Genomic DNA, 215,918 nt, shown 5'->3' on the forward strand with positions numbered 1-215,918 from the left:
ATGCCCAGATAATTTATAGAAGAAAAAAAATGTCAAACAGACATAGTTGTAAGTGTTCAGTTGCACCAATATTGAAAAAAGTAAAACAAGATTTTTTAATCTATCAAATTATTTCAGATTATATCTAATTTAACTGCTGGATTTCTGGAAAGCAATTTGTCAATATACATCCAAGAGTCTTAAACATGTTCATATCCTAAGGAAACATTTTTAAATGTAGGAAAATAATTTTGTTCAGGATTATTCATTACCACATTTTTCAAAAAGGAAAACACTGGAAATAGCAAAATATTTTATGTTTAAGTAAATTAGGTACTGTTATTTTTAGATCTACAACTGCGAAGACTTAAATAAAACACTTGAGTTACACGAGAAACAAGACTGAAGGTAGGCAATTGCACAAAATAGAATATATATACATATATATAATGTATAGTTCTCTCTACTTTTCCCCCAATGTTTGGCACATCCCATAATAAAAAGTTATTAAAAACTGGGGGTGATTTTAATCTTGGATGACTGAAACATCCTCGTTATCTTAGTCTTTGAACTTTTTGAGTCTTTAAAATTTCTCACATAAAAAGGATAAGAAGGCCATGCGCGGTGGCTCATGCCTATAATCTCAGCATTTTAGCCTGGATGACAGAGATGAGACTCCATCTCAAAACAATAAATAAATAAATTAATTAATTAAATAAAGACAAGAAAAATTTATAAATAAAATTGTTAAATGACAAATTGAGTTGAATATTTACATTAAATATTGCAAGGGGTTATTTTACCATTTCACAAGTAAAACACTAAATTTCCAGTAGACTAACAATGACTGAAAGAAGGACATATAAATGCAGAAGAAACAGACTCGAGAAATGTCAAGATGTCCACAGTGGCTATATCTGGTTGTTGATTTATGGATAATTGATTTCTCTATACTTGTTTTTATTTTTCACACATAATAAGCCCTGTTATAGCCAGCAAAAAATTACAAAAAAAGTCAAAGTCATCTTTCTTTCAATCAGCCTGTTGCCTTGCCCGCTATCCTCCTGACTAGACGGAAGCCCAGTGCGTAATTTATTTTTCAGGGAGAAGAACCCCTTTCATTCCACTGTTACAGATAAATCACCTACTGTGGGAGTAGTCTTGGTACTCACATCAAAGTGTAATTCATCAGTGACTGTGATTGAAAGCAGATCCTTTACTCTTTCGTAAGTTAGGAAACATCATGTGGGGGTAAATGAGGAAAAGAAAACTAAGGGGTTGCTGGGGAGAAAGAAGGCAAATATCACCTGCTTCATCATTCTTTTTACAGCTCTCAATGTGTACCTTCAGTATTGCTCAGACTTTTTTTTAATGTGTAGCAGTGTTGCTATGGTAACTGAAAGCTACATCTTCTTCCATAAAAGCTTTATTGCCTTCCCTAGTGGGAAACAGGCAACAAAAAAAGAGAGCTCCAAGTTTCTGGGAACTGAGGCTTTATAAGGAGATATATTTTGTTGTGTTTTGCACACTGTTTCAGGTTCTTCTTTAGGTCAAGGTCACCAGAAAGGGTGAGAGAAATATATTTCTGATGCGGGCTCTTCCAGGAATAGATTAAACCCAGATACCAGACGTATTTCAGGATATGAGGGTAAAGCAGGTTTTACATGGCCATGTGAAGGAACTTCTGAAGGACAACCTGAGTATAAAACAGGTTTTATTATTATCATTATCAAAAAGTATGTGTCAGCCTCTGTGACCATTCATGACTAGTCAGGGCGCTGGGTAAGACAGAAAGGTTCAAGCTCAGCTCACTCGGTACTCAGTCAAAGGCAGCCTTAGTGAGCACATACAACCACATCAAGGACAGTCACACAACATGAATACGGAGGACAAACTGGCATGCCGTTCGGTCTCACTGTTTCCATGCGTCCACAGCTCATTCCTAACTTTGTGCTTTGTATATTTGCTTGTCTTGTTTACCTGTCAATAAGGCCTTCTCTATTTTTTTAAGTCCCACTCTTACTTCAAGACCCAGTTATGAAGCTCCTCCTCTTTGAGAGATTGCCTCCTTTTAAACCTCATTGTATGCAGTTAGCATGAGCTTTTAGCATTTATGTTTTTCCCCAGGCATTCAATGATCATATGATAATTGAAGTATTTTATAGATAATCATATGTAGGTTTCTGATCCTTCCTAGATGAATGTTATATTAAAGATGGAAGTTTTGGAGAAACTCCACCTTTCATCAGTTTTTAAAGAAAATAGCCTGTGGTGCTCTGAAAGAGGCAGTTAGTTGGAAATTCCAACTGCCTGTCCTTTAGATTTTCTAAGCTTGCTTCTGTACTTGGTAGCTGCTGATTGGCTGTTACCAAAGGTGACTAGAGTGCTAAGCCAGTCAACAGGGAAAACTCGGCTCCTGACTTTGGATCTTTCTTCTCAGTCTATATAGAAGAAAACTTAGAAAAAATATAAAAAAGAAAAACACAACTAGTTGGGCATCTCCTAAAGAGGTAATTACAGTAAAAAATATTAAAATAAGGACCCTGCTAGAGTATGAATTTATAGTGTGATCACTATTCCATAATAATGGAGTAACTATAAATGAACCAACTGGGGGAGGAGATAGCTTCCTTCAATGGGGCAATTCCCTATGTTTATTTGGTGCCAGAGAAGAGAAAATGCCCAGATACGTGACTTGTATCCAATAATTATGTAAAACTTACAATAATTACAAAGGAATGATAACTGGGGGTAATTTAACTGCTAAGAAGTTCAGTAGGGGAGTGTGATGAGGATAACGAAGTTGCTACAGTGTATAGAGATATGGAATTCAGAGGTAATACTTGTCAAGTGCTTATTCTGTATAGAATAACTGTTAGATGTTTTAAGGTATTTTTCATTCTCACAACAACACTGTGAAGTGCCTGTTATCCCCATTTTACTGAATAGAATATGAACTCCAAGAAGTTAAATAGCTTGCTAAAAATCAAATATTTCGATGGACAGACTTCATCTTAGGCTGAAGTCTATGTCTTTACTCTAACCATGAGCTGAAAGTTGAAAGAAGATAGTATCAAATAAGGAAAAGTTGTAATATTGAAGGGAAAATAAGAAGAATGAGACTGGAACTGTGTCCCAAAGAGTTAAAGAAACCAGTAGGTAGCAGAAATTCTTGAGCTTGCAGGATGGCAGATAAGAAAGCCTGCAGAACAAGCTTGCTGACATTAAAACCAGAATTTCCACCATGTGCTTCATACTAACTCTCTCGAATTTGCACAGGTGACCCATGAAGAGGCATAAAGATTCTAATAATGGTGTTATGTCATTTAATTTGAATGTTTAGCAAAGTGATATAAGATTTTTCTGGTAAAGGGACTATTTTCAGAGTTTAACTGTGATAATGTCTCCACTTAATGTTAAATTCGTTCTTACGCCAAAAATATTCTTGAGCATTGCACCATGCTGACAGAATTTTAATCTACTATTTGTTTCCTCTTACCTTCTGAAAACAAGTCATTTTCTCAGATGATTTTTAAAAATGCACTAAAAACCTTCAGTTCTCCCGTTAATGTGATAAGAATGAATTCAAAAAAAATCAAACTGTTTGAGCTTTCTATTGTCAATTAAATGTATTTAATAAGCAAGTCAGTTTTGATGAAGGAAAAACACCAGTTACATTTAATTTACTCAGCAGTTGTCAGGAACTGCACAAAGATCTGAGATTTTATTCCACTTAGAGTTGACAAATTAGTCTGTTCCTGTTTTCTTGGATGCTGGCAAAAGACACAAGACTCCTAGGTCAGAGACAAAGGACTTTATTACTAATAGCAAAAGCAGTAGCCAGAGTGTCCACAGGTTGCTCATTCCAGTACCCCCTGTCCCCCAGGTTCCTTAGAGGTGAAATTCATCATGGATGCTGTGTTAGTTTGCTAGGGCTGCCATAACAAAGGGCCATACACTGGGTGGCTTAAACAACAGAAATTTATTTTCTCATAGTTCTGGAGGCTAGAAATCTGAGATCAAGGTGTCGGTAGGGTTAATTCCTTCTGGGGGCCATGAGGAAGGATCTGTTCATGCCTCTCTCCTGAGTTTATAGGTGGCTGTCTTCTTCCTGTATCTTCCCTTCATCTTCCCTCTGAATGTCTTCCCTCTATGTCTTCACTTCACCCCGCCATGTCCAAATTTCCTCTTCTCTGAGGACACCAGTCCTATTGGATGAGGGCCCACCCTGATGACTTCATTTTCACTTCATCACCTCTTTAAAAATTCTATCTCCAAACATGAATGCCTTCTGAGGTACGGGTGGTTAGGACTTCAACTTCAGAATTTTGGGGGTATAAAATTGAGCCCATAACAGATGCTTATACACGTAGTGGAGTGCATTACAGGAGAGGTACAGTGAGATTAGGCGATTCACCATGGAAACAAGCCTGCTGTTGTCCGGGGTGCCTTACCTCATCCCTCAAGGCTGGTGGCTACAAAACACAAGCCTGAGATGAACACCATCCAGGGCCTTGCATTCTTGGCACACTCAACGAGAATGTGCAGGGAAACTCAGGACCATGTGAATTGTCTTCCCAAAAGCAATGTCGTCAAAATATTAGATTAAGTTACAGCTGTATCATCCTCAGAGTCTTCATCAATTCGAGCTCTGTTTTACATAGCTGTGTAGTTGATCTCACCTCTCCAAAAGTTACCTACACTGAAGGAAAACCTGAGCCACATCTCTTTTTCTAGTTTGTAATAATTATACCTATAAATTTACCTTTAATACCAAGTAGGGAATAAATTTAGAGCTTAGTCAACTGTTGTCTGCTTTTGTCACACAGTGTGAAATATTAAGAATATTGAGATTATTTCTTTACTATTTTGCAGTTGTTTATAGCAAAAGGAATTCAGAAATATGTTCAGAGTAATTGAGTGAAAATAATTCTTATTTATTCCAACAGATGGAATCGCCACTTATATATGTTTCAGTTTTGCTTTTGAACATATTTGAATTTTCATCAGGAATAGTATATAATAAAGGTAAGTTTCAGACTGTCTTACTCTCTATTTCCTTCTCAGGAGTTCTTATTTGTGTCGCTTCCTTATTACAGCAAAAAAATTTTTCTTTTAGTATTTCTTCTTTAACTTAGCTTCCAATTGTTCCCCAATATTGTCAATTATACTCTGGGCTAGAGGCTTCTAATATCCCAAGTACCTGCGATTACAGGTGCCCACCACCACGCCTGGCTAATTTTTGTATTTTTAGTAGAGATGGGGTTTCACCCATCTTGGCCAGGCTGGTCTTGAACTCCTGACCTCGTGATTCCCCTGCCTCGGCCTCCCAAAGTGCTGAGATTACAGGCATAAGCCACTGTACCTGGCCGATGGCATGAGATTTTATCACACTACTCAGAACAGTGCACAATGTAAAACTTATAAATTGCTTATTTCTGAAAGTTTCCACTTTATGTTTTTGGATTATGCTTGGCTACAGGTAACTGAAATTGTGGAAAGTGAGATCACAGAAAAAGGGGGACTGTTGTGGTTGTATAACTGTGAATAGGGCAATTAATGAATTTCATAAATGGCATTTTTTTTCTGTACATTTGTCCCACAGTGGATTTTTATTGTAGTCAGAGCAGGCATTCCATTGGTGGTTACACTTGTGTGGTTTTCCTTTATATCATGATTCTTGTTAAAGAAGTCACATACTGTTGAAAGTATAACTTCTCTGGCACATCTTTCCTTTAGAAGCTTGCAAAAGAGTAATTTTCTGTGTTTTATTATTATAACAGAATCTAGCAAACTCTGTAATCTGAGACTTTCTAGGCAAAGGGGTCCGTGGAGGGAAAGTTAGAAAAGTTGGAAATTGTTTCTCTGTCTCTCCCCACGGCATCTCTGCCTCTGCTTTTACCACCCAAGCCCAGAAGATCCTGTTGATATGAGTACATAATTCACAAAATGATACCAAAGTGCAGAGGACAAATCAACTAGTTGCAATGAGACAAGTGTTAGAAAAAACTCTTTGGCCAGGTGCAGTGGCTCACACCTGTAATCCCAGCACTTTGGGCGGCTGAGGCAGGAGGATACCTTGAGCCCAGGAGTTGGAGACCAGCCCGGGCAACATGGCAAAACCTCTTCTCTATAAAAAATACAAAATTTAGCCAGGTGTGATGGTGCTCACCTGCAGTCCCAGCTACTTAGGAGGCTGAGGTGGGAGGATCACTTGAGCCCCAGGAGGCAGAAGTTGCATTGAGCCAAGATCATTCCACTACACTCCAGCCTGGGTGACAGAGCAACACCCTATATCAAACAAACAAAAACAATTTGTATTTGAACTGGATCTTAAAATGTATTAAAATTTGAGGCAGAAAATGGAAGTAGAGAGAACCTCATGCATTTCAGAGGTGATGGACAAGGTTATGTGCAGGGCAGACTGAAAAAATGGGCTTAACTATTGAAAGAGTGTCTAGCGGGATAAAGAGAGGATGTCCCTTAGAGAAACAACTCGGTTCCAGTCTGGCCCACTGTTGTTAGTCATATGATGTTTGAGCTTGATTTCCTCTTCCTTTTTTTTTTTTGGTAAATGTCTTTTTTTTTTTTTTTTATACTTTAAGTTTTAGGGTACATGTGCTCAATGTGCAGGTTTGTTACATATGTATCCATGTGCCATGTTGGTGTGCCACACCCATTAACTCGTCATTTAGCATTAGGTGTATCTCCTAATGCTGTCCCTCCCCACTCCCCACCCCACAACAGTCCCCGGAGTGTGATGTTCCCCTTCCTGTGTCCATGTGTTCTCATTGTTCAATTCCCACCTATGAGTGAGAACATGATTTCCTCTTCTTTAAAGAGGAGACAGTAATATATATGGCACAAGGTATTGTGGGAATTTCATAAAATAACATCTAAATCCAGCTCAACCTATTTGAGCTTTAATGGCTCAAAGTATGTTATTCAAAGAAGTTAGTTTCCTTCTGTTTAGTGTCTCACCATTTAAGGAGTTTAATTCATGAGGTAAGGGTGTGTCAGTGAAGATTTTTAAACAGAGAAGTGATTTGGACTTCACAATCAAATTATAGCTTTAAAAAAATGGGTCTGATAGCATTGTCAAGTATGGGCAAAGTGATTGTATAAGTTGAAAGTACTTTGAAAACTGTTTAACATTATAACCTCCAGAAATATTTGTATATTTTGCATATTTGTGATACTTGTAAAGATATGTTTACTTACAGAATTTCAAGATAGCATTGAAGTCATTACATTATACAAACAGAACGAGTAACATTCAATTATAAATTAAATTTATTTTTGCCTCCTATTTAAATCCAATCTTTGGCATGGTTCTTCCTCTGTCACTGGATGAATGTTTGCGCCAGAACCAAGATTTTTTTTGGTTACAATTGGATGATGCACACAGTTCTTCTAGAACAATAAACTCTGGAGAATATGAGGGACAGGAGAAATGGATCAGGGAGGGGCTGAGAAACTACCTGTTGGGCACTGTGCTCACTACCTGGGAGACAGATTCGTTTGTACTCCAAAACTTAGCATACAGAATATACTTTTGTAACAAGCCTGCACATGTTCCCCTTGAGCCAAAAATCAGTTCTCTGAGAATTTGAAATTTTAAAACACTTTTGCATTGTAATTGTTGTAATTAAAATATCCAAGCCCATGTACAAGTCAAATTTAACTCGTATTTTATAATTGAAGCTTCTTCCCTGTTTCCTGTCTGGGCCTGTGCTGGTGGGAAGCCTATAGGTGAGAAGAAAGGCTAAGGTCAAATTTTCCTTCTCTCCACTTAGTGTTTAGATTCCTTTTCATTGTCTCATCAACTTTAGGTTTTGACCCTTCTTGCTCCAGCGTTGTAGAAAGGGAGGAAATAGCACAGTTCTGCCCTAACTGGGTCTGAGGGGACCATCTGACATTTGCACTTTCAAGTTCCAGCAGATGTGTAAAGCTGACCCTTGATCTCTGGGCACTTGAATGAGTCCTTCATAGCCCCTTCCCCTCCCTCACATTACCGGGAATCTCTCATCTACAGTTCTTCTAACAAAGGCAAAAACTTCTTCATTCCCACTGGTCACTTATTTCTTGTCTATGCCTTCAAATTCTTTTTGCTGAGAGCCAGTTGCCGCTCAGAGAGACCTTTGAGGACAGGAACCTAGATGACCCTAAGCTAGTTCTTTTTCACCAGTGACCTATATCTGGACCACAGGAAGCATTCATCCATCTTTTGCCCCAGTAAATTTTGGTTGTGCAGGACTCTTAATGAAACGGGAGAGTTCCCTGGCCCCTCCTGCAGGACATACAGAGGTGTGGCTGTTCTGGCACTCGAACCCCTTACGGGATGGGGAGCATGCAGATGGGCAGGTGCAGGAGCCGGACGAGCACACCTGGGCTCTGGCTCCATGGCAGCATCCACAGGTGGGAGCCTGTGACTCCTGAAGCCCAAGTGGGTGTGTGTTACAGTGCGCCCTGTTAGCCTTGCTGTCCATGGATGGTTTAAGTGTTTACCAGCTCAGTGCCTTCTTGGTACCCAGGTTCTTGTCCGGCATCCAGGAATAATCAGTTTGCACATGGACTTGAAGGATGAATGCAGGGGTTTTACTGAATGGCCTGAGGTGGCTCTCAGCAGGACAGATGACGAGCTAGAAGGGGGATGGTGTGGGAAGATGATCTTTCCCTGGATTTTGTCCTCTCCGACCATCCCCAGTGGAACTCCTCTTGGCATTTAGATGCTCCTTCTCTTCTCTCTGCTGTTCTTTTGCTCTTCTGTTCATCTCCTTGCTTACCTACTAGTCTGGTCTGAGGCCTGGGGTCTGGGGTTTATATGGGTGTAGGATAGGGGCCATGGTGGGCCAAAAGGCAACTTTTGGGCACAAAAACAGAAATGCCTGTTTTCATTAGGGCTGTGGGTTTCCAGGCTTGAGGATGGGACCTTTGCCTCTTCTACCCAGTATTTCTGTCTCCTGTCTGTATCATTAACATACCCATCTCTTTCTCAACGAACCATATCCTGTTCTCTCCACCAAATCATCTCTTGCCTTCTAGATTTTCTAAGCAGGAGTCTGAGTTTGCGCCCCAAACTGCAGGGATACATTTTACTTTTCTCAGTGTGCCCATCAGACCCTCTTGCCTCAGACACAAGGTAAATAAGTAGAAGGGGTCCTTCTCCTAACATCTTCATTCAGTACCTTTCTATCAAAACACAAATTCTCTCTGCAGTCCCCGATTCTGGATCCTTCTATACCCTCAAGGTGAGGTGTTGCAGTGTCAAGAACTGGTTTTTGTCTACCTCTAAAAATTTTGTGTCATGGTCTAGTATGAGTTATATTAGTGCTTCAGCCAAACCTTCCCTTTTTAAACATGCCTTATAGCATATGTGTAAAAAGAAAAACAAGGTGGAAAATTTGAATTTTACCTAAAGTGAATTTAAAATGTGCAATTATAATTCTTATTCCTTAAAAATATTTTGTCAGTTTTAGAAACATGGTACTTTTTATGGACAGTCTTCTATCAGTGATCTAATATATGTATTCTTTTTATTATTTAGGTGATACAGAGAAACGCTTTGCATGTTCTGACAAAGGGTTCCCTCAAGAGAATGAAATAATCAAGTTGTATCTTTTCTTAGAAAACTTGGTAAGGTCCACTAATAGCATGTGTTATAACCCTTCACGTTCCTTTAAAGTCCATGTGTAAACCCAATAGCATTGTATTCTTTCCAAATACCCTCTACCATGTTCAGACTTGGGGAGGAAAAATTCTAAATAAATAATAATTTTTTCTATCTTTGCTAGTGTATGTCTACTTGGAGCAGGTAAAATACTTCACTTAGCCATAGAGCATCCTGGGTGTTTTTGCTTTTATTCTTTCTTGTTTAAAAATGATGCCTCCTCCCTCCCCTTTTTAGTGGAGTTGATTTGTCCTTTTGAAGTCTGACAGATGTAGCCTATTAGAGAAGGAAAGCTACCTCACATGACCTTGAAAATCTGTCTCGCCTTTGTATAACAAGTACCACATTGAAGTTGTCATTTTGGGTAAGGAACGATATGATCCTTTGATTCAAATAATGGGAGACTTTTTAAAAACATACACAACAGAGTAAAATAAAGCATGCTATCAAGATCATGCAGCAAATACTAACAAAAATATGTGTTAATAAAAAATGCACAGATTGTCTAAACATCTATGATAAATATATATAATAAAAACAAAGAAAAAGACTCCATGAGAACAAATGCATTTATTCGTAAGCCTGCTTTGACTTAGGCCACAATTCCCTCTTGATATGCTTAAATATATATTTAAGCTTTGTATATACAACTATTGAGAAGTGTATGCTCTCTGAGCCAAAAATGCATTTCTGATTTGTTTTTGTATGTTATGGAAAAAGAATGGGCTTTGGAAGAAGATGGACTTACAGAGCTGGGGTCCAGTCTTGGTTCTGCCATTTATGGTCTGTGTGTCCTGGGGCAGGTTACCTAAACTCTCTGACCCTCAGTTCTTCTTCTAAAAAGGGAATTATAACCTACTTTTTGGATAGTTGTAGTATAGTAGTTCTAGCAGCAGTAGTGTTAGAAGTGATAGCTAACATTTATAAAGTGTTTATGTGTATCAGGCATTTTTAAAAAATGTTTAATGTTCATTATGACATTTAATCTATACATTTAATCTTCTGTGAGGAAAGTACTATTGTTTTTTTTCACTGATAACCCTGTGAAAAATTGTACTGCCTTCCCAAACTCCTGCACTCTCAACCTCCCTTCCCTGCTTCGTTCTTATAATGTATTCTATATTTATTTCATTTTTTCTATCTTTTCCTTCATTCTCTACCAATCCATCCACCAATCTCTCCATCCAGTTTGTCTACCTGCCAATCTCCATTAGAATGTTAATTCCACAGGGGCAGAGATTTCTGTCTGTTTTATTCACATCTACATTCCTAGCACCATTCATAGGAAGGGCTCAGTAGATATTTTTGGAATGAATGTATTTCCCCATTTTTTAGATTAGGGAAACTAAAACTCAGATAGGGAACTTGCCCAAAGTGATCTTAAGTACTAGAAGAACTAATTGAAATAAAGCTCTTGGTATCTGTCTCATGTTAGTTTTCAGGAAAATCCACCATTTCTGATCGCTACATTTTCATATGCCTTCTCAAAACGAGGAAATATCCAGTAAAGATGCAGTAAAATGGGCTTTGCTTTATATAGTTGCTTCCTTTTTTATTTAGACGCAAAATAACAATTTTAATAAAATTGGTATTTCTATTTGTGATAACATATTGCTTTCAGTCTATGTTTACTACGTGTAATAATAATGACCATTTCTATGATAGAAAAGACTATTATTAAAATGAAACCTTTATGATGCTAGCATAATAGGTTACTGAGTTCTGAAAGTATACTTTTATAAATATATATATTTTTTCCTAACTAGAGACTGGAATTACTAATCACTTTTAGATTAACTAACTTGTGTGTCTGCAGCAAGTGATTACTAGTTGTTGTTTTTTTTCTTGCTCTTTCCTAAAGAAAATCCAGTGTTTCTTCCAAACTGAAAATGAAATTGCATCAAAAGGAATGCTAAGTGTCTTCACATCAGGAGGACTTGCTCCCAGCTTAGGAATCATGAATAGTACATATAATGGCATCTTCCACTTTAATTTAACGTTGGTAATTACATTTTATCTTATTCTGTGGTATGTTATTAACAAGAAGCATACTCTTCCTTATAGGATGTATTTTTTTAAAAATAGGTAGCTGAGTAATATTACATCTATGTATGTTTTAAGCCCAATGATAGTGTTAACGTTTTTGCTTTAAACAGTCATATATTTTTAAATAAATTAAAGAAGAAATATTTGTACCCTTTACCTACATATTTATTATTTATACTGTCCTTCATTCTTTCCTGTAGATATAAGTTGCCATCTGATGTCAATCTCTTTTAGCATTTCTTACAGTGCAGAACTGCTGGCAAATAATTCTCTGGGGTTTTTTCCTTCTAAAAATTTCTTTATTTCACCTCTTTTTTGGCAACAACTTTATTAAGATATAATTCCATATAGTTCACTCATTTAAAGTGTGTACTTAAATGGTTTTTAGTATATTCATAGAGTTGTGCAACCATCACTACTAATTCCAGAATACTTTAGTCACTCCAAAAGTGATGAAAGTGACAGTCTATAACTATTAGCAGTCACTCCCAATCCCCCCTCCACTCCCCAGCCCTAGACAACCACTAATCTTTCCGTTTCTATAGATTTTCTAATTCTGAACATTTTATGTAAATGAAACATATATATGTAGTGTTCATGACTGGCTTCTTTCAGCTAGCATATGTTTCAGTTAGCATAATATGGTCAAATAATATTGCATTATGTAAATACCACATTTTGTTTATCCATTTATTAGTTGATGAACCTTTGGGCTATTCCCACTTTTTGGCTCTTATGAATAATGCTGCTGTGAACATTTGTGTGAAAATTTTTGTGTGGAAATATGTTTTCATTTTTCTTAGCTACATGGCCAGGGATGGAATTGTTGGATCATATGATAACTCCATGTTTGACCTTTTGAGGAAATGCCAGACTGTTTTCTAAAGTGGTTGTACTATTTTACATTCTCACTAGCAGCTTGTTAGAATTCCAATTTCTTTTCTTTCTTTCTTTTTTGTTTAGAGACAGGGTCTTTCTGTGTTGCCCAGGCAGGATTTGAACTCCTGGGCTAAAGTGCCCAGAAGTTCTGCCTCAGCCTCCTGAGTAGCCAGGACTACAAGTGCACACCACCACACCTGGGTTAAGGTTCCTATTTCTCCACATCCTTACCAAGGCTTGGTTTTGTCTTTTTTTTTTTTTTTTTTAGACAGAGTCTCACTCTGTCACCCAGGCTGGAGTGCAGTGGTGTGATCTCGGCTCACTGCAAGCTCCGCCTCCTGGGTTCACGCCATTCTCCTGCCTCAGCCTCCGGAGTAGCTGGGACTACAGGCACCTGCCACTGCACCTGGCTAATTTTTTGTATTTTTAGTAGAGAACGGGGTTTCACCGTGTTAGCCAGGATGGTCTCGATCTCCTGACCTTGTGATCTGCCAGCCTCGGCCTCCCAAAGTGCTGGGATTACAGGCATGAGCCACCATGCCCGGCCTTTATTTGTCTTTTTAAAAATAACCATCCTAGTAGATATAAAGTGCTATCTCATAATTTTGATTTTAATTTCCCTAATGACTAATGATGTCGAGTATCTTTTCATGTACTTATTAGTCCCTTGAATATGTTCTTTGGAGAAATATCTATTCAAATTATTTGCCTATTTTTAGTTGGGGTATTTGTCTTTTTGATTTGTAAAAGTTCTGTATAGATTCTAGATACAAGTCTCTTATCAGACATATGATTTGCAAATATTTTCTCTCATTCTATGCATTGTCTTTTCACTTTATAGTGTCCTTTGATACACAAAAGTTTTTCTTAATGAAGTCCGCTGTATCTATTCTTTTTCTTGTTGCTTGTGCTTTTGGTGTCATGTGTAGAAAACCATTGCCTGACTCAAGGTTGTGACATTTTACCCCACATGTTTTCTTCTAGGAGGTTGACAATTTACCTTTTACATTTAGATCTTGGATCCATTTTGAGTTCATTTTGTATTTGATGTGAGATAAGAGTCCTTACTCATTCTTTGGCATGTGAATATCCAGCCGTCCTAGCATGACTTGCGGAAAAGACTGTTCTTCTTCTCCTATTGAATTGTTTTGGCACTTTTGTTGAAAATAAGGTGACCATAAATGGGACAGTTTATTTCTGGATTCTCAATTTTATTGCATTGATCCACATGTCTATCTTTATGCTAATATCATATTGTCTTGATATTGTTGCTTTGTACTACAGTTTGAAATCAGGAAGCATGAATCTTCCAACTTTGTTCTTCTTTTTCAAGATTATTTTTGCTGGTCTGAGTTACCATATGAATTTTAGGATAAGCTTGCCAATTTCTACAAAGTAGCCATCTGGGATTCTGATATGGACTGTATTGAATCTGTACATACATTTGGGTAGTATTGCCATTTTACTAATATTAAGTCTTTCAATCTATGAACATGGATGTCTCTCCATTTATTTAGATCTTTCATTTCTTTCAACAATGTTTTATGTTTTCAGAGTATAAGTTTTATACTTCTTTTGTTAAGTTTATTTCTAATATTTTATTCTTTTTTATGTTGTAAAGGGAATTGCTTTCTTAATCTCATTTTCAGATTGTTCACTGCAAGTACATAGAAATATAATAATTGATTTTTATATGTTGATCTAGTATCCTGCAGCCTTGCTAAACTTGTTTGTAAGATCTAACAGGTTTTTAGTGGTCAACTGAAATTTTGAAGCATAGTTTTGTCAAACATAAAATTTCTGGTTGACTTCACTTTATTTCAGCATTTTGAATATTTTATTCTAATGTCATCTGACACCTTTGCTTCTGAATAAGTAGTCAGCTGTTAATTTTACGATTGTCTCCTGTATGTAATATGTTATTTTTCTCTGGATGCTTTTAAGATTTTTCTCTTTGGATTTACCCAAGTAAGGTTCCCTGGGCTTCTAGACTTGTAAGTTTAGCAAATTTGGAATGTTTCCAGCCATTATTTCTTCAAAAGAAGGATTGTACCACAGGTCTCTAAGATCTTACCTGTGGTTTTGGCAGCTGAAATCGCTACTCAATTCTTTTAGCTTGCACTGCTAGTTTTTACAAACTGGTCTTCTGGGGGTGTCCTTTGCACCTTTATTGCCCAAGAATTTGGTCACAGTTTATATTTAAATCTCAGAGATTACCATTCTTGCAGTTTCCTTATTCCTGGAATTTTCCTCTTAATATCCCAAATGCTCTGTCAACCTCAAGCTCTGTCTCTGACATGTCATGCCAGTAAATACTTCAACTTTGTGCTACCTAAGCTTGGCTGTACAGAGTTCCACAATGTGGCTGTATTATACACAACTGATGACTATTTTCATTATTTCCAATGTTCAGCCATTACAATGATGCAAAATTATTCTTGAACACATTTTATTTCACACATATGTGAGCATAATGTAGGAAAAATTCCTAACAGTGAAATTTCTAGGTAAAAGGTATATATATTGGATGTTTTAAATTATCTTTTAAAAAGATAGTGTAGAATGTGATGTGTTGTTATTCATGTTGTAAAACATTGTTTTCTGATGTCTTCTTTATTCAAGTTCAGTGATCGGATTTTGTGGTTGGTTGATATTCCTAGAGAAAACATCACACAAAGCACAGGTAAGAGTGATCTGAATTAACTCTTTTACCCCTGGGTCTGGATTTATCAAATAAAAAGAACAAAAAGAATTTATTATCTTAAAAATGATTTGTTACGTCATGTAAATCCCCCATGTGGTATTTGGGACATACTTACTAAAAATTATCTGTGGTTTATCTGAATTTTAAATTTGACTGGGATACTGTATTTTACCTGACAGTCCTATTATATGTAGATTGTTTTGACATATACAACATTTATATTATCCTTTATTTAAAATAAACTCATTTCTTAGAACTTGGAAATTGTAGTATTAATATGGGTACTAATTTATTTTACTGAAAATGAATCATTAATTTTAATATGTTATAAGCTATAGATATGATGTGTTATTTTATTATGGAATCTATTAAGTATTTTGTGGCAGTGTAGCATCATATGCTACTGTATATACCTAGATGAAAAGAGGAGAAAAGTCAAATTCCAGGAACTGTGAGTATTGATCTAGTGAACGGACCTAGTAGATCTCTAGGCATGAGACACATTCCCAGAGGTTAAAAATGGTGGAAGATTTGTTGTTTTAATATGATAGGTGCATTAAACAAAACCAATTTGACTTCACTTAAGGAAAAAGAAGAAATTTATTTTAGTCATGGAACCCAAAGACAAAAATGCGCCATCTTATAGGAAGGAATTAGAAATAAGAAATGGAAAACCATCAAGAACTGAGGGAATACTTTCACCCTGTTTGTCTGTCTTATCTGTATTTTCTGTAAATCTATATTTATATTTCTTTTTTTGTAGACAGGCTTTCTAAAGTTGCCTCATTGCAGTTGAATTTTATATATCTTTCTTATGAGTCAGCCCAATTCCAAATTCCCAGGACAGTATCTTCAGTTGACCCATTGTTGATCCAGCATCCACCTGTGCACCAAGCAAATATGGATTGGGAGAGTGGGATGGGGGAACCATACAGGCCAACCCCTCTTGGTATTGGAGTAAAGGATATTCCAAACTGTGTCCTATAGAATGAAGGCAAGGCAAGGTGAGGGTAAGTTAGAGATGATGGAAAAGATTCTGTAGATTAAATAAGTGTCAAAGATGAAAGTCTGCAATAGATGCCCCAGTGCCGTAACATCTGGCATAGATTGTATCACTATCTTTACCCTTTATTCAACTTTTTTTCAAATTAATTTTCTTATTGGAGCTATCTGTGATTTTTAAAGGAATTTATCTTGAAAACTGTACTCTTATTTTCGATGTAGCCTAACTCATTAATATAATGATGGAATGTTATTCCAGAAGCTTAGCATAATATTGACATTCATTTGACCATCAAAGAAGTGAAGATCACATGTTATTTTTACTTCTACTCTTTATGTACGAAGTTTAATTTTAGAAAAGCATTGATTCTAAACTTACCCAGACAGGAACAAAGATGATACGAGAACTTAAGGATTTTAGAAAAAGACCAAATTAGCTCTTCCTCTCCTGATACAACTCCCTGGACTGAGTAAAAAGAAATATCTTTGTGCTAGTACTGTAATAGGAGGGGATGGTTTATGTAGATAGTAATATGCTAAAAATCAGGGGAAAAATGTTCAGAGGCAAGGAGATCATATTTGTTCATTCACTTTTTCCTCCTTAATCATACTTTATTTACTGCTATAGTGTGAATATAAGTATTATGAGTATATGTAAAATCTTGGCAATATATTTGAGTGTATGTAAAATCTTGGGAAAAGTAGGTTAGGCAACATCAACAACAGAGGTAGTAAAATAGTCATTGTAGTGGCAGTAGAAATAGCAGGCAGCATTTATTGAATTCTTATTATATGTCAGCACTGCTCTAAATGCTCTATCTATGTTAGTTGATTTATTCCTAACTATGTGGTAGATACTATCATTATCTTCATTTTCAGATGATTTAACTGAGGCCCATGGAGTTGTATGGAAATTTAGAGATGACTAGGTGGTGAAAGCAGTTTGAAGTGTGAACTACATATAATTGTTGAAAGTAAACAGCCCCTCCTTGATTTACACTACATAATTTGCTCCTTTTTTTCATTTTAAAATAAGGTATAATTTGCATTCTATGAAACATATCCTTTTTGGTGTCCAGTTCTATGGGTTTTGACAAATGTATACAACTGCGATCACTGCAGTCAAGACATAGAACAGTTCCATCAGGCAATAAAATCAGTCCACCCATATTCAACCCCTCTCCATCTCCCAGTCCCTGGCAACCACTGTTCTGTTCTCTGTTCCTGTTGTTTTGTCTATTCCAGGGTCATATAAATGGAATCATAACCTATACAGCCTTTGAGTCTGGCTTCTTTCACTTAGCTAATTCATTGGAGATTTGTCTATGTTATAGTCTCTCTAGTGTTCTTGTTGGGTAGTATTTTTTGGTGTGGATAGTTAATTTTGTTGAAGGGCATTTGGGTTTTTCTAGTTTTTGACAATTATGAGTAAAGCTACTGCAAACAATCTCATACAGGTTTTTGTGTGCACATAAATTTTTGTTGCATTTAGCTAATACCAAGTAGTGGGATTACTGTGTTGTATGATAAGTGTAAGCTTAACTTTATAAGAAAAACTGTCAAACGATTTCCCAAAGTGGCTTTATCATTTTGCATTCTGACTACCAGGTGATCTGCATCCATGCCAGAGCTTAGTGTATGTGTGTGTGTGTGTATGCTTGTAAATATGTATGCATATATGTATGTATAGACATATTTTTTAAATTTTTAGCCATTCTCAAAAAAAATGTAGTGGCATTTAATTGTGTGGTTTTTTGTTTGTTTGTTTGGGTTTTTTTGAGATGACATCTGCTCTGTCGCCCAGGTTGGAGTGCAATGGCGCAATCTCAGCTCACTGCAGCCTCCACCTCCTGGGTTCAAGTGATTCTCCTGCCTCAGCCTCCTGAATAGCCAGGATTACAGATACGCACCACCAGGCCCGGCTAATTTTTTGTATTTTTAGTAGAAACAGGGTTTCGCCATGTTGACCAGTCTGGTCTCAGGTGATCCACTGGCCTCACCCTCCCAAAGTGCTGGGATTACAGGCATGAGCCACCGTGCCCAGGCTAATTGTGGTTTTAATTTGCATTTTTCTAACAACTAATGACATTGAGCATCTTTTTCTGTGCTTATTTGCCATTTGGTTTAGTATCTGTTCAAATGTTTTATAAGTTTATTATATATTATGGATATGGGTGTTACCAGGTATGATTTGCAGATGTTTTCTCCCAATCTGGGGCTTGTCTTTTCATCTCTTGAGAGTATCTCTTGAAGATCAGAGTTTTCAATTTTGCTGAAGGCTAATTTATCAGCTTTTTATTTTATGGATGGTACTTTTGACATCACAGCTAAGAAATCTTTGCCTGAGTTCACAAAGATATTCTCCTATATTTTCTTCTAGAAGTTTACTCTTCTAGCTTGTGTATTTAGGTCCATGATTTATTTTGAGTTGATTTTTATAAGTTATATGGGCCAATGTTAATTTTTTGGAATATGGATACCCAATTATTCCAGTACCATTGTTGTAAAAACTTTTTCTCTCCATTGAATTGCTATTCCTGGGCTGCATCCTTTCACCAATACCACACTGTCTTGATTGTTTTAGCTTTATAATAGGTCTTATAAGTAATGTTAGTCCTTCGATGTTGATCTTCTTTTTCAAAATTGTTTTGGTTATTATAGTTCTTTTGCCTTTCTATGTAAATTTTAGAATCAACTTGTTTACTTCTACAAAAATCCTGCAGTGATTTTTAATTTCGTATTGCATTGAATCTATAGATCAGTTTAGGGACAGTCAATAATATCTTTTTTTTAAATGTCTTTTCTATCTTTTTCTTTTTAAAATTTTATTATTATTATACTTTAAGATTTAGGGTACATGTGCACAACGTGCAGGTTTGTTACATATGTATACATGTGCCATGTTGGTGTGCTGCATCCATTAACTCGTCATTTAGCATTACGTATATCTCCTAATGCTATCCCTCCCCCCTCCCCTTTTTTTTGAGATGGAGTCTTGCTCTTATTGCCCAGGCTGGAGGGTATTGGCATGATTTCGGCCCACCACAGCCTCTGCCTCCCGAGTTCAAGTGATTCTCCTGCCTCAGGCTCCCCAGTAGCTGGAATTACAGGCGCCCGGCTAATTTTTTTGTATTTTTAGTAGAGACGGGGTTTCGCCACGTTGGCCAGGCTGATCTCAAAATCCTAACCTCAGGTGATCCACCCACCTCAGCCTCCCAAAGTGCTGGGATTACAGGCATGAGCCACCATGCCTTGCTGGGAGAGTCAATATCTTAATAATAATGAGTCTTCCAAACCATGAAGACACTATATCTCTCCATTTGTATACGTCTTTTTAAAAATTTATTTCATCCAGGTTTTGTAGCTTTCAGCTTAGAGAACTTGCACATAAAAAAAAAGTATACCAAAATTATACTTTCAGCAATCATCTCTATAGTTTGTTACTAGAGAAGCTTCTGTGAATGTATAGAGCACTGGAAACCACAAGGCAAAGGCTCAGCATTCTCTCCTAAGCGTTGGCTGGCTCCTGGTGTTGGTTGGCACAACTGCCATTTGCCATTGATGATCATTCTTCTCTTCCTGTGGTAGAGGAAGAGGGAGAGAATGCAGTGTGAGTGGTTTCTATTTTTTTGGTTTTTGTTTTTTAAGTTATACCTAAGTAGTTCATCGTTTTGGGCCAGGCACGGTGGCTCAGGCCTGTAATCCCAGCACTTTGGGAGGCCGAGGCGGGTGGATCACCTGAGGTCAGGAGTTTGAAACCAGCCTGGCCAACATGGCGAAACCCCGTCTCTACTAAAAATACAAAAATTAGCCAGGTGCAGTGGAGGGCATCTGTAATCCCAGCTGCTCGAGAGGCTGAGGCAGGAGGATTGCTTGAACCCAGGAGGCAGAGGTTGCAGTGAGTCAAGATTGCACCATTGCACTCCAGACTAGGTGACGGAGCAAGACTCTATAAAAAAAAAAAAAAAAAAAAAAAGTAGTTTATGGTTTGGAGTGTTATGGTAAGTGGTACTTTTTAATATTTTGATTTCCAGTTGTTCATTGTTCATATGTAGAAGAATGATTGAGTTCTGTTTATTGATCTTGTATCCTGCAATCTTGTTAAATTCACTTATTGGTTCTAATAGCTTTTAATATATTCTTTGGGATTTTCTACATGGATAATCACTCATTTAGGAATGGAGATAATTTTATTTCTTCCCTTCCAGTATGTATTCATTTTATTTCTTTCTTTTCTTTTTTTTTTCACCTCATTGTACTGGTAGGACCTCTAGTATGATTCCAGTATGAAAGGAATATAAGAGAGGACATCCTTGCCTTGTTTCCAATTTCAGGGAAAAAACATTCGTGTTTTACATAGGTGCCCTTCATCAGATTGAAGAAATTTCCTTCATTACAAGTTTGCCGAGTTTTTATTATTGGTGTCAAATCTTGTTAAATGATTTTTTGCATCTATTGAGATGATTATAAGGATTTTCTTATAATTGTCTGTTGATATGATAAATTACATTGATTCATTTTGGAATTTTGAACCAGTCTTGGAATCCTAGGACAAAAAACACTTGGTCATGATGTGTTATCTTATATATTCCTGAATTCATTTGGCTAGTAGGTTTTCTAGGTTATCAGTATGGAGATTTATTTTCTTTTCTTGGAATGTCTTTATCTCATTCTAGTATCTGAGTAAGGTTGTCATTATAAAATGAGTTGGAATGAGTTGGGATGAGTTCCCTGCTTTTCTATATTGTGGACGAGTTTTTATAGAATTGGTGTCACCCTTTCATTAAATGTTTGGTGGGATTAACCAGTGAAGATATCTGGGCTTGGAGTTTTCTTTGTGAAAGGATTTTAAATACACATTCATTATCCCTTAATAGATTTAGGAATATTCAAGTTTTCTGTTTCTCTTTAAGTGAGCTTTGACAGTTTGTGTCTTTCAAAGAAAGTGTCCATTTCATCTAAGTTGTTGAATCTATGGACATGGAGTTGTTTGTGATATTCCCTTCTTATCCTTAGAATATCTATAGTGTCTGTAGTGGTGTTCCCTATTTTATCTCTAACATGAATTATTTGTATTTTTTAAATTTTTAGTCTTGCAGAGGTTCATCAGTTTTTATGTTTCAAAGAGACATCTTTTGATTTCATTAATTGTGTATATTGTTTTTCTGTTCCTAATTTCGTCAGTTGTCACTCTTTATCTTATCCTTCTACTTGCACTGGGTTTAATTTGCTTCTTTTTTTTTTTTTTTCTAGTTTGTTAAGTTGGGAATCTTTAGATCAGGGGTCAGCAAACTACTGACCCCTGATCCTGCCTACTGCCTATTTTTGTAAATAAAATTTTATTGGAACACAATCATGCTCATTTATTTATGTGTCTTCTATGGCTGCTTTTATGCTACAGTGGTATAGTTGAAGTGGTGTAACAGATATCATATAACATACAAAGCCCCAAATATTTACTATCTGACCCTTTACAAACTCTTTACTATCTTCCAAAGCCTGCTTCATATACAGCAGATCCTCGAATAACCTCATTTCATTCAACATCATTTCATTATAATATTGATGAGGAAAAAAAGTCAATTCCTGGCCAGGGCCACTATCTGTGGGGAGTGCTCATGTTCTCCCCATGTCTGCATAGGTTTTCTGTGAGTACTCTAGTTTCCTAGCACAGCCAAAGATGTGCATGTTGGGTTAATTGGTGTGTCTAAATTGTCCCCATATGACTGAGCTTGGGTGTGTGTGTGTAAGTGCACCTTGTGAAGAAATGGTGTTCTATCTAGGGTTGGTTCCCGCCTTGTTCCTGAGTTGCTGGAGTAGGCTCCCCTGATTCTGAACTGAAATAAGCAGGCTAGAAAATGAATGAATGCTTACAAATTATTATAAAGTAAAAATTTATAAAGTATACGATAATCATACAAACAAATGCATGACAGTAAACGATGCAATACAAAAGCCCTCAGTTAGCCTGCCATGTTTGCTATTGTTTTTTAACTGCATGTGGTAGAGGATGCTCCTTACAGTTTTTGCTTTGCAAACATTTATTCCTTGATTTAATCCACCACCGCTATGACCACCATTACTTATCGATTCACCAAAAATTGGGTAAATAATTATCTTAGTTGTTTTTATTAATCTTTTTAAAATCTATGCATAGCTCACATTTATTTTAATATTAGAAGAATTTGGGGTCTTTATTTAGAAGTTTGGTGATGTTTTTGTAACCAGATACATGCCATAGAAACTTAACTCTTGTTTATATCAATTTGCCTATGGTGAAATTGGTTCTATTATACATTGTTTTGCCTAAAGTCCTAGTTTCCAAGAACATATTGACGATGTTAAGTGAGAACTTACTGGAATTGATTTGAGATTTCTTTTTTCTAATGCAAGTATTTTACTGCTATATATTTCTCTCTAAGCATTGCTTTATCTGCATCCAATAAATTGTGATGTTGTGTTTTCATTTTCTTTCAATTAAAAATATTTTCTAATTCCCCACAGCACTTTCTCTTTGATATATGGTTTTTTAGAAGTGTGTTGTAAAATGTTCAAATATTGGGGAATTTTTCAGATATCTTTCTGTTATTGATTTTTCTAGCTTATTCCATTATGTTTAGAGGGCATATTTCATGTGATAGCAATTTAATTTATTAAAATGTGTTTTATGGCTTATTTAGTAAATGCCCCGTGTACTCTTGACATAACTTTTGATTTACGTATTTTGAAGCTGTGTTGTTAAGCATGTCTACACTTAGGGTTGTCATGCCTTTGTCATATATATTGTCCCTCTTTATTTCTGATATTGCATTGACCTGAACTCTCCTTTGTCAGATATTGATATGGCTGCTACAGCTTTCTTTTGATTAGTATCATATTTTTTCATCCTTTCACCTTTTATTCAAGACAACTTTTGGAACACTTTCATCAACAGAATGGAAGTACACAAATGAATCTTAAAACCAGCCAGGTGCAGTGGCTCACACCTGTAATCCCAATACTTTGGGAGGCCAAGGCAGGTGGATCACTTGAAGTCAGGAGTTCAAGACCAGCCTGGCCAACATGGTGAAAACCTGTCTCTACTAAAAATACAAAAATTAGCTGGGTGTGGTGGCACATGCCTGTAATTCCAGCTACTTGGGAGGCTGAGGCAGGAGGATCACTTGAACCCAGGAAGTGGGGGTTGCAGTGAGCTGAGATGGCGCCACTGCACTCCAGCCTGGGAGACAGAGACTCTGTCTCAAAAAATAAATAAATAAAATAAAACCAGTGCATCAGTGAGTAAGATCTAACACAAAAGTACCCATACCTCATGATGAAAATATAATCAGGTGGAGGAAGACAAAAGTCTAAGAGAGTGGAGGAGATATGCATATGAGGAAGGAAGGACCCTGGGACTGAATTATCAGATGGACTCAGCTGATGTCTTTAAGTTTCACATACCCTGAGTCCCTAATCAGTGGTTTGAGACAAGCATTATATTTGGTCACAGTGGGTATATGCTACGTCCAGAATGGGAAGAAAGTTCAGAATCCTGTGGAGACTGTAGACACTCAACTCTATAATAATGAGATGGAGGTTATGAGGATGCTAGAGCTCTAGAGAAGCTCTTTCTTTGTGTCACTAACCACACTGCAGCAAGATATGGTAAAAAAATTATTCAAGTTACTAGTTTAATGGAAGAGCCAGAGTGGCTACAGGAAAGGCTCCATGAAAATATCCAGCTGGTATGGAAGAAATAAACATTCAGCCACTGGAGTAGTTATGGTGCCATGCTCAAGAGTTGGTAGAAGAAAGGCGTTCTCTCTGATTGAATTATAAAAGACAGTCTTTCTTCACATAGAGGGCTACAAAGTTCTATCAGTACTGACCTTTTCCTGTTTAGTCTTATATTTTGAAGCATCTCTGGATTTACTGCTAGTATCACATCAATCATCAGGTGTAGTTTTGTAATAGTGCCAAGTAGTTCTTTAAAACTGGAAGTCTCTCAAATGATTCACTTAAAACAGCCTTTAAATAAGTGACAGCATCAATACCCATTTATTCCATCACATAGTATTAGATCTCCTTAAAAATATGTGTCATGCAGATGAAAAAAATAGTGAATTTTAACTGAATCCAGCCAAAGGGACAACTCTTACAGGCTACAGCTATGTCTATTAGAATTTGAATACACATAGTTTAAAAAAGATACATTTTCAAAGTGAGACACCACCACCTCGGTCACTTAATGAAGAAATGTTTTTTTTTTTTTAACCCAAATAACAAGGGTTTTAACAGCCAAGTATCTCTATTTTCTGTCTCCATGGAGTGCTACTGTTGTTCTCATTGAGTTCTTGAATTGCATGTATAACAGATGTAGCAGCACATAAACTACTTGAATAGGTTTGTCTGGAGCTTTGGCATTGAACTCTTCAAATTCCACCTCTGGAGCTACCAGCTAATACTATTCACACAGCCTCTTGGCTGTTTCATATACATTGTTCACTACATCAGCCACATTACAGGTGAGATCAATATTTCTTCTGTGTTTAGAATGAGCAGGGATAGTGTCACCATCAAACAGAAGTGCGTGCTAGTTAATAAGCATGTGGGAAGAAATGGAGTTGGGATAAAACCATTCTGGAAGATACTGGCTGTAGTGCTAATAAAAGACTCAAACACATAATTTTTCTTATGTTCAATCACTCCATGTACCACTATAGAAACCACATTTTTCTGGCTTTCATCAGTACTTATTGAAAGTTATCTAAGACATGTGGATCTTCAGGGCTCTTATTTTTATATTCTTTTTTTTTTTTTTTTTGAGACGGAGTCTTGCTCTGTTGCCCAGGCTGGAGTGCAGTGGCTCACTCGGCTCACTGCAAGCTCCACCTCCCAGGTTCAGGCCATTCTCCTGCCTCAGCCTCCCAAGTAGCTAGGACTACAGATGCCTGCCACCACGCCCAGCTAATTTTTTTTCTTTTTTTTTTTTTTTTGGTATTTTTAGTAGAGGCGGGGCTTCACCATGATAGCCAAGATGGTCTCGATCTCCTGACCTCATGATCTGCCCGCCTCGGCCTCCCAAAGTGCTGGGATTACAGGCATGAGCCACCGTGCCTGGCCCTTATTTTTATATTCTAAAACTTCAAGAAAGTTCTGCATATACCAACTTTGAACCAATCCCACTGAAGGCCTGTTAAACCACTTACCCAGCAGAAAATTGGCTTCATTCACTGTGTTAACCAGTAGCACGGGAATCTCCTTTTGTGAAATCATATATGATGTTCTCTGAAGCCATTATGTCTCCCAAAGTCCAGGAACTTCTTGATGGAGAGTGGTGACAGCAAGAGGCACAGATAGCAATTGATGTACTTGGGCACTGGCTGCTTTAGTAGCCACCAGTGTAGCCATAGCCTTGCCATGACAGTGCACAGACCTGCCTAGATGCCTGGGTGGACATGAGGGCCTATGCAGCCAGACCATTTGGACCAGGTGTGTTCTTCATGAGTGAACCCCTGTTTCAGTTTTAACCTCAGCCTTGGCCTGTGGGTACAGCCACTTCAGCAGCTCCCAGGCTAAAGCTACTGCTGTTGGCTTCCCCGGGCCCTATCCATTCTTTTACTTTTAACTTATTTATGCTTTTACATTTAAAATAAGTTTCTTATAAATAACATATAGTTTAATCTTGATTTTTACACCTAATCTGTCAAATCTAGTCTTTTAGATGATATTTTAGACCACTTACATTTAATGTAATTGTTGATATGGCTAGTTATATTAAAATCTACCACCTTGCAGGTTGTTTCTATTTGTTCAATCTTCTCTGTTTTGCTTTTCTCCTCTTTTTCTGTCTTCATATTAATTCTTTTCTATTATTCCATTGTATCTCCACTATTGGCTTATTAGTTATACCTTAAAAGCTTTCTTTGTTGTTCACCTTAGGGTTTATATGACACATTTTAATTAATCATGGTCTGCTTCACAAGAAGAGTCATAATTCGCTTTTTATCAAGCCTCTACAGCTCTAGGAGAAAAATTATGACATAAATATTAGTATCTAGATTCATTGCTATGGTGGTAAGATCACTTCATAATTCTTTTTCCATTATTTTGTGAGCAAAATGTTTATAGGGAAAACATATGAAATTTGACATATAAATGCCAACAAAATGGTTGGAAAAGGAAAGGCTATCATTGTTGGTAATGTTCACATATCCTTAAATTTCACCAAACACAACCTATGAAAAAATAGTTGATTATTTGCCTTTTGTTTTCAAACAGATATTGCAGCTGTAGAAGAATGGTTAGTAAGGATCACTTTACATCATGGACTAAATATTTATGCTACTGAAGGAACTCTATTGGATGGTATTCGAGGTAAATGCCAACAGACAGAAGTAAAATGGAATTCATATATTCTTTCAACAAACTTTGACATCTGCTATATGCCAGATTCTGTGCGAAGGTCCTAGAGATAAAAAAAATTAAAAAAAATATAAGAGATAATTATGACCCTTGAGGCACTCACAATCTGATAGGATAAAGAATTAAATACATGTGGATAAATTATTAACAGAGATCTGCAAAGAGTGCTATAGAAATGTGGAAATACAGGCTGGGCGTGGTGGCTCATGCCTGTAATCTCAGCACTTTGAGAGGCCGAGGTGGGCAGATCACTTGAGGCCAGGAGTTTGAGACCAGCCTGGCCAACATGGTGAAACTCCATCTCTACTTAAAAAAAAAAAAATAACAAAAGTTAACCAAGCGTGGTGATGCACATCTGTAGTCCCAGCTACTTGGGAGACTGAGGCAGGAGAATCGCTTAAACCCAGGAGGCAGAGGTTGCAGTGAGCCGAGATTGCACCATTGTATTCCAGCCTGGGCAAGAGTGAGACTGTGTTTCAAAAAAAAAAAAAAAAGGGAAATACATATTTTACTGTGGCCACATTGAAGGTCATTATAAACAATGGCTTATAAACTTGATTATGTTTACTTATTCCAAAAAAGTAAGTAGTTTTAGGTAGCTTTCAAATTAAAAAAAAAAAAAAAGTGTTACTAATTATTCAATAGTGATTGCAATACTGTCTTTGGGACTCTGATAGTTTGATATCCTATGCTACTTTTTAAGTACTGAAATATCAATATAAAATCGTTATACCAATTTTTTAAAGATCTGAAATGCTAACTTACATTTGTTTAGAATGTACTGAGGTATAATTGCAGCAAAAAGCTTCACAACTTGGTAGATCTTTGAAAGCTCCAGATGCGGAGATGAGATTGATCTGTTTGAGGAACTAAAAGGAGACTAAGGTTGCTGAAGCATAGTAAATAACAGAGTGGTGGATCATGAGTTTGGAGAAGCTGGCAGGAATCTTGGTAAAAAGTGCGGACTTTATTGTAATTATAATTTAAAGCCATTGGGGTATTTTAAGCAGAGAAGTAATAAATTCTGATTTATCTTTTATGATGAAAAGATCATTTTGGCTGCTATGTAGAGAATAACTCTTGAGGAAGTATAGCAAGAATGGAATAAAGGAAACTGGTAGCAGTTGTTGCAATAGTCCCCCTGAGAAGGTCTGGAGTAGATGGACAGTAGCATTAGCAGTGGAGGTGGTGAGCAGAGCCTTCACAATACATTTTGAAAGTAGAGCTGCTATGGCTTCTTGGACTAAGATGGGGGAAAACAGAATTAACAAGGATGATGCCTGGATTTCTTACTCAAGCATTCAAGTAGAGGATGTTATCATTCACCAAAATGCTGAAGACAGGAGGAACAGACACTGGGAAATAGGAATCAAGAGTTAAAGCTAGAGTTAGAAATCTTTATTCACTACTGAACTCAAAAGAGAGTGAAAACCTTGTCTCTATTTCTTCATATCCAATCCACACCCCAAACCACTCATTTGTTTCTGTCTCCTCCACACTACTCAAACTGTTGCTAATCACAGTCACCAGCGACCTTCATATTGGTCACTTTTCTGTCCCTTTTTTAGCTTCTTAGTAGCAGTCAAAACTTTTAATCACTTCCTTGTTCTTAAAATGCTTAAGATATACTACCTGACTTCAGGAACTTGTATATAAGTAGGGGGGCATTGTCAGCTCAGTGATGTCCAGTGGTAAGCTGAAATCTCCCTGACCTGGGTGTGAATGGTCTGCAAACACATTCTACACTCTGCAATGTCAGCTGCTTTGCCCCGCGTTTCTTTGAATTCTGGAGTGACTTCCTGGTGAATTAATGTAGTTAGAGATTGTGTCTCTTTCCCTTCTTGGCTGTCCCTGTGCTGCACTATGTCAACCCAGATGAAAAGTTAGCTTCTTTTCTTGCTTTGCACAAAGTGAAAAAAATATCACATAAAGTCTTTGGGTTTGTAGCAGATTTTATTGAAACTTGGGGAGACAGAGGATAATGTAAATAGCTAAATAACTGGTTATTAGTTATCTGCTTTTAAAAGTCCTTTGACTATTTTTGAAATTCAGACAGCAGTAGTCTTTCAAATTGCCCCAGCTTACTTTTTGTACTCTTTTTTTTTCTTGTTTTTTTTCCAAAAGAAAAAAAACTCTCCCTTTTTTTAATGCATGAAAATTTGACTTTAGCTCCAATCCTTTGCGTATCCAAAAGTAATATTTTAAGTTTTAAAATTTGTGACGCCTTGTTTGATGACGTTCTTTCAAAAGGCTCATTGTCTACCCTGGTCTGGTGAGGAAGAGTGTACCCTCATTCTTCTAGTTACAGTGAGTGCAGAGTCCTATTGGAGCACCTGGGAGGAGAGCCTCACTCATTCTAGGGCGTCATGGAAGGCTTCCCAAAGAGGGAGACATTCACATCAAGGACTGAAAAATAGGGTTGTGAGAAAAACAGATATTCAAAGCCCCACAAACTAGAGCCTGTAATGGGAGGCCAGTTCTGGCAAGAAGTAAAGCTGAGGAACCAAGAGGACGTCAGATTCTGGAAGGCCTGGTTTGCCACGTGAAAGACCTAATTCACCACTAGTGCTGCTATTCTGCCTGTGCTGCATTGGAGATGCTTCACCTCTGATTGCTTTTTCTTCTGCATCTCATTCCCAACTTCTGTCTGGCAGAAATCCTTCTGAGTCTCTTGGCCCCTAATGATAACTGTCCCTGTTCACCACTGCTACTCTGGATTTATTCTCATTTTCATCTACCTACTGTTGTTTCAATGAGATTGGGAAGAGAACAAAAAGTAAATGAGTGGGCTCTTGAAGCCGAAGTTATAAATGTATTCTATGACCCAGCAATTCCATTTATACAGATAGATCCTGTGGCAAATAGTATTTTTCAACTACCTTCCAGAAATCCCTCTAAGTCTCTTGGCCACTAATGATAACTGTCCCTGTTCTCCACTGCTACTCTGGATTTATTCTCATTTTTATATATCTACTGCTATTTCAGTGGGATTGGGAAGAGAACAAAAAGTAAATGAGTGGGCTCAGAAGTTATAAATGTGCGTATTCTGTGATCCAGCAATTCCATTTCTAGGGATAGATCCTGTGGCAAATGGTATTTTTCAAATGTGGCCAAAGCAACCTCTCCCATTCCACATGCTCTTCTGCAATGTAACCTTGCCAGCCCCCCACCAAGGGGAATTAGACTTTACTCCTTATATTCTGGAAAATAGTCACTGACTGATTTTTAACCAATGCAGAGTGAGGTAATGCACCTCTTTTGAACTATAGAATAGTTTCTTTACATAGTTCTTTTAAAACCTTTAAAGGAAAGTAGCATCCATTTTCAAGGGTGCTCCCACAATTTAAACACCCAAATTTGATTTCTGCAGAACCGATTCTTCAGTGGACTCTTGGGGATGTGATTCCAGAAAGCGAGATCAGTAAATTATATCCACATGTGGTAGATCTCAAAGTGACAAAATGCCCCTGTGCCAATGATGTGGCATTACTAGGCTTCGTTGTGGATACAATACTTGATGGTAGGTTTACAGCTTCATTAAATGTTGATGTTGGCCTTTTGTATTTTGTAGCAGTAATGTTTAACTGGTAGCAGTAATGTTTAACTGGCAGCAGAAATAAATACATAGACATAGGGGAGGAAAATTGTTTCCTAAAAATACCTAAAAATTTATTCTTCAATACTGTATCTTGTCTACTTGTGTGATACACTGAGTATGTTTTCTTGCTGTGACTTTTTGCCATGTTAATTGTGACTTTAGTGTGTCTCCTAATTTCATTTATCCCATGCCCTCCTTTAATATATTACTTTCTCCCAGAGATTATCTGCTATTCCTGCCATGTATAAATAGGTATTGTTGTTCCTGAAATACCACATTACTTAGTTTATGTTTGCATTTTTTTCATTACTACTGTAATATCTGAGAGCATCTATATAGGGAAGGAAACAACTGTTTCTCTCTATATTCATTTCGTAACACTCTAATACCAAATGTATGGATTTTCGACACCGAGCGATTCTCCAGTTCTCTGTGGATGACCGAGTAGGTGTCCTATGATTTAATTCAATTCTGGCACTAGCTATCTGGAGTTAGCACAGACCCCCCTCCCCAACCAACAACAGATTAAAGGCTCAGTCCCACAAGACTGTCCCCCAATTCGAATGCCGGTCACAAGTCCCAGGTTGTAGTTCTAATCAACTAATTATAATTTGGGGAGGTACCACAAACCCTTCCTTGAGTTCAATAATTTGCTAGCACAACTCACAGAACTCAGGGGAACGTTTATTTAGGTTTGCCAGTTTATTATAAAGGTCAAAACAAGGGATACAGTAAACAGTTGGGCAAGGTCCGGAAGATTCCCAAGGAAAGGAGCTTCTGTCCCCGTGGAGTTGTGACACGCCACACCCCTGGTATGTGGATGTGTTTTAGCATTCCAAAACCTGCACTGTAAGGATTTTTATGGAAGCTTTATCACATAGGCATGATCAATTATTTATTCAATCTCCACCCCCTCCTCACTTCCTGGGAGATGTGCTGTGGGGCTGAAGGCTCTCAGCTTCTAATCGTGGCTTGCTTTTTCTGGTGACCACCCCACATCTTGAAGCTATCTGGGAGTCTGTCAAGAGTTGCTTCATTAGAACAAAAGATAGTCCCATCACCCAGGAAATTCTAAGGAGTTTAGGGGTTCTGTATCAGGAACTGGGGCCAAAGACCAAATGTTATAACAAAGGATGTTCCTAGCACTCCATCATGCAGGAAATTACAGAGGTTTTAGGAGTTCTCTATCAGGAGCCAGGGACGAAAACCAAATATGTATTTCTCATTATATCACAATATCATAATGCCATTACACATTTCAACTACTAATAGTATCATTTTAATTATTGTTCCTAGCTAATTGATGACCTCCTAGACCCCAAATTCAGTGAATATAAAGGAAAATAAATTTAAAACTTAAAAAATAAGAAACAAAATTTTATTACTCATAGATAATATGTATACCTACATAAAAATCCAAAAAGATCTATAGAAAAACTCAGAACAAATATGGGTATGCTAGAAGGTTGTGAGATAGAATAGCAATGTATAAAAATCACTCCACCAAGGACTAATTAAAGATTATAATTTTAAAAATCCTATTAAGGTAAGAAATCCCAAAAAGTACCCAGGAATAAAAAAAGGAGTTGCAAGGCCTACTGTGTAGAAATTATAAAACTAATGAAGGCCATAAAAAAAGACCAAAATAAATAAGAGATTTCATGTTTATAAGCAGGGACTTCTGGTATTATAAAGATTTATTTTATAAATAAGTTTATTACAAATAAAATGTATTACAAATTTATCAATTCAATATGATTCCAAGAAAAATTATAACAATGTTTTTGGTTGTGTGTGTGTGTGTGTGTGTGTGTGTGTGTGTTTTCTTTTTTGTGTCAGGGAGGGTGTGGAAATTGGCAAGCCAAACACAAAATGCATATGGGAGAATGATACACCATGAATAACAAACATAATTTTAGAGAAAAAAAAAACAAAAATTTGTCCTAGCATGACTTATTATAAAGCAATAGATTAAAACAGTATGCATCAGTATAGGGATAGACAAATAACCTTGCCCAAATCTCTTTGACTTCCTAATGGCTTATAGTCTGCTTCTGCTGAATTCCTTTAGTTTTACTAGGTTGGTGCAAAAGTAATCGCGGTTTTTGCAATTGCTTTTAATGGCAAAAACGACGATTATTTTTGCACCAACCTAATAATTGTGTCTTTTTCCACTCTCTGCTATCATATGCTACACTATGTCAATCCAGATAGAAACTTGGCTCCTTTTCTTATGTTGTTCTGTGAAGAGGAGGTCCTAGCCTCCTCATCTTTATCCAAACACCAATATCTACCTTACTTCCATGAGCCATAGGAGAGGGGTCATTCTCAACTCCTCATGCTTGATTCTGCCTTACAAATGAAAGTCATGGGAGAGAAGCACCAGTCTTAATTCTTTGGGATCACACTCATGAGGCCACCTCAACCTCTCAAGAAAACAAACAACTTCAGCAACAGGTTCTTTAGGTGAAACCACCTTTTCCCCAACTGGTCACCACTGTGCTGAAGCAATAAGGGAAGTTCTCACAGTATCAAGCTGCGACTGCCTAAACCAGCAATTTTTTTTTTTTTTTGAGACAGGGTCTCTCTGTGTTGCCCAGGCTGGAATGCAGAGGCACAATCATGGCTCACTACAGCCTCAAACTCCTAGGCTCAAGCAGTCCTCCCACCTCAGCCTCTCACGTAGCTGGGACTACAGGTACACTCCACCACACCCAACTAGCAATTCCTTTGCAAGGCCTTGTTTGTCCTCCTGGCCTTCATACCACATGGAGTTAATGGTGGGAACAGCTATGCAGCAGCCCCATGTACTCCAGTTTGGACTTATTACCCCCTTTCCTCCTCTAGGATATTCTTAAGACATAAACCATCAGGCCTCCCATCAGTTACCAGAAACATAAGCCTCCCCAGATCATTTCTGGTTATCCTATCCCACATACTGTTCTGAATGTCCTCTAATTTGATTCAAACTTTTATCCCTCTCTATCCACCCAAATCCTTTCATTAGAATTTGTGGCCTGTGATTAACAAACTCCCCCATATCACTCACTTTTTCTCTGAATGGTCCCTTAACTTTCTTTCCATAAAGAGTACCGGGTCATCCCCAGATGACATTCTTTCCCCTCAGCCCTCCCACATATCACATATTTCAAAACCCAGGGTGACGGTTGTTGTCTTTGCTCCTTAGCATTACTGCTTAATCATTACTCCTGTCCTCTTGTTTGAAACGTGGAGCTTTTTTGAACTCAGACTTTACCTCCCTCTAATTCTTCTTGGTTGCCAGCATTTGGTGACCTCCTCACCACTCACATTCATTCATTTACAAGGTTAATCTCTGGGTCCCTGCCTTCCTCTCCACTTGACTTTTGTCACTATTTTTGGTGACTTCACCATCCATATGGACGATACATGCAGTACCTAGCTTCAAGGCTTCCTGTCCTCCAATGATCTTTCCCCTATCTTACTCCTATGGTAATATTCTTCTTAAAATTTTTTATTTAATAATTTCAACTTTTATTTTAGATTTGAGGGGACGTACATGTGCAGGTTTGTTACATGGGTATATTGTGTGATGCTGAGGTTTGGAATATGAATGAGCCCACCACCCAGGTAGTGAGCATAGCACCTAATAGTTTTTCAACCATTGCTCCCCTCCCTCCCCCAGCTAGTAGTCCCCAGTGTCTATTGTCGCCATCTTCAGGTCTGTGAGTAGCTCCCACCTACAAGTGAGAACATATGGTATTTGGTTTTCTGTTGCCTGTGTTAATTTGCTTAGGATAATGGCCTCCAGCTGCATCTATGTTGCTGGAAAGGACATGATTTCATTCTTTTTATGGCTGCACTGTATTCCATGGTGTGCCACATTGTCTTTATCCAGTCCACCATTGATGGGTACTTAGGTCGATTCCATGTCTTTACAACCTATGAACAAAAAAAAAGCCCTGGACCAGATGAATTCACAGCCAAATTCTACTAGACATGCAAAGAAGAGCTGGTACCAATCCTGCTGAAACTATTCCCAAAAAATTGAGGAGCAGGATCTCCTCCCTAATTCATTCTATGAAGCCAGCATCACCCTGATACCAAAACCTGGCAAAGACACAACAAAAAAAGAAAACTAGAAGCCAATATTTTGATGAACATAGACAGAAAAATTCTTGACAAAATATTAGCAAAAAGAATACAGCAGCATATTACTATGCAGCCATAAAAAAAGAATGAGTTCATGTCTTTTGCAGGGACATGGATGAAGCTGGAAACCATCATTCTCAGCAAACTAACACAGGAACAGAAAACCAAACACCGCATGTTCTCACTCATAAGTGGGAGTTGAACAATGAGAACCTATGAGCATAGGGAGGGGAACATCACACACCGGGGGGCCTGTCGAGGGGTGGGGAACAAGAGGAGGGATAGCATTAGGAGAAATATCTAATGTAAATGATGGGTTGATGGGTGCAGCAAACCACCATGACACATGTACACCTGTGCAACAAACCTGCATGTTCTGCACATGTACACCAGAACTTAAAGTATAATAAAATAAGTAAATATTATTAAAATAAATAAATAAAATTAAAAAATAAAAATAAAAAGTAAAAAGTTAATTCAAGGCTGGGCACGGTGACTCACGCCTGTAATCTCAGCACTTTGGGAGGCTGAGGTGGGCAAATCACCTGAGGTCAGGAGTTCAAGACCAGCCTGGCCAACATGGTGAAATCCTGTCTCTACTAAAATACAAAAATTAGTAGGGCATGGTAGTGGGTGCCTGTAATCCCAGCTACTCGGGAGGCTGAGGCAGGAGAATCTCTTGAACCTGGGAGGCAGAGGTTGCAGTGAGCCGAGGTCGCGCCATTGCATTCCAGCTTGGGTGACAAGAGCAAAACTCCATCTAAAAAAAAAAAAAAAGTTAATTCATCACGATCAAGTAGGCTTCATTCCTGGGATGCAAAATTGGTTCAACATATGCAAATCAAGAAATGTTATTCTTTTTGCTTAGGAATACTTTAGCTATTTGGACTCTTTTTTTGGTTTCATATGAATTTTAGGATTTTTTTTCTATTTCTGTGAAAAATGATATTGTTATTTTGATGGGAATTGCATTGAATCTATAGATTGTTTGGGGCAGTGTGGATGTGGGAGAAAGGGAATGCTTATACACTGCTGGTGGGAATGTAAATTAGTACAACCTCTATGAAAAACAGCGTGGAGATTCCTTAAAGAACTACAAATAGATCTACCATTTGATCCAGCAATCCCACCACTGGGTATCTACCCAAAAGAAAAGAAGTCATTATATGAAAAAGACACTTGCACACATATATTTATAGCAGCACAATTCACAATTGCAAAGATGTGGAACAAACCTAAGTGCCCATCAACTAATGAACAGATAAAGAAAGTATGGTATACATACACCATGGAATACTACTAAGCCATAGCAAGGAATGAAACAATGTCTTTTGCAGCAACTTAGATGGAGCTGGAGGCCATTATTCTAAGTGAAGTAACACAGGAGTGGAAAACCAAAAACCATATGTTCTCACTTATAAGTGGGAGCTAAGCTATGAGCAAGCAAAGGCATACAGACTGATGTAATGGACTTTGAAGACTCAGAGGAGGAGGTTGGGAGGGAGCTAGGGATAAAAAACCACACATTAGGTACAATGTACACTACTTGGGTGATGGCTGCACTAAAATCTCAGAATTCACAGCTACATAATTCATCCATGTAACAAAAAAACTACTTGTACCCCAAAAGCTATTGACATTTTTTAAATAACATAAAAATGTGATTTACCATATAAATAGAACTAAAAACAAAAGCTATATAATGATCTCAATAGATGTAGAAAAAACCTTTGATAAAACCTAACATCCCTTCATGTTAAAAACTCTCAACCAGCAAGACATTGAAGGAACATACCTCAAAATAATAGGAGACATCTATGACAAACACACAGACAACATTATACTGAATGGGCCAAAGCTGGAAGCATTCCCCTTGAGAACCAGAACAAGACAAGGATGCTCACTCTCACCTCTTCTATTCAACACAGTACTGGAAGTCCTAGCCAGAGCAATCAGGCAACAGGAAGAAATAAAATGCATCCAAATAGGAGAAGAAGGCATCCAATAGAAGAAGTCAAACTCTCTCTCTTTGCTGACAATATGATTTTACACCTAGAAACCCCTAAAGACTTTACCAAAAAGCTCCTAGAACTGGTAAACAATTTCGGTAAAGTTTCAAGATACAAAAATCAATGTAGAAAAATCAGTAGCCTTCCTATACACCAAAATCATTCAAGCTGAGAGCCAAATCAAGAGCACAATCCCATTTACAATATCCCCCCTGCACACACACACACACCCCTAGGAATACATCTAACCAAGGAGGTGAAAGATCTCTACAAGGAGGAGTACAAAACACTACAAGGAGGAGTACAAAATACCCCTAGGAATCCATCTAACCAAGGAGGTGAAAGATCTCTACAAGGAGGAGTACAAATCACAGATGATACAAATGAATGGAAAAACCGTCCATGCTCATGGATTGGAAGAACTATTACCATTAAAATGGCCATACTGCCCAAGCAATCTACAGATTCAATAATATTCCTATCAAGCTACCAATGTTATTTTTCACAGAATTAGAAAAAGCTATTCTAAAATTCATATGGAACAAAAAAGAGCCCAAATAACCAAAGGAATCCTAAGCAAAAAGAACAAAGCCTGAGGGATCACATTACCCAACTTCAAACTATACTACAAGACTGCAGTAACCAAAACAGCATGGTACTGGTACAAAACCAGACACATAGACCAATGGAACAGAATAGAGGATCCAGAAGTAAAGCCACACCCCTACTACCATCTGATCTTCAACAAAGTTAACAAAAATAAGCATTAGGGAAAAGACCCTATTCAATAAATGGTGCTGGGGTAGCTGGCTAGCCATACACAAAAGAAAAATGAAACTGGATCCTTGCCTTTCTCCATATACAAAAGTTAACTCAAGATGGAGTCAAGATTTAAATGATTAAACTCTTGACCTTGTAATCTCTAATGTCATTATCTCTGAAATCCGTAGTACCTGCATTGTACACTCTGTCCACTGCCTCTTATTCTTTCAGTCTGTTCTAGTACTCACACTCCAACATTTCTTTGATCTCACTGAAATCTTAATCCATTGTCACTATCACTTTTTTTTACTACCCAACATCCTTATTGTCCTCTGTTCTCACCATAATTCTCAGAGCCCATCTTTTTAAATACTTTTGTAACTCCCTTGCCCTTCTTTTTCCTCCTTGCCTGCCCAACCACAAGTCTAAAACCATCTCTGCTCTTGCCCTGCAAGAGCAGAATATTGCTGGGAAGAAATTGCATGCTAGTCTCATTTTGACATTTCACTGACCAGTCTCACTCTAAATTCATGATCATGAATCTTAAGTGGGCCCTCAGTACTCCCTATAAAGCCTACTGCCTATTAAATCCTATCACTCTTCCCTTGTATATTTATTTTCCCACTCTGCAAAATTTATCGCACTTCTTTCCACTCCTCAAATACTCTTCCCTTCTTACTCTTGGCTGTGCCTTTATATAATACTTCAGAGAAGCTGAAGATTGATTATAGAAACCCCATTGTTGCAACTGGAAATCTGCCATCATACCTGCATTTGTATGCTTTGCCTTTTCTGCCTCTTGCACTGTAAGAAATGTCTCTGCTGCAATCAAAGGCTACCCCTCAGCCCTTGTGTTCTGGATCCCATTCCTTGCAGCCATCTGAACAACCTTGCTCTTGCATCTGTTGTGCAATTCTCATCTTTCTCTCCAACATCATCATACTCTTCCTCCTCACTGGATTGTATCCATTAGGATAGAGACATACCCTAATATGCCCCATCTTAAACAAAACCTTCATTTATCTCACTTTACTACCATCTCCACTTCTCTGTTCCCCTTCAAAAAAAATGTTTAAGGCCAGAATTCAATGTAGATGATGTTGTTTTTCCACCTCCCATTTTATCTTCTTTCCATTACAAATCAGACTCTGGTTTCCATCACTCTACTAAAACATTTCTTCTCAAGGCCACTCACAATTTCCATATTGCCAGTTCCAACAGCCAGTCTTTTATGCCCATCCTACTTTCCTTTCCAGCAGCATTTAACACAGTCGACCGGTCTCTGGTCAAAACGCTTTCTTCTTTTAGCTTTCTTGATACCACTTTCAAGTTCTTTATATTTTCTCATTGGTCACTTTAGTTTTCTAGGAGGGCTCCTTTTTGGTGTGACCCCTAAATGCTGATGAACCTAGGGCTTTGTTTTTGACTCTCCTTCCTTAAGTTACCACATTCTCCCTCTGGAAGACTTAATCCAGTCTGATGGCAGTAATGCCATCTTCAGGCTGATGATTCCCAAATTTATATTGCTGCTGCTGACCACTCCTTTGAAACAAACTACTCCTCCCTTCGGTTGTCTATTATGCATTTCTTCTTGGTGGCTAATGAGCATCTCAAATACAGCAAGTCTAATCCAGAACTCTTGATTCATCTCCCTCAAAAAATCTGTTTCTCTCCAGTATTTCTCATCCCAGTTAGTATTAAATTGGTCAGAACTGAAATCTAGGACACATTCTTGACTGCTCTTACCCTCACAGCATTCCCCAATTGTGCTGTCTCCAGGGTCCATCCCCAGTGTGACCACCTCACTTCTCTGCTAAAATCTTAGGTCAAGTCAACATTTTTTTATTAGACTAATTAACAGCCTCTTTTTTTATTTTATTATTATTATACTTTAAGTTTTAGGGTACATGTGCACAATGTGCAGGTTTGTTACATATGTATACATGTGCCATGTTGGTGTGCTGCACCCATTAACTCATCATTTAGCATTAGGTATATCTCCTAATGCTATCTCTCCCCCCTCCCCCCACGTCACAACAGTCCCCGGAGTGTGATGTTCCCCTTCCTGTGTCCATGTGTTCTCATTGTTCAATTCCCACCTATGAGTGAGAACATGCGGTGTTTGGTTTTTTGTCCTTGCGATAGTTTACTGAGAATGATAATTTCCAGTTTCATCCATGTCCCTACAAAGGACATGAACTCATCAGTTTTTATGGCTGCATAGTATTCCATGGTGTATATGTGCCACATTTTCTTAATCCAGTCTATCGTTGTTGGACATTTGGGTTGGTACCAAGTCTTTGCTATTGTGAATAGTGCCACAGTAAACATACGTGTGCATGTGTCTTTATAGCAGCATGATTTATAGTCCTTTGGGTATATACCCAGTAATGGGATGGCTGGGTCAAATGGTATTTCTAGTTCTAGATCCCTGAGGAATCGCCACACTGACTTCCACAATGGTTGAACTAGTTTACAGTCCCACCAACAGTGTAAAAGTGTTCCTATTTCTCCACATCCTCTCCAGCACCTGTTGTTTCCTGACTTTTTGATGATGGCCATTCTAACTGGTGTGAGATGGTATCTCATTGTGGTTTTGATTTGCATTTCTCTGATGGCCAGTGATGAGCATTTTTGCATGTGTTTTTTGGCTGCATAAATGTCTTTTTTTTTTTTTTTTTTTTGAAACGGAGTCTCACTCTGTCACCCAGGCTGGAGTGCAGTGGCACAATCTCGGCTCACTGCAAGCTCCGCCTCCTGGGTTCATGCCATTCTCCTGCCTCAGCCTCTCTGAGTAGCTGGGACTACAGGCGCCCACCACCATGCCCGGCTAAATTTTTTGTATTTTTTAGTAGAGACAGGGTTTCACCGTGGTCTCGATCTCCTGACCTCGTGATCTGCCCACCTCGGCCTCCCAAAGTCCTGGGATTATAAGCGTGAGCCACCGCGCCCGGCCAAATGTCTTCTTTTGAGAAGTGTCTGTTCATGTCCTTCGCCCACTTTTTGATGGGGTTGTTTGTTTTTTTCTTGTAAATTTGTTTGAGTTCATTGTAGATTCTGGATATTAGCCCTTTGTCAGATAAGTAGGTTGCAAAAATTTTCTCCCATTTTGTAGGTTGCCTGTTCACTCTGATGGTAGTTTCTTTTGCTGTGCAGAAGCTCTTTAATTAGATCCCATTTGTCAATTTTGGCTTTTGTTGCCATTGCTTTTAGTGTTTTAGACATGAAGTCCTTGCCCATGCCTATGTCCTGAATGGTAATGCCTAGGTTTTCTTCCAGGGTTTTTATGGTTTTAGGTCTAACATGTAAGTCTTTAATCCATCTTGAATTAATTTTTGTATAAGGTGTAAGGAAGGGATCCAGTTTCAGCTTTCTACATATGGCTAGCCAGTTTTCCCAGCACCATTTATTAAATAAGGAATCCTTTCCCCATTTCTTGTTTTTGTCAGGTTTGTCAAAGATCAGATAGTTGTAGATATGCAGCGTTATTTCTGAGGGCTCTGTTCTGTTCCATTGATCTATATCTCTGTTTTGGTACCAGTACCATGCTGTTTTGGTTACTGTAGCCTTGTAGTATAGTTTGAAGTCAGGTAGCGTGATGCCTCCAGCTTTGTTCTTTTGGTTTAGAATTGACTTGGTGATGCGGGCTCTTTTTTGGTTCCGTATGAACTTTAAAGTAGGTTTTTCCAGTTCTGTGAAGAAAGTCATTGGTAGCTTGATGGGGATGGCCATTGAATCTATAAATTACCTTGGGCAGTATGGCCATTTTCATGATATTGATTCTTCCAACCCATGAGCATGGAATGTTGTTGCATTTGTTTGTATCCTCTTTTATTTCATTGAGCAGTGGTTTGTAGTTCTCCTTGAAGAGGTCCTTCACATCCCTTGTAAGTTGGATTCCTAGGTATTTTATTCTGTTTGGAGCAATTGTGAATGGGAGTTCACTCATGATTTGGCTCTCTGTTTGTCTGTTATTGGTGTATAAGAACGCTTGTGATTTTTGTACATTGATTTTGTAACCTGAGACTTTGCTGAAGTTGCTTATCAGCTTAAGGAGATTTGGGGCTGAGACAATGGGGTTTTCTAGATATACAATCATGTCATCTGCAAACAGGGACAATTTGACTTCCTCTTTTCCTAATTGAATACCCTTTATGTCCTTCTCCTGTCTAATTGCCCTGGCCAGAACTTCCAACACTATGTTGAATAGGAGTAGTGAGAGAGGGCATCTCTGTCTTGTGCCAGTTTTCAAAGGGAATGCTTCCAGTTTTTGCCCATTCAGTATGATATTGGCTGTGGGTTTGTCATAGATAGCTCTTATTATTTTGAGATACGTCCCATCAATACCTAATTTATTGAGAGTTTTTAGCACGAAGGGTTGTTGAATTTTGTCAAAGGCCTTTTCTGCATCTATTGAGATAATCATGTGGTTTTTGTCTTTGGTTCTGTTTATATGCTGGATTACATTTATTGATTTGCGTATGTTGAAACAGCCTTGCATCCCAGGAATGAAGCCCACTTGATCATGGTGGATAAGCTTTTTGATGTGCTGCTGGATTCGGTTTGCCAGTATTTTATTGAGGATTTTTGCATCAATGTTCATCAAGGATATTGGTCTGAAATTCTCTTTTTTGGTTGTGTCTCTGCCCGGCTTTGGTATCAGGATGATGCTGGCCTCCTAAAATGACTTAGGGAGGATTCCCTCTTTTTCTATTGATTGGAATAGTTTCAGAAGGAATGGTACCAGTTCCTCCTTGTACCTCTGGTAGAATTCGGCTGTGAATCCATCAGGTCCTGGACTCTTTTTGGTTGGTAAGCTATTGATTATTGCCACAATTTCAGAGCCTGTTATTGGTCTATTCAGAGATTCAACTTCTTCCTGGTTTAGTCTTGGGAGGGTGTATGTGTTGAGGAATTTATCCATTTCTTCTAGATTTTCTAGTTTATTTGCATAGAGGTGTTCGTAGTACTCTCTGATGGTAGATTGTATTTCTGTGGGATCGGTGGTGATATCCCCTTTTTCATTTTTTATTGCGTCTATTTGATTCTTCTCTCTTTTCTTCTTTATTAGTCTTGCTAGCGGTCTATCAATTTTGTTGATCTTTTCAAAAAACCAGCTCCTGGATTCATTAGTTTTTTGAAGGGTTTTTTGTGTGTCTATTTCCTTCAGTTCTGCTCTGATTTTAGTTATTTCTTGCCTTCTGCTAGCTTTTGAATGTGTTTGCTCTTGCTTTTCTAGTTCTTTTAATTGTGATGTTAGGGTGTCAATTTTGGATCTTTCCTGCTTTCTCTTGTGGGCATTTAGTGCTATAAATTTCCCTCTATACACTGCTTTGAATGTGTCCCAGAGATTCTGGTATGTTGTGTCTTTGTTCTTGTTGGTTTCAAAGAACATCTTTATTTCTGCCTTCATTTTGTTATGTACCCAATAGTCATTCAGGATCAGGTTGTTCAGTTTCCATGTAGTTGAGCGGTTTTGAGTGAGTTTCTTAATCCTGAGTTCTAGTTTGATTGCACTGTGGTCTGAGAGACAGTTTGTTATAATTTCTGTTCTTTATAATTTCTGTTCTTTTACATTTGCTGAGCAGAGCTTTACTTCCAACTATGTGGTCAATTTTGGAATAGGTGTGGTGTGGTGCTGAAAAAAATGTATATTCTGTTGATTTGGGGTGGAGAGTTCTGTAGATGTCTATTAGGTCCGCTTGGTGCAGAGCTGAGTTCAATTCCTGGATATCCTTGTTAACTTTCTGTCTCATTGATCTGTCTAATGTTGACAGTGGGGTGTTAAAGTCTCCCATTATTATTGTATGGGAGTCTAAGTCTCTTTGTAGGTCACTCAGGACTTGCTTTATGAATCTGGGTGCTCCTGTGTTGGGTGCATATATATTTAGGATAGTTAGCTCTTCTTGTTGAATTGATCCCTTTACCATTATGTAATGGCCTTCTTTGTCTCTTTTGATCTTTGTTGGTTTAAAGTCTGTTTTATCAGCGACCAGGATTGCAACCCCTGCCTTTTTTTGTTTTCCATTTGCTTGGTAGATCTTCCTCCATCCTTTTATTTTGAGCCTGTGTGTCTCTGCACGTGAGATGGGTTTCCTGAATACAGCACACTGATGGGTCTTGACTCTTTATCCAGTTTACCAGTCTGTGTCTTTTAATTGGAGCATTTAGTCCATTTACATTTAAAGTTAATATTGTTATGTGTGAATTTGATCCTGTCATTATGATGTTAGCTGGTTATTTTGCTCGTTAGTTGATGCAGTTTCTTCCTAGCCTCGATGATCTTTACAATTTGGCATGATTTTGCAGTGGCTGGTACTGGTTGTTCCTTTCCATGTTTAGTGCTTCCTTCAGGAACTCTTTTAGGGCAGGCCTGGTGGTGACAAAATCTCTCAGCATTTGCTTGTCTGTAAAGTATTTTATTTCTCCTTCACTTATGAAGCTTAGTTTGGCTGGATATGAAATTCTGGGTTGAAAATTCTTTTCTTTAAGAATGTTGAATATCGGCCCCCACTCTCTTCTGGCTTGTAGAGTTTCTTCCGAGAGATCCGCTGTTAGTCTGATGGACTTCCCTTTGTGGGTAACCCGATCTTTCTCTCTCACTGCTCTTAATATTTTTTCCTTCATTTCAACTTTGGTGAATCTGACAATTATGTGTCTTGGAGTTGCTCTTCTCGAGGAGTGTCTTTGTGGCGTTCTCTGTATTTCCTGAATCTGAGTGTTGGCCTGCCTTGCTAGATTGGGGAAGTTCTCCTGGATAATATCCTGCAGAGTGTTTTCCAACTTGGTTCCATTCTCCCCGTCACTTTCAGGTACACCAATCAGACGTAGATTTGGTCTTTTCACATAGTCCCATATTTCTTGGAGGCTTTGTTCGTTTCTTTTTATTCTTTTTTCTCTAAACTTGCCTTCTCGCTTCATTTCATTCATTTCATCTTCCATCACTGATACCCTTTCTTCCAGTTGATTGCATCGGCTCCTGAGGCTTTTGCATTCTTCACGTAGTTCCTCGAGCCTTGGCTTTCAGCTCCATCAGCTCCTTTAAGCACTTTTCTGTATTGGTTATTCTAGTTATACATTCATCTAAATTTGTTTCAAAGTTTTTAACTTCTTTGCCTTTGGTTTGAATTTCCTCCTGTAGCTCGGAGTAGTTTGATCGTCTGAAGCCTACTTCTCTCAACTCGTCAAAGTCATTCTCCGTCCAGCTTTGTTCCATTGCTGGTGAGGAACTGCGTTCCTTTGAAGGAGGAGAGGCGCTCTGCTTTTTAGAGTTTCCAGTTTTTCTGCTCTGTTTTTTCCCCATCTTTGTGGTTTTATCTACTTTTGGTCTTTGATGATGGTGATGATGTACAGATGGGTTTTTGGTGTGGATGTCCTTTCTGTTTGTTAGTTTTCCTTCTAACAGACAGGACCCTCAGCTGCAGGTTTGTTGGAGTTTGCTAGAGGTCCACTCCAGACCCTGTTTGCCTGGGTCTCAGCAGCAGAGGCTGCAGAACAGCAGATTTTTGTGAACCGCAAATGCTGCTGCCTGATCGTTCCTCTGGAAGTTTTGTCTCAGAGGAGTACCTGGCCATGTGAGGTGTCAGTCTGTCCCTACTTGGGGGTGCCTCCCAGTTAGGCTGCTCAGGGGTCAGGGGTCAGGGACCCGCTTGATGAGGCAGTCTGCCTGTTCTCAGATCTCCAGCTGCGTGCTAGGAGAACCACTACTCTCTTCAAAGCTGTCAGACAGGGGCATTTAAGTCTGCAGAGGTTACTGCTATCTTTTTGTTTTGATTAACAGCCTCTTAAGTGGTCTCTCTATTTCCATTCTTGTGCCAATACAAACCAGCCTCCATACACCCACCAGAGTGATGTTCTCAAGTATAAACCAGATCACATCACTTCCCTGCGTCAAACACTCCTGTGGCTTCCCTTTGCCATTAGAATAAAAGCTAAACTTTTCACAATGGTCTGCATCAGCTTCTGTAAGCCCTGGGATAGTTTGTCACAGAGAGTAGCCTGTAACTTAATTTTAGTCTGTAAATATTAACCAGCATAAAGTGTTTATTGTATTATGTCTCCATTAAATAGTGCTTTTTTTGCAAGAATCTGGTCATGTGATAGCATGCTGGACATCTATAATTATTCCCACTTAAAATATCCCACCGTTAGGCTGGGTGGCGGCTCACACCTGTAATATCAGCACTTTGGGAGCTGAGGTGGGCGAATCACTTGAGGTCAGGAGTTTGAGACCAGCCTAGCCAACATGGCGAAACCCTGTCTCTACCAAAAATACTGAAATTTGGCCAGACATCGTGGTGTACACCTGTAATCCCAGCTACTCAGGAGGATGAGGCACAAGAATTGCTTGAACCTGGGAGGTGGAGGTTGCAGTGAGTGGAGATTGCGCCACTGCACTCCAGCCTGGGTGACAGAGTGAGACTGTCAAAAAAAAAAAAAAAAATTTCCCACCATTATCTGTAAAACTAGACTTAATTCTCAGAAAGGCAAAGTTTGTCTTTAGTTTTCCTCTTCCTGGAAAAAGTATACAATAATAAATAACACTTCCTTCTACAGCTTTCCTTAAACAGAAAAGAGCTGGGAGTTAAAACTCATACCTCACAATATGACTCATTCTACAAATGTCCTCTTTTGGAAATAAAGTATATGCGTTAGCTTGCCAAGGTTCCTTAGCCTCCCCGCCTCCCCAGCCCAGTAGTTGTGTCCTTTGACAAAACTTCAGATCAGCACCTCACATTTAAAACACAAAAGACTCTAGACATTCCTACCTATGACCAAGAAAAGGTGGGGTCGGGGAACAAAGAACTTTTAGGATTTGTGATATGTTCAATCTTCTTCATTTACAAGGTTTTAATGAAACTTTAGCAAAAGTTTTTTCTGTTTTTAAAATCACATATAAAAAAGTAAATCATAGTTTCTCCTGTCTTGAAGTTTACATTTTAATTTTCTTCTTTGGAGTTTTTAAAAATTATTAACTAAAATTGTACTCCTGAAATAGGAGCATCTTTATGCTTAGAAGGGTACTGTTAGGGAGGAAAAATTTTCCTCTCTTCTCTTATGCTTAGTGAATAGGGCTCTAGGAATTAAAGGGTCTCTCTTTGTCTCCCAGCCTGGAGTTGCATGATCATAGTTCACTATAGCCTTGACCTCCCAAGCTCAAGCGATCCTCTCACCTCAGCCTTCTGAGTAGCTGGGACTACAGGCATGCACCACCATGCCTGGCTAATTTTGTATTTTTTGTAGAGACAGGGTTATACCATGCTGCCCAGGCTGGTCTCAAACTCCTGGGTTCAAGTGATCCTCCTGCCTCGGCCTCTCAAAGTGCTGGGATTATAGGCGTGAACCACCATGCCCAGCCCAAATAACAGATTAACAGGATAAAAGGCACACAATTTTTTTTTTTTTATGATTTATGTGCATGGCAGTTCACAAAAAAGAAGTGAAGCTCAAGTGGTTAAATCAGGAAATTATATACCGTTTTCACAAAGGAAGTAGATTTAGGAATCAAGGAACAATTAGCTGTAAGGAAGTTGTGACTAGAAAATATGTAGGGGAACTAATGGCAAATAAAGGCTCCCTATCTCCAGTGATAAAAATGCTCTTTATTTTTCTGGTTCAAGGGGCAATTTATGCTTTGCTTTTAAGCAGATAAAGGGAGGGCAGAGACTGCATTTGTTGATTCTCAATTGCCTTCAGGTAAAAAAAAAATCCTTAAACCAAAGTGGCATATTTGGCATATTCTGATGCCCTTCCACGTAAAAAAAGATACAGTACAATTTGGAAGATATTTTAAGAGAATGAACCAATACTTTAAGAGGGTTGATTTTAAGGGCATATTATTCCCAGCAGTAATCATTCTAGGAGTCAGTCAGATGGTTGGCTAATATTATGTGGTGTAACTTGAAGTTGCTTCATCTTTCCAATGCTTGGGGAAGTGAGAGTCAAAGTGCTGAGAGGGAGTTGAGGCAAGAAAGGACAACAGGTTGGAAGATGGAACGGCCTCTGGGCTCTAACACCATACAATTGAGTGACTCACCTTATAAAATGGCCTGGCTTTAATTTTCCTTTTCTTTCATGGTAGGTGTTTACATAGGCATAACCTTTGGTGGATTCTGGCATGATCATGATACCACATGGTTTAACATGACACAGACTATCTATTCCCAACTTCAAGAAGGTAACTCCTCTAATATTGCCTTCATCTTGAGCATTTTACTTATATCGATATTTGATTAACATCTATAAAATGTCTTTGCTTCACTAAGGAACTCACTTTTTTCTTACTTTTTAATCCATGGTATGATTTCTTCATTTAGAACATGAAGACCTTTCATTGGTGGATATGGTTTTAACGAATCACTTTTTAGTTATCCTCACCTCTTTGGGCCTTTTTGTCAGTGAAGATCTTCGTTATCCATCACACTACATCTTATCGGTATGTAAATTGCTTTGTAACTAATAGCTAACCTTAAATATCTTCTGTGACACATAAAGAAATATTTAATACTTGAGTTATGTGTGGTGTATCTTAAAATTGAAATGCTTCTTTCTTTCGAAAAACATAAAGGCATAATAGAGCAACTTTTTCCTTTACCTCGTAGTATTGAATATATAATTTGGAAATGGTGCTAGTTTTATTGCTGTACAAATTCATAGTAAGTTTTAAATATATACATGCAGAAAAGATCTGTCTACCTATCTATTGATTGATCCATTTATTTATAGCCATATATGTTACCCAAATGCTTTAAGGTAATTTATAAAGCCACATACAGTATTACAAAGTAACATAAGTGAAAAGTAAGTATTGGGATTGAGTGAAGGGAAATACACGTTTAGGTGAAGATTGTTAATATGCATACCATAAAATTCTTAAACATGTTAACAAGTATCTCTCAAAAATTACCACAACAGAGATGAGACAAGCAATAAAGACTTGGGATTGGTAGGAGAAATGATAGAGGGAAGTAAAGAAGGGGAAATGGTATTGATTGAGAGGCAGATATTTCTTATACATGGTAATTATTATCTTTCTTCAGTTATAAGAATATTCACATATACCTGAACCTTCCTTACCATCTCTGACAAAGTACCATTTGTTGCTCAGATGACTAGGGGATCTGGGTTTTTTTTTTACATGCTTATTATATAATTGCTAAAACAGAAAGTTGAAACCAGGAACGCTACAATGGCTTAAATTCAAAGTGCAGAGAAGTAGACAGGGATTGCATATTGTAAGTCCCGATCTCTGGACTGCTCTGGGCTGGGCAGAAGGAACACAGTGGCAAAGGAGAAAATAATAGCTTGAGGGTGTGACTTCCTAAACCCAAATGGGCGGCAGACTTGCATATGCCAGCACACTTCTTCTTCTTCTTTTTTTTTGAGACTGAGTCTCGCTCTGTCACCAGGCTGGAGTGCAATGGCGTGATCTCAGCTCCCTGCAATCTCCGCTTCCTAGGTTCAAACAATTCTCCTGCCTCGGCCTCCTGAGTAGCTGGGATTACAGGCATGTGCCACCACACCCAGTTAATTTTTGTATTTTTAGGAGAGACGGAGTTTCACCATGTTGGCCAGGCTGGTCTTGAACTCCTGACCTCATGATCCGCCTGCCTCGGCCTCCCAAAGTGCTAGGATTACAGGTGTGAGCCACTGCGCCGGGCCCACCTGCACACTTCTTAATTCCTCCATTTAAATCATTAAAAGGCATGGTTTTCTTCTCGAATCGGTATAAGTAAATTAATAAAATAATGAAATGAGGCAAAGACTGATGGGGAAATTCCCTGGATATTGTATAAACTATATCAGAGTCTGCTTTTAGTGTTTGGCTATCCTAACTGCTAGGATAGAAAAAACATATAATTTTGGTATAATTTTGTTTCAAGGAATTTATATGGTTTATTTCCTTTAGTATAATTTAAATTGCTATGTTTTGTTAGGCCTTCTGATATGCAAGCAAAAATTAAAGTTTCTTCTTTTCTTCTAGTTTTCCAGGGCAGACTTTTGTGGTTTTGAAAGGGTAAGAAGCTTTACATTTTCCAGGGCTGGTTAGAAGATATGTGTTTACTTGGTGACTTGAGATGAGATGCAAGACAATAATTCACAATATAAGTTATTCCAGTTACTATATTATTTATAGTTTAAACAAAATATATATTTATATATATATATGAATTTGTAGCATATATTTTTTATACATATATTTGTAGCAACCATTAAGCAGTGCTCACCTCTTCTGCTTCAAAGGAAGAAGTGCTCCTCCCTGTTTCAGAGGCCACCCCCACCCTGTCTCCTATGCTATGTCCAGGCTAGCTATGGTTGTTCAGTTCGGACTCTGCACAAGGGCACTTGACTGAAGAGAGTAAGGTGCTGGGGTCTGGCTAACACTTTACTCCTCAATCCATCTACCCCAGTGTAAGTCTGTCCTACTTGGAGAAAGGGGTACCTTTTCTAACTTACACAAAAATGTCATCTAATATAGTCACTGGTCTGCTTCTGGCCTTTTGGGGGATTTTGTTCCATCAGTTATCTCCCCTATATGTTAAAAAGTCAAGTTTTGTGATTAATGAACTAGGTCATTCCCATCAGCATATAAGCATGCTTCGGTTGGAAAACCACAAATGAAATCATGAGTGTTCCTAGCCATTTGCCATATGCCCTCCCTATTCTGTCCTCATAGAGTGAGCAGATGGCTATGGACCAGAAAGGCGGCCCTCACCAGGCACTGAATCTGCCTGCACCTTTATCTTGGATTGTGCAGGCTCCAGTCTGTGTGCACATACACCCACACTCACACTGTCTATGAGAAAGGAGCACTTATTTCTCAGGAAGCAAATAGAACTGACTAATTGTCATACTAATCAGAGGACAAGTAGAGCAGATAACTGAGAGAGCCAGATGGGCAAAAATGATTTGCATTACAAAGAATAGAGGGAAATAACTGTCAAACTAGAATTCCATATCTAGCTAAACTATGTAACTCAAGAATGAGAGTGAAAAGAGAATGTTCACACCTAAAGACATTGGGAGGATTTACCATCCAGAAATTCCCATGAAGGAGTAGGATGCCAGAAAGCAATGAGGAAAACTGGAATGTAAGTTCTAAGACCTGGGAGGGCAGGAGCCCTGTCTATGCTGTTCGCTACTAGATCCCAGTGTCTAGAATGGCACCTGACACAAGGTATGCACTTAGTAAATATGTGTTCAAAGAATGGAATTGGTATAAAAAATAAGTTATGACCAGGCGCGGTAGCCCACGCCTGTAATCCCAGCACTTTGGGAGGCTGAGGCGGTTGGATCACCTGAGGTCAGGAGTTATAGACTAACCTAGCCAATATGACGAAATCCCGTCTCTACAGAAAATACAAAAATTAGCCAGATGTGTTGGTACATGCCTGTAATCCCAGCTACTCGGGAGGCTGAGACATGAGAATTGCTTGAACCCAGGAGGCGGAGATTGCAGTGACTCGAGATCGTGCCACTGCACTCCAATCTGGGTGACTGAGCTAGACTCTGTCTCAAAATAAAAATTAAAATAAATTAAATAAAAAATAAGTCATACATTTTGTGTTTAATAATTGGATGGAACCAAAACTCTAGACAATATAACAAGGAGAAATGGCAGTAGTTTTCAGTGGATAATAAAGTATTTAAGATCTTTGTAAGGAGAACCAATATGGGGAATAAGTTAAGAATTTGTTAGAAAAATGTGCAATTCAGCATATATGTTAAGAATTGAAGGATAATTACCAAAAAACTAAAATAAAAAGAATATAACCTAAAACTTCCAAACCACCAGACGAAGGAAAACAAGATTAAAGAATAATCCATCTATTCTACAAAAAGGAAGAAAGGAGAGGAGAGATAAAGGTAAAAGAATAGAAAAACTACAAGGTAAAACAGTAGACATAAATCCAAATATCTCAGTAATCACAATAAGTGGAAAGGAACATTATAGGAAACTGAAGAAAGGATAATATATATTTTTAAAAGTTACACCTAAAGAAGAATCACATAAAAAGTAAAATAAATGGATGGAGGAGACTGTGACCTTTAACTCCCTTTAGCTTTCATCTTCAGCTTACCTGCCCTCCTGAGTCAAAAAAGGCTGCTGGGGCCACTGGACAGCTGGGCTCACTGGGAGCCTGCTTTGAGGAATCTCACTGAGGTGATCTGGCACGTCGTTACCTCACTCATGGTTTACCTGAGAACAAAGTGCTTGGCAACACAGAGCGGGGAGTAGAGGACTGGGAAGGGGAAGGATTCTGGAGGAAGTTTGGCTGGCAGAGCTCCATGAAATCCTAGGGAAGGGTTCTCTCAATTTTGGGAGTGTGGCTGAGAGTGAGGCTGGAGATGGGCCTACCGGGAGAGCTGCATTCTCCCTGTGCCTGAGGTAGGCAGGTTGAAGGAGACTTGGAAAGAGGGGAACCCCTTCTGTTTCCAAGGTGGTGGCATGGCAGCCCAGAGGGCTAGAGACCACTTTGCCATCTATTATTCCAGTTGTCAAAATTCGAGGTGCTCCACAAACCATACCTGAGCCCTCCCTTCAAAGCAAACTTAAGGTAACCTGGCATTTTGAGAGCAAAGATCATTAGAATAAAACTAGAGTCACTGGTGGATAAGGCAACAATTGAACAAGAACAACATTTTTAAATAAAATAATTTCACAGATACCCAATGAGCACCCACTCTGTGATTACCGTCATTGGCACTGAGGTATTAGCAAGAACACAGTCAACATCAATAAAGAGCTTCAAGTGCAGCATAAAAATACTTCCTTGGACTGAATACCAAAATTTCCATTAAAAATGGAATAAATTGAAGGATAGAATGGCCACTGTTTAAATGCAGAGAAGTGGCATGGAAAATCAAGATGAAGAAACTTCTCAAACCATCTAAGGAACATCGCTAGAAATCACGAGGGCGAAAGTGAGCCTTTGAGGAGGGATCCAGAAGGGCTAACAGGTGAGCAAAAGAGTTTTCAGATGAATTTAAAAAGGAACAGATATGAGACAGGCAATAATAAAAGAAATAGTAGAACATTAACTGAGATTAAGAAAGTTCCAAGGCTATATATTACAATCCACTAAATTCCAGGGAGCACTGAAAAAATGTAGGCATATCCAAGGAATATATTCCTCAGTTTTAAGGTTAAGGGGGAAATATTACAAGTATCCAAACAGAAAGAGCAAAGGCAAAATATACCTCACTGGTATTAGATTTTGTTTATACAACAGTAGAAGCTTGAAGACCGTGAAATCAACATCTACAGTCTATTTAAGACAAAAGAACCAAAGTCCAGAATTTCTATTTCCAGACAACAGATTATTCATCTTTCAGATTAAGAAAGTTTATGACCTGGTTATCCCAAATAAGGAAAATAAGAGAACTTTAATAAAACAAATGAAAAAGAACAGACATTTCAATAAAGGGGAAGAAAACAAGGAGAGGACTAGTGATAAGAAATGCTTGGCTGTTTCTCTCATTTTATCTCATATTTATTCGTGTGTTTTCTGTCTATCCATATAAATCAAAATGGAGTACTAGATAAGGATTTTTTTTTTTTTTTTTTTTTTTTTTGAGACACTCTCCCTCTGTCACCCAGGCTGGAGTGCAGTGGCTATCTCAGCTCAGTGCAACCTCCACCTCCTGGATTCAATCCATTCTCCTGTCTCAGTCTCTTGAGTAGCTGGAATTACAGGTGTGTGCTACCATGCTCAGCTAATTTTTGTATTTTTGGTAGAGATAGGGTTTCACCATGTTAGCCAGGCTGGTCTCAAACTCCTGACCTCAAGCGATCTACCCACCTTGGCCTCCCAGAGTGCTGGGATTACAGGCATGAGTCACCGCACCCAGCCTAGATAAGGATTTTTGAACAGAGACATCTTAGCCAATGTGGGCTGCTATAACAAAATTACCATAGACTGGGTGGCTTATACAGAACAGAAATTTATTTCTCACAGTTCTGGAGCCTAGACAGTCCAAGATAAAGGCACAGGCAAATTCAGTGTCTGGTGAAGGCTGCCTTCCTGGTTCGTAGACAGCCATCTGTTCACTGTGTCCTCACATGGCAGAGGGGCAAGGGATCTCCCTGGGTTCTCTTTTATAAGAGGACTAACTTGATTCACTGAATCACCCCCACATCAAATAAGGGTACTAATTCCATTCATCTTATCACCTCCCAAAGGCCCCACCTCCCTCTCATACAGCCTATAGCAAGAATGGACATGTTGCAAGGGAAATGAGAATTTTCAACACCTAAAAATTATGATGTTCAAATAGGTAATACATTCACATAGTTAACTAAAAAAGTTACAAAAAGATATAGACTGAGAAGTCTCTATCCCACCTCTCTGTGTATTCACCCTGACTTTTTCCCTGTCCCTTGCAGGTAATCTTTTTTTATTTTATATCTTTTCAGTGTTTTCTAATGGAAATTCAAATAATTATGAATATATATACTTTTCTGCCTTTTATTATACTATATACAAAGTATGCTAAATTATTTTCTTCACTTATCAATAATTATCATAGAAAAAAATCCGTATTAGTGAAAGGAGAATAGCCTCCTTTTCTTTTTTGTTTCTTTTTTACAGCTACAAGTATTCCATTGTATGAACTAACCAGAGTTTATTTAAATTATCATCCATTGCTGGATGCTTGGGTAATTTCCCAATATTTTGCTATTACAAACAATGCTGCCATAAATAATTTTGTACCTAGAAATTTTATGTGTCCAGACATATAGATACAATACATCCTAGAACTTGATTGGGAGATCAAGGGATAAATACTTATGCAATATTAAAAAATAATCACGAATTGCTCTTCATGGAAGTTTTTACAATTAGCAAGGATATTCTAATAAGTCCTATTAAACTAAAATATCTTAGTAAAACTCAGGGATGGTTGATAGTGATGAGGGAGAGGGGAAATACAGTGTTCCAAAGGTAGAAAGGTGCTGGGATTGAGTGTGGGGAAAAGAAAGAGAGATCAGCCTGTTACTGTGGCTATATAGAAGGAAGTAGACATAAGAGACTCCATTTAGTTCTGTATTTGAGATGCTGTTAATCTGTGACCCTACCCCCAACCTTGTCCTTGCAAGAGACATGTGCTGTGGTGACTTAAGGTTAAAAGGATTTTGGGCGGTGCAGAATGTGCTTTGTTAAACAAGTGCCTAAAGGCTGCTTATGGTTAAAGGTCATCACCATTCTCTTAAATCTAGAGAAAAAGAAAAACATTTGTCTCCTGCCCATCCCTGGGAGATGGAACATCTCCAGGTAAAACCCTTTGTGTGCTTTGTTTACTGAGTAAGGAGAAAACCGCCTTTAGGAATAAGGTGGGGCTTGCTGGAGCAATACTGCTAAAAGGTTTATGGAGATGTTCGCATATGCATCTCAAGGCACAGCATTTTCTTTTAAACTTATTGATGTTACAAGGATTTTTTGTTCATATGTCTTACTGCTGATTTCCTCCCTACAATGATCCTATTGTCCAGTCACTCCCTTATCTTTTTGATGGTAAAGATAATTATCAATAAATACTAAGGGAACTCAGAGGCCGGGGCCGGCGTGGGTCCTCTGTAAGCACAGCACCGGTCCCCTGGGCCCTGCTTTTCCTTCTCTACATTTTGTCTCTGTGTCTTATTCCTTTTCTCAAGTCTTTCGTCCCACCTAACGAGAAGCACCCACAGGTGTGGAGGGGCAGGCCACCCCTTCAATTGGGAAGTAGAGGGAAGGGAAAAAGTGAAATTATTTTTAAGAGTATAAGGATCTATCTTTAAATAAGACCTCTTTTACTAATGATTGAAGCAAAGATGTTCAGAATGAGATGTATGTGGGTGTTTAGGCAGGTAGTTGAACGAGTGAATACTTAATGATTTATTCATTCAGTAAATCTCATCCATTCAACAAATATTTGTTGAGCACTTCCTATATTCCATGCTTATTCAGACAAGGATGATTCCATAGTGAACAAGACAAAGTCCCTACTTTCATGTAGCTTAACATTCTACTGAGGGGGCTAGACCATTAAAAAATACACAAACAAATACATAATGTGATTTTAGATAGTAATAAGTGCTCGTTGAAATTAAAGCAGAGTAAGAGAAAGAGTGAGGGGAAGATAATATTCTGTTTTAAATAGGGTGATTAAAGCAGGCCTTTTCAAAGAGATGAATGAAATTTAAGCAGAAACTTGAGTAACTTGGAATAATTATTTTGACAGAGCATTTCCAGTCAAAGGTCCCTAAATTGGGGATTTGGCACGAGATAAAATCTGTTAGTTATCCACCAAAATCTGTTTAGTGGCAACAGCAAGGAATATGGATCACTTCTTTAAGGATAAAATTAAAATTCTTGTGACACACAAAATGCTTACTGCTTCAACCTGAGTGTGCCTGCCTCTACCTGCAGCCATCCTGCCTGGCCATGCTACACCACTCACCTTCCCTGAATGTGCTAACATTTCTCACACCTCGACTCCTTTGCATAACATGTTTTGTCTACTTAGCATGCACTGCTTCCTCCTATTTCACTTAGAGGATTTCAACTCATTCTTCAGAAATCCCTCCCTGACCACCAAGGTGCTCCTCCTGTGCATGCTCCAAGTTCTCAGCACAAATTCCTATCATTATCACCCTATTTTGTCTGTTGAGCCCCCAGACTAGCCTCACAAGATTTTAGGTTCCAGTCAAGATCTATCTTATTTACTATTTTATCCTGATAAGTTACCACACGGCCTTGCACATAGGCAGTCTCAATGAATATTTATTGAGTCAGTGAATGAATAAATGAAGACAGACTAGATTCAAATTTTGGACTAAGCCATGTAACATAAAATTTTGAACAAGTTGTATAACTCTCTGGACCTCAATTTCTTCATTTTAAAATGAGCATAACAATATCTACCTCTTAGAAATGAGGTGATTAAGTAACACTACATATGAAAAATCTCAGCACAGTACATGGCACAATGTAGATACTTAAAAAACTTCGTTGACGGCCGGGCATAGTGGCTCATGCCTATAGTCCCAGTGCTTTACAAAGCCAAAGCAGGAGAATTGCTTAAGTTCAGGAGCTCTAGACTTGCCTGGGCAATATAGTGAGACTCCTTTCCCTCAAAAAATTAAAAAATTACCCAGGCATGGTGGTGCACACCTGTAGTCCCAGCTATTTGGGAGGCTGAGGCGGGAGGATTGCTTAAGCTGAAGAGTTTGAGGCTGGAGTGAGCTACGATCATGCCACTGCACTCTAGCCTGGGTGACAGAGCCAGGACCCCATGTCAATCAATCAATCAATCAATCAAGTGACTCCTCGGTCAGCACAGTGGCTCACACCTATAATGCCAGCACTTTGGAAGGCCGAGGCAGGTGGATCACTTGAGGTCAGGAGTTCGAGACCAGCCTGGCCAACATGGTGAAACCTTGTCTCTATTAAAATACAAAAAAAAATTAGCCAGGCATGGTGGCGTGTGACTATAATCCCAGCTACTCAGGAGGCTGAGGCAGGAGAATCACTTGAACCTGAGAAGTGGAGTTTGTAGTGAGCCAAAATCATGCTACTGCACTCCAGCCTGGGCAACAGAGTAAGACTCCTTCTCAATTTAAAAAAAAAAAAAAAAAAAAAGAAGTGTCTCCTCATGTGTTCAAGTTTTATCATTAGATATCAGCAAAGGCTTTTGCACACAGATTATACAGATTTTATTATTAGTCTATAAAAATGTAAGAAAGTCTTTCTTACATCCCAACAGAAATTTGAAGGTCAGAATCTTCCTATAATAAAATAATCTCAAACTGTTGCATTTAATTAATATCCAACATTTATATCCAACACATTCAGTATATTGAAGCTTGTCTCTCATGACCAATTTTCAAAACCTTTTTCCTGTTGCTTCTTGCTGCTGTCAGGCTTCTGGGAACGCTCCTTAAACCCAGCTGCCACTAATGAGGAATAAAAGATAAACATGTGACCCATTATAACTGTGCTGAAAGACTAATGGCTTCTGGTAGCTTCTGAAAGACAGTTCATAGACAAGAGCATCCTCCATTAACATATGCTAATTCATGTGTGATTTCTTTTCTCTTTATGCCTTTTTTGTGCATTGTTCAAAATGTATGTTCCTGTTTCTTGTCCTCATTCTATAATCTTTTATTTTATTTGCATATAATTTTTGTCTCTTTATTTGCCTCACATTCCTGAACTATCAAACTTTGAAATTTTTTAGTTTTTTCTATCTTATATCTTAAGATATCTTAAGTCTACATATTGGCTAAGTGATATTTTATTTATTTATGTAGGTTGACTATGTGAAAGGAAAATTGTGGTATAATGAAAGATGTTTTGCTAACAGAGAGCACTTTGAAGGTAAATTTTGGTTAAAGATATACTGTATTAAGAGACTTTTACATATATGTGTAACTGAATGCAAGCTCAGCCTTTGGAATGGTCTTTTAAGACCATTCCAAACTTTAGGCTGGGGAGAAGGGTTTAAAAAGGGGAACTTGGGGTGGGAGGCATTCAGGAGTGATACTGGGTGCAAGGTCTGTGTGTCCTGTCCCAGTGGCTATCTTGAGTCATGCTCCACCTGAAACATAGGCTGGTGTCATCTTCACAATGGCCAGGTTGTAGACTAACTTCCTTGAGGTAATCTCTGGGATTTCACAGCTGAGTCTCCATGTCTGATTTGTCTCAAAATTAGCCCCTGGAACTTCTAAGCAATCCCATAATTAGATAAGCCAGCAGTGCAAGGGAGTGTCAGGTGGGAAGGGAGGGAAACCAAGAATTTCAAAGTATGTTTTCAAGGCTAAAAGCAAGAAAAGAAAAAACAGTTTCAAAAATGCATTTTTAACCTAAGCCACTCAGTTGCAACTTTCCATTGTGAAATTCCATTCCATTTCTATGGAAAATGGGTGGCATAGTTGATCTGGCTACTTCCTGCTGAGAAGGGCCATAGTTAGGAGGTACCAGAATGGAATTTGTCCACCTGGAGTTGGAAATATTCTCGAGTTCCTAGACTTGCAGTAGGAATTTGCAGGAGCATTATGATGCAGGGACATAGGAGTTTCTGAGAACATCTTTCCTGCATCCTTGTGCAGAGTATACAACAGCAATAAAATCCGCAGCAGCCGAAGAGGACAATGAGCAAAATACCAATTGTGCTATATATAAAAGTCTTCCATGCACTAAGGGGCTGACTAAACCAATCCGTTATTGGGAGAAGGTATCTATAGCAGAATATGAGTATCCAATGCATGCACAGGTTAGGTTATATTGTAAGAATAATCTAGTATATATAGACAACAGTCTTAATGCACTAGTGCTGCTTTAGGCTGCAGTCAGGATATCTACAGCCATATAGTTTTGTAAGGCCACTTGCCTACTCTGGAAGTTTCTTCAGTAAGAAGAGTGATGGCATGGTGGGTGTTATTAAAGGCAGCAGCCATATGCTTAGCCAGGGCCTCTACTTGCAATTCTACACCATGGTCACTGCCTGGGGGAAAAAGATGGCTAGTGGGTAAAACCACCAGGATGCACATTTTTGACAGTGGTGTCTGGTATTTGTGCTTTCCCAGTTGGCAGGCAGAGTCTAGATGGAACAGGATTCATCCTGGTAGGTAAGGGTGCTCCCAGATGCATCTGCCAGTCCAATCAAAGGGTAGGAAGGGCCAACTGTGAGTGCCACAGGCCCATAGCCAGCCCCAGGGGGAAGGGTTGTCTCCATGTGAGAAGGAGCTGTTTTGCTACCCCAGCCATATAATTGCTAGTCAGTTGAAGAGTTTGATTACATTGCTGGGGAGGTAACCATCCCATGTTACAGGTGTTAGCTTGAGGTGTGCTGCGGTTGTGGTGTTCAGTGCACAGTGGTGCTTGACCTATTACCTGTATTTGTACCTCTGTCAGCCATCTGACACCATTGTGTACAGCATATGCCAAGGTGGAGATGACATTGATCTGCTTGCAACTTAGTTGAAAAACATGTTTCCTGATTTCCTGGCAAGTAGGAAATTCATGAGGCTTATGATGAGATGAGTTATGGCCATGAAAGGGAAATGGGTGAATTTGCCCCATACCAGGTATAGAAATGACTCCAAGTACTTAGGTTGGTGGCTTGCATGCACCATGGCAAGCCTGCAGTGGAAGAAAGGGCAATTCCCCACAGACCCAGCAGTCTGTTCTATTCTGGAGGGAAGCCACCATTCAGCAAAAAGGTTAGTTTCAGCAGAGATAAATAATGTATTCATGACTACAAAACTTGTTAAGAAGTTCATGTTAAGAAAAGGATAATACTTATCTGTGTGATGTTTTTTCTTTAATACAGCTTTAGGTATTTTCTTGGCACACATGAACAGGCAGGCTGCTTGTCTGAGGTATCAGGTTGAGGATGAGCCTTCACCTGAGTGTGATGTATCCAGGTTTAATTCCAGCCAATTTGACAGATGAATGCATGGTCAGCAGTGCATCATAAGTCCCATCCATTTTTGACTAGCTGCCGGTCAGGTCCTTGTTTTTTTCCAAGACTTTTTAGCAGTACCTTAACTCTTGGTGGAAAGGGTGAAGGGGCTCGCCTCTAGGGTATGAGGACCTGGAAGCAGAAAACTGATGCATGGTTAGTAATGTCTGCCCTACTGGTGTATGTATTGTTTAATTCTTAATTCTTTTATTAGGTCTAAAGGTGGGACTCCCAAGGAGGGTCTCCCATAAACAATCTCAAAAGAGTTCAACCTGCTCCCACTTTGGGGTGTTACCTTGACTCAGAGTAAGGCAATGGGAAAAATTCATCCAAAGTCAAATTACTTTCTTGACATATTTTGGCAATGTGATTTTTTTAGAGTGTGGTTTATCTCTTTAGTTTTTCCTGTCATTGTGGTCTTTAAGATGACAATCTACAAGTTGTAGGAAGGGGTGAGTCACAATTTGCCCTGACATTCCTGTAACCATCACAGTCTTTTCTGAATCAGAGGATAGGCAGATGTTAACTATAGAATATGTAGCCCCCCATATCAATAAGAAAGTAAGTTTGTTCTCCATTGTCCATTATACTCAGGGGTCCTGTGGGGACATGATGAAAGGTTGGCTAAACATACCAATTGAACAAGTTATAGGAGGACCTGTGAATATTTATGAAAGTAGTCCTGACACATGCATATTGAATGAACACGCATGTAACATATGACTCTGTTTATCTTGTGGGGAGACTTAATCCTTGTCTGGCATGGGCTTAGGTCCTGTTTATAATTTGATAGCTTATTGCCATAAAAACCCTTTTCTGTCAGTCTTATGATAATTAATAGTGGTCAATTGTAGTGTCTAAATCATAAAATGGAGGCAATATAATGAGGCATGCCTGACTTTCCATCCCATCATGGCTGGGAATTAAGTTTTTAAGGGTTTTTCTTGGGGTTCCCTTGGCCAAGGGGGAGGGTTTGTTCAGTTGGTAGGGGACTCAGTATTTTATTTTTTGGTTTATATTTCCTCTTTTTTGGTAAAGATATGCCAGAGGCAGTATCAATGGCCAAGTTTTACTTTGTCCCATACTAATGCTGGGGTGGTGTGACTACCTGTCCCAGGTCCATCATGCCCTCCAGTGGGACACCTATGGCCAAGGAACTTAGAGTCAAAAGACTTAGAGCCAATTAAACATTTCAGGCCAGATTAGAATGGAGGAGGGCAGGCACTCATTAACCCTTAACCAAAAGCCAAAAACAAAGTTATAAGATTGACTTATGTACATAATTTATGCATTGGGCTACTATAATCTTAGCTTGTAGCAGTTAGTTATACAAAACACAAGCATTTTGTTTAGCTGTTTAGGCATCTGTGTGCCTGTCCTTGATTTGGAGGTTCTGAACTAAGTTTATGCCTCAAAACCAGCCCTTATAATATCACATGACCACCACTTCTGCAATGGTCCCTGGGCCTAGAAAGATTGGATAGTTTCAATTTTGAAGGTAAAGTAAAACATAATTGGCAACATTTCAAACAAAATGGTCATAAGCCTTGCCTCATTCTGAGAATGACAGGAAAGGAAGCTCACAGGTAGCTACACATTTAAATTATTTAGAATTAAGGCACAGAATAAATTATATTAATTCAGATGGGGCAAAATTAGTAAATGAATCTTAATGTTTTTTAATACAGGCTTGTACTGTGTCCTATTAAGGCAGTATACTTTGATTGTCACCTTTGTCTGGTTCTAAAGATGAGGCTGTGGTTGACTTGAGATTGGTATCAGATACTGGCAGAGTCAGCATGTTCTTTAGATGAGATATGCCCATCTGGGAGTCAAAGCCCTGTAACTTAACAGCACATGGATTAGTTAATAGCACCTGTTAAGGACCTTTTCAAGAGGCTGGAGATGGTAATACTGGAGTCTATGACCTGACTGGAAGCCATAAAAAGATTTACAGACTTGCATTGATTAATTTTTATAGCTTTGATGAGCCCAAGAAATAAGTCAGAGATTTAGTTTAGGATTTGATTTTGAGGACATTTGTGAAAGATGTTAAAAGGCTCAAAACATTTGGTCAAAATAGAATGATAGGTCATTGTAAAACAATAGTTATTCATCTAACCAAAGTGATAATCAAAGGACTTTAAGGGCAACATAGAAGGTTATGTGGCTGTAAAAGCCTTCACCCTTTTAAATCTCAGGTTTTTTAAGCTATCAAAAATCTAATAAAGATAACATAGAAATTATCTTGATAAGATGTAAAATCTTACATCTGACATAGGCCATCCATGAATATGGCATATGACATAGGCCATCTATGGCATGCTTAGACTTTCTATCTTGTCCTATATTATCTCTTTCCTAAACAACCATTTTACTTTAGGACAGAAATTTACCATATAAGATATTTTCTCATACAAAATTATTTTAATAAGAACACAACTCATAGAATTATATATTAACTAGTATTTTTATTTTTAATAACTTTAAACTTTAGTGAAAGCTTAGGAAGCAAGAAATCCTGAACTGTTTATCAGATGTTAACATTTTATAGATGAAATAATTCTACAAAGTTTATAAACATGTTTTCCCACATCATAACCCTTTTTTAGTTGGAAATGACCCAGACATCCAAATGAGCATCCAAAATAATTTTAAGATTTTAAATTGCATAAAAAGTTTACCTGCAAGCATTTACCCCATTTACATGTATTTGATTTTTTTCATTTTTAATCATTTATCCAGATTACTTTTGAAAACTGAGATATTAGACAGCACTAGTCATCATTTAAAGTTATTTTCCTGTTAACAATTTTTAAAGCTTGTAAACATCAGGGGTTCACCTAAGAACCTTAAAGTTAAACACATGGGCATTTTGCTGAAGAAGATTCAGCTGTTCTTATTGAACCACCAATATTAAATTAGTCTTATTTATCAAAAAAAATTATACAAACAAAGATCATTCTGCTTTTGGCTGGGTTTATAGCCTTATAACTCTTATGCCAAATCCAGACAGCTTAATATATCTAGCAGAGGTAAATACAAAACATAGCTAATCAGTAAACTCAGACAAAAATGTATGCTGACACTTCTGAAGACATTTCTATGTTAATTTTATTAATCATATTTAAAACCAGTTTTATTTACCAAAGATGCATGTGAACTTGAAGAGCTTTTGGATTTCATTTATGAGTACTCATTTACTCATAGGCCAGCTTGGTAGCGTGCCAGATGTGACACATCACATAATACATCAACATCACATAAACATATCTAAACATGTATATGCACACACACAAATATCCAATAGCTTTTACCTTAGAATTCTAGCCACAAGATAGCAATATAATCTCATCATTTTATAAAAGATAGCTGGATCTGAATTATTTTCGTGACAAAATTGGAATCTGTTCACATGGCTGAACTTTGTTTGCCTTAGTAGGTAATCCAAGAAAGGCAATGGACCAATATTTGGGTAAAGCAGTCTCTATGGCAGTTCAGTTTTGTTTTTTATTTTTATTTTTATTTTACTTTAAGTTCCGGGATACAAGTGCAGAACGTGTAGGCTTGTTACAAAGGTATGTATGTGCCGTGGTGGTTTGCTGCATCTATCAACCATTATCTAGGTTTTAAGCCCCACATGCATTAGCTATTTGTCCTAATGCTCTCTCTCCCCTTGCCCCCCACCTGCCAACTGGCCCTGGTGTGTGTTGTTCCCTTCCCTGTGTCCATGTGTTCTCATCGTTCAACTCCCACTTATGAGGAAGAACATGTGGTGTTTGGTTTTCTTCTGTTCCTGTGTTAGTTTGCTGAGGATTATGACTTCCAGCTTCGTTCATGTCCCTGCAAAGGACATGATCTCCTTCCTTTTTAGGGCTGCATAGTATTCCATGGTGTACATGTACCCATTTTCTTTATCCTGTCTATCATTGATGGGTATTTGGGTTGGTTGCATGTCTTTGCTATTGTAACTAGTGCTGCAATAAAGTAGCAAGTAGATAAGGGCCCAAATGCACATGTGCCTTTATAGTAGAATGATTTATTTCTCTTTGAGTATATACCCAGTAATGGGATTGCTGGGTCAAATGGCATTTCTGGTTCTAGATCCTTGAGAGATTGCCACACTGTCTCCACAATGGCTGAACTAATTTACATTCCCACCAACAGTGTAAAAGCATTCCTATTTCTCCACAGCCTTGCCAGCATCTATTGTTTCTTGGCTTTTTAATAATCGCCATTCTGACAGGCGTAAGATGGTATCTCATTGTGGTTTTAATTTGCGTTTCTTTAACAATTAGTGATGTTGCACTTTTTTTTTTAGAGACGGAGTCTCGCTCTGTCACCCAGGCTGGAGTGCACTGGCACAATCTTGGCTCACTGCAAGCTCCGCCTCCTGGGTTTGCGCCATTCTCCTGTCTCAGCCTCCCTAGTAGCTGGGACTGCAGGCGCCTGCCACCATGCCCGGCTAATTTTTGTATTTTTTTTAGTAGAGACGGGGTTTCACCGCATTAGCCAGGATGGTCTTGATCTCCTGACCTTTTGATCTGCCCACCTCAGCCTCCCAAAGTGCTGGGATTACAGGCGTGAGCCACCGCGCCCGGCCTGTACTTTTTTCTCTTATGTTTGTTGGCCGCATAAATGTCTTATTTTGAGAAGTGTCTGTTCGTATCCTTTGCCCACTTTTTGATGGGGTTGTTTGTTTTTTTTTCTTGTAAATTTGTTTAAGTTCCTTGTAGATTCTGGATATTAGCCCTTTGTCAGATGGGTAGATTACAAAAATATTCTCTCATTCTGTAGGTTGCCTGCTCCCTCTAACGATAGTTTCTTTTGCTGTGCAGAAGCTCTTTAGTTTAATTAGATCCTGTTTGTCAATTTTGGCTTTTGTTACAATTGCTTTTGGTGTTTTCATCATGAAGTCTTTGCCCATGCCTATGTCCTGAATGGTATTGCCTAGGTTTTCTTCTAGGATTTTTATGGCTTTGGGTTTTACATTTAAGTCTTTAATCCATCTTGAGTTAATTTTTCTATAAGGTGTGAGGAAGGGATTCAGTTTCAGTTTTCTGCATATGGCTAGCCAGTTTTCCCAGCACCATTTATTAAATAGGGAGTTCTTTCCCCATTGCTTATTTTTCTCAGGTTTTTGGAAGATGAGATGGTTGTAGATGTGTGGCGTTATTTCTGAGGTCTCTGTTATGTTCCATTGGTCTAGATGTCTGTTTTGTTACCAGTACCATGCTGTATTGGTTACTGTAGACTTGTAGTATAGTTTGAAGTCAGGTAGCATGATGCCTCCAGCTTTGTTCTTTTTGCTTAGGATTGTCTTGGCTATACGGGCTCTTTTTTGGTTCCATACCATTGACATTCCTTACAGAATTAGAAAAAACTACTTTAAATTTAATGTGGCAGTTTAGTTTTTAAAAGTCTCTTTTATCCTTTTTTTTCCTTCCATTCCAAGTGAGTTTCCAATGTTTACATTTCAGTTAGAACATAAATAATGAGTCTTAGCACCACGGCTTAGTCAAAGCAGATTCAAGGCAGGCAAAAAAAAAAAAAAAAAAAGAAGATAGACAGCTTTAGAACTCTGATTAACTTTATAGTTGCAAATTAACCATGTGAGCTCTGATTTTTTTTTTTTTTACTATAACTTGCCCATCAGTTTAAAATGTGCACAGAAATGGACCATAATATGTAACCAGCTGGAGTCCCAAAGAGGATGACAAAATCAGGGGCCTCTAGTGAGCAGAGGAGCAGCCTATATTGATGTTTTGCTTTTGCCTCTGTGTCAATAATTCCCTGCAACTAGATTGCCAGGAGTTGGGTGAATTCTCCTTACTTTATACAACCAGTGTTGATGGTACCAATAGGCATGCCTGTGTAAATTTTGCCACACAGTTAGGAGAGCCAAAGATGTCAAAGAATTAATTTCCCCAACAGGCTAATGACTGGCAATGACCAGTATAGCCTTTTTTTTAGCACATCAACCTTAGTTTAAGTCCAGGTCCTGCTGCAATCCCAGTAAGCAGTAATGGAAGGGCAACAAATGAGATGGCAAAACAAATGGACAGAAAGGGCAAAAGAATTGGAGTTGGAACTGTTTAAACATTTATCCCAGGTATTTCCGACAAATAGCATTGAAAACCATAAGTGGGATACAGGCCCATTTAGACAACCCATAGAAGAATTCACATGCTTCTTTCCCCCATAAGATTTGGCACAGCTCTGAAAAGTACTTTGGGGTCCGAGAAAGAGCAACCCAGCCAAGAGCCAGGGTGACAGAAGTTGTTCTACTTCAGGGTTGGATCCCTAGATTGAGTGGGGGGCTTATACAGGCTGCCTTAAAGGGTAGAGAAAGAAGGAAAGAAAGTTGCAAGTAGATAAGGGCCCAAATGTAGATCACATACATACACAGCTACAGATTCAGATGGTGCACTCCCAGCCTGATTCCCCATCAAGGGGACTAGATAAAAGTCCTGAAACCTTGTCTCAACTTCAGATGGCCCCATGAGCAGCTAGGTCAAAACAGAACAAAGCTCAAGTGGTACCACAGATAAAGATGGTGTACCTGCCCAGACAATGTCACAAGCAGCTACATCCAAATGGAGCAGAGCTCAAGTGTTACCACAGAAGAGACAGAGGAGACCTGGGTGCATTCCAGTTGACTTATCCAGTTCTGAAGTCTGTCAACTTCTTCACATGTCACTTTCCCTGCATCAGCAAAGTGTAGTAGGCAGCTAACACCATGACAGGGAGAGAAGGGAAATTTCCTGAGACTAAAGTATCTCAGCAGCTGCCAGGAAAATGCCCACAGCCCCAGCTGCAGGGTCAGCTAGCCAGCAGCAGCTAGTATTCATGAGCCACTCTTGTCCCATCCAGTAGCATGAATAGGAAAGCCCTGGCACACGGCTGTGGCCAATTGCCCCACTCGTTGCAAACCAGATTGACAGACTAGACCACTCAAAATGCAGACTCCCTAAATGGACTACTAAATTTGTAATGAATGCAAGCTTGGCTGCTTGCCACATATAAAGCCAAATGAACAAGGATGAGATGCAGTGAAAGGAAAGTGACTTTTATTCCAAAAGCTAGCAGTAGGGAGAGTGGCCAGGCTCACACCTTTAAAAGACCATTCCAAACTTTAGACTGGGGAGAGGAGTTTAGAAGGGGGATCTTGGGGTTGGAGGCATGCAGGAATGATGCTGGGTATAAGGTCTGTATGTCTTGTCCCAGTGGCTATCTTTAATCATGGTCCACCTGGAGCATAGGCTGGTGTCATCTCCATGATGGCCAGGTTGTAGACTAACCTCCTTGAGGTAATCTCTGGAATTTTACAACTGAGTCTTCATGTCTTATTTGTTTCAAAATTAGCCCCTGGGACTTCTAAGCAGAAACATAATTAGATAAGCTAGCAGTGCAGGGAGTGTCGAGTGGGAAGGGAGGGAAACAAAGTTCCAAAGTATGTTTTCAAGGCAAAAATCAAGAAAGGAATAAAAAAAGTTTTAAAATTCATTTTGAATCTATGCTACTCAGTTACAACTAGATTCAATAAAATGACATAAAATAAAACTAGAACAAAATAGAAAGATAAGTTTGCTTTATATAAGTTAATGGCCTAAAACAAAAAAATTCTAACTTAAATCTGAGACAGTATGTACACTTGAAATAGGGATAAGAAAACTAGATTTGAGTGTACATTACTTGATGATACATAACTCTTATTATTATTATTTTCATTTACCATAAGGTTTACTTGTAAAAATAATTTCTATGATTTTCATGAAGACTATTAAGACTAACCCTTCCAGTTTTAGAAATACAGATGTGCTCATAATTCCTGTACCCTTGTATTTATTTTATAGTTGATTATGTTACAGTCACCTTTGAGAGAAACAGAACCCTAAGTGAGGTATGATACTGAATATTTTATAAGTTAAGAAATTTTGTTGTGCATGACTTCATGGATTGTGATTAATCTAAAAAATGGCAATTCTACAGACTGAAAGGCTTCACAATCACTCTTTGCTCCCAGTGGTGTTTCTACTTGGGTTTATTAGTACTTACCTAATTATGTTAATCAGGACCTAAGCAATGATTCTAGAAAAACAATTTGTACCAGAAAGACATGCATTGCAATGTTTTCTGGGCTCATATCCCTCAGAAGAGACGCACAGACATTAAGGATTTTTTTTTTTTTTGAGACGGAGTCTCGCTCTGTCTCCAGGCTGGAGTGCAGCGGCATGATCTTGGCTCACTGCAACCTCTGCCTCCCAGGTTCAAGCGATTCTCCTGCCTCAGCATCCCAAGTAGCTGGGACTACAGGCATGCTCCACCACGTCCAGCTAATTTTTGTATTTTTAGTAGACATGGGGTTTCACCATGTTGGCCAGAATGGTCTTGATCTCTTGACCTCATGACCCACCCCCCTTGGCCTCCCAAAGTGCTAGGGTTACAGGCATCAGCCACCAAACCCAGCCACATTAAGGATTTTTTAAAAAAACAATTGTGATCAGTCAGAGCAATACGATGGTTGTTAATTTATTTTTCTATTGTTACTAAAACACCAGGAATTCAGTCTAGGTCCTGCTGCTTGCTGTATAGACTGCCAGTCACTGAGTCAACAAGTATTGCCAGGGAGGAAGGCTTTAATCGGGTGCTGCAGCCAAGGAGAATGGTAGATAAAAATCTCAAACCTGTCTCTCTGAGTAAACTTGGGGGATTTACACCGAAAGGAAAGTAGGAAAACAGGAATTAGAGATGGGTGAGGAAGCAATCATGATGGATGAGGAGTCTGACTTCTCATTATCTGGATGTGGTGATCTGTTGAGTTTCAGTTCCTTGCCTAAGGGTCAAGTTTCTTGCCCAAGGGTCGATTTCCTAAAGAAGGAATTCAGATGAGACAAATGTAGGTTTTAAGACCAGGGAGTTTAAAGACCAGTGGGTTTTAAGACCAGGGAGGGAGGGTTAATTTCTGTTTGTTCAAAAAACTGTAAATATTACTTCTGTGAACAATTGGGCTAGTTTCACTAAGAGAATTAGAACTTATATTTCAAAAACAGCATTAATTTTTCCCTCCTTTTTTTTATAGTCAAGCTCTTGTTTTTATAGTCAGGAACCATTTCTTGAATGGGTACCCTGCTTACCTCACATTTTTAAAGGAATAAAAATTCTTCCAACTGTGCTAACATTTCTTGTTGACCAAGAGCATGGTACTGGAGTTTACCTCTTCTATAACAAGGTAGGCCTTATATCCCAGAGGGAATTTATCTCGACATGACAACAATAAAAATTTACCTTAGCAAAAGTTATTTTCAAGTTCTTGTTATGTCTGGCAATAGAACCTATAAAATTGGCTACAGCAAAATTATTTAAGATCAATAATATAGCTTGACACTTTAGAGATTTCTCACCTGATTGTCATTCATTTTGATGAAAATGGAAAACATGATGCTGTAGGCACAGTGATTCTCCCTTGCTAATTCTCTAAAGAATATAAGCTGGGATTTTTCTATATAAATTTAAGATTCCATAAAATGGTTAAACAGAAAAAAAATGGAAGTAATTGCCACAGATCTATATTTTTTTCTTCCAAACATCCTTAACCCTACCTGTGAATTAGAATTCTTCTTAAAGCCATTAAAAAACACATAAACTGACAGTTGTGATGGCTCATGCCTGTAATCCCAGCAACTCAGGAGGCTGAGGCAGGAGGCTTGAGGCCAGGATTTCAAGACCACAGTGAGGCACTACTGCACTCTAGCACACCAGGCGAGCTGACAGAGCAAAACCCAGTCTAAGAAAACAAACAAACAAATAAAACCGTAAGTTCGGCCCCTATTGTCAAGATTGTAGGGAAGGAAAAAACTCTTTCCTCCACCTTCTTATGTTCAATGACTGGAGCCTTGCAAATTAAACCAAAAAAAAAAAGATTAATAGGAGAAAACAGTTTATCTGCATGTGCACACATGGGAAACTCAGTGATTAGGTTAAAATGTGGAGGTTAGGTACCATCTTAATAGGTGAAGGGGAGAGGGAGAAAACCATTTATGGAAAAACAAATTGCTTTTAAAAAAAAAAAAAAGATAAATGGGTTTTCAGGACAGCAAACAGGAGAGACGATTTTTTTTGTTTGTTGGTTTTTTGGGTTTTTTTTGAGATGGGGTCTTGCTCTGCTGCCCAGGCTGGAGTGCAATGGTGCAAGATTGGCTCACTGCAACCTTGGCTCGCTGCAACCTCTGCCTCCCAGGCTCAAGCGATTCTCCTGCCATAGCCTCCCAAGTAGCTGGGATTATAGGTGCCTGCCACCACACCTGGCCAATTTTTGTACTTTTTAGTAGAGATGGGGTTTTGTCATATTGGCCAGGCTGGTCTTGAACTCCTGACCTCAAGTGATCCACCCACATTGGCTTCTGAAAGTGCTGGAATTGCAGGCATGAGCCACAGCGCCTGGCCAGCAGATATGAATGTTTTTGATAATGTTTGTAAATCCAGGTATGAGTGGTCTTTCCTTCTCATTCAGGGCTATGAAACTCCTCTGGAGAAGGGATTTGGTACAGGTTTTATTTACATTCTTCCTTCTAGGAGTAGATCTGCCCCAAAGAGGAATTTCTGTCGGCCTCATTTCCCAGCAGTTCCTGCTTTTAGTCAGACACAAAAGGCTCCAAAGTTTTTTCTCTGCATCTGTTGAATCTCAACAGTCTTCAGCTTAAAATTATCTTTATATAAAAGTGGCATTTTTCTGTTTTGAGACAGGGTCCCTGTCACCCAGGCTGGAGTGCAGTGGAGCGATCTTGGCTCACTGCAACCTCTGCCTCCTGGGTTCAAGAGATTCTCCCACCTCAGCCTCCCAAATTACAGGTGTGTGCCACAATGCCGGCTAATTTTTGTATTTTTAGTAGAGACAGGGTTTTGCCATGTTGTCTGTCCAGGCTAGGCTCGAACTCCTGGCCTCAACTGATCCACCCAGTTCGGCCTCCCAAAGTGCTGGGATTACAGGCATAAGCCACTGTGCCTGGCCAAAAGTGGCATATTTTGTGGTTTCATATCTCTTTTTTTTTTCTTTTGAGACGGTCTCACTCTGTCACTCAGGCTGGAGGGCAGTGGTGTGATTATAGCTCACCACAGACTCTAACTCCTGGCTCAAGCCATCCTCTGCCTCGGCCTGATTAGTAGCTGGGACTACAGGTGCATGCCACCATGCCTGGCTAATTTTTAATTTTTTTTTAGTGCAGTTGGGTCTCACTTTGTTGACCAGGCTGTTCTCAAATGCCTAGGCTCAAGCAGTCCTCTCACATAGGCCTCCCAAAGTGCTGAGATTACAAACCACTTTTATATAAAGATAATTTTAAGCTGAAGACTGCGCCCAGCTTGAGGTGTCATCTTCTGATCCCCTTTAAAATAACGGTTGAATAGAACTGGGGTGTGGCTTAGGCATCCACACTTTTGGCATGATAGTCATAAGCATGGGCTTTGGAGTCTGTCTGACAAGTTCAGCAGTGATTCTATAATAAACCTCTCTTTGCTGTTAATTATAGAACTTTCAACAAATTATTTAATCTCCTAAACTTCATTTTCAACAACTATAAGATGGGAGTGTAGCAGGGGCCAGACTGGTGAAGTAAAGAGATAACAATTACTGCTAATCCTTCTAGTTCTATGTTGTGTTAGTGAGTGTATCTCTCTCTTAATCAAAATACAAGTAACAGGAAATTCTAAAAATTGTAACACAGACTAATAATAATGGCAACATTCTTATGACTTGCTCATTCTTTGTTTACCTAGGTCAGGAAAACTGCCATTGCCTCTGTGAGCACCCTGAGAAATAATGAACCAAATCCACAATCAAAATTTCCAATTTTTCAGTTTCCTTCATCGTTCTCTTCTCCCGTTGGAATGGTATTTCATCCCCGAAGCCACTTTTTGTATGCTTATGGCAATCAGGTGCGTACACATGGAACTTCGGTCTGTGTTAGAGTTAAATCATCCACCTACTGTATGCTACATGGCTGTACATTAAGAACAGAGCTTCTCTGATGACCTAGAGATGGCAGTGGGAGGGAAGACAATATTTATTGACTATTTATTATATACTAAGCTTGGTGTCTATTATCAGTTTTTACCTTTTAGGTAGTTCATTGGCTGATGAAAATGAGCCAAGGGTACATCAGAGTTATCTTGAATCTTGCCAATTACTATACATGTCTTTCCAGCTCTGAATTACTTAGATTTTGCCACTAACCCCATCAAAAGTGTATTTCTAACTGGTGTTTCCAGCATTTAATGTTGCCTTTTTCTGTTTGACTTTGTCTGAGCTTGACTTTCTGGCTCTGTTGTTCTTTTAAGTTCCTCCTGGTAGCATTTTCCACCCTCTGGCTGCTCCTTCAGTCATTTCTGTATCAGTACCCTGAAAGCTTGGTAAAGGAGTAGTTATACCATCCATGGAGCATCTGACAGTTTAAAAAAGTAAGGGCCACAGATTATGAAACATTAAGCAAACTTTGGAACTAAGAAAGTACTGCAATGACTTCCAAAGAAGGAACTAATTCAGTTTCTCAAATATCTATATTATGTGCAAAATTTAGAGATTTTAAAGATGATACCCTGTTTCTAGGTCTTCTTAAAACTCTCTTCCATATTTTAGTTTTTCACACTAAATGTTTATGTATTAGTCCATTCTCACACTGCTATAAAGAACTGTCCGAGACTGGGTAATTTATAAAGAAAAGAGGTTTAATTGACTCACAGTTCTGCATGGCTGGGAAGGCCTCGGAAAACTTACAATCATTGTGTCTGGAGTTGGTTCCTTCCGGTGGGTTCTTGGTCTCGCTGACTTCAAGAATGAAGCTGTGGACCCTCGTGGTGAGTGTTACAGCTCTTAAAGATGGTGTGTCCAGAGTTTGTCCCTTTAGATGTTCAGATGTGTCCAGAGTTTCTTCCTTCTGGTGGGTGCGTGGTCTCGCTGACTTCAGGAGTGAAGCCGCAGACCTTTGCAGTGAGTGTTACAGCTCTTAAAGGTGGCACGTCCAGAGTTGTTTGTTCCTCCCGGTGGGTTCGCGGTCTTGCTGATTTCAGGAATGAAGCCGCAGACCCTCACAGTGAGTGTTACAGCTCATAAAGATAGTGTGGACCACGAGTGAACAGCAGCAAGATTTGTCGTGAAGAGCGAAACAACAAAGCTTCCACAGCATGGAAGGGGACCCAAGTGGGTTGCCGCTGCTGGCTCAGGTGGCCAGCTTTTATTCCCTTATTTGGCCCCACCCACATCCTGCTGATTGGTCCATTTTACAGAGCACTGATTGGTCCATTTTACAGAGTGCTGATTGGTCCATTTTACAGAATGCTGATTGGTGCATTTACAATCTTTAGCTAGACACAGAGTGCTGATTGGTGCGTTTACAAACCTTTAGCTAGACACAGAGTGCTGATTGGTGTGTTTACAATCCTCTAGCTAGACAGAAAAGTTCTCCAAGTCCCCATTCGACCCAGGAAGTCCAGCTGGCTTCACTTCTCAATCTCCCCTCTAAACAGGACACCCCAACTGCTGTTGGGAATTGGCCGATGACAGCTCTAGCTACTTTCTGCTGGATAGGGGTGAAGAAGGGGCCCTGCAGTTGTAGTGTCCTCCAGAGGGGAACTCTTTAGGCCAGTGAAAGGGCCAGTGGGTCGGTCCGGGTGTCCTCGGTAGAAGTTGTTAGTTGAGCTCATTTGGGGTTCCATTTGTAAGACCATCTATAGCTTGATGGCCTTGATTCTAGAGGAAACAAATTTGAGAAGGAGGTTAAAAATACAGGGCCCGAAGGCGAGTAATAGCAAGATGGCTGTCACAGGACCTAGAAAGGGGAGAAGTCATGTTGCCCAACTCCAGAAGTTGGTATAAGAGTTTGAAAGGTGTTGTCTGGTTTCAGAAGCCTTTTCCTGTAAACGCCGGGCAGCATCTCTTACTATCCCTGACTGGTTAGTGTAAAAACAACACTCTTTCCCTGAGAAGGTGCAGAGTCCTCCTTTCTCAGCAGTGAGGAGGTCTAGGCCTTGGCGGTTTTGGAGAGTCACTGCTGCCAAAGAGTCTATTTGGGATTGTAGAGTAAAGATAGATTTGATTATTTCTTGCAGACTGTCTGAGAGGCAGATATAGGTTGAAGTTCCACATAAGAAGAATATGCCTTGGCTGGGTAAACAGAAATTTACCCTGGCTTTTAAAGGAATAGGATATGCTGTTTTTTCTTGATTACTTCTATATCTCTCTTTCCTTCTGTCTTTGACTTCGTCTCTCTCTTTCTCTTTCTTTCTCTTTGACTTTCTGTCGCTTTATCTCTTTCCTTTCTGCTGGTATTTCCCTGCCTCTGCCAGACACTTATGCTGCTGTTCTCCCCTCTCCTTCCCCTTTTTGATGGCTTTGGCAGTGTAAGACTGCCACCTCCTTGGGTTTTTGCACTGCGTGCAATAACTCCATAATGTCCTTGTGGTATTTAATGGGGGTTCCCCCAGAGGTTAGGAACTCCCTTTCTTTCCATATTGTAGCATGGGCATGTAGGATTAGATAAGCATACTTGCTATCTGTATATACATTTATACTTTTTCCCTTTCCCAATTCTAAGGCTCAGGTAAGTGCCACTAGTTCTGCTAACTGGGCACTGGCCCCTGGGGGAAGAGACTTACTTTCAAGTATGGTTACATCACTAACTATGGCATAACCTGCCCTTCGTATCCCATTCTCCACAAATGAACTTCCATCGGTATATAGGTTAAGGTCAGGATTAGCTAAGGGTACTTCTAAGAGATCATCTCGGTGGCATAAGTCTGGACTATAATTTGTTGGCAGTCATGCGCGATTGGTTCCCCACCCTCTGGGAGAAAAGTGGCAGGGTTGAGGGCCACACACATACGTATTTGAAGCACCAGTCCCTCAAGGAGTAGCGCCTGGTATCTAAGTAGGCGGTTGTCTGATAGCCATAAACTTCCTTTGGCACCCAGTATGTCATTTACATCATGAGTAGTCCAGACAGTAAGATCCTTTCCTTGTATTATTTTGATAGCCTCTGACACTAAGATGGCCACCGCCACAACTACCCTTATACAGTGAAGCCAGCCTTTTGCTACTACATCAGTTTCCTTACTTAGGTATGCCACTGGTTGTGGGGTTGTCCCACGAGTCTGAGTAAAGACTCCAAGAGCTATCCCAGCTCTCTCTGTGATGTATAAAGAGAAGTTTTGTCCTGTGGGAAGGCTTAAAGCTGGAACTTGTACTAGGGCCTGCTTTAAGGTTTTGAAGGCTGTTTCTGCCTCTGGTTCCCATTCTACTAGATGAGTATTTGCCCTCTGGGTCTCCTTGATTAGAGTATAGAGGGGCCTGGCTATCTCACTGTATCCAGGGATCCATAGTTGGCAAAAGCCGGTGATTCCAAGGAACCCCCGCAGCTGTTTTAATGTCTTAGGGCAAGGATAAGCCAGTATAGGCTGTATTCTTTCCTTGCTGAGGGCCCTGGTTCCTCTGGCTAAGATTAGGCCTAGATATTTGACCTGCTGTAGGCAAAGCTGGGCCTTTGACCTAGATGCCTTGTACCCTTGATTAGCTAGAAAGTTCAAGAGATCTAGAGTAGCCTGCTGAGAGAAGAGTGGCAGAGTGAAGAGGCAACAGCCTCTTATAAAACCATTAGATCTCGTGAGAACTGTCATGAGAACAGCATGGGGAAACTGCCCCCATGATCCAATCACCTTCACCTGGTTCCTTCCTCAACACCTGGGGATTAATTCAAGGTGAGATTTGGGTAGGGACACAAAGCCTAACCATATCCGTTTTGGGGTTTTTTGGGGGATTTTTGTTAGTTTTTGAGATGGAGTCTTGTTCTGTTGCCCAGGCTGGAGTGCAGTGGCACCATTTCGGCTCACTGCAACCACCACCTCCCAGGTTCAAGTGATTCTTCTTCCTCAGCCTCCCAAGTAGCTGGGATTACAGGCACCTGCCACCACACGCAGCTAATTTTTGTATTTTTAGTAAAGAGGGGGTTTCACCATGTTAGCCAGGCTGGTCTCGATCTCCTGACCTCACGTGATCTGGCTGCTTTGGCCTCCCAAAGTGTTGGGATTACAGGCATGAGCCACCACACCCAGCCAATATCAGTTTAAAACCTCTAATTTCTTCTTTGACCCATGAATGTTTGTTCCCCTTATAAGAGCAACACAATTTGCATTTGGTGGTGTGCAGGTTTCTCCACATATATAACAGGCGATCATCTAAATAGAGTTCTTGGGCATGCATTTCCCCCAGTTTCCATCTTGCGTTTTTTTCTCTGTATTTCTCCAACTGTGTAGAATCCTATGACTTTATTTACTCATTTTCTGTCATTTTTTGAAAAAGTGGTTGCTTCATTGTCTTTTGTTCTAGAATTCCTAGGCCCCATGGATTGGAAACTAACAGTGATGTAAGGAGTTATTATACTTGAACTTAATGGTTTAAAAGTGTGTAGATCAAAAATTTTGCCAGTATTTTATACATCTCAAAAATTCAGGCTGGGTGCAGTGGCTCACACCTGTAATCCCAGCACTTTGGGATGCCGAGGTGGGTGGATCACCTGGGCTCAGGAGTTCGAGACCAGCCTGGGCAACAGGGCAAAACCCTGTCTCCACCAAAAAATACAAAAATATTATCCAAGTGTGGTGGCACGTGCCTGTGGTCCCAGCTACTCAGGAGGCTGAGGTGGGAGGATTCCTTGAGCCTGGGAGGTAGAGGTTGCAGTTAGCCAAGATTGTGCCATTGCACTCCAACCTGGGTGACAGAGTGAGACCTGATCTCACACACACACAAAAAATCCATTTATGTGTGTTTTGATCGTGGGCAATAAATAGTCAGAATTAAAGATAAAGGGTTTATACAGTGTCCTCTGAAATGAAGCTAAGAAACAGAACTAACAGTTGAACAAAAATTTAGAAAGGCCAAGGAATTGTAACAACTTTTGTGGAAACAGATGAACAATAGCTAAAACTGATGTAAATTTAATAGAGCTTACAAAATGGTCCAGTTGGATGTGAGGGTTGTACAGCAACCAAGATGTCCTTCACTAGGAAAATGGACAAATAAACTTGGTATATCCAGATGATGGATTATTATTCAGTGCTAAGCAGAAATGAGTTATCAAGCCATGTAAAAGACATGGAAGACTGTAATCCCAGCACTTTGGGAGGCCGAGATGCGTGGATCACCTGAGGTCAGGAGTTTGAGACCAGCCTGGCTAACATGGTGAAACCCTGTCTCTACTAAACATACAAAAATTAGCTGAGTGTGGTGGCAGGAGCCTGTAATCCCAGCTACTCAGGAGGCTGAGACAGGAGAATCACTTGAACTGGGGAGGCAGAGGTTGCAGTGAGCCGAGATTGCACCACTGCACTCCAGCCTGGGTAATAGAGTGAGACTCTGTCTCAAAAAAAAAAAAAAAAAAAAGACATGGAAGAAGCTTAAATGCATATTACTAAGGGAAAGAAACTAATCTGAAAAGGCTACAAACTTTATGATTCCAATATATGACATTCTAGAAAAGGCAAAACTATGGAGACAGCAAGAAGATCTGTGGTTGCCAGGGATTAGAGGGCAGAGAGGTTGAAAAGGCCGAGAACAGAGGACTTTTAGGGCAGTGAAACTCTTCTGTCTGATACCATAATGGTGGATACATGCCATTATACATTTGTCTAAGTCCATAGGAGGTACAAGACTAAGAATGGTCCCTAATATAAACTATGGACTCTGAGTGATAATGATGTATCAGTGTAGGTTCATCAGTTATTGGGAAGTGCTAGTAATGGGCGAGACTATGCATGTGCGGGGGAACTCTTTCACTACAATGTAAATATACGTAACACTACTGAACTGTATGCTTAATAATGGATAGCATGATAAAGTTTATGATATGTGTTTTTTACCTCAATAAAAAAGAAAAAGTTGTAAGATAACCAATAGTTAGATCACAAATCACTTTTGTATTATGACCTAGGAAATATCCACCATCTCTTCACAAAATTGAAAACATCTGAATTAATTTTTAATAATCTTGAGCACCATCCATATGCAATAACACAATCAAGACAAAGGATATTTCCAAAGTAATTTGGCAATGACTTATAATTTGGGTCAAGTTAAACATTCAAAATGAAAAATAATAAAGGAAATAAAGACTGATCCTAAGTTACACTGGTGATACGGGCCAAAAGCTCACTTGTAAGTCAGCCATTTAGCTGTCAGTTTTCTTATTTGGTTAGGTCCCCGAATCAGATCACAGAGTCTCTTAATTTCACTTTTTACCCAAAGAAAGTTATTTGCATGCTCTTTTTAAAAAAAAGGAGGAGGGGGAAGCAGAAGAGGAGAAGGAGGTGGAGGAGGGAGGAGGAAGGAGAAAGGAAGGAGAGAAAGAGGAAGAGACTTTTTCATGAAGGATATCCTAAGAAGTGAAAAACAACAACAATCTGCAAACTGGGAGATGATATTTGCAACACATTTAACTAAGAAAGAATTATAGAAGTGAGAATATATAAAGAATTTCTGCAAAGCAATATGAAAAAGACAACCTAATAGCAAAAAGGAGAAAACACACAAATAAGCATATCACAGAAAAGAAAACAAGTGGAATGAATATGTGAAGAGATGATGGAGTTCACAAGCAATCAGGGAAATACAAATCAGGAACGAACGATGATACCATTTTCAGCTACTTAATTGGCAAAATAAATTCTGACGATACAAAATGTTGAATTATATTTAATATTATAATTATATTATTAAATTATATTTAATAATATAATTCGACATTTAGAAATTGTAGAACATTTAGAAAGTGTAGGTCAACAAGATTTCTTATATATTGCTGCTGGGAGAGTAAATTATTACAACTATTCTGGAAAGCAATTTGCCATTGTTATTATTATCTTGTAAATGTGAATATTTGCATATCCTATGTCCCACCAATTTCACTTTTCAGCAAGGGAAACACATATATCCGGAGACATTTTAAAATGTTCGTCATGGGTACTGCTAGTAATAACATCAAATTACTAAAAGTAATCCAGATGTCTATGAATGGGAAAATGAATAAGTAAATTACATCTTATTCACCTAATGAACTATTATATGGAAATGAAAAAGCAAGTGAACTGGGCTGTATGCAACATGTATGAATTTAAGTAAATAATGTTGAGGGAAAGTAAGTTATAGAAGACAATATATGGTATGGATAGCCCTTTTTACAAGGAGCAAAAATAAGTAAAATTATGCCATATGTTATTTAAACATATGTGCTTAAATTATTTTAAATACCAAGGGAATGAAAAAACATAAAATTCAGGATATTGGATATGTAACAGGAAAGGTAGAGGGATAGGAATGGGGAGAAACAGGAAGATGTAAATTACTAGCAATATGCTGATTCATAGGTTTTCAGTTCACATAGTTCATTATATTATTACATAATATAAGGAAAAATACAAATGAGCCATGTATAGATAAATAATTTAAAATATCTAGGGAGAAATGCAATGAGATGTCATTTTTCATTCTGATCATAAGTAAAAATTAAAAATAAATTTTTGGTCATATCAAGTATTGGTGAGGTTTGGGGAAACAGATACTCTCATACACTACTGGTGGGACTATAATCTGGTTCAGCAAAACTGAAGAGCACTTGGGTAGTCTCTATTAAAATTGTAGAAATGTGGCTAGATGCAGTGGCTCATGCCTGTGATACCAGCACTTAGGGAGGCCAAGGCAGGAGGATCGCTTGAGCCCGGGAGTTTGAGACCAGCCTGGGCAACATGGCAAAAACCCATCTCTACAAAAATTAGCTGGCCACGGTGGCATATGCCTGTAGTCCCAGCTACTTGGGAGGCTGAGGTGAAAAGATCGCTTGAGCTGAGAAGGCAGAGGTGGCAGTGAGCCAAGATCGTGCCACTGCACTGCAGCCTGGGTGACAGAGTGAGACCCTGTCTTAAATATATATATATATATATATTTGTCTCATAGCATCTGAGTCAGCAACTCAATTTTTCAGTATTTTCTTTAAAGATAACACTGTAACATTAGTACAAACAGGCAGATAAATGAATGTTCACTGCAGTATTATTCACAACAGTGAAAATTTGGGTACAACTTTTAAATGTTCATTAGTATAGTAGAAAAATAGACTATCTCAAGTATGGTATATCCATAAGTTGGAGATTATAGGACAGTGTAGAAGAATGTGCTGATCCACGTGAGCTAACATAAAATGATCTGAGATATATTGTTGCGTGACAAATGTAACTTATAGAACAACAGGTACAGTATGATACAAGTTCAAACCTATTGTTCAAAATGCCCTTTCTTAGACACCCTAACTACCTCCCTGCTCACCAGTAATGTTTGCAGGGCCCAAAGCACGAGTGAAAATTGAGGTCCACATACCATATGCTTCAGATCATGGATTGTGTTATGCCAGCAATGAGTGCTGCATCCTGAGTAACAGAAGCACCTATGTGTATTCAGTACATTTCCTATGTGTGTTTGTAATATTCAGACCCAGTAAGCAAGCAGTCCAGGGCAAAGTTACTTCCTGTCCAAGTCTAAAAGCCTTTATCTCCTCCCTAACATAAAAATGAAATCAGCACTGTACATATTCTATTGGCATCTGCATACATATGAATGTAAATGCTTAGAATTTTCTTTTTTTTTTTAATGCTTAGAATTTTCAAACTGATCAACGGGTTACCTCTGGGAAGGGATAGAGGAGACTAGGATTGATTATATTAGATGAGGCATAAAAGGAGAATTATTTGTATGGTGGTCTCAGACTCTTCAGCCATATTTATAAAGTTGGAAATGTAAGAAAAGCCTATTTTCTTGTATAACTTGTTATTAAAATTAATTTTTTAAAAATCCAAACAACAGAAATCTTCATGTGAATGAGTCTTAGGCTATTAAAAGAGGTAGCAATTGGGAATCATAATACATAATCGATTTGTTTTATCCTCAAACAACTCTTATCTAAAGATGAGGAAACAAAGAAACTAAGATGCTATAGTAATAAACTAATACAACTGTACAGTGAGATAAGTGATTTGAGGATCTACGAAGGTCCCAGGACACATCCCTTGCAAATGACAAGGGGCTCTTCCATGCAAAATATGTCTGCATATATATTTGCCAGACATCTAGAACATGGAGTATTATGTCAATATGGGGTAAACCCCTCCCCCGGATCCAAATGCACCCAGCACTCCATTCTTTTATGAACACGGAATTTTTGGGAGATCATAGGAATAACTTTGTTATTTTATACAATCACTATGCATATTGTGTAGACCTGGTACTCTGCCACAGACACTTTCATACACACTCTAGGATGGAAATAAAAGGTAGACAAAGTAGATAAGTCTATATATGAGTGTGTGTGTGTGTGTGTGTGTGTGTGTGTGTGTGTGTGATGAATGTAGGCATATGGAAAAGATCATGCCACATGGCTATTCTCATGTAGGCTGATAGGTAATTGCCAACTGTTGCATGGCAGCCCTTTAGTAAGGTATTATCTCTTTATTCCTTTAGATATGGCTTTCAGTTGATGGCGGCAACACCTTTCAATTAATAGCTAACTTTCATGATGATATCATAAAGAAGACTTTTCATAGTTTTTATACATCAGCTATTACTTTTGTTTCTCAACGTGGAAAGGTTTACTCAACAAAGGCAGGTAAGAAATTTGCTTTCACTGGTGTAAGCATTACATGTGGCCCAGGATTAGAAGATATATGAAAAACCTGCCATATTAATTAATCCTAAGACCTCAAATTATTAGGGGTGATGGATTTGTAGGATCTATAGAAGTAGGATCCTATGGATAGTCCTAAAGAAAGGCAACACTAGGTCACCATGCTATGTTCTCATTTACCATTTCAGAGACATTTTACTGTCTCAAAAGCCAAATAATAACAGCTGCCACTTGTCAAGCTACAACTGTGCTCAGCATGTTACAAATATCGTCTCATCCACTATTCACAACAACCTTGCTAAAGTAGGTAATGTTAGCTTACTTTTGCTGATTACACTGATACAACTGACACACAACCAGTAATGGTGGAGTTGTGTGAATGATACACTGCTCTCATCTCTTTCATTTGGTAATCTTGTGCTTTCATTGATCAAGTCTATATAGCTCCTATCAGTGTTTGCATAGCAAAAGAAGTAGTTAATTTTTAAGTATAATTTTATTTCTTAACTAACAAATATTGATTTTACATATTCATGGGGTACAAAGTACTATTTTGATACATAACATAGAGTGATCAGATCAGGGTAATTAGCATATCTGTCATCTCAAACATTTATCATTTCTTTATATTGGGAATGTTCAATATCCTCTTCCTAGCTATTTTAAACTATATAACATTAGTGTTAACTATGCCATCCTCCAGTGGTATAGAACACTAAAATTTATTCTTCCTATCTGGCTGTAATTTTGAACCCTTTAGCAAATCTCAAAACAGTTAATATTGATTGACCTTAATGACAGTCGCCCACTCCTTTCCAACTCAGTTGAATTTTGCTAACCAGCCTAGGACCCTACAGTGATAAAGGGACATGATTCTCAATTTATTTCTATATGTTTGTGACCTGCACTTTCATTTTATTTTGTCATTCTATTATTGAGTCTTTGAGATCTTGTTTTGTTGAATTTAATTTATTAAGATTTTTTGAGGCAGAATATGGAAGTAAATTTACCTCCTATCTTGGGATGTGCTTTGTCTCAACTTGATTCTTTTTATCTTTTACAAGCTGTTAGTTTCTTCCTTCTCTTCCCTTCCTTTTTTAAAAAATATTTTAGTCTTAATTTTTGTGGGTACATAGTAGGTGTATAAATTTATGGGATACATGAGATATTTTGATACAGGCATACACTGTATAATAATCATATCGGGGTAAATGGGGTATCCGTCACATCAAGAATTTATCCTTTATGTTACAAACATTCGAATTATATTCTTCCAGTTATTTTTAAATGTATAATAAATTATTATTGACTGTAGTCACTCTGTTGTTCTGTCAAATACTAGATCTTATTCATTCTGTGTAATGATATTTTTGTACCCATTAACCATCGCCATTTTCCCCCTACATAATGCCCCACTACCCTTCCCAGCCTCTGGTAACCACTATTCTACTCTCTATGTCTGTGAATTCAATTTTTAAAATATTTAGTTCCCTCAGATAAGTGAGAATATGCAAACTCTGTCTTTCTGTCCCTGGCATATTTCACTTAACATAATGTCCTCCAGTTCCAATCGTTGTTGCAAATGACAGGATCTCATTCTTTTTTATGGCTGAATAGTACTCCATTGTGTACATGTACCATATTTTCTTTATTCATTCATCTGTTGATGGACACTTGGGCTGCTTCCAAAGCTTCACTGTTGTGAATAGTACTACAATAAACATGGGAGTGTAGATATCTCTTCAATATACTGATCTCTTTTTTGGGGGGTATATCCTAGCAGTGGGATTGCTGGATCATATGGTAGCTCTATTGTTAGTTTTCTGAGGAACCTCCAAACTATTCTTCATAGTACTAATGTACTCTCCATTGTACTAATTTATATTCCCACCAACAGTGTACAAGGGTTCCCTTTTCTCCACATCCTCACCAGCATTCATTATTGCCTGTCTTTTCGATAAAAGCTATTTTAACTGGGATGAGATGATAATCTCATTGTAGTTTTGATTTGTATTTCTCTGATGGTCATTGAGCACCTTTTCATATGCCTGTTTGCCATTTGTATGTCATCTTTTGAGAAATGTCTATTCAGATTTTTGCACGTTTTAAAATCAGATTGTTAGTTTTTTCCTATTGAGTTGAGCTTTTTATATATTCTAGTTATTAATTCCTTGTCAGATGGGTAGTTTGCAAATATTTTCTCCTGTTCTGTGGATTGTCTCTTCACTTTGTTGATTGTTTCCTTTGCTGTGCAGAAGCTCTTTAACTTGATGTGATTCCATTTTTCCATTTTTGCTTTGGTTGCCTGTGTTTGTGGGATATTACTTAAGAAATTTTTGCCTAGATTAATATCCAGGAGAGTTTCCTCAAAGTTTTCTTTTAGTCGTTTTATAGTTTTTTTAATAGTTTTTAGATTTAAGTCTTTAATCCATTTTGATTTGATTTTTGTGTGTGGAGAAAGAGGTCTAGTTTCATTCTTCTGCACATGGATATCTTCTGCAGAAGATATGGATGGCTTAACATATGTTCTATTTATTTCAGAATGATCTATGTGCTGAGGAGAAGAGTGTACATTCTGTAGCCATTGGTTGAAATTGAATTCTGTAAATATCTATTAGGTCCATTTGGTCTACAGTGCAGATTAAGTCCAATGTTTCTTTTTTGATTTTCTGTCTGGATGACCTGTCCAGACAGAAAATCATGTCCAAAAGTGAACATGGGTTGTTGAAATCTCCAACAGTTATTGTATTGGGATCTATCTCTCTCCTTAGCTCTAATAATATTTGCTTTCTGTATCTTAGTGCTCCAGCATTGGGTGTATATATATTTATAATTTTTATATCCTCTTGCTGAATTGACCCGTTTATCATTATATAATGACCCTCTTTGTCTCTTTCTATAGTTTTTGTCTTGAAATCTATTTTGTCTGATATAAGTATAGTGACTTCTGCTATTTTTTGGCTTCCACTTGCCTGGAATATATTTTTCCATCTCTTTATTTTCAGTCTATGTGTGTCTTTATAGGTGAAGTGTGTTTCTTGTAGGCAACAGATCACTGGGACCTTTTTTTAAAAAATCCATTCAGGCACTCTATGTCTTTTGATTGGAGAGTTTAGTCCATTTACATTAAATATTGTTATTGATAAGTCAGAACTTACTCCTGACATTTAATTTTTTTCTGGTTGTTTTGTGGTCTTCCCTTCCTTCTCTTTTTCCTTCCTATCTCCCTTTTAGTGAAGGCAATTTTCTCTGGTAGCATGTTTTAATTTCTGTCTTCAAGCTCACTGATTCTTTATTCTGCTTGATCAATTCTTCTATTAATTTCTTGCTTTTATTTTTTGTATATCTGTTGTATGTTTTTAAATTCTAGGTTACCATAGTATCTTATAACCCATTATTTTAAACTGACATGTCTTGAAAAGTTGTTGTAGTTATTATATTTGATCAGTTTGTCTTTTAGTTTTTCTACTCAACATGTGATTAGTTTACACACCATAATTGACATGTTATAATATTCTGTGTGTTTCTGTGTACTTACTATGACCAGTGAGTTTTGTACCTTCAGATGATTTCTTATTGCTCATTAATATCTTTTTATTTATGCTTGAAGTATTCCCTTTAGCATTTCTTATATGGCAGGTCTGGTGTTGATGAAATCCCTCAAGTTTCTTTTTTTTTATCTCAGGAAATATTTTTTTCATGTTTGAAGGATATTTTTGCCAGATATACCATTCTGGGATAAAAGTTTTAACAAATATATGTCATGCCACTCTCTCCTGGCCTGTAAGGTTTCCACTGAAAAGTCTGTGCCAGATATATTGGGGCTCCTTTGTATGTTATTGTTTCTTTTCTCTTGCTGCTTTTAGGATCCTTTCTTTATCCTCAACCTTTGGGAGTTTCATTATTAAATGCCTTGAGGTCATCTTCTTTGGCTGAAATCTGTTTGGTGTTCTGTTACCTTCTTGTATGTGAATATTGATATCTTTCTCTAAGTTTGGGAAGTTCTCTGTTATTACTCCTTTGAATAAATGTTCAATCCCTATCTCTTTCTCTACCTCCTCTTTGAGGCCAGTAACTCTTAGATTTGCCCTTTTGAGGCTATTTTCTAGATTTTACAAGCATGCTTCATTCCTTTTTATTCTTTTTTCTTTCATCTACTCTAATTGTGTATTTTTAAGTGGTTTGTCTTCAAGCTCACTAATTCTTTATTCTGCTTTATCAATTCTGCTATTAAGAGACTCTGATAATTCTTCAGTATGTCAATTGCATTTTTCAGCTCCAGAATTCTGCTTGATTCTTTTTAATTGTTTCAATCTCTTTGTTAAATTTATCTGACAGGATTCTGGATTCCTTCTCTGTATTATCTTGAATTTCCTTGAGTTTTCTCACAACAGCTCTTTTGAATTCTCTGTCTGAAAGGTCACATATCTCTGTCTCTCCAAGATCGGTGCCTTATTTTTTTCCTTTGGTGAGGTCATGTTCTCCTGGATGGTCTTGATGCTTCTGGACATTGGTTGGTGTCTGGGGATTAAAGAGTTTGGTATTTATTGTAGTCTTCACAGTCTGGGCTTGTTCGTACCTGTCCTTCTTGGGAAAGCTTTCCAAGTATTCAAAGGGACTTGAATGTTGTGATCTAAGTCTTTGCTCACTGCAGCTGAATCTGCATTAGGAGGTACCTCAAGCCCAGTAATGCTTTGGCTATTGCCAACTTGTAGAAGTACTGCCTTGGTGGTCTTGTGTAAGATTCAGGAGAACTCCCTGTATTACCAGGAAGAGACTTTTGTTCTCTTACCGCACTTCCCACCAAACAAATAGTGTCTCTTTCTCTGTGCTAAGCTGCCTGGAGCTAGGGAAGGGGTGATGCAAGCACCCCTGTAGCCACCACCACTAGGGCTGCACTGGGTCAAACCCAGAGCCAGCACAGCACTGGGTCTTGCCCAAGGCCCACAGTTTCCACTGCCTGGCTACTACCTATGTTTGCTCTAGGCCCAAGAGCTCTATAGTCAGCAGGTGATGAGTCCAGCCAGGGTTATGATCTTCTCTTCAGGGCAGTGAGTTGCCCCCAGCCCCAGCTAGGTCCAGAGATGCCATCTGGAAGCCAAGGAAGTTGAGACCCTTAGAGTCTATGTGGTATTCTATTCTACTGTGGCTAAGCTGGCACCCAAGCTGCAAGACAGTCTTTCCTACTCTTCCTTCCTTTATCCTGAAGCAGAGCAGTCTCTCTCCATGGCCACCACCACCCCAAGCCCATGGCAATTACCCCCTGGCTACCGCCACTATTCACTCAAGGTCCAAGGGCTCTTCAGTCAGCTTCTGGCAAATGCTGCCAGTCCTGGGTTTCTCCTTTCAGGGCAGTGGCCCCACTCTGGCCCAGGGCAGGTTTAGAAATGCCACACAAGAGCCAAGTCCTGGAATCAGAGACCCCAGGAGCCCACTTCGTGCATTGTCCACTGTGGCCAAGCTGGTAACCAAGCTGATTTCTGGTTCTTATAAAGGTGCTTTCTTGTGTGGATCGTTGTTCAATTTGATGTTCCTACAGGAGTGGATAATCACTGGAGGCTTTATTCAGCCATCTTGCTCTGCCTCTTCTCTATAATCCCTCCTTTTCTAATCTTCCTGACTCCCCTCCTCTACTCACCCACCTCCTTCTTTATCCCTTTTCCTTCCTTCTTCTTCTGTTCTTCCCACTCTTCCTATTTCCATCAAGTTCATCATTAAAGGTGCAGCACTGGTCAGATCTATTTGCTCTAACATAGTGTAGGTGAATTATTCTTGAGACCCATCTGCTTCACCTCATTTAGATAGGACTTGGACCCATTTTCTCAACTCAGTAAAGTGGCTTGGAAAGTGGTAAACCCAGCTTCACTCATGAGGGCTTGATTTTTCCCTTTACTTTTCCTTTTGATATCTTCTCATCCACTGTCACCTTCTTATATGGTTTGGCTGTGTCCCAACCCAAATCTCGACTTGAATTGTATCTCCCAGAATTCCCGCATGTTGTGGGAGGGACCCAAGGGGAGGTAATCAAATCATGGGGGCTGGTTTTTCCAGTGCTATTCTCATGATAGTGAATAAGTCTCACAAGATCTTACGGGTTTATAAGGGGTTTCCCCTTTTGCTTCCTCCTCATTTCTCTCTTGCTGCAACCATGTAAGAAGTGCCTTTCACCCTCTGCCATGATTGTGAGATCTTCCCCAGCCATGTAGAACTGTAAGTCTAATTAAATGTCTTTCTTTTGTAAATTGCCCAGTCTCAGGCATGTCTTGATCAGCAGCATGAAAAGGGACCAATACACCTTCTTACTTGTTAGAAGGGTATAACTGAGAGCCTTCAGGATTTTGTTGATTTACCTTCCTTCTCTCAATATTGCCTCAACAATGAACTGTTATAGATTATTGGGTAAGTTTTGAGATTGAGGTAGACTTGGAGATATCTTATTAGGTCTAACAGAAATAGAAAAACAGTGTCACCAAGACAAGACAGAGGCTGTGTTTTTTTGTTTGTTGTTTTTAACACACAGCATTTTTTATTGTATAGTTTAAAATTTCTTCTGATCTCCAGTTTCTTCTGATCTTCAGTCTCTGATATGATTTTAAATGACAAAGTTTCTGAAGGTTTCTGATATAACTTCAAAAAGCATGGTTTTGTAGGCCTCAATATTTTGTCCTTGATGTTCACCAGCAAAAGCAGTTTTACAGTTATGCAATCTCCTCTATTGGTCCTTCCTTGTTTGAGGATAAGGACAGACCACAGAATCCTGATTCTATTTCTCCAGATCTTCACCACTCAGTTTATTTATTCTCTATTCTGTCAATAAAGCTTTTGTTTAACTTATGTCAGTATCAAGATTAATCTTTGTGGTTTGTATGTCTGAATCATGTGTTGAGACAGCAGCTGTGTCAACCTAAGATTCTGGTGATCAGGCATCATATGATTGTGAAATAAATGAAAGTAATTGTGAATATCGTTAGGAGCACAGTGTTGAACATTTCTGGTATTCCAGAAAGCTCCCTCTTGCCTCTTGCTGCATTTCTTTTTTTTTTTTTTTTTGAGATAGAGTCTTGCTCTGTTGCCCAGACTGGGGTGCAGTGGCATGACCTCTGCTCACTGCAACCTCCGCCTCCCAGGTTCAAGCAATTCTCCTGCCTCAGCCTCCCAAGTAGCTGGGATTACAGGTACCCGCCACCATGCCCAGCTAATTTTTTTTTTTTTGTATTGTCAGTAGAGACAGGGTTTCACCATGTTGGCCAGGCTGGTCTCAAACTCCTGACCTCAAATGATCTGCCCATGTAGGCCTCCCAAAATGTTGGGATTACAGGCATGAGCCACTGCACCCAGCCTAATGGTATTTCACTGAAGATTTAGTTTGCATGAGTAATAATGTTAAGTATATTTTCATGTGTTCATTTTTATATCCTTTTTTGCAAATTCTTTTCAAGTCTTTTTTGAATGAAGTTTTGATTTGAGTTACTTTTCTTACTGATTTCTATGAGATTTTAATGTATTATGGATATGATTTTTTGTTAGAAATATGACTTGGAAATATCTTCTTGTAATTAGTGGCTTGTCTTATTTACCTTCTTCATGGTATCTTTTGAAAAAAATTATTAATTTTTGAAAGCTCAATTGATCAATCTTTCCTTTTATGGTTAGCACTTTTTACTTCTTGTATTCTATTTAAGAATTCTTTGCCTATCCCAAAGCTATGAAGATATTCTCCTGTTTTCATCTGGAAATTGATTGTTTTAGATTTCATATACAGACCAAAGTAAAATCTCTAATTTTGTATATGTCATGAAGTGAGGTTCATTTTTTTCCCTGTATGACTATCAGAGCCTCTACTCTGGCCTTGAATTGAATATTCATCCTAAGCTTTTCTTTTTGCTTTTGTAAGCTCTCCAATATATCCATAGAAGTCATGCCACCACACAATCTTTGTAAAAACCATGGTTGTCATTGTAATCAACTGCAGCTACTCCACTGGACCACCTCAAGTCTTGCCCTCCACAAACACTGCATCCCACACTCGCCACAGAGATAATCTGAGTAATTGTGAAGCCCTTGCTTGCTATGGTTTGCCAGGCATAAGGGGTCATCTGTTCGCTCATTAAGTACGTAAGCAACTCAGTCCCAGAATCCCACCACTATATTCTATGCCCTAGGGACACTGTAGGTAAAAACACTATATCAGTATTGGACCATGCAGGAAACATAATTCCTCTCAGGTGTTTTACCTGAAGAAGCTTTATAGGGGGACTATTTGCAGAGGGCGGACATGGTTAAAGGGAGCAACAGTGATAGTAAAATATCCAGAGACTAGCAATGGAAGAAAGATGTTACAGTCTCTTTGCGTAGAGGGATAAGATAGATAGATGGCATTACTAAAGCCCAGTCAAAGCTGGAATGGAGTAGGGACCACCCTTTAAGAGGTGTAATCTAGGAAGCTCACAGCCACCACAGAACCACACCACCAAAGCAAGAAGAAAGAGCGTGAAAACTACCTTAACTTCTGTCTCCTTCTCCTTTCTTAACTCCTGCTGCTACATTTCATTTGCCAAGCCCAATCAGGAGTTAACTGGAAATAGCATAAAGATTGCAATTCATAGAAATCAGTCTTCCATTGCACCAAACAGGAAGGAGAAACTCTGAGAGTGGATCTGGAGGAATGGCCAAATAGAGAATAAACAGCACATATTGTGAAATAAAAACCAAAATAGACCTAGCAAGATAATGTTGGAAACAGTAAACATAACACCTAAGAAAACTAAATTGTCAATAAAAATTATAGAATATTTAAAATTATAAATTAAACCATAGAAACATACCCAGATGTAAAATGAACAAATAAGTGGAGAAAATCTAAAATAATAAATATAGATGCTAAAGATTCAGAAACTGCAAAATTGTAGGAATTTCTAGTGATGAACAAAAATTGTGGCTGTATGTTTCTCTCTTTTGTCTACAGTTTATGGCATAGTATTAGCCCTCTGATAGAAATGGGTGGGTGGATGGATGGATGGATGGATAAATACAAAAAAATAGAACAAAGGAAACCAAAATCAATAATGACATTAATTTTTTGAACTAAAAGCAAAACAAACCAATACTAAAAGCAGAAACACTCTTCTGAATTATTTGAAATGGAAAATGTAAATCAATTTTAAAGAAACAAAAATCAAGCCAGCCTTGGATTCTTCTGCTGCAACAATGCCTGTTGCATATTCTAATGTAGAACCTCCAAAAAAATTAGTTTCACCTAAGAATTTGGAACCAACTCAACTCATTATTCATATTCATATTCATTTTCTAAAAGAAAAACATAGAATTCTTCTACAACAAATTATGGTGATTCCTTCCATGACACTGGTTTTACTGATAAACATATGTCCTATTGTTTTATTTTCTTCTCTGCACACACAATAACTTTGAAAGCATTTTAAGCAGCAATAAAACTCAACATGCATTGCACCAATGATCTAGGAAGCTCAATTAAAGTGATGACACTTTATAAAAGTTATAAATAACTGATTTATAAATATTTATAAAGTTATAAATAACTGACACAAAGTACATGCATGGGTAGGCAATTAACCACTATGGTTTGAGTGCCCTCTGGCTGACAATGATTGTAAGACACATCAATTATAAGACGTGTCTCAATTCCCAAGCTGTTAACATGTGAAACATGCATTTCTTGCCATATTTATCCACAAAATATGGCATATTGAACCTTAGCAATTACAACAGCAAACTTTTGCTACTGAAAAGCTCACGGGAGCATAAGAAAAAGCCTGACTACATGTGATTCAGAGGAAATAATTATAAATATTATTGACAGAAAAAAAACACAGTGAGAGTCTCTCAGAACCACGTGATAAAATAATCAAGAATTTAAAAGACAAGAGGAATAACAAAAAGTTAAAACCAAAAAGCCAAGGTTTTGCCATCCCTAAAGGGCAATCCAAAATACTATCTCTTTATCTGAGTATAACTTTACATGGAGTTAGGAATTTTTTTTGGAATCCTTTATTGTGATCATTCATGGAATTTTTTTAAATGTGCATGCTGGCGGGCGTCTGTAATCCCAGCTACTTGGGAGGCTGAGGCAGGAGAATCGCTTGAACCCGGGAGGTGGAGGTTACAGTGAGCCAAGTTCGTGCCACTGCACTCGAGCCTGGGTGACAGGCCAGACTCTGTCTTAAAAAAAAAAAAAAAAAGTGTGTACAATACAAGTCTTAAAAAGCAAAAGAAAGCTAGATGTGGTGGCTCATGCTTGTAATTCCAGAACTTTGGGAGGCCAAGGCGGGAGCATCACTTGAGCACAGGAGTTCAAGACCAGCCGGGGCAACAATCTGTACACATACACACACACACACACACACACACACACACACACACACACACAGAGACATATATACGTATACATTTAAGTTTGTGTATATGTGTTAAAGCAAAGGAAACAGAATAACCCATAAAAATAGACATGAAAAAGAGAAAAGAAGACATAGCGGAAAATGTACAAAGCATAAAATAAAATAACCAAAAGTAGAGCTGGTCTACAGTTATCACCATAAATGTTAAGGATTCATTTATTCAGCAGCATTTATTGAGTACCTCGTATATGCCAGGTACTGTTCCAATCACTAAGGGTACAGCAGTCTCTTTTCCTGTGGAACTTACACACTTGTCAGAAGAGACTGATAATTAACAAATAAACCAAAATAGGCTTTATGTAAGATAAATGCTACACAGGAAAAAAAAAAAAAAGCAAGATAGGTGAATAGGAACTGCCAGGTGAAGCGTGTGTTGCGTTGTGTGGTGTAGCATGTATTGTGGTCTTGGTGAGCGGCCCTGAAGCAGATGAGGGAATGAGCAGATATCCGAGGTAATCTACATTTCTCCATTAAAGACAGAGTCTTATTTTGGATTTTAAAATCTTGAAATATATTGCCAGGAGTGAAAAACTTAAAGCTAAAGTGGAGAGAAAAAATATATAAATAAAGATTTGAACAAGTGTGCCAAACACATTGAGAGAGAAAGCAGAGGCAGTAATGTTTATATTCACACAGAGCAGGAGTTTTAGGCTGAAAGTATTCAATAAACAAAGTTCTTTCTGTGATAAAATATAAATAGTAAAAATATGTCATATTGAATCAATGCTCTAAAAGAATACAAGATATGTAAATATACAAAAATGAACTATAAGGAACATGAGAAGAAATCAACTGAAGTGCCAAAGTAGAATACATTTGAAACTGACAGTGTTAAATCTTTAATACATGAAGATCAAGATAAGACTATAAGGGAACATTCCATATAGAGGAATTAAGATGTTGTGTTGAAATATAGGGCACATGTAGTATACTATAGCTAAATTTCCTAGGGATGACTCATTGATGATGAGACCAAGAAGGTAAACTGAACCCAGTTTGCCATTTGAGTCAAGCTAAAGAATTTCATCATGCCATTAAAAGATTATTAACGTAATCATATTTGTATTTTAGAAAGGTCATATAGGGGAATATACTGGAAAATGTAAGATTTTTGGCCAAGTGATATGTTGATAAGAGGCTATTTTAAAAGCTGAAGTGTGATGATAAGGGTCTGGATTAGAAAAGTGGCCACAAGTATGAAGAAAACAGTGGCAAATTATGAATGAAACCAGTGGGAGTTTGTGAAGGAGTGGCTATGAAATAGGAGGAAGTGAGTATAGTCAAGAGTTACACATAGGGCAACTGGATGAGTAATGATACAATGAACATCATCTGTAGAACACAGTATCCAAGGGACTTCCATTTCCAGTTGTGGCATCAGTTTGCTGCTGAGAATAATTTAACAAAATACTTAGATAAATTATTTTTTAAATTGATAACCTGAAAAGCTAATAGAAACAACCAGGCCAAACTCTAAGGGAAAGCAAAACCTTGGTGATATGGTTTGGCTGTGTCCCCAACTAAATCTCACCTTGAATTGTAGCTCCCATAATCCCCACGTATTGTGGGAGGTACCCGGTGGGAGGAAATTTAATCATGGGGGCAGGCCTTTCCCGTGGTGATAGTGAATAAGTCTCACAAGATATGATGGTTTTATAAAAGGAGTTCCCCTGCATAAGCTCTCTTGCCTGCTGCCATGTAAGATGTGACTTTGCTCCTCATTTACTTTCAGCCATGATTGTAAGGCCTCCCCCAGCCATGTGGAACTGTGAGTCAATTAAATCTCTTTCCTTTATAAATTACCCAGTCTCGGGTATGTCTTTATTAGCAGCATGAAAACAGACTAATATACTTGGAGAGGTAAAGAGGACACACAGTACCACAGTCCGTTTGACTTGAAGAGATTTACAAATTCCTGCAAACTTAGACTTTGAATTTGGTGGACAAATGAAGAGTTATGGCCCTGAGTCTACCCAGGTAGTGAGAATATAGATGGTGTGCCCCACCATACACCAGGACCCCTAAGGGCTCTACCCTTAAGATAAAGATTAATCAGAGGTAAATCCATACACACTCACACATATCCCCAAGGAATACAACAAAGTCGTCTTGTTAAGTAAGTAGGAAAAGAAAAAGAGAGAAAAAACCTGCCTGAGAGGTTATAGCCATTGGAAGGCCTCTGTAAGATTTGCAGCCCTGATTTGCATTGTCTGGGATTACAGGTGCCCACCACCACGCCCATCTAATTTTTGTATTTTTAGTAGAGCTGAGGTTTCACCATGTTGGCCAGGCTGGTGTCCACCTCCTGACCTTAGGTGATCTGCCCGCCTCAGCCTCCCAAAGTGTTGGGATTGCAGGCTTGAGCCACTGCTCCCAGCCATTCATGATTTTTTAAACAAACATTTATTAAAGCATGAATAGAATGTAACTTCTTGATTAAGAGTATCTAGGGGGGGAAGAAGCTATAGCAAATATCCAATCAGATTTTCTAATAACACACCAAAAGCTTTTGCTATGTCATCTACGACTACCTCTATTCATCATTGTGTTGAAGGGCTGAATTAGTCCAGACAGGCAAGAACAATATATTAAAAGTGTGAGATTGGAGAGGAAGGAGCCCAGCTATTCCTGTAACATATTATCTAATTGTGGAGATAGACAACCTCAGGCTTGTGTAGCTGAAGCAGAGTAAGCATTGCAGAAAGTCATAGGAGATAAGGTCAGAGAGGGACTGGAATTCAGACCACGGTGGCCCTTGGAGGGCATTGCAAAGACTTTGACTCTTACTGAGAGAGAGGTTGAAGCCATGGAGAGTTTTGATGAGGGGAGTGGATGAAGTGACTTAACATTTTGAAAGTGTTACTTTGGATGCTTTTTTGAGAATAGACTGAAGGGAGCTATAGGCAGAATCACGGAGACCAATTCAGAGGCACAAGACAGATGACAGTGGCCTGTACAGGGTGATAGTGGTGACAGAGGTGAGAAGTGGATGGAGTCTATATATATTATGAGGCTAGAGTCAATAGGATTTCTGATGGATTCGATACAGGGTATGAGAGACAGAGGAATTAAGAATGACATTGAGGTTTTTGGGCTAAGCAACAGCATTAACGCAGCTGCCATTAATGAAAGTGAGGAAGGCTGGGGCTGGAGGAGGTTTGCGTAAGGATCAGGAGCTCAGTCTGGAATGAGTTCTCTTTGAGAGGCCTAACCAACATCGAATGAAGCTGTTGGAAGGCAGTTAGCTACATAAGCCTAGACTTCGGGGAAGAGCACTAGACAGTAGACTTAACTTTGGGAATTATCCATCTAAAGATGGATTTGAAATCCTAAAACTGAATGAGATCTCCAAAGATAGTGAGAGAAGAAATCTAAAAACTGAGGCCTGGACACTCCAATGTGTAGAATGAACTAGGAGAGCCTGAGCTAACTGGGTGGGTTTGGGTGGGATGCAGTGTGCAGAAATTAGCCTTTTTCATCCTGAGCCATGATCTTTCACTCTAGCTCCTTCCAAGGGAAGGGAACCTGTCTCAGGACCAGTGTCTATTTGGCTAAGTGAGTGCTGCAGCACCATCTGATTACTGACAGTGCCTCTCAGTGTGGCGCCCTAAGGATGAGAGAACCACAAGACACCCAGTTTGGTTCAACATATTAATCCTAGTATAGCTTAATGACCAATGTCTACTGATGATTCCCCTTGCCTTTCTAAGGGTTGTTTTCTCGCTGCCTTTTACCTCTTCGGGAATCTGATTTGCTGGTAATAGGAAGAGAAACCACTACTAGAGAGACCTAACCTCTTTTCCTCTAGATCTCTTAATTAAACATCCCCTCTGTGTTTCTTCCCCTGCTTCAGTGAACAGATTCTGTAGTGACATGGAGTCTGGAAAAGACTTCCCAGGGACCTAACACAAACTAACATGCATTTTCCTAATTCAGGAGTCTCAGGGCCCTACTTCCACCTGTTAGTTTAAATGAAGGTGTCTTTACAAGATACGATATTAACTTTTTTTGACTTCTATTATATCAGTATCAAGACACTTCTCTGTATTTCCTAATAGGAATGGGAAGATACAGTGCAGTTGGAAGTGTTACTGAGAGAATTTTCACATTATACTATGATCACTTGGGATTCCTACATAAGCTGACTCTGGGTCGCTTTGAAGCTAGTGGACCACCCACAGCCTTTGGAAATTCTAGAAATCTTTTTGGACAGGTCAGTATATATATGCATTGAAACAGTTTGCCTTATTTTAAGAATAGATGCCACATTCAATACACAGAATAATGGGAAAATTGGAAAGTATTTTCCTTGGGACAAACTCATTAATGCAGTTTGCTCTATTTAACTAAAGGAAGAACCACCATGTGCCACAAACATCTCCAAATCTTCTTCCAAGTCCCATATGGAGTTATATAGCTTCAATTCCACCTAGAATATCTTCATGCAAATATCTTCACAACAGAACACCACTAAACATTCTAAGCTAGAACCATTACTTCTAAGCTAAAACCATTACTCCCAACCCAGGCCAAGGTAGGGTTGATTCTCTACCTCTTAAGTTTGGCCCTGAAGAAACATGGGTTGTGAGGCCAGGCGCCATGGCTCATGCCTGTAATCCTAGCATTGTGGGAGGCTCAGGTGGGTAGATCGCTTCAGCCCAGGAGTTGGAGACTAGCCTGGGCAACAAGGTGAAACCCCATCTCTACAAAAGAATTAAAAAATTAGCCTGGTGTGGTGGCATTCGTCTGTAGTTCCAGCTTCTTGGGAGGCTGAGGCAGGAGGATCACTTGAACCTGGGAAGTTGAGGCTGAAGTGAACTGCGATCATGCCACTGAAGTGAGCTGTGATCGTGCCACTGAACTCCAGTTTGGGCAACAGAGCAAGACCCTGACTCAAAAAAAAAAAAAAAAAAAAGGAACATGAGCTGTGGTCTACCTTTCTTCTTTCCTATTAACCCTTCTCTCTGGTTTCTTCTTTTTCTAATGACAACATAAAAAGGAGTTATCTTCTTTATAGATAACACTTGATACAGGTTTTTATAATAGTCTAATGTATAATATGCTGCTTGTGAAGGTAGCTCATCCTTGGGCACCAGTTACAAAACTGGACACTCTCAAACCATCAGCAAATTATCAAACATTTTTGACTGGGGTTAGTAAAACTTGCCCTTTGACTTAAAGGAAATGGATCTGGTTTTAAAAGATCATTCCAATTACCAGGCCAAAGCTGCAGTTGAGAGGATGGTGTTTAGCTTCCCCTCTCTGAGACATGCATAGAGAATGAGGGCAGGAACTTCCATGGGAGAGTTAAGATGCCACATGTGACTCCCTGTGTCTTTGCCCAAGTCTGGGGTGTGAATTCTGCATTTATACAAAGCGAATGATGTGAGCAGGAGGGTAGAACTAACCAAAAAAAAAGCATTTACCTCCATTTTTCACCAACTTCACAATTTGTAGAAAGTGTCTTAGTTCCCTTACATGAAAGTTTAAATTATTAAAAGAAAAAAAAACCCTACAGGTATTTGTATACTTAGGACAAGTTTGACGAAGCCATACTCAGCAATATCACTTCCCTCTCCACAAACTATGCATGCGTTCTCTCTGGATAAAAATAATCGCTGGCTCTTATTACAGTGTTGGAGCTCTCAATCTTTATAACAACTATTTATTCCTATTTCACTTATGAAGAAAGTGAGGCACAGACAGGCTGGTTAGTTATTGGGATTAGACATCTATCCCAGGCAACTGGCTCCGGGGCCTGTGCCCTTAGCCACCTGCTGCCTTTCACTGGACTTGCATACACTTTCCCTAGTATACACTTGCCACTCCCAGGCTGCAGTGTCATACAGAATTCTAAAGATGTTTAGTCATTTCAGTGATTTTCAAGAGTCCTCAAGCCATTTGGCTCAGTCCCACATTTATTTTCCTGGCATCTATTTCCCATTTCTCCTCAGTGCATTCCCAAAATTCAGTAACTAGGAAAAAAAGCATGACAGAAGATGAGTCTTGGAGGCACTATGGGACGGATGTGTCCCCAACCAGTCTGCACGATCTACCACCCACACCTTGTCTCATAGCAACAAAGTCAACTCCAGCAGCCCCTTTGGGGATGGTCCCTACCTTTCTTCTCTCCCCTAAAAGTTCCCCAAGCAGGACAGGGTCAGGATTAGAGAAAGGTGTGTTGAAAAGAAAGACCTATAGATCAGAAATCTAGGCCAGAAGTGCCTGGGTAGACTGCAAGGGATGGTCTGTGAGTCAGGAAAGGAGAACAGCTTATGCTGCCAGGTGGGAGACTCAGACAGCAGCTGTCCAGAGTCTCTAGCACGAGATCAGGAGCAGCAAGTGAGGACAGGGATTTCATGGGCCCTTTCCTAAATAAAACTTCAAATAAGAACCCAGTTCTAAAATCTGCATCTCCAGGCTCCTCACACACCCACAATGTGAGTCAAGTTTCCATGTACCCTTTCACTCCAACCATCCACGAAGGGTATAGGAATCTTACACCACATCTTAGTCATCAGAACTTCCATTCCTCCTTAACAGGAAAATACATCTTCCCTTGCACACACATGGATGTTCCAACAGACATGTTGACGTATTTCTCCAATTGATAAGTGAACCAGTATTGTTTTAATGTGAACTGGAAATAAATCTGTGACTTGAATTTTGCCATAATTGAAATATAAAGTAGTTTAAATATAATATTTTCTTTTCTCTGTTTCCAGCCTCCAGATATGGGCTTTGAGACTGCTCTTGCCCCACAGCATACCTCCTTAGATGAAATTATCTTTTTTGCATATGTACCTGAGAACGAACCCCAGGAAACAATCTACAGCAAGAAGTTCAGCAATATACACTATGGAAAAGTGATACACTCTGGGTAGTGATTTGCATTTATTTAGATGGCATATTGGTTTCTAGAATCTACTTTTTAAATTTTTTGAGATAGGGTCTTGCTCTGTCATCCAGGCTGGAGTGCAGTAGTGCTATGACAGCTCACTGCAGCCTCAACCTCCCAGGCTCAAGCAATGCTCTGGCCCCAGCCTCCAGAATAGCTGGGACTGCAGGCACACACCACCATGCCTGGCTAAGTTTTGTATTTTTTGTAGAGATGGGGTTTCACCATGTTGCCCAGGCTGGTCTCAAACCCCTGAGCTCAAGGGATTCACCCATCTCAGCTTCCCAAACTGCTGAGGTTACAAGTGTGAGCCACTGCACCTGGCCAATAGAATCTAAATTTTTGGACCTACTTTATTGAATAATTTTCTTGGTCAAATAGAGTAAGTCTTTTTTTGATACCCCACAAGGCCAAATACATTTAAAGACTCCAAGATGTCTTGCATGCTGCCCCAATTTTAGAAACCTAGGACCATGTATATCAGTGCCATCAGGCCAAGCTATAGAAATGTGTTTCATGAGTGTCAAAAATATTCTGGACAACACTGGATACTTCCTATCCACTGAGTTTACTCACATGACAATTCTTATATATCCTAGAGACCAACACATTTAATGTAGTGGAGGCTATCTTTTATGAAATATTGCATTGAACAATATACAGAATTCTCAGAAATGCTTACAGTAAGAGTTAATAACCCTTAAAGCTACCTTTAAGGCCTAATAACTCTTATTCAGAATATGAATTCTGGCTGGGTGCCATGGCTCACACCTGTAATCCCAGAACTTTGGGAGGCCAAGGCCAGCAGATCAGTTGAGGCCAGGAGTTGGAGACCAGCCTGACCAACATGGCGAAACTCCATCTCTACTAAAAATAAAAAAAATTAGCCAGGTGTGGTGGCTCACATCTGTAATCCCAGCTTCTGGGAAGACTGAGGCACAATAGTTGCTTGAACCCAGGAGGCCGAGGTTGCAGTGAGCCAAGATTGCGCCATTGCACTCCAGCCTGAGAGAGAGAGTGAGACTCTGTCTCAAAAAAAAAAAAAAAGAATATGAATTATATAACCCCCAAATCTACCAACTAAAAAAGAAACAATTTCAACAATTTCAGATTACCGGAAACTCACTGCTATGGTCTAAATATCTGTTTTCCCCAAAAATTCATATGTGGAAATCCTAACCCTCAAGGTGGTAGTATTAGGAGGTGGGGCCCTTGGTAAGTGACTAGGTCATGAGGACTCTGCCCTCATGAATGGAATTAGTGTCCTTATGAAAGAGACCCCAGAGAGCTAGCTAGGCCCTTCCACCACGAAGGACTGAAGGACAGAGCCAGCTAGGCTCTTCTACCATGGAAGACACCATCTATAAACCAGAAAGTGGACCCTCACCAGATACCAAATCTGCTGGCACTTTGATCTCAGACTTTCCAGCCTCTAGAGCTATGAGAAATAAATTTCCGCTGTTTATAGGCTACCTGGTTTATGGTATTTTGTTATAGCAGCCCAGATAGTCTAAGATATTAACCTTGTCTCCAAGTGGTGGACTCTATTCTTATACCAGGTTGGAATCTGTATATTATATGTGTTTGGGGCTGTCAATACATATCTTATCGCACAGCTAACAATACCTTGCACCGTGAGGCAGCTCACTCAGAAGCGGAGGTGAACATGGGAATCAGACCTAATATAACAAACGTCAGCAATATTTTTTCTCATGAGGATTGTATAAATTTTGTCTCTGACAAAAGTGTCAGTAATCTCTAGTATTATTTTTTGCTCTAGGTGGATCTTGTATGTGTGATGTTCCAGATCAGCTAGTTTGTGTTTATGTGGGTGTTCTTCTATAGAAAACCTACAGAATCACTTTTCAATCTTTTAATATTAATATGATTAATATTATACCAATGTCTATCTTAATTTCTTATATTCTAATTATTTTTAAAAGCATATGGTCATTCTCAAGGATCAGAATATTTAAAAACCAGAACAGCACAATCCGTGATAAGATTCAATAACTTTGCTCTGTTTGCACAGAAACTAGGGAATGGGTAGCTTCAAGGCAGGAAATATGAGCAAAGCCAGGGTCAGAGACCTGGAGAGCAAGTGGAACTTCAACTTGGCAGGTGAGGAATTTGGGAGCCCACTGTTCTCAGGTTGGCAGGAGGCCAAAGGCAGTTATCCAGGTAGTCAGGGCATAAGGCAGAGAGAGCCATTCACTTACTCCACCAATCATCATTTAACACTGACTACCAGCAAGGCACTGTGGCGGGTGCTGCAACAGAGTGGGGAGCATGACATTCAAGCACCTCATTCCGTGAGCTTATATTCTAGCCCCAGAAGCAGACAAGTATGTAATTACAGTTGACTAAGTCTACAAAAGGGGAGTATACAGCATTGAGAGAGTATTTTCCTGGGGCTTGAGCCCTTGTTTGGAGAATCCTAGATTTCTCCTGGAATAACACCCAGGTTCCTTACTGGAACTCAAAAAGCCCCACTGACCTGGCTCCACTCTCTTGAGTGACCTCTTTGCTTTGTTCACTGCAGTGAAGTCACTCTGGTTTTCCTTTGGTTTCTCTAACACATCCTGCTCTTTTTGGCCTGGAGGCCTTTGAGCATGCTGTTCCTCTCAGCCTGGAACCTTCCCCCAACCACTACTCTCTTCCTTCATCCTTGTTCTTCTGGTCTTTTCTTAAGCCTCAGAGTTTGGGTGAAAGAAGAGAGGTGAGGTAAAGGGACAAGAAGTCCTCCTGTTGGAGACTTCCAGAGTCTGGTTATGGGCAATGCTACCCTTGCCACTAGTGACAACTACCCTCGCCCTGCCGGCCCCTGGAATTCTGTCACTGTGTTGGGGTCCCTTCATCCTTTCAGCAGTCCTTCTGGGCAGCATTTTTTTTTCTTTCCTGCCTCCCCTCCACCCCCACATGACCCTTGTGCCCCAGAGATAAGCATGGTCTTGGATTTTATGTTAACATCTTTTAAAGTTTTGCTTTAGAGCTTTAATACTAGTTTTATGAAATGTATGACTTGCCTTTTTCATATAACATTATACTTTTGAAATTACTCCATATTGATATGTGGTCTATAATTCACTCACATGAATATACTACAATTTATGTAGCTATTCTCCTATATTGTTTTGGAATCATATCAAACTTTTCCTTCCCTCCCTCCCTCCCTTCCTTCCTTCCTTCCTTCCTTCCTTCCTTCCTTCCTTCCTTCCTTTCTCTTTCCTTCTTTTGACAGGGTCTTCGTCTGTCACCCATGCTGGAGTGCAGTGGTACAATAATGACTCACTGCAGCTTTGATCTCCCTGGCTCAAGTGATCCTCCCACCTCAGCCTCCTGAATATCTGGGACTACAGGCACACACGTGCCGCCAAGCCCAGCTAGTTGTGTTTTTTTTTTTTTGGTGGGGGGGGTGGTTTGCTTTTTTTTTTTTTTTTTGTAGAGATGGGTTTTTGCCATGTTGCCCAGGCTGGCCTTGAACTCCTGGGCTCAAGTCATCTGCCCACCTTGGCTGTCCAAAGTGCTAGGATTACAGGTGTGAGCGACCCCACCCGGCTTTTCAATTTTACCTGTGTAGAATTGATGTGCCTAGTGTGAAGTGGGAATCCAGTTTTTCTTTTTTTTTTTTAACGCGGGTAATCTATTGTCCATACAAGCCCCTCCTTTCCCCCACTGATCTGCAGCACTGCCCTGTGATATATCCTGGTCCTGTATATGCATTGGTCCGCTCCTGTCCTTTCTCCTATTTCACTGGTGTATTTGTCTTCTCCGTGACACACTGACTAAATGACTCTAATTGTGAAACACATGTGAATAACCCCCTCCCCCTGCCTTTTCTTGGCATTTGGTCTTCCATTTATATGTTAGACTCAGCTTGTCAAGTTCCATTAAGGAAAATAAAAACCCCAAAACCTGGTAATAGAAATTACCTCTTGCAACCAAACTCTGCCTTATATCACTGTTAGATCTTGGGTGGGAATTTCGTGCTCTTCTCCTAGCAGTAAGATAATTATCTTTCTGCTAATAATTATTAGCAGAAAAGAACTAATAATTATTAATTCTTTTAGAATTTTAGGACCAAGACAGCTTCCTGATTCCTCTTAAGGGATAGAAGTTATTATTTCATCCTTCCCTTCTCTGTTATATGTCTTTCCCTGGGCCCTGTGGGTGAGTGTACCTTTACTTCTTCTCTGACAGTAGGTAAAAGCATTTGCTTTATAAGGGAAAAGGGTGAGGGAAGGAGGCAGGACTTCTGTGCCAGCACCCTCCTGGCACCCCCTAACGCTCAGCCATCGATCAGCTCTTTTGAGGTCTGTGTGCGAAAGTATTCTGTGCCCAACCTCCTGTGGTTTGAGGTTTTTACTTCCTATGAGAGAAGGTTCAGGGAAGTAGGTGATGCTTCAGGCCTGTTTCCTCCCAACCTCTGATCCCCACAAACTACCTGCACCACCAATGGTGGCTGTCTCTGGTCTATGGCCCTTCCCCAGTCTTTGCCACAAGCCTTCAACGGAAGCCAGTGGAGTTTGCAAGTGAGTGCAGACTCCCATTTGTCAGGCGCCCAAGCACTTCCAGACTCACATGCTAGCATATACCTGGCCTTTGGCACTTTTTCGCAACTTCAGCTAACTCTTACTTCCTTGTGTTGTGGTCAGCACTGTTTCTCCTTCCCCTGTTCTTCCATAGGTGACACTGTCCTGGTGTTCAATCTCTCCTTGGAATGGCTTATTGCTCTGGATTTCAGCTTAGTTGGTTATCTTGTGACCTTAGTTCTCAGACAAGCTAGAGAAAAGTCATGACTTTGTACTTTATCTACTTTTTGTTTTGTTTTCTTGTTTGAGTGCATCTTTCTGCATTTAAAGCAAAAGCAGAAGTCTTATGATTGCCTTTTGTAGAGTAATCTTATATTTTTCAAATTTGCTAAATTCTTTTAATAATTCTAGTACTTTTTCTACATATTATCTTGGGTTTTGGAGTAGAGGTAAATTTTTAATTTTTTCTTAAGTTTCAGTAGCTTTAAGGGTACAAGTGAATTTTGGTTACATGGGTGAATTGTGTAGTGGTGAAGTCTGGATTTTTGGTGTACCTATCACCCAAGTAGTGTACATTGTACCCAATAGGTAGTTTTTCCTCTCTCACCCCTCTCACCCTCCCTTCTTCTGAGCCTCCAATATCCACTATACCACTCTGTATGCCTTTGTATACCCATAGCTTAGCTCCTACTTTTAAGTGAGAACGTGCAGTGTTTAGTTTTTCTGTTCCTAAGTTACTTCACTGAGGTTAATGGCCTTCAGTTCCATCCAAGTTGCTGCAAAAGACATTATTTCATAATTTTGTATGGCTGAGTAGTATTCCATGGTATATATATATACCACATTTTTTTAATCCACTCATCAGTTTATGGCACTTGGGCTGATTCCATATCTTTGCAAATGTGAATTATGCTGCAATAAGCATATGTGTTCAGGTGTCTTTTTTTATATAATGACCTCTTTTCCTTTGGGTAGATAACCAGTAGTGGGATTGCTGGATTGAATGGTAAATCTATTTTTAGTTTTTTGAGAAATTTCCATACTTTATAAATATTTTTAAGTAGATAATCATATTACCTGCCAGTACAATTGATCCTTGAACAACATGGGTTTGTTACTATGGAGGTCCACTTATACATGGAAATTTTTCTGCCTCTGCCACCCCTGAGTCAGTAAGACCTCCTCAGCCTACTCAAGAAGACAACTAGGATGAAGATCTTTATGATGATCCTTTCCACTTAAGAAATAATAAATGTATTTTCCCTTTCTTACGATTTTCTTAATAATATTTCTTCCCGTAGCTTACTTTATTGTAAGAATACAGCATGTAAGACATATGCAAAATATGTGTTAATCAACTGTTTATGTTATTGGTAAGACTTCCAGTCAACAATAGCCTACTTGTAGTTAAATTTGGGGGGAATTAAAAGTAATATGTGAATTTTCACCTGCACAGGAGGTTGGCATCCCTAACCTCTGCATTGTTCAAAGGTCGACTATAATTTTTTTTTGTTTTTTCCTTAACGTTTCTTAGCATATTATAGCTTTTTCCTGTTATAGGGTCTAGGACCTCCAATACTTTGTTAAGTAGAAGATAATGGAATTATTGTTGTTCCTGACTCTCTCTCTCTCTCTCTCTCTATATATATATATATATATATATAAGCATTTCATAGTTTTCTTAAACCCTTTATCATTTAAAGAAACATCTGTTTTTCTAGTTTAAGAGATTTAGAGTTTGGGGTTTTAAATTGTTATTTCTCCTGTATCTATTGAGCTTATCTATATAATTTTTCCCTTTAACTTTTTATTTAACATTATAAATTATATTGTGGATTTAATGTTGAACCAACCTTAAAGTTCTGGAATATACCTATCTTTGACATTGTGTATTATCTATTTTCATACATTTCTGGACTCAGTTTGCTAATATTTAGGATTTAAACATCTGTGTTCATATGGGAAGTTTACCTGTAATTTTTCTTTCTCATATTGTCCTTCTGTGGTTCTATTAACAAGATTATACTAGCCTCATAGACAATTGTTTTTTTTTTTTAATTTTCTGGAAGAGTTTAAGACTGGAATATTTTGTTCCTTGAAAATTTGTTTTTTGAAATTGTTTGAAACTTACTTTATGGCCTAGGACTAGGCCATTCATTATGGTCAATTTCAGTAAATATTTTGTATGGAGGCAAAATTTTACATCTATCCTCTTAGGGTGTTTTGGCTGGGCTTGAGAATTAAACTGACATAAGACAGATTAACAGGAGAAAAGCATACACATTTATTTAATGTAAGTTTTATGTGACATAGGAGTCCTTCTAAAGAAATGAAGACCCCTGAAGAAGCAGTTAGAGTTAAACATGTATATACTGGGTTGAACAAAAAGTAGTAAGTTGTGAAAATGTGACAAGGCAAGGGGGCTTGGGCTAGGGTAGTTAACTGTGGAGAAGTGGCTAGGAAGATAAGGGTTAGTTTAACAAGGTCTGTTTGTACAGATTTGGCTTTGGCTCCCCATCTCTAGTAATAAAAACAGTGTCCTTCTCCAGGTGCAAGGAGGATGGACACCTTCCACATGGGAGTTTTATCTCCTTCCTTTAGGTAGGTCAGAATGTCCTTTCTGCATTTGCTGTTGTGTGTGTGTGCGTGTGTGTGTGTGTGCGCGCATGTGTTTTAAGTGACTTTAACTCAACCAGTAGGCTAGAGCAGATATTTTGAGGTGTTGTGTTCTGAATGCTTTCCTACTGAGTGCAGTATTAATATTTATTTGTTAGATTAATCCTGTTCCTTGTGATATTGCAATTTTATGTATCCTTAATGATTTTTTTCTGCTTGATCTATCAATTATTGAGAGAGTTGTATTAAACTTTCCTACTGTGTATACTGGATTTGTCCATTTTAAAATTATAGTTGTGTCAATTTTGCCTTGTATATTTTGAGATTGTTATTAGGTACATATAAGTTTAGAATTGTTACATCTTCATGATCAGTTGAACATTTTGTTGGTATTTAGTGACTATTTTTATCATTACAATTCTTTTTTGCATGACCGTGGCTTTTTTATTATGCTTTTTTAAACCATTTTAAAGTGTACCATTCTATAGCATTAAATTCATTCAAATCCTTTGCCCATTTTTAAATCAGGGTTTTTTTGTTATGAGTTTCAGTGTTTTGTTTTTGTTTGTAGCTTTTTTTGTTATTGATACATGGCACCAGACTTCTTTGGATAATATTTTTGTGGGATACTATTTCAGTCCTTTAACTTTCACCTGCTTTATATATCTGTCATAAAAGACATAAATGAATTTTGTGGTTTTAGCCTATTTAACAATTTCTGTCCTTTAGTCGGAGAGTTTAGTTCAACTACATTTATTATTTTTACTAATATATTTGTTTTCATTCCTACCATCTTCTTTTGTACTTTCTATTTGTCCCACTTTTTTCTATGTCTCATTTTTGTCTTCTTTTCTTGCTTACCTTATTTTAAGGTTCTTTTTTCTCCTCTTTCCATTCTTTTCTTCTTCTACTTGATTGGGACTTTTACACCCTGTTTTATTTTGCTTTTTCATGTTACCCAAGATTTTTACATGTGTGTTAACTTAAAAAGTCTAAAGTTACTTAATAACTTTATCTCTTTCCCATTCCATATGTAATCATTAAACTCTGGGTGTGGTAGTCAGTATCTACCCTTTATATTTCTCAAGAATGAGTCCAATTCTGGTCCCTTGGTTCCTGAAACCTCAGAAGACGTATTACAGTTTCTAAAGTGGTCCCCTTGAAGAAATCCCTCTTGGCCTTTTTATTATTATTATTATTATTATTATTTTTGTTTGTTTTTTGAGATGGAGTTTTGCTCTTGTTGCCCAGGCTGGAGTTCAATAGTGCGATCTCGGCTCAGCAACCTCCACCTCCTGGGTTCAAGTGATTCTCCTGCCTCAGCCTCCCTAGTAGCTGGGATCACAGGCATGCGCCACCACGCCCGGCTAATTTTGTGTTTTTAGTAGAGACGGGATTTCTCCATGTTGGTCAGGCTGGTCTCAAACTCCCAACCTCAGGTGATCTGCCTGCCTAGGCCTCCCAAAGTGCTGGAATTACAGGCGTGAGCCACCGCACCCAGCTGCCTCTTGGCTTTTTTGTGAGAGAGGCACTTCTCTTTCTCCATGTAGGGTGGCATAGAGATGAGAGGTGAGATGCACAACACACCATTACTACTTCCTTCTTTAAATTCTTCAACTTTCATTTATCTTAAATAATCTAGCTTTCATTTAGAATGTCACTCTGGCTGTGATATAGAGAATGAATTGGAGGGTAACAATTATGGATGCACTTAGGTCATTTAGAAGGCTTTTGCAGTAGCCTAGGCTAAAATTTTTGATGTTTTAGTCTAAGATAATGATGGTAGAAATTGAGGGGAATGAATGGACTGAGAGATACATGGGAACAGACTCACCAGGACAATGGAGCAGAGCAATTTTCATTACTTTACTTCATTGTCTGTTTCTGTGCCTTAAAAAACACATCTGTGCTTGCCTTCTATTTACTGCATCCAGCTACACGTGATCTTATTCTGGTAATGCTGTCTGAGATTCTTACACTGTGCTTAAGAGGACAGGTACCTGAGGTAGACAGACTATGGATGAGGAATCAGGCAGTATGGGAATGTCAAATGGTAGACTTGGAATTCAGAAGAGAGTTTGAAGAATAAGAATCAAGAACTAAAGTTAGATGATGGAAAAGAAGAGATTCTGAACATTATCAATGAATCTGGATCATGGAGGCCAAAAGGCTTGCAAAATCTCAAAGGTATAGGCTACCACCTACAATGAGATGTTAGGTACTGAATCAAAATCCTTTTACAGTAGGAATTGATTAAATATACACAGATAAAAGACACTATCTAATTGATAACAAGGGAAGTATAGTCATTGCACAAATGGTGAAATATTTGAGAAGGAACTTCTGTCATCTTGTAATAAGGTCAGTTGTTCTTAAGAATCTTCACAAAACCTTTTTTTTCTTTTTTTTTTTTTTGAGACAAAGTTTCACTCTTGTTGCCCAGGCTGGAGTCCAATGGCGTGATCTCGGCTCACTACAACCTCTGCCTCCTGGGTTCAAGCGATTCTCCTGCCTCAGCTTCCCAAGTAGCTGGGATTACAAATGCCCACCACCACGCCTGACTAATTTTTTGTATATTTAGTAGAGACGGGGTTTCACCATGTTGACCAGGCTGGTCTCGAACTTCTGACCTCAGGTGATCCACCCGCCTCAGCCTCACAAAGTGCTGGGATTACAGGCATGAGCCATTGCACCCAGCCCTGAATCTTCACAAAATCTTAATAGTGATAACTTAATGTCCATGTTTTTACTAAATTGCTCAGAAGGAATGTATCATCAACACACAAAGGTTTCAGTAAAGCTCTTCATTCATTCAATGAATATTTGAGTGCCTATTACATATCAAGTCTTGTGCTAGGCACTGGGAATATAGTGGTAAACAAGATAGACAAGGCTGTTCCCTGCATGGAGATGACATTCTAATAAACAGATACAGGTGATAAACAGGTAAACCAAAACAAATTCATATCTAACATGTGCTTTGAAGAAAGTAAATATGGTGATAGAGGGAGTGAGAAGGGTAAGCAAACCCAAGAATGAAGAGCAAAGAGCCAATGAAAGAGCTTTCCAGGCTAAAGAAGTTGCATACAGTGAGGCAAGAAAAATTGGGATGTGTTTAATAAACATGAAGAAAGCCAGTATAGATGATCCACAGTGATGGTGTGGTGGAAAGGCCAGCAAGGAGGTCAGCTAGTGCCAGATCATAGACGGTATTATAGGCTGCAGGAAGAGTGTAAATTTTCTTCTTGGTGTCAGCAGAAACCATTGGAGAATGTTATTGGATTATTTTAAAATAATCCAATTTATATTTTTGAAAGGATCACTCTGACTGCTGTGAAAAGTGTGGGACAGGGTGTGAGTAGAAGCTGCTAAGCCCCTTAGAAAGTTATTAAAGTAATACAGGTGAGAGATGATGGTGCTGGAGCAGGTGCAGTTGAGTGAAGACAGGATCTGGTGATGCATTTGCCTGTTAGGGATATGAGCAAGAGAGTGATCAAAAATTGTCTAGGTTTGTGATTTGTAGCTAGAAGGATGATACCACCATTTTCCGAGATGAAAAGTGCAGGTATCAGGCCGGGTAGTTGACAGTTCCACATTGGAAATGTTCAGTTTGAAATGTGTGTTAGGTGTCTAAGTGAAGATGTGAAGTTGGCAGTTAGATGTATGAATTCATAGCTCAGAAGAGTCAGAGCGGAAACTTGGCATTTGGCAATTGTTCAGATACAGATGGGTGATTCTACCTGCAGAGGAGGATGTATGTAGAGAAGAAAAGCCCTGGGGCACTCCAGGAAGAGAGCCTGGACTAAGAAGAAGACCCTAGCAAAGAAGGATGAGAAGGAGCAGCCAGTAAGGTAGAAAAAACACAGGAAAATGTGGGGCCATATAAAGCAAGAGAAGAGGGTGTTTCAGAAAGTATGGAGTGATCAACTGTGATGCATGCTGCAAAGAGACTTGAGTAAAATAAGATTAAAGATGTGACCTTTGAATTTGGCACCATTCTAGGCTGTAGTAACCTTGATGAAAACCGTTTCATTAGCATGGAGTGGAAGGGATCAGCTGGGCTGGGGAAATGGCACAGGCATTGGAATGGGAGCTTAGAATGCATAGGTAGCTTAGTTTGATGATATTTGTCTTTTTGCAGTGTTTTCTCCACTCAACAGTTGTTCCTCTCCACCTCCAAAATTCACTGATTCATTCTCCATTGCACAAATCCCCTTTCCTTCTCCTTTAAAGGCCGATTTCTCTCCTCTTCTGGAACAGCAGTGCTTAATCACCCCCAACGTGCAATCCTAGGAAGAAGTGGGGAGACAGCTTTCGTAATTAAGGTAGCTGCCTGACCACTGGCCATTGACTTCAGATACAAAGAGGTTAACTTTTTTAAATTAATTAATAAACTTTTTAAATTAATTACAGTTTTACAGCAAAATTGAGCAGAAAATAGAGTTCCTATATACCTCTGTCCCATACACACACGAAACCTTCCCCACTATCCACATCCCACACCAAAGTGGTACATTTGTTACAGCTCATGAACCTACATTGACACATCATTTATCACCCAGAGTACATATCTACATTAGGACTTATTCTTAGTATTGCAAATTCAATGGGTTTGAACAAATGTATAATGATAAGTATTCATCATCACAATATCATACAGAAGAGTTTCACTGCCCTAAAAATTTTCTATGCTTTGCCTGTTCAACCCTCTCCTCCCCTCACCCCTGGCAACCACCGATCTTTTTGCTGTCTCCATAATTTTGCCTTTTCCAGAATGTCATATAGTTTGAATCATACAGTATATAGCCTTTTCAGAGGCTTCTTTTACTTAGTAATATGCATCTAAATTTCCTCCATGTCTTTTCATGGCTTGATAGCTCATTTCTTTTTTAGTGCTGAATCATATAATATTCCATCATCCGCAGTTTATTTATTCATTTACCTACTGAAGAACATCTTGGTTGCTTCCAAGTTTTAGCAATTATAAATAAAGCTTCTGTAAACACCTATTTGCAGATTTTGTATAGATAGAAGTTTTCAACTCATTTGGGTAAATACCAAGGCATTTTGCTTGATCATATGCTAAGAGTATGTTTAGTTTTGTAAAAAATGACTGAACTGTCCTCCAGACTGGCTGTATCATTTTCACTTCTATCAGCAATGAACAAGAGTTCCTATTATTCACATACTCACCAGTATTTGGGTTGTCAGTGTTTTGGATTTCTGCCATTCTAATAGTCATGTGGTGGTATCTCATTGTTAATTTGCATTTCCCTGATGACATATGCATTAGTCTGTTTTCACACTGCTATAAAGAAATACCTGAAACTGGGTAATTTATAAAGGAAAGAGGTTTAATTGACTCACAGTTCTGCATGGCTGGGGAGGCCATGGTGGAAGATGAAGGGGAAGCAAGGCACGTCTTACATGGCGGCAGGAGAAAGAGACAGTGCAGGGGAAACTGCCATTTTTAAAACCATCAGATCTCATGAGAACTCTCTCACTGTTAGGAGAACAGCATGGGGAAAACCGCCCCCATGATCCAACCACCTCCCACCAGGTCCCTCCCTTGATACGTGGGGATTACAATTCAAGATGAGATTTGGGTGGGGACATTGAGCCAAACCATATCAATATATGATGTAGAACATTTTTTGATATGCTTACCTGCCATCTGCATATCTTCTTTGGTGAGGTATCTGTTAAGGTCTTTGGCCCATTTTTAAAATCAGGTTGTATGCTTTCTTATTGTTGTATTATTAGAGTTTTTTCTATTGTAGGAGATCAGATTATGCCACCCCAGAACCATGCAGTGGTGTGTGCCTGTAGTTGCAGCTACTACAGAGTCTGAGGCAGGAGGATCTCAAGTTCAAGCCTAGTCTGGGCAAAATAGTGAGACCTCCAATTTCCAAACAAAACAAAACAAAAAAACAAAGAATATGCCACTTTGGCATAAAGATTATTTGAGCTGAAGGCAATTAAGGAAAAACAGGCACAAGAAAAACTCTTTGCCCCCTCCCACCAGAAAGGGCAGAATGATTCTTAATCACTGAAGATAACTCTAGACTATATAAATATATATTTTTTTCTTTTTAGAGACAGATTCTCACTCTGTTACCCAGGCTGGAGTGCAGTGGTGCAATCATAGCTCACTGCAGCCTCGAACTCCTGGGCTCAAGCAATCCTCCTGCCTCAGCCTCCCATGTAGCTGGGACTACAGGCATGTGCCACCACACCCAGCTATTTTTTTTTTATTTTTAAAATTTTTTAGAGGCGAGATCTCACTGTGTTGCACCCAGGCTGGTCTCCAATTCCTGGCCTCAAGCAACCCTCCTGCCTCAGTCTTTCCTCCAGAGTAGCTGGGATTACAGGCACAAGCAACTCTGGACTATTAATAAACCCAGAGACACAAAGAATTTACAGAAGAAACCTTGTCAGAACAACCCTTATCTTCCATTAGTTCCCTCCATTTATTTAACTTCCACAGTTTGCTGACCCTAAAAACCTAAGCCCATTTTTCTTTGTCTTGTCACTTCTCTAAAAACTTGTTATGAAGCCCCATGTTCTAACTACCCTTTTCAGTTACTCATCGCTGCTGTTTTTCCTGCATGTAAGCACAATGCACATGTTAATAAACTCCACCTGTTTTTCTCTTGTTAATCTGTATTTGTCAGTATAATTGTCAGGGTCTCAGTTACAGAACCAAGGAGAGTAAAGGAAAAAGAGGTTTCTTCTCCCCTCCTCTACAGTTTATTTTGGATAACAGTCCTTTATATGTCTTTTGAAAATATTTTCTCCTAGTATGTGGCTTGTCTTCTAATTCTCTTGACAGGATATTTCACAGAGCATAAGTTTGTAATTTTAGTAAGGTACCAATTACTAATGAGAGATACATGCAAACCATAGCGTGTATTTTTAACACAAATTCAGTGTTCACTGCTTAACACTGTCATTTAAAAATCTTTACTAATTGGTTAAAAAGTATATCCCATTGTTGTAATTGTGATTTCTTCTGTTACAAATGAGGCTGACCAAATGTTAATCAAATGTTTGTTAGCTATTTGTGGTATATTTTGTCGTAAACTATTTGTTCATAAATTGGTTCATTTAATCCACTGTTTTATCCAAATTACTTAATGGTTTTACTTGTGTTTAGGAAAACTGGAGAGAAATTTATCAATTTTCTCTTTCATGGATTGTGTCTTTGATGTTGTATTCAACAGTCATTGCATTAAGATGGTAAATTTTGTTAGGTGTATCTTCTTAGTCTGTTTCATGCTGCTATAATAGAATATCACAGACTGGGTAATGTATAAAGAAAAGAAACTTATTTCTTACAGTTCTGGAGGCTGGGAAATCCGAGGCTGGGGGGCCCACATCTGGTGAGGGCCTCATGCTCCATCATCCAATCATGGAAGGCAGAAGGGTGAGCACATGTGAGCACACATGTGAAGCACTCATGTGCAAAAGAGAGAGAGAAAGACAGGGGGAAGGAAGGCACTGAATTCATTCTTTTATCAGGAACCCACTCCCACAATAATTAACCCACTCCTGCAATAATGGCATTCATCCATTCGTGAGGGCAGAGACTCATGGTCTAATCACCCCTTAAAAGTCCCACCTCTCAGGTTGCAGTGAGCCAAGATGGTGCCACTGCACTCCAGGCTGGCGGCAGAGCAAGACTCTGTCTCAAAAAAAAAAAAAAAAGTCCCACCTCTCAACACTCTTGCATTGGAAATTGTGTTTTCAACACATGAACTTTGAGGAATACATTAAAACTGTAGCATATATTTTAACATAATATTTTTAATTGAGGGAAAAAAGTAATTGCCATACCCAAGGTCATCTAGATTTTCTCCTATGTTATCTTCTTAGGAGTTTTATAGTTTTGCATTTTATATTTATATCTGTGGTCCATTTAGAGTTCTTTATTTTCTTTTTTGAGACAGGGTCTGGCTCTGTCACCCACGCTGGAGTGCAGTGGCATTATCTCAGCTCACTGCAACCTCCACCTCACAGACTCAAGTGATCCCACTGCCTCAGCCTCCTGAGTAGCTGGGATTACAGGCACGTGCCACCACACCTGGTTAATTTTTGTATTTTTAGTAAAGATAGGGTTTCACCATGTTGCCTAGGCTGGTCTTGAACTCCTAGGCTCAACCAATCTGCCTGCCTCAGCTCCCAAAGTGCTGGGATTACAGGTGTGAGCCACTGCACCCAGCCTAGAGTTAATTTTTGTGATGATTGTAAGATCTGTGATTGAATTTTTTGCATGTGGATATGCAAGGCTAACATTTTAGAAACAGATTGTTTTCTTGGTTATAAAGTTAATACATGCTCAGTATAGAAATTTCCTAAAAGACAGAAAAATATTAAGATAATTGAAATTATGACTGTTAACACTTTGATGAACTGCCAATTAGTCCTTTTTATATGCATTTTAACATTTTTCAACTTGCTTTCTTCATTTGGACATTATAATATGATCATTTTCCCTACACTGTTAAAAACTCTTTCCAAACACCCTTTTAATCATTGCATTTTCTCTAAGTAAATCATGTAATATCATTCACTTAGTTTTTTTATTGACATTTCTCATTTCTAAATTTTACCATAATGAATATATTTGTGTAGAAAGCTTTCTCCCCCACCCCTCTGTTTCAGGTTCTTTCCTTAGAATAGAGACATAATAATAGACATGGAATCAGAGCGGGGAAAAGGTTAGCACGCTCCTAATGCATAATGTCAAATTGCTTTCCAGGAAGCTAGTTCTAATTTACAATCCCATCAGTAGTGGATGAGTGCCTATCTTCAGTCAATTCCCACCACTACTGAACCCTGTCATTTAAAGATCTTCGCTAATTTTAGAGGTTAAAAATTGTATCCCATTGTTATAATTGCCATTTCATTGATTACTAATGAGGTTGAACAAATGTTAATCAAATATTTGTTAGTTATTTGTGGTATACTTGCTTTGTAAATTATTTGTTCATAAATTGGTTCATTTAATCCACTGTTTTATCCAAATTGCTTAATGGTTATTTGTTTTTAGGAAAACTGGAAGAGCTTACATAAGAAAGGTATTGCAACATACGACTCCTAAAGGATTTTTGTCCTCAGTTATTGCAGAAATGAAAGAGCCCTTTGGATTAGAAGAAGTGAATGAGAGCTCTTGTTTGTCTAGTTCCCTTTTGATTAATAAAGCTGGAAATGTCTATAAACTCACTCTTGATTCACAAGGTAGGTATAATAATATCATACATCTCTGATGGTTAGAAAAAAATGAAAAATTATCTTTTGTGAAGGCATTTTAATGCTTATTTATAGAGCAATAGATTTCAAATTTTAGTCCAACTGGCAACCTACCAAAGCTTACATATATCTGGGTTCCTGAAAGTTCTTTTTTTTTTTTTTTTTTTTTTTTTTTTTTTTTTTTTTTTTAGCAATGGAGTCTCGCTCTGTGGCCCAGGCTGGAGTGTAGCGATGCGATCTCAACTCACCGCAACCTCTGCCTCCCAGGTTCAAGCGATTTTCCTGCTTCAGCCTCCAGAGTAGCTGGGATTACACGCATGTGCCACCACACCCAGCTAATTTTTGCTTTTTTGGAGTCTCGCACCATCACCCAGCCTGGAGCACAGTGGTGCAATCTCAGCTCACTGCACCCTCCGCCTCCTGGCTTCAAGCAATTCTCCTGCCTCAGCCTCCCGAGTAGCTGGGATTACAGGTGCATGCCGCCACCACGCCCAGCTAATCTCTTTTGTATTTTAGTAGAGATGGGGTTTCACCGTGTTGCCCAGGCTGCTCTCGAACTCCTGAGCTCAGGCAATCCACCCACCTCAGCCTCTCAAAGTGCGAGGATTACAGGCGTGAGCCACTGCACCTGGCCTAAATTTTGTATTCTTAGGAGAGACGGGGTTTCACCTTGTTGGCCAGGCTGGTCTCAAACTCCTGACCTCGAGTGATCCGCCTGCCTCAGCTTCCCAAAGTGCTGGGATTACAGGCATTAGCCACCACACCCTGCCCAAGATTTTTTTTTCTAATATAATAAAATATAGCTATAACTTCATTGATATTTCATCAATAGTAGTGCCTATTATTTATTCCTATGAGGTTATTTTGTCTTAAAGAGTGATCAGAAGAAATGAAAGAAAATGGGAAGTTCCTGCAGATTTTGCCTTACTTTAACATAATTTTGAATCACTGTTCTATAGGATGTTTCTATCTCAAAGGATTATTGATTCACAGCAAAAGTTAGTACAGTTTATTCTAAGGGTTTAGGTTTTACTCTGACGAAACGGGAAGCCACTGGAGGGTTTAAGCAGAAAGTGACATGATATGACTTAGCTCTCAACAAGACCACTTTGGCTGCTGTGATGAGAATAGACTGGGCAGGTGATGGAGAGAAGGCAAGGAGGAAAGCAGAGAAGTCAGCTAGGAGGCCATTACAATAATCAAGTGAGACATCATATTAAACTTAAAGATGCCTGTTACTCATCCAAGCAGAGAAATAAGATGGGCATTTAGAAATATAAGTCTGGAGTTCAGGGAAGATGGCTGGGCTAGAGACACAGATTTGAGGACTTTCAGCATATGTATGATAGTTAATGCTATAAGACCAAATGAGAACACCTGGAAAATGAGTGGAGTTATAGAAGGGAAGAGGCTTGAGGTCTAATCCAGGGCAATATCTAGTGTTCAGGGAGATAGAGGAGAATCAGTAAAGGATATTGGGTGGCCTGGTCAGAGTAGAACTAAGAGAGAGTGTGTCAAACCAGGTGAGGAAGGTGTTTCAAGAAGGAGAGGCCCCTCTCCTGTGTTGCATAACACCAATAGGTCTGGTAAGATAAGGAAAGAAAACTGGCCAGTGGATCTGTGTGAAAGTCCTTGGGAACCTTGGCCGGGTGTGGTGGCTCATGCCTGTAATCCCAGCACTTTGGGAAGCCGAGGCAGGTGGATCACCTGAGGTCAGGAGTTTGAGACCAGTCTGTCCAACATGGTGAAACTCCGTCTCTACTAAAAATACAAAAATTAGCTGGGCCTGGTGGCAGGTGCCTGTAATTCCAGCTACTTGGGAGGCTGAGGCAGGAGAGTTGTTTGAACCCAGGAGGCAGAGGTTGCAGTGAGCCAAGATTGTGCCATTGCACTCCAGCCTGGGTGACAAGAGCAAAACTCCGTATCAAAAAAAAAAAGTCCTTGAGAACTTTGACAAAAAGCTGTTGGCTGCAGTCATGTAGACAAAAGTCTGATTGGAATGGGTTCAAAAAATTATGAGAGGAGAGTGGAGACAGTGAATAAAGGTAACTCTTTCAGGAAGTTTTACTATAAAGGGGAAGAGAGAAATTGCCTGGTGGTTGGAGGGAATATTGGAAAGGATTTCCGTTGTTTGGTTTGAACTGGGAGAAATTGGAGCATGTGTGCATAATTAAGGGAATGATGAGGCCCTCTTCTGACTGTTACTATTTTTTTTTTTTAGAGTGAGGAGAGTATTGATGACATGTTTCATGACCTATCAAAAATATTTTGATAATGATTACTTCCCTCTCATTTCAACAGCCTTCCTTGGCTTCGTCGATGTCTTCTCTGATTTTCTGCAATCATTTCTTCTTCGTCTCCTTGAGAGAATCTTTTTCCCTTCCCATTCCTTAAATGATGATGTTCCTTAAGGTCCTGCCCAAGAACCTCTTTTCTTCTAAATCTTCATATTCTCCTTAAATACTCAATTACTCATCCATTCAACAAATATTTATTGAGTATATTCTGTGTAATAAGCACATCTTTAGGTACTGGGGAAACTGGCTACATTATCCTTCTCTTGTAGAATCACAATAAAGATTTTAGGTTATTAAGGCTTTTAGTATTTCCATAGTAAAAAAAAAAAAAGTCAGCTTTCTTTACTTAGCTCTACATGGTTTTTTACTGCCAAGAATTTTATACAATAGTTTCACAGTAAACATTAAAGCATAGGTGCATGGTCTATTTATGATAAACTTTCTATAAAATAATTTGAATTATGACTGAAATTTGGCAAATGTGTTCTCTGGTTAAGAGATAGTTTAAAAACTCAAACAGTGTATTTGTTAGCTATGTACATCAGTTTGTTTGGCAAACATCGGATGTTTGATTTAATACCAAGTCTCTTCTGTTTAATCTCCAGTTGTTCAGGCCTTGTTTGAAGATACAGATATAGAGAAGACTGTCGTGCTTCCTGGGTACAGCAGCTTCCTCATCACAAGCATTTTAGATAATAAGAATGCATTAGCCATTGCTACCATGCCTGAAAGTGCACCCAACAATATGACCTTTCTAAAGAGCACATGGTTCTTATACAACTTTGGGCAAAGGAATGGACGAACATGGAAAATATATTCAAAACCATGTAATTATTGGTTTCAACATGATGATTCACCATCCCTCAACATCGTGAAATACATTGATCTGGGAAACTCTCATGTTTTAAAAGCTAAGGTCATACGGAATGCAAAAGGTAAGTTTGTTTTGATCGGAAAATATCAAAAGGAAAGGTTATTTCTTTTCTTGAATGTGAAATATACTCTTTGATACTGACTGACTTTATCTTTGGTTCCCATACTTGTTGGCATTCTACTACTAACAGTATTAGTGCCTAATTATTGAGTACTTACTATGTACTGGGCTCTATATTAAACTATTATTTTATTTATTTATTTATTTGTGAGACAGACTCCCCCTCCATCGCCCAGGCTGGAGTGCAGTGGCACAATCTCGGATCACTGCAGCCTCCGCCTCCTGGGTTCAAGCGATTCTCCTGCCTCAGCCTCCCAAGTAGCTGGGATTACAAGTGTACACCACACCCAGCTAGTTTTTGTATTTTTAGTAGAGACGGGGTTTTGCCATGTTGGCCAGGCTGCTCTCAAACTCCTGACCTTAAGTGATTCACCTGCCTCAGCCGCCCAAAATGCTGGGATTGCAGGCATGAGCCACCTCGCTTGGCCATATTTTTATACATTATTTTATTTAATGTTTATAACAACTCTAAAAGTATAGACTATAATCCTCATCTTACAAATGAGGAAAATGAGATTGCTACCAGCCCAAGTTGACGCAGAATTTTAGTGTAGATTTTTGTTGCCCTCTGAAACGAAAACTTTTTAATTACTTTGGTATTGTTATATTTATTTCAGCTACAGTTGACCCTTAACAACACCAGTTTGAACTGTGCAGGTCCTCTTATGCGCAGATATTTTTCAGCCAAACACAGACAGAAAACACAGTTTTTGCGGGATGTGAAACCCACATATACACAGGCACTGACTTTTCTTATATGTGGGTTCCACAGGCCCAACTTAGGGACTTGAGTATATGTGGATTTTGGTATATACAGGGCTCCTTGAACCAACCCTTTGTATATACCACAGAATGACTGTATTTATTTTAAGCCAAAAAAAATGGCTCTGAAATAGAATTCTATACTTTCCCCCATTTTTCCAGCTATTTATTTATTACAAAAGTAATACAAAAATTGTTAAAGATGCTAGCAAAATAGCACAATGGAAAAAATAAAACAAAAAATTTTAGTAAATAACTGAGATAGGAGGAGAGGAAGGAAAGATGGAAGGGAGGGAGTAGGGGAGAAAGGGCAAGAAAAAGAAGAAAATTGTGTCACCAGAAATGAAGAGGGAACTTAAAACCAAAGAAATTAGCTAATGTATGACTCCTTGAAGGATGTGAGGCCCAGATACTGATCATAAGGCAGTGAGATGGGTTTTAATGCCCAAGTGTTGACAGAAAGTTTGACTTTGGGCCTTACTACTTTGTGGAAGGAAGTTGGAATGGAGACCATTAAAGAAAGCTGGGACCATCAAATCATGAAGAGAGAATTAGGAAAATTCTGTCCACCAGAGTTTTCCTAAAGCAACAGCATGGGATTAGAATGGGGAGAAGAAATTTCCCATAAAAAAATAAAAACTTCAAGACTGTATGACATTCAGAGACTGAATTCTGCATTCACATGCAGAATTCCAAGCTGAGAAATAATAGCACCTGGGCAAGGAAGCACAAAACTCTCTGTAGGGGTCAGGCATGGTGGCTCATGCCTCTAATCCCAGCACTTTGGGAGGCCGAGGCAGGAGGATAGCTTGAGCCCAGGAGTTTGAGACCAGCCTGGGCAACATAGCAAGACCCTGTCTCTATTAAAACACACACACACACACACACACACACACACACACACAATTTTATTACATTAAAATTTTTTTTTTAATTTACTCTCTGTAGGAATACTTTTATAACCCAGGTAATATGGACTTCCAGGGAAAAATCAGTCTCCATTGATCACAAATTGAGGAAAAGAACTTTAAAACTATGTAAGGAAATGACCCACCATAACAGAGAGTCAACAGGCATAGGAAAATTTTAGACTCCAAGAACTCGAGATAACAGAAAAACCAGAAAGACACTATCAAATAAGTATGCATAAAACTCTCGGAGTAAAAGAAGATATAGGAACCATAATGAAAGGACAAAATGCTATTTTTTAAAAAAAGGCTTATTCGAAAAAACAGAACCAAGTAATTTATATAAGTAAAAATTAGAAGTTTTGAAAAAAATTGAGAACATCTATTTCCCTCAATATCGTGGATTAAATGTCCTGAAAACCTTCCTTCTATCTGAAACCCTTGGAAATCCTTTCTTGTTGATTGTATGACTAATTGTCCCTATTTCCTTCAAGTAATTTTAGAAGTTTTAATTTTACGGTTTTAACTTTCTATTTAATTTTTAGGTTACCTCTATTTTATTTTGGTATATTATGTATGGTTAGCTAGTTGTTCCAATATCATTTATTCACTAATGCATCCTTTCTCTACTGATTTCAAAATATAACTTTATCTTAGTATACAGTTTACCTATTATTCTGACCATTTCTGAATTTTTAAGATCCGTTCCATTGTAGTCTCTCTACATTCTGTCACCAACGCCACAATGTTCTAATTATTTCCCCTTTAAAATATACTGAATTGCTTATTAAAGGGCTCAATCAGTTATATGTGTTCAGTTTGATGGAAGCAAATAGTAATCAACAAATCAACTAAGTGGCCTGTTTCTGCGGAAAAATCTAGTCCAATCTACTGAAGGTGTGGTCCCTGAACCTGTGTTAGCATCACCAGGGCACTTGTTAGAAATGCAGAATCTCAGGCCTCACTCCAGACCTGCTCAATCTGTATTTCAACAAAATCTCCAGTTAAAGGCTAGGAAGCACTGGCCAGGTCACTTTGGTTTAAGGGAAACAGCTGCAGTTGTTTATAAATTCTGGTTTATTGATTGGTAAAGATGCCAGTTAGACTACATAGTATTTCAAATCTGTTTTTCCACTGAAGTCCTCAGTATGGCAAAGTTGCAAACAGGTGGCCTGCAGGCAGAAATTGGTCTGCTGAAATATTTTGTTTGAAATGCATAAGAGTTTTCTCTTGGCAACAATTAACTGGCAGCCCTTTCAACTGGGCATGTGCCCTTCAGTTTTTCTACTCAGTCAACCGACTCAGTGTAGCCAGTATTATCGGAGACCTTGATTAGCATTTGAGAACCAGGCTGAGGAATGAGGGAAACATTTCTCTGAGAAAATATTTGTAAAGTTAAATTTTTCTGAGAACTGTCAGAGGCGTTTGAACCAGAGCAACTTCATCTTGAATAGGAGCTGGGTAAAACGAGGCTGAGGCCTACTGGGTTGCATTCCCAGATGGTTAAGGCATTCTAAGCCACAGGATGAGATACAAGGTTAGCACAAGATACAGGTCATAAAGACCTTGCTGATAAAACAGTTTGCAGTAAAGAAGCCAGGCAAAACCCACCAAAACCAAGATAGCAATCAGAGTGACCTCTGGTTGTCCTCAGTGCTACACTCCCACCAGCACCATGACAGTTTACAAATGCCTTGGCAACATCAGGAAGTTACCCTATATGGTCTAAAAAGGGGAGGCATGAATAATCCACCCCTTATTTAGCATGTCATCAAGAAATAACCATAAAAATGGGCAACCACCAGCTCTATCTATGGAGTAGCCATTCTTTTATTCCTCTACTTTCTTAATAAACTTGCTTTCACTTTACTCTATGGACTCACCCTGAATTCTTTCTTGTGTGAGATTCAAGAACCCTCTCTTGGGGTCTGGATCAGGACCCATTTCCTGTAACAGAACTATTAAAGTTGACTCTATATAAATTGCTAACTGTATGTGCAGCCATTGTGCAACCTTCAGAATAGATTCAGTTGATGTTCTAAAATCTGATTAGCCAATCATTATTCAATTGAGTTTACAGTTTTCATGATCTAATATTAACTATTAACCTTGTTTCCATAGGTTTTCGAATGCTTGAAATACCACTGCTGACTGTGTTTGTTGGAAACCCTAATTTGTTGGAAGTTAAAGCTGAAGTCACTTTTGATGATACTGACAGTTATCTAATAACAATTTCTGCAGCTAGCAAAGTTTTACATCAGGTAGGATTTTCTTCATTTACAAAACATTTCTTACTGATGAAAAGATTTTCTAAAACAACTATTATTAATATTTAATGGGCATCATTTTAAACATCTCTGTTTATAAATACACACATAAGAGTATAGGGTTACAAGGATAAATACACTGAAGAAAACATTGTAATAATTTTTAAAAAATAGATTTATGTCCTACATAATATTTTTAGTAATTAGTTGTATATTTATCAAACTTAACAAAAGAAAAATTGAGACACAACTAAAGGTAACTGCACATTTCAGAATCATATTTTTTTACCACAAAAATATTAAGTTGAGCTGTATGAAATTACCCTTTTGCAGACCAAAACACAGTGAAATCTTGGCAATTTAATACGTTCAGTTTATAATTTTTGCAAATATCCCATTAAAAATTAAAGAAAAAGGTAACAAGAAACAGTAGCAATTGAGGCCATTTCTTTTGTTGTTAACTTGGACTCCTTTTTATTGCTTTATATGTGTATACGGTTAATTACATTTCTTCCTTCAACTGCTTAAAAATAGGGAACACGGGCTGGGCGTGGTGGTTCACGCCTGTAATCCCAGTACTTTGGAAGGCCAAGGTGGGTGGATCACCTCAGGTCGGCAGCTCAAGACCAGCCTGACCAACATGGAGAAACCCCCTCTCTACTAAAAATACAAAAAAATTAGCCAGGCGTGGTGGCGCATGCCTGTAATCCCAGCTACCCGAGAGGCTGAGGCAGGAGAATCGCTTGAACCTGGGAGGCAAGGTTGCAGTGAACCAGGATCGTGCCATTGCACTCCAGCCTGGGTAACAAGAGTGAAACTCTGTCTCAAAAAAAAAAAAAGGGGGAACACTTTAAATAATAAGAAATTCATTAGTTGAAATAAAGGCTTATTATTCATACCATGTTCTTAATATGTACTATATGTACTTAGTATGATGGATTTATTGAAATTGTGATAGGATAAAGATGAGCTACTAAATGAAAACTAAATGGTGAAAAATAAAACACATGTAGCTTACTAAACTCCTAGCATCTAAGAGGAAGAAATATCTCAATTCTTCAGGAAAAACAAACATTTTTCAAATTATAAATTTACAAGTCTTTTTTTTTTTTTTAGCAGTGGACAATCACCAGGGCATGAACCCTTTGTTAGCATTACTTTATTCAGTAAATGAGAACCACAAAACATCACTGGAAAGGACTAGATACAGATACAGAATAAATGTGCTCTTCGGCATTTTTCCTTTTTATTCTTTTATTGTAAATTAACAGTTTATAATTGTATAAATTTATGAGGTACAAAGTGATGAAAGATGAAAAAAAAGTTTTGGTGAGAATGTGGAGAAAAGGGAACCCTTGTACACTGTTGCTGGGAATGTAAATTAGTAGAGTCATTATGGAAAACGATATGTGGCGCAGTGGCTCACGCCTGCAATCCCAGCACTTTGGGAGGCCAAGGCAGGCGGATCACCTGAGGCTGGGAGATTGAGACCATCCTGGCTAACACAGTGAAACCCCATCTCTACTAAAAATATAAAAGGTTAGCCAGGCATGGTAGCATGCGCCTGTAGTCCCAGCTACTTGGGAGGCTGAGGCAGGAGAATCGCTTGACCCTGGGAGGCGGAGGTTGCAGTGAGCCGAGATCGCGCCACTGCACTCCAGCCTGGGCAACAGAGAGAGAGACTGCATCTCAAAAAAAAAAAAGGAAAACGGTATGGACGATCCTCAAAAAACTAAAAATAGAATTATCGTATGATCTAGCAATTTCACATCTAGGTATTTACCCAAAATATTTTAAAACCGTTTGTCAAAAAGATGTCTGTGTACCAGTGTTTACTGCAGCAGTATTCACAACAGCCAAGTTACGGGGTCAACCTAAAAGTTCATTAAGAGATGAATGGATAAAGAAAATGTGGTACAGGAATATATACACAATGTAATACTACTCAGCCTTTTAAAAGAAGGAAAGTCTGTGATTTGCAACAAAATGATGAGATTGGAACATTATGCTAAGTGAAATAAGCCAGGCACACAGAAAGATAAATACCATACATCCTCACTTGTATGTGAAATCTAAAAAATTGAACTCATAGAAGCAGAGAACAAAATGGTAGTTACAGAGGTGGAGGTAAGAAGGATGGTCAAGGGGTGCAACAGTGGTCTCCAACCTTTTAGGCACCAGGAACCAGTTTCATGGAGGACAGTTTTTCCTTGGACTGGGATACGGGAGCATGGTTTCAGGATGAAACTGTTCCACTTCAGATCATCAGGCATTAGATTCTCATAAGGAATGTGCAACCTGGATCCCTCACATGTGCAGTTCACAATAGGGGTCAAGCTCCTATGAGAATCTAATGCTGCCGCTGATGTGACAGGAGGTGGAGCTCAGGCAGTAATACATGCTTGTCTGCCACTCACCTCCTGCTGTCCTGCTGTAAGGCCAGGTTCCTAACAGGCCACAGACTGGTACTGGTCCTCAGCCCGGGGGTCGGGGACCCCTGGGGTATAAGATCTCAGACAGGAAGAATATGGGTTTTTGTTAGTTCTATTGCACAGTATGGTGAATATAGTTATTAATAGAGTATTGTATGTTTCAAAATTGCTAAGAGAGTAAATTCTAAATGTTCTCACCACAAAATGATTAAGTATTCAAGGTGATGGCTATGTTAACTAGATTGATTTAATTATTCCACATTATATTCATAATTATAGCATATTTATAATGTAAATTATGAAAGAGAAGGAAAAAATATGCTTAATTCTATCTTTCTTTTGTTTGTTTTGGTTATTTTTGAGACAGGGTCTCTCTCTGATGCCCAGGCTGAAGTGCAGTGGTGTGATCACAGCTCACTGCAGCCTTGACCTCCTGGGCTCAAGCAGTCCTCCTACCACAGTCTCCCTAGTAGCTGGGACTATAGGCCCACCACGCCTGGCTAATTTTTGTGTTTTTAGTAAAGATGGAGTTTTACCATGTTGCCCAGGCTGGTCTCAAAGTACTGGGCTCCTGGGCTCAAGCAGTCCTCCCACCTCAGTCTCCCTGGTAGCTGGGACTACAGGCCCACCATGCCTGGCTAATTTTTGTGTTTTTAGTAGAGATGGGGTTTTACCATGTTGCCCAGGCTGGTCTCAAAGCCCTGGGCTCAAGCAATCCACCCACCTACACCTCCCAAAGTACTAGGATTACAAGCATGAGTCACTGCACCTAGCCATATCTTTTAAGGATGACTAAGCACTTTTAACATTTTGGGTATTTAAAAAGGCAGTGTAGAGGTTCAGAACAGAGGATAAAAGTGTGAGCCCTAGAGAAGACTACCTGGATTGGCTCTCATTTCTGGTATTGTGTCACCTTGGGAAAGTTACTTTATTGTGGCTAAGATTCCTCATCTGTAAAATGGAGGTGACAATATACCTACTTCATATGGTTGTTTTGAGAATTAAATGTGATAATGTTACCAGGAGGGGTGTGGGGTCCTCAGTTCTTGTCTTCTTGGAGGAAAAAATTCAGCCAAGAGACGTGCGGCAAGGGAGTTTATTTAAAGCAACAATACGCTCAGAGCTGGCTGCTCGAGAGAATGATCCAGCTCCAACTAGCGTTGGTGAAACCTTCTTCATGAGAATCTTACATGATTATTCATGAAGGGCCATGAGGGGGTGTCACTTGCAAGCATGTTTCGAGTGGTCCCTTGGGTGCATGTGCTGTGGTTGCACATGCTAGTACGCACATCACATGTCTCATTAGCATTTAAATTCTCCACCCAGGGTGTGCTTTTTAGTATTGTAATGAGCAAAAGTCTATTCTAGGGCGAGATTTTGGAGGAGTGCGGTGCTTGTCATCAGATAGAGTCTGTACCACAGTTATCTACAGCTAGGGCCGATAAGCCTGATAAGCCCAGTCCATGAGGCCAGAAGTTGCCATTGTAGCCATTGTTTTTTTTTCTTTGCTGTCAGTTGGCAGTGCTGACAATCAGTGGGCAGCGCCTACAATCAGTGGGCAGCATCTCCAAGGATTCCTTTCCCAGGGGCTCTTCTTCCTGCTCACTTCTGCCTACTCTAACAATACTACAAATAGCATATCTAAAACAATGCCTGGCACCCAGAAAATGCTCAATAACTATTAACTTACAATATTTTCTTATTTTTTCCCTAAAATTAGGACACATGGTATATACACTTTTAGACATGTGCTCATTCCATTTAACTGTATGTTTTAATCCTTTAAGTCAATATTTTTCTTACATATTCTAAAATTTTTTTATCATGAAAACTTTCAGATATAGACAAAAGTAGAACTTCCATACATCCATTACCCAGATTAAACAATAGTCAAGAGTGTGCTACTTTTGTTTTATCATCCCTATTTAATTTGTTTTGTTTGTATTCTGAGATATTTTAAAACAAACATCAGGCATGTGATTTCACGCCTACAAACTTCAATATACATCTCTAAAAAAATGTATATTATCTCCCACATAATGACAACAGCCATTATCATCCCTAAAATTTTTTAAAATACTTTTTAATATTGTATAAAATGTAGTTCATAATCAAATTTCCCTAATTTTCTAAAAAAAAAAATTATAGTCAGTTTGTTTGAACTGAGATAAAAACAAGATTCACACAGTATGTGGTTGTTTATCTTGTAAGTCTTTTATTTGAAGGCAGCTACTACTCCATTTTCTTCCCCTGCCATTGAGTTGTAGAAATTGGGTCAGTTGTACTATAGAATTTCCAACATTCCAGATTTTTCTTTTTGCTTCCTTTTATCTTAACTTTTGTCATTAGACCTCTGTATTTCCTTTAATAGTGGAACTCTGCTTAGATTCAGGGTCAATGTGTTTGACAAAAGTAATAAAAATACGTTATTCTTAATGGCTACAGAGTATGGGGACAGGACAAAATGACCACTGCCAGAACCTACTATATCACTACAGTTATTAGTATTTCTACATTTTTAAAGTTCCAAAAATACTTCAGAATTGTAAATAGAATTTATTGAATTGTATTGCTGTTTGATATTGTTCAAAGATTAAGTACATTTACTGTGCATATATTTTTAAAATCTAGCAAAAATCTAGATAAAAATCTATCTTTATGAAATACAGTGATTACTAAGTGAATTTTATTTTCAAAATGTACACCAATCGGGCTAAGTATGGTGGCTCATACCTCTGTTCCCAACACTTTGGGAGGCCAAAGCAGGTGGATCACTTGAGGCCAGGAGTTCGAGACCAGCCTAGGCAACACAGCGAGACCCCTGTCTCTGTAAAAAATTTTAAAGAATTTTTTTTAGCTATTTGCACAGCATGGTGAATATAGTTAATAATAGAGTATTATACATTTCAAAATTGCTATGAGTAAATTTCGGATTTCAAAAGCTAGGTGTGGTGGCACACATCTGTAGTCCTAGCTACTCAGGAAGCTGAGGTGAGAGGATCGCTTGAGCCCAGGAGTTCAAGCCTGAAGTAAGCTATAATAGTGCCACTGTACTCCAGCCTGGCTGACAGAGCGCGATCTCATCTCTGAAAGAAAGAAAGAAAAAAGAGAAAGAAAGAAAGAAAGAAAAAAGAGAAAGAAAGAAAGAAAGAAAGAAAGACAGTAAACAATCAAAGTTATTTTATTTATATCATCAAACCAAATATTCAAGTGCTCATCAGTGAATGGGGAAGCCTCAGCTATATGAGTTGGATGTAATAATGGTATTTATTTAATGTCTTTAAAAAATATTTTAAAATAAATTTTGTTGTGTATATTTAAGGAATACAATGTGTTGTTATAAGACACATATATGTAGTAAAATGATTACCATTGTGGAATAAATACCTCACATAGGCATCCATTTTCCCCTAATGTGGTAAAAGCAGCTATAATCTGCTAATTCAGCAAAAATACTTAAGTACTGAATATAATACGGTATTATTAACTATAGTCCTCATGTTCCTTTTTTTGTTTTTGGTTTTGGTTTTTTTTGGTTGTTTTTTTTTTTTTTGAGATGGCTAGCTCTGTCACCCAGTCTGGAGTATAGTGTTGTTATCTTGGCTCACTGCAACCTTCACATCCCGGGCTCAAGCAATTCTCCTGCCTCAGCCTCCCAAGCAGCTGGGACTACAGGCATATACCACCACATCCAGCTGATTTTTGTACTTTTAGTAGAGGTGGGGTTTCACCATGTTGGCCAGGCTGGTCTTGAACTCCTGACCTCAGGTGATCCGCCCACCTCAGCCTCCCAAAGTGCTAGGATTACAGGCATGAGCCACCGTGCCCAGCCAGTCTTCAGGTTCTTGATCCTAGCTTATTTCCAAATGCTTCCCCAAACCAATTAGATTGGAATATATTTCTTCCTGGAAAAGAGTATGTTTTCTATTATGATTTATTCTCAAACAGATCTTTATGGTCAAATATTTTTCTACTGCTGTCATGTCTTTTTCTATTTCTTTTCTTTTTCTATATTTTTTAGTTTTCTATATTCTTCACTATATTAGTTTGCTATGGCTGCCACAACAAAATACCACTCTGACTTGGTGGCTTGGTGACTCAAACAATGGAAATTTATTTTCTTACAGTTCTAGTGGCTACAAGTTCAAGAGCAAGATATCAGCAGGATTGGTTTCCTCTGCAGCCCCTCTACTTGGCTTATATATGGCCATCTTCTTGCTGTGTCCTCATATGGTTGCCCCTCAGTTTCTGTGTTGTCTATATCCTGATCTCCTCTTCTTATAAGATGACACCAGTGACATTGGATTGGGACCCACCCAAATGACCTCATTTTACCTTAATTACCTCCTTAAAGGCCCTGTCTCCAAATACAGCCACATTTTGAGATACTGGAGGTTGGGGTTTCAACATGTAATTTTTGGTTGGACACAGTTCAGTCCATAACAGTTACTTTAAATAACCTTCATTTATTTGGTTATTTCCAGGGTTCAACTTCACTGGCATTTATTATGTGGTCAGCCTCTACTGAGTGCTTTGTTACGACAATGGTGCCAACACTGAAAAGCAGCTGTAGTTATCTCAGATCTATGCATCACATTCCTAGCAAATTTATCCCATTGGAAGACTGGATTAGTGGAGTTCATAAAGACAGTCAGGGTTTTAACCTCATCAAAACTTTGCCGGTAAAAAAAAATCTAAGTATATTGGTTTAAGAAGCAATGCTATGTGACTTTTGTGTGATTGCCTACCCATTCAGTTTCAGCATTTCTTTTGTGAGTGGCTCAAAACACTTCATGGTTATTTTTTAATCCTCATGTCATTTTGAGGATGTGATGATGATTTCTAAACTGTAAAAGCTTTCTGAAATAATTATTTTTCTTGGTAACTGTCATTATTATTATCATTTTACACTTTATATGTTGGTGTGATCTTTGGCTTTTGTGATATATTCAACTATTTTCCCTTACATTGACTTGTCCTAAGCTGATACAATCAGCCTTTGAACAATAGGTTTGAACTGCATAGGTCCACTTACATGTGGATTTTTTTCAAGAAATATGTTGGGCTTTTTTGGAATTTTGTGACAATTGAAAAAATTCACAGACAAACCTCGTAGCTTAGAAATGTAGAAAAAATCGGCCAGGCATGGTGGCTCATGCCTGTAATCCCAGCACTTTGGGAGGCCAAGGCGAGTAGATCACTTGAGGTCAGGAGATCGAGACCAGCCTGACCAATATAGAGAAACCCCATCTCTACAAAAAATACAAAAATTAGCCTGGCACAGTGGCACACGCCTGTAATCCCAGCTACTCGGGAGGCTGAGCCCGGGAGGCAGGGGTTGCAGTGAGCGGAGATGGTGCCACTGTACTCCAGCCTGGGCAACACAGCACAGAGCATGACTCTGTCTCAAAAATAAATACATAAATTTTAGAAAGAAATATCTAAAAAGTTAATAAAAAGTTGGATATGCCATGAATGCATAAAATATATATAGATACTAGTCTATTTTATCATTTGCTATCATAAACTATACACAAATCTATTATAAAAAGTTAAAATGTATCAAAACTTACACACACAAGCACAGATCCTACATGGAGCCAGAGAAATGTAAGCAAACGTAAAGATACAGTATTAAATCATAACTGCATAAAATCTGCTGTAGTACACACTGTACTACTGTAATAATTTTGTAGCCACCTCCTGGTGCTACTTGGGTGAACTCAAATGTTGCCAGTATTCCTTTAAAATGCCCTGAGAGGCTATTCATCTGCATGTGAGCAGTTCACCTAGCCAGTAAATTGCAAATCACAATAAAAAGTGACCTCTCGTGGCTCTAATGTACTTTTCATCATATAATACCGTAAACCTTAAATAACACCATGGGTTCCATATGAAGTGGTGCTGGAAGTACTCCCAAGAGGCAGAGAAAAGTCATGACATTACAAAAAAAAAAAGGTGAATTTCTTGAAGCACACTGTAGATTGAGGTTCTTCAGCTGCGGTTTCCCTGGATTTCAGACAGACAATTCACCTTGTAAACAGATGATGTAAAGTTACAGTATCCATAAATACAGAATAGTACTATAAATGCATTTTCATTTTTTCTCTAGCTCACTTTATTGTAAGAATACAGCATATAATACATATTACATACAAAATATATATTAATCAACTTTATATTACCAGTAAGGCTTCCGGTCAACAGTAGGCTATTAATGGTTAAGTTTTGGGGTAGTCAAAAGTTATATGTGAATTTTTGACCGTGCAGGAGGTCTGCACCCCTAACCCCTGTGTTGTTCAAGGGTCAACTATATATCTACCCATTTCAATGTAATAATTTTAACTTTTGCCTTGTCAGAATTTGTGACTCTTTTAAAATATAAAATGTTGCTCTTTGTCAACTGACTTATTACTTATAATTTTCTTTGTGACAAAAAGCAAATAACCAAACTTGAAGAATTATTTACTAACTATGATACATCACTAAGACTCTTTGATAAAGTGTTTAAACTTTATTGCATTGACTTTATGGCAGTTTTTTCACTTATTTACAAGTTATATTACCATTGGTTAAAATTGTTGAAATTCCAGAAAATGAGGGGTAGAAAAGTTGGGGGAGATAAATTTACTTTAATACCCGTAGCTAAAAATTGAATTTTTGCCTTGATTGGTTTTCTAGAAAATCAAGATCTATAAATTAAAGACTTCATAATAATGAATTATACATTTTCTTTGTTTAATCACTTGCAGATAAACTACAGGCCTCCATCTAATATGGGAATTGCTATTCCACTCACAGATAATTTTTATCATGCAGATCCTAGCAAACCCATACCAAGAAACCTGTTTCACATGTCAAAGGTAAATAACTTTTTTACAAATAAACTAGCACTTATTTGAATTCAGGAAATCATTCAGTAAAATTATATATATATAGCTGTGAGTGTTAAATGAGAAGGTGCAGCTGTTATTATCATGATTACTACTCTGTTCCTCCTCCTTCTACTTTAGCCCCTCCTCTTACAGCTATTCCTGAATACAGTTTTGGAGCCAAGAAGTCTAAATGGACTCTTTCCCCGTTGACTCTCCCTGGTTCCCATTTGGATTTAATTGATGGGGTGAAAGCATCTTTTCTCAAATGAAAGGAGCCCCCAGCTCTTCAGCTCTGTGAACGGAATGATGTCCAAGAGGGAAGAAAACTGCCTGCTCCAATGCAGGCACATTTAAACTCCTGCTAAGATTCTGCCTAGAAAATAACCAACTCCCAGCAGCACCCTGCCTCTCTAAAGGTGGAGGGAGGAGGGAGGGAGACAAGGGAGGAGCCATTAGGTTCAGAGGAAAAGGGCAGCGTGAGGCAGCTTCTCAAGGAGACCACATGGATGCCTGTGGAATCTCTCCAGAAAAATGCACCCACCTGCCCATACACATGCACAGACAGTCATATTCATTTATACACATTCGTGCACGTACACAAATACATAAAATTGGTGTTTCTTTAGCTCAAAACTCTCCACTGTCTTCCGATCTCATTCACAGTGAAAACCAAATTCTTGCAATGGTTTATAAAGTCCTCCTTGGACTTTGGCCTTGGCATTACGTCTGACCTGATTTTCCCAGCTTGATCTGCTCTAGCCATGCTGGCCTCTTAGCTGTTTCTCCAATATGCTGGGCATATTTCCACCCCATGGCCTTCACAGTTGCAGAAAATCCCTCTGTGTGGAATGCTCTTCTGCCTGATACTACATGGCTGACTCTTCAGGTGCTTTTCCTAAAGTCACCATCATAGTAAGCCCTTCTCTGACCATTCTATTTAGAATCATAGCCCCCATCTCCACTGTCTCCCCTCCTTCCCTGCCTTATTTTTCTCCATATCGCTTACTACGGTTTTACCTATTTTACTCACTTATTTTATTTCTTGTCTTTCTGATCCCATGAGAAGGTAAGCTCATAAGGTAGAGGTTTTTATCTATTTCTTCTCTACTATAGCCCCAGTGCCCAGAACAGTGACAGACTTAGAGAATGCTTTAAAATTGTGAAACATACTAATACACATTCACCCCGCCACCCACCACACACACACACACACACACACACACACACACACAATTAGGAAGTGAACAGACTTCCTGTGAAATCTTGGGTTTCAGGTTAAGAAGCTCTGCTCCAGGCAATGATTAACTATGATACTGAGTTCTCCACGTCCAGTTTCTCCCAAAGACAAACCTTGATGTGTCACTAGAACCACCTCCTCTACTGAAATATGACTTTACTATATTTACATGGAAATCCTTGATTTCCCAGGCTCTTTCCCCAGGATTTTCTTGTGAGTTAAACAGGGAATGTATGTACACCTAATGATTACTACCCCATCTTTTATGCATCCAACAAGTGTTAATTTCAGCATTTCCAGTGTTATCAGGCACTATCCAGACATTTTCTGAAGATACAGCAATGCACAAGATAAGCATGGTAGCTTCATGGACTCTAATAGGTGAGAATTTGTATGTCTTAAGCAAAAAAGACACACAAATTAAATAGCGTTATCGAGTGCAGGGCTTCTGAACAGTACAGCCCTGCATATCCTGAACCAGAATTATTCGAAAATATTTTTTGTTTTGTTTAGTTGTGAGACGGAGTCTCGCTCTGTCACCCAGGCTGGAGTGCAGTGGCGTGATCTCAGCTCACTACAACCTCCGCCTCCTGGGTTCAAGCGATTCTCCTGCCTCAGGCCCCTGAGTAGCTGGGATTACAGGCGTGCACCACCACACACAGCCAATGTTTGCATTTTTAGTAGAGACAGGGTTTTGCCAGGTTGACCAGGCTGGTCTCAAACTCCTGACATCATGTGATCCATTCGCCTCGGCTTCTCAAAGTGCTGGGATTATAGGCATGAGCCACTGCACCCACCCCAAAAATATTTCTACAATGCATCTTTCTGAATCTCATAGCTACTGCATCAGAAACTATGAGGTACCGTCCTGAAATCTGCATTTTATTCGTTTGTTTGTTTGAGACGGAGTCTTGCTCTGTCGCCCAGGCTGGAGTGCAGTGGCGCAATCTTGGCTCACTGCAACCTCCACATCCTGGGTTCAAGCGATTCTCCTGCCTCAGCCTCCCAAGCAGCTGAGATTACAGGCACCCACCACCACACCCGGCTAATTTTTGTATTTTTAGTAGAGACAGGGTTTCACCATGTTGGCCAGGCTGGTCTCAAACTCCTGACCTCAAGTGATCCGCCCGCTTCAGCCTCCCAAAGTGCTGGGATTACAGGCGTGAACCACAGCACCCAGCCGAAATCTGCATTTTAAAGAGTTTAAGATAGGCCAGTAGTAGATCAGACACAAAACAGTATGAGTGAGTCAGGAAAGACATCCCAGAGGAAATGCTTCTGAGTCAAGACTGAAAGATGGGTAGGGGTTAACCAAACAGAGGAGGAGAGAGTGGTAACAGAGAGGAGGGGAAAGGGAGTCAAACAGCATTGCAGGCTGAGGCAACACCAGATACAAAGGGTGGCAATGGGGAAAGGCTCAGTGTCTCTGACAAACTTAAAGACCATTCAGCCTGGAACGTAATGAGCCAGCAAGAGAGTTTGGGGACAGTAGGCCCTAATGCTACAGGATCTCCTCGGCCGTGGAAATGATTTCAAATTTTATCCTAAGAGAAATCAAGAGCCATCTAGGGTTTTAAGCAAGAAAGTAACATGATGGTTACTGTGGCGGCGACTCACTTCATCCCAACTTCTTGAGACTTTCGCTTCTGGAGGTCATATTTCTCTAAGATCTTCCAGAAAAAAGTCTTAAAGCCACCTTAACCTTTTTTCTGGTCCAGCTCTTAAATTTTTTCCTCCTCTTCCCCAATAATAACATGAGTGTGGATCCAGCTTGTTCACAAAGCCTGCCTTGCTCCAAAGCATCCGTCTGTAAAGATTCTTCACTTGCATCTGTGATTTGTGGGCCTGAAGAAAACTATCCATCCTTGCAAATGTCTTCTGCTGAGATGCCTCACATGGAGACTGTCTCTCCTCTTCCTTCCTCCATGGATCTGCTTATTTAGGACAGCCCTGATTCTTCCACCCCTCCCAAAGGCAAACAACCCACTTCTGCAGAGAAGAGTGCCAGAAAAAAGGAAGACAAGGTCCCATTCAAGAAACAGAAGACCAGAACTGTGTTCTCTTCCACACAGCTATTTGTACTCAATGATACATTTCAGAGACAGAAATACTTCAGCCTCCAGCAGATGCAAGAACTTTCCAACATCCTGAACCTCAGCTACAAACAGGTTAAGACCTGGTTCCAGAACCAGAGAATGAAATATAAGAGGTGGCAGGAAAAGAACTGGCCAAAGAATAGCAATGGTGTGACTCAGAAGGCCTCAGCACCTACCTACCCCAGCCTCTACTCTTCCTACCACCGGGGATGCCTGGTGAACACGACTGGGAACTTTCCAATGTGGAGCAACCACACCTGGAACAATTCAACCTGGAGCAACCAGACCCAGAACATCCAGTCCTGGAGCAACCACTCCTGGAACACTCAGACCTGGTGCACCCAATCCTGGAAAAATCAGGCCTGGAACAGTCCCTTCTATAACTGTGGAGAGGAATCTCTGCAGTCCTGCATGCAGTTCCAGCCAAATTCTCCTGCCAGTGACTTGGAAGCTGCCTTGGAAGCTGCTGGGGAAAGCCATAATGTAATACAGCAGACCACTAGGTATTTGAATACTCCACAAGCCGTGAATTTATTCCTAAACTACTCCACGAACATGCAACCTGAAGATGTGTGAAGATGAGTGCAGTTGACATTAATCAATTTCAGTCTCGGCACTGGCTGAATCCTTCCTCTCCCTTTCTCCCATCCCTCATAGGATTTTTCTTGTTTGGAAACCACATGTTCTGGTTTCCATTATGCCTATCCAGTCAATTTGATGGAGGGTAGGGTATGGTTGGAGTCTAATCAGAGAGATTTCTTTCTTTTTTCCTATTGTATCTTCCTGGAGAAAAGACAGGCGCGTGCCTGTAGTCCCAGCTACTCAGGAGGCTGAGGCTGGAGAATCACTGGAGCTCAGGAAGTGGAGATTGCAGTGAGCTGAGATTGCACCATTGCAGTCCAGCCTGGGTGACAGAGTGAGACTCCATGAGAGAGAGAGAGAGAGAGAGAGAGAGAGAAATAGATGAAGTTCTTGAATAGACATTTCTCCACAGAAGGTGATATGGTTTGGATCTGTGTCCCCACCAAATCTCATGTTGAATTGTAATCCCTAATGTTAGAGGTGGGGCCTCATGTATGATGGGGGCAGTCTCTCATGAATGGTTTAGCACCATGCCACTAGTGCTGTTCTCGTGATAGAGTTCTCACGAGATCTGGTGTTTAAAAGTCTGTAGCAACTCCCCCTTCTCTCTCTACCTCCTGCTCCTCCTCCCTCTCTTCCTGCCTCACTCCCTTTTGCCTTCTGCCATGATTGTAAGTTCCCTGAGGCGTCCCCAGAAGCTGATGCTGCCATGCTTCCTGTGCAGCCTGTGGAACTGTGAGCCAATTAAACCTCTTTTCTGAGGGCAGTGCGCGCTTCTCAGGCTCTAGAGCGGTGGGGTCCTCTGCCTGCACCCCTTCCTTGCCGGCCAGCATTTCAGCTGCAGAGTTTTGCCCACACTTCAAGATTTAGGGAGCAGAATTTGCCCACTCATCTGGTATAACTAGTTCTGATGGCTGGGAATAAAGGAAGAGGACATGCTGCTTATACCTTTAATATTGAGGCTGTTGGATTTAGCAAAGGTAAAAAGTTACCTGATGTAGTGTTGAAACCACCCCCACTATTTCCTGGTACAGATTATAAACCGGTGCCACTGAAAACAGGAGAAGGTGAATAATATATGCTGGCTTTGAAACAGGAGTTGAGAGAAACAATGAAAAGAATGCCTTATTTTATTGAAACACCTTCATGAAGAAAGACAAGATATTGAAAGGTATAGTAAAAGATACATGAAGGTATACAAGGAAGAATGGATACCAGATTGGAGAAGACTTCCAAGAGAGATGATGCCAAGAAATAAATGTAAAAAAGCAGGCCCAAAACCAAAAAGGCAAAAGACACAGGCAAAGGCACATCACTCACTAATACTGCAGATGTGTTGAAAAAAATTGAGGAATTGGAAAAGAGAGGTGATGATGAAAAATCAGATGAGGAAAATGAAGAGAAAGAAGGAAGCAAAGAGAAAAGTAAAGAAGGTGATGATGATGATGATGACAATGGTGCTGCAGAACAGGAGGGATATGATGAAGAAGAGCAAGAAGAGGGAAATGACTACATTAATTCATACTTTGAAGATGGAGATGATTTTGGTGCAGACAGTGATGACAACATGGATGAAGCAACCTATTAGGCATGAAATTTTTCAAAAAATGTTTTTATGATGCAGCTTCTGAACATTTGGACAGATTTGTTTTGTATTTTGTTTCCGATAAGGAATAAGTATTTATTTTTGTTTATTTGTTTTTGTACAAATATTTGTTACCAAAATATTCAAAACCACTTTGAGTTTACATCCAGTTACCTTACGAATTAGTCCCTGACACTCTGACATTCCTTCTAAACACTTCTGCCATGTCTTTTATGTACTCTTGTGGATTTTTTTATATTATTTGAATATGAATGTGCCTAAATAATTTTTGTTCTCTTAATCTATGTATACATACATTCTTGCTTAACTGCTGATCTTTTGTAAGACTATTGCTAGTCATACTGGATTTCTAGAACCTGAAAGTTGATATAATACAGCACATGGAGCACTTTAAAAACAAAGAAACTTGAAAATAATTTTATTTTTTATTTTTACATGGTATGTTCTAGACTACTGCATTATGACTACGTAAACCTACCTGAGCTCTTACAAGTACAGAATTGTGAGGTAGAGGTTTTGTGATGGAAAACATACACATAGGGAAAAATACCAAACTAAGCAATATAAATTTCACAGCTCACAGTTTAGCCAGTACAAAGAAACTTTCACATGGGGTGAATATTATAAATACTTGAATTTGGGACTAACCTAATACTGTATGATATATGAATTAGTCATCCCACTGTAATAACTTTGACATCTTCAAGTAGTTGGGCTTATGAAAAATTTGACTAAGACATTTTATTTAATTCTATACTTTAAGTGTGAAATAAGTTCTGGTCATATAAATATCACTGTAGAATGCATATGTGTGAACTCTATGAAGTGAAGTGTGGTGGCCTTTTATGTACTCAAGCTGTACAATTGATTTATATAAAAATGCAAAATGAACTCAGGTCATTTTGAAATTAAGATTAATTTTTTTGGTGTTCAACTTTAAAGCTAGCGCCCCTAACTTTATATATTTTTGGGGAAAAAAGTACCTAAAAACCTCAGCCTACAAATACTCTCACAAATGCCAAAGATCTTCAAGGAAATTCATATTATATATTTCAAAAATGATTTATCAATGTGATCTACCAAAAACATTTATTTTTCCCCTTTAGGAAGATATTATTATCCTCTAATGTGAGAATCAGATCCCTAGATTCTATTCCTACCTGTACTATTAAACTCAACCTTGAACCTGAGCTTGGGTGTTTCTGCACCTCAGTTTCTCCACTCGTAAACAATTTCCTACAAAAATTGTGTAAACACCAACCAAAATTTACCATATGTATTCATTCTCTTGCCATAAAGATCACTTCTTAATTTACATTTGGCTCTCACCCTCTAAAAATATGTGGTTTGGAGAGTAACTGAAAACACAATTTTAAGAAACATGTTTTCCTCACAAAATATATTGTAATCTGATTTTCCTATCTTGTATTCCTGCGGAAAATTAGAGGAAATGTGTATTGTCTTGTGCCATTTTGCAACATGACTTTCTCAGGAAAAAGATCACTTTCAATGGCAATACTTTCTTTAATAATTCGAGATGGGTGTGAGGACCTATTTTATTAGTTTAGTGCTATGTTAATCATTTGTGAATTACTTCTTGTTTAAAGGAAGTATCAAAAAATTTTAAGATTCTAAATGGAATACATGAATAAAGTAAGCCTTAGAATAGAAACTTCACATAAAGTTGTCATTTGCAGTTGATAATTAACATAGGTGTCGCATTCTCTCAACTCCTTAGTACCAGAGCCAAATACCATTTAGTTCTCAGAAATCTTATCAATATTGTTCTGTTTACCGACTTATCATAAATCTGCAGATAACCACTTGAACCAGGCAAATACACTGAAGGTAGAGGTTATTTCTTTTTTTAGCTTTGAATTTGTCATGACCATTTTAGTCTTGCAGATAGCAGGGCAGCCCCTTGGGGCAAGGATTTACTCTGGGAGGCACCAGCCATCCCCTTTAAGAGCCTTCTTTCCTCCCTTTGGAAGATCTTTTTACCATGTTAAAGTATACTATTTGTGAGAACATGCAGGATTTTCAGGTTGCTTTACCAGCATGAATCTCATTTTTCTGGCTTAAAATCTGAGACTGTGAAATGATTCCATAGGAAAGTGAATGTTACTTTGCAGAATTAGCCTCTTACATAAAAGTATTTGTTGAAGTGTCTTTAAAATTGCTATCGTGAACGAAACTGTTTGGTTGCTATAATGCTTACTTTTCTGTATGTTTACACATTAAATTCTCACAGAACAAAAACAAACAAACAAACCCAAACCTCTTTTCTTTATAAATCACCCAGTCTCAGGTATTTCTTTATAGCAGTATGAGAATGGACTAATACAGAAAATACATAAACAGCCAACAAGCCTGTGAAAAGATACTCAACGTCTTAGTCATTAGAGATACACAAATCAAAATCACTTGAGATATCCCTTCACAGTCATTAGAATAGCTATAATAATTGCTTTTTTGATGAAAATAATTGTTGGCGAGAATGTGGAGAATCTGGAACTCTCATGCATTGCTGGCAGGAATGCAAAATGGTGCAGCTGTTATGGATATCAGTTTGGTGCTTCTTCAAAAAGTTAAACATAGAATTACTGTATGACCCAGCCATTTCACTCCTAGATATATCCAAAAGAACTGAAAACATATGTTCAGACAAAAACTTCATAGCAGCATTATTCATAGCAGCCAGAAAGTGGAAACAATCAGATGCCCATTAACTGATGAATGGATAAACAAAATGTGCTATATCCATTCAGTGGTGTCAAAGGAAAATATCTTGGGCCCTCAATATCACTAAGGAAAACTCAAGCTGGGAACTGCTTAGGGCAAACCTGCCTCCTTTTCTATTCAAAGTCACTCCTTTGCTCACTGAGATAGATTCATATCTGATTTGCCTCCTTTGGAAAGGCTAATCAGAAACTCAAAAGAATGTAACCATTTGTGTAGCACCTTTCTGTGACCTGGAAGCTCCCTCCGCACTTAAGTCTTCGTGCCTTTGCTTCAAGTTGTCCTCCCCTTCCAGACTGAACCAATGTACTTCTTACATATATTGATTGACGTCTCATGTCTCCCTAAACGTATAAAACCAAGCTTTGCCCTGACCACCTTGGGCACATGTTGTCAGGACTTCCTGAGGCAGTGTCACGGGCACATCCTCAACCTTGGCAAAATAAAAATAAACTTTCTTTTTTTTTTTTGCTCCGTCGCCCAGGCTGGAGTGCAGTGGCACAATCTCACCTCACTGCAAGCTCCGCCTCCTAGGTTTACGCCATTCTCCTGCCTCAGCCTCCCAAGTAGCTGGGACTACAGGCGGCCGCCACCACACCCAGCTAATTTTTTGCATTTTTAGTAGAGACGGGGTTTCACCATGTTAGCCAGGATGGTCTCAATCTCCTGACTTCGTGATCCGCCCGCCTCGGCCTCCCAAAGTGCTGGGATTACAGGTGTGAGCCACCACGCCCGGCTGGCAAAATAAACTTTCTAAATTAACTGAGACCTGTCTCAGATTTTCTAGGTTCACATTTTGGTAACCACGAAGGGATTCTGAGTGGAGATGCCCCTGACCTTTGACAAATCTCCTATCAGTGCTTGGTACCAGCATGAGCTAACTTTATGGATCAAACCAATAGGACAATTTGCTGAGGTCTGAGAGCACCCCTCCGGTGAATCCCTTATATCCCAAAATTTGGTCATTCTGATCCACAGACAATAAGGAGGTTTGTTTTGGGAAAGGACTGTTATCTTTGTTTAAAAGCTAAACTATAAACTAAGTTCCTTCCAAAGTCAGCTCATCCTATGCCCAGGAATGAACAAGGACAGCTTACAGGTTAAGAGCAGTATGGAATCAGTTAGGTCAAATCTTTTTTCTTTTTTTTTTGAGATGGAGTCTTGCTCTGTTGCCCAGGCTGGAGTACAGTGGTGCGATCTCGGCTCACTGCAAGCTCCACCTCCCAGGTTCACGCCATTCTCCTGCCTCAGCCTCCCGAGTAGCTGGGACTACAAGCGCCCGCCACCACACCTGGCTAATTTTTTGTATTTTTAGTAGAGATGGGGTTTCACCATGTTAGCCAGGATGGTCTTGATCTCCTGAACTTGTGATCTGCCCGCCTCGGCCTCCCAAAGTGCTGGGATTAGAGGTGTGAGCCACCGCGCCCAGCCAGTCAAATCTTTTCTGACTGTCTCAGTTATAATTTTGCAATGGCAGTTTCATAACTTTAAATCATGACTATCACAGTTTTCATAAATAATCTAGGTAAATAATTAAAACAATTAGGTAAATGTAATGGGATAAATACTTGTAGACAAACTGCTCATAATTTAGAGTATAAAGTTATCTTAAATTAAATAATAGATATCTCATTATTTGAGTATTTTCCAATAAATATACATTGTAGAAAAACATTCTTGCTAAAGAAAGAAAAATGTGTCTTTTAAAAAAAAAGTGAACAAGTTTTGTCTAATTCAAAGCTTATTTAAAGGTTATATATAAAACAAGGTAAAAGGAGCCAGGAATAAAAAAAGATGTAAAGAAAGTTATAAAAATAAAGAGGTTTTTTTTAGGTAAAAAAGCTTAAAGAGAAATAATTTTATATAAGAAAGAATTTTCTGTGGTAAATTTAGTCCTAAAATAAAATAACTGATTGTTTAAAAAGGAGGGAATTTCAGAACAAATCAGAAAGTCTGGCCATGTCATCAATAGTGTAAGTCACAATAAGAGGATTTATATATTTAAAAAAAACAAAAACCTTTTATATAATCAAGTTGTCATATTATTATTAAATTTTGGTTTGCTTAGGGAAAAAAACTGAGATAAAAAATTTTTTAATGTTATTGCATCCATTTATCTTCCTGTATGTGTTTTTAAAGTCCTTGTAACATTGAGTTACAGGGCTTTAACTCCTGGGTCTATAAAGGACACCAAGTCCTGCTAAATCTTAAACACTGACAGCAATTAAAGCCTCATCTTCAGGCACCATAGAAGATGCCAATTAAAACAAACTGCATTCCTGAGACACACGGCAAGAAATTAAAGCCATTCAACTCCTCAAGGCCCAGGGACTATCGTGGAAGAGGTGGGCACATAAGATTGTAAGGGCCAATTTTGAAAGATAAAATAAGTTCAGTTTCTCTATAAATTAATTATTAATGTCAAAGGCACACTGATGCAAAACCAAGTATATGGACCCCTATGTCAGATTAACAAGGTTTTCTTGAATCATTAAAGAACTTCTTAATAAAGGTTATAAAAGGCTTATGGAAGTTATATTTTATAATCAAGATTAAATTTTATAGATTGTTTACGAAATTTTGAAAAACAAATGTAATTGGCTTCATGCTGTTTTTATTAGGGTTTCTTGTTTAGAAAATTAAGTCTCAACTCAAATAATGAAGGTTTTCACTTTTTTTGGAATGCTGGAATTATCACTTTGGTTAAATAAATGACTTTACAATGACCTGTAATCCTATTTTGTAATATCAAGTGTTTTAAAGCTTTTATATTTGACAAACTTTCCAAAATCAAATTATAAATTATATCTTTTTGGCCAGGCGCTGTGGTTCACGCCTGTAATCCCAGCACTTTGGGAGGCCGAGGCGGGCAGATCACGAGGCCAGGAGATCGAGACCATCCTGGCTAACACAATGAAACCCCATCTCTACTAAAAATACAAAAAAAAAAAAAATTAGCTGGGTGTGGTGGCAGGTGCCTGTAGTCCCAGCTACTCAGGAGGCTGAGGCAGGAGAATGGCATGAACCCGGGAGGCAGAGCTTGCAGTGAGCCCAGATGGTGTCACTGCACTCCAGCCTGGGCGACAGTGTGAGACTCCATCTCAAAAAAAAAAAAAATTATGTCTTTTTCTAACCTAATTAGTCCTTTAAGACATTAGGTTCCTTAAGTCCAAAAATGACATAACTTGGCTTATTTTGGTATAAAAATTATACAGGAAGCATTGTCAAATATGAAATGGACACCATTTCATATTTGTATACATATCTAATTTTGTTACAAATTTATAGGAAACTCCTGTAATTCTGATATAACTTAGTGTACATTATCAGTAATAATCATAATTGTTATGTTAAAATTATCTTGTGCCACAGAGGTAACAAATTTTCTTGTCAATTGTGTCTTTTAACTATGGCTACCTTAAAACTTTTTTTCATCCACAGACAATTGTCTTGTTTTGCCTTGTTTTAAATGCTCTTTAAAAGGTGGATTTATAGGCCAGGCGTGGTGGTTCACGCCTGTAATCCCAGCACTTTGGGAGGCTGAGGTGGGCAGATCACAAGGTCAGGAGATAGAGACCATCCTGGCTAACAAGGTGAAACCCCATCTCTACTAAAAATGCAAACAATTAGCCGGGCGTGGTGGCAGGCACCTGTAGTCCCAGCTACTCAGGAGGCTGAGGCAGGAGAATGGCATGAATCCAGGAGGCGGAGCTTGTAGTGAGCCAAGATTGTGCCACTGCACTCCAGCCTGGGTGACAGAGTAAGACTCTGTCTCAAAAAAAAAAGAGGGGGTGGATTTATAATTAGCTATAGGACTCTAACAGGTGCACCTAAATGCAGGTTTTCTGATAACTTTGGAAATTGTGACATTGGAATAAAGGAACTTTCAGAACTCTCATGGAGAGCTGAAATGTTCATGACTATCAAACAGAATAGGAGTTAACTGAATTAACTGAACCAATAGAAAACGGAAGTAATCTTTTTGACTTTTTGCTTAAATGTTGCTGATACTTTGTTTTGTTTTTCAGAGTTAAGAAAACAATTATTTTAAGCTATTTACAGCTTTTAATAATTGAGTAAAGTATAACCCTGTGAACAAAATTTGGAACCTATTTGTTTCCCTCTACCTGATTTCTCTAGAATTTGGAAACTATTTGTGACTATTCTTAATTTATAGCAATATAGTTATTTGCATAAGGGCAGTAAGAATCTGGTTTTTTTTGCAATAGGACACAACTGGAGGAATTGCTTATTTTACCAAGGCTTTGACTGGAATGATGTGCTTTTCTTTAAGGAAGCAAACTTGACTTATGGAGCCAATAAAGCCCTTGGAAAACTGGCCTCATATTTTGTGTACACAGTCCCTGTACAGGGTTTCTGACCTGTGCTTAGTGAAGAATGTCACTTTCTGACAGGCACAGAAGCCCCAGGTTTATCTTGGATCCTCAAGAGGAGAGGAAATTCGCACAATTCATAGACATTTGATGGCACAAATCCATGGTTGGGCTCGGCTTTAAAAAAGTTTTATCTGGGCTGGGTGCGGTGGCTCACACCTGTAATCCCAGCACCTTGGGAGACCGAGATGGGCAGACCACGAGGTCAGGAGATTGAGACCATCCTGGCTAACACAGTAAAACCCTGTCTCTACTAAAAAAATTAAAATAAAAATAAATTAAAAACAAATAAATAAATAAACCTTATCTGAGATTCCTCCTATAGAACAAAGTTCATCAAAGTCAATTTAAAAGCCTATGTAAAAAATAATTATTCTTGCTACACTGTGTACAAATATTAGGCCAAGTATAATAAGGCATACCAGTCATACCATGATTTGTCTTTAGTAAAAATGGGAAACTGGGGAGAGAAAAATTATGTTTCAAAACTACAGTAGACCTGTTGTTAGATCCTAGTCTTGCCTAATATTTTTTTCAATTTTTATTATTTTCTATAGTTTGGACTGAATTCTAATTTTTCTTGACTACAAGTCTTCAAAATAATGTTTTTAATTTTTTTCCTTCTTTTTTATCCCCATTTTTCTTTATTTGGAGTCACTGAAAACTAAGCTGTGCTTTCTTAAAACCCTGCAAACTGAAGCCAGACAACTTAAACTTCAGGAGAAAATAACTACAACCTATTTACATACATAAGCCACTTCCATACCTGCCTACTAGTATATGGACTTCAGAGTAATGTGGCCTATATTGATTTTTCCAGGACTGTTGTATTTTTTATAGTTGTTTTTTTCTCCCTTCCTCCCCTCTATTTTCTCTTCACAAGACATGAGACTTCACAACCTGCTAAAAATGAGCTTTTGGGACCTCCCCATTGTATTAGTCCATTTTCACACTGCTGATAAAGACATACCCAAGACTGGGCAATTTACAAAAGAAAGAGGTTTAATTGGACTTACAGTTCCACATGGCTGGGGAGGCCTCAGAATCATGGCAGAGTTCAAAAGGCAGTTCTTACATGGCAGCAGCAAGAGAAAATGAGGAGAAAGCAAAAGTGGAAACTCCTGATAAACCCATCAGATCTTGTGAGACTTATTCACTTTCACAAGAATAGCATGGGAAAAACCAGCCCCTGTGATTCAATGACTTCCAACTGGTTCCCTCCCACAACATGTGGGAATTCTGGGAGATGCAATTCAAGTTGAGATTTGAATGGGAACACAGCCAAATCATATCATTCTGCCCCTGGCCCCTCCAGATCTCATGTCCTCACATTTTAAAACCAATCATCCCTTCCCAACAGTCCCCTAAAGTCTTAACTCATTTCAGCATCAACCCAAAAGTCCACATTACAAAGTCTCATGTGAGACAAGGCAAGTCCCTTCCACCTATGAGCCTGTAAAATCAAAAACAAGCTAGTTACTTCCTAGATACAATAGGGTTACAGGTATTGGGTAAATATAGCTATTCCAAATGGGAGAAATTTGCTAAAACCAAGGGGTTATAGGACCCATGCAAGTCCAAAATCCAGCAGGGCAGTCAAATTTTAAAACTCTAAAATGATCTCCTTTGACTCCAGGTCATGCTGATGAAACAGGTGGGTTCTCATGGTTTTCAGCAGCTCCACCCCTGTGGCTTTGCAAGATACAGCCTCCCTCCTGGCTGCTTTCATGGGCTGATGTTGAGTGTCTGCAGCTTTTCCAGGCACCCGGTGCAAGCTGTCAGTGGATTTACCATTCTGGGGTCTGGAGGACAGTGGCCCTCTTCTCACAGCTCCACTAGGCAGTGCCCTGGTGGGGACTCTGTGTGGGAGCTCCCACCCCACATTTCCCTTCTGCACTGCCCTAGCAGAGGTTCTCCATGAGGTCCCCACCCCTGCAGAAAACTTTTGCCTGGGCATCCAGGTGTTTCTATACATCTGAAATCTAGGCAGAGGTTCCCAAACCTCAATTCTTGACTTCTGTGCACCCACAGGCTCAACACCATGTGGAAGCTGCCAAGGCTTGGGACTTCCACCCTCTGAAGCCACAGCCTGAGCTGTACGTTGGCCCCTTTCAGCCATGGCTGGAGCAGCTGGGACACAGGGCACCAAGTCCCTAGGCTACACACAGCATGGGGACCCTGTGCCCAGCCCACAAAACCAATTTTTCCTCCTGGGCTTCTGGGCCTGTGATGGGAGGGGCTGCCATGAAGGTCTCTGACATGGTCTGGAGACATTTTCCCCATAGTCTTGAGGATTAACAGTAGGCTCCTTGCTACTTGCAAATTTCTGCAACTGGCTTGAATTTCTCCCCAGAAAATGGGTTTTTCTTTTCTATTTCATAGTCAGGATAGACTCTACCAAAAAAAATTTTTTTCAATCAGCCAAGTATGGTGGTGTGTGCCTGTAGTCCCAACTATAATACTAGGGAGAATAAGATGGGAGGATTGCTTGAGTCCAGGAGTTCAAGATTGCAGTGAGCTATGATTGAGCCCCTGCACTAAAGCCTGGGCAACAGAGCAAGACACTATCTCTAATAATAATAATAATAATAATAATAATAATAATAATATAAATTAATGGCAAGAGAGATCAAGTATAAATGAATGACAAATGGGCAGATATAGTGGAGATTTAAAATATCAATGTATGCTATGAAGAAAGACAAGTATGAAATAGTAGGTTTGGAGAGTGTGCAGCCCCATGTTATCAAGGCCACCCATTTTATGTTTCCATCTGGATCCCTGCAATGGCAGGGGCCAAGAGCAGTTCGTTTGGTAGTACTGGGATGCAGAATTCAGAATCACACAGGCTTTCTAGGTCCCATGCAATTGCACGAGGTGAACAGCAAGTGACTGAGTAATACTTGGGTTCAAATTACCAAGCAAGGGGGCAATTAAAATTCAGAAATACTGTACTTCTATTCTTACTTTATTATTAATGAGTTGCTTTCCCTTTTTAACTTCTCAGGAATTTCACTTCTTCAGGGAATAAATATTTATTAGATATTTATCAGTTTGCAGAAATCCTGCCATGCAGAGAAACAAGTCAACATCTGTTACTTCTATTTGCAGAAAACTGGTAAATTCAAACAGTGTGCTAATGTTTCCACTCGGGAGGAGTGTAACTGCACAAAGGATCAGAAGTTTTCACATGCTGTTGCTTTCTCAGATTGCAGGGAAAAAGTAAGATCATTTTTAATAACTGAAGACAGGATACTTTCTTATTAACAAGATTTTGAAATGTGCCTTTAGGTTAAACATGAAAACTAAGACATAGAAATAATGTCTTATTATGATGCAGAGCTAAATATGACACTGAGCTAGAAAGATCCGGATTTAAATGTACCTTGCAAGTTAATGAACCTCATCGGTAAAATAAAACAATAATACCTGCACTACCTTGTCCATTCCACAGCATTCGTATAAAGACACACACATGCCCACACCCACACACACCCCTATGTATACAAAAGCAGCTTGTAGTCTGTAAAACACTATACCAGGTTATGGTAAATATTGATTCATTTAAAACAACTTTGAGTATCTAGTGTCAGGTTCTCGGAATATAGAAGGCAAAGTCATTGTAATCAAGCTCAGCCTGCTGACAGTCACAAATGAAAGACAGTGTAATATGTTGGTTAAGAGGTGGCTTCTGTGTCAAATAATATTTTATTCTGTTAGTATCAGAGTTTGCATTAGAAGAATCAAATATGCAGTTGGGGCCAGGTGTGGTGGCTCACGCCTGTAATCCCAGCACTTTGGGAGGCCGAGGCGGGTGGATCACCTGAGGTCAGGAGTTTGAAAACAGTCTGACCAATATGGTGAAACCCAATCTCTACTAAAAATACAAAAATTAGCCGGGCATGGTGGCTTGCACCTGTAGTCACAGCTACTCAGGAGGCTGAGACAGAATTGCTTAAACCTGGGAAGCAGAGGTTGCAGTAAGCAGAGATCGCAGTAAGCAGAGATCGCACCATTGCACTCCAGTCTGGGTGACAGAGCAAGATTCTGTCTCAAAAAAAAGAAAAAAAACAAATATGCAGTTGGTATATCTTTCAAACAGATCAATTTCAAAGTCCTTGTAAGACTGTATATTGAGAAATTGTTATTACACAGACTATACATATATAAAACTATATGTAAGACATCTAGAGGCCGTCTCGGTGGCTCATGCCTGTAATTCCAGCACTTTGGGAGGCTGAGGCGGGCTGATCATGAGGTCAGGAGATCAAGACCATCCTGGCTAACACAGTGAAACCCCATCTCTACTAAAAATACAAAAAACTTAGCCAGGCATGGTGGCAGGTGCCTGTAGTCCCAGCTACTGGGGAGGCTGAGGCAGGAGAATGGCGTGAACCCGGGAGGCGGAGCTTGCAGTGAGCCAAGATCGCGCCACTGCACTCTAGCCTGGGCAACCGAGCTAGACTCCATCTCAAAAAAAAAAAAAAAAAAGACATCTAGAGACTATATATAAGATATATATTTTAAATATATACACAATATGTTGGCAAAGAGTCAGCATTCTGTAAATTGTCATTATTTTATTTTCGTTTTTACTTTTTTTGAGACTGAGTCTTGCTCTGTCGCCCAGGCTGGAGTGCAATGGCGCCATCTCAGCTCACTGCAACCTCTGCCTCCTGGGTTTAAGTGATTCTCCTGCCTCAGACTCTCAAGTAGCTGGGACTACAGGTGCCCACCACTATGACCAGCTAATTTTTGTATTTTCAGTAGAGATGGAGTTTCACCATGTTGGCCAGACTGGTCTCAAACTCCTGACCCCAAGTGATCCACCCGCCTTGGCCTCCCAAAGTGCTGGGATTATAAGCATGAGCCATTGTGTCTGGCCAGCATTCTGTAAATTATGAGGGCTGTTTTTATATACCCCCTTGCTGAACTAAAATAATGTTTCGTGAGCACTTACTATCTACTAAATGCTACTCTAAGCCTTCTCCATGATTTATCTCATTTAATTCGAGTCACAGAGAAGGCAGGCAATTTGCCAAAGATCTCATTATTAACATGCATTGGGGCTGGCTTTGAGCTCTGACACCAGAGCCCAAGTTTACAGATTGTGCCTGAAAGACTGACTGGCTGGAAGAGTGGCAAAAGGAGGGTGAGCGATCTATGCATGCCCTCCTGGGATATGATTTAGCCAAAAAAAATTCTGAGTGACATCATAGTAAATTCCTGTGAAAAAGGCCTATAGAAGTGATGAGTTTTGTTACCACGATGTATATACTGCCTTTGGAGTTCACATTGATTCTGCTCTAAGACATTTTCTTGACTGAAAAGGCAGAAACCCCTCAGAAGCACATTTCATTGAACAGCCAAACTATTGGCAATATATCTTTTCGTTTTTTACTAGGAAATGAAGTGACTATTGACTTTTCCAAGTTTACATTCATTCTTGGAATTTGTATTTCAGGTTCCTCGCTTTAAGTTTCCAATTACACAATATCCAGTTTCTTTGGAAATTATCAACGAGGATGGACGTGTCCCATTGCAATCTCCATATCTGGTTACTGTGACTGAAGTGAACATGAGGCACAACTGGAAACTGAGTAGGGTTTGCTTTCATCTGTAATTATTTTATCTGATAAGTAATATTGTTACTGGTTTACAAAGATCAATGGTTTTCAAAGCCTGTTCACACAAAAGAGAGCCAGGAGTTCTTGCAAATGGATTTGGATCAGTTGGCATATTGCTGTTTACTTCTATTGTTTCCCACTTATTTCATCATCACTTCCAGTGGCCTGGATTCTAGGGTAAAAGCATTTTTGAATAATTTACACTGCAAAAAAAATCGAAGGTCATTTTGTGGATCAATAGCAACAATGACTGACTGAATTTGTGCTGCATGCCGGTCTGGCATTTCCTTTCCCTGCCCATTCAGTGTGACAGAGGAGGTTGTAAAAGGTGTGGCCAGATAATCTTTAGGATCTGTCTTCTAATTATACGAGTTTCTTAAAGGTTTCTTAAAGGTTTTATGGTAAAATAATTGAAAAGATGCAGAAATATTTTAAATAAGATGTTTACCCCTATTCACTTTACCTCAAATATGTAACTTTTTGTTGCACATTTTGTGTTCACATATGAACACTCTAAGGAGATACATAGGTAGATAGAAATAATTAACTAAACAGAAATTTTGGTCGGCCACTAATATGTTACTAAATATCCAGGCATTTGGTATTCAGTGAGTCTTACTCTGGCCAACATATATGCGTTTTTGAAATGAAAAATCCAGCAAAATAAAGCTATTAAATATTTTGCATTAACTGACATCCCCATTTTCTGTGGTGTGCTGGAAACTGTTCTTACCAGTTTTAGAGTCCTGATCATTAAATATTTAAACATTTTACAAGCTAGATGTTAAACCATTGGTAGCTTGAAATTAGCAAGGGTGAGAGTATTTACACTATTGAAATTGGAAATTACAATCACAGCTGTTTCTTTTCCTTTAGATTCTGTGTACCTTTATACCACTGCAACGTCTAACCCCGACACTACCTATCTAGTTTTAGAAAGGATGACAAGAAAGGCAGGAAAATAGTCAAGTAATCCCATTGTAAAACTTTACTGCCACCTTATTATAAATCGTTTACCTATCACTAAGGAGGTCCTGAGATGACCTTACTGCCAAAAACACGAAGCACGTGCAGGTCAGGACTGATCCTGAGCATGGGGCTGGAAGGAAAAGGTCAGCGTGAAGCTGATCAGAAGTCTTGAACTTCTTGAGGATGCCCTTGAAGGCAATGTGAGATATTGGGCCTAACTCCCCTAAATACATCGTCTACAAAGTCAAGCAGAACTAAAAGTATGGGATAACTTGGTCATATTATGGAGTGAAATCTTTCATTGTACCTTAATGTGCATAACAAATTTTATATTAGTAATTGCAAATGAAATAGTAATAGTAAATTAAAAGTAATGGCAAAAACAGCAATTACTTTTGCACCAACCTAATATGAAATGAGAAAATAAGTGTGCTTAAAATATGTTTTATGTATTTTTAGAACACACTGTGCCAGAAAAGATTAAAAGAATGAAACAATTAGTAGAACCAATTCTTGGTGCTGTAGTGTATAATCCTTCAGGTCTCAACTTAAGCATAAAGGTAATGATGGCATTGTTGTTTTTACTGTGTTGAGTTTAGATAAAACATGTATGTCTAAACTAAGATTGGTTTTAATTCTAAAGTATAGGTAACCAGGAATGGTGGGAATAACATCTTTAAAGTATATACCTTTAAAGTATATGAAGAGGGTTTATTTTTTTCTCCATTTCCCTTGGTGTTATTATTTCCAAAGTTTTGAGCAGATAGGCAAGCCATATTATCTAGCAAAGTGGAGAAGAAAGAGTGTTTCCGAAAGTGAAAGGGAAGAAATGGGCTCAGTATTATTCACCTGGATATGCACGACCACATGTCTTCTGGTTCCAGCTGCCCATAAAAATACATGAAGTTGGTATAATACAGATAATTGTGAAAACCAGTCAGAATTAGGGAACATATTGAAGCCACAAATACGAGGATTAGCCCAAAGTACTTATCAAGGCCAGGTTTAGTTTTAGTCTCCTCATTCTAAAAAAAAAAAAAAAAAAAGGATCAGCTATTGAATCCCTCCACTTCAATCCATCTTTTTATTTTGATGCATGATGTGTATGTCCGAGAGCCTTAGGAAGAGGATGGGAATCTTTTCATGCAGCATCTATAGGGACAGTGGCCCCAGGGTATATTTTTATTAATACTTAAAGGAATGTACATGTTGATGCTGCTAACAACTGGGTGTGCTTTTTTCCACAGGGCTCTGAACTTTTCCACTTTAGAGTGACCGTCATTTCAGGAGTAACTTTTTGTAACTTAATTGAAGAATTTCAGGTAAAATGGATGCACTCGGCATCAGAGGGGTGATGGCTGGGGAAAAAAACATGACAAAACCAATTCAAGAGACACCGAAGAGAAAAAATTGGCAGAATTTGTGTGATGGACAAGGCTTAAAGACAGGGGATCCTGAAGGGTAGCAGTGACACTATCAGTAGTGACGAAGCCAGGGTGCATGATGGGTGCCAGGACTGATTGATGCTGCCAGAATTTTAATAATATATATATAATAATACGTGGCTGTCTTTGTTTTTGTCCCTTCTCCACCTTCCTTGTTGAGCCCAGTTTTCTGACTTTTAATGCTCTTCCTCTCACCTCGACTTCTCCAAAGAACATATTTCTGTAACTTTTTAGTTTCTAGTCTGATTATCCTCCTTTTGGCTGTTTGAACTGTAATCATTGTCTTAAATATTTCAAAGGCTTTCAAGATCCAAAGGAATTGAAAACCAGAATCAGTCTTTCCCAAGTCATCCCATGAAAGCAACAACTCATTTTTGCTTATTCATATAATGACATGGGCTGCCTGTGAGGCATGGGAAGGAATAAGGATTTGATAAAAATCAATTAATGAGTCACTGTCAAATGCTGATATTACATTAACATTCTCTCTCTCTCTCTCTCTCTCTCTCTCTCTCCTGTTCTGGCCCAGCTCTAAGGCCAGCCCCAATAATGGCTCTGCACTACTACACTGGTGGGTGGCCATTGCAGCAGTGCAAACCTCTAAAACCCTGAGAGAAAAATTCAACCCACTAGATAAAGAAACTAGGAAGAGAAGCATCTGTCACATGAGGAGTGTGAAGGAAAATCCCTGTTATTTTTTTCTCTCTTTTCTCATCTCTTTGGCCCAAGAGCAGCCCTGGTTGTGGGGAATAGCACAATAGCACAGAGGGCTAAAATTCTCATAGAAGCTCCACTTTCTTTCCAGAGAATGAGGGAAAGGACCTCTAAGAGTGGAAAGCATGGGGGGACATCTCTATGAGAAGAGGGCTGGAGAAAGGGAGTCCTGATTCTTTATATAAACTAGCACCAGGAAGAAGCTGCATATGACCAGGGCACACCTAAAGAAAATAGCAAAGCCTTTGAAATAAAACTACAAAGTAAACATCCTCTAGTTTCAGAGCAGCTCCTGAGTGGCACAGGTACCAACCAGGAAGACACAAATAGCATAGCAACAGCTTGGAAAACCGAACTGACATTGAAACCACCACCCACAGAAGGTGAGGCATAACTCGTGACCTGAACTCAACCAGTGTTATTGACTGCTAAAAACAAACAAATAAATAATCAGCATTTTCCAGATGACTTTTAAACAAGAACCAGAATCTCCCAACATAACATCAAAAATGTCCAGGATACAATCCAATATTGTTCACCATATTTACCAGGATACAATCTGATATTACTCACCATTATTTACCAGGATGCAATCTGATATTATTCACCATATCAACAACCAAGACAATATAATCAATTCTGAAGAGAAAAGACATCAACAAAGGACCACAAATGCAATTATCAAATATTCTAAACTAGCTATTATAACCATGCTCCATGCAGTACAGGTAAACACTTTTGAAATAAGTAGAAAATGATCAATTATAAGCAGAGATCTAGAAGCTACTTAAAAAGGACAAAATGGAAATTTTAGAACTAAAAACTATAATATTTAAATTTAAAAACTACCAAAAGGACTCAATTGCTGAATGGATATGGAACAGGAAAAAAATCAGTGAACTTGAAAGCAAGTCAGTGGAAACCCAACCTGAAGAAAAAGTATTTTAAGAAGAGGAAGATCTTGCCTCAGGGATCTGTATGACAGTATCAGAAGGTCTAACATTTATGTTATCAGAGTCCATGAAGGAGAGGAGAAAGAGACTGGTATGGGGAAAAAAATCCCAGCACTTTGGGAGGCCAAGGTGGGTGGATCGCTTGAGCTCAGGAATTTAAGACCAACTGAGCAACATGGCAAGGCTCTGTCTCTACAAATACAAAAAAAATAGCCAGGCATGGAGGCATGCACCTGTATTCCAGCTACTCTGGAGGCCAAGGTGGGAGGGTTGCTTCAGCCTGGGAGGTCAAGGCTGCAGTGAGCTGAGGTCATGCCACTGCACTCCAGTCTGGGTGACAGAATGAGACCCTGTCTCAAAAAAAAAGAAGAAGAAGAAAGGAAAGAAATAAAGATTGAAAAGCCTCAAGTTTGGTGAAGACATAAGTTTACATATTCAAGAAGCTTAATGAGCCCTAAACAAGGTAAAGATAGAGAAAACCATGCCTGAACACATCATAATCAAACTACCAAAAATCAAGATGATAAAATATTAAAAGTGGTCAGAGAAAAACAACACTGTATACAAGGGTACAGTTTGAATGACTGCTGATTTCTCAACAGAAACCACAGAGGCAAAAGAAAGTTATACAACATCTTTAAAGTGTTGGGGTGAGGGTTGAGTGGGGAGGAAGGATTGTCAATCCAGAATTCTCTATCTACTGAAAATATCTTTCAGGAATAAAAAATCAAGACTTTCTCAAATGAGAGAAAACTAAGAGAATCCATTGTCAGGAGAACTTCTCTTTTGAAAATGCTTAAAGAAGTTATTCAAACAGAAGAAAAGTGATAACAACAGGAAACTTGAAGCTTCAGGAATGGAGGAAGAACAAAAATGGATAAAAGAAAGATAGGCATGACTGCACCATTAATAAAGGAAAGGAATTGTTAAGAAAATATAGAGAAAGTGTATAAAGGTTCTTGGGACTGTTGGAACCTGCTTTTGAAAGTACTCTGAAATAGGCTGGGCGTGGTGGCTCACGCCTGTAATCCCAGTACTTTGGGAGGCCGACATGGGTGGATCACTTGAGGTCAGGAGTTCAAGACCAGCCTGGCCAACACGGTGAAACCCCATCTCTACTAAAAATACAAAAAATTAGCCAGGTGTGGTAGTGCATGCCTGTAATCCCAGTTACTCAGGAGGCTGAGGCAAGAGAATTGCTTGAACCCAGGAGGCGGAGATTGCAGTGAGCCAAGATCGCACCACTGCACTTCATCCAGCCTGGGCGACAGAGTGAGACTCTGTCTGGAAAAAAAAAGGAAAAAAAAGAAAGTACCCTGAAATAGCCAGACCTGGTGACACGTGACTGTAACCTCAGCTATTTGGGAGGCCGAGGGAGGATCATCTGAGGCCAGGGGTTTGAGGCCTCAGTCCAGTATTAACATGCCAGCGAATAACCACTGCACTCCAGCCTGGTAACATAGTGAAGCTCCGTGAAGAAAAGAAAGGAAGGCCGGGCGCGGTGGCTCACGCTTGTAATCCCAGCACTTTGGGAGGCCGAGGCAGGTGGATCACGAGGTCAGGAGATCGAGACCATGGTGAAACCCCGTCTCTACAAAAAAATTAAAAAAATTAGCCAGGCGTGGTGGCAGGCGCCTGTAGTCCCAGCTACTCGGGAGGCTGAGGCAGGAGAATGGCGTGAACCCGGGAGGTGGAACTTGCAGTGAGCCAAGATTGCGCCACTGCACTCCAGCCTGGGTGACAGAGCAGGACTCCATCTCAAAAAAAAAAAAAAAAGAAAAGAAAGGGGAGGAGAAAGGAGAATGCTGAAACAATGAAACACAACCCATAAGCTTGGATTTTCTTTCACCCAAAATACATTATGGGGATAATTGAGAAAAAAAAAAGGAGTAAGATCTGTAATTACAGAATAGTGTTGTCTTAATGTTAATTTCTTGACTTTGATCATTGCACTCTGGTTATTTAAGTGAATTTTTGTGCTTAAAAATACAAATTAAAGTATTTTAGGAGTAAATAGACATTGTATCTAAAACAGACTCATAATTCTGAGGTCTAACGTTTTTTAGAAATGGTGTGGAATATTTGGATGGTTGAAGAAGATTAGAAGGGAAACATTTGAAGAAAAAGTGTTTTTCAGAACTTTAGAGGTAGCAATTTAGGTGGAGAATACAGAATTCAGAGGTGATAGACATTTCTAATCTTAGAAATATAATAAATGGCTTAAATAAGAAAGTGAATTTTTTTTTTTTGAGATGGAGTCTTGCTCTGTCGCCCAGGCTGGAGTGTAGTGGCACGATCTCAGCTCACTGCAAATTCCACCTCCTGGGTTCGCACCATTCTCCTGCCTCAGCCTCCCGAGTAGCTGGGACTTACAGGCGCCCCCACCACACCCGGCTAATTTTTTTGTATTTTTAGGAGAGACGGGGTTTCACCGTGTTAGCCAGGATGGTCTCAATCTCCTGACTTCGTGATCTGCCCGCCTTGGCCTCCCAAAGTGCTGGGATTACAGGCATGAGCCACCGTGCCCAGCCACAAGTGAAATTTTTACATCATTTGGTGGAGTGACTGAAATTTCATTAGGTAGAAATGAATAAGGAAGGCATTCTGGATGGAGAGACCAGGTACAGATATGGGAAAGTGATGCAGGATTTTTCTTGGCCACTTTGCCAACCAGGGACCTCCACAGCTGGTGACACCCTCCACCTGGGCCTTGTTCAGCCCTGAGCCTGCCACTGGAGGCACCCTGCCCACTTGTCCCACCTGTGTTGTAGCGTGTACCAATGTTCTTGTCCTGCATCCAAGTATAACGAGGATACACTGACAATTGAAGAGTGAGGAGGGCAGAGAATAATTTTATTGAGTGATGGAACAGCTCTCAGCAGAGAGGGGACGTAGGGTGTGGTCCCTCACCCCTGCAGTCAGGTGGTTTCTTTGCCAGTGTGGCTCAGTGGGGCCTTTATGGGCTCAGAATAGGGGAGAGCATGCTGATTGGCTTATGAGTAAGCAAAGAAAGGCTAAAGCAAAGGTACCACTCAAAGGTGGGCACAGCAGTGTAGAAAACCAATTAGGAAGGGTAGGTATATGTAAAACAGGTGAAGGGTGGGATCAGTCAGAGGAAAGCACACCAAACAGGAAGACAGGTTCCGAATTCGGTACGTGGATTTACCTGGGACTGCCTTCAGCTTGAAGGTCAGGTTTCACCGGCGACCCGCCCCTATCTGCCTAGGCATTTGACTGCCTCCTGTCACTATCAAAAGCATAAAGTTTGCTTTTTGAATAGCTCAAATCCATTTGGCTGGAATATAAGGTTATTTAGAAGAAAGCCAGGTAGGTTAGGGTCCAATTGTGGAAGGCTTTGAATGTCAGAGTGAAAGCTTTAGAACACGCCTGTCAACATTCCTGTCAACAATGAAAAGCTATTAAACATTTTTGGAAAAAGGTGTTTATACACAGACTGGTGTTGTATACAAAGATAAATCTGGCAATGTTAGGATGTCAACACGGACAGGTGGGCTGGGAAGGAGGCTACTAGAGTAGCCTATTTATGAAAAGTGGCACAATAATCACAGTAGCAGTACTGAAAGAATGGAAAGAATGAATGTGAGGGGAATTTTAGAGAATGTATAGCATGGAGGGACTGTTTCTAAGAAATCAGCTACCTCCTTGGGTCACTGGGAGGATGGTGGTACCTTTAACTTGAGCTAGACCTTAAAGCAGCCCGTCATCCTTTTTCTTGTCCTTTGCACTTTCCCACATTCCCTACTGTCCTAGTTCCATTCATCAGCATGTTCTTCTCCCCCAAAAGATGATCTGGCTTCCTGCTTCACAAAGGAAACATAAGCCTGGGCTTGAACTCCCTACTCTCTTTATGCCCCACTTCTATATTTAACATACAATGACCCCACCCTTGCCTCACATCTCAGAGAAAAAGACATCACTGTCCCTCTCTGTCAATAATCCTATCTGTCCTCCAGGAATTTACTTGCTTCTGTTAATTAGCTATTCACACAGAGGAAACATTTTGAATACATAAAAAGTTTCCTATACTGGCAGCACCTACAAAGAGGATTTTCTAAAGAGGTGGTAGCTTGAAAGAGCACAGACATACGCCTCTACCTGGAATGTTCCTTTATCTCCTTCTCTTCTGTGAACCCACTTATTCGTCATGATCCAGCTCAGAAAGCGCATTCCCTGACTGCCCTAGGCAGGTAGGCATTCCCTCCTCCACGTTCCCAGAGCTCTTTGCCCATTCCTCTGTGACCGGACAGAGAATGTTCTGCTGTGTAAGCATTTTATCTGCCTCCTTCCACCATTAAAGACAGGGTAAAGGCATAAGATAATACATGGACTTCTTAGCCCCTATTTATTGTAGGCAAATTGTTACTTATTCAATTGTCAAGAGACTGTTTCCAAGATTTGTGGATGCTGAATGTCTTTGTGACTCTGGGCAGCGTTTTGCTCTCCGATTAATTGTGGGGAACATTAAATTTTCAGTGTTTTGCATTGCTAAATTCAGAAAGCTTAAAGACTTTGCTTTTTCTGTTGCAGATTTATGTTGATGAGGCACCATTGCCATTCCCAGGACACACGCTTATTGCCGTGGCAACAGCGGTGGTGCTAGGGGGATTAATTTTTATAGCATTTATGTTTCAACTGCGTGGCATCCATCCGTGGAGGACATTCCAAAGATGGATTAGAAGAAACCAAGCGAAGTTTTCAAGTATCTCTCTCAGTGAGCTAATTCATAGATGAAAGTCTAAAGAGTGAACACATGGTCATCATAATTTCTCTTTTTTTTCTAGTTTTATCAGACAATTCCTAGAACAATATACTTAAATGTTAAATATGCAAGCTACATAAAATCCTACAGAATTGTCATTATAATTCAAATTGCTACTTGTCAATATATTCACCATTCCCTTTTCTTATTTTGAATACATAGAAAATGTCTTATGCCAGGGCTTATGTTGAAGATCTTCCTTGAGGTTTTTAGAAAAGTATAAAATGATAGGGCTGGGCATGGTGGCTCACGCTTGTAATCCTAGCACTTTGGGAGGCCGAGGCAGGCGGATCACGAGGTCAGGAGATCGAGACCACGGTGAAACCCCGTCTCTACTAAAAATACAAAAAAATTAGCCGGGCGTGGTGGTGGGCGCCTGTATTCCCAGCTACTCGGAGAGGCTGAGGCAGGAGAATGGCGTGAACCCGGGAGGCAGAGCTTGCAGTGAGCCGAGATTGCGCCACTGCACTCCAGCCTGGGCGACAGAGCGAGACTCCGTCTCAAAAAAAAAAAAAAAAAAGAGAAAAGTATAAAATGATAACCAACTTGACATGGAACAGGTGTTCTGTGTTATTCAGCTCTTAGTGCCTGGAGCCCATTCTGTGGGTTCAGAACCCCTCAGCTCTGCTCCTTCCAGATAGAGTTTGAGTACAGTGCAGTTATGCCAGGGTGAGGTAGGAGTGAAGACAGCGGATCAGCAGAAGTGTTTTCAGAGCCTTGTGGGAATGAAAGAGGAAGCCATTCAAGTTTCTTCAGGCAACTTCGAAACCAGATTGTAGTACCTAGAGAGGGAAATGTGACCCCATCATTAGGGTGTTAGAAGAACACAGTGTCTGAGCAGGGTATTGGTTTACAAACCTACATGCAGCATGGAGAATTCCAAAAGCTATATCTCTGTGTGCTCTCAAAGTAAATGTCCCCAGGTAGTCAGAAGATGACCATAACATTCAGAGATCAGAGCCTCATGCTCCCTGGAAAAGCTCAGAAGGGGAGCACAGTTTTGACAACATAAGGAAAGGAAGGCATCCAATCCAGGTCTGAGATCTATCATTGAAATTCCTTAGAGAGGGCAGTGCAGCAGGTGGGCAAGAGAATCAGACTCCAGAGCCAGACCTCCTGGGTTTACCATTTACTAGATAGGTAACCTTGGGAAGTTAATTTATTCGTGCATGGGTTGCTTCACCTGTAAAATGGGAAGATATTAACACCTACCTAATGAAACAGGAAATTTTCCTTGACCCCTTAACAGGCCTCGTGACAGGGATGCCTTGCTTATCCAGCCTGCAACTCTCAACCCCTCATGAGAGGGGCAGCATGCAGGTGAGCGGGTGTAGGAGCCAGAGTGAGCACTTTTGGGCGCCAGCAGGAGCAAAACTCCATGTAGGCCCCAAGGCAGCATGTAGGAGGTGTATCCACGATCCCCAAAGCCCCAGAGGGCATGTGTTACAGCGCTCTTTTAACTCTGCTGTCCATGGATGGCTTAGGTGTTAAACAGCTCAGTGGACTCTCTGCCTTTTTGTGGGAGGCAGTTGCTCTTTGCCAGCGAGGGCAGAGGGTCAGTGTGACAGCCTTTAGTGTCCACACCCATGGTACACAAGCTCTTGTTCAGTTTCCAGGAAAAATCAGTTTGCATGAACAAATTGAAGGGTGGTGAATGTGGAGGATTTTATTGCTGAGGGAAGTGGCTCTCGGTAGGAAGGGGAGTTGGAAGGGGGCTGGAGCAGGAAGGTGATCTTCCCCTGGAGTCTGGTCATCCCTGGCCAGACTCCTCTCTGAGGCACCACCATCAAACTGTGTCCAGAATTGGTGGGTTCTTGGTCTCACTGACTTCAAGAATGAAGCTGCGGACCCTCACGGTGAGTGTTACAGTTCTTAAAGATGGTGTGTCCGGAGTTTGTTCCTTCTGATGTTCGGACGTGTCCAGAATTTCTTCTTTCTGGTGGGTTCGTGGTCTCACTGGCTTCAGGAGTGAAGCTGCAGACCTTCGCGGTGAGCGTTACAGCTCTTAAAGGTGGCGCATCTGGACTTCTTCGTTCCTTCCATCTGGAGTTATTCCTTCCTTCCATCTGGAGTTGTTCGTTCCTCCCGGTGGGTTAGTGGTCTCGCTGGCTTCAGGAGTGAAGCTGCAGACCTTCACCGTGAGTGTTACAGTTCACAAAGGCAGCATTGGACCCAAAGAGTGAGCAGCAGCAAGATTTATTGTGAACACCAAAAGAACAAAGCTTCTACAGTGTGGAAGGGTACCTGAGCAGGTTGCCACTGCTGGCTCGGGCAGTCTGCTTGTATTCCCTTATCTCACCCCACCCACATCCTGCTGATTGGCCCATTTTACAGAGAGCTGATTGGTCTGTTTTACAGAGAGCTGATTGGTCCGTTTTGACAGGGTGCTGATTGGTGCATTTACAATCCCGGAGCTAGACACAGAGTGCTGATTGGTGTATTTACAATCCTCTAGCTAGATGTAAAAGTTCTCCAAGTCCCCACTAAATTAACTAGACACAGAGCACTGATTGGTGCATTTACAAACCTTGAGCTAGACACAGGGTGCTGATTGGTGTATTTATAATCCTTTAGCTAGACATAAAGGTTCTCCAAGTCCCCACCAGATTAGCTAGATACAGAGTGCTGATTGGTGCATCCACGAACCCTGAGCTACACACAGAGTGCTGATTGGTGCATATACAATCCTGCGGCTAGACATAAAAGTTCTCCAAGTCCCCACCCAACTCAGGAGCCCAGCTGGCTTCGCCTAGTGGATCCCACGCCAGGGCCGCAGGCGGAGCTGCCTGCCAGTCCTGCACCACTGGCCTGCACTCCTAAGCCCTTGGGCAGTCCATGGGACCAGGCACCGTGGAGCAGGGGGCAGCATCCCTCAGGGAGGCTCAGGCTGCACAGGAGCCCACCACGGGGGGGGCGGGGCTTGGGCATGGCAGGCTGCAGGTCCTGAGCCCTGCCCTGCCAGGAGGCAGCTGAGGCCCTGTGAGAATTCAAGCGTGGCGTGGGTGGGCTGGCAGTGCTGGGGGACCCGGTGCCCCCTCCACAGATGCTGGCCAGGGTGCTAAGCCTCTCACTGCCCCAGGCTGGCTGCTCTGAGTGCAGGGCCCACTGAGCCCACGCCCACCTGGAACTCACGCTGGCCCATGAGCGCCTCGCACAGCCCCGGTGCCCACCCGCGCCTCTCCCTCCACACCTCCCCTCAAGCAGAGGGAGCCGGCTCCAGCCTTGGCCAGCCCAGAGAGGGGCTCCCACAGTGTAGCAGCAGGCTGAAGGGCTCCTCAAGCGTGGCCAGAGCGGATGCCAAGGCTGAGGAGGCACTGAGAGTGAGTGAGGGCCACCAGCACGTTGTCACCTCTCAAAACCATCCCTCTGAAGTCAAGCTGCTTGTCTCTGATATCAGACCACAGTCTCCAACGTCCAGCTGCTTCTCCTCTTCTCCCCTTCTCTGTTCTCTGCCAGTAGGGTAAGGGGTTTTTAATGGGTACAGGATTGGGGGTGTGGCAGGCCCTGTGTGGTTTTGGAAAAGGCAATATTTGAGCGGGAAAACAGGAATCTCACTTTGGGGCCATGGTTCCAAGCTTGAGGGTGGGGCTTCTCCAGGGACTCTGCCCTTTTCTGCCTGGAATTTCTCTGCCTCCTATCCCTATCACTAACAGGGTTCTCAGGAGGATCAAATGAATGAATACGTGTGAAATGTTTAGAACAGGACCCATTTACAGTGAGTGTGTTAAGTGTTGGTTATAATTGATGCTGCTGCCCCTGCTGATGTTTTTAGGTCGTAAGTAATAGATTTTTGTCTAATTAAAATAACAAGGGAGATGCACTGAACAAACACTACAGAATGTCAGATAAACAAAGCAAAGTCTAAACAATCAGTTTTTGTCATGGGCAGGAATGAGGACCATTCTGGGGACCTAGGAAACGTATATTTGTCAACTCCTCCAAGCTTCCCTTGGACCAGGGGTCTAGAGATAAGAGTATAGCACAGTGGTTAAAAGTATAGGCTCCAGAATCTAAAGCCTGGGTTTTTTCTCTTAATAAACTTTTTAAAATGTTAGAATAGTTTAAGATTTACAGAAAAGTTGTGAAGATAGTGCAGAGAGTTTCTGCGTAAAACTCAGAAAACTTTGTAACCGGGCTTGGGCCAGTTACAAACTGTGCTTGGGCCCACTCCCACCCTGTGGAGTGCTTTCTTGCTTTAATAAATATCTGCTTTCATTGATTCCTTCCTGTGTTTCATTCCTTTGTTACTTTGTGCGTATTGTTCAGTGCAGTGTCTCACTCTGTTGCCCAGGCTGGAGTGCAGGGGCATGATCACAGCTTACTGCAGCCTCAACTTCCTGGGATCTAGGAATTCTTACAAACCTGGCCTGTAAAAATTTCCCCAGACTTCAGGCAATACAGTGAACACATTTCTATAAACTGCAATTCTACAATGTAACTCTTTTCTATTCTGATGCCTAACACCTTTCAGTTTATTTTGATTTAGAATCTACCACTTGACAAACAGTGGAACACAGGAAAGATTTTGAGGTTTTGGTTGCAAGGGAAGCACATTAGGAAATGGCAAAGATTTCACTGTAGGAAGAATTCAGGTGATACTTGGTTGGCCAGGCTTATTACTCAGTTTTTATAGCAGTAACAACCCTCAGATCTCACTCTCGGTTGCTTATAACAATAAACATTTCTTGCCCACTGTTCAGCCGATCAGCTGTGGTGGCTCCATATGTCTCTCATTCGAGGACATAGGCCAAAGAACAGGGGCCACTTGGGCAGCTGTACAACACATCTGCTCATAGTTTATCACCCAAATCAAATCAGCCAGGCTTGGTGGCAAACACCTGTAATCCCAAAACTTTGGGAGGCCAAGGCAGGAGGATCTCTTGAGGCCAGGCGTTCGAGACCAGCTGGGCAACATAGTGAGACCCGCCCCCCACCACCACCACCACAAATAAATAAATAAACCACCGAAAAAAAAAAAAGCCACAAAAAAAAAAATTAGCCAGGGGTGGTGCTGTACACCCATAGTTCCAGCTAATCAGGAGGCTGGGGTGGGAGGATCACTGAAGCCCAGGAAGTTGAGCCTGCAGTAAGCTGTGATCATGCCCCTGCACTCCAGCCTGGGCAACAGTGAGGCATTGCTTGAACGAAACGCACAAAGTAACAAAGGAATGAAATACAGGAAGGAAGCAATGAAAGCAGAGATTTATGAAAGCAAGAAAGCACTCCACAGGGTGGGAGTGGGCCCAAGCACACAGCTTAAGGGCCCAGTTACAAAGTTTTCTGGGTTTTAAGCCCTCCTTTGGAGATTCCTATTGGTTACCCCTGATCTGGATGAAGGATTTGGTCCGTGGCTAATTACAGGTGGGGTGAATTAACGCCCTAGGCAGATGAAGGCATGGCCCCTGCTCGGCCCGCCGCCAATCCAGGGCACTCTCCCTTTCCACCTGAGACGTGGTGGAAGCGGGAGGGCTGTAGGCAGAGTGGCCTTTGATCCTTTGTTACTGGGCATGGGGAGCTGGGGCTTTCCCTTTTGGTTTAGCTTTAGGAAGTTGGCATTAATTGTCCTTTGGTTCCCTGCCCCAGACACAGGTGCTCCCCTTTTGGTCCAGCTTTGGGAAATTATCGTGAATTGGCCTCAGAGTCCTTTCCCCAGACCTTGGTGCTTTCCCTTGATTCAGCTTTGGGAAGTCGTCATGAATTGGCCTTAAGTTCCCTGCCTCCAGACCCTATTCTCCTGCCTCAGCGGTAGGGAGACTTCTATGGCGATGGGCTTCCACCAGAACTCAAAAACGGGAGCTGCTAGAGTCTCCTTAATGCCTGGTCGTGGCTGCCCCCGGAATGTCACCTCTGCCTCATTCTACTATCAAGGTAGTTGCAGGGATAGCCCAGGTTCAAAGGAAGGAGAAGTAGACTCCCCCTCTTTTGACTGGCAAGGGGACATTGCAAAAAATCCTGTTGTTTGGGGGGGATTGTTGTAGTCATCTTTGGAAACACAATCTGCCACTTTGATGTTCATCAAAGAAATCTGCTTGAGCTGTGAGCTCAACTGGTATTCGACTTAAGAAATCCACAAAATCGGTTCTGAACTGCATTTTCATCTCAGCGTTTGGCCACGGGCAATGAGAGCTTCATTCAGAAGAGTCACAAAATCGTTCTGACCAAGACCATTTTGTCTAGATCAGTAATTTGGGGATTTGCCTGTCTCAGTGCCATCAGAAGCAACCATCTAACCCAGAAATGCTAACGTTCCTCTTCTTTCAGCAGTCACTGACTACCTACCTCCCCCAGCCCCCTCCCCATCTCACATCACCCTCAGGGGCCTCTGAGCACAGCGTCACCGAGGCCCTCCAGGGCCACAGCAGCAGAACCTCCTGCCCAGATCTCTCTAGGCACTGCCATCATGTGACTAAACTCCCCTCTCAACCACAACCTCCAGCTACAGGACTCTCATCCAAGTCAAAAATCCAAAGGCAGGCGTCTGGCTGGCTGCAGGAGTCCAGAGCCATGGGTGTCCCTAAATTAGTCAACCATGGCTGGGAGACAGAGCCATGCAATCCAGACCCAGCTCTTCTGCTCACTGGGGCCGTTCCCGGAGAAGGAGAAACCACGCTGGAGCGGGCACTCCCACGAGTTGTCGGGGAACAAGAACTCGGATCCTGGCGGGAGAGAGCGAACAGTACACCCGAGCGGCGGCTGTCACCCGGTTTGAAACACGTAAGTGCCCGGCCAACCAGCATCCCAGAAACGCCTGGGGAGCGGGGCGCGCGGACGAGGAGAGACCGCGCTGGTGGGGGCGCGGAAGGGCGAGCGCGCTGCCGCCTCCACGCTGAGCCCACCGCGCGGGGCGGAGGCGCCCGAGTGGTCAGTCTTGGGAGGCGCAGACGCGGTTCCTCTCGAGGGCGCTCCCGCTGTGAGGAGCAAATCCTAGGGACCTCTGCGTCATGAGCACCCAACGGGACCCGCCCCCTTAGGACCTGCACCTGCCTGAGGGGAAAACCCGACCACCACCCACGGTCGTCTGCAGCGCTTGCCTGCCATCCTCCTCCCCTGCAAGCCTCCTCCTCTGCAAGCCTCCTTCTCCCTGCCAACCTCCTCCTCCCTGCCCAGCCTCTTTCTCTCTGCCAGCCTCCTCCTCCCCCACTGGCCGCCTCCTCTCCTGCCAGCCTCCTCCTCCCTGCCAACCTCCTCCTCTCCTGCCAGCCTCCTCCTCCCTGCAAGCCTCCTCCTTCCTGCCAGCCTCTTTCTCCCTGCCAACCTCGCCCTCTCCTGCCAGCCTCCTTCTCCCTGCCAACCTCCTCTCCTGCCAGCCTCCTCCTCCCTGCCAGCCTCCTCCTCCCTGCAAGCCTCCTCCTTCCTGCCAGCCTCTTTCTCCCTACCAACCTCCTCCTCCCCTGCCAGCCTCCTCCTCCCTGCCAACCTTCTGTCCTGCCACCCCCTCTTCCCTGCCAGTCTCCCCCTCTTCTGCCAGCCTCCTCCTCCCCTGCCAGCCTCTTCCTCCTCACCAGCCCCCTCCTCCCTTTTCATCTAAGATCATTTGACCTGTCATTCAAGGCCTAGTTGAAATGTCACTCCGTAGAAAAGTTTCTCCCAGCTCTCTCTGATAGTTAGTTCCTGCTCTCCTTTGAGTGGGGTAGCATGGTTCACATTTGCATATCAAGCTTCTTGGCCCGGTTTTGGTATTTACATGCTTATCTCTCCTCTGCAATAGGGACAGTGCTAATTTTCTGTCACATTTCTTTTTAATGCCTTCCTAAAAGAGTGACCAACACATGGTTGATATTCAACAAATGATTGAAAAAGAAAAAACAAGAAAAAGAAAAATGCTGTTTATAATCAAGTTCAGGGGAGACTATGAGAATATAAATAAGACATAAGAGCATCTTGTAAGAGAAGTTCATATAAAATACATTTCAGGCACAAACTAGACAGTCAATAAATATTGGTTGAAAATGAATACAAAGAAAGAACTCAAAATAAGAGGCTTTGGGGAATCATATATATAAAATTATAAGGGAATGGGTTTTTTTGGTCTCTAACTTTCTAACTTTCTAAGAGTAATAACTGGAAAATTTAGAAAATAAAAGTATGAAAAAAAATTTAAATCATACCACTTAAAATTTAGGCATATTTCTTAATCTTTTATGGTGTGTGTGTGCATGTGTGTGTGTGTACATACACATTAAGCATACGTAATATAGATACATTAACTGGGTCTAAATGGAAAGTAACATGAAGAGCTTGCTGCCATATGACATTCGTAATTTATTATATGTAGGTCTTTTTTTTACTTTTTAAAAGTCTTTCCCTCTTTCTCTTTGCACTTGAATATAGGTTGTTTGTTTTGTTTTGTTTTGTTTTTTTGAGACGGAGTCTCACTCTGTCGCCCAGGTTGGAGTGGAATGACACGATCTCGGCTCACTGCAACCTCCACCTCCCAGGTTCAAGCGATTCTCCCACCTCAGCTTCCCAAATAGCTGGGATTACAGGCACCCACCATCATGCCCAGCTAATTTTTGTATTTTTTTAGAGACAGGGTTTCACCATGTTAGTTAGGCTGTTCTTGAACTCCTGACCTCAGGTGATCTGCCCACCTTGGCCTCCCAAAGTGCTGGGATTACAGGTACGAGTCACCATGCCTGGCCATATGTGGGTCTTTTCTAATTTAAAAAAAAAAAAAAAAAAAAGGCTGGGCGTGGTGGCTCACGCCTGTAATCCCAGCACTTTGGGAGGCCGAGGCGGGCAGATCACGAGGTCAGGAGATCGAGACCATCCTGGCTAACATGGTCAAACCCCATCTCTACTAAAAATACAAAAAATTAGCCGGGCATGGTGGCGGGTGCCTGTAGTCCCAGCTACTCGGGAGGCTGAAGCAGGAGAATGGCGTGAGCCCGGGAGGCGGAGCTTGCAGAGCCGAGATCGCACCACTGCACTCCAGCCTGGGTGACACAGCGAGACTCTGTCTCCAAAAAAAAAAAAAAAAAGCAAAAATCAAAAGAAAACCCTCCTGGTTTTGTTCAATGTGAATTTTCTTAAAGATGCTTGCAATTACTGAACATGTTAGCTGGCAATAATGGCCTTTATGTTGATTTCTTTGTTTAGTTAAAATAATCTTTGCACAGAGTCCCTACATGTTAAAGGTTTACACCATTAGCAAGTTCAGGTTTTCTCTTCATTTGCTTGTTTTCATAGTGGTCACCAGAAACAAAAAAGATATTTCATCTGAACTGCTTTGTTAAGAATATGGCTTTAAAAAGATATTTTCCTTGTCCTAGAAAAAGTGAGAAAGTAGGAAAGAATCATTTCCTTCCTTTGGGAATAACTCATGGTTTTGCCAGATACTGATAGTTCTTTTTTTCCTTTACCCTTGTAATTAAAATTATTTTTAGCAGGTGTCACTTAGAATCCAGGGAGCACTTTGTGTATCTTTAGATTTTTTTTTTTGAAACTCAGACAGGTTTCCTTTGATGATGTATTTGAATAATATTATCTATGCATTGATTGTGTCAATGTCTTCTTTAACAGCCTCTATAAATTTCCTAGGTTGGTTCTCCATTCTCTGCCCTCCACACCTAAAGAAATTCATTATTATGCATGATCATATGTAGATTAAAGAACAGAAAATTAATAAGCTTTATTATAAATACTTTAGTATCATTCATACTCACATGCTTTTCCTATGTTGTAAATTTACAATAAAAATAAAGAAGGCCAAATTCATGCTTATCCTTTTAATTCAAGCATTTATCTTTAAAGGTACAGAAGATACCACAAACATTTAATGAGCCCTTCCTATACCATGTGCTTATCACTCAACTATTCTAAATAATTTTGCAGTTAGGCTTGTAGCAAAGAAACTGATAATAATTTTAAATGATATTATAAGCATTGCAATGGAGAAAAATAATCAGATAACTTATCTGACCATGGCTTAGGTTCTTCTCTTGGAAAAATATTTTTGGGTCAGGCTGTGGTTGGTCCTTCTGTCTTTAATGCTCTTTCCCCTCTTTGGTCCTCAATTTAGAACTATTTATAGAAACATCTATTATGATAGATTCTGTCTCTGCATAAGTGATTGTAATTAGCTATATCTCATGAAACTTTCCTAGGATTGAATAAAAGAGAGCCAGAGTTAGCAGTGGCTCAAGCCTGTAATCCCAGTACTTTGTGAGGCCCAGGCAAGAGGAGCATTTGAGGCCAGGAGTTCAAGAACAGCCTGGGCAACAAAGCCAGATCCTGTCTCTACAAAAAATTTAAAAATTAGCCGGGTATGGTGATGTGCACCTGCAGTCCCAGCTACTTGGGAGACTGGAGCAGGAGGATTGCTTGAGCCTGGGAGGTCAAGACTGCAGTGAGCCACAATCTCACCACTGCACTTCAGCCTGCGTGACAGAGTGAGATCCTGTCTCAAAAATAAATAAAAATAAAAATAATGTACTTTAAAAAAGAGAGGGAGCCAGCACTCACTTTCTGATTTATCATCACGCCATTCATAAATCTCAGAAGCTACTGTCACAATGAAGTATCTAATGATACTCATTCCTTCTGGTAAATTCTGTTCTGCTTTAATTATATTATATTACAATAAAGGGCATGTTTTTTTCTTTTGGGATTTAAAAGAAAAATATTACCTCACTGACACAGATTGATCTATCTAAAATAGGTAGCAGTTTCAGAAATTAGTTATTTTTGTTTACAAAGATGGAATTGTCACCTCTATATGCCACAGCCTCAATTTTGGAAGTGTCTGGTTTTTTATATGGAGTTGAAATATAACCAAGGCAAGTTAGTGCTATGGTCTGAATGTCTGTGTCCCTCACCCCCACCCCCTGCACCATTCATATGTTAAAACCCAATCCCCTGTGATAGGATTAAGAGGTGGAGCCTTTGGGAGGTGATTAGGTCACAGGGCCCCACCCTCCAGAATGGGATTAGTGCTCTTATAAAGGGGGCCTGAGGAAGGTCACTAACCTCTTGTTTGCCCATTCCACCAAATGAGGCTACAAAGACAAGATATCCATTTAGTGAAGGAAGTGGCCTTCACAAGATTCCAAATCTGCTGGCAACTTGATCTTGGACTTCCCAGCCTCCAGAACTGTGAGAAATAAGTTCCTGTTCTTTATAAGCCACCCAGTCTAAGATATTTTGAGCATTTTAAACAGACTAACAGCTATTGTATTTAATGTAATCCTCCCTTTCCGTCTCAGAAATTCCTATATATTTCTTTTTCATCTGGTCCTTTCTTTCAGCAACTAGTTCCCTACATATAGTAGTTATTAAGCAACTGTTGCATGAATGAGGAACAGATATCTCAAATCTATTTATCTGCAACAGAGTCAACCAAGAAAAAAGCAGAATTTGATGTCCAAAATTCAACCTTGTTCATTCTTTCCTCTGACCAGGGAGCCAAAGAAAGATGAAAATATTTTTTAAAAAAACTTTTTTAATGCAACCATGAAATTAAAAATGCCAGGTTGGGGATTCTAAATGACAGCAAGTATTATGGGAAAGAAAGAATGAAAAAGAAAGGAAGGTGAAAAGAAAGAAAAGAAAAAGAAAGAGAAGAAGGGAGAGAGAAAGACAAGAAAGAAGAAAGAGGAAAGAGAAAGAAGGAAAGAAAGAGAGCAAGAAAGAAAAAGAAAGAAAGAGAAAGAAAGGAGGAGGAGGAAGAGGAAGGGAGGAAGGAAGAAAGGAAGGAAGGAAGGAACAGCTTGAACTTTTTTGTAAATTCCTGTAAGGGAAAATGTTTGATCCGCAGACCACTGTAAAAACAAGTAAGTTGTTCTGTGGTAATGATTTAGGAAGACACCAAAAGGAGAAAATGTTATTAATACAGGAATTACTATCAGTGAAGAAGTTCTGTTTAGACAGTTGGTAACTTCTGATGAGTCTTGAAACCTACAGCCCACAATTAGCAGACGATCCAAGCCTATCTGCTCATGCACTCCTCTATGCTAATCGCCCTGAAGTTCTGGGGTCCAGGGAATTAACTGTAGGAATTTATAGATTTTCTTGTAAATCTAAAAACTGAATTTAGGGTCCTGTTGTAGCCTGGGTCATCTGAGAAGCAGCTGCCAAGATGGAATTAGATGTACAAGAGGGAGGATAGAGGCAAAAGGGAGCAAGAGCAGCAGGGGAACCCTAAAAAACTCCTAAGAAAGTCTTGGTCAACGAGTAGACATTAGAGGAGTCTCCTGTCCAGCAGGAATGGCCAGGGTCTAAGTCCCTTGCAGGGTTCAGTCCTTGGTTGGGAATGGCCTGCAGAGGGCACTGTCTCCAATGAATGCTGCAGGGGGCAGAGGGTAGCCATCAGCCAACCCCAGGTCTCCTGCAGGCTCTGTTAGTGGAGCTGTGAGCAGCCACCTCCATGGCTCCATATCCCCGAGCATCCGTAGATCTGATTTTATGTTGAGTTACACGTAAAGGGCCCAAGACATCCTGGAAAGGTGATTCTACCTAGAAGAACACCTGTGTTCAGTTGCTCTATTAAAGAGAAGGTGAAAATGTTACTGGAAAAGGCGGTCTCCATCCAGACCCCCAGAGAGGGTTCTTGGATCTCGCACAGGAAGGGTGAGAAGGAGATATTTTATTGAAAGCTACTTCTTTCCAGAGTAGGGCATCCTCAGAAAGCAAGCAGAGGAAGGCACCGTCTTTAAGTTTTTCGTATACAGGGGTCTTGTCTACGTAAAGACTAAACTAAGCTGTGCCTATGTATGGCCGAGCAGACAGAATAACAAAATTTATTATTCTGTTGACTTAAAGGAAACTATCCTTGACATTCTATTGTGTGAATACATCAAAAGCATAACTATAATATCACCAATGTTGTAAAACCCCAACTCTACAAAAATTAGCCAGGCATGGTAAGGCATACCTGTAGTCCCAGCTTCTTGAGAGGCTGAGGTGGGAGAGGTGAAGCCAGCTGGACTTCCTGGGTCGAGTGGGGACTTGGAGAACTTTTCTGTCTAGCTAGAGGATTGTAAATGCACCAATCAGCACTCTGTCTAGCTAAAGGTTTGTAATCACACCAATCAGCACTCTGTAAAAATGCACCAGTCAGCACTCTGTGTCTAGCTAAAGGTTTGTAAACGCACCAATCAGCACTCTGTAAAATGGACCAATCAGCAGGATGTGGGCGGGGCCAAATGAGGGACTAAAAGCTGGCCACCCGAGCTAGCAGTGGCAACCGGCTTGGGTCCCTTTCCATGCTGTGAAAGCTTTGTTCTTTTGCTCTTCACAATAAATCTTGCTGCTGCTCACCCTTTGGGTCTGCTCCACCATTAAGAGCTGTAACACTCTCCACGAAGGTCCACAGCTTCGCTCCTGAAGTCAGCAAGACCACGAACCCATCGGAAGGAAGAAACTCTGGACACATTTGAACATCTGAAAGAACAAACTCTGGACACGGCATTTTTTTTTTTTGAGATGGAGTCTTGCTCTGTCGCCCAGGCTGGAGTGCGGTGGCACGATCTCGGCTCACTGCAGGCTCCGCCTCTCGGGTTCACGCCATTCTCCTGCCTCAGCCTCTGGAATAGCTGGGACTACAGGCGCCCACCAGCACGCCTGGCTAATTTTTTGTATTTTTAGTAGAGACAGGGTTTCACCATGTTAGTTAGGATGGTCTCGATCTCCTGACCTCGTGATCCGCCTGCCTCGGCCTCCCAAAGTGCTGGGGTTACAAGCGTAAGCCACCGCACCCAGCCAAGACACCATCTTTAAGAGCTGTAACACTCACGGCAAGGGTCCGCAGCTTCGTTCTTGAAGTCAGCGAGACCAAGAACCCACTGGAAGGAATAAACTCAGGACACAGGAGAATCACTTGAGTTCATGAGGTCGGGGCTGCAGTAAGCCATGATGGCTCCACTGCACTCTGGTCTGGGTGACAGAGTAAGACCCTGTCTCAAAAAGAAAAGAAAAAAGTAACCACTTTCTTTGCTCATCTATAGGAAGCAATTCTTTATCCATTCAAGTTTTATCATGAGCCATGATCTCACTGCAGCACTCCAGTCTGGGCAACAGCAGGATCCTATCTCAAAAACAAAACTCATGTCACTTGCCTGGTCATTCATGGACAAACATATGCTCAGAGTGGCAAAAATTTGAGTTGCCCACCTGGCACATTCCCAGCTGAGTTGAAACAAGGTGACACGCTGCCTTCTTGTTTCAACTCTCCTACTGCAAACAAATGTTCTTTACAAAATCTATTTAGTGCCACGTTGTTCCTATTTTGTGCATTTGGGTGGTGATTTTGCCTGTGAAATGGCCCCCAAGCATGGTGCTTGAAGGGCGATCTAGTGTTTCAAGTACGAGAAAGTTGCAGTGTGCCTTACAGAGAAAATATGTGTGTGAGATAAGCTTCATTCGGGTGTGAGAGTGCTGTTGGCCAGGAGTTCGTGAATGAACAATATATATTAACCAAGATGTCTTTAAACAGAACTACATGTAAAACAAGAGTTAATGAATGAACAATATATATTAAATAAGTGTCTTTAAACAGAACCACACATAAAACAAGGCTACGTATTGATCAGTTTACAAAAATATTGGGACAGAGGCTCTCAGGATTCTAACCCTGTATTTCTCCTGTGAGCAAATTCAGTGATTGCAGTGACCTTATGAAACACAACTACTGGCCGGGTGTGGTGACTCACACCTGTAATCCCAGCACTTTGGGAGGCGGAGATGGGCGGATCACCTGAGGTCAGGAGTTCGAGACCAGCCTGGCCAACATGGTGAAACCCCGTCTCAACTAAAAATACAAAAATTTGCCAGGCGTCGTGGTGGCACATGCCTGTAATCCCAGCTACTCAGGAGGCTGAGGCAGGAGAATTGCTTGAGCCCGGGAGGCAGGGGATGCACTGAGCCGAGATCACGCCACTGCACTCCAGCCTGGGTGACAGACTGAGACTCTGTCTCAAAAAAAAAAAAAAAAAAAAAGATAATGAGAAGAAAACTATGTTAAAAAGTCAACATGAGTGGGGTGGGGGGAGGGGGGAGGGATAGCATTAGGAGATATACCTAATGCTAAATGACGAGTTAATGGGTGCAGCACACCAACATGCCACATGTATACATATGTAACAAACCTGCACATTGTGCACATGTACCCTAAAACTTAAAGTATAATAATAATAAAATTTAAAAAAGTCAACATGAGGCTGGGCGTGGTGGCTCACACCTGTAATCCTAGCACATTAGGAGGCAGAGGCTGGAGGATCACTTGAGCCCGGGAGTTCGAGACCAGCCTGGGCAACATGACGAAACCCCGTCTCTACAAAATATACAAAAATCAGCTGGGTGTGGTGGCGTGTGCCTGTATTCCCAGCTACTTGGGAGGCTGAGGCATGAGAATTGCTTGAACTCAGGAGGCAGAGGTTGTAGTGAGCCAAGATCGCACCACTGCACTCCAGCTTGGGCAACAGAGCGAGACTCCGAGACTCCGTCTCAAAACAAAAGAAAAAAGTCAACGTTATATGCAGTGGCAACATTCTAGAGTAGAGGCCATACACTGATAGCCCTGCTACTCTATCTGGCCCTCACATGGTAACAAATCATTCCAATTTAGTTGCAAACACTGGAAATTGCAGTGCCAGGTAATGAAGCTTCCACAAGGGGGTGTTTCCAAAACACTTGACTGACAGTGCTAAATACCTGCTCGGCCCTGCAGGCATTTGGGTTTGTAACTTGCACTCCTGAGGCATTCTTTTTAGTTAAGAAATATTACAAAGAGGCCCCTTTTCCCTATTATTTTGAAAGTATTGATAATATATTAAGGCATAATTAAGACTTTAGCAGCTAAATGTTCTCACCACGAAAACCAAAACTCAGAATACCCATAACTAGGTGAAGTGATAGATATGTTAACTTACTTGATTGTGGTCATCATTTCACAACATATTGTACACCTTAAACTTACACGACTTTATTTGTCAATTACAACTCAATAAAGCTGGAGAAAAATAAAAAGAAAACTAAGATTCATAAGATTATTGTGAATAAGATAAATATATAGCTCCTAATAATGCACTCAAGTATTTCAGCACGGAAAACATAAGATAATTTCCCCTTCATTTCATCTTTTAAAAAATGTACACTAAATACAGTCAATTCTCATTATGCATGGTAGTCATGTTTTGTTTCTTGTTTTGTTTTGTTTTTTTGAGACAGAGTCTCACTCTGTCACCCAGGCTGGAGTGCAGTGGTGTGATCTCGGTTCACTGCAACCACCCCTCAGTAGAAACAATAGAAAAAGAGGGAATCCTCCCTAACACATTTTATGAGACCAGCATCATCCTGATACCAAAACCTGGCAGAGACACAACAAAAAAAGAAAATTTCAGCTGGGTGCAGTGGTTCACGCCTGTAATCCCAGCACTCTGGGAGGCTGAGGTAGGCGGATCATGAGATCAGGAGATCAAGACCATCCTGGCTAACACGGCGAAAACCCGTCTCTACTAAAAATACAAAAATAAATTAGCCAGGCATGGTGGCGGGCGCCTCTAGTCCCAGCTACTCAGGAGGCTGAGGCAGGAGAATGGGGTGAACCCTGGAGGCAGAGCTTGCAGTGAGCCGAGATGGCGCCACTGCACTCCAGCCTGGGCGACATAGCAAGACTCCGTCTCAAAAAAAAAAAAAAGAAAAGAAAAGAAAAGAAAATTTCAGGCCAATATCCCTGATGAAAATTGATGCGAAAATCCTCAATAAAATACTGGCAAACTGAATCCAGCAGTTTATCCACCACGATCAAGTTGGCTTCATCCCTGGGATACAAGGCTGGCTCAACATACACAAATCAATAAACGTAATCCATCACATAAACAGAACCAATGACAAAAACCACATGATTATCTCAATAGACGAAGAAAAGGCCTTCGACAAAATTCAACAGCCCTCATCCTAAAAACTTTCAATAAACTAGGTATTGATGGAACGTATCTCAAAATAATAAGAGCTATTTATGACAAACCCACAGCCAATATCATCCTGACTGGGCAAAAACTGGAAGCATTCCGTTTGAAAACTGGCACAAGACAGGGATGCCCTCTCTCACCACTCCTATTCAACATAGTGTTGGAAGTTCTGGCCAGAGCAATCAGGCAAGAGAAAGAAATAAAGTGTATTCAATTAGGAAAAGAGGAAGTCAAATTGTCCCTGTTTGCAGATGACAGGACTGTATATTTAGAAAACCCCATCGTCTCAGCCCAAAATCTCCTTAAGCCGGCCGGGTGAGGTGGCTTATGCCTGTAATCCCAGCACTTTGGAAGGCCGAGGCGGATCATGAGGTCAGGAGATTGAGACCGTCCTAGATAACATGGTGAAACACTGTCTCCACTAAAAATACAAAACAGCTAGTGGGTGGTCGTGGGCACCTGTAGTCCCAGCTATTCGGGAGGCTGAGGCAGGAGAATGGCGTGAACCTGGGAGGTGGAGCTTGCAGTGAGCTGAGATTGCGCCACTGCACTCCAGCCTGGGTGACAGAGTGAGACTCTGTCTCAAAAAAAAAAAATCTCCTTAAGCTGATAAGCAACTTCAGCAAAGTTTCAGGATACAAAATCAATGTGCAAAAATCACAAGCATTCCTATACAGTAATAACAGACAAACAGAGAGCCAAATCATGAGTGAACTCCCATTCACAATTGCTACAAAGAGAATAAAATACCTAGGAATCCAACTTACAGGGGATGTGAAGGACCTCTTCAAGGAGAACTACAAACCACTTCTCAACGAAATAAAAGAGGACACAAACAAATGGAAGAACATTCCATGTTGATGGATAGGAAGAATCAATAGTGTGAAAATGGCCATACTGCCCAAGGTAATTTATAGATTCAATGCCCTCCCCATCAAGCTACCAATGACTTTCTTCACAGAATTGGAAAAAACTAAAGTTGATATGGAACCAAAAAAGAGCCCACATTGCCAAGACAATCCTAAACAAAAAGAACAAAGCTGGAGGCATCATGCTACCTGACTTCAAACTATACTACAAAGCTACAGTGACCAAAACACTACAGTACTGGTACCAAAACAGATATATAGACCAATGGAACAGAATAGAGGTCTCAGAAATAACACCACACATATACAACCATCTGATCTTTGACAAACCTAAAAAAAACAAGAAATGAGGAAAAGATTCCCTATTTAATAAATGGTGCTGGGAAAACTGGCTAGCCATATGTAGAAAGCTGAAACTGGATCCCTTTCTTACACCTTATACAAAAATTAATTTAAGATGGATTAAAGACTTAAATGTTAGACCTAAAACCATAAAAACTGTGGAAGAAAACCTAGGCAATACCATTCAGGACACAGACATGGGCAAGGACTTCATGACTAAAACACCAAAAGCAATGGCAACATTGTTCAGCTCCCACTTATAAGGGAGAACATGTGGTGTTTGGTTTTCTGTTCCTGTGTTAGTTTGCTGAGGATAATGGCTTCCAGCTCCATCCATGTCCCTGCAAAGGACATGATCTCATTCCTTTTTATGGCTATGTAGTATTTCATGGTGTATATGTACCACATTTTGTTTATCCAGTCTATCACTGATGGGCATTTAGGTTGATTCCATGTCTTTGCTATTGTGAATAGTGCTGCAATAAACATATGTGTAATAGAATAATTTATATTCCTTTGGGTACATACCCAGTAATGGGATTGCTGGGTCAACTGGTATTTCTGGTTCTAGATCTTTGAGGAATCACCACACTGTCTTCCACAATGGTTTAACTAACTTACATTCCCACCAACAGTGTAAAAGCATTCTTATTTCTCCACAGCCTCACCAGCATCTGTTGTTTCTTGACTTTTTAATAATTGCCATTCTGACTGGCATGAGATGATATTCAGTGTAGTTTTGATTTGCATTTCTCTAATGATCAGTGATGTTGAGCTTTCTTCATATGTTTGTTGGCCACATGAATGTCTTCTTTTGAAAAGTGTCTGTTCATATCCTTTGCCCACTTTTTAATAGGGTTGTTTGTTCTGGTTCTTGTATGTTTGTTTAAGTTCCTTGTAGATTCTGGATATTAGACCTTTGTCAGATGGATAGATTGCAAAAACTTTCTCCCATTCTGTGGGCTGTCTGTTCATTCTGATGATAGTTTATTTTGCTGTGCAAAAGCTCTTTAGTTTAATTAGACCCTATTTGTCAATTTTTGCTTTTGTTGCAATTGCTTTTGACATTTTCATCATGAAATCTTTGACCGGGCCTGTGTCCTGAATGGTATTGCCAAGATTTTCTTCTAGGGTTTTTACAGTTTTGGGTTTTACATTTAAGTCTTCAATCCATCTTGAGTTAATTTTTGTATAAGATTTAAGGAAGGGGTCCAGTTTCAATTTTCTGCATATGGCTAGCCAGTTTTCCCAATACCATTTATTAAATAGAGAATCCTTTTCCCATTGCTTATTTTTGTCAGGTTTGTCAAAGATCAGATGGTTGTAGATGTGCAGTCTTATTTCTGAGTTCTCTCTTCTGTTCCGTTGGTCTATGTGTCTGTTTTTGTACCAGCACCATGCTGTTTTGGTTACTGTAGCCTTGTAGTGTGGTTAGATGTCTGTTAGTGTGATGCTTCCAGCTTTGTTCTTTTTGCTTAGGATTGTCTTAGCTGTACGGGCTCTTGTTTGGTTCCATATGAATTTTAAAGTAGCTTTTTCTAATTCTGTGAAGAATGTCAATGTAGCTTAATGAGACTAGCATCGAACCTATAAATTACTATGGACAGTAAGGCCATTTTCATGATATTGATTCTTCCTATCCTTGAGCATGGAATGTTTTTCCATTTGTTTGTGTCCTCTGTGAGTTCCTTGAGCAGTGTTTCATAACTCTCCTTGAAGAGGTCCTTCACTTCCCTTGTTAGCTGTATTCCTGGGTATTTTATTCTCTTTTGTACTAATTGTAAATGGGAGTTCATTCATGATTTGGCTCTCTGCTTATCTGTTGTTGGTGTATAGGAATGCTTGTGAATTTTGCACATTGATTTTGTATTCTGAGACTTTGCTGAAGTTGCTTAAGAAGTCTTGTGGCCAGGTGCAGTGGCCCATGCCTGTAATCCCAGCATTTGGGGAGGCTGAGGCAGGCAGATCACCTGAGGTTAGGGGTTCAAGACCAGCCTGGCCAACATGGCGAAACCTCATCTCTACTAAAAATACAAAAATTAGCTGGGTGTGGTGGCACACACCTGTAGTCCCAGCTACTCAGGAGGCTGAGGAACAAGAATCGCTTGAACCCAGGAGGCAGAGGTTGCAGTGAGCCAAGATCATGCCATTGTACTCCTCCAGCCTGGGTGACAGGGCAAGACTCTGTCTCCAAAAAAAAAAAAAAAAAAAAAAAGCTTTTGGGCTGAGAAAATGGGGTTTTCTAGATATAAAATCTGCAAACAGAGACAGTTTGACTTCCTTTCTTCCTATTCTAATATCCTTCATTTCTTTCTCTTTCCTGATTGCCCTGGCCAGAGCTTCCAATACTATCTTGAATAGGAGTGGTAAGATGGGGCATCCTTGTCTTGTGCCAGTTTTCAAGGGGAATACTACCAACTTTTGCCCATTCAGTATGATATTGGCTATGGGTTTTTCATAAATGGCTCTCATTATTTTTATGTATGTTCCATCAATACCTAGTTTATTGAGACTTTTTTACATGAAGGGATGTTGAATTTTATCAAAGGCCTTTTTTTCATCTAATGAGATGGTCACTGTGGTTTTAGTTCTATTTATGTGATGAATTATGTTTATTGATTTGCATATGTTGAACCAGCCTTGCATCCCAGGGATGAAGCCAACTTGATCGTGGTGGATAAGCTTTTTGATGTGCTGCTGGATTTAGTTTGCCAGTATTTTATTGAGGGTTTTTGCATCGATCTTCATCATGGATATTGGCCTGAAGTTTTCTTTTTTTTATTGTATCTCTGCCAGGTTTTGGTATCAGGATGATGCTGGCCTAATAAAATGAATTAGGGAGGAGTTCCTCCTTTTCAGTTGTTTGAAATAGTTTCAGAAGAAATGGTCCCAGCTCCTCTTTGTATCTCTGGTAGAATTCAGCTATAAATCTGTCTGATCCTGGGCTTTTTTTTGGTCTGTAGGTTATTTATTACTGCCTCAATTTCAGAACTTGTTATTGGTCTATTCAGGGATTCAACTTCTTCTGGCTCAGTCTTGGGAGGGTGTATGTGTTCAGGAATCTATCCTTTTCTTCTAGATTTTCTAGTTTATTTGCGTAGAGGTTTTTATAGTATTTTTGTATTTGTATAGTATTGTTTGTATTTCTGTGGGGTCAGTGGTGATATCCCCTTTATCACTTTTTATTGTGTCTATTTGATTCTTCTCTCTTTTATTCTTTATAAGTCTAGCTGGCAGTTTATCTATTTTATTAATTTTTTCAAAAAACCAGCTCCTGGAGTTGTTGATTTTTTTAAAGGATTCTTTCTGTCTCTATCTCCTTCAGTTCTGCTCTGATCTTGGTTATTGCCTGTCTTCTGCTAGATTTGGGGTTTGTTTGCTCTTGGTTCTCTAGGCCTTTTAGTTGTGACATTAAGATGTTGATTGGAGATCTTTCCAGCTTTTTTATGTGGGCCTTTAGTGCTATAAATTTCCCTCCTAACACTGCTTTAGCTACATCTCAGAAATTCTGATACATTGTCTCTTCATTCTCATTGGTTTCAAATAACTTCTTGATTTCTGCTTTAATTTAATAATTTACCTGGGAGTCGTTCAGGGGCAGGTTGTTCAATTTCCATGTAGTTATGTGGTTCTGAGTTGAGTTTCTCAGTCTTGAGTTCTAATTTGATGGTACTGTGGTCTAAGAGATTTTTTGTTATGATTTCAGTTCTTTTGCATTTGCTGAGGAATGTTTTACTTCAATTATGTGATTGATTGATTTTAGAGTAAGTTTCCATGTGGCATCAAGAAGAATTTATATTCTATTGTTTTGGGGTGGAGAGTTTTGTAGATATCTATCAGGTCCACTTAAGCCAGAGCTGAGTTCAAGTCCTGAATATCCTTGTTAATTTTCTGTCTTGATGATCTAATATTGACAGTTGGGTGTTAAAGTCTCCCACTATTATTGTTTGGGAGTCTAAGTCTCTTTGTAGGTCTCTAAGAACTTGTTTTATGAATCTAGGTGCTCTTGTACTGGGTGCATATATATTTAGAATAGTTAGGTCTTCTTGTTGAATTGAACTGTTTCTCATTATGTAATGCTCTTCTTTGTCTTTTTCGATCTTTGTTGGTTTAAAGTTAGTTTTGTCAGGAACTAGGACTGTAACCCCTGCTTTTTTCTGCTTTCCATTTGCTTGGTAGATTTTCCGCCATCACTTTATTTTGAACCTATGTGTGTCTTTGCACATAAGATGGGTCTCTTGAATACAGCACACTGATGGGGCTTGACTCTTTATCCAGCTTGCCATTCTGTGTCTTTTAATTGGGGCATTTAGCCAATTTCCACTTAAGGTTAACATTGTTATGTGTGAATTCGATCCTGTCATCATGATGCTAGCTGGTTATTTTCCAGACTTGTTGAGGTAGTTGCTTCATAGTGTCATTGGTCTGCATACTTCAGTGTGTTTTTGTAGTGGCTGGTAACATTTTTTCCCTTTCCATATTTAGTGCTTCCTTCAGGAGCTCTTGCAAGGCAGTCTTGGCAGTGACAAATTTCCTCAGAATTTGCTTGTCTGAAAAGGATTTTATTTCTCCTTCACTAATGAAGTTTAGTTTGGCCAGATATAAGGATTCTGGATTGGAAATTTTTTTATTTAAGAGTGTTGAATATTGGCCCCCAATTTCTTCTGGCTTGTAGGGTTTCTGCTGAGAGGTCCACTGTTATTCTGATGGGGTTCCATTTGTAGGAGATCTGACCTTTCTTCTTTCATTTTGACCTTGGAGAATCTGATAATTATGTGTCTTGGGTTGATCTTCTCATGGAGTATCTTACTGGGGTTCTCTGGATTTCCTGAATTTCAATGTTGGCCTGCCTTGTTAGGTTGGGGAAGTGCTCCTGGATGATATCCTGAAGTACGTTTTCCAACTTGGTTCTGTTCTCCCCATCTCTTTCAGGTGCCCCAATCAGTCGTAGGTTCAGTCTTTCTACATAATCTCACAGTTCTCGGAGGTTTTGTTCATTCCTTTTCATTTTTTTTCCCTCTAATTTTGTCTGCTTGTCTTATTTCAGCAAGACATTCTTCAAGCTCTGAAATTCTTTCCTCTGCTTGGTCTATTTGGCTATTGATACTTGCGGTTGCATTGTGAAGTTCTTGTATTGTGTTTTTCAGCTCCATCTGGTCATTTATGTTTCTCTCTAAACTGGTTATTCTGGTTAACAGCTCCTGTGATGTTTTCTCACAGTTCTTAGCTTCTTTGCACTGGGTTAGAACATGCTCCTTTAGCTCAGCAAAGTTTGTTATTACCTACCTTCTGAAGCCTACTTCTGTCAGTTGATCCATCTCAGCCTCAGGCCAGTTCTGTGCCATTGCTGGAGAGGTGTTGCAATCACTTGGAGGAGAAGAGGCATTCTGGCTTTTTGAGTTTTCAGCATTTTTGTGTTGATTCTCATCTTCCTGAATTTATCTAGCTTTGGTCTTTGACGCTGCTGACCTTTGGATGGAATTTTTGGGGGGACATTTTTGTTGATGCTGTTGTTGTTTTGTTTGTTTTTCTTTTAACAGTCAGGTCCCTCTTCCACAGGGCTGCTGCAGTTTGCTGGGGGTCCATTCTAGACCTTATTCCTCTGGGTTCTTCCCACCCCTGGAGGTGTCACCAGTGGAGGCCGCAGAACAGCAAAGATGGATGCCTGTTCCTTCCTCTGGGATCTCTGTCCCAGAGGGGCACTCACCTGATGCTAGCAGAAACGCTCCTGTATAATGTCTGATGACCCCTGCTGGGATGGGGGCAGGTGTCACCCAGTCAGAAAGCAAGAGATCAGGGACTTGCTTAACCAAGCACTCTAGCTGTCACTTAGCAGAGAGGGTGCACAGTGCTGGGGGTTATCCCACTCCCAGACTGCCTAGATTCCACAGAGCCAGCAGGGGGAAAGACTAAGTCTGCTGATCTGCAGAGACTGTGGCTGCCCCTCCCCCGAGGGGTTCCATCCCAGGGAGATCAAAGTTCTGTCCATAAAACCCTGGCTGGAATTGCTGAAGTTCCCACAGGGAGGGCCTGCCCAGTGAGCAGATATGGGTCCAGGTCTGGCCTAAAGAGGCAGTCTGGCCACGATCTTCCACAGCCACTGTGCTGCGCTGTGGGGAATTGCTCCTTGGTCCAAACCGTCCAGTCTCCCCGGCACCAGCAGGGAAAAACAGCAGACTGGAGCTGCAGTAATGCCGGCTGCCCCTTCCCCTGGGAACTCGGTAATCTTAGTGGCTGACAAGAACCTACGCAGCTCCGTACTTGCGACCCAAGGCTCTGGTGGTGTGGGCTCACGAGGGGATCTCCTGATCTGTGGGTTGCACAGATCTGTGGGAAAAGCATGGTTTCCTAGGCAGGGTAGCACAATCACTCACCGCCTCCCTTGGCTGGGGGTGGGAGCTGCCCTTGCTCCATATGGCTCCCGGGTGGCTGTCACTCCACCCTACCTTTCCTCGCTTTCTGTGGATCATGCCAACCGCCTAGTCATTCCCAGTGAGAGATCCTGGATACCTTAGTTGCCAGTGTAGGATTCATTCACAGTTTCATTCATCTCAGTGGGAGCCTCCAACCGCAGCTGCTTCGAGTCGGCCATCTTGGCCCTTGGCTGGGTATTTGGCTACTGTCTCACGTCTCTTCACATTGCAGGGCTCTTTCTTTCTTTTTTTTTTTTTTGAGACAGAGTCTCGCTCTGTCGCCCAGGCTGGAGTACAGTGGCACAATCTCGGCTCACTGCAAGCTCCGCCTCCCGGGTTCACGCCATTCTCGTGCCTCAGCCTCTCCGAGTAGCTGGGACTACAGGAGCCCGCCACCACACCCGGCTAATTTTTTATATTTTTAGTAGAGACAGGGTTTCACCGTGGTCTCGATCTCCTGACCTCGTGATTCGCCCGCCTCGGCCTCCCAAAGTGCTGGGATTACAAGCGTGAGCCACCGCGCCCGGCCTGCAGGGCTCTTTCTCTTGCTACAGACAGGTGATCAGGTCTGGCTTGGAGATAGTGACACCATTTCTTGGCTTCAGGGGTGCCCTGGAGTCTTAGCTATGAATCTTCCAATACCAGCAGTTCACAGAGTGGTGGAGGCTGAGGCTGTGGCAGAATCACCTAGACCTCCTGGAGCAGAGGACACGGGGCAGTGAAGACCTAACCCTGAGCTCTGGAAGGAGTGAGAGACAAAAGCAGGTATGCATTTTGACTAACTGCCCACATAAAAAGTTGGGAGGATAGGCAGAGATATTTCCATTGAGCTGGCAATCTATAATACAGAAGGGTCCTCGATGTATTCTGAATGGTTTACCCAATTCTCTCTACAGAAATTGTTGCTGACATTTCAGAGATAACATGCCCAATTTTCATGCAGTCTTGCTTATTTTCACATGGGAGACATAGTACACATGTAATCTCTCTTTGGTAATTGGATGTGACGGAAGGATATATATGACAAGATTTAAGAAAGAGACTGAGAAGGAAGATGGAGAAATTTTGAAACTGATGAAGAATAACTTGGACACTTGACAATTAGGCCTGCAACAGCCCTGGCCATGCCATGCAGATTGTTAGCTTGTGAGTCTTTTGTTGTTGTTTGTTTGTTTGTTTGAGACAGAGTCTCGCTCTGTCACCCGGGTTGGAGTGCAGTGGCACGATCTCGGCTCACTGCAAGCTCCACCTCCCGAGTTCATGCCATTCTCCTGCCTCAGCCTCCCGACTAGCTAGGACTACAGGCGCCCACCACCACGGCTGGCTAATTTTTTTGCATTTTTAGTAAAGATGGGGTTTCACCACGTTAGCCAGGATGGTCTCGATCTCCTGACCTCATGATCCGCCCGCCTCAGCCTCCCAAAGCGGTGGCGTGAGCCACTGCGCCTGGCTTGTGAGTCTTTTAAGCACATATTCCGTTAGTTGTCAATCTCTGTTATAAAGACAGAAGATAAAGTAAAGGCTACCCAAGTACTATTCCATGCTTGGAGTCCTGTAAGTTTATTTTCAATTATATATTGTATATCCTGGGATATTTTTGAAGTTTCTAACTTATCTAGTACAAGTAGAATCCCAATATCAAACATTTGGTCAATGGTAAAATTGTCATATTGTATCTAAAATTTGCTTAAAAATGTATTTCTGTTGCTAAACTGCATGTGGATGATACAAAAGTGGTTTTTTAAACTTTTAAAATAAAGATTTGACATCTGCTCTATTAATTTACCATATTAGCAATCAGTAACAAAATATGGCTTTTAAAAACTTAACAAAGAATATATTTAGCCCTCCTAAAGGTATTATAATATGCATATACTATAAGGTACTCTTAATGAAATGGCTTCATTTAAAGTATTGTCTTGGTCATTTGAAGAGGAAAAGCTGTAAACCTTGTTGATGAGGCAGCTTAGTGTGGTAGAAAGGACATTGAACTAGGGGCTCAGAGCCCCACTTTTAAGCTTCATCTTTTTTCTTGCCAGCTATGAGAACCATAAGCAAGCCCTAAGCCTCTCTGAACTTCGTTTTCCTCATCAGTAAAGTTAGAGGCTTGGGTTTCATGACTTCTGGGGTTTGCTTCCACTCTAACCATCTATGATTGTGTTTATTTTTATTCTTAGAGTGCTTCCTACATATTGTTAGACTCATTGATAAAAACTGTAATATAAGAAAATAACAATCATTTTTTAACCGGAGACCTATAGGATGTGAAATTATATTCAAGCTCATTCTTGTTGGTATAAAAATGAAAATATGTTTTATTATGAAAAACCCATTAAACACAGACTAACCTATGAGCCATCATATCCACAGATAAATTGAAATATGATAATCTTATAAAGAATCCCATACACTGTACATGTGAATTAAACTCCTTTTTAGAAGTTGCAACATTTCCATAGAGTCTCTCTGGGGAGTTGTTTGTTTGTTTTTTGTTTTTCTTTTTTCTTTTCCTTAAGTAAAATATTCTCAAGTTAACAGTTAAATCTTCAGTTAAATATGAAAAATTTCACACATATTGGTCTCCTTGGGCTGCCATAACAAAATACCATACACTGGGTAGCTTAAACAATCAACATTTATTGCTAACAGTTCTGGAGGCTGGGAAGTCCAAAATCAAGATGCCAGCCGATTTGGTTTCTGGTGAGTGCTCTCTTCCTGGCTTGCAGATGGCAGCCTTCCTGCTGTGTCACATTGAAACAGTTACTGAATATAAATTCTTATCATTCATAGACAGGCTACTAAAAGGATGACAACTTTTTAAAAATTTTTTTGTAGAGACAAGGTCTCCCTATGTTGCCCAGGCTGGTCTTGAACTCTTGAGCTCAAGAGATCCTCCTGCTGTGGCCTCCCAAAGTGCTGAGATTACAGGGGTGAGCCACTGTGCCTGGACAGGATGAGAACTGAAAATACTTGTTTGCTGTACATTGATTGAGTTTCTCATTTAAATCCATTAATGGATGAATGCTTACATAATATTGCCATAAAATTTAGACTGCTTAATGACATGTTGATATTGTTTAACAAATGGTATTTATAAAATGATATTTATAAAAGCAGGATTCTTTTGTATCTCAGAAGTTAATCAATAATTAGTACTCAAATTCTATTTAATCACTATTCTATTTGGTCTCATAGTAGTTTAGCACTCCAATGTTAAGCAGCCCTCTTTCCTAGAAACAGAAGAACTTTGTCTTTTTCATTATAAATAGACCTAAAGATATCCCTAGAGTCAATTTTTTTGTATTGAACTTTCTCTTTAGTTGCCATTACATGTAGTTCAATTATGACTCTTTCCCAGGGTTCAGCTTCACTCACCTTGGTTACATGGATGTCATCACCTGAATGCTTTGTATCAACAATTATTTTAAACATGAAAAGCAGTTGTAGTAAAATTAAAACCTTGCATTTCATTCCCAGATGTTCTATTAACTTAAGTTGTAGGGATAGTGGGGTGCACCAAGATTCTAATGGGTTTAGTATAATCAAAACATTACTAGGAAGAAATAAGATACAAGTAAATAATGTGTATTAGTTATGTAGGCTGGGTGTGATGGCTCATGCCTGTAATCACACTTTGGGAGGCTGAGGCAAAATGATCTGTTGAGGACAAAAGTTTAAGACCAGCCTGGGCAACATAGTGAGACCCCATCTCTACATAAAATATTTTTAAATATTAGCCAGGCATGATGGCACACACCTGCCGTCCTACCTACCCAGGAGGCTAAGGCAGGAGAATTGCCTGAGGCCAGAAACTCAAGACTGCAATGAGCTATGATTGAGCCACTGCACTCCAGCCTAAGCAACAGAGTGAGATCTTGTCTCTAAACAAACAAAAAAAGAAATAAAGAAAAAAGAAAGAAAAGAAAAAAGAAAGAAAAGAAAAAGAAGAAAACCTAAGCAATATAAATAAAAAGTGAAATAGTGAAGCTAAAGAAAAACAAATATAAATAAAAACAGTTTTTAAAAAGCCAGATTAAATAAAATATATTATCCTCAAAGTAGCAACCATTACATTGACATTGGTTTCTTCAGTAGAACAATGTAAGTCAGAAGACAATGGAAAAATATTTTTAATGTATTTTTTAAAAAATAACCATCGACCTAGAATTCTATGTCAATTAAAAAAAATGTCTATTAAGAATGAGAGAAAAATAGAAATATTTTTAGACAAATAAAAGCTAAGAGAGTTTGCCAAGATCAAAATCCACTATAGGAAATTATAAAAGATGCATTTCTGACAAAAGGAAAATGATCCCATATGAAAGGTCTGAGTTGGGAGAAAAAAAATAAAGGGTAAAATAAGTAACAATAAGTGGGTAACTCCAAATGTATTAACAAGAAAAAGAATGTCCTATAGAGTTCCAAGTAGACATACAGTACTAAGCAAATATTAGCAATAGGATAGTTGGTTTGACCATAATGATATCAGATAAAATTGACTTTAGGGCAAAAACCAATACCAGAGATAATGATAGTCACTTTATAATAACAAAAGGTCAATTAACCAGGAAGATACAACCATTTAAAATTTGTACTGTAGGCCGGGCACAGTGGCTCACACCTGTAATCCCAGCACTTTTGGAGACCAAGGCAGGAGGGTCCCTTGAGCCCAGGAGTTCAAGACCAGCCTGGGCAACATAGAGAGACCTCGACTCTATACAAATAATTAATTAATTAATTAATTAATTTTGTACTGTAGTCCCAGCTACCTGGAAGGCTGAGACAAGAGGATCTCTTGAGCCCAGGAGTTCAAAATCAGACTGGGCAACATAGCAAGACCCTGCCTCTAATGTTTAATAAATAAATGCACCCAGGCACGGTGGTGCATGCCTGTAATCTCAGCACTTTGGGAGGTCAAGGTAGGTGGATGACTTGAGGTCGGGAGTTTGAGACCAGCCTGGACAACATGGTGAAGCCCCATCGCTACTAAAAACACAAATTAGCTGGGCGTGGTGGCGCATGCCTGTAATCCCAGCTACTCAGGAGGCTGAGGCATGAGAATCGCTTGAACCCAGGAGGTGGAGGTTGCAGTGAGCTGAGATTATGGCATTGCACTCCAGCCTGGGCAACACAGCAAGACCGTGTCTCAAAAAATAAATAAAAAAATATATATGTGTGTGTATATATATATATATAATCACTTTTGAGACACACTTTGTCAGAGATATCTGCTATTGCCTGCACATTATCTTCTGGATTATAACCTGGCACTTTTATCATAATTATGAAGGTGGCTAGGTTTCCAGTAAATATCAGCTTTTTATATGGACAAAAGCAGTTAATAAAACTCAGTTCATTTACTATAAGCCAAATGTGCTTGTTCTTAATCTCACCCTTTCCCAAAGTTTTTGAAGCTTTGATGTGTTGGTTTTTGGTGTGTCCTTAATATAAAATGTACTTACAGACACTTCTGCAGTTAACCTTGAAATTACAAATTGATGACACTTCAAGGCAAAGCAGGAGCATTATCTGTTCCTTCAGTGTCCCCTCACTGAATTCTGACGTCTGCTGCTCCATCATACCATCTGGCTGAACGCTGACATTTCATAGTTTACCACTGTAAAGACACCTACCTATGTGAGTTTAAAAGTGATCTGCACAATCTGTGAAATTTTATATACAACAAATTGGTTTTTAAAAATACAAAAATAACATTGGTCTTTTTTTTTTTTTTTTTGAGATGGAGTCTTGCTCTGTTGCCCAGGCTGGAGAACAGTGGCATGATCTCAGCTCACTGTAACCTCCACCTCTTGGGTTCAAACGATTCTACTGCCTCCGCGTCCCAAGTAGCCGGGATTACAGGCTTGCACTACCATGACTGGCTAATTTTTGTATTTTTAGTACAAACGGGGTTTCGCCATGTTGACAGGCTGGTCTTGATCTCCTGAACTCAAGTGATCCACCTGCCTCGGCCTCCCAAAGTGCTGGGATTACAGGCGTGAGCCACCGGCACCCGATCACATCAGTCATTTTTGTCATGCTGACAATTTGACGTGTAGACACATGCAGGAGAAAAGTTCCAATTTAGTCATCTGAACAAAGTAGCTTCTATATTTTTAATATGACAAACACTACCACTAAGTTTTCACACTGACAACTCCTTAAAAATTGACCATATACTGCCTGTGAAGTAGGCTCAGCAAATTTCAAAGGATGGTAATGATTTAGATTATGTTCTCTCACTGCACTGCAGTTAAACTCGAAACCAATAACCAAACAACAACATAAAAGCTACTCCCTATGTGTGGGGGTCAAAAATGAAATCATAGTGATCTTACAGAACATTGTTAACAGAATGATAAGGAAAATACTTCATATCAAACCTTGTTGGGGATGTAACTGAAGCAGTTTTAGAGGAAAACGTTTCATCTTAAAAGTGTATAGAACAGGCCAGGCACGGTGGCTCACGCCTGTAATCCCAGCACTTTGGGAGGCCGAGGCAGGCGGATCACAAGGTCAGGAGATCGAGACCATCCTGGCTAACATGGTGAAACCCTGTCTCTACTAAAAATACAAAAAATTAGCTGGGCACTGTGGCATGTGCCTGTAGTCCCAGTTACTCGGGAGGCTGAGGCAGGAGAATGGCATGAACCCAGGAGGCGGAGCTTGCAGTAAGCTGAGATCACACCACTGCACTCCAGCCTGGGTGACAGAGTGAGACTCCATCTCAAAAGCAAACAAAAAAAAGAGTGTATAGAACAGAGGTTCTTTTTTTTTTTTTTTTTTTTTTTTGAGACAGTGGTAAGACTATAAACAAAAGCAAGAAAGTTATTGCTGTAAAAATTTAGAAAAGGGACAGGCACAGCAGTTCATGCCTATAATCCCAACACTTTGGGAGTCTGAGGCAGGTGGATTGCTGGAGCCCAGGGGTTCCAGACCAGCCTGGGTAACAGGGTGAGACCGCATCTCTAAAAAACAATAAAATTAGCCAGGCGTGGTGGTGCACGCCTGTAGTCCCAGCTACTCAGGAGGCTGAGGTGGGAGGATTGCTTGAGCCCAGAAAGTTGAGGCTGCAGTAAGCCATAATCACCACTGGGCTCTAGCCTGGGTGACAGAGTAAAACCTTGTTTCAAACAAACAAACAAAAAAAGTCAGAATAGTGGTTACATTTAGGGGAAGTAATTTTGAATAGGAAGAGACATGTAGCAGCTTCTGAAGTGCTGGCCAAGTTTTTTTTGTTTTTTTTTTGTTGTTGTTGTTGTTTTGCTTTTTTTTTTTCTGAAGTGCTGGCCAAGTTTTGTTTTGTTTTTGTTTTTGAGGCAGGGTCTTGCTTTGTCACCCAAGCTGGGGTGCAGTGGTGTGATCATAGCTCACTGCAGCCTCAACTTCCTGGGCTCAAGCTGTCCTCCCACTTCAGCCTCCTGAGAAGCTGGGACCACAGGCATACACCTAGCCTAGCTATTATTTTATTTTATTTTTATTTTACTTTATTTATTTATTTTACTTTATTCTGTTTTACGTTTATTTTGTTTTATGTAGAGAGAGGGTCTTACTCTGTTGCCCAAGCTGGTCTCAAACTCCTGGGCTTAAGCAGTTCTCCTGCCTCAGCCTCCCAAAGTGCTGGGATTACAGGAATGAGCCACCACGACCAGCCCTGGACAAGTTCTTTTTTCTTAATTGGCAGGTGTTCACACGGTTGTTTGCTTTATAGTATTTTCATTAAAATTGTTTTATTTATTCATTTATTTTTCTAGAGATGGGGTCTTGCTACATTGCCTAGGCTGGTCTCGAACTCCTGGCTTCATCTGATCCTCCCACAGACATGAGCCACCACACCTGGCCAAAATTTTATTTTGAGATAATTATAGATGTACATGCAGTTGTAAGAAATAATATAAAGAGATCCCACGTACTTTTTACCCAGTTTCCTCCAAGGAAGGAACATTATATTACAATACAATTTTATAGTATAATGCAATATAATATAATGACACAATATAATACTGTATTATATCATAATACAGTATTATATTGTAAAACTATATATAGTTCTATATCACAGTCAGGATATTGACACTGATACAGTCAAGATACAGAGCATTTCCATTGCCCTCCTCTTGCTGCTTTATGGCCATACCCACTTCCCTGCCACTCCATAACTCTCACCTCCTTAACCTCTGGTAACCAGTAATCTGTTCTCCATTTCTATAATTTTTTTTTTGAGAGAGGGTCTTTATCATCCAGGCTGGAGTGCAGTGGCGCAATCTCGGCTCACTGCAGCCTTGACCTCTCAGGCTCACACCATCCTCCCACCTCAGCCCCTCAAGTAGCTAGGACTACAGGCATGCCACCAGTATATTTTGTGGAGACGGGGTTTTGCCATGTTGCCCAGGCTGGTCTTGAACTCCTAGGCTCAAGCAATCTGCCCGCCTCGCCCTCCCAAAGTGCTGGGATTATAGGTGCGAGCCACCAAGCCGGGCTCCTTTTTATAATTTTATAATTTCAATAATGTTTTATATAAAATCACAAAATATGCAACCTTTTGAGATTGGCTTTTTTCACTCAGCATAAATTTCTGGATATCCATCCAGGTTGCTGCGTTCATCAGCAGTTTATTCCTTTTGATTGTTAAATACTGTCTCCATCCATTCCTGCTGCTATAACAAAATACTTTAGCCTAGGTAATTTATAAATAATAGAAATGTATTGCTCACAGTTTTTGAGACTGGGAAGTCCAAAATTAAGGCACTAGCAGATTCGGGTCTGGTAAGGGCTTCTCTCTGCTTCCAACATGGCTCCTTCTGACTGCTGTATTTTCACATGGCAGAAGGGTTGAATGCTTGTGTCCTCACATGGCAGAAGGGCAAAAGCCAAAAAGGATCAGACTCCCTCAATCCCTTTTACAAAGGCACTAATCCTATTCGTGAGGGCAAAGCCCTCTTGACTTATCACCTCCTAAAGGCTTCACCTCTTAAAGTGATTGCATTGGGGATTAAGCTTCAACACGAATTTTGGAGAGGCACAAACATTTAAGCCATAGCAGATCGTATTCCATGATGTGGACACACATTGTTTAACCATTCATCCATAACAGAACATCAGGGTTGTTTGCAGGTTTTGGCTATTACTAAGAAACTGTTATAAACATTTATGTACAGGTTTTTTTGTGAATGTAACTTTTTATTTATCTGGGATAAATGCCCAGGAGTAAAATTGCTGGGTCATATCCAGATTCAGTTTTTTTAAGAAACTGACAAGCTGTTTTCTCCCAGTAATATATGAGTAAACCTGTTTCTCTGCATCCTCCACAGTATGTTGTGTTGTCAAGGTTTTTTATTTTAGCCATTGTTAGGCGTGTAGTGGTATGTCATTGTGAACTGAATTTGCATTTCCTTAATGGCGAACGATGCTGAATATCTTTTCATATGTGCATTTGCCATCTGTATATCCTCTTTGGTGAAATGTCTGTTCATGTCTTTGGCCATTTTCTAATTGGATTGTGTGTGGTTTTTTTACTATTGATTTTTGAGCCTGCTTTATATATTTAAGAAAAAAATCCAGGGCTGGGAGCAGTGGCTGATGCCTCTAATTCCAGCACTTAGGGGAACCAAGGTGTGAGGATCACTTGAACCCAAGAGTTGGAGACCAGCCTGGGCAACATAAGGAGACCCTGTTGCTACAAAAAAAAAAAAAAAAAAAATTTTAATTAGCTGGGTGTGGTGATGCATGCCTGTAGTCCTAGCTACCTCAGAAGCTGAGGTGAGAGAATCACCTGAGCCCAGGAGGTCGAGGCTGCAGTGAGCTGTGATGGCACCACTGCACTCCAGCCTGGGTAACAGAGCAAAACTCTGTTGAAAGAAAGAAAGAAAGAGGAAGGAAGGAAGGAAGGAAGGAAGGAAGGAAGGAAGGAAGGAAGGAAGGAAGGAAGGAAGGGAGGGAGGGAGGAAGGAAGGAAGGAAGGAAGGAAGGAAGGAAGGAAGGAAGGAAGGAAGGAAGGAAGGAAGAAAGAAAGAAAGAAAGAAAGAAGAAAGAAAGAAGAAAGAAAGAAGAAAGAAAGAGAAAGAGAAAGAAAGAAAAGAGAGAGCGAGGGATGGAAAATAAAAGAGAGAAAGAAGGGAGGGAAGGAGGGAGGGAGAGAGGAAGGAAGGAAGGAAGGAAGGAAGGAAGAAAAAGGCAAGGAAGGGAAAAGAAATACTGGCCAGGTACAGTGGCTTATACCTATAATCCCAGCACTTTGGGAGGCCAAGGGAGGTGGATTGCTTGAGGCCAGAATTTCGAGACCAGCCTGGCCAACACAGTGAAGCCCCATCTCTACTAAAACTACAAAAATTAGATGGGTGTGGTGGTGTGTGCCTGTAATCCCAGCTACTTGGGAAGCGGAGGCTGGAGAATTGCTTGAACCCAGGAGGCACAGGGTGCAGGGAGCCTGGATGGTGCCACCGCACTCCAACCTGGGCAACAGAGCGAGACTCTGCCTCAAAAAAAAGAAAGAAAGAAATTCTTTATCAGGTGTATGGTTTGCAAATATATTCACCTAGTATGTAGCTCATCTTTTCATCCTATTAACAGCATCTATCACAGAGGAAGTTTTTAATTTTGATAAAGTCCAATTTGCCAGGTTTTGCTTTTATGAATTTTGCATTTAATGTCAAGTTCAATAATTCTTTTCCTACTCCTAGGTCCCGAAGAATGAATTTCTGCTAGAATTCTTGCTAAAATTTTATAGTTTTATGTGTTACATTTATGTCCATTATCCATTTAGATTAATCTTTCTTTTTTCTTTCTTTTTTTTTCCTTCCTTCCCCTCCTTCCTTCCTTCCTTCTTTCCTTCCTTCCTTGCTTCTTTCTTTCTTTTTCTTTCTTTCTTTCTTTTTTTTTGAGATGGAGTTTCGCTCTTGTTGCCCAGGCTGGAGAGCAATGGCACGATCTCAGCACACTGCAACCTCCACCTCCTGGGTTCAAGTGATTCTCCTGTCTCAGCCTCCCGAGTAGCTGAGATTACAGGCACATGCCACCATGCCTGGCTAATGTTTGTATTTTTAGTAGAGACGGGGTTACATCATATTGGTCAGGCTGGTCTCAAACTCCTGACCTTAGGTGATCCACCTGCCTCGGCCTCCCAAAGTGCTGGGATTACAGGCGTGAGCCACTGCACCCGGCCGGGTTAAGTTTTTATAAGGTGTGAGATTTAGGTCCAAGTTCATTATTGTTAGTGTTTGTGCCTATGGGTGTCCAAATATTCCAGGACCATTTGTTAAAAAGGCTAGCTTTCCTTCATTGAATTGTTTTTGCACTTTTGTAAAATATGAGTTGGAGATATTTGTGTGGCTCTATTTTTGGGTTCTCAGCAAGACGCAGTGGCTCACACTTGTAATCCTAGCACTTTGGCAGGCTGAGACGAGAAGATACCTTGAGCCCATGAGTTCATGACCAGTCTGGGCAACATAGTGAGACCTTGTCTCTATAAAAAATATACACACATGTAAATGAAGTTAAAAAAAATTTCTGGGTTCTCAGTTGGGCATGAATATTATATTTATTATATTATTACATTACAGTATACTATATTATCACAATACAATTTCATAATGCAATATAATATAATAATACAATATTATATTGTAAAACTATATATAGTGCAATATCACAGTCAGGATATTGATACTGTGGCTCATGCCTATAGTCCCAGCACTATGGGATGCCAAGGTGAGTAGATCACTTGAGCCCTGGAGTTTGAGGCCAGCCTGGGTAACAAGACAAAACCCCATTTCTACAAAAAATTCAAAATTTAGCTGAGCGTGGTGGTGTCAGTGGAGGCCTAGTGGGGTGCTGGAACTCTCACCCCCACACAGTAGAGACACAGAGCACCCCACCTTGGTGTCAAAGGAGGCTGACCTTTACCCCATCTGGTAGTCACAAGGCAGTGCCCCCTTCAACTGCTGGGGTAGTGTCACACACACACACACACACACACACACACACACACAAAGCCAGCCAAAAAGAAGGTTAAAAAATGGAGGACAGATTAGTGGTTACCACAGGTTAAGGAAGTGGGAGGTGTGGAGCTGGAGGGAAATGGGTGTGGCCATAAAGGAACAAGAGGAAGGATCCTTGTGGTAATACCTTATAGTTTACCTTGTGGTAAACTATATCAGCTATTTGGGAGGCTAAGATAGGAAAATCGCTTGAATCTGGAAGGTAGAGGTTGCAGGGAGCCAAGATCGCACCACTGCACTCCAGCCTGGGCAACAGAATGAGACCTTGTCTCAAAAAAAAACTATTTTAGAAACATAAAATATTTAATCTATAATATATTATAAAATATTTAGTTTATAGTTAAATTATAAATATTGAATTATAAATATTTAGTCTATAATACATTATAAAATATTTAGTCTATAGTTAAATTATAAATATTTAATCTATAGTATATTATATAAATATACTTTATATAATTATAAAGTATATTTATATAATTTTACATTTTATAGAAATATAAAATATAACATATTTTATTATTTAAATGTGTTATAATTTAGATACATGATTTCTAATATAACATTTTATTGTATAATTTTATAAAATATGAAGTTATATATAGAATATACAGTTATATATAATATAAAATTATATGTGTGTATACAAGCACACATATATACAAAATTTTATAATAGTTACAAGTGTCATCATTTTACCGGTTCAAGTAAAGTATAGAAGCTTTACCTTTCTTTACATCCCTTTATCCTCCCAGAATTATTTATGTTAACTACTTCCTCCTTATATATTTAGAACAATACCAGACAGTGTTATAATTTTTGCTTCAACTACTACATATAATTTAGAAAACTCAGTAAGAGTTTTGGAAGGTGTTCTGTATTTACCTGTATTTTTACTTCCATGTTTTCCTTCTTTGATATTCCAAGATTCCTTCTTTTATTGTTTCCTTTCTGTTTAGAGGACTTCACTTAGTCATTCTCTTAGGGTGGTCTGCCAACAAATTCTCATAGTTTTCTTCATCTGAGAATGCTGTGGCTTCTTTATTCATGAAGGATATTTTCTCTGGGTATAAAATTCTGGGTTGACAGTCTTCTAGCACATGAAAACCGTTTTGCCATTTCCTTCTGGCCTTTGTGGTTTCTGAAGAGAAATTCACTGACATTTATACTTTTTTCCCTTATACTTAAGGTGTTGTTTATCTTGCTCTGCTTTTAATATTTTTTCTTTGTCTTTTGTTTTCAGAAGATTGACTATGTTAATGTTGTAGATTTCTCTGGGTTTATCCTGTTTGGAATACACTCAGCATTTTAAATCTGTAGGTTTATGTATTTTACCATATTTGGGAAGTTTTCTGGAATTATTTGTATGAGTACTTTTACAAGGAAGTCCCTTCTTTCTCTTTTTCTTTGGATCTTCAGTTACATGAATGTTAGACCTTTTGTTATAGACCCACAGGTCCCTGAAGCTCTGTTCATTTTTTTTAAGTCTATTTTTCTCTATTGCTCAATTTCTATTGTTCTGTCTTCAAATTATCTGATTCATTCCTCTGTCACCTCAGCAAATTGAGCTCATCTGCTGGATATTTTATTTTACTTATTGTATTTTTAATTTCTAAAAATTTCTATTTCATTCTTCTATTTCTTTGCTGAGACTTTCAATTTTTTCACTTACTTCAAGCATTTTCATAATTTTTCACTGAAGCATATTTATCTTTGTCAAGTAATTCTAACATCTCTGTCATCTTGGTGTTTGCATCTATTGATTTTTTTTTTCATTCAGTTTGAGATTTACTAGCTCTTGACATGGCACTCATTTTCAATGGAATCTGAGACATTTGAGTATTGTGTTATGAGACTCTAGATCTTAACTTTCTTTTTGGCTGGTTTTCTTGTATGTGTGTGACACTACTCCAGCAGGAGAAGGGAGCACTGCTGCCTTGTTACTGCCAGATGTGGATAAAGGTCCAGATTCCCACTCAGCCTCCTTTGACACCAAGCTGGGGTGCTCCATATCTCTACTGTGTGGGGGTGAGAATTCCTGCACCTCATTAGGCCTCCACTGATACCTTTCTGTATGAGAAGGGCAGGGGTGCTTGAAATCCATTCTTTTCTCTCTGTATACACTGGAATTGATTTAACTCAATATTTGTCATTTCATGCCTGGTCTGGGACAGTTAATTTATAAATGGACTCCCCAACTTTGACATTTTCTTCCTCCCATCCTTCCTCCACAATGCTTGCAGAGTGATCTTTACAAAACATAAACCCAGTCATCACATCCCCTTACTTAAAATCCTTTCATGAATCCCTACACTCTCCAGAATAAAATCCAAAACAAAGAGAGCCCTTCAGGACTTGGTCCCTGCCAACTTTTCCAGCAACATATCATTCCACTATTGATATGGATTGGATCTGTGTCCCCACCCAAATCTCATGTTCAGTTGTAATCCCCATTGCTGGAGGTAGGGCCTGGTGGGAGGTGATTGGATCATGGGGGTGAGTTACTCCTGATGCCTTACTGCCATCCACTTGGTGCTATTCTCATGATAGTGAGTGAATTCTCCTGAGAGCTGGCTGTTTGAAAATGTGTGGCACCTCCTCGCTTCTTCTCTCTTCTGCTCTTCCATGTAAGACATGCCTGCTCCCTCTTCACCTTCTGCCATGATTGTAAGTTTCCTGAGGCATCCCCAGAAGCCAAGCAGATGCCAGTGTCATGCTTCTTGTACAGCCTGCAGAATCATGAGCCAATTAAACCTCTTTTCTTTATACATTACCCAGCCTGAGGTATTTCTTTTTTTTTTTTTTTTTTTTTTTTGAGACAGATTCTCACTCTGTCACCCAGACTGGAGTGCAGTGGTGCAATGTTGCTCACTACAACCTCCGCCTCCTGGGTTCAGTGATTCTTGTGCCTCAGCCTCCTGAGTAGCTTGAATTACAGATGCATACGCCCACACCCAGCTAATTTTTATTTTTGTATTTTTAGTAGAGACAGGTCTTCACCATGTTGGCCAAGCTGATCTCAAATTCCTGACCTCAAATGATCTGCCTGCCTCAGCTTCCCAAAGTGCTGGGATTACAGGCATGAACCACAGTGCCCCACCTGAGGTATTTATTTATGGCAATGTGAGAACAGCCTAATATAGAAAATTGGTACTGAGAGTGGGGCATTGCTATACTGACACCTAAAAATGTGAAAGTGACTTTGGAACTGGGTAATGGGCAGAGATTGGAATAGTTTGGAGGGCTCAGAAAAAGATAGGAAGATGAGAGAAAGTTTGGAACTTCCTACAGACTGGTTAAATGGTTGTGGCCAAAATACTGATAGTGATTGGGACAGTGAAGGCCAGGCTGAGGAGATCGCAGATGGAAATGAGGAACTTATTGGGAATTGGAGCAAAGACCACTTTTGCTATGCCTTAGCAAAGAACTTGGCTGCCTTGTGTTCCTGCCCTAGGGATCTGTGGAACTTTGAACATGAGAGTGATGATTTAGGGTATCTGGCAAAAGAAATTTCTAAGCAGCAAAATGTTCAAGATGTGGCCTGGCTGCTTCTAACAACCTATCACATATACATGAACAAAGAAATGGCCTATAGTTGGAACTTGTATTTAAAAGGGAAGCAAAGCGTAAATATTTGGAACCATTTGCAGCCTGCTCATGTGGTAGAAAAGAAGGCCCATTTTTCCAGGGAAAAATTCAAGCAGGCTGAAGAAGTGTGCATAAGTAAAAAGGAGCTAAGTGCTAATAGACAAGACAATGGGGAGAAGCCCTTGAAGGCATTTCAGAGACCTTCACAGCAGCCCCTCCTATTACAGGCCCAGAGTCCTATAAGGGAAGAATGGTTTTGTGGGACAGGCCTAGGGCTCCACTGCCCTGCACAGCCTCTGAACACTGCTCCCTGCATCCTGGCCACTCCAGCTCCAGCCATGGCTCAAAGGGGCCCAGAACTCAGGCCTCTGCTTCAGATGATGCAAGCCATAAGCCTTGGTGGCTTCCACATGGTGTTAGGCCTGCAGGTGCACAGAGTGAAAGAGTTGAGGCTTGGGAGTCTCTGCCTAGATTTCAGAGGATGTATGGAAAAGCCTAGATGACCAGGCAGAAGCCTGCTTCAGGGACAGAGCCCTCACGGGGAGCCTCTACTAGGGCAGTGTAGAGGTGAAATGTGGGGTTGGAGCTCCCACACAGAGTCCTCACTGGGGCACTGCCTAGTGGAGCTGTGAGAAGTGGGCCACTCTCCTCCAGACACTAGAATAGTAGATCCACCAACAGTTTGCACCATGTGCCTGGAAAAGCTTCAGACATTCAACACCAGTATGTGAGAGCAGTCACTAGGGGCTGAACACTGCAAAGTCACACAGGCAGAAAGGCATCTGTGTGACCTGGATGTGGGACATGGAGTCAAAGGAGATTATTTGGGAGTTTTAAGATGTAATGACTGCCCTTCTGGGTTTCGAACTTGTGTGGGGTCTGTAGCCTCTTTCTTTTGGCTAATTTCTTCCTTTTGGAATGGGAGTATTTACCCAATGCCTATACCTCCATTGTATCTTAACAGTAACTAACTTGTTTTTTTATTTTACAGGCTCATAAGTGGGACTAGCCTTGTCTCACATGAGACTTTGGACTTTAGACTTCTGAGTTAATGCCGAAATGAGTTAAGGCTGGGGGACTGTTGAGAAGGGATGATTGTATTTTGCAATGTGAGAAGGACATGAGATTTGGGAAGGGATGAGGGCAGAATGGTATGGTTTAGATCTGTGTCCCCACCCAAATCCCATGTCCAGTTGTAATCTCCAATGTTGGAAGTGGGGCCTGGTAGGAGGCAATTGGATCATGGGAGCTGGTTCCTCATGATGGTTTAGCACCATCCTCTTGGTGCTGTTCTCTCAATAGAGAGTTCTCCCAAGATCTGGTTTTGTGGCACCTCCTCTCTTGCTCTGTCTTGCTACTGCTCTGCCATGTAAAATGTGCCTGGTCCTCCTTTACTTCTGCCATGATTGAAAATTTCTCAAGGCCTGCCCAGAAGCCAAGCAGATACCAGGATCATGCTTCCTGTATAGCCTGTGGAACTGTGAGCCAATTAAACCTCTTTTCTTTATAAATTACCCAGTCCCAGGTATTCCTTTATAGCAATGTGAGAACAGACAAATACAACTAGGGAACCCTGTAGATCAGCTATATCAAACTACTTGTCCTGGAAGACAGTCCCTGACAGCACTAAGGCCTGGAAGCAAAGAGAGACAAAAAATACAGTCAGCCCTCCATATTTATGGGGTTTGCATCCATATATTCAACTAAGTACAGATTGAAGATATTTTTAAAAAGAAGAAGAAAAAAATGGATGGCTGCATCTTTAGTAAAAATGTAGACTTTTTTTCCTGTTATTATTCCCTAAACAATACAGTATAACTATTTACATAACAGGTAGTATTAGGAATTACAAGTAATCTAGAGATGATTTAAAGTATATGGGCAGATATGTCTAGGTAATATGCAAATACCAATGATTTTATACAGCAGATCCTTGAAGAACATCATTTCATTCCACATCATTTTGTTATAATATTGATGAGAAAAAATCAATTCCTGGCCAGAGCTGCAGTCTGTGTGGTGTCAGCACATTCTCCCTACATCTGCGTGGGTTTTCTCAGGGACTCCAGTTTTCTCCCACATTCCAAAGCTGTGCACATTAGGGGAATTGGTGTGTCCAAATTGTCCCAGTGTTGCCAGGTGCAGTGGCTCACACTTGTAATCCCAGCACTTTGGGAGGTCCAGGCAGGAGGATCACTTGAGTCCAGGGGTTCAAGACCAGTCTGGGCAACAAAGTGAGACCCCGTCTCTACAAAAAAATTAAAAATTAACAGGGCATGATGGCACGCACCTGTAGTCCCAGCTACGCAGGAGGCTGAGGTAGGAGGATCGCTTGAACCCAGGAGTTTGAGGATGCAGTGAGCCATGACTACACCACTGAACTCCAGCCTGAGCAACAGAGCAAGACTCTATCTCTACAACAAATAAATACATTGTCCTAGTGTGAGTGTGTGTGTGTGTGTGTGTGTGTGAGAGAGAGAGAGAGAGAGAGAGCCCTGCAATGGAACACCATCCTGCCTAAGGTTAGTTCCCACCTGTGCCCTGAGCTGCCAGGATAGGCTCTGGCCACCTGCAACCATGAAATGGAATCATTGGGTAAATAATTATCTTGCTTGATTGTATTAATCTTTCTTAAATGTATGTATCACTCACATTTATTTCAATTTTTTATTTATTGAATATTTGGTAGAGACAAGGTCTCACTATGTTGACCAGGCTGGACTCGAACTCCTGGCCTCAAGTAATCCTCCAACCTCAGCCTCCCAGAGTGCTGGGATTACAGGCATGAGCCACTGTGCCCGGTCTATTTCAGTGTTTAATATTAGAAAGGTTTTGGGTCTTTATTTAGAAGTTTGGTGATATCAGGTTTGTCAAAGATCAGATAGTTGTAGATATGCGGCATTATTTCTGATGGCTCTGTTCTGTTCCATTGATCTATGTCTCTGTTGTGGTACCAGTACCATGCTGTTTTGGTTACTGTAGCCTTGTAGTATAGTTTGAAGTCAGGTAGCATGATGCCTCCAGCTTTGTTCTTTTGGCTTAGGATTGACTTGGCGATGCGGGCTCTTTTTTGGTTCCATATGAACTTTAAAGTAGTTTTTTCCAGTTCTGTGAAGAAAGCCATTGGTAGCTTGATGGGGATGGCATTGAATCTATAAATTACCTTGGGCAATATGGCCATTTTCACGATATTGATTCTTCCAACCCATGAGCATGGAATATTCTTCCATTTGTTTGTATCCTCTTTTATTTCATTGAGCAGTGGTTTGTAGTTCTCCTTGAAGAGGTCCTTCACATCCCTTGTGAGTTGGATTCCTAGGTATTTTATTCTCTTTGAAGCAATTGTGAATGGGAGTTCACTCATGATTTGGCTCTCTGTTTGTCTGTGATTGGTGTACAAGAATGCTTGTGATTTTTGTACATTGATTTTGTATCCTGAGACTTTGCTGAAGTTGCTAATCAGCTTAAGGAGATTTTGGGCTGAGACGATGGGGTTTTCTAGATATACAATCATGTCATCTGCAAACAGGGACAATTTGACTTCCTCTTTTCCTAATTGAATACCCTTTATTTCCTTCTCCTGCCTGATGGCCCTGGCCAGAACTTCCAGCACTATGTTGAATAGGAGTGGTGAGAGAGGGCATCTCTGTCTTGTGCCAGTTTTCAAAGGGAATGCTTCCAGTTTTTGCCCATTCAGTATGATATTGGCTGTGGGTTTGTCATAGATAGCTCTTATTATTTTGAGATACGTCCCATCAATGCCTAATTTATTGAGAGTTTTTAGCATGAAGGGTTGTTGAATTTTGTCAAAGGCCTTTTCTGCATCTATTGAGATAATCATGTGGTTTTTGTCTTTGGTTCTGTTTATATGCTGGATTACATTTATTGGTTTGCATATGTTGAACCAGCCTTGCATCCCAGGGATGAAGCCCACTTGATCATGGTGGATAAGCTTTTTGATGTGCTGCTTGATTCGGTTTGCCAGTATTTTATTGAGGATTTTTGCATCAATGTTCATCAAGGATATTGGTCTGAAATTCTCTTTTTTGGTTATGTCTCTGCCAGGCTGTGGTATCAGGACGATGCTGGCCTCATAAAATGTGTTAGGGAGGATTCCCTCTTTTTCTATCGATTGGAATAGTTTCAGAAGGAATGGTACCAGTTCCTCCTTGTACCTCTGGTAGAATTCGGCTGTGAATCCATCAGGTCCTGGACTCTTTTTGGTTGGTAAGCTATTGATTATTGCCACAATTTCAGAGCCTGTTATTGGTCTATTCAGAGATTCAACTTCTTCCTGGTTTAGTCTTGGGAAGGTGTATTTGTCGAGGAATTTATCCATTTCTTCTAGATTTTCTAGTTTATTTGCATAGAGGTGTTTGTAGTATTCTCTGATGGTAGATTGTATTTCTGTGGGATCGGTGGTGATATCCCCTTTTTCATTTTTCATTGCATCTATTTGATTCTTCTCTCTTCTTTATTAGTCTTGCTAGCGGTCTATCAATTTTGTTGATCTTTTCAAAAAACCAGCTCCTGGATTCATTAATTTTTTGAAGGGTTTTTTGTGTCTCTATTTCCTTCAGTTCTGCTCTGATTTTAGTTATTTCTAGCCTTCTGCTAGCTTTTGAATGTGTTTGCTCTTGCTTTTCTAGTTCTTTTAATTGTGATGTTAGGGTGTCAATTTTGGATCTTTCCTGCTTTCTCTTGTGGGCATTTAGTGCTATAAATTTCCCTCTACACACTGCTTTGAACGTGTCCCAGAGATTCTGGTATGTTGTGTCTTTGTTCTCACTGGTTTCAAAGAACATCTTTATTTCTACCTTCATTTCGTTATGTACCCAGTAGTCATTCAGGAGCAGGTTGCTCAGTTTCCATGTAGTTGAGCGGTTTTGAGTGAGTTTCTTAATCCTGAGTTCTAGTTTGATTGCACTGTGGTCTGAGAGACAGTTTGTTATAATTTCTGTTCTTTTAGATTTGCTGAGGAGAGCTTTACTTCCAACTATGTGGTCAATTTTGGAATAGGTGTGGTGTGGTGCTGAAAAAAATGTATATTCTGTTGATTTGGGGTGGAGAGTTCTGTAGATGTCTATTAGGTCCGCTTGGTGCAGAGCTGAGTTCAATTCCTGGATATCCTTGTTAACTTTCTGTCTCATTGATCTGTGAGGAAAGGATTCCCTATTTAATAAATGGTGCTGGGAAAACTGGCTAGCCATATGTAGAAAGCTGAAACTGGATCCCTTCCTTACACCTTATACAAAAATTAATTCAAGATGGATTAAAGACTTACATGTTAGACCTAAAACCATTAAAATCCTACAAGAAAACCTAGGCAATACCATTCAGGACATAGGCGTGGGCAAGAACTTCATGTCTAAAACACCAAAAGCAATGGCAACAAAAGCCAAAATTGACAAATGGGATCTAATTAAACTAAAGAGCTTCTGCACAGCAAAAGAAACTACCATCAGAGTGAACAGGCAACCTACAGAATGGGAGAAAATTTTTGCAACTTACTCATCTGACAAAGGGCTAATATCCAGAATCTACAATGAACTCAAACAAATTTACAAGAAAAAAACAAATAACCCCATCAAAAAGTGGGCGAAGGACATGAACAGACACTTCTCAAAAGAAGACATTTATGCAGCCAAAAAACACATGCAAAAATGCTCATCATCACTGGCCATCAGAGAAATGCAAATCAAAACCACAGTGAGATACCATCTCACACCAATTAGAATGGCCATCATTAAAAAGTCAGGAAACAACAGGTGCTGGAGAGGATGTGGAGAAATAGGAACACTTTTACACTGTTGGTGGGACTGTAAACTAGTTCAACCATTGTGGAAGTCAGTGTGGCGATTCCTCAGGGATCTAGAACTAGAAATACCATTTGACCCAGCCATCCCATTACTGGGTATATACCCAAAGGACTATAAATCATGCTGCTATAAAGACACATGCACACGTATGTTTATTGCGGCACTATTCACAATAGCAAAGACTTGGAACCAACCCAAATGTCCAACAACGATAGACTGGATTAAGAAAATGTGGCACATACACACCATGGAATACTATGCAGCCATAAAAAATGATGAGTTTATGTCCTTTGTAGGGACATGGATGAAACTGGAAAACATCATTCTCAGTAAACTATCACAAGGACAAAAAACCAAACACCGCATGTTCTCACTCATAGGTGAGAATTGAACAATGAGAACACATGGACACAGGAAGGGGAGCATCACACTCCGGGGACTGTTGTGGGGTGGGGTGGGGGGAGGGACAGCATTAGGAGATATACCTAATGCTAAATGACGAGTTAATGGGTGAAGCAAAGCAACATGGCACATGGATACATATGTAACAAACCTGCACAATGTGCACATGTACCCTAAAACCTAAAGTATAATAATAAAAAAAAAGAAGTTTGGTGATATTTTTATAACCAGAAATATGCCATAGGAACTTAACTCTTGTTTCTATGAATTAGCCTATGGTAAATGAGTTCCTTTATTCATCTTTTCACTTAAAGTCACAATTTCCATGAACCTATTGATGATGCTAGGGGAGGACTTAACTGTATAAGGGACTTGAGCATCCATGGTTGGGGGGTGCTGGAACCAATCCCCCACAGATACCAAAAACAATTGTACTGCAACTACTTTCTCCACCCATCTTCCCCTCCCATCTTGTGCCATTCCTCCTACTGGCTGAGCTCAACCAGAAGTGAGAAGCCAGAGAGCAAGAGAGCCTGGATGAAACACTCCATGGGGATCAGACTTCAGGTCACAGAGTAGGGCAGAGAAGAGCAAAGAATGGATGTTGCAGGGGAAGAGGGGACGGTCAAATGGAAACTAACCAGCACTCTGAACCTCAAGCCAGCCTAGGTCCTAGAGCAGTTAGGAACCAAAGTCTCATCTTGCCAAATGCCATTCTTTTTTTTTTTTCTAAGACAGTGTTTCACTCTTGTTGCCCAGGCTGGAGTGTAATGGTGCAATTTCGGCTCACTGCAACCTCTGACTCCTGTGTTCAAGCGATTCTCCTGTCTCAGCCTCCTGAGTAGCTGTGATTACAGGCACCCACCACTACACCCAGCTAATTTTTGGTATTTTCAGTAGAGACAGGGTTTCACCATGTTGGTCAGGCTGGTCTCAAACTCCCGACCTCAGGTGATCCGCATGCCTCAGCCTCCCAAAGTGCTGGGATTACAGGTGTGAGCCACCGTGCCCGGCCCCAAATGCCATTCTTATCCTCCAAGATTATTACGTGTTCTGACAGAGTTCATCAAACATCCCAGGTCTCAGCTCAAATAATATTAAATGTGTTACATAAAATCTCATTTTCATTTCATGGATAGAACCGTTACATTGCTCTCTATGTTTCAAAATTCTTCCTAGCTCAAAAAGGAATTAGATAATTATACCCATAATCAAAATATGGTTGGTATGATACAGATGGTTAAATATATACTCCACTATTCTCACTGATTAAAACATCTTTTTATCCCATTTATCATAGCCATTTTTTTAGAATAGTGAATTATTTTATAATATTCAGGGAAAAAGTTCATCTTTAGCAGAGTAGTTTAAATCTACCCAGTGGTTTTTATTGGTGGTTGGGTAGGGGGTTGTTTGTTTGTTTGTTTGTTTTATTAAGACAGAGCCTTGGCCGGGCGCAGTGGCTCACGCCTGTAATCCCAACATTTTGGGAGGCTGAGGCAGGCAGATCACAAGGTCAGGAGTTCGAGACCAGCCTGCCCAACACAGTGAAACCCCATCTCTACTAAAAATACAAAAATTAGCTGGGCATGGTGGTACATGCCTGTAGTCCAAGCTACTCAGGAGGCTGAGGCAGGAGGATTGCTTTAACCCAGAAGGCAGAGGTTGCAGTGAGCTGAGACCACGCCATTGCACTCCAGCCTGGATAAAAGAGGGAGCCTCCATCTCAAAAAACAAAAACAAAAACAAAAAAAAGACAGAACCTTGCTCTGTCACCCAGGCTGGAGTGCAGTGGTGCGATCTTGGCTCAATGCAGCCTCAACCTTCCGGGCTCAAGTGATCCTCCCACCTTGGCTTCCCAGGTAGCTGGGACTACAGGTGAACACCACTATGCCGAGCTAATTTTTGTACTTACCCAACGGGTTTTTAAACAAATAGATATCATTGCCATTGATGTAGTTATATGTTGCACAATAGCTGCTGGAATCCATAAGTTGAGCAACTTGCACCATGTGCTTTGGATACTGCTAAGTAAATATTAAAAAGTGAAGATTAAGTACTTACTTATGCTGTCAATAAGCTTGAAAGCAAGATTTCTTACACTAATGCCCACTGAATAACCAAGCAACCAAATAAACATTTAGTAAATAACTTTATGGGTAATTCCAGATGTCTATCAGTTTTTAAAAATCATTCAACCTGAACTAGTCCTAGCTTTCTGTTTTTAAGTTTCTCATTTTGCTATCATTTTCATTAAATGTATCCCTGCACATACTTCAGAAAGTCAGATAATCCTAAATTATTATAAAATCTAACAGTTCCCTGTACATATCCCTCTTCCATTTCCCTTTCTTCAGAGGCAACCACATAAAATTTTTAACTGTTTATTTGGACATTTGCCTCGGAATCTCTAAATTACCTGCTTACACTGCTATTTTTTTTTTTTTGAAACAGGGTCTCACTCTCTTGCCCAGGCTGGAGTGAAGTGGTGTGATTTTGGCTCACTGCAGCCTCAATCTCCTGGGCTTCCCAAGTAGCTAGGACTACAGGCACATGCCACCACGCCTGGCTAATTTTTTGTTGTTGTTTTTTTTTTTTTAGAGCCAGGTCTTGCCACATTACCTAGGCTGGTCTCAAACTCCTAGGATCAAGTGATCCGTCCACCGCAGCTTCCCAAAGTGCTGGGATTACAGGCATGAGCCACGGTGCCTGGACTTACACTGCCATTTTTTTAAAGTTATAAGTAAATTGTTCTATCATAAAGACACATGTATGTGTATGTTCATTGCAGCACTATTCACAATAGCAAAGACATGGAATCGACCTAAATATCCATCAATGGTACACTGGATAAAGAAAATGTGATACATATACACTGGAATACTATGCAGCCATAAAAATGTATGAGATCATGTCTTTTGCAGCAACATGGATGGAGCTGGAGGCCATTATCCTTAGCAAACTAAAGCAGGAACAGAAAACCAAATACCTCATGGTCTCACTTATAAGTGGGAGCCAAATGATGAGAACACATGGACGCCTAGAGGGGAAAACCGGCCTGTCAGAGGATGGAGGATGGGAAGAGGGAGGGGATCAGGAAAGATAACTAATGGGTACCAGGCTTAATACCTGGGTGACAAAATAATCTGTACAATGAACCCCCAGCTTTACCTGTGTAACAAACCTGCACATGTTGCCTGAACTTAAAGGTTAAAAAAAAAGTATAATCTATTAACATTCCACTATGAAAGACGAGGATTTAGGTCTTTTCTAACCCCTACTATCACCGTCATACATAAACACTCACTCTTCTCATCCTCTCACATGAAAGTTTTATGAAGAGTTTAGTCAGTGGGAGGCTTGAGGTTGGAGGATCTCATGCAAGAGTTTGAGCCAAGAGTTCAAGACTACAGTGAGCTATGATCATGCCACTGTACTCCAGCCTGGGTGACAGAGCGAGACTCGGTCTCTAAAAATTAAAATAAAGTAAAATAGCTTAAGCCAGGCGTGGTGGCTTATCCCTGTAATCCCAGCACTTTGGGAGGCTGAGGCGGGCAGATCACTTGAGCCCAGGAGTTCGAGATCAGCCTGGGCAACATGGTGAAACCCTGTCTCTACTAAAAACGCAAAAACAATTAGCCGGGTGTGGTGACACATGCCTGTAATACCAGCTACTCAGGAGACTGAGGCAGGAGAATTGTTTGAACCCGGGAGGCGGAGGTTGCAGTGAGTCGAGGTCACGCCACTGCACTCCAACCTGGGTGACAGAGTGAGATTCCATCTCAAAAAATAGAATAGTTGAGTCAGATTCACTGTTGGTGTTATTATGGAAATGTTAGCCACATTCACAGTACAGCCACATTTCTTTTTCTTCCCTGGTAACCTTTTCTTGTTCTTGGTGTTAATACATGTCCTTGTTTTCACATAGTTTTCTATGCACTGTTCACTATTTTGTCTCCCTCTACTGGATTTTCTGTTTCCTGGCTCTCATATATTCTACTTTATTAATATAATACCTTATTTTAGTGGAACACCTCCTCCAGTAACTTTCAGAGAAAAAATAGATGGGTGGCCAGTGTTTTGAGATTGTTCATGTATGAAAATGTCTTTATTTACTTCCCACTGGATTAATAGTTTGGCTGCATATACAATTCTCTACTTGAAACCACTTCTCCTCAAAATTTCAAAAGCATTGCTCCCATGTCCCTTAGCTTGCAGTATTACCATTGAGAAGCCCAATGCCATTATTTTCTCTGATTCTTTTGTAAGGAAAGATTTAAATATCTTTCCATTGTCCCTAGTGTTATGACATTTCACACTGGTGGGCTTTGTGTTTTGTTTCGTTGTTTGCTTTTTTTTTTTTTTTTTTTTTGGAGACAGAGTCTCACTCCAGTCACCCAGGCTGGAGTGCAGTGGCACGATCTTGGCTCAGTGCAACCTCTGCCTCCTGAGTTCAAGTGATTCTCCTGCCTCAGCCTCCAGAGGAGCTGGGACTACAGGCATATGCCACTGTGCCCGCTAATTTTTTTCTATTTTTGGTAGAGACGAGGTTTCACCATGTTGGCCAGGCTGGTCTCAAACTCCTGACCTCAAGTGATCCACCCGCCTCGGCCTCCCAAAGTGCTGGGATTACAAGCGTGAGCCACCACATCCGACCTGGTGGGCTTTGTTTTTGTTCTATATCCATGTCATGGGCTCTGTACACCATGGTGGACCTTTCTATGTACAAGTTCACATGCCTCAATTCTGAGAAATCTTTTTGAATCACATGATTAATAATTGTCTTCCTTCCATTGTCTCTGTTCTCCCTGTAACTCCTAATATTCTGGCTTTGTTCTACCTGTAAGCTTCTCTGATTTTCTTATCACTTTCCTCCTGTATACATCCTCCTGCTCTACTTTCAGGAGCTATTCTCAGCTTCTGTTTCGTACCATCTGTTGAATTTTTCATTTTTGTTACTATACTTCTAATTTCCAAGACCTCTCTTTTGTTCTCTGAATGTTCCTTTCTTAAAACCCTCCATTTGGTTTCATGGGTGCCACATCCTCTGTCTCTGAGAACACTGACAGGATTGTAGCAGTTTTCTTTTCTAAGGATAGTCTCCATTTCCTCTGAGTTGCCGTTTCCTGCTTATGTGGTGTTTCCCATCTGTTTCCATGCCATGGACTTTTCTCAAATGTCTGATGATCCTTAGCTGTCCACTCATGTTTAGGAATGGGGCACTGAAAAGCTATTTGGAAACTGTGAATATTGATTTGCCTTGACCATTTTGCTAAGAAACTCAATGATTTAGTGTCTTTAAATCTTTTTTTCCTTTGTGATCAGATTCTGCAGAGGGTCGGGTGCCATGGCTCACACCTGTAATCCTAGCAATTTGGGAGGCCGAGGCGGGTGGATCACCTGAGGTCAGGAGTTCAAGACTAGCCTGGCCAACACGGCGAAACCCTAGCTCTACTAAAAATACCAAAAAAAAAAAAAAAAAAAAAAATAGCCAGGTGTGATGGTGAGCACCTGGAGTTTCAGCTACTCAGGAGGCTGAGACGTGAGAATTGCTTGAATCCAGGAGGTGGAGGTTGCAGTGAGCCAAGATCTCACCACTGCACTCCAGCCTAGGCCACAGAGTGAGGCTCTTTCTCAAAAAAAAAAAAAAAAGTTCTGCAGAGAAGGTTCTGACAGCTGCCTGCTTAGGTAAGGGAAGTCTCCTTAGGGGCCCCAAGATTCAATGTGAAAAGGATGGGAAGAGAAGGACGGATTGGGCACTGGCATTATCCACGGGAAATTGCAGCATACACATGCCTTTTCGGTCTTCTACATTTCCCTCAGGGCTAAGTACTTGCAACTGGACACCCCCTTCCTGCTTCCTGCTTCCTGTTTCTGGGTGTCTGAATAGCTCTAGTGCTGCATACTACTCCAGTGATGGCAAACGTGGTGGCCATGAGAACATGCCTCATAGACTTCTTTTTTGGAACATAATTGACCAAAGGCCCCAGCTGCTATGCTCTGAAATTCATCAGTATGCTTGAGCATGGTGCTACTGCTCATAGGCTGCTCTCGCTAGGGACTGGATGCAGCAGGACACCAAGGCAGACACACTCCCGGGAGGCATGGCCTCCTTTGCAGGCTGACTTTGGCTCAAGGACTCCCTTATCAACTTTGCCGAGGCCGAGTGCAGTGGCTCACACCTGTAATCCCAGCACTTTGGGAGGCCGAGGTGGGCAGATCACTTGAGTCCAGGAGTTCAAGACCAGCCTGGGCAACATGGCTAAACCCTGTCTCTACTAAAAATACAAAAATTAGCCAGGCGTGATGACTTGTGCCTGTAATCCCAGCTACTTGAGAGGCTGAGGCAGGAGAATTGCTTGAACCCAGGAAGCGGAGGTTGCAGTGAGCCGAGATCGCGCCTGATAGGTGACAGAGCAAGACTCCATCTCAAAAAAAAAACCTTTGCCAAATCTTCCTTGCAATGCTCTGTAGGATGACTGTGCTCAGCCTTCTGTCTCTCTTTCTTTCACTCAGGGTCACACTTGCATCACCAAGCGATGCGTCTCCCAGCCATCCTGGCTCTCTCCCTATTTCCTTTCACACAAGCATTGCCCTTAATAAAATCCTTGCATGTTTAATTCCATCTCGATGTCTGCATTTTGGAGGGCCCAGTCCAACCCAACAAGACAGTGCTAAATTCAGCTCTTAGACACAGTCTTTTAAATATAAAATATATAAGTATTGATTTAATTCATAAGAAATTAACCATAAGTAAGAGAAAACTGAAATTAATTTACAGCTATGCTGAGGGACTGCCAAATTAGACACTGAGAGCTGACATTTATGTTCTCGGTGTCTTTTAAACAAATTTTTTTTTGTACAGATGATTTCTCTCTGTTACCTAGTCTGGTCTCAAACTCCTGGGCTCAAGTGATCGTCCCACCTTGGCCTCCCGAAGTGTTGGGATGACAGGCATGAGCCACCACATCCAGCCCCTCAGTGTCTTTTGATTTGGATGTTTGCTGAAACTCTTCTATAAAATGAGAAAAATAACATTTCTAACATAGCCTTGACTTTGTTCTTTCTTAGATTTTTTCTTAAGAATTCTGAGTTGTGTCTAATATCAAAATTTGCAATACAAATAGAGATTTCTCTTTTAAAATTAAGGCCAGGCATGATGGCTCACACCTGTAATCCCAGCACTTTGGGAAGCCGAGGCAGGCGGATTACCTGAGGTCAGGAGTTCGAGACCAGACTGCCAGGCCAACATGGTGAAACCCTGTCTCTACTAAAAATACAAAAATTAGCCAGGCATGATGACATGCGCCTGTAATCCCAGCTACTTGGGAGGCTGAGGCAGGAGAATCACTTGAACCCAGGAGGCAGAGGTTGCAGTGGGCCGAGATCGCACCACTGCACTCCAGCCTGGGCGACAGAGTGAGACTCTTCTCAAAAAACAATAATAAAATAAAATGAAATTCATATCTGCCTAAGTTTTGAGAAGGCTGTCAGGAGCCAAAGCTCGTGTGCATCTTCCCTGCTCTCATCTGAGTAGAACAGATCCCTTTTAGGTCATGTTAAATCTGCATTTTCTTTTATGTGTGCACCCTACAGACCCCCCAATCCTGAAATGTACCCAGATTAATATCTTTGACGTCCAGATCACAAAGGGCTTCTTATTTTCAGGGTGTTCTTTGTGATAGATCATCTTTTCAGACTGTCTATCTTTTGGCAAAAAGGAAATAACTTACAAGTATTTTCTGAATGTACAAACGCATTCATGCATTCATTACTCTCAATTTCTTTTTCCACCTTTTGAAAACCAATACAGGTAGAAAAGGAAGCCAAGGATGATGGTGTTAATATGTAAATATTAAAAATTTTTATTTAGCTATTTTAAAATCAAATCAAATGGGCCAGGCACGGTGGCTCATGCCTGTAATCCCAGCACTTTGGGAGGCCGAGGCAGACGGATCATGAGGTCAGGAGATTGAGACCATCCTGGCTAACATGGTGAAACCCCATCTCTACTAAAAAATACAAAAAATTAGCCTGGTGTGGTGGCAGGCGCCTGTAGTCCCAGCTACTTGGGAGGCTGAGGCAGAAGAATGGTGCGAACCCGGGAGGTGGAGCTTGCAGTAAGCCGAGATCACGCCACTGCACTCCAGCCTGGGCGACAGAGTGAGACTCCATGCCATCTCAAAAAAAAATCAAATCAAATCAAATCAAATGTATGATTGTGACTTAATTTTTGTCATTTCAGATAATCTTTCTAACTCTGTGTTTGAGAAGAATATGCTTATCCTTAAATGATGCAAACATTCTATACCTTACCCCCAGCCACAGTGGTTAGGGTAATACTTAGAGAAAAGCCAGGCCGCTCAAATATACTGCCTGGATTTTTCAGATTGTCACAGGGTGGGAAATGCTTTTAACTCCTGAACATCAAATTTAGAAGGGTGAGGTATAGGGCTGCCTATAACCGTGACTCCTGACTGCCACTCCCAATGTGGGCAAATATGTCTGCATCAGAGAGAAGAAAGCAGAACATTCTGTGGGGATCCCAGTTATCCTCCAAACCAGACCAGTACCTTTCTGGGGTCTGTTAGGAAGTGAGATAAGGGGCTGGGCATGGTGACTCACACCTGTAATCCGAGCACTTTAGGAGGCTGAGGTGGGAGGATTGCTTGAATCCAGGAGTTCAAGAACAGCCTGGCCAACAGGGTGAAACCCTGTCTCTACACACACACACACACAAATTAGCCGGGTGTAGTGGTGCATGCCTGTGGTACCCGTTGCTCAGGAGGCTGAGCTGAGAGGCTGAGGCAAGAGGGTCACTTTAGCCCAGGAGTTCAAGACTCCTGAGCTATGATCATGCCACTGCACTCCAGCCTGGGCAACAGAGCAAGACCTCGTGTCTACATTAAAAAAAAAAATTTAATAAAGAATTGAGATGAACTGATTATTTTAATCTACACCCTACCTCAACTTCTCTGAAATTTATTTTGTATTATTGGCTGTAAATGCAATCTCTTTCCTTATAACTCTATGGGTTAACATCATCTAAGGTGATATTTAAACTCGTTATCAAGTTCTTTCACATTTCTCCCATCAAAAGTGGAGTCTCTATTCCCTCCTGTTAAATCTGTGCTGGCTTTGGTGACTTGTTTGTACCCATAAAATAAAGCACAAATGATGCTGTGTGACATTGGAGACTAGGTCAGAAAAGACCATGCAACTTCTGCCTGGTTCTCTTGGAATGCTTTCTGTAGGGAAAGCAGCCACCATGTAAGAAGTCTAACTCCCCTCTCAGAAAGGCCATGCATACCTGTTCTGGCAGACAAGCCTGGCTGAGCTCCCAGCCAACAGCCAGTATCCCCTGCAAGCCATGTGAGTGCTTCATCTTAGACATTCACAGCCCAGTTGAGCCTTCGGATGACAGCAGCACAGCTGACATCTGACTGCAACTATATGAGAGGCCTCAAATGAGAACTGCCCAGCAAAACCCTTCCCCAATACCTGACTCACAAAATTGGGAGCAAAATAAAATGCCTACTTTAAACCACTAAGTTTAGAGAGAATTTGTTACAGAGTAGTAGTAACTAGAATGTATCTTTGCTTGGGTAATTGATTCCAATCTCAAAGTAAGGGCAGTAGTGGTACATTTTCCATGGATGGAATGGATGAGATCTAAATGCTATGTGTTTTTTTAAAAACTTCTGCAGATATGCTCATTACATATTATAAAACTCTTTTCTTAACAGCTACAATGACTATGTGAAATGTATTTATTTTTTATTTTTTGAGACATGGTCTTGCTCTGTCACCCAGGCCAGAGTACACTGATATGATCATAGCTCACTGCAGCCTCAAACTCCTGGGCTCAAGCAATCCACCTGACTCAGTCTCCTGAGTAGCTGGGACTACAGGCTTGTGCTATTATGCTCAACTAATTTTTTATTTTTATTTTTATTTTTTGTAGAGATGGGGTCTCCTTCTGTTGTTCAGGCTCATCTCAAACTCATGATCTCAAGTGATTCTCCCACCTCACCCTCACAAAGTGCTGGGATTACAGGCATGAGCCACCACACCTGGTCTGAAATGGATTTTTGAGCACAGTCTAGATCTTAAATGTCTGACTCTGGTTCCAAGATTTGATTTGTCAAGTATAGATCAGATCTTATTACACAGTCTTAAAGGGACTGCACATGTATTTTGTTGTACGAAAAATCAGTGGTATCATTTTTTTTTTCCTAACATGGGTGGCCTTGAAATTTTTGTTCAGTTTAGTTTAACTTGTGCTTATAATATTTTTTTTTTGTTTTTCCAATCAACTTTCTCAGGTTGAAAATTTCTATTTGAAGTTGGATCAAAGAAAAATATGAAGGGAGAGATGATGATAAAGAATGAAAACAGGACCCTCCTTCAACCACTGAAATGGGAAAACTGTGCTTTCTCTGAGCAGCAGTTAAAGGTCAGCATTATTTTCCCAGGCCCTATGCTAGGACTGACCAATTAAAGCTGAGAGCAGAGGCTTACACGGTTAGCATGGGAAAGGAGAGAATTCATGGTCCAAGAGGCAGATTCTCAGACAAGACTGATCCTGGGAGGCCATGAAGAAACACCAGAGCTAAGCAAGAGAGGGTGAAAAGTCATAGTAAAGAGCAGAAGCCGAGGAGAGGAGGCCCAGGGAAGGAGCCCAGGCAACCCAGAGAAAGGAAAGCTAAATAGGCTTTCAGCATGATCATTTTTCACCTAGAGCCCACTGCAACATATTAAGTGTTCCAGCTCTTACCCCAACATGTCTTAAAGAAGGTAGCCCCTTAGGTTGGTGTAGTGCGGGAAG

General features: G+C 40.0%; 1 protein-coding gene, 1 non-coding gene and 2 pseudogenes across 2 annotated transcripts; all 4 read left to right on the forward strand.

Annotated features, from left to right (window-relative positions):
• The first annotated feature begins 4,928 nt into the window (after positions 1–4,928).
• CATSPERB (cation channel sperm associated auxiliary subunit beta) lies at positions 4,929–158,775 on the forward strand. Its single transcript, XM_030803388.1, has 26 exons — positions 4,929–5,007; positions 9,527–9,615; positions 11,511–11,651; positions 15,197–15,257; positions 26,544–26,639; positions 30,058–30,207; positions 47,269–47,364; positions 47,504–47,622; positions 49,171–49,203; positions 57,481–57,547; positions 67,490–67,536; positions 68,716–68,865; positions 71,409–71,567; positions 81,184–81,328; positions 95,838–95,992; positions 98,505–98,659; positions 114,878–115,065; positions 117,980–118,309; positions 122,160–122,299; positions 129,222–129,419; positions 131,490–131,600; positions 147,378–147,488; positions 149,731–149,866; positions 151,322–151,422; positions 152,110–152,184; positions 158,523–158,775. The coding sequence occupies exons 1-26, from the start codon at positions 4,929–4,931 to the stop codon at positions 158,724–158,726; spliced, it is 3,336 nt and encodes a 1,111-aa protein (XP_030659248.1). The 3' UTR covers positions 158,727–158,775.
• On the forward strand, positions 19,686–19,899 carry LOC115832724. Its single transcript, XR_004028231.1, has one exon. It is a non-coding gene; the product is annotated as a small nucleolar RNA U3 (small nucleolar RNA).
• Positions 134,604–135,521, forward strand: LOC100600795 (annotated as a pseudogene).
• Positions 136,438–137,115, forward strand: LOC115832428 (annotated as a pseudogene).
• Positions 158,776–215,918: the final 57,143 nt, after the last annotated feature.

The sequence above is a fragment of the Nomascus leucogenys genome, chromosome 22a, assembly GCF_006542625.1.
Source record: "Nomascus leucogenys isolate Asia chromosome 22a, Asia_NLE_v1, whole genome shotgun sequence".
NCBI classification, from domain to species: domain Eukaryota; kingdom Metazoa; phylum Chordata; class Mammalia; order Primates; family Hylobatidae; genus Nomascus; species Nomascus leucogenys.

What these genes read in the sequence shown, in the direction of transcription:
- CATSPERB (XM_030803388.1), top strand. Translation starts at nt 4,929, where the DNA reads ATGGAATCGCCACTTATATATGTTTCAGTTTTGCTTTTGAACATATTT. An exon ending in TGTGGATACAATACTTGATG is followed by an intron (nt 30,208 to 47,268) that starts GTAGGTTTACAG and finishes CTTTCATGGTAG; the next exon opens with GTGTTTACATAGGCATAACC. An exon ending in ACTTTTGTGGTTTTGAAAGG is followed by an intron (nt 49,204 to 57,480) that starts GTAAGAAGCTTT and finishes TTATTTATGTAG; the next exon opens with GTTGACTATGTGAAAGGAAA.